At 39.0% G+C, this 288358-nt stretch overlaps 10 protein-coding genes across 19 annotated transcripts; 2 read left to right on the forward strand and 8 right to left on the reverse strand.

Moving 5' to 3' along the window:
• The first annotated feature begins 79582 nt into the window (after positions 1 to 79582).
• Positions 79583 to 127454, forward strand: LOC110165365 (mitochondrial calcium uniporter dominant negative subunit beta). The gene is made up of 8 exons (XM_020930541.2): positions 79583 to 79897; positions 120146 to 120215; positions 121888 to 122055; positions 124638 to 124742; positions 125181 to 125341; positions 126274 to 126477; positions 126951 to 127067; positions 127171 to 127454. Exons 1-8 carry the CDS (start codon positions 79790 to 79792, stop codon positions 127246 to 127248), a joined length of 1011 nt encoding a protein of 336 aa, XP_020786200.1. The 5' UTR covers positions 79583 to 79789; the 3' UTR covers positions 127249 to 127454.
• Positions 127455 to 129382: 1928 nt separating this feature from the next.
• Positions 129383 to 133214, reverse strand: LOC110165342 (caspase-6). The gene is made up of 8 exons (XM_020930514.2): positions 133134 to 133214; positions 132903 to 132944; positions 132130 to 132169; positions 131890 to 132042; positions 131723 to 131799; positions 131463 to 131638; positions 131226 to 131376; positions 129383 to 130553 (listed from the first exon to the last, which is right to left on the reverse strand). Exons 2-8 carry the CDS (start codon positions 132931 to 132933, stop codon positions 130309 to 130311), a joined length of 873 nt encoding a protein of 290 aa, XP_020786173.1. The 5' UTR covers positions 132934 to 132944; positions 133134 to 133214; the 3' UTR covers positions 129383 to 130308.
• Positions 133215 to 133506: 292 nt separating this feature from the next.
• Positions 133507 to 136463, reverse strand: pla2g12a (phospholipase A2, group XIIA). The gene is made up of 4 exons (XM_020930579.2): positions 136029 to 136463; positions 135444 to 135520; positions 134395 to 134560; positions 133507 to 133866 (listed from the first exon to the last, which is right to left on the reverse strand). The coding sequence occupies exons 1-4, from the start codon at positions 136246 to 136248 to the stop codon at positions 133748 to 133750; spliced, it is 582 nt and encodes a 193-aa protein (XP_020786238.2). The 5' UTR covers positions 136249 to 136463; the 3' UTR covers positions 133507 to 133747.
• Positions 136464 to 138323: 1860 nt separating this feature from the next.
• On the reverse strand, positions 138324 to 152218 carry dnajb14 (DnaJ heat shock protein family (Hsp40) member B14). Its single transcript, XM_020930544.2, has 8 exons — positions 152059 to 152218; positions 149681 to 149852; positions 146642 to 146787; positions 145183 to 145371; positions 143177 to 143259; positions 142984 to 143093; positions 141315 to 141487; positions 138324 to 139835 (listed from the first exon to the last, which is right to left on the reverse strand). Exons 1-8 carry the CDS (start codon positions 152189 to 152191, stop codon positions 139711 to 139713), a joined length of 1131 nt encoding a protein of 376 aa, XP_020786203.1. The 5' UTR covers positions 152192 to 152218; the 3' UTR covers positions 138324 to 139710.
• Positions 152219 to 154361: 2143 nt separating this feature from the next.
• LOC110165397 (tetratricopeptide repeat protein 39B-like) lies at positions 154362 to 161314 on the reverse strand. Of its 4 annotated transcripts, none has more exons than XM_055158203.1 (19): positions 161257 to 161314; positions 160800 to 161004; positions 160613 to 160641; positions 160436 to 160540; positions 160236 to 160367; positions 160080 to 160156; positions 159551 to 159680; positions 159365 to 159464; positions 159206 to 159271; positions 158703 to 158811; positions 158562 to 158629; positions 157602 to 157661; positions 156962 to 157123; positions 156254 to 156345; positions 155424 to 155544; positions 155223 to 155334; positions 155012 to 155129; positions 154757 to 154873; positions 154362 to 154666 (listed from the first exon to the last, which is right to left on the reverse strand). In XM_055158203.1, exons 2-19 carry the CDS (start codon positions 160827 to 160829, stop codon positions 154552 to 154554), a joined length of 1743 nt encoding a protein of 580 aa, XP_055014178.1. In that variant the 5' UTR covers positions 160830 to 161004; positions 161257 to 161314; the 3' UTR covers positions 154362 to 154551. The 4 variants fall into 4 exon arrangements, with proteins under 4 accessions (XP_055014178.1, XP_055014177.1, XP_055014176.1 ...); XM_055158202.1 differs by lacking the exon at positions 161257 to 161314 and adding an exon at positions 161085 to 161250; XM_055158201.1 differs by lacking the exon at positions 161257 to 161314 and having other exon boundaries at positions 160800 to 161250.
• Positions 161315 to 162625: 1311 nt separating this feature from the next.
• snapc3 (small nuclear RNA activating complex, polypeptide 3) lies at positions 162626 to 169514 on the forward strand. The gene is given in 10 exon segments (XM_020930611.2): positions 162626 to 162885; positions 164291 to 164374; positions 164467 to 164545; positions 165578 to 165682; positions 165747 to 165844; positions 165846 to 165894; positions 167284 to 167366; positions 167963 to 168121; positions 169044 to 169151; positions 169216 to 169514. Coding segments are annotated over 10 exon segments (1134 nt in total). The 5' UTR covers positions 162626 to 162664; the 3' UTR covers positions 169364 to 169514.
• A 34-nt stretch (positions 169515 to 169548) lies between these two features.
• psip1a (PC4 and SFRS1 interacting protein 1a) lies at positions 169549 to 182370 on the reverse strand. 5 transcript variants are annotated; one of them, XM_055158226.1, is made up of 18 exons: positions 182183 to 182366; positions 181091 to 181186; positions 180570 to 180646; positions 180352 to 180490; positions 179799 to 179885; positions 179022 to 179111; positions 177964 to 177993; positions 177670 to 177717; positions 177541 to 177598; positions 177376 to 177463; positions 175937 to 176111; positions 175111 to 175178; positions 174647 to 174699; positions 173985 to 174055; positions 171145 to 171246; positions 170720 to 170918; positions 170078 to 170168; positions 169549 to 169887 (listed from the first exon to the last, which is right to left on the reverse strand). In XM_055158226.1, exons 2-18 carry the CDS (start codon positions 181160 to 181162, stop codon positions 169857 to 169859), a joined length of 1479 nt encoding a protein of 492 aa, XP_055014201.1. In that variant the 5' UTR covers positions 181163 to 181186; positions 182183 to 182366; the 3' UTR covers positions 169549 to 169856. The 5 variants fall into 5 exon arrangements, with proteins under 5 accessions (XP_055014201.1, XP_055014204.1, XP_055014202.1 ...); XM_055158229.1 differs by lacking the exon at positions 170078 to 170168 and having other exon boundaries at positions 182183 to 182370; XM_055158227.1 differs by lacking the exon at positions 177964 to 177993 and having other exon boundaries at positions 182183 to 182364.
• Positions 182371 to 182701: 331 nt separating this feature from the next.
• On the reverse strand, positions 182702 to 190375 carry LOC110154429 (radial spoke head 3). Of its 3 annotated transcripts, none has more exons than XM_055158773.1 (9): positions 190124 to 190375; positions 189329 to 189482; positions 187967 to 188042; positions 187069 to 187210; positions 186345 to 186490; positions 185303 to 185506; positions 183964 to 184126; positions 183550 to 183636; positions 182702 to 183072 (listed from the first exon to the last, which is right to left on the reverse strand). In XM_055158773.1, the coding sequence occupies exons 2-9, from the start codon at positions 189430 to 189432 to the stop codon at positions 183020 to 183022; spliced, it is 975 nt and encodes a 324-aa protein (XP_055014748.1). In that variant the 5' UTR covers positions 189433 to 189482; positions 190124 to 190375; the 3' UTR covers positions 182702 to 183019. The 3 variants fall into 3 exon arrangements, with proteins under 3 accessions (XP_055014748.1, XP_055014747.1, XP_055014746.1); XM_055158772.1 differs by lacking the exon at positions 190124 to 190375 and adding an exon at positions 189870 to 190043; XM_055158771.1 differs by lacking the exon at positions 190124 to 190375 and having other exon boundaries at positions 182704 to 183072; positions 189329 to 189635.
• An 861-nt stretch (positions 190376 to 191236) lies between these two features.
• On the reverse strand, positions 191237 to 193972 carry LOC129410399 (radial spoke head protein 3 homolog B-like). Its single transcript, XM_055158496.1, has 3 exons — positions 193645 to 193972; positions 192273 to 192348; positions 191237 to 191515 (listed from the first exon to the last, which is right to left on the reverse strand). Exons 1-3 carry the CDS (start codon positions 193746 to 193748, stop codon positions 191237 to 191239), a joined length of 459 nt encoding a protein of 152 aa, XP_055014471.1. The 5' UTR covers positions 193749 to 193972.
• A 3906-nt stretch (positions 193973 to 197878) lies between these two features.
• Positions 197879 to 205974, reverse strand: LOC129410455 (radial spoke head protein 3 homolog). Its single transcript, XM_055158739.1, has 9 exons — positions 205578 to 205974; positions 204467 to 204542; positions 203568 to 203709; positions 202842 to 202987; positions 201798 to 202001; positions 200457 to 200616; positions 200043 to 200129; positions 199399 to 199566; positions 197879 to 198723 (listed from the first exon to the last, which is right to left on the reverse strand). Exons 1-8 carry the CDS (start codon positions 205679 to 205681, stop codon positions 199514 to 199516), a joined length of 972 nt encoding a protein of 323 aa, XP_055014714.1. The 5' UTR covers positions 205682 to 205974; the 3' UTR covers positions 197879 to 198723; positions 199399 to 199513.
• Positions 205975 to 288358: the final 82384 nt, after the last annotated feature.

Genomic DNA, 288358 nt, shown 5'->3' on the forward strand with positions numbered 1-288358 from the left:
GTTGGCCTAGAAAGTCTCAATGTTTGAATGTTTTATTTATACAAAGCTGCTCTGAAGTTACTTGAGACATAAATAACAGCTGCATCACACATTTGAGTCAGTTTTGTCTTACTTTATTTTGGTTTGTTGGTGCATCTCTAGCGTATGAATATCTTTTTCAAAACTTTGCTTTTCTGTAGACAAAAGATTGAGAATTTTGGTTCCTGATGAGTAAATAATGTTTTATTTTGCAGTTTTCTTTGGGACTTGATGTCACAGTCAGTATACCGTCGCGCTGGTTCAATAGTGCGGAGTTGGAGCAGTGGAGTTATGTTTACGGGTTGAGTGTCGGTTGTCTTCTCAGAGATGTGGTTTTCCCCTCTTGTTTCTCCGCGCTCACAGAGGAGACGCTCTATCTAAACTCATATCAGCTGTGGCCACTTCCTGTCAAACTGCATCACACACACACACACGTCTTTACGAGGATCTGCTGAATCAGCTCCGCACGTCACCTCTGAGTCATTTTTAGATGTGATGTGGACAAAACTAAATGAGTCAAATGTTTATGTTACCAATACGTACTGTACTCATCCACATAATAAACACAGACCAGCTACACTGACCATACAGTTAGAATTATGAATGTTTTTTTGTTTTTTTTTAGTAAATAGTCACATTTTTATACACCCATTCATACATACACTCATACACCAGCGTACGCAGACACTAGGGGCAAAGTGGGTTAAGTGTCTTGCTCAAGGACACAACAACAGCACTCATCTGTGGGAGCTGTGGATTTGACAGCTCAACCAATGATGTTGAGCTACCGCCACTTTTTTTTTTTTTTTTTTTTTTTTTACTTCTTCCGATTATATTGTGACCTGTAAGCACAAGAAAGCAATAAGTAAACCATCTTAAATTACCCATATTTAGGGTTGGGCAGTATCCAAATTTTGATACCGTTAAACCTTCTCAGGATTTTCCCGGGGTATATGGTATTACCGTATTACCAAAATGTGTATGACCTGCAGAGTTTCACATGAACTATCTCCAACCCAATACACGCACAGAACAGACTCAGCATCAGCCGCACATCCTGTCGCAGAATGAACACTCATATTCCTCTGAGTCATGTCCTTTAATCCGACAGAAGCTGAACCGCATCAGCGCACAAGGAAAGAGGTGTTTTTATCAGCGCTTTTTGGTTTATGCAAATGAGTCATGTGGTTTTAAGTTTTGTTTCTGTAAAACGTAAACAAATGTGAGCTTGAAGCCAAAATGCTGCCAAATTGTAGAAGTACTAGCATTTTTTTTTTTTTTTTTGGACCAACTCGCTTGCGGCCGGACTTGCCATTTTATCTCGCTCTTCCTTATGAGCGTCACATGACAACGAAACGAAATTGAACGTCATCTCCCCGCACAGTTAAAAGAAACATTACAGTGTGTTAATGTGTGAATGAAACAAAACAAAACTCCAGGTATGTTTTGGATTTGTTAATGGCTTAAAGCTCATAAGAGTAAATTATGCATAATATTGGGCCTTCAGTTACCACGGCAACAGTGCGATATCACATGACCACTGATAACTGCAACTACTTTCTATGAAACACATTATTATTGTTATTGTATCTGTATTAAAGGAGCACTATGTAACTTTTTTGCTGGAGGTCCGTCACATGTTGGTTTCTATGGATACGTCATCGCTCTGCCTGGAATGTTCCACAGTATGCCATTAAACAGATCTACCTTACATTTATTCAATTACAGGTGGTTTTATAGCTTAAAAATACCTCGAAAAGCAGGTGTTGTGACTGTGAGCGGGGTCGCCTCTCCACAGATGTGACCTGTAACTTGATCTGGTTTGGTCTCCATGACGATTAGGGCTGAGTATCATTTAGAAGTTGCCGATACGATACATACCTCTATACAGTGAGCTTTTGATTTGATACGATATATTTCAAATCGATTCGATACAGTTCAGTAAAAATAAAGGCTAAATCGTGGCTGTGATACTAAAAGTCTTGGTCTGGTTTGGTTTCCATGAAGATAGAACAATTTAATACTTCAAGGTTGTATGGAGGATTTGTTTTTAGTTTCAAATTGTCAGTGAAAGTTTAAAATACCATTACAGAGACGCAGCAGCCTTGTAATTATGATGACAAAAAAAAAAAAAAAAGAATGAAAATCCATCAACTGTGGACGTAGTGAGGCCAGATAAACATCAGCCAATAGACAACGAGGCTCCCTCTTTATCTATTGGCTGTTAGGTTGTCAATCAAATTCCCTACATTTCTAGTGTAACTGACTCGCGCGCGTGGAGGAGGAAGGTGGTGTCACGCATGCACAACATTTGAAAAAGGACTGTGGCTGTATTTCTTTTCCCTTAAAAAATCCTCTATACAACCTTTCACTGTTAAAAATTCAATGTGTGGAGAAAAGCATTTCACGGAGCCTCCACCAGAAAAGTTACACAATGCACCTTTAAACGCAATTGGACTGTAGCATGATGTCGTGATGTCATCCGAAACAAAGCCGCCGTAGACAGAGACATGCCCCAGATTCAGTGGCGAGGTGAGCCCACATGCCCACGGTGATATTATGTGCTCTTACTGCAGCCCTTTGATTGGAGTGTGAAAGAGGTCCTCACTTCAGCCTTCAAACGGAACACAAAGTCACCGGGATTTGAGGGCGAGACCGAAAACCATTGATCTCCTGCTTTCTTCTCAAATGATATTTAACTGTTGGCTCTGCACCAACACAGATTCTGTTTACAGACGCCCCAGTATCCATCATTAATTTCTTAGCGCTAAAACCAAACTAAACACCATCGTAAACATTTGTAATTGCACTGAATACTACTGTATACGCAACGGGGTATTTACGAAGACATATTAAGCCCTAGTAGTACAGTGAGTCAAACGAGAAGTTGCTGTACTGTTATTTGGGAGCTAATTGGGAGAAATAATCAGCAAATGGATTGAATCAAATCAGCAGAAATGAGTTCAAGATATTTGCATAATTTGAACATGGTTGGTGTGTTCTGTGGAGGAAATCATGGGATAAATGACCAAGTAAAACATTTCACACATTTAATTAGTCAGAATAAAAACAAGCAAAACATTTAACGTGGGGAACTTTTGATTTCTTGCAGGATCTAAACTGCATCCGACTCACATAGAAAAGCTGTTTTTATGTTGGCCTACATCACTAGCGGTATAATATTCCCTACAACAGAAGGATATAGGCTTAATGCTGTATTCTGTTGAATGTCTGTAGTGGATAAATCCAAGTCAGATGTATGGAGTAAGAAAGCTTTCAGAAATATCCATGTGCATAGGATAGAAATCTGTGCATATTTGTCTGTAGTTGAGCATAAATTAAATATCGGTAAACTCTCGAATGAGTCCAGTCATAAATAAAACGTGTTGTGTGTATTTTATCTATCAGAATACGAAGTGAAAAGTTACAACATCAAGAATTACAATCACAAAATGAAAATTTACCATTACACTTTCTTCATGACAAATACGAATTCACAGACGTGACTTTACTATCAAAAATACAACATATAGATTCACAGGCATTAATTACTGTGCAGAAGAAACATTGGATCGAGATGCCAGACTGAACCAGGACTAAACCAGGACTAAACCAGGACTAAACCAGGCCTGTGAAGTGATGATGTATTTTTGACAGTCGAGTCGCGTCTGTGAATTCATATTCATACTGAAGAAAGTGTACCATATTTTCCGCACTATTTTCGAACTTTTTTCACAAATAAACCGCACCAGACTTTAAACGAAACGCAACAGTTCGATGGGTCAGTGGGACTTTGTTTGGCGCATTCACGGTGACTCTGGGCTTTGTTCAGTTGTGGCGTGTAGGGAGGGTGCTGTCTGGGGCCGCTGGATTGTCGGCGTGTTCGCAGTGACTCAGTTGTTCAGTTTGAGGCTCAGAAAGGCACATTGCACTCATTTTTTCATTCCTCGTTCACGTGGAGTGATGAGTGTGGCTGTGGGTGCGTTTTGTTGCTCCGTGCATGTTTGCGTGCGATGCGGGTGGTGCGGCTTTGTAGTTTACTGAAGTCGTGCTGGGACACCTGAGAGGATTCGTGTATAGGGCGCTCTGGCTTGCAGGGCGCGCGATCATTTTTTGATGGCTTAAGAGCTCGTCTAATAGCCCGGAAAATACTGTAATCATACATTTTCATTTTGTGATTCTAATTCTTGATGTTGAAACTTTTCAATTCGTATTCTGATGGATAAAATACACACAACACATTTTATTTATGACTGGACTCATTCAAGATTTTGTAGTTATTTTATCCTCAACTACAGCCAAATATGCACAGATTTCTATCTCATGCACACGGATATTTCTGAAAGCTTTCTTACTCCATACAAATTTCCCGACATCCTCTGTAAATGTGTTCCATTGCAACAGTCGGGAAAATATGGATGCCCGAGAGAGTTTAATGTTTATTTTGTTAGCTCATGTAGTTAACGTCAGGTATCGTTAGGTGTCGTCGACTCAGTTATATTTAGTTAGTTTAACTATTACATGTTCAGAAATCCATCCGACTCACTCTGCTCCGAACTCGCCCGGGTTTGTGTTTCGGAACCCTGTTTTGATTGGCCGTTCCACTGCACTTTATCGAGATGGATGTCAGTTTTCCCCGAGTCCCGAGCACAACAGAATGCAGCATAAATGGACAATTGATACTTTGCAGTAACATCCCACTGGGGGTGTTCTACATGTATGTGTATGACAGAATGTTCAGTAGTTACCATGCACACATTAGCAAACACTGCCATTTTTTTTTAAGATCATTTGAAAAAGCGAAAATAAAACACAAAATGGCTTCAGCTTCAGTTTCAGGAACCTGTGACCCATACAAGCAGTCATGGTCTTGTTTAAGAGTTTGTTTTTCAACAAAAATCGTGAGAATGACTAACTTAAAAACTGGCTTGTGATTGTAATCTTATTTGAGAATGCCACCCATCCATCCATCCATCCATTTTCTTCCGCTTTATCCAGAGTCAGGTCACGTAGGCATCTTATTTGAGAATGACTTGATAAAAAATAATCTCACCCGTTGGAATTCCAACGAAGTCAGTTCTTTCTGGTTAGATTGTATTAAAATAAAGAACAGATTAAAGTCCAACAAAGCTTCATGGCAGAGTCCAGGTCCAGGGTCCTGTACTGATAAATAAGTAAACTTCTCCTATGTTACACTTCCACTCTCTCTTGTTTTTACTTTTGGGGCACTTCAGTTTATACTATAACAGTGTAAGAAATCAACTACCAGAGACATTTATTCAATCAGACTGATCAATGAAAACTACGTGGAAGAAACAGACAATTGTTTGCAAGCCACAGTTCAACATCGATTATAGAAGTGGACGAACCTTAAAACTTTTCTTGTGGAGCGTCAGTCAATTCTTGGCTCGATGGAGAAGTTATTGCTTTGTCTAGAATATTTCATGATGCAGCATGGCTTTAAACTTTTTATTCTTCGTGGAAACCAAACCAGACCAAGTTACAGGTCACATCTGTTGAGAGGCGACCCCACTCACAGTCAGAACCTTTTTTATAGGTATTTTTGAGCAGTAAACCCACATGCAATTGAGTAAATGGAAAAATCTCCACCATATTGCAAAACGTGAAAAAAAATTGTGTAGTAAAATATGACGCTGATTAATTTAGCTTTCATTTGGCGCTGATCGGATGCGTACAGTATTATTAAGATTAATGTCAGAGCATTTATCATAAACATTAAACTGAATTAGCTGGAACCCATAAACCCTGAACATATACCAAGATAAAAATAAATCATTACTCTTTTCATTGGAAGCTGATCGGGATATAATTTAAGAGACATCTGTGTTAATTGGCCCAGAGAACATTGATATACTGCGGTGTGAACGAAACCAGACAGAGAGAGATCAAGAGATAAGAGCTGAACGGTGATGCTGTGACATGAGTTTGGTCTGCAGCCCGTCTGTGTCTGTTACCTGAAGCACCTGCACTGCTCCAGGTCAAGGAAACTCCCTATTTTACATGACAGGTTTAATGAATGGATGGATGGATGAGTTTAATGAGGCTTACGTAATAGGATAATGGGAAAAGTGAAAATAGGGGGAGAGTGGCGGAGAGGCATTCAGCAAACTGTCAAGAGCAGAGAATGGTGAGACGAATATGTCTTTCGTGAAATACCAAGATTTACTTTTTATTGACAAAGCAGATTGTACCTTGCAATGTGTAAAATGAAATCACACGTTCCTGCTTTTACATTTTTTAAAAACATATACAAACTCAGAACAGGTTGGGGAGCCAGGGAATCCGTGTGTCATTCGTTCATTCGTTTTTCAATATAAAACAAAAAATAAGAAAACAAAAAAACAACAATTTTCTTCATTATTTGTCTCCAAAACCAAAATGAAAAAAGGGCTGAAGATTCGTTTTTTCAGTTTTCAATTTTGTGTTTAAATGAAGAATGGAATAAACGGATAATGGCCATTTACGTGACTTCCTTGACTGCGATGCTGAACTTTTGCGCTGCATACGGACTGAACCAGGACGGATCCAAGACTGATCCAGGTTTGGGACCAGAGCGGGACCAGGCCAGGACCAGAGTGGGACCAGAGCAGAGCAGCTTTCACTCCGAGCTTCCGCGAGGTCTGAGCCTCAGCTTCGAGCTCCAGCCCTGCCATGGGCTCTGAGCCTCCAGTCTGGTCCTAGTCTGGTCCCGGCCTAGTCTCGGTCTCAGTCCCAGTCTGGTCTTGGCCTGGTCTCGGTCTCAGTCCCGGTCTGGTCCCGGTCTGGTCCCGGTCTCAGTTCCGATCTGGTCTCAGTCTCAGTCTAGTCCCGATCTCAGTCCCGCTCTGGTCCCGTTCTGGTCTCGGTCTGGTCCCGGTTTCATTTCTGATCTCAGTCTTCTTGGACTGGTCCCGGTGTGGTCCCGGACCTGGATCAGTCCTGGTTCAGTCCATATGCAGCGCAAACGTTCGGCATCGCAGTCACGGAAGTCACATAAACGGGAAACGGCCGTTATCCATTTTTTACATTTTTCATTTAAATACAAAATCGAAAACTGAAAAAACAAACCATTATTTGTTTTTTCATTTTGGTTTTGGAGATAAATAATGAAGAAAACTGTTGTTTTTTCATTTTCTTATTTTTGGTTTTATACTGAAAAACAAATGAACGAATGATACACGGATTCCAGGGAACCTCTTTCACAAATTAACAGAACATTGTATGAATTAGTTTTATATGAAGTCTGATCTCAGCGGCTTTACATACTCTGTCCATTTAGACCACATCTTGTAAAATAAGTCCAGTTGTGCTTTCAGTAAAAATGAAACCTTTTCCATTGTGTAGATCTCTCGCACAGTGTCAGTCCAGTTCTCAATTGTTGGTCGCTCAGGTTTAAGCCACTTCCTTGTTATTGTCTTTTTACTTGCTGCCAATAGAATACAGAGTAATCTCTTGTTTGTATCGACAGTAAAACCGTCTAATATTAAGTTACTGAGATACAAGGCTTCAAATGACAGGGGGAAAGCAAATGAAAAAACATTTTGCAGATGTTGATGAATCTCTGACCAGTATTCTTGGACGACCCCATATTAAGAAGATTTATTTTTAATATAGACTTTTTTTTTTTCAATGGCTTATCATATCAAATGTACTATGCTAAATGTAAGATGTTATGTTTCCTCAATGAAAACAGTTCCTGGGTTTTTATTATGTTTAAATGTTTTATTATGTTTTTTTGGATTATCACCTAGCCAGGCTGGCGCCACCTAGTGCCTCCGCTCAATTTCATTTCTCTCCAGCGACTAGGTCAGGAATCAAAATACAATAGACGGTTCACAAAAACCCCAGAAGTGCGAGTTGTGAAATGCCATACATTCTGTCTTGGCAACGATTCCCGAGATCGAGGATTTAAAGCTGGAATAAAGAGAATGTTTGGTGAATTGAATCGAGGGTAAAGACGTTATTGTCCGTCTTCCTTCGGGATTTGGGAAAAGCTTAATATACCAGTTAGCCCCATTATTATTACGCATTACATACGTCACAACAAAATAGCAGCGATTGGTTAAATTATTAAAAAGTGCCCGTCTACCGTTGAGCGAACTAATTCTTAGGCTGCGAGGTCAGACGGTTTGTACAAAGTGAAACGAAAGTAAAACCGGCTGATGAATCAATCTAATTATCATCCACTCCAGAGCTGAAAACCACTTTGTGACATCACTAGAAAGCAGTCTGCAAAGTCCATAAGTGGAGGCCAAGGGTTTGCAGAGCTGTGGATTTGAGTTTAAAATATAAAACAAAGATTTAGTTGAGTTTTAATTTCTTTTCTTCGCAACCTAAGTCCATATACAGTATCTTGCTTCATATATTTGATGTCTTCTGTATGTATCTAAAATGTAAAAAGTAGTAAACAAAGAAAAAAAGCAATGAACTAGAGGATGCACTGGATAAAAAAACAACAAAAACAAAACTATATCTATGTAAGTTAAAACGACTTAAATTAAGAACATTTTACTTTATTTGAGTAGATTCAACTTGACAAGTAAAATGATCTACCAATAGAATAAGAGTGTTTTTCTTCGAGCAACATTCAATTTTATTTCTTATTTTAAGTGCAAAGAGTTGTTGTTTTTCTTATCTTAAGTGTATCAAGATGTATTTTCATATCTTAAGTACAAAAGGTCTTGTTCCCTTGGCAGATACTTTTAACTGTCAAGTGAAATTTACTCAAATGATAAAACTTTCTTAATTCAAGTCATCTAAACTTGGCTAGATTTTATTGTTTATGGTGTGATTCTAAACTTTTGACAGCTTTTGTTTACTATTGGTCTGAAACTCATTCAAACTGCTTCACTCTCCAGTGAGACAGCAGTTTTTAATGTTTATTGTAAACCGCAGTGTTGATGTAAAAAGACTTAACAAAAGAAACAGGTCCATTGATTTCCTGTTCAAAACACAAACCGTGTACGACTCACAGGCCCCGACACGCATGAAATAAAACATACTATGAGCAGGCTTATGCAACACTGTTATTACAAAGGTAAAAAATCTCATAAAAGTTAATTGTTGCCTTTTAGAGCTATAGTCTCAAACAAAACATTTCTTAATGCTTCATGTTCCTGTACATGGTCCCTGTAAAATAAACTGAATAAACTACAGTGAAAGTGAAAATATAAGAAAATGAAAAATTGCACCGCTACTATAAAATGATGACTGGACTTTTAACATTTGTGTTTTTGTCTGGGCTGTCTGCTTTGCTGCTGCTGCTGCATAAACTTACCCAAATGTTGATCTATAAAATGATTGATTTTATTGTGATCTCTCTTTCTAGGCTCCCTTGTGTATGGACTGCACTACAAACTCTCAGGGATATTTTGTGTTATTAGGTTCTTTTTCCAGACCAAGTGTTTGTTTTCATACCTGACAGTTTCGATTGCTCCCTGCAGCCTTCCTCAGAGTGGTCATGTGATGTTGTGAAGTGTCAGTTCAGCTGATTTAAACAGGTTTTGGCGCTGTCTTCGTATCGGTGGAGGCAGGATGACAGCGCCATCTGCATTCCAACTTCCTCCGAACAGTATCCCAGGTGTGTGAGAGTGAAAAAGCCCCCTCCTCTCGGTTTATCGTCCACTGGGCATGTTTCCGTATTTCGATTGCCTCTTTATTCCAGCGCCGGTGTTTGTTTTCCTCTGTCTCAATGACGTTTGCTCCTTCCCAGTTCATAATGTGGTTCTCTCTTTTACAGTGGTCAGAAATGGTCAGTTTAAGTTGTTCATGTTCTGCTTTGTGTTTTTGTTGCTCGTGTGCACACCTTCAACGTTTCCTTCTCGCATTCTGTTCTGTTCCTTTTTTCGTGGACTGAACACCCTCCCTGTTTCCACGGTGTATGTTTTATTGCAGGATATGCAGGGTATTTGTAGCCTGATTCATCAGCCGGTTTCACTTTGTAGAAACCGTCTGACCTTGCAGCGTTGAAATTCATTCGCTCAACGGTAGGCGGGTACTTTTTATCATTTAATCAATCTCTGCTATTTGGTCGTCACATATGTAATGCGCCACTAACGGGGCTAACTGGTATATTAAGCTTTTTCCCAAATCCCCGTAGGAAGAAGGGCAATAACATCTTTCCCCTTGATAAAATTCACCAAACATTCTCATATTCTGATCTCAGAAATCGTTGCCAACACAGAATGTATGACTCTTTGCTGATTGGCTGGTGCCCGAACTTGCACTTCTGGGTTTTTTACGAACAGTCTAGTGCATTCTGATTCCTGACCTAGTCGCTGGAGAGAAATGAAATTAAGCGGAGGCACTAGGTGGTGCCAGCCTGGCCAGGGTATTTCGTACATGACATTACATTTATGCTCCATTTCTATTTTGTCTTTTGGGTGGACGAGTAATTGCCTGAGATTTTCTGTACGGTTTCACTGGTGAGTTGATATTGTGTTTTCTCATTGCCCTCTGCACTTTTTCTGTTATTCCATTGATGTATGTTAATGTTACCATGTGCTCTTCTCTGGATATTATGCAGTTGTACCATTGACCAATATGCATTGTCCTTATACATAAATAGCATAAACAAAGAAAGAAAGACTGTTATATTTTGTTCGCCACTTTTTTGCGTTTCAGGAGAGCACAGTATATTTCATGTGCGATTTGATGACGCGCTTAAATCATGGCTACTGTCTGAACCAGGTTGTGCCACGGGCTGCAGACCCCGGTTTTGGAGAGGATTACAAACCAGAGTGGTGCACATAAATCCTCTTGTGTCTAATTGGCATGTCATAATTGCTCGAATCCACAAAGCCCATTGAAGTCCGGACAGTGCATGTCTAAAAGTAGGTGTCTCGCGCTCCTCTCCCTCCGCTCTGCAATTTTGGTGAGGAAATGTGGTGTTTGAGACCCACAATTCCATATACTCAAAACCCAAAATGCTCAGATCAGGGTTACAATCCAACATAATTAATGGCTATCGGGCTTCTGTAAGTCACTTTTCCTTTCCTTGAAGTAGTCAGATTATGTAGTCAACACGGAAAAGGATTAGCAGCAAACATGCACCAAGAACCACGGCACAAAAGGTGGTCTACAAGAATAATCCGCACCAAAATACGCATTCAAACTAACGCATGTCACTAATATAAATGTAAAAATGAATGTTTAAATGTAAAGCTCCACTACCTGTTTTTCTCCACTGAGATGTTACTTGCTTTGCCTGGAATGTTTCACTGTATGGCATTATGTGCTTTTATTGAAAAACCTTGAAGAGGATGTACTCTTACGATCACACCATCTCCACTGATCTGACCAGTAACCTGTTGGTGTCTCTTGCTTTTTTTTTTTTTTTTTTTTGAAATTGGCCCAATTCATGACAGACCTGCTGTTGAAAGACTATTTTCAGCAGGTAATGGAAGGGAGTAGGGGTACGGAATGTTCCGTTCGGTGCAGGGCTGTGCACGAGTGAATTCACAATTTCTGTGTGTTCACATTCCACCACTACATGTGCAGCTACTCTGTAAGGCTCAGCTCTTTAATATTCATTAGGGAACTTGTCTGTGATGGGGTGGCAGTGTTTCCCGCAGCGCTTTATAGTTAGGGCAGCTGCCTTGACAACAGTTGCCCCCCACCTTGACTAAGTCCCTCCAAACCACGTGAATCCTCGCAAACCTAGTCGTCATACCCCAGTCCTCACTTTCACCTTTCGCCGGCACGGTATCTCTGCCCCTCCTGTCCCCTCCCTGTCCCTAGTGAAAGTGTATTTTCAACCTCTGGGGACATTGTAACTGCAGCAGATCTGCACTTACTGCAGACACTGTTGTTTTTTCTGGCCAAAAATATGAAAATTTAGTAAAACTTCATCCTGGAACTATTAGTGCTGCGCTTTACTTTTTGAAAAGTTGTGTTTACAGTTTACAAGGAAACAATTTTTTATAATATTTCATAATATTTTCAGAATATTTTAACTTATTAGTAGTACAAAGCAGCACTTTACATTTATTTTATTTTCCTGTTTGCATAATGTTAAAACAAATTGTTGGTTTAATAAAAACACATAAACAACAAGCAAATGGTTTTGCATTTTGTTCTCATACTTGTACCGAAAATGAACCAAACCGTGACCTCAAAACTGAGATATGTACCAAATTTTTTGTTTCACCCCTAGAAGGGAGGGTATTGTATTGTCCCTTGTAAAACTGGGTCTCCTGATCCTTCCTTCAATTCTACTGGGACCATCTGGCTGAGAGAAACTACCAGAATCATCAACAGAATTTGGGGGACTGGGCAAGAAGTCTCACATATGGCCCATCTTTAACAGAAAAGATCAGAAAACTGGTCCAATTCTGGTCCCATAAGAACCAGGGACTCTATGCACATGGGGAAAATACATAAAAACCCACAGAGAAAAAGCCCAAAAGGTTCAGGAAGCAAACCCAGGACCTCCTCGCTTTGAGACAGTTCTATCCGCCACGTAAAATAAGAAAAGAAAAGAAAAGAAAAAGGCATTGTAGGAAAAAGCTAAATCTCTGAATCTCATTGGAGTAAAAACACTGCAGCAGAAAACTTTCCAAGGAGTTATTGCTAGTTTCTCATAAGTCATACTGAGCGAACATGATGAAATGGCCTTTTAAAGTACCCTCTGAGGAGCCAACTACTTCAAGGGCTCTTCTGAACCCACACCACTGCACCAAGCGTCTCACACTGGGCGAGGGGAGCAAAGAGGCCCGGAGAGGAACTGAAAGCGTACGCAAGAGACAGCAGACTACAAGTGGCTAAGAACATCGTCTCTCAACCCCAATGCAGAAGAGTATACGGGTTTAGAAGAGCAGAGAAAGCTTTACACAGGAAAAAAAAAAAATATGAAAGCCCCCCCCCAAAAAAAACTTTCAGAGCCTCAGATCAGATGAGATAAGAGTGTTAAGTTAACTCCTCTCCTTGCTTCTTTCTTTCTCCAACTTTTTCCAAATGTAGGACTAAAAGGAGGGACTGGAAGAAGACGGAGCAGCATGCGTGCCCACTAGCTTTTAGTCGGCAAGCCTAATGAGTTCCTATGGGATGGGTTGCTGGCTGTCAATCTCCCACAATTCTCCTTCCATGCGCCATGTCATCCGGTGCTCCAACCAAAGGGGCACGAAATAATTAAAGATGGCCGATAGGGGTTGTTTGGCAGTGACAGTTTCTTTTCTCTTTGACATTTTATTGGATTACAAGATGTCGTAACCTGCCTTTCTCAAATGTGACAACAATGAGGTGTTACAGGGAGTTGCGTAACATCGCCGTGATTCCTGACTTATTGTGCGCGCCAACATGAAAGACGGGGAAAAATACTGAGCAATGCATGGGGCCGATGATGAAAGCAAACCCCTGCTGATGGCGTAGAGCTCTTCGCGAGGACAGAGAATGAGACGGGAAAGACAGGCGTATAGTTCGGTGATGTGAACACACTGGGGATGGAGAGCTTAATGTTGTCAATGAGATATTATCAGCGAGAACGTTTGCCACGCAACAGCGCCATCTACGTTGGAGCGAAAGGAAGGTGCGGAAAGGAAAGGGGGGGGGTGATCCAGATGAGATTATTTTTGAGACAAAGCAAGAGAGCTGAATCTGCATGTGAATAGGAGGTATGAGTCCTGTGATACAAATGAGGGTTTGATGCACGGTCGGTGAAAAACAAATTGAAAGGTAAAATGTTATATGATAAATGCAATAATAATAATGAGGAAAAGACTCTTGTGAGCTTTTAGTCATGATGGAATACCTCATCAAAAACATACCTGGAGTTGCGCTTTGTTTCATTCGCAGATGTCCGAGTAACCCTTTTATTAGTCGTCTGTCTGCACCTTCAAAGCTCAAAATGCTCCGTTCCACCTTGTGATGTCAGGAAGCGGCAGTTTTCAAGTTAACAGCTACCTTTAACCCTTTGTTCAGTAGAGATTGGCAATTCCAGAGCTGAAATTATCCAAATTATTTCAGGTTAGGTTCGGTTGCTTTATTCGTACCTGTATGTAAATTTGTTTTGCAGATTTAAGAGGCTGGTTCCACATTTCACATTTCATTCATCCTCATTATGTACAATAAACACACATAAAAACACAATCACAGAATAAAGTGTTACAGTGCTCCAGTGCAGAATGGCTTTGTTCTATAAATAATGAATTCAATTCATCCATCACACTTGGCTAAGATCACAATAAATATTAAATATATATATAAAAAAAACACAATATTTTTCCAAGACAAAGTACTAGAATGGATAGATAAATAATAGGGAAGTAACAATAACTGAAATAATGTGCTGTTTCGTCAAAGTTCTCACAGTAATATCGTGGACCAATAAAATATATAATTTCAGTGCAGACTATATGAAGAAATAACAGCACTTTTAAGTCTTAGTTCTTGGGATTAAGTTTTGTCAAGGCATTTTAAGAGGAAAAAGTAGCATATTAACAGTTTTAGCTGTTTAGCCTCCACAAAATATTGCAATAAATATCGTACCATGAGAATTATATACATCCCTAATCATGAGTCTCCCCACCTTATCGTGAGCTTTCCCATGATATTGCAATAAATATCGTACGGTGAGGTTCGTACCGTGACGATATCGTATCGTGAGAGTTGGATATCATTACACCCCTAATAAACAGATAATAATTTATTCGTGTAGTTTATGAAGTACGATAGCAGCTGGAACAAATGCCCTTTTAAAATGATTTGTTGTACTGGTAGATCTTGGGTCTAATAGCCTCAGACCAGAGGGAAGCAGCTCAAACTCTGAGTTTAGTGGATGCTGCACGTCGTTTAAAATACTCTGGGACATCTGTTGTAACTATTTTGAGTGCGGCTCTGAGGATGGACAATCACCTTACTCGCCCATTTAACCAACTGATTGAGGGAGTTTTTAGCAGAGATGCTCCCAAACCATGAGACCGATGAAAAAGTAAAAACTGATTCCATAAACGTTTTATAGAACAGTGGTTCTGTCGACATGGTAAAAGGACAACTTCCTCAGACAATGAAGGTGCTGGTGCCTCTTTTACAAACAGCAGTAAAATTATTGTCAATTGAATCAATGAGTGTTCCAAGATACTTACAGGAGTCCACACACTCAACTGAGAGCCCCTTTGTATCTGCGACGTCATTCTGAGGCGCACTCTTTCAAAAGTCAGTAATCATAGCCTTCGTTTTGGGTACATTTACGTGTAGATATGACTCTTCACAACATTTTACAGTCATCAAGTCCTCAACAAGTCATCAACAACTGGTCCTTGTTGGTTTTCATTCTTATATCAATATCAAAATGACAGAATCATTTACATACTTTAACATACTTTATTTTGGTTCTTTTGTCATAGGTACTCTGACACTTGAATGAGAGAAGGGTATGAAGGTGTATGGAGTCTCAAAACACAGTGGAGCACTTCCTGTATTATATGCGATTGATGTGTGTTTCCAGTTTGAAAGAAGAACTCCTGAAATATTTTGTGTCAAACGTGTGAATCAAACAAAACACAACTCCTGGTATGTTTGTGATGAAGAAAACAACATTATAACATACAGTAGATCAGAAAATAGTGCAATCTAGGCCCTGTAAAGAGGTGTATATTTAGTTTTGAATGATAAAATGATATTCAAGAGGAGATGCCTTCCTCATTTGAGAGACATGTGCTAGAAACGAGCTGCTGTGATTGGACAGTCCTGAGATTGAACTGTAGTCTGATGCGCTCCAGGCATGTATTCAGAGAGTGGGATTCATCAGACTAATTTCATCTATTTTTACTCACTCTTCGTCCTTTCACTATTTCTACATCGCACATTTCTTTAATTTTTACAAACAAAACATCTGCATTTTCACAGTTAAAACGAAAACTCTACCACAGATGTTAGAATGACCTGCCCTGTCCTCCAGCTCATTGTCAAACTTAAACTGTTTTGAAGTCACGTGAACCCAAACTATCGATTACTTTCCCTGTGTTTAGCCGCTGTTGCGCTCTCCCAGCCTTTCCGAAGTATTTGCAAACCCGTCATCCATCTCGGAGAGTCCAGAAACACCCGTGGTCTTTGGTTAATTACACGTCCATCTGAGAACAAAACCTCTGTAGTGTCTATCCTGCGAGGGAGCTGGCAGGAGGAAGCGGCAGTGGTTGAGCCAGGGGTGAGGAGGAGGAGGAAGAGGAGGAGGACGAAGGGGGGGGGAGGGGGCTCCGGGGACAGGGGAGAGAGAGCAGAAGCAAAGGGTTGACCTCCGAGGCGGGCTGGTGGTAGTGGCAAAGTTGGCGCCTGATCTGAGAGGCTGGTGTGAGGGATGCAGGGAAGCAGCTCCATCTGTGGGCACGGAGCCAGCGGCGAGCTACAGTGGGGTGTAGCGAGCACAAGAGTTCGGCTGTAGAGACATTTGTGAAAGAAAAAGATCGCACTATTTAAAGAGCCCATATTAAACTATTTTCTGATCCATGTTATAATGTTTTCCTCATCAAAAACAAACCTGGAGAGTCGTGTTTTGCTTCATTCACACATGTTTAAGACACAAAAATCTTCTTCTATCAAACACTCTCCATACATCTACACGAGAATCATTTGGATAATTTCAAGACTAGAAATGCGAATCTCTGCTGCACTAATGGTAAAAGGTCACTGTTAATTCAAACATGTGTGAATGAAACAAAACACAACTCCAGGTAAGTTTTAGATGAGGTAATAACATTATAACATTGCTTCGTTTTTCATTTCATTTTTTACTTTTGTTTAAGCAAGGTACAACAAAACAACAACAAGGATATGTACATGTACATATTTGGGACCCGGTGCTCAAAAGGAGTAGCCTGATCCATCAGCCGGTTTTACTTCGTTTCACGTCATACAAACTGTCTGACCTCGCAGCCTTAGATTTTGTTTGCTCGACAGTAGGCGGGTACTTTTTATCATTTAAAAAATTGCTGTTATTTGGTCATGACATATGTAATGCGCCGCCAACGGGGTTAACTGGTATATTAAGCTTTTCCCAAATCCCATAGGAAGAAGGGCAATAATGTATTTCCCCTTGATGAAATTTACCAAACATTCTCTTTGTTCCAGCTTTAAATCCTCGATCTTGGGAATCGTTGCCAACACAGAATATATCACTCTTTGCTGATTGGCTGGTGCCTGAACTTGCACTTCAGGGCTTTTTGTGAACCATCTATTGTATTCTGATTCCTGACCTAGTTGCTGGAGAGAAATGAAATTGAGCGGAGGCACTAGGTGGCACCAGCCTGACTACAAAAGGAGTAGGATGAAGTTTAAAAAACACATAGTGTTCTACCCCAGTAGTTTTACATAATCATGTGGTTGACTTAGTTTATCGTTTATGATCATATATACTTAACAGTGATGAGAATTAAAATGTAAGGATTTTTTGTTTTCGTTTATGGTCGTACAAACTAATAACAGTGATGAAGAAGGCACTTTATTGTTTATGAATGCACAAAGTAAACAGTAATAAGAATGACAAAAGTAAGGAATCTGGGTTTCATTTATGGTCGGACAAACTACTAGTGATAATAAAGAAGGCACAGAGGTTTATCTTTTATGATCTTACAAAATAAATAACATTGAGAATGAAAAATGTAAGAATATTTTTTTCCGTTTATGATCGTACAAACTAATAATAATGATGATAATGAAGGCTAAAGCTCACAAGAGTCAAATTTGTGTAATAAAGGACCTTTTCTGGAGAAACCACCTGCTTTGCTCCATGGAGACGTTCCACGGTGGTCCACAAATGTTTACAAATGTTTTTATTGCTCAAAAATGGAAAAACATGCATTGTTACAGTGAATGGTGTTGCCTTTCTACAGATTTGGGCTGTAACTTGGCCTGGTGGCATGCTTTTTTCCCTAGATTAATGTAATGCCATATTGTGGAACATTCCAGGGAAAGCAATAACATTCATGAAGAGGTTGTTGACAGGCAAAAACCAGGAAAAAATTTGAAAAATATGAACAGTAAAGATGTAAAATAGTGGCCATATCCATGCACATGATGGTATGACAACTGCAGTGTGTGAAACTTCTAATCTTTTCAGTTTTGTAATATTTTGCTGTTTGTTGTTGTTGTTTTTTTTTGTTTTTTTTTTTACTGCCAACGCAATATCCAAGTTTAATTCTTCCAGTGTTAGGTGTTAGCTCCATGCCCGCTCCTTATTTCTATACACTTATCTAATACATGTTGTCTCCTCCAGCCTACGGCACTGCCCCTAAACACTCAAGTGAAAATTGCCTCTCACATTATCTTCCCACTTTATTGCCTTTCTTCATTTCACCCCACTCTTTCCAATTTGCCCTTCTCTGAGCCCTTCTCTACTCCTGTCATTTTCCCCATTTCTGCCTCTTTCTCCTCCGCGGTGCAGTCCCCAGGGGGTCCAGCGGCACTGTCACGGCCCGGGCCCCTCACTGCACAAGCCTTTGATGGTGTTGTGGATTATTCATGGGGTTGGCTGGGCTGTACACCGCTGTCACATACGCAGACAGCCACTAACGGCACCCACATCTGCACTAACTTCTCTCTCTTTTTGGTGCTACAGTTTGATGGAAGTTGCAGCATGACATATACATCAGGAAGCGCTGGTGCAATCTGGAGGAGATACACCGTAATTATTGCAAAGTAGCTGGTCTGTGTTGTTGTGATTGACAATTTGGGGGAAAGCGTTGATATAATATTTGTAAGATATTTTGTTACATTTTTAAGCATATAGTTATTTTAGATGTACAGACAAATGTGCAACAAAAGCTGTACAGTTGCAGAGTCATAAACCCTGCAACCTTAGAGTAAAACGTGTCTGGGTTTAATCACCAGGCCACAGCCTTTAGAGTTTTCAAAGTCACATCTAAAGGATCTTATGGCAAATTCTCATCAAATACTGCCCAAATACGGGTGACTCGAGAATTTGAAATAATGAAACAATTTTTTAGTTCTTTTAATATTATTTAAAGCCCAATTTATGGTCATGTGTCAAATCAACTGCATTACGACGCAGAGAGAGCGTGTCACCGTGAACCCTCTCCGCAGAGCGTCTGTGTTGACCGACGTGCATCTCTGAAATTTTGTAACTACGTGTCAAAACAACGCAGTGACGCAGACAACAAGGGCTGCGATTGGTCCTCTCCACGTCGGCTCTACATACATTTCCAATACTCCGTTTTCCCGCTTCATTTTGTAACACGAATGCTAGTTTCCAATCCAAGCCTCCTAGTGTTGTGACAGTGAATTACTTCGCGGCGCATAGACCTCAGCGCAGATCCACAAATCAAAAATTATGGCGACAAGGCGACAGCGGCAGTGAGAATTGAATGGACGCAGAACTATAATTTGGGCTTTAGACCTGCTACAGGTTTCCCAAGCTTGACAGTTGCTGTTGGCTTCAGTTGTCTACAATTGTTGTGATAATTGCTCGACTTTTGTACAGACTTTTTGTCAATGAAAGCTGGAGCAATATATTTTGTGCTCAATATTTATCATGTTCTTATTGTCTTGCAACAGTGGGGCGCTAGTCACAGTCGTCTAGGCAAGACACTTCACCCACATTGCCTAGTATGAAAGTGGTTTGTGTGAGTGATGGTGGTGGTCGGAGGGACTGATGGCGCCGTTTGGCATGGCGTCCGAGCTTCCGTCAGTCTGTCCCAGGGCAGCTGTGGCTACAATAGTAACTTACCATCACCGGATATGGAGTGAATTTTTTTAAAAAAAAAAAAAGCTAAATAATGCTCTGTGAAGTGTCTTTGTGATATTTGTCTGTGAAAAGTGCTATATAAATAAAGACTTACTTGCAATAATGAAGATATTTTTGTTATTTTTGTTATATTATTTAAGTTATAAGATTTTGTTTTAAGATTTGAGCTCTAAATGGTTGAATGGCTAATTATTTTCATTCTACTATTTATTGGTTACAGCTCAGAACTTTTAATGATGATGTTTATTTTACAAATGGTTTACTGGGATCCTGCTTTGTGTCAGTGACATAAAATAGTTTCAATATTATTGTTTAGTGTACTCTGCAGCAATGTATTGTGGAAACACAGCAAGAAATATTGTGAAAATGTGTTATTGTGACAGGCCTATCCACAACACAGCAGGAAAAGTAAGACCTATATTTGACAAAGAAAACATACTGTATGATCATCTCAAATGTACATGAGTCTTACAGTAAACACTTTGACCCAGAAAGCTGAACATTGTACATGTTTTAGTGGTAAGAAAAAATGGAAAATCTGGAGGAACATTGGGAGAAAAGTAAACTATAGAAGGGTCTACAGCAGTTTCTGGAATTGAATCCAGGACCTAGAGAGAGACAGGGTGGGTTGAGCTCCGCCTTTGTGTTTTTGCGTATTTGTTTTAATCAACTCAAGTTCTTATGGCTGATTTGACACCAGTCTCTTGCTATTTTTGCTACTATACTATTATTACCATTTATACTGTTGCTCTTTGTTATTTCTGATGTATGAGCTACTTTGTCCAAATAATTTCCCTTGTGGATCAGTAAAGTTTGTCTAAGTCTAAGTTCCAGCTTTATATGACATTTCAAGTGGCCTGAACTAAACAAATGATTTCTCTCGTGAGACACTGGGATCGCAGGTTAGTCACACACTGTGGAGTATGTCAACACGCACAAAGCCTTCAGAGGCCGACTTCACCGCGCCGCTATTGGCCACCGTGTTCTACTTCTCACCCAAAACTCCTGAGCGCCAATCTCTGAGCGCGCTGGTTCTTTTGTTCTGCTGTTCTCTTGGTCCCTGGAGGGATCGGGGAGCATCTCCTTAATGATCTTGAATGGGGCGGCCGCATGTGGGTTGGCGATGATGCGTGCTTATCTGTGTGTGTGTGTATGTGTGTGTGTGTGTGTAGGCGATGGGTATGGAGAGGCAGAGCTACAGAGCACCTCATTAGGCTCAGGACTCCCGATGCTGCTGGAGCCACATTAAAGAGCAGCCATGCCTTTCAACATGTGCCGGCTGGTCTCCTTTCCGCTTCCCCCCTAACGCTTCGCCAGTCTCAAACATAATGGAAGGGGAACAAGGAGTGATAGAACGCGGCGAGAGGCTGAGCGAAGTCATAACTTTAACATCGGCTTGAAAAAGTTTTTAATTGCCATGAAGGGAAACAGTGATTTAAGTTAGCACCTCCTGGGTTGGTGTGTGCCAGCCAACCGGGGGTCTCAACACAATAACATCTACATGAAGTTAGATAATATGCATTTAAACCAGACCTGTTACGCAAAATTTACTTTTTAGACCATGTCATAGTTGTTTCTCCCTCACATTTACCCTCTCAGAGTTGTGTGATTCTTGCATGTTTGAGTAATCTACCACCAGTATTATTTTCTTAATCTGTGGTAAACAAAAAAAAAAAAAAAACAAAACAAAACAATAAAATAAAATCTGCTTTTTGTGAGTGTGATTTTAAGCTACAGCAACATCAGCTTCCATTGGGTACAGCAAATTTCTAATGACTATTGATGCATTTATTATGAATTAATAAAAAAAAAAAAAAGTATTGAAAATGCATAAAACAAAAACAAATGATAAACATGCTTCGACCAAAGTGGACAGAGGCCAAAGTAGGGTCCACTTCTAAGATCATGTTGGGCATTTTTGCATTTCGATTGCGTTCTTCCTGACACTCTTGTTTGAAACTCTGTCAGATTTACTGGTTAATTAAAGGTGAAATAAACAAAATAAAACACACTGAACCCAAATGCAAGGTTTGTCTGGTCGAAGATCATTTGACGTGGCCACACCGGAGACACTCAGAGGTGCAGTGGGTCAAACTGAGGCGGTCCACAGAGGAGAGGATCAGTCTTCATACTGCAGAGTACAGAGGGGAGCAGACGTGAGCGATGTTCAGATTGCTGTGGGATTTATGCATGCATGTGTTGTGATGTGTGTTTATGATTTAGATGGGATTTTCGGTGTCAACAAGAAAGCATGGGAGAGCTGTTTGGCTGATATGGTAAAATGTCTTTCATGTGCTGGAATCATCAATATCAGATATAATCACAAACATGAGGGCACTGGGGAGCCTGGGTGGAAGGACATACACTGTGTCCCATTAATGCAGTTTAATTCAATTAGTTCTTTGCAGGGCGTTCCAGAGAAGCCCACTGGGGTATTTTGTTGATGGTATGTTGAAAACAGGGATGGTTAATGTGATGTGAGCATTCGGCACCATAACAAGCATCAAACTGAAAAGTTTTAATTACTCACAGAACAAGCGAGGTTCTTTCACACGCTCGTCTGGCTCCACAGAGCAGAGGCACAGGGTCTGAGATGGAGCGAATAATTGAAGTCAGACTTCCAATCTGGGTTTTTTTGTCTGTCGCATATAATGTCACTCGCATTATTTTAGGAACTCACTGAACAACAGTGTAAAAATAAAACAAGCACAAAGAGGAGCCCGAAGCTCTCTCCTGCGGAGGTGACACATCAGACATTTTTCTCTCTTTTCACTGTATTTCGTTGAAATTTCCTTTGGAAATGAATATTTGATCTTTCCCCCTAACCTGTCACCGCTGGGCCTTTGAAGCTGGAGACAGTGCATTGTGTTTGTGACACTGCAGGATACACAGGAGAAGATCAAACTGCTCCGTTCACATACAACATGAAACGCTCCACACTACGTCCTGGCGCTTTACCTGTTTAGAGCCGCTCTTTGTTTTAAACGCCGAGACCACAAATGTTCAGGGGCCACAGCCTCCGCGCTGTTTGCTTTTCTGGAAATGTGTTTGTGCTTTCATGTACTTTTACTTAGAATAATGCTGCTGTAGCTGCATAAAACTTTTGCACAGATCCTCACTTTCCTCTTGTTTCAGACTCTTAGGTTTGTGCTGGAGCAGCACTGGTGGTCTGCACACAAACTACCTGCGGAATTCCCCTCCCTGACTTCAAATATATCTGCTCTCACTGCTCTGCAATTAATACCTCACCTGTCTGTGATCCCATGAGCGCTGATAACAGCCCATAACAGCCCATAGCCATAGACAAGAAGATTTAACTGTTTGGAAAGTCTTTTCTCCAGCTCTTCTGTGCGAGGAGAGAAATTATTTGTACTAAATGTTGATTCCATGCTCTAGATTGGCTATAAAAATAGGGGAAAACAAGATAACATGGCCCCAAAGTAAGATCTGAACCCCCTGGTTAGTTATAATTGGCTAATTTTGTTAGTAAGGTCATGATAGCACTTAAAGCCACTCTGGATCTCTTCCCGCTGAAATGCAACATGCAACACAGGCAGCCCTTTTGTGTGCCAGCGAGCCCCATGTGCTTTCTGTTTCCATGCCAACTCACTTTCATCTTTCATCTTTCTTACCAGCTCATCCTACGCTTCAGATGAATTAGGTTTGTTACAAATTCTTTTGAAGTGCGCATACAAGCCCCCGTATGCCACCCCACTTCAGTGAAACAAAACAAAAACACTGAGGAGCTACAAATGTAAGCCCGTAATCTCACTCGTTTCGGCTTCTTGGCTAACCAATGGCACCGCGGACAGGATATTTCCACTTCATTTCAATTTGGAAGAAGGCCCTCGCCCTCTCTTCCTCTTGGCTTCCATTTGCCGCTGTTGTGAGCCGTGCTGTGGCGCACAATTCATTTCCATTATGGAGAAGGTCGCTGAGAGGGTTGCATTGTGGGTTGGTAATGATCTTCAATTACTCTGATACCACTGCCTTTGGGGAGGGGGTCTCTTAAGGATCAAAGGTGCAGACCTGAAGAGGTCTTCTGTGTCCTGGCAGATGCATTTTCTCAAGATGGTGAATTCTGCCTGCGGACGCACACAGCCAATTTCCAGGCCCAGGGCTGTGTACATGTGGGTAATAGAGGCGCTGGCTGGAGACCTGGCCTTTCCGATAGCACTGATAAACATAACAACTTCAACTTCCTGTTTTCTAACATTTTACGCAAAACTTTCAGAATGTACTACAAAATATGACACCTATAAAGTCACAGCAGAGCCAAGATTAGTTTTTTTTCCATAGATCTGAAACATTGGGAGAGGTGGAGTTACCCATTTTTATGTTTTGTTTTTTCCCCACAGGTGGCTGGAGGAGATACTGTTTCATATACAGTACTGCACATCTGATATATTCTGTATTCTGTATTGTGAAGTCAAAACTATGCATGTGGTTATTCTATTGACCAAAGGGCTGGAATACAAGGCCTTCAAAGCCATTTGAAGGGAATCAGGGAGCATGCCTCGCGCTGGAAAGCCTTTTGAAGTTCTCTTTCCATAAGAAGATGGGCAAATACATCTGGTGCTACATGAAAACTCACAAGTGCTTGGAAAATACTAACACTTGTGAGTTTTAAAAAGATGTTTTGGGGTTTGCTACACACCATTCTGTAGCATCCCAGTGTCAATGAATGGAGTTTAACTGAATGGATGTAAAGAAATTGACAATCAGGTCTATTAAAAAAGACAAAACAAATGTGATATTACAAAAGTGATAACACGCACTGATGCCCAAAATCATAAGTCAATTTTATCCACCTTTATTGGCTTTTATTTAACATGCAAGCTCTAAACAGAAAGCCACACAGGAGTTAAACCCAGGACCTTCATGCTGTGAATAAAAAGTGCTAACTGCTGTGCTACTGTACCTTTGTTGTGGCCACGTTCTCAGTTCAGGCTTGCTCCTGCTTGAGTCATTCTCACCATAACTATAAAAACATCCCATCCATCCTCTAATTATTTCCTAAACGGTTTGGAACATTGATGGCACATAGACGTAATACGGGAATTAAAAAGAACGTTTAAAATCTCACCACAGGGGCACACACAATACCTATTATCAACCTTACAAATACAATGTAGTAATCTGTGATCCAACATTCAAGTTTTAAAGGGCCCATGTTACGTTATTTTTCTGATCTATGTTATAAAGTTGTTTCCTCGTCACAAACAGACCTGGAGTTATGTTTTGTTTCATTCACACATGTTTAACACAGAAACCCTGAATATTTAGGCTAAGTTCTTCTCTCAAACAGAAAACAACTTGTTAAACCTTGTGATGACACGCACACAATAGTACACATAAACAAGCGCATTTCTCATACGTAATTTACTAAACATCAGCCCAGCAAATAAGCCGAAAATAACTTACAGCATCCAACTATGTACATATAGGCATATTCAAATTTCAAAATCAAAATTCTCAATGCTTAACAGCTTGGGGTGTGCAAAAATATTGAACTATTGATTGTATTGTTTAGTGTGATGATACAGTATTGATATTGTGGGCTGCTGTATCAATATATCACCAAGAGTATCTTTTGGTATATCTTACTAAGTTATTTTGTTACAGTGCTTCAGTTTTGTTGTTTGTTTAGAGGAAGGAAACTCATTTATGTGACACATTTGACATTTTCACTGTTTTAAGGATTAAAATGGGCGTGTTTCTTTGCTCAACTTTGCATAAGTAGTTGAAGAAAGACTTTTAGTATCACAGCCATGTTTATTTTTATTGAACCGTATAGAATTGATCTGAAATATATCATATCAATTCGAAAGTGCACTGTATTGAGATATGTATCGTGGCCTATGTATCAAGGTACGTATCATATCGGCAACTTGATGATATGATACACAGCCTTATTAACAGCATCCAACTATACAGTACATGTAGGCTGTGTATCATATCATCAAGTTGTCGATATGATACGTACCTTGATACACAGGCCACGATACATATCTCAATACATTGCACTTTCGATTTGATGTGATATATTTCAGATCAATTCGATATGGTTCAATAAAAATAAACATGGCTATGATTCTAAAAGTCTGTCTTAAATCTCTTCTTGTGCAAAGTTGTGCAAAGAAACACGCCCATTTTGATCCTCAAAACAGTGAAAATGTCAAATCGACAACTTGATGATATGATACAGCATCCAACTATACAGTACATGTAGGCATATTTAAATGTCAAAATTTAATTTTAAATTATCATCATTATTATTGCTATTATTATGAAATGAGTGTTAATGACGAGTTATGTGTGACCATTTAACATTTTCAAGTGATTGGGTGCCCCCCCCCACTGGGGCAAATGGTGCCACTGGCCAATATGGATAATCCGGGCTTGGTGGAAATACAGGAAGTGCTCCACTGCGTTTTCAAACTCCATGCACCTTCACTAGAATCCTTTGGGAGATTTCAGCCCTGGAATTACTGATCTCTGTTGAACTAAATATAAATGATAGCAGTTAACTTGAAAACTACTACTTCATGACATCACAAGTTGAAACAGCATTTTGAGCTTTGGAGTTGCAGACAGACTAATAATAAAGTGTTACTCAAACAAGTGTGATTGAAACAAAACACAACTCCAGGTCTGTTTTTGCGTAGGTAACATTCTACCATGTCTTAAAGCTCACAAGAGTCAATTTTGCGTAAAATAGGACCTTCAATTTTACTTGATGCTCTGATTCGGAATACATTAGCAGAAGACTGATTTATTCAGGCTAAGCTTGTATAAGGAGGATATAAGTGGGAAAAAGGCGTTAAAAGAGCATGTAAGAAGCCAAGGGTGATACTACAACATTATAACATTTGGTTAATTGGAGATTGGTCATGCGCTGTAATATTTGACTGTAATCTGAAAGCCCTTTAAGTGTCTATGTGCCTATGTGCAAGAGATCAGGACAAGCTGTGATAAGATTAAACCTATTCACATCTTAAAAATGAAAACGGAGGAGCTAGCTTCATATTATCAGCTGGGTTTGGTACATTGACACCGCTCTAGGTTGTTTCTCATGTAAATAGAAAAATATGCAGAAATAAGCACAACAATGGCCTTTACTCTGGCAACATGTTCTAGCATATTTGGCTCGCCGAATAATACCGAGAGGAATCAGGAGGCGGAGAAAGTAGCGCATAAATATATATAAATCTCAACCCTGGCCTTATTTTCTCCAAGCTCCTTCGGCGTAACCAAACTGACTCATTATGGACTTCAAAGACGCAGATAGGAGTTTTAATTAAGAGAAATGCAGTGGAGCAGTGGAGATAAGTAAGACCCCCCCTCTGCCCTCATCTCTACAGTATACCCCCCTCCCAGCCCCTGTCACCCCCCATATCATTAGGACAGCACCATCCCATCTCTGCGCCGACTCTGACAGGCACACAGAGCGGCGCGTGGCTAAGGCTAACGTGCTAATCCCGGCATCGCGCGTCCTTTGTGGAGATGCGGAGTGACGCTGTGGTGTTTTAGCACAAATACAAATGCGGGATTAGCTCACGTTCAGCCCGCAGTCAGTCAGACGCTGTGGGGCAGGAGCAGGGGGGAATCCGGGATATGAAAAACCAAAATACGAGTGAGTTGTAAAGGTAGCAAAGTAGATATGACATTAAAGCAGCCGTCTAACTCATCGTCGTTCAAAAACAAAACAAAACACTTAAGGTGACCAACGTGCTTTCCGTTAAAATCAGCACAATATACAAACATGCAAAATATTAAAGGGACAGTTTGGAATTTTGGACATAGGACCTCATTTCCTAGTGATCCAGAGTGTTGGAGAGGTGTGGAGACACTTTTTTAAATCTTCCAGTCCTTGTATTTGCAGAGGTCACTGGTGCTAGGCTAGTGCATGTCAATGGCCATAGTTAGCCTGCCACTAAAAACAGTCTTACCCACTCCAAAAAGCATCAGAAGCAAATCTATTATTACGTCAGACTGTCGATGTAAATGTCTGTGTCGATAGAATCATTTTATAAGTAAAACCAACCTTGCATTTAAAGGATTTATGTCTGAGCAGCAGCAGCAGTGAGTTGTGCTTCCTGATACAAAGCTTGGCAGAGGCGGACTGATATATGAGAAAATAGTTCCTCAACATGCGACAATCCATGCGATGCAAGGTTAGTTTTATTTCAAACATTATTCTATCAAACCAGACATTTACATCGACATTCTGGAGTAATAACAGATTTGCTTCGGGTGTTTTGTGAAGCGGGTAAGACTGTTTTTAGTGGCAGGATAACTATGGCCATTGACATGCACAATACAAGGACTGGATGGAATATTTTAAAAAGTGTCTCCACACGTCTCCAACACTCTGGTTCACTAGGAAATGAGGTTCTATGTTCAAAATTCCAAACTGTCCCTATAAGCAATGAAATAAAACAAACTATGCAAAGTGTCAGTGCATTACTCAGCGTTGAGTCAGTCTGAATAGATACTGTAAAGTTGAGCCTGGATTTAAACAGAACAAAGTCTGTGATAGTGGCATATCAAGGGGCAGTTTTTTCCAGAGTTTGGGGACAGTGACAGAAAAAACTCATAAGTTGTTTTTCTTAGGCGATGTCTTCACTTTTTTCTGCGTTTAGACAAGTGTTTTTGGGAGGAAATCTGCATGCATATGGTGACTCAAAAGTGTGTGGAATTCGACTGGGTATGCATGCCAGGTTTCTGTGCACTATATGTATGTGACGTAAACATGTGAGCAGATCTGAACAGAATTTTGTGTCTTGGGCAGTGTAGACGGAAGGAATACAGCAAACTTTTTCAACTTTTCTACTCTGGAGGGTGGGTTCAGATTTTTGCATTTTTAAGCCCCAAAAACGCTGTCACCATCTAAACGAAAGGTACTTCCGATAAAATATTTTGTTGTTTTTACCAGCAAGTGTTCTCGTGTAAACAGGCCCTGAATCAAATGTATTCAGGTCAGTTCATTATTCTAAAGGTTTTTGACATATACATTGAATCTGTGCAGAGTTCATAAAGAAGCTCAATAAAACAAGGATCATGTCCAAGGATGAAATGTTTACAGGCCTGACCAAACAAAGGGCTTTAACCAAACAAACCTGTACTCATTAAACTGCCTCGTCTGAACGCAGCAACGTGAACTGCAAATATGTGAATAGTGTATAGACGTGGTGACTGAGATCAAAGGGGAAAAAAGTTTTACTTATTGATTGACTGGATGAATGATTGTATTAATATATATTGTATTTTATTGGCATGTACTCCATTTATAACATCAGCCTGTCAAGGGACTGAAGAGAGGAAACAGCTATCAGGAGAGTACCTATGTTCCTTCATTTACCTCTTTTTTTTTTTTTTTTTTTCTTCCAAAATTAGGCCCTGTGTTCCCACATTTCCTTTATTATCAGTTTACATCAGACTTTATCCCCATTTCTCCCAATCTAGTAATCAATTACACCCAATCTATTATCCAGGAGTAACTACAGATGTAATGTAGAGGTCATGGTGTAAAGGACTCAGGGTTAAATGACTCTGAATCATCCCTTTAAATGCGGTATAAAAAGAGAAAAAAAGAGAAAAAAAAGCTTCAATAAGGGGACCTCCAGCGATCTTAACCTGGCACAAACAGATTACCTCTTTGTGTAGGTCAGTATTTTTATATGCATTGTCCCAGTAAACAAATAAACAAAATTATAATGCATTGTCCTCAAATGTGGACTTAATTTGAACCTGGAGAATTACACGTTTTACATTTGTTTCTGTGATGAAAAAGCTGATAATGTCAGGTTTAAGTGGGAAGTAACGAGGGACACATTGATAGTGAGCAGTCCTTAGTGTTTTCTCCTCTTGATTAGGCTCTGATAGAGCTGATAGAGCTAATCTCACATCAGTGTGTGGTGTGCCAGGTGAGGAACTGGTGGATCTGTGGTGCAGTGGTGAGCACAGGCCCCGCCCCCTCTCCCCTCGCCCCAGGCCCTCCTGCGCCGCTGCTCAGATCACAGCTCACAGATCTGGCCCTGGGGGAGGCCTGATGTCGGAGAGATTAATTGCAGAGAGCGGAGCTGCAGCGTGCTGGGAGCGCTGGGAGGCTCACATATTCTCCTGTGCTCCACAAACAGGCCCCATCCATCAGCATGCGCTCCCCCACAGGTGCTGCTCTTTGTCTCCAGGTAGCAGCGGCTGGCACCCTGCCCAGCGCCTCCTGCTTTCATGTGGCCAACAGAATTACCCTCCTCTAACTGAGAGTGTGTGCGGGTGTGGAGCGCTTCTCAGGTACAGCTTTCATATCTCGTGTGTTTGGCAGCGTTCCAGGAGGACTGGCTCACAGGTGGCTGCCTGCTCTGTTTACCCGGCTCTTAAGCTGGGCAGCTCCGACAGGGCGTCTGCTGCCAGCCGCACATTAGCACACGAGCTGAGGCAGTCTCGTTAGTGGTGAGCGGAGGATGCGGTCTGCTCTGAGTGTGCATGAGAGTACAAGTACAGTAAATCAGTCAGACTTCTCATGTACACTGAGAGAGCTGTGCCCATGCTCCCGTGCATGGCTGCTGTTTGCCTTTGCCCCATGTTTAGTTTTATTTGTACAAGGAGAAAAATTGAAGGTACAAACCCGCATGTGCCTCGCTGCTTATTTTGGGTAAATGCAACAACTGGTATTTCCCACTCTTCAAAGGGAGCAGTATAATACTCGGGTTTGCTGTCTTCTGAGCCTGCTTTGTGGAGATCCCCACTATGAATCCAGCTTAAATACTTTTCCATCCCACAAACTCCTCTCTGAGCGCTGTGGCTCAACCTTCAAGTATCTGCAACTTTTCACAACAATGATCAGCGTGGTCCCTGCGTGTCTGTGTGTCGCTGTGTGTGGGTGTGTGTTTGTGTGCACCATGCTTCTGCTGAATATAATCTCCACTATCAGTTTTGTTTTTTTGTTGTTTTTTTTTCCACATTTGGTGACCCATAAATCAATACACGTAATTCTATCGACTTGTTTGTGTAGATTTTGGACATCACTTGTTTGGTTTACGAAGGCATGAGCAAATAGACAAAAGTGTACTGAAAGAACAAGAAACAACAGAATTGATTTTTGTTTTCATTTCCTACTTTGTAAATAGTTGAAAGTAGTAAAGGCCATGTATTTTTTATGTATTTGCTTGTTTTTTGTTTTATCTTGCTATGTTTAGGCTTTGTGTGTGTGTGGGTAAAAGTGTTGGTGTGTGTTGTTTTCGTGTTTACTTTTTTTTATTGTTTCATGATTAGTTTTTTTGCCCTTAATAAAAAAAAAGTTACGTATTGATCAAGCATTGTACATGTATCGATCACCTTTACGAAGAGTTCTTTAGATCTATCTTTATCCTTGAAGGAGGGCTCAGTCTGTGCATGTGTTGGCAGCGGTGTGTGCGGTGGGGGCGGCCGTCTCGCCACATTTTTTAATGACTCTGTAAACTGGCTCAGGTGAATCACTGCACGTTCAGCCAATACAAAACAGGCTTCCGCTGCAGGGAAAATTGCTGTTTCCAATAAAACCGCTGCACAAATGTTGACAAATAGTTCATAATATACATGTTTAAATATAACACGGGCCCTTAAGTCAAGTGATGGTCATGCATACGTAAATGTGTAAAAGGAGAACACGGGCTGCCACTTAAGTCTTTCCCAGCAGAGTGTGTGACTCACGCTTTAAAAGGCCTTACTGGAATCAGAGGTGATAGAGTAGACAAAAACGTGGAGGTAATAAAAATAAAAATACACATCAGTTATGCAAATGAGGAGTTCATTTGCAAAAACAGAAACATTCCATTTTAAAAAGTCATCTGGGGTGTGCAGTTCACACAGTTCACTTTTCAAATGGCTGTGTAATCCCTCAGTTGTCCAGATAGCATCCATAGCAAAAGAGAAATTAAATATGTGAACTGGATGAAAAAAAAAAAAAAAAAATCTTCTCTTTTGCAATATTTTCAAAAGCCTAATGTATTTTACTGCTATCAAAATATTATTCCATCCCTCCTTGATAAAATCCACTAGACATTAAATGCTTTGATAATAGGCTCTATTCACGCTTACCGAAGAAGTTTGGAAACATGACTTCCGGTGTAATTCCCGACACTCAGCGTGTGATAAAACCCTGGATTCAGCAGCAGCGGTCTTCATAACCTGCCAAAGCTTTCCATGAGGGACGTGACTCTAATCACATCTTCAGTGTCACTTACAGGCAGCTGGTTGTAATTGGTAATCTGCCGAACAGAACGGAAGAATACAATGGCTTGTTTTTTTTTATAATTATTATTAAAGGGACAGTTAGAAAGTTTGGACATAGGACCTCATATCCTAGTTAGAGTATCAGAGATGTGTGGAGACACTTTTTAAAATATTCCATCCAGTCCTTGTATTTGCAGAGGTCACTGGTGCCAAGCTAGTGCATGTCAATGGCCATTGGTGGCCTCCCACTAAAAACAGTCTTACACACTCTACAAAACACCCAAAGGAAAACAATTATAATGCCAGCCTGTCGATGCAAATGTCTGTATCAATAGAATAATTATAGAAGTAAAACCAACATTGCATTTGAAGGATTTATGTTTGAGCAGCAGCAGCGAGTTGTACTTCCTGATAGAAAGTTTGGTGGCGGTGGACTGATATATGAGAAAATAGTCCCTCAACATGCGACGATTCATGTGATGCAAGGTTAGTTTTATTTCAAACATTATTCTATCAACACAGACATTTACATCGACAGTCTGGCATAATAATAGATTTGCTTCGGGTGTTTTGTGGAGTGGACAAGACTGTTTTTAGTGGCAGGATAACTATGACCATTAACATGCACTAGACTAGCACCAGCGACCTCTGCAAACACAAGGACTGGATGGAATATTTTAAAAAGTGTCTCCACACGTCTCCAACACTCTGGCTCACTAAGAAATGAGGCCCTATGTCCAAAATTCCGGACTATCCCTTTAAAATAAATAAATTAATAGCAATTCATAAAAGGAAAAAAAGAAAGAATACAATGACATGTAAATGAAGAAGACTGGGCTAATTTCTCACAGCTTTTGTCAGAGTTACTATCGCCAACAGAGCCCAAAGGAAGTCGTCATCCACATGTTTCCAAACGTCTTCCAGTTTTGTGACGTAAGTGTGAATAGAACCCAGACCTGTAGAAGATTGTCTCAAAAATAAAAAAAGAAAACTTACTGGGAATTTTTCAAAACTGAGATATTTGTTTTGCAATTTTAACCCATAAAATTATTACTTAGTTAGTTAGATAGTTATGTAAAGAATAAACAAAATTATATTGTATTTTTATTTTCAGAGCCATGAAATGTTAAAGCGCACATATATAGTGTAAAAATGGTCATAACATTGTTTCCTCCTCATTATCATCATCGTTATCTTGCTCAACGTTGTGTTTTGTTTGGTTTATGCATGTTTGAATAATGTAGGTCCAGCAGTGAGAATTAAGGGCTCCAAAATTTTCAGTTTTCACCTACCTCCTATCATCACCCACCCCCTGTACTAGCTACAACTTAGAAAAAAGTTCCAACTTCTATTGCGCAAAGTTGACTCCTGTGAACTTTAATCCGTGTTGTAATGGTGTTACCTCATCCAAAACAAAGCTGGAGTTATGTTTGTTTCATTGACAGATGTTAGAATAATCCTGGGCTATTAATCTGTCTACATTTCCAAAGATCAAAATGCTCTGTTCCACCTTGTGATGTCATGAAGCAGTAGTAAAGAGTAAAGTGTCAAGGTAGTTAATAATGGAACGTAATAAGTAATATTTCTCAAGTAGACGCATGCAGAGAAAGTCACAAAAATTTATCTTTGTCTAATACATTTTGTTACAGCCCATCTCAAATATTGTTGTTTGTCCCATATTCCTCAGTACCCGGTTATGTGTGGAGAATATTTATGGTAAAGTAGGCCTGATGTCGGAACCAAAGGAGGCCTCCATCTCTGAACGCCACAGCTGGGTCCAGTTTGACAATCGTCCACTGCAAACAGAGAATATGATTTAATATACTTTCCCAATTCTTCACGTGGATTTGTTTTGTGTCACTGTGTTGCTTAATAGGATTCTCCAGACTCCTTCTTTCCTGCAGGAGGCCGCCTTTGCTTTCTCACTTAAAAATAATTGGCTATCATTGGCGATTATTGACCAGCTAACTCGGCGGGAAGATCTGAAGTAAAATAGTTGACCCAGAAATAGGGCGCTGTCAGAGAAGAAAGATCAATATAAAGTGCATGGGACAGTAATTGGTTTACAGGTGGGATACCATGGAATTTAAATGTGTTTTTTTTTTTTTTTTTTCCTAAGTTGCAATTTGAGGTGCACAGATTATAAAAAAAAATATATAGTATTGCGAATGCTATTAAGAATAATATTGAGAAGATAGTTAAAAAAAAAATAAAATGCTGCAAAAAGAGCTGATAAAACACATGTTGTAAACTTCTTAATGGGTATATACTGATATTACAATACTTTTGTATACTTTTGCAATATCACCTATAAACTGGAATATTACTGAGATTCTCCTTTACGTCAGTGTGTCATTGTCAATAAAGGCATTTGCCAATACAAAAAATAGAACAGTCCTAAATAGAGAGTCCTCTCTCCTTAAGAAAGCCTTAATTGCCGTGTATATTTTTATTTTTCTAAGCCAGGTACCTCAGCCAGGCTGGTGCCATCTAGTGCCTCCGCTCAATTTCATTTCACTCCAGTGATTAGGTCAGGCATCAGAATACACTAGACAATTTGCAAAAAGCCCAGAAGTTGTAGACCACGCACCAGCCAATCAGCGAAGAGCTGTGAAGCCATGATGTCAAACTCAAGCACCTGTCTGTGTCCCTTTTGTGGAACAACACAACAGTAAACAAAGTGGTCGAGATGAATGTAGATGAAGACATACATTCTGTGTTGGCGACAATTCCGGAGATGGAAGATTTAAAGCCAGAACAAAGAGAATGTTTGGTGAATTTTATCAAGGGGAAAAGACATTATTGCCCTTCTTCCTACGGGATTTGGCGCATTACATACGTCACGACCAAATAGCAACAATTGATTAAATAAAAAAGCACCCCCCTACCGTCGAGCGAACAAATCCTAATGCTGCGAGGTCAGACGGTTTCCACAAAGTGAAACCAGCTGATGAATCAGGCTACACGTACCTGCCCAATTTAGAAAATGGGGACAAGTGGGGGCTGTTTTTTTTTTTTTTAAAGACTGCATTTGACATATGATATTTTAGACTATTTAGACTATTGTATTATTATTTGCACTGCTGATGACCTGGACCTGAGTGCACAGTTTCGTTTCTGTGTATTTCTTAAACTGGAATGACAAATAAATTCTGACTCTGCCCAACCGTAAAAACCATAACCATTTTGTAATGTAATGTAAGTGTTGCAGGTGACGTGCCTTGCCCACTGTAATAAAAAACTGAAATAGAGCGGAAATATAACCACCACTGATCTGAAGCCTCCCCGTGTCCCATTTCGTTCAGTTGTCTTATCTACGAGTGCACGTGTAAACCTATATCAAAGTTCAAAAGTCCAAACCAGCCAAACTCTATATTAACACCATATCATTTTTAAATCATCGTGCAATTCCACCCTAACACACAGGATACGTAAAGCTGGACGTCTCCTCACTTGAGTGCCTATAAAGTCAATATTTCTTCCAAAATAGAAATCCATTCTCCCACCCCCCCCGGCCGCCTTTGAAGTGCGTGTGTCTGGGTCTTACATCAGACATCAGGGTCAAAGCTGAAAAGGCAAGTCAATTTACAGGCCCATATGAGACGCGCGCAGGTATAGGGCCCAGTCTGTCCGCCCTGAATGGAAGAGACAGCTCCGGCCTGCCTCCATTGTGCTATAATATTACACACATGGATTTACAAGCGGCAACTCAAACATGGAACGGAGCGGCGAGGTGTGGCGAGGAGCGGTGCGGAGTTGGGGGGTTGTGGGGGCGGACGGCGAGGGGGCGCGGGTTTCGGAGCGGTGTCCGTCTGGCAGCACGTGCACATGTTTGAATGTCGACTTCAAAGGCCAAATTCAGTCTGTAAACATCGGCGTGGGATTATAGAGATTTGAGCTTTTATCGACGCACTACTGCTGCGTATCTGTCTACATATACACTCACACAGTATCAGTCAAAAGTTTCTACACACCTTCTTTTTCAGTGTTTTTTTTTTTACGTTTATTACTTTCACATTTTTTATGTAGACAGAAAACATCAGACGTATGAAGCAAGATGCATGGGATTATGTAGAACAGAAAGAAAAGTTAAATCAACTTCTTTTTAAATGTATTTTTTATTCAAATGCTCAAAGTATCCACCCTTTGGCCTTCCCTCAAGTCTCCTGAAATGGTTTTCAATTCACAGTTGTGTCATGTCAGGGTTAAGAAATGCCAAAAGTGCAAATCAGGGTTCAAAGCAAAGGGCGGCTCTTTTTAAATGTTTTAAATCTTTAACAAGTGTGGAGGTTTTTTGTTTTTGTTGTTGTTTATTTTAGTTCATTTTAGTCTATTTTTTGTTTGCAACATACATTAATATATGTGTCAGAATTGACTCTTGTGAGCTTTAAGCCATGTTATAATGTCATTACCGCCTCCAAAACAGACCTGGAGTTGTGTTTTGTTTCATTCACACGTTTTCAAGGTAGGATATTATCACGATATACATCTCACGGTATGATATTTATTGCGATATTTTGGAGAAGCTATTGTAGATAGAATACTTATTGCTTTTAAAATACCTTAACAAGATTCAATGCAAATCAATACAGTCATAATCCCAGAAAGTAAAGAACATATTTCTTCATGTTGTCTGCACTGAAATGAATCATGGTATATGGATATATATGTTTCTTAGCTGTTACTAATATAAAACAATGCCTTTAAGCAATTTAACTTGTAATTCGATATATTGTGACAGCCCACAATATTATTGAGAGACTTTTTATGACAGAATATCCTTAGTTTTTTGTAATCCTGCATTTTTGAGCTTTCTACATCTCCAAAGCCCAAAATGTTTTGTTCCACTTTATAATGTCATGTAGTGGTAATTTTAAAGTGACAATCTACAATGTAAATAATCATGGAAATAAAGAAAAAAATAATAATAACTGAAAATGTGTATCCAAACTTCTGTGTGGAAACTCCCGTTTCCACCATTACCCCAGAAACAAGCTAGTCAGGCTGGCGCCACCTCGTGCCTCTACTGAATTTCATTTCTCTTCGGCAACTAGGTCAGGAATCGGAATACACTAGACAAGAAGTTGTAGACCGTGCACCGACCAATCAGCGAAGAGCTGTGAAACCATGACGTCAAACTCAAGCGCCTGTCTGGGTCCCTTTTGTGGTACAGCACAACAGTAAACAAAGCGGTGGAGATGGATGTAGACGAAGACATACATTCTGTGTTGGCAACGATTCCCAAGATCGAGGATTTAAAGCCGAAACAAAGATTTGACGCACTACATGCATGACCAAATAGCAGTGATTGGTTAAATAAAAAGTACCCGCCTACTGTCAAGCGAACGTATCCTAATGCTGCGAGGTCAGACAGTTTCCATGAAGTGAAACCAGCTGATGAATCAGGCTAGAAAACATGCACCAAGGGTAGGTAAAAGTCTTCCAGATAAGGTAGTCCTGTCCAAGCCTATAGCAACAAGATCATGGAGATGGGTCCCCGGGCGCCCCATATGCTGCCCACCACTCCTGAAAGGATGGGTGAAATGCTGAGGAAATTTCCCTATAGGGATAATAAAAATACAAAACAAAACAAAAACAAAACAAACAAACAAAAATGTCAGAAAATGAACAGATCTCATGGCACAGACGCGTATGGGCCAAAAACTAGACCACTTGACAATTGTTCAGAACTGCACAGTGCTTATCTCTGGAAGGTACAATGTCATAGTTGTTTTTATTAAAGGTGAGGGAAGTTGGGGAAGTTGTTTGCCTCCATAGAAATGTTACTGCTTTGCACGAAATGTTCCACAGTACAGTATTAAACATCATTCTATCTAGCATGTATTCCATTATGTGTTTTTATTGCTCAAAAGAACTCATTCTTTTAATTCTAGTAATTTAGACTGACCGTACCTACCATTAGTTTTCATTGAGATTGATTAGTTTAATGCCATGCTGTGGAACATTTATTTTACTTTATTTATTTACCAAAAATGTAAGACCATGCAAAAAGTTAACCATTTTAAACCAGACAACATGCAGAGCTCATATTATTCTTACCTTAAATCAAAAAGAAATATTTCACTAATACAGGGACTAGAAGAGCCTGCGGGTGTATTGAAAGTCTCGGTTAAGATTAAACTAAGCGATTCATACTATAGAAGAAAAATATACTTACTTTGAACTGCATTGAAGTCAGGAGTAATATATATCTTTGTATGAGAAGTTAGACATCAAATATTTTTCTCTGTAGGCTTGAGCAGAATGTTTGAATCTAAGCCCTGCAGATACAGATGCTGCTACTGCTTTGAATTATAAATGTATATTTCATTTGTTAACCAATACTTCGTCAATCACATCAAACCTATATGAGCAAATGATGAAATATGTTTCACTGGAATGCCAAAGGGAAATCAGATATTTTTTTTGGTCTTGAGGTGCATTCACACAAGTAGAATATATTGTTGAAGAAAACAGATGATAAGCAAGAATTTTGAAACGGTTTTAACCCTCTACTGCTCAAATCTTTTTTGTAGTAATAAGAAAAGTAGTACAAAGAAAAAGTACCCATGATAAATACTGAATCTGCACATTTTCTGATTTTATTTATAATTTTACTCTGCAAGGTGAGGGCTGCCATCTGCTTGTCACTACATGAGATACTTCTTTTCTCAAACAGAAAACACTCAGTTCCACCTTGTGATGTCATGTGGTAATACAGAACATGCTCCACTGTGTTTTTAAACTCCATGCACCTTCACTATCTTTTAGTTCAGATGTGTCAAACTCAGGCCCAGGAGCCAAATTTGATCCGCGATATAATTATATTTGGCCCGTGAGATCATATCTTATATGTATTAGAGCTGCCCGCTGGCTACAGATGCAGATATAGAGCAGGGGTCTCCAACCTGGAGCTCGGGAGCTACCAGTAGCTCTCCACCCCCTTCTGAGTAGCTCACCAGTGGATTTCTGAATCATATGTACTGTGCTGAATGACTAAAATTGTATTAATTGCCATTGTAAATGTATAATTTTGATGGCTAACTTTGTACACTAATAAATGGATAATGGTTTATAGTTTATAGGCGTCTAATTATACCCCATCTAAAGCTCGCTGTGGCTCTTTTACGTACTAAATTTCTTGCAAACGCTAAAATGGTTAGCTCTCTGGCATTTTTGTTTAGTAAAAATAGCTCACTGAAGGAAAAAGGTTGGAGACCCCTGCTATAGAGAGATTATTCATGTAAAATTTTGTTATTATTTTATGTTATGCTTGTTCTGGATTCAGTGTTTAAGCAAAACTATTATTAAACATTTATTTTAATAAGAAAATAAGACACATCTTGAAAGAAGAGAAAACATGCAGATGCTGATGAAATTTTTCAATAAATATTTACTTTGGCCCACGACTTAGTCCCAGTTTTAAATTAGAGTTTGACACGCCTAGTTTAGTTCATTCATTTATTCATTCATCAATCATCAATAAATCATTCATTTCAGAATCATTTGGATAATTTCAGCCCTGGAATCTCCAGTCTACTAAACAAAAGGTCAAATGTGGCTGTTAGCTATTACCACTTCATAACATCACAAGGTGGAACAGAACATTTGTTCAGAATGTTGAGCTATTACCACTTCATAACATCACAAGGTGGAACAGAACATTTTGAGATTCGGAAATGTGGACAGACTAATAATAGGGTTAAATATGAGTTACTCAAACATGTATGAATGAAACAAAACACAACTCCAGGTATGTTTTTGAGGAAGTATCATTTAAGTCCTGGTGAGGGCCACACAGTCCAGGCTGGTGGTCAAAGGAGAAAAAAAATCAAAACCACATTTTCAGTTAAACTTCTTTGTTACCAGAGCCAAATAGAAGATTTTACTGACAGTTGCGCTTACTCTATTGTGCCATGTTTCTGTGTCTTTACTTGTTTTGAACATGTGGTTCCAGTAACAGTTTGCAGTTCTTTTCTTTCCATAGCGATCGAAAACAAATAGTATTTGCCTTCAGGTAACTTAACATGTTGTTAATAGTTTTTTTTTTTTTTTCGTCGTTTCCCTTTCATACAAACAACAAGCTGCTATTTTGTGATGCAGATTTGGCTTCATAAAGGAATAAAGGCGCATATGCCGCTTTCAAAAGGAGCGGGCAGCCTCAAAGACATAAACAACTCTCCCTGCGATATAATAATGATCTGGCACTCGCACATCAAATACAGAGGCGGATAAAAAGACAGTGCATACACCTCCACGACGGCTCCTGTATCTGCCGCTACATGCACGAGTTCATTAGGCTAAGCGTGTGTGGAGAGATGAAGACTGCTGGGGGAATTCCCTGGGAGCACACTGTCTCAACACGTGTCTTTGAATACTGTACAAATGCATGGCTAAGGGCGCAATCTCCAGGCCTCGGGTACAGCGGAACTTCCTCGGACTACTTTCTGTTTTTACTATAGTTATCGCAAAATATGCCTTTGATAAGATTGCATTGATTTATGGGGGAGCTTTTACGACGGCTGCCTCGTAACCCACTGTCCCGGAGCGCTGTATCTATCCGACAGAGAGGGTTATTTTTTGTGGATGAAAGAGGAAACCACCTGCTTTGATTTACGGTCGGGGGATTGGAAGGTGCAGTCTGAATTTGGTGCATGAAGTCCTTGACATGTCTCCAGGTTGGGTCGTGCTCAAAAACCTGATGGTCTGAGTCTGGATAAAGAAGAGACAACGGTTAAGAATTAGATGATCAATTTGATACGCACATAGGCACCACATATATGTTGTCAAAACAACTCTTAAGGTCAAAATGAGACCACTGTGAGCTGCCTAGTTTTTATCCTCTGTTAACAGGTAGTGCACAGTTACCATGCTATTTGTTATTAGCATTACTGTGGCAGTGTCTGCTCTGGCCTCTGAAAGCTGTGGAAATTGCTTATAAAGTCATTGTGGTGAATAATTAGGATGCAGCGAGGAATACGTTTGGACTACTGCAAACTATTTAAAATGAACTAATTCTGTTCTTTTAGCACAATAAAAATCAGGTACAATGCCTTACTTTCATCTTAGCTCAATAGTTCTCATTCTGTGATGTATAAATTCATTATTTTGTTAGTTTCCGTGTCCAAATGTTGTTTTGTCATTCTGTGTATTGTCTGAGTTGCTGTTACACACAGGACTTCCTCAGTAGTTAGTCAGGCAGTCAGCACCAGAGCTTCCGATTCTTTATGTGGGTTGGAAATGCAGAGCGTCTCCTATGGCTACAGGGCCTCCTTCATTGTTTCATGGCTATCTCCACACCCCCTCAGCAGAATGGAGCATGGCGCATGAAACCACGATCTGTGATCCTGCCACTGATAGGCACCGCAGTGCCACAGATTCCATTAAGCTCCAAATTAAAGCGGGCACATCAAAGGGCTGAGAAAAGGCTGCATGGAGATGTGACAGGCAGGAAGGAGCCCAAATGAGTGAGGGGAGCAGAAAAGGGAAAAAGAGGCCTCATTTACGCAATCCCCGAACGTGACAGAGCCTAATCCAAATCAATATCTCTGAGTGCTGGAGTGTAGCTACAATGCTAGTGTGGAACATATTAGCTGAAGATGAAAGCATCAAAGTGGTTAGCTAGATGAAATTATGTCTTTTATATCATGAACAATAATTGGAAAAATCTGGGTGCACTGGCATACATTTCTGCAAACATGCAAATGTGCTTTATGAACAACTACAGTTTGAAGTCAACGCAGAAGCTCTGTGGCCCCGGGGAGTTTCTACAGAAGCTTCAGTGACATGTGACTGACAGCTCACAACAGACACTTGTCCTACTACAGGAGCCAAACTAACTGCACACCCAGACACCAACGGAAGTTCCCCCTCAATGTCAATCTGTCAGTCAAACTTGGGAGAGGTTACCTGACCAGCCAGAACCACACACTTTGACAAAACTTTACATTGACAAGTGAATCTGGTGGTGTATCCTGTCTCCATGATTTCAGAGGGTGTGATTGACAGGTGGATTAACCAATCAGAGAGAAGCATGCTCTGTTCGGCTGCTTACATATAAAAAAGGAGAAAAAAAGTACAAGATAAAGGACTTAGAAACAGCATGGATTTTTTCAGAATCAACAATCAAAGCACCAAACTACTATTACTTATCTCAGGTAAAAGAAGTGATATATTTTGTCATGAATGTTAAAAGAATTTAAGAGGAGATGTCTTCCGCATTTGAGAGACGTGCTACAAATGATCAGCTGTGGTTGGGCCGTCTCAAGTTTAGACGGAGGTTTTTCACACTCTATTCCAGACTCTTCTGGATTCTGACAGAATGGAGAAGGGCCTGGCTGGTCAGGCACTGGTATAGGTGCATCTGAATATCTGTGTATCTAACCCCAGACTCTGAATCGGTCTATCTATGAGTTTAATCTGTGCCCTTCGCGTTAAGTTCATGGGAACCTCTGGGATTTCACTCTCTTTGGAGATAATCTCTATTTATTTTTCTGTCCAGACTGGAAAATTTGCAATCAATACTCCTGGGTTTTGGGAAGCGTTTTATCTCCGAGATGTTAGAAGAGATTAGGGGAAGAGGACACGATATGGTCCTCTTCACTCCCAAAGCTCACCTCTGTGGTCTCGTAGCGCTGGGAGCATCTCTGTGAGCTGTGAGGGAACAGAAGATGGGTGGGATAGTTGGGTGTGGACTGGCTGTGACCCTCCAGCATTGCCTGATTCCATCGCCGCACAAGCACACGAGCTTCAAAGTCTCCCCCTCCCCGCCGCCCAGTTTGACCAGATAAGGGCCCCCTCGCGCTCTGGTTCAGCTGGGGGACAGGAAGGCACACAGTGGGGTCAACGGTAGTGCCATCTGCTCCCCATGCAAAACAAACACGCTACGTTTATATCAACAAAGCAACGCGCAGTCCAAACACGGCTGCTGTGCGCCCGGACGAGACCCCACTTTTTAGACTTCATATACTGTGAAAAACATACAGGATGTTTACGTGACCGCTCATAAAGGCAACGTTGAGTGAGTCCCCAGTAAGCGATAAGGATTTGTCTTTGGATACTTGAGGTTATTGTCCTTCTAATAGCCTTTGTGGGGGTTTTAAACAGAGAAGGAATTTGCAATTAATTACAGCTTAATCGTGATATCGTATCATCAAAAGTCTCGCAATAATATCATGGGCTGTCACAATATATCGAATTACAAGTTTCTTTGCTTAAATGCATGGTTTTACAGTAACGACGCCTTAGAAACATTGGGAACTACATATCCCATGATTCATTTCACTGCAAACAACATGAAGAAATATGTCTTTTACTTGAATTTTTGGGATTATGACGGAAATAAGTCACACCAAAATCTTGTCAAGGTGTTACTAAAGCCAAAACATGTCTTATCTACAATTATATTTGCCTCAAAAAAATATCGCAATAAATATCGTACCATGAGATGCATATTTTGATAATATTGTACCGAGAGATTTGGATATCGTTACAGCTATATGGATATCGTCATTTATAATCGCCAATGGAGGAAAAAAGCTACAAAACAAAATAGAAAATCATGATTGATCAATATGAGAAGAAAATGACCTCACAACACATCACCCAAAACTATTACAAAGATTCAAATTTTAGTAAACAATGTATTTCCAGTATAAGGTTGCAACTGGTTTACTAATTAACAGCTCTAGATTTTATAGCAAAAACATTCATTCATATCTGATACCATAAATAGTTCCTAGTTCCTAAGCCTTTAAAGTAGGGCTGTGCAAAAATATCGATTTATATATCAAAAAATATCGTTTAATGTGATGATACAGTATCGATATCATGGGCTGCTGTATCGATATATCACCAAGAATATTTTTTTGGTATGTTTTACTTAATTATTTTGTTACAGCGTTACAGTTTTGTTGCTTGTTTAGAGGAAAGAAACTCGTTTATGCGACACATTTGACATTTTCACTGTTTTGATGATTAAAATGTTTGTGTTTTATATTCCCTAAGCACAATTTGCAAGTTTATCATTTCACGTAAGGCTTTATTATATATAGTGCTACCGCTCCAAGAGTCCCGATGCGCCTGATCTGAGTTATGGCTCAGCCCGGCTGCTCGGCATCAAGCCCTGTGGATTGAGTAGCTTGTGTTCTGTGGTACGTTGGCTGGTCACTATTCTAGGTTCATGTAACGGGCTACTAGCGAGTGAAGCATAAAATATAATGTTTGTTTTAGGGTCCAGGGTGGTCTTCGGCACGTCATCTGGTGGAGCAATGGCCCTGTGAACGAGCTGCTGATTTGCTTCTGCTGTTTTATATTTTAAGGACAAAGATATTGTACAGTCGCTTTTGTCAAGCTCTTAATTGACAGTTATGTGAACGTCCTACAGTCTACTCTTAAAGTTAATTCAACAAAAAGAAACAAATTAATAATGATAACAATAAATAATTTTACATTTTGTAAATCACTTGTCTCTGTCTGTCAATTAACAAACCTGCAAATCTTATTTTAGTTCAGTAAATTTAGTTTTAGTTTCTCGGCTATACCGAGTGGCGTTGTTGGGTTCATTTTAATTTGTATTATATACAGTTACCCCTACCTATCCTGTGTGCCACACTAGGATTGATCACAGACTCCTGAAAATACATTGTTTTTTTCTCAAGTTTTCAAGAGCTATCCTAAAAATTTATGATATTAGGTTCTGTTTTCATACCTGACAGTTTCGACTGCTCCCTGCGGTCTTCCTCAGAGTGGTCATGTGATGTTGTTGTGACGTGTCCGGTCAGCTGATTTATACAAGTTTGGCGCTGTCTTTCTAAGGGTAGAGGCAGGATGACAGCGCCATCTGCAGTCCGACTTCCTCAGGACAATATCCCAGGTGTGTGAGAGTAAAAAAGCCCCCTCGTCCCGGTTTATAGTCCCGTGGAAGTTGGACTACAGATGGAGCTGTCATCCTGTCTCCATCAGTAGGAAGACGGCGCCAAAACCTGTATAAATCAGCTGACCAGACACGTCACAGCAACATCGTATGACCACTTTGAGGAAGACCGCTAGTCAAAACTGTCAGGGATGAAAACAAACTCTTGGTCTGAAGAAAGAAGTTCATAACATAAATTATCGAAAGACAAAATAAACCTCACTGGACGATCCTAAAAATGATTTGTCTGCGTTTGCTACTGTGTGCATTGTGTCGCTATGGTAACAATGAACATTCCGCCATACACATTCATTTAGAACACCCCCAGCGGGATTGCGTCACTGCAAAGAATTAATATTGTGCAGCCCAACCCCAGCCCTACAGACAATAAAAGTAGCAGTAAAGGCAACTCTAATACTCTAACCCTTTGATTTGAGGCCAAGAGGGAAGTCTGTTGACGCACTGACAGTGTTAATGTGGATACGGGTCAGCGAACCATGACATCACATTCCTCTGTATGAGTAACTGTGGGTGCCCTCGGTGATTGGCAGCAGCCTCCACTCAGAGAATTCCTTACCCTGGCATTAAGAAGCAACTCTATCTGCTTGAAACTATTCTAAAAATGGAGCGCTTGGGGTGACACTTGGCTTGTGGCATTTATGTGCAAGCGTGCCAACCTTGAGCCCCAAACACAACAATCAAACCAGACGATGTGTACGGCGATGGCTGGAGAATGCCCATGCGTGAACACATTAGCACTATCAGCAGCTGTCAGTCAGGGCAGATCAGGTTGCGTCCGAGGGAGGGAGGTCAGTGCCTCCAGGTTCTTCTCTGTAAGCCAAGTTTTACACACGTCTTTTATCTTTTTATACCTCCTTTGTACATCTGTCTGCTGATCAGGGTTGCCAGATTTGCAGAGAAGAACAAGTGACAGAGCCTTTGAAAAAAAAGCCCCTAACAAGTTACCCCAGCTCGACATAAGTAAGACCTAAAAGAAGCGATAGAACTGACGCCGTGGAATGAGTGACTGATGTATGCATGTTTTTAATCATATAGTCAACATCTCTAAACAGCTTCAAAAACATAGCCTGTGTTTCAGTCATGGCTAGATCTATTAACGGGAAACAGAACTACAAAAAAAAAAAGCTAAAAATTCACTCTATTTTGACATAAAAAAAGTATTAATAAATTAATAATTTAAAAAAATAAAATAATAATAATAATAATAATAATAATAATAAACAGGAACAGAACTATAAAAAAGCTAAAAATTCACTCTATTTTGACATTTAAAAAAAATACTAACAATAAAAACAAAAACAAGAACAGAACTACAAAAAAAGCAAAAATTCACTCTATTTTGACATAAAAAAAAATAAAAAATAAAATAAATAAATAAAAAACATAACCTGCAATCCAAGGCTGTACAATTAATCGAATTTTGATTGCAATTTCAATTTGTGTGTTAAATGATCTCCAAACTCATATAATTGAGTTGAAACGAATTTAAAGCTTAACAAAGTTTATTTTTGGGACATTTTTAATATAAATAAGTATATTTATTTTATGTTTGAAATATAGAGATTGTAGAACAGCTGGATATTTAGTTTATTTTAGATACATTGATGCTTTTCTATAACTTATTTCATGCTCAATGTATATTTTATTCATTTTATGTTTTATATATTGCAAAACTGCTCTGAGGTAGTTTTTGAAGTCTATATTTATTTTAAATTTGGAAGTTTTGGGTAAATTATCAATAACAAAGTGTTTTGTTTAGTTTTTTTTTTTAAGAATGAGAAATGCTGAATAAATGCATTGTGTAACTAAAAAATAATGGACCAAAATAATAATAATAATAATGAACCATAATCGTGATAATGTTTTGTTTTGGGGTTTTTTCCCCATAATCGAGCAGCCAAACTGCAAGCTCCAAAATCTAAAAACTACTTTCCACAAAAAAAGAAGTCTGCATGCTGTCAGCCCCTCCTATGGATAACTTAGATTTTTATTTTTTTGTACCAGTCATTTTGTATGAAACTGACAATGCAACACTGCTGAATCCTACACATATCATTGATTAAGAAAATAAAACTGGAGAAGGAAGGAAGTGAGTACAGAGCAGAGGGCGTATGCCGGTGGCGGTGAATTGATCAGCAGTATGGCGTCTTGAAAATAAGAGTTTAAAGATTACTCCAACATGCATGAATCACGCCAAAAACAACTTCGAGAGGGTAAATGAGAAGGGGAAACAACTATAACATGTTTAAAAGCTCGGAAAAGTCAATTGTGCATAATAGAGCTGCTTTATAGTCTCAGGAGTCTCAGGAGTTCACCTTTTAACACTGTTTAATATGGAAGCAGAGTCTATGTTTTGATAACCAAGACACCCACTTGGCTCCAGACCTGACTCCAACACATTATCAAGCCAATCAGGAGATAATAACAGTCATCTGGATCGGAGTTTAATTAACAGCTCTTCCACTTGTTTCCAAAAGCACTCCCATTTCCCTTATACTTGTCTGCCACCGCCAAACGCTTTTTTATGAGTGTACACGAAAACGGTGCTTTCCAGTGCTCCGTCTCCACGTCCCGAGGGCCTCTGGAACAGCCAAGGCCCCCCATACTCAACCATCAAACTTCAATTACACCTGCGCTTCCAACCATGTGATTAATTGATGGTTTTATGCTTGCCTAGACAACAAAGAAGGACTCTGCATGCAGTCACCACTCGGGGTAATAAACCTGGAGTGTATCAAAGCACAAATAAGTCAGCTTGAAGACAACGTGAAGTGTAGTGGGAGCATGAATCTCCACACAGAGGCAAACTGTCATGTGGGTTCTTGACAAGCAGCCAAAGAAAACAAGAATGGGTCTCGCATAAAGAGGAAAGTTACACAATACGGGCTCTAATACCTGGTCAAACAAACCACTGATGGATGTGCCTCAGACAATGGAGAAGTTCAGGATCAGTGTGGAGCTTTAGATCATCTCATGGGAGAGGCTGAAATCGGAGGCAAGCTTTTCCCAGTTGTAATTATGTTTTACTTGGAATAAATGGTATTGGATGAAATCTAGCAGGGAACAAATTGCCCAAGTATGGAGTCTTCACGAAGGGAATCCCTAACCAAAATCCTAAGAGATAGACAAGCAGCTCTTAACTCCCTGGAATAACAAAAGTTCTTGAAAAGCGGATCCTGGACAAACATGGAAAATCTTAACATAAAGGCCTAGTATAAACTCATCAAGATGTGATGAACGCACAAGAAAACAAAATACCTCAGTAAGACACATTTATGGTTGCACTGATAATTCTATTAGAATATGTCTATCTCCATCTATCCATCCATCATCAGTTTATCTAGCACCAAAAGGTCAAAGTTCAAAAGGTCAGTAGTCTGCACAAGAGCTCCCTCACTTTGACACTTTGTCCAGCTCCTTCAGGGGGACCCCAGGGTGTTCCCAGGCCCAGTACACGAGAGTCACTGGGGCCTCTTTGATGTGAGACATGCCCAAGTATCTCCTCTGGGAGACGACCAGAAACTATCCAGAACAGATATCATGTCTCCATGTGGAGGAGCAGCGACTCTACACCAGGGGTCTCCAACCTGTAGCTCTCCACCTCCTTTTAAATAGCTCACCAAGGGATTTCTGAATTACATGTATTGGGCTGAATAAGTCAAATCTGATTAATTAAATGCCTTTTACCACTGTACATGTATCATTTTTATTCCTAACTTTGTATGCTAATAAATGGATGCGGGTTTATGTTTTATATCCATCTAACTGTACCTCATCTAAGGCTTGCCATGGCTGTTATATATAGGCGAGTTTCAGCTGACGTCATTGTTATTAAAAGCCCGCGTTGCATGCTGGGAAATATTTTGGTCGGAGGCAAGAAACACGATAGCGGTCAAACACAGTGCGTAACCTCGCGTATTTATCCCCGATAATGGTAAATTCCTGCTGCATTATCGGATGCACAAATAGAAGCACGGAAGAAGGAAAATGTCTTTTTCATATTCCGAGTGAAAAGAACCGCTAACGGTGAATTAAACGGCTTTCAAACATCTGCAGAGCAAACGTAGAAGATCCGAGCAAACCGTGGACTCCAACAAGTTCAACAACGCATCGAGACTCTTGGAGGTTTTCATCTTTTCTGCTGTGAATGGCCCAGGAGTTTCCACCAAGTCATTGTGGATATCGCCGAAGTGAATATTTGTCCAGGTAGTTGGCGATTCTGACCAGAAATTTGGTTTGGTCCAGGCTTTGTAGGGGTTGAAAAGGGTGATTTGACGTCCATCGATGCTTATGACCAATTTCTGGTCAAATCGTCTTTGGTCCTCTGCCGTTAGAGTGGATAAATAACCGGGATCAATACCCTTTATGTGCTTTCTCGCTCCGTCCATCATGTTGAATTAGTGTTTCTTGCCGCCGACCAAAATAATTCCAGCATGCAACGCACGCTTTTGTCAACAATGAAACTCGCCTATACTCAGTTTCTTATGACTTGTAGCTCTCTGGTATTTTCATTTTGTGCAGGTAACTCACCGGAGAAAAACGGTTGGAGATCTATGCTCTACACCAAGTTAAGTGTCTTGAAATATGGAAGAAATACCCTTAATTCCAGGGCTAAATCCTGGATATTGTCATATTGGTTATAACCATAGTTAAATCAAGAGCTTTACCTTTTGGCTCAGCTCCTTCTCCAGAACAGACTGATACAGGAACAACATCACTGCACCTCTCTGCTCATATCTGCCTCTCAATCTCACACTCCATACTTCCCTCGCTGTGAACCCTGGATGGCCTACTTTTATTTCTCAACTTCTTCACTAGAAGTTTTAAAGAGCAAACCACACTTTATTGTTCAAAATCAGAGCAGTTTTTTGTTTTTTTCTTTCAGCTGCTTCTTACTTCCATCTGCAAATTGCTCTAATGAACGGAGGTCTTCACCTAATAAAGCCAGCAGGACTAAACCAGACTAAAACCAGGGAAACCAGGACCTAAACCAGGACTAAAACCCAGGTCTAAACCAGGACTAAACCAGGACCTAAAACCAGGTCTAAAACCAGGAAAAGGTAAAACCAGGAAACTAAACCAAGGTCTAAACCAGGTTAAACTAATAACCAGGACTAAATAACCAGGTCTAAACCAGGACTAAACCAGGACTAAAACCAGGTCTAAACCAGGACTAAACCAGGACTAAAACCAGGTCTAAACCAGGACTAAACCAGGACTAAAATCAGGACTAAACCAGGTCTAAACCAGGTCTAAACCAGGACTAAACCAGGACTAAACCAGGTCTAAACCAGGACTAAACCAGGACTAAACCAGGACTAAACCAGGTAAACCAGGACCAGGACTAAACCAGTAAACCAGGACTAAAACCAGGAAACTAAACCAGGACTAAACAGGACTAAAACCAGGTCCTAAACCAGGTCCTAAACCAGGACTAAACCAGGACTAAAACAAGGACTAAACCAGGTAAACCAGGACTAAACCAGGACTAAACCAGGATTAAACCAGGACTATAACCAGGACTAAACCAGGACTAAAACCAGGTCTAAACAGGTCTAAAACAGGATTTAACAGGACTAAATTATCCTGCGCGGACGAGTCTCCTTGTCCTCTATCAATAATATTTTTAGTACGGTTAATTAAAGTCTTATGTTACAATATCCTAGTTTTTGCTTCTCTACAGCAAATCAAGTAATCCAAAGTATTCAGATTACGTTACTCACTTTAAGTAATTTAATGGATTACGTTACAAACTACATTTTGGGGTGTGTAATCTGTAATCTGTAGGGGAATACATTTTAAAAGTAACCTTCCCAACACTGCATATAGACTGGTGCAGCCAATAGAAGCTAAAGCGCTGGCCCCATGTTTCCTTTGTATTGCCATATTTGTTCTTTTGGCATGTGTCTTTGAGCCTATTTATGCCACATAACAATAACCAAAACACATTTACAATTATTTTGACATAATTACGCCAATAAATCATACACGACGCAGACCATAACTCTCTGAATGTTGCCTCTGTGCATCCTAATATAGCTGGTTCTGAAGTCACACACAGCAGGAATGCGTGTGCGTTTACGAGTACGAGTGTTTGTGGTGAATGGGTGGGGCGTTGAACATAAAGGGCCCCTCATGCCCGAACTTGAAGGCATTCTTTCATCATGTCTAATCTCCCAAACATAAACAGTAGTGCATCCTCAGTCACCGTCTCGCAGGGGGGTGCCGATGGGGTCACCCTGTCCCGACTCCAGATGACCCTCCACAACAAAAATGGCCCGGGGGCTGTGCGTGCTTCCAACCCATTTCTGAGTTTATTTTTAACCAAATCTTGATCGATCTTATTATATCAGTTGTTTTTGAACACTTCGTTTCATGGGTGGAGGAGGTTGCGTGAGGATGCGTGTGTGTGTTCCTGTGTTGATGTCTAATTCGGGACATCCACAACAACTCACAATTACATCGTTTATTTTTTCCCAACATGGCAATAAAGCATAATTAAATGTGGTTAAAACAGGAACAATCCAAGTCAAGAGCACTTAGTTCATGGGGGCAGATATGGGGGATGTGTTTGACAATACACAAACAGTTTCCAAGTAGTCTGGCTGACCACAACTGAAGGAGAGGAAGAATTTGTCTTGTTAATTTTTGCAAAGAGGTTTACCAGGCAAACTATGATGTGGGCAAGTGTTCATTTCAAAAGAATCAATTGGTATAATTAGCTTTTAATGAGTCACTATTTTATTTATGTAAAGGTCCCATATTTTACCAAATCGGCTCTTGTGAGCTTTGAGTCATGTTAGAATGTTGTTACCTCCTCATAAACATACCCAGAGATGTGTTTTGATTCATTCACACATGTTTGAGTAATCCTGGTTTATTGGTCTGTCTGCATCTACAAAGCCCAAAATACTGAAGAGAGATTGGCAATTCCAGGGCTGAAATCACCCAAATGAATCTAGTGCAGGTGTATGGTGTTTTCTGTTTGAGAGAACTCAGCCTAAATATGCAGGGTTTGTGTGTGAAACTGTGTAAATGAAACAAAACACAACTCCATAACATCATTAGCCAGACTGGCGCCACCTAGTGTCTCCGCTCAATTTCATTTCTCTCCAGTGATTAGATCAGGAATCAGAACACACTAGATGGTTTGCAAGAACCACAGAAGTTGTAGACCGCACACCGGCCAATCAGTGAAGAGCTGTGAAGCGGGCAATTACTTGGACACCACTGTGTATTTCGGCGCATTATATATGTTACAACCAAATAGCAACGATTGGTTAAATAAAAAAATGACCCGCCTCCTAATGCTGCGAGGTCATGAATCAGGCTACAACATTATAACATAGATCAGCAAATAGCGTAATATCGGCTCTTTAACTACATGTAGTGAAAATTTGTGATCAGAATTCTAGTTTTCAGTCACGGTCTTTCAGTACAATAACTTTTTCATGTGGCAGGATTCAAAATACAGCTACTAAAATCAAAGGTATACATGACAGTACTTCATCATGCAATTTAGGCTTTGAACTCTGCAATGTGTGAGAAAAACAAAAATCACAGTTCTTGTGGTGCATGATTGTGTGAATTTTTTTCTCTAATTTGTGAAAAATAAGTGCATGAAAACAGCGCAACAAATACAAATCCCATTTCCTGTTTTTACACAACATACTGCAACTTGTGACAAAAGTAGTGTAAGTATTCAGAATACAGAATACTCTGATTATTGGTTTCAAAATACCTAGCAGTCAGTATTCCGTAAGTGAAAACACTGTTCCATCTTATGATGTCATGTGGTGATACAGGAAGTGCTCCAGAGTATGTTTAACCTCCATATTTCCTATGGAATAATTTTGATAACTTCCACCCTGGAATTGCCAATCTCTAGACTAACAATAAAGAATTACTCAAATGTGTGTGAATGAAACAAAACACAACTCCAGGGATGTATTATAAAATGATTTAAAGCTCACAAGAGTAAACTTTGTGTAATATAGGACCTTTGAAAATTATGCATTTGAGTATTTGAGTAATAGTATTTGATATTCTGTAAACTTTACTATTGCAATTTTACTGTTTTTTTTTATTTTTATTACCAGATTACATAACAAATCTCAGTAGTTGTTTTGCTTCCTTGTGTCGGCATATTGTTATTTTCCATTTGTGTCCAAATAAAACAGTCTAAGCTCTCACTTAGTCTGAGAACAGCCTCCCGTTCCCTGCCCACACAATCCAGAGCTGTATTTCTAAGTGTTTAAGAGATAAGGGGAGGCCAGTGAGTTAATGCAGACATGTGTTATAATCCATTTGAAGAGTCTGCCTCTCTGTTCGCCTCCTGCTCTTCAGCTGCATATCAGGGACAGATTAGACCAGATCACTGAGGATTACCCCGAGTCCACAGACTACACACTGACCAGAAACACCCCCAGACCCACAGTCGAAATGTGCAGTCTCAAGAAGGGAAGAATGTCTTTGTAAAGTTAGATTTTTAAATGCATTTGTATGTGAATGGTATGTGAACACTCCTTAATAAATATGACTGAAAATAAAAAAGCATACAAGAAAAAAATGCTGATTTCTAGTGTCACTGGTGATAAAAGAAACATTTTTGTAGGAGAACAGAATGTAATTTTCAACAAAAACATGAAGGCTTATCAGCGTTGTGATACCTTATATCATGTGTTACTGAAAGAATTATCTAAATTCAGTCTCTGCAAAAGAGGCTGATATCATGTACCAGCAGGAACTTCAAATCAAAGTATTGCTATCAGAACTGCAAAAGCTGGACCCTGCATTTCCATGAATTCAGACCTTATCATATTCCAAAACTGAAAAAATCCAACATTTTATAATGCATCTGTACTCAAATGTAGATTTTACAGTTACTGATCTGGTAAATGAAGCACAAATCCTTACAATTACCAAAACCTTACTGCTGAACTAACAAATGACTGTAGAGAACAATAAACAAATCGCTTATCTAAAAGTTTTCACCTGCTTCCCCATTGTGTGAGGAGCCTGAACACACAACACAAAGCATATTTACTGAGTTATCACTGATTGGGTAAACAAGGACAGGATCACAAATAAAAACATTTGATGTCAAACAAATGTAAACCCAGAACTTTAATTTCAACGTGGACTTTTGATCTTTACCTATTTAACTAACTGTATCGAGGTTTGCTGTCATCGAATAAAGAGTTTTGGTCGATTAAAAACATGTCGACTAAAAGAGGATGTAGCAAAAGCTCTCAAACAATTAATTATCTATGATCAGACCAAGTGAGTACACTGAAAAAATACTACAACCTCATGTGAGTTCATGCAAAAATAACAATTTAAACAAAATTGTATTAGGAAAAAGTATTTATGTGGAAAAAGGCAGATTACAGAGATTTACACAGAATTCACACCCAAATCTTTAGATAATTCACTCCCTGCCTTTTCTTTTTTGCTGTTGTACAAATAATCCATTATAATAATTTTAAAAAAGGTCAACTAGTACCAATTTCAGACGATTAAGGCATCGCTGACTAAAAGACTAAAGGAGTACAGCTCTACAAGTCTACTATTACTTTCATGGAATTGTGGCATTACATTTCATCATTTATCTTCAGTGTTGGGAAGGTTACTTTTAAAATGTATTCCCCTACAGATTACAGATTACATATTCCAAAATGTAGTTTGTAATGTAATACATTAAATTACTTAAAGTGAGTAATGTAATCTGAATACTTTGGATTACTTGGTTTGCTGTAGAGAAGAAAAGACTAGGAAATCTTCACATAAGAAGTTTTGTCTGCTAAAAGAAAATAAAAAGCCCAGACTTTACATAACCAAATAAAAAATAGTATTCATAAAGGAGGAGGAGACACGGTCCACGCGGCATGGTTTAGTCCTGTTAAATCCTGTTTGAGACATAGTTTAGACCTGGTTTTAGTCCTGGTTTAGTCCTGGTTTAGTCTCGGTTTAGACGCGGTTTAGTCCTGGTTTAGTCTTAGTTTAGTCCTGGTTTTAGTCCTGGTTTAGTCCTGGTTTAGTCCTAGTTTAGACCTAGTTTAGACCTGATTTTAGACCTGGTTTAGACCTGGTTTGGACCTTGGTTTAGACCTGGTTTAGTGTCTGGGAATGAGAGGAATAATACAAAAAAAAAATAAAATTGCCCAAAATGTGAAAACAGGAAAATATCTCTGTGTAATCCATTTATTTCAACCAAGTAACTGTAATCCAATTACCACTCACTTAAACAGTAACTGTAACCGAATACAGTTACTCATAATTTGTACTCTGATTACGTTACTCTGGTACATGTAATCTGTTACTCCCCAACACTGTTTATCTTGCATGGATTTTTACTGCTAAAAAACACAATGAAAAACATGCACTGCCAGCTTGCTCGCCTCTCCACAGAGCTGACCTGTAATTTGGCCTGGATAGATGAGTTTGATGCCATTTCGTGCAGCAGCTTTGGGCTCAGATATATTGAAATAATAAGAAAAATTTGATTGTGGATCGAAGTTGCAAACCCTGTATATGTCTAAAAAAATCTACATTAACCTGTATTATTTTGTGATCAAATGCAATGTGTTACTTTATGTCAAAACCTGGATGTTCTAGGTGAGTATTTCAGGGTTGATGTGGTGCGTAATACCCTGATACTGTACCTGGTGGTCCACTGGGTAATTGTGAATATAGGTCAGCCCCCACCTCGGTTGTTATTTTCATTTCATTAACATGAGGTGACTTACTAATGATCTTTTTTCTACGCAAACAAAAACACAACATTTACCTACTTGTACATACCCGTCTTGTCTTTGTTGAGCGTCTGAATTCGACAGGGGTCCACAGATGAGCCTCATCCAGTGGTGAGCCGGCGGTACTGCAGCCTGGAAGCACAAAGCAAACAGGATTCATGCTGAGGACTTGACATAAAATGAAGCTGATGTCTTGCCACTTTTCGATGCTTTGGGGGTTTAAATATTTGAAATGATGGGAAACTTTCTGTACAACTTTTGAGTGAGTTTTTTTTTTTTTTCCATTGAGAATAGTTTAGCCGTCTCCATTAATGAAGCTTGAATTAATTATCAGTATCCTTTATCTTCCTTCATCGGGCCAGAGTTCATGACAGCAGAGCTCTTGTTGTTTGTTGTTGTGATCAATTATATATAGCTTAAATTTTTATGTATATTTCTGTTGCACATTTTATTTATAATTACATTTTTAACATTCTTAAAGGGCCTTTTTGCATGCTGACAGTAGCTCATGACACAGGACAGAATTTTTATTAATTCCATTATTTCAAACAGAATGACTTTACTTCCAGTAGGGTTAGTATTACGCAGTATTATTAAAGAGCATGTATGCATTATCATTATTATCACGGCTTTAATGCAACCAATCAATTTGATCACAGAACGAGTCAGAATATGGATTATAAATTTAAAAACTGCACAGGAAAAGTTAGGATTTTTACCTGTGATGCAACAATCCAGATACAATGTGGAGGGAGCTTTTTTTATGTCTCAGAGAAGACAACTGTGGATTCATGGATTTATGAAACAAGCCTGAATGAAGCAAGACACTCAAGGTACTGTATGTTTTAATGAAGGGACAACTGTATAAAATGATCCTGTAAAGAAACAGCTACTTTTGTAATAAAAGTTACACCCTATTGCAGGGGTCGCCACACTTGTTTCTCTGAGGGCCACATTATCGCTTCTGACTGTGATGGGGGTCGGGGTCGGGTCAGTTGTATAACTGAATTGTATGACCCTGACGAGGCAGAGAGAATATATTCTTTGAAAACTGCCACACTTTCTTTATATATCAGACAAACTGCACAAACGGTCCTTACACTGAACAAAAAATAATCAGTCGTCCACTGTTCTTTGAAAACTCTGCACTCTCTGTCAACTTTTTGTTCTTTAACACTCGCCATTTAGCTGTCTTTAACTGCACTACTGAACTCTGTGCGTGCTTTGACTGTCACTGTTTGATCTCGAGCTTCTCAGGTGATGAAAACTTGGCGCCAAATGTAAATATGTCATATAATAATTTGAATATAAATATAAATACTTCATATACATATCATTTTTAATTGAAAAAATCTACAAAATACAAGATGTAGATGTGTTATTATTTGCCAAAAAGTCATTTTAAACAATAGGCCATGACAACTTTTGAGGATTGCCTCATAGGGCCAGTTCAAGTGGTGGGGGGACAGAGGGGCTGGGGGGGCGGAGTTGATGACCCATGCTCTATTGTCTAAAAACGTTGGGCATTTAAAACATTTTGAGCTTTGGAAATGTAGACAGACTAATAAAAAAGGGTTACTCAAACATGTGTGAATGAAACCGAACTCCAGCTGCTGTGTTTTTGAGGATTTATAAACATTATAACACGGCTTAAAGCTCACAAGAGTCATTTTTGCATAACATAGGAGCTTTATGTGAAAAGGTTTGTATAGTTATTAGATAATGAAAAAGCATTGGGGGCGTGGGGAGGGTGCATGAAGGGCAGATCAAGGACCCCACCTGTTCTAGTCGCCCTCCCGAACACGCACACTACAAAGAGTCTATACGGGGCGAGGAGCACGGACGCCATAACAGACCCAAACTCCTATTGTTCTAGCAGTGTTTCATCTCTCCTCCTTCTCTCCAAATATTTAAAAGGAACAATCCCCTACTACATAACGCTGCTGAGAATTTTACTGTGTGTATATTGTTGAAAGGAACTCTGTTAGTCTGAGTTTTCGGCTCTTCAAAGGCGGCCTCTTTGTTTTGTTTGGGTTCTGTTTGCTCCTGTGTTTGAATGGTGTGTGCCGTGATTTCGTGGATATTTCATTGTTCTAGGATTTGGGATTGTTGGACGGAGAAGCACCCACTGGCTCATTTATTTTCATTGCATCATGTGACCCATTGTTGGGAGGCGCACACAGGGAGCACACAGACTAAAATGATGCGAAAAAATAATAAGTTGGAGCTCCTGTTTCTTCCCACTCCGCTGCTGGGGAGCTGTTTGCCTGAGAAGCTATTGTATCTGGAATAAGGCCGCTTCTACACAGACTTCCAGGCGCACATTTAAATAGTCAAACCAATGGGAAGCTGGTGATTAAAAATACAAAACAGCAGCTTTACATCAGAGTTCAAAAACGCTGGGCTCAAACTGTGCCATAGTGGTATTAGTCATGTGATCAGTGGGAGACGAGGGAGGCTTCTGACCATAAAGAGCTGACTTAGCAAGAAGAACAACAGATGAGATGATTTGCGCTGTTAAAGGTGCATTGTGTACTTTTTCTGGTGGAGGGTCCATCACCTGCTTGTTTCTATGAAGATATTATTGCTCTGCCTGCAATGTTCCACAGTATGACATTAAACAGGTCTGCCTTAGCTGTATTTATACACAGGGTTCCCACAGACATGAAAATCCTGGAAAAGTCATGGAATTTTAGTATCTCTTTCACGAAACTACAGCGTTCTGTTAAGGTATCATTAGGCTATTATTTCAGAACGTTTGCGCCTTTTGTTTAAAAGAAACGACAATAAATGCACTGACAGTGTTTTTAATGTTAAAAAACTATAATACCAAACCATAAGGAAACATTTCATATTAGACACATTTATAGCCCTAAAAGTGTGCTCAATTCTACGCTTGTAGGGTGCCATAAAATCATGGAAAATTCACTTTAGCTCATGAAAAAGTCATGGAAATCTTTTGAAATATTGTCAGTGAAAAAGAGTGGAAACCCTGTAAACAATTACAGGTTGTTTTATAGCTCAAAAATACCTAGAAAAACATGTATTCTGACTGAGTGGGGGTCGCCTCTCCACAGATCTGACCTGTAACTTGGTCTGGTTTGGTTTCCATGAATATAGAAAGGTTTAATACCATACTTTGAAACATTCTGGACAAAGCAGTAACATCTCCATGAAGAAAAGCATCTGACGGTAACCAGGCTGGCGCCACCTAGTGCCTCCGCTCAATTTCATTTTTCTCTCTCTAGATCAGGAATTGGAATACACTAGAAGGTTTGCAAGAACCCCGGAAGTGCAAGTCCAGGCACCAGCCAATCAGCAAAGAGCCATACATTCTGTGTTGGCAACGATTCCCAAGATCGAGGCTTTAAAGCCGGAACAAAGAGAATGTTTGGTGAATTTCATCAAGGGGAAAGACGTTATGACCGTTCTTCCTACGGGATTTGGGAAAAGATTAATATACCAGTTAGCCCTGTTAGCAGCGCATTACATACGTCATGACTAAATAGCAGTGATTGGTTAAATTAAAAAAGTACCCCCCCTACCATCAAGCGAACGAATCCTAATGCTGCAGTTTCCTGATTCATCATATGGTTTCCACGAAGTGAAACCGGCTGATGAATCACCCTCCACCAGAAAAGTTACACTATGCACCTTTAAAACAAGACTCTCCCACATAAACAATAAATAGAGTTTTTCAGTTTGTCACTCTCAGCTTTGAACACTTTCAGATCATAAAAATGTTTGCTAGTGCATTGTGTCGCCGTAGTAACTCCGTAGACAAACCAATGGGAAGGCGGTGATTAAAAATACAAGACAGCAGCTTTACATCAGAGTTCAAAAACACTGGACTCAAACTGCGGCGTTGTGGTATTAATCATGTGATCAATGGGAGATGAGGGAGGCCCAGCGACGCAGGGTTACAGCATCGTCTTCCAGGGGCTGTTTGATGGCCCTTTCCTGGGGACCGTGGGCACTGATTGGGCCCTGAGGGTGCCCCGCGGCGCTGCCCCGTCACCAAGGCCTGACTGACAGCTCTAATGAACGCTGCCATCACCGCGGCCAGGGAGAGCTCCAGCGCAACCGCCCAACTTCAAGGGGCCTCAGTGACGTCCAGAGAGCTGGTTCCTCAGCAGAGAGAGGGGCAAAGGGAGGGGCCCGCTGGGAGACAGACTGCCTTTGAATGTGCATGCGTTTACCACAGTTCTCGCTGCTCCCGATGCACAAAAAAGGGGTGGCTGTGGTGAATCTTTTATAAGGCAAGAGATAAAGGCAGAGAGAGGCTCCAGTCCCAAGAGATTAGCTTAGATGTGGATGTGAAAAAGATGTGTGCAAAAACATTAAGACATGTCACATTTTTACATTTCCAATTTACAAGTTACATCTTTAAAAGTGTTTTTAGTTTTCTCTTCAAAAATTGCTTTTCATACAAGCATATACTGAGTTAACTGTCTCACATTCATTAGGGGTGTGCAAAAATATTGAAATATGGATATATCGTATCGTTTAATGTGATGAAACAGTATCGATATCGTGGGCTGCTGTATCAATATATCACCAAGAGTATTTTTTGTTGTATTTTGCTTAATTATTTCGTTACAGCGCTACAGTTTTGTTGCTTATTTAGACGAATGAAACTCGTTTATGCAACACATTTGACATTTTCACTGTTTTGATCATTAAAATGGCTGTGTTTCATATTATCTTTGCACAAGATGTGGTTTATCAAAGACTTTTAGTATCACAGCCATGATTTAGCCTTTATCATGCCATTTTTTACTGAACCGTATCGAATTGCTTTAAAATTTATATATAGTATCAAACCGTGCACTGTATAGTATCAAAAAGTGCACCGTATCAAGATATGTATCGTATCGTCAACTTCTTAATGATATTCAGCTCTATCTCACTCTCACATGCTCCAATATTCTCTTCAAACCCCTGTGAAAGTTGTTTGTATTTTGTTTACTATGTTCTCAAGAGGAAAATAATGGATAGATCCAGAAATAGAGCTCATAACATTTTCAACATGCAGGAAAGCTGACAATGGAGGCACAAAGACTATTTCGATCGTTGCTACGAATAAAGTCAGGATTACCACGAACATTCACAGAAAAGTTACATCGTGCACCTTTAACTATGATAGGTTAAATCATTGTTTCCCAAAGACTGGGTCGTGACTCTCAAGTGGGTTGCAAGAGATATTTTGGGGGGTTGCCTTGTCACAATCTGCATGTAGGTCTGCAATATACAGTTCTGACACATGAAAGAGCGAGTGAGTCAGCGAATATATTATCGTCACTTGTCAGATTATCCTGTCCTCAGTGGGGCCAGTATTTCTATGCTTATTCCTTTCACTACTACATATATGTGTGAATTGGGATTTTCTGTGCTCATAAAATGAAGACAAAGCACAAAAATGGACTGATATGTGTTTTGCCTCTCCTCCTGCACCCCGGACTGGAACATGCTACAAAAACACAGACAGGCCCACCTATCTCATTAGAAACATTGAACTGTTAAGACATGTTTTGTATCATTTCTAACCTTTTTGCAATTATTGTATTGACTATTTTGTTTCAGTATTGTTGGTTCAATTGAATGTTGAAAAGAAAAAGAAATGAGCTCCATTTAATGTCCATATAGGCGACTTATGGATCTCTTTTATTGCTGGTTCAATTACTGGTTTTCATTGTTTACAAATTCTGTAATATTAATTGTTCAGTGAGACACGATCACTCAGTCAACAACAAAATATCTTCATTAATGTTCAATAATGGTCAAATCCACCTTTATTTTATGATTTATGAATTTGTCTATTGACTTGGGTCGCAAAAGTTTGTAAAAGGTTTGGAAACATTGGGTTAAATGGTGAATCGTCACGTTTTTATACAGCGCTTTTCCACCTTCAAGGCAGTTAAAGCGCTTTACATCAATGAACCACTCATCCTTTCACACACACATTCACACACCAATGTACACAGACACTTGAGGTGAGTGTCTTGCCCAAGAACACAATAACAGCATTCATCTATGGGAGCTGGAATCGCACCGCCAACCTTTGGGAAAGTGGATCTGACCGCGCAACTCATGACATTTATGTTGAAAGCGGGTGAGGAAAAGTGTTTGCGATCATTACAGAAAAATTACTGAATCATGACTTTACAATTTTATCTTAATCGTATCGCCATAGGAATCAAATCAGATCACAGTTAGATTTTTATCACTGTATCGCCCTGTCCTGTTTCCTGGGTGAGAGAAAATGGATAGAACTTGCACGCAAATGATCATAAAATTTGGCCCATACTGGCGGAACATTTGCATACAGAACTGACCATTAACACAAAAGCAAAACGACAAAAAACACTGGAGCATCTTTTATCGCTCCATCATTATTTCATCAAACATCAACATACCATTAACATTTCATCAAAAAACGATGAGTTAAGTTTAGCGTATATGTTGGTAGATCCTCCTCTGTTGCCGTGGAGAGAAGTTGAAGAGCAGGGGAAGCTCTGAAGACCGGTCCTCACTTTGTTCTATTATTCACATCTCGAGCTTCAGAACTCTGTAGGATCTCCATGGGGCTCAGTCTCCTCTCTCTCTCTCCCTTTTGCACGCGCGATTGGAAAGACTGGTATGTCACTGAGCGCCTCTTGGTCCACTGGAGTATACAAGCCATCATCACAGCCATCAAACATACATCAAAAACACTGTGGTGCGGCCCATTTGTTAATTCCATGTTCGACCCCTAACCACTCGTCGAATCAAAAAGTGACGTTTGGAAGAAGATTGGAAACATACACAAGAACCAACAAACAGAAATGAGTGGCACGCAGTTTTGAGTACTTCAGTGGAATTTGTATTTTTCAGAGTAGTATACTTAAAATGCCTAAATTACTATGTTGTTTCCTCATCACAAACAGACCTGGAGTTGTGTTTTGTTTCATTCACACAAGTTTAACACACAAACCCTGCAGATTTAGGCTGAGTTCTTCTCTTAAACCAAACAAAAACGCTCTGTTCCACCTTGTGATGTCATGTGGTAACACAGAATGTGCCTCCATACACCTTCACTAGAATCATTTGGATAATTTCACTGAACAATCTCTAGCCTGCTTCAGCTGGTTTCACTTTGTGGAAACCGTCTGACCTCGCAGCATTAGGATTCCTTCGCTCGATGGTAGGTGGGTACTTTATTTATTTAACCAATCGCTGCTATTTGGTCGTGACGTATGTAATGTGCCAAATACTGTAGGAAGAAGGGCAATAACGTCTTTCCCTTTGATAAAATTCACCAAACATTCTCTTTGTTCCGGCTTTAAATCCTCCATCTCGGGAATCGTTGTCAACACAGAATATAAGGCTTCGTCTTCATCCATCTTGACGCTTTGTTTACTGTTGTGCTGTTTCACAAAAGGGACCCAGACAGGTGTTTGAGTTTTATGTCATGGCTTCACAACTCTTCTCTGATTGGCTGGTGCGCGGTCTACAACTTCCAGGGTTCTTGCAAACCATGTAGTGTATTCCGATTCCTGACCTAGTCGCTGGAGAGAAATGAAATTGAGCAGAGGCACGAGGCGGCACCAGCCTGGCTAGCCAATCTCTACTGAACTAAAAGGTAAAATGTAGCTGCTAACTTGAAAACTACCACTACATGACATCACAAGGTGGAACAGAGCATTTCCTTCATCTTTGGGGATGCCAACAGCGTAATAATCCTGCACTGCAAAAAGTAATATCTAGGTAAGTTAAAAATTACTTAAATTAAGAACATTTGACTTTATTTGAGTCAAATCAACTTGACAAGTAAATTTCTCTACCAATGGAGTAAGTGTGTTTTTCTTCAAGCAACGTCAGATTTCGTTTCTTATTTTCATTGCAAAGAGTTGTTGTTCTTCTTATTTTAAGTGTAGCAAGTTGTATTTTCATATTTTAAGCGCAAAATGTCTTGATCCACTGGCAGATCATTTTACATGTCAGGTGAAATATACTCAAATCGTGATAAAACTTTCTTAATTCAAGTCATCGTAACTTGGCTAGATTGTATTTTTTGTAGTGTGGATTACTCAAATGTGCGTGAATGAAACAAAACACAACTCCAGGTAAGTTTATTGATGAGGTAAGAACATTATAACAGATCAGAAAATGGCATAGTATGGGCCCTTGTACATCCAGTATTCATTTCTATGTTTTTGTTTTTCTTTTACTTTTGTTTGAGTAATTATTTGGATGATTACTTTGTGCTTCTAGTCGTAGTAATATTTCATTTAAAGTACCGTTGCGTTTGCTTGAGTACACATTTGGACCACTCTACCCACCTCTGCCAACAAACCAACCGACATCGCTTCAGCTTGTCATGCTTTCCTTTGTCATCTCTCCATCTGTAACACAATATCCCTCTTTCTCCAGCGCTCATTTGTACTGGCATAAATAGTTACTTAAAAGATAAAAGCAAACATGTTTATTTTTTGTTTGTGTTTTTTTCTTCTTGTTGTCAACTCCCCGAAGGCGTTTATGAGCACTTTGGTAATAAGGACCAGAGAAGGCTTTAGCTTGCATGGAGAAAGCTTTGATGTGCTCTTAGATTAAGTTGAGTCTTCGGCGATGTCTACAAAAATACATGCAGCTCCAGTCAGAAGGCTCCTCTCTGCTGGTCCTTCCTCTCCGGTCCCACACCACCGCAGCATGAAAGACTACGCGTAATCTCCACGGCAACGGGAGACGTGTATGGGGCTTGTCGACAGCTTCAGATCGACCGTTCCCCGAAGAAATGCAAACTGGGATGAAGTATTTTTCCAGACTTGTTTTTGCCCCCAATCCAATCCTCCACCAAACGGAATCTAAAGTTTTAAAAGTTCAGAGAGGCTTTGATTTTATTTTGTAATTTATTTATATATTTTTGACGTTTTGAGCTTTAAAGCCCCATCATGTAACTTTTTAGCCAGGAAATAGACAAAAAAATAAGCATGTATGTTTTCATTTTGGGTGTTTTTATTGCACTGAAAAACATGTCTCCTTACTGTGAAGGGGCTTGGATCTCCACAAACTCCATGGTACTTCTTTAAATGCTTCATTTATTTATTTATTTTTTTTTTCTGACACTGGAGCGAGTTAAAATAAGTCTTACTTTGTTTCATTTGAGTCAATCTTGTATAGATTGCATTAAAGTTACACTGAGTAACTTTCTGACCCTGTTTGTATCCATGGAGATATTACTTTTTGCCTTGATTACTTCACAATATCGAAGTACTCTCGGTAATCGCAATGGAGACAAGTTAATGGTCAGATCTATGGAGAAGCGAGCCTGCATGTGGTCAGAAGTAATGTTTTTGTAGAGAATTTTGAGCTATAAAAACCTAACTCGAACTTATAATTGAATAAAATGCAAGACAGATATGTTTAAAGCCCTACTGTGGAATATTCCATGCAAGGAAATAACTCCAAATCTCCATGGAGACAAGTAAGTATTGGATCCTACACCTTAGAAGTTATATCTTTAATCTAAACACCTGTTTTTTTTTTTGTTTTTTTTTTCTTTTGATAAAGCTTGACATGTTTTTTGGAACTTTTGAGCTATAAAAACCTAACTCTAACTTGTAATTGAATAAAATGCAAGACAAATATGTTTAAAGCCATACTGTGCAACATTCATGCAAGGAAATAACTCGAAATCTCCATGGAGACAAGCAAATATTGGACCCTCCATCTTAGAAGTTACATCTTTAATCTTCCCCACCTTTTGTTTTGTTTTATTTTGTTTTTGCTATGATAAAGCTTGACATTTTTTGTAGGAAATTTTGAGCTATAAAAACCTAACTCTAACCTATAATTGAATAAAATGCAAGACAGATATGTGTAAAGTCCTACTGTGGAACATTCATGCAAGGAAATAACTCCAAATCTCCATGGAGACAAGTAAGTAGCCGACTTTCCATCTTAGCCGTTACATAGTGCACCTTTAATCTCTTTCTCCTTCTGATTGTTCTGTAATGACACAGCTCAAAATATTCCTTTGGCTATAATGTTCCAAGTTTGGCCGAAAACTCCATCTCCGTGGAGACTGTTCCGAAGTGTGGTTTTAACTTTCTATTTCCAGGTGACGTGCAACTTCCAGAAAGTTACTGTGAAATTACATAAAGCTTTGAAGACAAGAAACACAATCTATCAAAAAGTTCAAGAGTTCATTTTGTTTTGGAAAAGCCGTTATTTTTCTTATTTAAATCCAAATCAGGTCACATTAACGAGTCCGTGGTATCGTGTAGAGTTGCAGTAATTACGTAGCAAAATTTTAAAAGCCAACAGTGGGCAGGTGTGTGTCTGATTCACTCTGAGTCATTTGATTTGTACTTGCTTATGGTTTGGATAAATGGATGCAAGAAACGCAGAGCAACCTGGTTCTATGGAGGATGTGTTAGATGATGTGACGCTGCCCTCTAGTGGACATATCTGGAAGTTATGTCAAATGTGCTGCTTAAACTGTACATTGCCAGTCAAAAGTTTGGACACGCCCTCTCATTCAATTATTATTATTTTTTTACCTGGTTCCCAAAGGGTTGACCAGGTTTTGTATTCACCCTGTGTGGGTATGTGTCTGTCCACCAATTCCGCCATTTATGGACCATTTGTCACCAAATTTGGTACATGGGTCAAGCCCCCATGCCGATGCCGCAAAAAAAAAAAAAAAAAAAAGTTTGGTGGCAATCCGAGGTCATTTGAGGTCACACGGGTCAATTGAAGGGCCACGCCATTATCAAGGTTGGCAGTTTCGGCAATTTCTGAATCATCTGCGGCCTAAAATATTCAGCCAATCATCACACAACTTGGCACACACATAACCGGGTACACTGGATGTTACAGGTTGAAAATGGTCAAGGTCACTTGAAGGTCAAGGTAACCAAGGTCAAATATGTGTTTTTGGTCATAACTCCGCGAAGGATTGGACTAGAGAAACAGGAGTGGTCTCAAAATCTCAAAAAAGTAAACACAGACTTTTCACGTGTGACCAATATCACACAAATGTTCATGGGCCTGTACAGATACACACATTGCATTGTGGATATAGCAATCATGTAATATGGGCTGGGCTCCTCATAAGCTGCTTCTGTGGTGATGAACGGACCCCACCGATGTCTCATGGAGGAGTTGCTATCTTGTTTTTGTTTTTGTTTTGTTTTTTTAAGACTGTTTACATTTTATATACCTACGTAAGACATCAAATGTATGAAGATATGTGCCATCTGCAGAAGTTCTCTGACGACCCTGCAGTGGTTAGGTGTATGAGAGCTGGACAGGAGCTGGAGTACAGGACACTGATTGCAAACTTTGTGGAGTGGCCCCGGGCAAACCTTCTGATCCTGAACGTTAACAAAACCAAAGAACTGGTGATTGACAGTGGAGTCCGTCATCATCCAGGGCCATGAGGTGGAAATAGTGGACTGCTACAAGTACTTTGGTCTGCTGGGGGAGCAACACCAGTAAAAGGGTCACTGGGCAGATTGACAAACTGATCCTTAAAGCTGGTCACGTTGGCTGTGAGCTGGAGATATTTGTCACAGTGAGGTACAGGAGGACACTGGACAAACTGCTCTCCATCATGGACACTCCTGCACACCCCCTGCACCAGACTATAGAGGGACAGATAATACTCCCTACAACTGTACAACAACTCACCCACTGCACCAGACTATAGAGGGACAGATAATACTCCCTACAACTGTACAACAACCCACCCACTGCACCAGACTATAGAGGGACAGATAATACTCCCTACAACTGTACAACAACTCACCCACTGCACCAGACTATAGAGGGACAGATAATACTCCCTACAACTGTACAACAACTCACCCACTGCACCAGACTATAGAGGGACAGATAATACTCCCTACAACTGTACAACAACTCACCCACTGCACCAGACTATAGAGGGACAGATAATACTCCCTACAACTGTACAACAACTCACCCACTGCACCAGACTATAGAGGGACAGATAATACTCCCTACAACTGTACAGCAACTCACCCACTGCACCAGACTATAGACAGATAATACTCCCTACAACTGCAACAACTCACCCACTGCACCAGACTATAGAGGGACAGATAATACTCCCTACAACTGTACAACAACTCACCCACTGCACCAGACTATAGAGGGACAGATAATACTCCCTACAACTGTACAGCAACTCACCCACTGCACCAGACTATAGAGGGACAGATAATACTCCCTACAACTGTACAACAACTCACCCACTGCACCAGACTATAGAGGGACAGATAATACTCCCTACAACTGTACAGCAACTCACCCACTGCACCAGACTATAGAGGACAGATAATACTCCCTACAACTGTACAGCAACTCACCCACTGCACCAGACTATAGAGGGACAGATAATACTCCCTACAACTGTACAACAACTCACCCACTGCACCAGACTATAGAGGGACAGATAATACTCCCTACAACTGTACAGCAACTCACCCACTGCACCAGACTATAGAGGGACAGATAATACTCCCTACAACTGTACAGCAACTCACCCACTGCACCAGACTATAGAGGGACAGATAATACTCCCTACAACTGTACAGCAACTCACCCACTGCACCAGACTATAGAGGGACAGATAATACTCCCTACAACTGTACAACAACTCACCCACTGCACCAGACTATAGAGGGACAGATAATACTCCCTACAACTGTACAGCAACTCACCCTTATGACAGATAATACTCCCTACAAATGTACAGCAACTCACCCTTATGTCACAGATAATACTCCCTACAAATGTACAGCAACTCACCCTTATGTAATACTCCCTACAAATGTACAGCAACTCACCCTTATGTCACAGATAATACTCCCTACAAATGTACAGCAATTCACCCTTATGTCACAGATAATACTCCCTACAAATGTACAGCAACTCACCCTTATGTCACAGATAATACTCCCTACAAATGTACAGCAACTCACCCTTATGTCACAGATAATACTCCCTACAAATGTACAGCAATTCACCCTTATGTCACAGATAATACTCCCTACAACTGTACAACTCACCCTTATGTACAGATAATACTCCCTACAACTGTACAGCAACTCACCCTTATGTAAGATAATACTCCCTACAACTGTACAGCATACCCTTATGTAACGGATAATACTCCCTACAATTACAGTAACAGCAACTCACCCTTATGTAACGGATAATACTCCCTACAACAGTACAACAACTCACCCTTATGTAACGGATAATACTCCCTACAACAGTAAAACAACTCACCCTTATGTAACGGATAATACTCCCTACAACTGTAAAACAACTCACCCTTATGTAACGGATAACCTTGTGTCCTGTCAATCATCATATCATTATATCATCGTGTATAAAGCTGTGATTTTATATTTTATTACTTATCTTTCTATTTTATTTTTACATGTACATTAACATTTATATAATTATGTCTTATTTCACACCTGTCTCTTACCATCTTTTTTGGCTACTTATTTAGATTTTATTTTACCATTTATATTTTTTACTCTTTGTTGTTGTACTATATTGTGATGTGTGAGCTACTGTGTCCAAATAATTTCCCTTGTGGATCAGTAAAGTTTGTCTAAATCTAAGTTTGTCTTTGTTGTGAAAAAAAAAAGTGAAATAAATCAACTTAACTTTTTTTTTTTTTTTTTTACATTTTATACTAAAATCCCCAATGTAGCTACCCTTTGCTTTCTCGACAGTGCTGCATTTAGTCTCCTGAAATGGTTTTCTCTTCACAGCTGTGGTTTATCAGAGTAAAGAAATGCCAAAAGTGCAAAACAGGGTTCAAAGCAAAGGGTAGATATTTAAATAATTTTAAATCTGAAACAAGCTTTGAGAGAACTCAGTGGAAATAAAGAAATGATGAATGAATGGCAAGGGTGTCCAAACCTTTGACTGGTAGTGTGAATGTTTATGTAAAAGATTATAAATTACTCAAAAGACATTGAGTAATTTCTTGGCTAATCTGTAATCTATTACCTTACCTACCTATACACACACACATCTGGATTACTAAACAGTTTGCAAACTCAATATACTCAGAATTCACTCCAAAATACAGAAACAAAAGACATAAATAAATTAAATGATGTGCAGCAAGACAGACTCTATTACCTTTTCATTGTACAGGTGCTCCACAAATCTGCACACCGACCTAAAATAGGCCACCTGACTACAACACCAAGCCTCATTCTCTGCACCTGCAAAATTATAAAATCGATACAGGCCCATGAAAGTTAAATATTCATTGAAAAAGTATGAATAAATAATAACATTAGGGCCAGGGGAGACATGGGTAAGGCGGCTAATGGTGTCGAGAGGTACACTTCCCCTGTAAAAACTGTAATTTCCCCCTCACAGCAATTCAGACTAGTCAGTCAAGCACCGCCTGTATTCTTTGTATTTTATTATTATATTTTATTATTTGTACTGTATTTTTTTCACTATTTTTATGTTTCTAAGGCTGTACTGAGAAGATATTTTCGCAAGATATTGGACTTTTAGTTGCTTAAATGTCCTATATTACACAAAATGGAAAATTGTCAGGTTTAAGCCATGTTATAATGCTTTTACCTCTCAAAAACATATCTGGAATTCTGTTTTGTTTCATTCACACATGTTTGAGTAACACTTTATTATCAGTGTGTCTGTATCCCCAAAGGTTAAAATCCTCTGTTCCACCTTGTGATGTCACGAAGCAGTTGTTTTCACGTCACTTTTTACCTTTAGTTCAATTGAGACTGGTAATTCGAGGGCTGAAATCATCCAAATTAGTGTAATGAAAGTCTATGGAGTTTAAAAACACAGTGGAGCATTTCTGTATTACCATATGATATCACAGAGTCTTTTCCATTTGCGATAAGAACTTAAGCTAAATATGATGAATTTATGTGTGAAACAAGTGTGAATAAAACAAAACACAACTCCAGGTCTTTTTGTGATGAGAAAACAACATTTTAACATAGATCAGAAAACAGTGTAACATGGGCCCTTTAATCAGTCAATGGTGTCTTAGTCGACCAAAATTTTTGTGCCATTTCATTAAGATTATAGAGTTTTATATGGGACATCAGAAGAAAGGGGAAGTTAAAGAGTGAGTTAGCTGAAGATTTGGTATTCATATGTGGAGAGAGGGTGATTAAATTTGTTATTCATGAAGTTTAAGCTCTCTTTTTAGAAATATGTTTTGTTGTTGTTGTTTTTCTGCATAAATTGTTGTTTTTGCAGTTTTGCAGTTTAGTCTCTAGTGCAGTTTGGGTCAGATAAAAAGAGATATGTGATAGTTTTGAGAACATTTGTCAAGCCCCTTTTTGGGAAGTGGTCACATTTTTATATAGCACTGATCCATCTTCAAGGCACTGAAAGTTCTTTACTGGGTCCCCACTCTTTTTCACTGACAAAATTTCAACATTTTTCCATGACTTTTTCGTGACTTTAAGTGAATTTTCCATGACTTTACGGCACCTACATGTGTACAATTGATCAGACTTATCATACTTTTATATCTAAATATGAAATGTTAATCTTTTCCATGCACCTTATGGTTTGATATTATAGTTTTTTAATATTCAAAATACTGTCAGTGCATTTATTTACGTCTCTTTTAAACAAAAGGCGCACACGTTCAGAAATAATCATAATAGCCTAATGATAACTTAACAGAACGCTGTAGTTGCGTGAAAGAGATACTAAAATTCCATGACTTTTCCAAAACTTTCACTGAATTGACAAAATTTCATGGCTTTTCCAGGATTTCCATGACTGTGGGGAAGAAATTTTTACATCAAGAAACCACTCACACATTCACACACATTCAAACACCAGTGTACACAAACACTAGGGACAAGGTGGGCTAAGTCTCTTGCCCAAGGACACATCATTCATCTGTGGGAGCTGGAATTGCACCACCAGCCTGTGGGTCAGTGGATCCTGACCGCTCAACCAACCACTGATGTTTATGTCGATTCAAACTGCCAACCTCCTGATCAGTGGACAAACACTCTAAGCAACTGAGCTCCTGTCGCCCCACTGGAATGTTTTTAGTCGACTAATCAATCAGCAGCACAGGTCTTTAGTGAACTACAGCTTTAATCTACACACAGTCTATGATCCACATAGGCAAAAATATCAAAACAGGTTGAATTTAGTTTAAAGTTTGCAGAATATTTAGCCAAAAATCTGGAAAACGACTGGGAAAGTAAAAGAAGAAGAGGCCAATCAATGAATAAAAGCACAACACATGCATCAAGTTTCTACACATTCAGCACTTACAAACTATTATTTTATGAAGTATAGGATTTTCATTTCACATTATTACATAAAAACATTAACATCCATAGAGTTGGTTCTTTGCTTGTGTGGAAGATTGGTGAAGGTTGTTACCATAAACTCGATGTTGTCTTGCCGGTTCAGAAATTGCACATCAACTTCGAATCAAATTTCAGATCGATCAGCCCTACAAATTATAGGCCTACTGTACATTAATTATAAATGATGACAAATAAATGAAAGCAGCAGCCAGGAAATGATGATACGAATCAAAAAGGAAGTAGTATAAAAAAAAAAAAAGAAAGAAAGAAAATAAATGGATTAGAGCTTTGAGAAAGGACTGTCATGCTCTCAAACAGACACAAGGTGGCAGTATAGTTCCAGATCCAATAACATAAATATTTATACTGTATCATTTTGCTTTGTTTCAGGATAATTTTAAGGTGCACAGTGTCACTTTTCTGGTAATAAATTAATGGGTTTAATGCCATACTGTGGAACATCTCAAGCAGGCGGAAAAGTTTTATAGTTACAGTTTTTTTTACATCCGTGATCTTTTACTGGGTTTCATAAATTCCACAACATTACATACACCTTTAAATTGTACCATAAATCTATAGACCCATGTTCATTCTTAGGTCAGATTATTTCTTACATCAGTTACTTTTTTAATTTTTTTTTTTTATTTTTGCAGTGAGCTTGTGGACAACATTAGACACATTTCCATCAGTTTTCAAGCTGGAAAATACAACTCTTGTTTAAAAACGCACCTTCCTGTTGTCTTCGAGGATGGATTTTTGCTGCTTTTCTCTAATCCCTTTCCTTCTTCTCTTGGGAAGTATTCCTGCCTCTTCTCTCTCATTCTGCAGAAATCAATGACGAAGAGTGCAAAATGAAACACAAATAAAACAAATCAGCACTTTGTATGCAGCAGAGAACACATTGGTCCATTATTGGGCTCCACATGTGCACGTGCAAGAACTAACAATTTAGAGTTATAATTGGACAATTCTGATTTTAACATCTGAATTATTTAGTAGCAGCAGTTAGGGAAAATATTTACAAAAATGTGCAAATCAGCTCAGATAAAAAGGCGCTTTTGGCGGAGGGTCCTTTTGTTGCTCGTCTAATTGAGCTGTTATAGTTTTAGACTTAAACTTACTTAGAGTTAGACAAACTTTGCTGATCCACAAGGGAAATTATTTAGGCACAGCAGCTCACACATCATAATATAATAATAACAAAGAGCAAAAATATAAATGGTTAAAATAAATTCTAAATAAGTAGCAAAAAAGGATAAGACATAATTATAAAAATGTAAACATACAAGTAAAAATAAAATAAAAAGATAAGTAATAAAATCTAAAAATAAAAACAAAATCTTACATTTATTCTGTTACATGTTTTATTGATAAAATGCATTGAAAAAGTTGCATTCTTCCTATTGTGAGTGAGGTTGCTTCTCCACAAATCTGCAGTGTTGGGAATGTGACTTTTAAAATGTATTCCCCTACAGATTACAGATTACATATCCCAAAATGTAGTTTGTAATGTAATCCATTAAATTACTTAAAGTGAGTAACGTAATCTGAATACTTTAGATTACTTGTATTGTCATGCTTTTAAAAACTACATGATTGTAGCGACCACATCCTGCAAATTCTTGTTTGTGTCTTCAAACTGGCTGTTGAGCCCAAGTCTCCATGAATAGGCTTGTGTTTGCTGTAGAGAAGCAAAGAATAGGACTAACATATAATGTTTTGTCTGCTAAAACACAATAAAAGCCCAGTCTTACCTTAAACATATTAAAAATATTATTGAAAGAGAAATGCTTTCTATATGAGATCACTGCTGCCTTAGTATGTCCACCCTACTGTCAGGTGTCATATTGTTTATTAAAAAATAAATAAAAATTACTTTCAGTACAAACACAAAGGCACCAGCCCAGTAAAAATCAGTAATATTGGATGTTTTTACTCAAAATTATGCGGAATCAGATTATTATCAGCACCAATTATTAACGACCTCATCCACTGTGTGACTGACACCACCAACGTTAACAAGATGTTCACGTCGCTCTTATTGCCGCATTCTGTTTAAGTGGAATTACCGAAATAAAAAAATAAAAAAAAGGGATATAACCCAAAATGTTCAAATAGGAAAATACTGCCATGTAATATTTCAACAAAGTAACTGTAATCCAGTCACCACTTACTGAAACAGTAACTGTAACTGAATCCAGTTACTTATAATTTGTACTCTGATTACGTAACGCTGGTACATGTAATCTGTTACTCCCCAACACTACAAATCTGACCCGTAAATGGCCTGGAGGAGTCACAGATTTGTCTCCATGGAGATACATAAATGAATGCCATACTGTGGAACATTCCAGGCAAAGCAATAGCATCTCCACAGAGACTAGCAGGTGACAAATTCTCACCAGATGATTACATAATAGAGCAACTTTAAGCCTTATTAAGTTTTAGTGCCGAGAGCAGCACACGCTTAAATATTAATAAGGGAGAGACGGGTACATTCAGAATGGGCCCAGTGTGGATCATTTTCTGTCTGTTGTATCAGAGCGGATGAAGCCTTTCCTGATAATAAACAAATGTGTGTTTACTGACATCAGAGCTCATGCATCAGTGAAAAAACACAGAGCTGAGTACGAGTTTGCAAAAGCATCAGTCAGTCTGATTAAGTGTGTCTCTGTGGTGATTATTCCTGATAATGAGCACAGCATCTGGCACATGGAGCTAATTGTATTACTTGTAATGTACTTATAATATTATACAATACATTCTTGATAATGGTGGTGTGCTGCTGATAACTTTTAGGGCGCCCAGGATAACTTGCTTGTATCTTTTTTTGCTGTGTGTGTGTGTGTGTGCAGCCTGTGGAGATCTCTGTGATTTACTGTGTTGTTCTGAACCATTTATAAGAAGCCTGAGCTCAGACGCTTTACAAACTGTACAACCACAACTGAACCTGCGCCGCCAGAGCCTAAAGCTGCAGATCAAAGACAAATACAAGTTTTTATTATTCTCAGTGTAAGGATAGGCAGTGCTTCATGTGAAAGCTCAGAACCTCCAGAGTTCACTCACTGAGCTGGAAAGGCTGCTTTTTACAGGGTATCCCCGGGTTTGACTACCCCAAATTTAAGACTTTTTTAAGACCGTTTTAAAACCAACATCACATCCATTATGCAGGTGAAAAACACCAGGTCTAATTCTAATAATGACCAACCAACTACCGGTACTATATCTAAAATCTAAGTCTGCATTTATACAATGACGGTCCAAACAGAAGACACAAAAGTGGCGTCGCGTCTTCACTTATTATTCCGTGTTTAGACGAGCGTTTTCGGGAGGAAGTCTACAGAAGCTGGGAGGGGTCACAACAAACACAAACGCCGCAACAAATGCAAATGCGACAACACAACAAAAAGCCACAACAAAAATGACCACGGGACTCTATTTTAATGCAAACGCCGCAACAAATACAAACGTCACGACACAAACGCAAATGCCACAACACATTAAAAAGCCACAACACATCAAAAAGCCACAATGGAAGTGACCGCGGGACTATATTTTCCGATGGACCGATCAAGTGAAAAAGAAGAACTACAACGTGAAATGAATAATGATAAAACAATACATTACTTTTACTTACGTTTCCAACTTCTCCATTCCTTTACTTTTCACGAGTCCTGCGGTCACTTCCGTTGTGGCTTTTTGATGTGTTAATGTTGTTGCAGCATTTGTGTTTGTATTGTGACGTTTGTATTTGTTGCGGCGTTTGCATTAAAATAGAGTCCTGTGGTCATTTCCGTTGTGGCTTTTTTTGATTTGTTGCGGCGTTTGCATTTGTTGTGAAATCTCTTGGCTTCCGTAGAAATCTGCGTGCATTTGGTGACGCAAAAGTGTGTGGAATCCGATTGGGTATGCATGTCAGGTGGCTCGGTGGTGACGCTAGGTGGTGATGCATGTGACGTAAACGCGTACGTGACGTAAGGGGATCTGACCATAGTTTTGGAACTGTTGGAACAGTTGGAACTGATTGTTTACTCATTTCCACCGGCGCCAAAAAACAAAGTATTGTTGGCGCATGCTCCAAATTAGAAGTTCATTCATGTTCTCACATTGATGTTTTTTTCCTCCTTCCATTTAACATTGCACTGCAGCCCGGTTGAGTAAACAAAAAAAAATAGGCTAATTAAATTTAAGACCTTTGTGAAAAAAATAAGAATTGGACAACATAATTTAAGACCATTTAAGGCCTTAATTTAGGAACATGAAATTTAAGACCTTTTTAGAACTTTTAAGACCTCGCGGCCACCCTGTTTAAACAACTTCACAACTATCATGTCCAATGTTTTTGTAATCAGATCTATTCACGTTACGTCACAAATCCGGAAGATGTTTGGAAAGGTGCGATTACAACTTCCGACGGCTCTGTTCGCAGTAGTAAGTCTGACAAAATCAAGGAAAATTGATAAAATGTCCCAGTTTTCTTCATTTACATGTCATTGTAGCATTCCGTTATGTTCAACTAATCAACAATTATTAGGGGTGTAGCGATACTTAACGATAAATTTAAAAGGCCCAGACAGACCTGGAGTTGTGTTAATGATAGGGATATAACGATATCCAAATCCCTCAATAGGATATTTTCACGACCCGCATGTCATGGTACGATATTTATTGCGATATTTTGTGGAGTCTATGCTATTTTTTTCCTGTAAAAATGCCTTGACAGTAAGGATGTAATGATATCCAAATCTCATGATACGATATTGTAATGGTATGAACCTCACGGCACGATATTTATTGTGATATTTTGTGGAGGCGAACAAAACTGTGAATATGCTACTTTTTCCTTTTAAATTGCCTTGACATGACTAAATCCAAAGAACTAAGACTTAAAAGTGCTTAGAACTGTTATTTCTTCATGTAGTCTACACTGAAATGGAGCAAAGGATCATGGTCTATGTAGTTCTCTCTGTCTTTTTTTTTATTTAAGAAAAGAGACTTGTAATTCGATATATTGTGATGGTCCACGATTTTATTGTGAGAACTTTGACGATACGATATCACGATATTTTGGTTACTGTTAAATCCCTAGTTGACACTCCTTTAGTCTGTCTTTTCTGTCATCATCCAAAGAACAAAAATTTAAAGTGCTTATTCTAACATAATTTCCTCATGCTCTCTGTGCTGAAATTAAGCAAAGGATCATGGTCTATGTAGTTCCCTTGGCTTTTTTAGTTGATGCTATACTATAACAAAGAATTTAATCAAAGAGACTTGTAATTTGTTAATTTATGATGGCTCACGATATTACTATGAGACTTTTGATGATACGATATCACAATATTTCGGTTATTGTTACATCCCTAATGTTTAACACACAAACCCTGCATATTTTCCTCTTAAAATGTCTTAACAAGACTTAATCCCAAGAACTAAGACTTAAAAGTGCTTAGAACTGTTATTTCTTCTTGTAGTCTGCACTGAAATGGAGCAAAGGATCATGGTCTATGTAGTTCCCTCTGTCTTTTTCTTAGCTTTTGCTGCACCATAACTTTTAATTTAAGCAAAGAGACTTGTAATTTGATATATTGTGATGGTCCATGATATTATTGTGAGAACTTTGACGATACGATATCACGATATTTCGGTTATTGTTACATCCCTAATTACAAACATACCTCAGTTGTCGGTGGGGTGCCCAGTGTCGGTAACTACATCTGAAGTTGTAATCACATCTTTCCAGACGTCTTCCTGCATGAATAAAACCTATTAGGAATAAACCACATTACAAATATCATCAACAAAAACAATATTTGAACATGTTTACTTCATATCTGGGAACACAGTTTGCTCAGTTTGTGAAATCTTGTCAATCTTAGTTGCTTTAAAGTTGAGTTCCGTTTCTACAGTAGATGAAAAGCCACATTTTTGGACTGAATTTCCTGCGTATGTGATGTAACAACTGGTTTCCTTATTTTCCCCGGTAGAGCCCGACATCCTGCGGTATCATTGCGGTGATGTTCTATCCATTTTGTCGGAGGGAACAGGTGCAGACTAACCAGGGGTAATTATGCCCCACACTTTCCTCTTTCTCTGAGTGACGCCTGCAGCAGCGAGGCCCCTGTCACACCATTATCCGGGCCTAGAGGACTTTAGACATGTGACGTGATCTGCTCATTACAGCGCAAGTCAAGCAGAGGGCAGACACGTGAAAGAAAAATAGGTTCAACTCTCAAATCAATCAATTAGTTTTTGTTAAAAGGAACTGCAAGTACGATTTAGATTTTAAAATATTCATGAACAAAGGTACAAAGTAGACATGTTCAAATTAAATAGCTCTTGCTGGTAACAATTATAAAGCTGATTTACTCTTCATTAGCACAAACATTGGATACGATGGCAAAGTTGTTTATGTTATAATTTGGTGTTTTGATTCTCAAGACAATTATCCAATCAGAAAGCAGAATGAGCCTCACCTCAGTCTCTCATTTTTCCGGTTATAGTTTCACTGTCTGAATCCAGCTGGTTTAAACCTAAAAGAACTCTCTTTGATCTGAATCCTCACGACATAAACCCAGGCACCTGCATAATTTAACATATACAGATTTAAGACTATATTTAACCGTGTGCTGCTAAAGCAAAACATTAACTCTTGCTGACCATGTTTTAAAGATCTTACATTACATAAAATTAACTCCTGACGTCCTTATTTACCCGGGACAGCCCCAGTTTTGAGTCGTGTGTCCCCTGTCTCACCAGATTTGTCCAAAACCTTGATTTGTCCCTCTTTTATACAAGAAATGTGCCTATTTTTGACCAATTTGATGCCTGCCAACAGTAAAGAGAGGCATAAATTGTCGCTTGATTAGGTAAAATACAGAAAAGCTGCATAAAAATGGCCAAAACACAAAGAAAATGTCTCCTTAATTACGCACTCGATTCACAATTTTATCATTACCAACCAAAACAAACCAGGAGTGTCCCAGTTTTTAAATTTTGAAAATCTGGTCACCTTATTTAAACCATGTTACAATGTTGTTACCTCCTAAAAAACATACCTGGAGTTGTGTTTTGTTTCATTCACAGATGTTTTAGTTGTCCTGGTTTAATTTCCAAAGCTAAAAAAAATGCTTTGTTCCATGTTGTGATGACATGAAGCGGTAGTTTTCAAGTTAACATCTACTTTTTACCTTTTTGTTCAGTAGAAATCGGCAATGAAATCATCCAAATGATTCTAGTGAAGGTGCATGAAGTTACAAACACAGAGGAGCACTTCCTGTTTTACCGTGACGTCACAATTTGGCACAGAACGTTTTTTGGTTTGAGAGAAAAACTCATCTTAAATATGCAAGATTTCGTGTGTTAAACATGTGAGAATGAAACAAAATGCAACTCCAGGTATGTTTTTGATGAGGAAACAATAATAAAATCGCTTAGAAAACAGGATAATTCGTGCCCTTTAACCTTCACCTAATCACTTTGTTTTCTTGAGTGGACAGAGTGATGTTTCTCGTCATTCCGATGGGTCCCTGGTGGCTGATTTGAGTAACACATGAAGCCAGAAAAGAAAAACGAGGCAGCCCAGCCCGTTTAGTCAGTCATGGTCGGGGGGGGAGGGAGGAAATCGTATGCGGATCTGTGCGCCTTCCTCCGCTGCACCGCCCTCTCCGTGCTCTGCCCCGGCGCGCTCTCCTCCCGTCCTCACCGTATTCACAGCGGCATTTTGACCGAAACAGCTCTTTTCGGGGGTGTTTCCCGTGAAGTAATGCCCAGGCTGACGCGGGTGTGAGCCGGAGAAAGAGAGCTGAACATGGCTTCGTTGCGGATGGTCGGTAAAGTTACGCTGGGACTTCTGGGAGCGCTTCATCCTCCTCACGCCGTTCTCAAAAATCCTGCCCCGATTGCACTTTTCCACCAGGCAAGTCTTATTATTGTGTCGAGATATGTTGCTGGCTTGTTTTGGTGACCTTACACTTGCTTTAAACTAAGAATCTTTGACGGGTTTGCCAAGTAGGCTACAGCAGGATCCGTGTCAGTTTGGTAACTTTTTTGGTTGGATGCTGCCCGCCTGTTGTCACGGAAGAAAAACTCCACGGCTGCAGCTGTAGTCACGTTTTTCTCTATTTTTTAGACGTGCATTGTGTCTGTCCGTGGTATGTCGTTTGGCTGCTTTATGAAATTAGATTGAGAAAACATTGCACTAACCACAAACTCCAACTCACCTTTGCACAAAGTCATGCGTCAAATCAAACGCGAACAGATGTCAGTACAGTCCATGCCTCTGTGGACCTGACTCTGCCCGATACAGGTCTGCTTTACCAGCTGTTACGAGAAATTTGTGAAACTGGAATGTGGTTTAAAGCTTCTATATTACACAAAATTGACTCTTTAGGAGCTTTAAGTCGTGTTATAATATGGTTACCTGGTCAAAAAACATACCCAGAGTTGTGTTTTGTTTCATCCTTACACGTTTGAGTAATCCTTTTTTATGAGTCTGTACATTTTCAAAGCTCAAAATGCTCTCTTCCACCTTGTGATGTCATGAAGTGGTAGTTTTCAAGTTAAGCGTCACCTTTTACGCTTTGTTGAGCAGAAATGGGCAATTCCAGGGTTGAAATAATCCAAATTAACTCTAAACTCTAAATATGCAGGGTTTGTGTGTTAAACTTTAGGGATGTAACAATAACCGAAATATCGTGATATCGTATCATCAAAAGATTCACAATAATATCATAAGACATCACAATGTATCAAATTACAAGTCTCTTTGATTAAATTCTTTGTTATAGTATAGTGTCAACAAAAAAAAAGCCAGGGGAACTATAGACCATGATCCTTTGCCTCATATCAGCACAGACAGCGTGAAGAATTTATGTTACTATAAGTACTTGATGACAGAAAAGACAGACTAAAAACTGTCAAGTAGGGATGTAACAATAACCAAAATATCGTGATATCGTATCTTCAATGTTCTCGCAATAATATTGTGGACTATCACAATATATCGAATTACAAGTCTCTTTGCTTAAATTAAGAGTTATGGTGCGGCAATAGGTAAAAAAAGACAAAGGGAACTACATAGACCATGATCCTTTGCTCCATTTCAGTGTAGACTACATGAAGAAATAACAGTTCTAAGCACTTTTAAGTCTTAGTTCTTTGGATTAAGTCTTGTCAAGGCATTTTAAGAGGAAAAAGTAGCATATTCACAGTTTTGTTCGCAGCCTCCATAAAATATTGCGATAAATGTTGTACCGTGAGATGTACATCTTTAAATTATCATATTGAGAGATTTGGATATTGTTACATCCCTAATTGTGAGCCTTCCCACCATAACATGAGCTTTCCCACAATATCGCAATAAATATCGTACCATGAGGTTCACACCATGAGAGTATCGTACTGTGAGACTTGAATATCTTTACACCCCTACTGTCAAGGCATTTTTAAAAGACAAAAAATAGCATAGACTCCACAAAATTTCGCAATAAATATCATACCGTAACATGCATATCGTGAAAATATCATATCGAGAGTTGGATATCGTTAGATCCCTATTTAACATGTGTGAATGAAACAAAACACAACTCCAGGTCTGTTTTTGATGAGGAAACAACATTATCACATAGATCAGAAAATAGAGTAATAATATAGGCCTTTTAAACTTTAAAATTCACAGCATTAGGCTAATTGATACTAATTTAATCTGACCTTTTTAGCCTTGTAAAAACTTGGCTTGAAGAATGCCAACATCACACAATATCGAATTACAAGTCTCTTTGCTTAAATTAAGAGTTATGGTGCAGCAATAGCTTAAAAAAAAGTCAGAGAAAACTACATAGTCCATGATCCTTTGCTCCATTTCAGTGCAGACTACATGAAGAAATAACAGTTCTAATACTTTTATGTCTTAGTTCTTTGGATTAAGTCTTGTCAAGGCATTTTAAGAGGGAAAAAGTAGCATATTAACAGTTTTGTTCACAGCCTCCACAAAATATCGCAAGAACTGAAATATTGTGATATCATATCGCCAAAAGTCTCGCAATAATATCGTGGGCTGCTGAAATGCATAGTTTTACAGTAGCAGCAGCTTATAAATATAGGGAACTCCATATCCCATGATTCATTTCAGAGCAAACAACACAAAGAAATATGTTTTGTACTTGAATTCTTGGGATTATGACAGAAATAATTCACACCAAAGTTAGAAGCATAAACTTGTCTGATCTACAATTACGTTAGCCACTCCAAAATATCGCAGTAGATATCGTACCGTGAGATGCATATCGTGATAATATCGTTACATCCCTTACCTTTAGTCCTGTTTGGGGAAAGATGCGTTGTTTTCTGGACTAGGACTAGAGCGGTCCAAACAGAGCGGGGTCCAGGCTGTGTACAGTTAGTTTAGCCTGTACACAGTCTCTGGGTCCAAGAGGCTTTTTGGTGCTGGAGATAAATCAGAATCTGCTGTCAGAGGATTTACAGTTTCTCTGAGCTGTTCTGACAGTGCTCGAGCTGCAGAAGAGGCTGTCACTGCTTTCTGGAACTTAAGCCTAAACCTAGCCTTAATATGACACACACTATGGCAGTTATTTTATTCTGTTTGTGCTGTAACCTTGAATAATTACACGGTTTAATGCACGAGAAAAAACAAACGACAACGGAAACAATGGCAGGATATGCGAGGGTCACGTGGGGCGTGCCAGCTCTTGTAAGTGCTATAAAGTTGAAGCGGGTGATGACAGCAAGCTCATATTTTATCAGAAAACACAGTGGCATTTTCACTTAAACCCTTATTAAGCAAAGAGACGGTGTAATTCCTCATTCCTGTCATTCCTCCTGGAGTATTTCAGCGTGGAGACGGTCACTGAAACTGTTTCTACACTTTTTAAACCGTGCACTTTCAAAGCCAACGGAGCAGTGAGTTTATTCTGTAATTTATTTCCTTGGTCAGATATTGCATTGGGGTTGTAGTTGCACTAATCACACAGGGTTGGCAATGATTTACTATGAACAAAAAGTTGCTGCATATAAAAACATGTCTTGTTGCCAGACTGGTGGGTGCAGCAGTATTTAGTAGGCCTGTCACGAGATTTACTATAGCGACTTATTGTGCATTATATTGACTATTAACTATGACATGTAGCTTTTCTTTGCACTAACATGGATTTCTTTGTAGTATTAAGCTGGTTACATTGGAGCTGTACTTTGTTAAATAATAAGCATCTGCTATTTTTGTATTCCTGGCGTGCTTTTTACAATATGGGTCACAGTGAAATCCATTTCTGGTTGACCCATATTACTTGGGTATATGGGTTTTACATCAAACCCACAAAATGAAGGAAGAGTAACACAGTCTGTATTAGTGTCTTATGTTGTCTGTCATGACTCATGATGACTGGCTCCGGCGGCAGTGACTAAGACTCTGCATATTACTGTAAAACAGGAACAACATTGGGTAGTTTTGTTGAAAGGATTAACAACAAGATATCATTTTTTGCAATTCTCTGACTTCTCTAACATCTGTTTCATAAAAAAATAAAAATACAGCCTCATAGAAAGCCACATTTCTTTGTCCCAGTGGTAAACAAGTGGGAGAGAAGGAGATAATTCACACTCTGTCACTGCTTGCTGTGCATTTAAAATGACAATGCAGTAACTTTTTACAATTTTTTACAAAATTGTGTAAAAATGTGAGATTTCAGTGTGAGGATAATGGAGCACTGACATTGTTTTTCTTGACTGATGCCAAACTCCATGAGCAGCCATATGGTCTATTTTAAGGCCAATTTGTAGAGCCAATTTAATATGTTTTACCAATTTATGTTGTGTAAATCCACTTCAACTCAGTTACGATGCAATGCTCTACTAGAAAACATCTAAAAAAAATCAATGGTTGCTATTGACATCTACACTACAAACCCAGAGAGCAGAGCCACTTTTTGTGTCATTCCCTGTTTGAACTAAAGTGTTCAAACAAAGATTTGTGTATCTTCTTCAGTCAGGTGATCAAATATCAGTCTGTGCTACTGACCTTATTCCAGAAGCTGCCACAGTGCTACAATTATGAATGCCATTACCACCATTGCTACTGCTATTATTGCATGCTTTTTTTTTTAAAAAAAAGGCTGCCAATCTCTACAGCTAGCCTGATTCATCAGACGGTTTCATTTCGTGAAACTGTCTGACCTCACAGCATTAGGGTTCGTTCACTTGACAGTAGGCAGGTACTTTTTTATTTAACCAGTCGCTGCTGTTTGGTCATGACGTATGTAATGTTCCAAATCTCGTAGGAAGAAGGGGAATAACGTCTTTCCCCTTGATAAAATTCGCCAAACATGCTCTTTGTTCTGGCTTTAAATCCTCGATCTCAGGAATCATTGCCAATCGTCTAGATCCATCTCGACTGCTTTGTTTACTGTTGTGCTGTACCATTAAAAGGGACCCAGACAGGCGCTTGAGTTTGACGTCATTGCTTCACAGCTCTTTGCTGATTGGCTGGTGCGCGGTCTACACCTTCCGGGGTTCTTGCAAACCGTCTAGTGTAATCCGATTCCTGACCTAGTCATTGGAGAGAAATGAAATTGAGTGGAGGCACTAGGTGGCGTCAGCCTGGCTACTCTACAGCAGACATGTCTAAACTTTTCTCATCAATGGCCACATATCTATACACAAGTGAAGCAGAGGGCCAATTGATCGCCATAGAATAGTGATTAATATAGAGAATAATTGAAATATGTGCCTTTTTATAACAGGTTAAAATGTCCCACCAGACCTTCATTGATGTTTAGATCCTAGAAAGGACACTTTAAATATACTACAGCAAATAAGTTATATGGACTACAAAGCTATTTTCAAGCAGAGAAAGTGTGCACTGTGGACTTGTTGGTGGAAATGAATGTTTTGCATTTGACACAAATCCACCAAATTTTTATAATACTTAAGCGGCAAGAGGATAATGGTAGTGATAGTAGCAGTGTGAAGAAAAAGTGGGTGGAGCAGAGGAAGGTGAGCAGTATAGAGCCTTATAGCAGCACTTAATAACTTTAGAGATACAGCTCCCTATGCAGTTTCCTTGGGAGAATACACTGCCATTGAACAGAGCCTGAACCATTTTCAACATAAGTCAGTATAATCCGCCCAGAGACAGCAGGGGGAGAATATGGATGCTTCAAACACCCCCCAAAAAACATATTTAAAGGTACATTGTGTAACATTTTAGAGGGAGGGTCCATCACCTGCTTGTATCCACGGAGAAGTTTTTATTTTGCCAGGAATGCTCCACAGTATTGCATTAAACTTACATTACTTACATTTATTCAGTTACAGAGGATTTTAATGTTTTGGAAAACATGCATACGTACTGAGAGCAGGGCCACTTATCCACAGATCTGACTCGTAACTTGGCCTAGTACCATCACCTGCTTGACTCCATGGAGATACATGTTTAATGCCACACTATGGGACATTTCAGCAATAGTATTTCCATGGAGGCGACCAGAAAAGTTTAACAATATTTAATAAGGTAAACTACATTTAAAGGTGCATTGGGTAAGTTTTCTGATGGAAGGTCCCTCAGATGCTTTTCTTCATGGAGATGTTATTGCTTCGTCTGGAATGTTTCACACTATGGCATTAATTAAACCTTTCTATCTTCATGGAGACCAAACCAGATCAAGTTACAGGTCAGATTTGTGGAGAGGCGGCTCCGCCCGACAGGCTGAATTCCTGTTTTTCTAGGTATTTTTGAGCTATAAAACCACCTGCAATTGAATACCGTATTTTCCGCACTATTAGGCGCTCTGGATTATAAAACGCACTGTCATTAAATGGTCTATTTTCGAACGTTTTTCACAAATAAACCGCACTGGACTTTAAACAAAACACAACAGTTTGGGTCAGTGGGACTTTGTTTGGCACGTTCACGGTGACTCTGGGCTTTGTTCAGTTGTGGCGTGTAGGGAGGGTGCTGTCTGGGGCCGCTGGATTGTCGGTGTGTTCGCAGTGACTCAGTTGTTCAGTCGTGGCTAGAAGTGGCACATTGCACTCGCTTTTTCAGTTCGTTCCTTTGTTCCATTCCTCGTCCGAGTGGTGTGATGAGTGTGGCTGTGGGTGTTTTTCGCTGTGCGGTCACTGTCTGCTCCGTGTGTGTTTGCGTGCGCTGCGGGTGGTCGTGTTGGGACACCCGCTCTGGATTGTCTGGCGCGCATTTGTTTTTTGATGGGGTTGGAGGCTTTTGAGCGTGCCCTATGGTGCGGAAAATATATGTACGGTAAATGTAAGGTAGAGCTGTTTAATGTCATACTGTAAGACATTCCAGGAAGAAAAATGACATATCTACAGAAACAAGCAAGTGACAGACCCCCCCAACCGAAAAGTTACACAGTGCACTTTTAAATCTGATGTGCTAAAACGCCCAATAACACGACCAGCCAATATCTGTCGCTCCCCAATGATTATGTGTCATCTTTTACGCAAGGGTGACTTGTTCTGTTGTATAGTTCTGTATTGTTCACTGTGGGAGCAGAGCTGTTGTACAATAGACCCAGCTGAATCTCTCCAGTAACTCTCTGTCTCAAACTACTGTGACCTGCTGCAAATCTCTCACACATTGGCCTGTCACGATAACAAATGTTGAAGTGCGTACATTGCTGAAGGAAATACAGACGATTAGTGATAATATTGCAACTAGGGATGGGCATGATTAATCGATGAATCGATAATTGATTATTAAGAATTTCATCGATTACGTTAATTTTAATCGACAAACCGAATGTAGGTTGCTGTGTGTAGCGTGACCAAACAGGGGTCTGTACATGTGTCTCTCTGCACTCAGAAGGAGCGAGACACAAACAGTCGGTCAGTCTGCAGTGTACCGAAGCACAAATGCGTATTTAACGATGACTTGTACAAGAAAATCCACGCTTTCCGTTGCGTTCGGGACAAGTGTGAGTCCATGTGCACAGTGCACAAAGCAGGAACATATGTTTCGGTGTCCAGTGGGAAAAAGTTTTGCCAGGTGAGAGTCGCGCAATGTCGATGACGAGTCCCCACCCCCCGTACGGTGTCCTGGTTTTGACAAATGCAAATATGTACACACTAACCTGTATTCCACTGAGTCATGTCTTTTAATCCGACAGAAGTTGAACCACATCAGAGCACAAGAGCTGTAGTTTTATCTTCGCTAAGTTTATGCAAATTAGCGATGCGGTTTTAAGTTTCATTTCTGTGAGAGTTGCACAAAACTGAATTAAACACATTATAATGTCAAACGGGCTTGATGTGGCTCTAGAGTCGTTACGGTTTATATGTCATAAAGTTGAATTTATTTATGCAGATTAGTAGTGCAGATAGTAATAATAATGATGATCATTTTAATATAAAAACGTTAATGATTAATCGATAATCGATCGTTAATTCTTCCGACGATCGATTAAGAAAATTTCATCGAATGCCCATCCCTAGTTGCAACTAATTTATGCCACTGACAGATTTAAACCAGCGCCAAACAGTGTTGCAATAAATAAGCAGCACAAAGAAACACTTAAAGGGACGGTCAGGAATTTTGGACATAGGACCTCGTTTTCTAGTGAGCCAGAGTGTTGGAGACGTGTGGAGACACTTTTTTAAATATTCCATCCAGTCCTTGTATTTGCAGAGGTCACTAGTGCTAGGCTAGTGCATGTCAATGGCCATAGTTATCCTCAGTCTTACCCACTTCACAAAGCACCCAAGGCAAATCTATTATTATGCCAGATTGTCCATATGAATGTCTGTGTTGATAGAATAATGTTTGAAATAAAACTAACCTTGCATCGCATGAATCGTCGCATGTTGAGGGACTATTTTCTCATATATCAGTCCGCTGCTGCCAATCTTTCTGTAAGGACTCTCTTTCTGTACAACTTGCTGCTGCTGCTCAGACATAAATCCTTCAAATGCAAGGTTGAGTTTACTTCTAAAATTATTCTATTGACATAGACATTTACATCGACAGTCTGGCGTGATAATAGATGTTCTTCGGGTGTTTTGTGGAGTGGGTAAGACTGTTTATAGTGGCAGGATAACTATGGCCATTGACATGCACTAGTTTAGCACCAGTGACCTCTGCAAATACAAGGACTGGATGGAATATTTAAAAAACATCTCTGGCTCACTAGGTAATGAGGTCCTATGTCCAAAATTCTGAACTGGCCCTTTAAATGTGCATTGTGTAACCTTTCTGGTGGAGGATCTACAAATACTTGTCTGCATGGAGATGTTATTTCTTCATCTGGAATGATTCACAGTATGATATTAAACCATTCTATCTTCATGGAGACCAAACCAGACCAAGTTACAGGTCAGATCTGTGGAGAGGCAACTCTACTCACTTTCAGAATCCCTGTTTTTCAAAGTATTTTTGAGCTATAAAACAACCTGTAATTGAATAAATGTAAACAAGAGCTCTTTATTGTCACACTGTGGAACATTCCAGGCAGAACAATGACGAATCCATAGAATACTTACTACTACTAATACTAGAACACTTGGTTTGCAAAGCTTTTAATTCAACCTTTTACGACTTAAATCTTACCATATAGCCAAAAAAATAACAAAAAAATCCCAGTTGTGCAAATAAAACACACAAAACAATCAATGCTGACCCTCCCAAAATAGTAGTATAGTAGTAAATATCCGTACTATACAATTGCAAGACAAAAATAAAGCCAGTTACTTTTATATTTTCTTGATGCTGCTGCGGCCTCTCAAAACACCTGAGTGCTTTTCAATAGACTTGTATTGATTTGTTTGTAAGTATATTCATAAAGGTGCGATGGCCACTCTTCTCTCACTGCCTTTCATAACGCTTACTTGGCATGCTGTGTAAGTAATTTTGTGATCACGTTTGTCTGTGTGGTATTTTTAAAGGGTAAAGGGTCACAGCCTCTTTGTTTTAACCTCTGCTGTTGCATGATTTATTATTTAGGTTTGAGCTAAATATTCATAAAAAGGCCCCGTTTTAAAATGTATTCTTGTAAGCTTTAAATCAATGTTACCTCCTCAAAAAACATACCCAGAGTTTTGTTTTGTTTCATTTATTGTTTTGAGCAGACTTGTATTACATTTGTTTTTGTAAATATATTCATAAAGCTGCTGTGGCCACTCATAAAAGTCCTATATTACACAAAATTGGCTCTTGTGAGTTTTAAACTATGTTATAATGTTGTTAGCTCCTCGAAAGCCTATCTGGAGTTTCATTCACACATGTTTATTATTAGTTTGTCAACATCTCCAAAGCTCTGTTCCACCTTATGATGTGATGAAGAGGTAGATTTCAAGTTAACAGCTCCTTTTAGTGTTTAGTTCAATAGAGCTTGGCAATTCCAGGTCTGAAATCATCCAAATGATTCAAGCGAAGGTGTATGGAGTTTAAAAATACAGTGGAGCACTTCATGTATTACCACATGGCATCACAAGGTGGAACCAAGCCCTGGGCCGAGCTCAGTGGCGCATGATTCCAGATTCGCCTTTAGCCCGGATAAGTACTTCCGGTGGCTGTGGACCGACCGAGCGTGCGCAGTAGTGCTCTTTTCTCCCGTGGGCTCGTGTGTCACGTGATCGCTTTGGCCAATTGGAGCAAGAGGAGCTAGAGTGGAGCCGGAGCTAATGATTATAAAGCGTTTTTTTAAGACAACTGAAGGATTTTGAGCTGAGAAAAAGTTTATGATCTAAAAATAAGCAAAAATCGCCAACAAATCTGACATTTTTGAAAGTTTTAGGAGCCCTGTCAGCCGAACACGAGCAGTTTATGATAACATTGCGCTCTATGAGAAAAATCCTCTCTCAGCCCATGGGATTTTTTCCACTGAAATTCCAATGAGTGGCCACTACATCAGCTGGGGGCAGCTACAAGCAGCAATACCCTATCCAGTTATTTTAATAGATCCATGGGTGGAACAGAGTGATTTCTATTTGAGAGAGAAGAACTTTGTTAAACATGTGTGAATGAAACAAAACACAACTCCAGTTATGTTTGTGATGAGGAAACAACATTATAATAGAGATCAGAAAATGGACCCGGCCCCGGATAAATGGAAGAAAATGGATGGATGGATCAGAAAATAGTGTGATATTCGCCCTTCCAAAATGCTTACTCGGCGTGCTGTTTAGGTGTTTGTGTTGTCAGGTTTTTCTAAAGAGCAAACCCTCTGTTGTTGCATGATTCATTATTTCGTTTTGAGCTAAATATTCATAAAGAAAGCTGCTTTAGATGGGCTTAGCATAAACTGTTCTAATGTGTTTGTGATAAGAGAGTGGAACAGTATACTGCAGAAGGCTTCTTGCACAGTCCATGAATGAGAAGACAAAATTAGATTCCTCTCTAAAGCATCTAATTCTCCTGTGGCTCTTTACAATTCGCAGGTCATGTTAACATAGCAGGAAGTTTTACATTTCACACAGAAGAAGATTGAACACACCTTTGTCAGGACCTAATAATTTGAAAGGCTCATTCTACATTTCTTAAGTCTACATTTGTTAAGAGACAGATGGGTCACAGTACAGTTTTTTTTGCAGACTAATAAGCAATATGTAGTGGTTGGATTGTAGTATGTGATTTTTCTGATGTAAAGTCTCCCATCTGCTTCTCTCAAAGTTTTGTTGCCTATAGTTTCCACAGTATGGCAGTGATTTGTGATGCACCAATAGTTTTTTTCTGTTTCGATACCGATACTTTATGTTCAACCAATACTATGGCAGATATATAAATATAATTGATTTCCTTTAAACATGAATTAATTTTGTAACTGTTATTTGGCATTTAAAGTAAAGCTACAGAATAACTTTTAAAATGATAAAAAATACGATATCAATAGAACCAGTATCGCAGGGGGTCTCCAACCTGTAGCTTGGGAGCTACCAGTAGCTCTCCACCCCCTTCCAAGTAACTCACCAGGGGATTTCTAAATTACACCACTGTGCTGAATAACTCAAATTTGACTAATCGTATTTCCATTTTAAATGCATCATTTTGATGCCTAGATTTCTGGATAATGGGTTATGTTTTATTGGCATCCAACTGTACCTCATCTACGACTTGTCATAGTTCTTATATTTACTAAATTTCTAGGGGCTGCTAAAATCTGCTCTCTGGCATTTTTGTTTTGCAAAAAGTAGCTCAAATGAGGCAAAAGACTGGAGACCCCTGCAGTATCGAGTATGGAGTCCATTAAAAATTTCAGTGTATTGTTGTATCCCTACCAGCGATCTTGCATTTATTTAATCATAGGTGTTTTTATTGTTAATTAATACCTTGAGAAATGCATATTATTACTGTGAGAGGGTCTTCGCTTCACAGATCAGTAGGGCTGTAACGGTATCCAAATCTCACAGTACAATATTATCACGATATTCATCTCACGGTACGATATTTATTGCAATATTTTGAAGAGGCTGATATAATTGTAGATGGGAGACTTTTTTGCTTTTAAAATACCTTGACAAGATTTTGGTGTGAATTGTTACTATCATAATCATAAGAATTCAAGTAAAAACACATTTCTTCATGTTGTCCGCCCTGAAATGAGTCATGGGATATGTAGTTCCCTATGTTTATAAGCAGGAAGCTATTATTGTGAGACTTTTGAGGATACGGTATCACAATATTTCAGTTATTGTTACCTCCCTACAGATCAGACTTGTAACTTGACCTGATGGCGCCTCTTGCTTGTCTCTTGAGGACATTCATTCTTATACTGTGAAACATTCTAGTAAAGACAACAACATCTCCATGGAGACAAGCAGGTGGCAGAGACCTCACCAGAAAAGTTACATATTGCATCTTAAACCGTTTCACTTATAAAATCTTATGCCATCTACTTTTGTGCTGAAATGTATTTCTTATTTGTTCGACCCTGAAGTGATGGCGAGCCCAAAACAGCTTTGACACAGATGCCTGACATTTCTGTGTGAAGGGAGAAGAGAAGAGGCTGCTTTTGCTTTCTTCCACGTTTCATCGCCTGCCTGTCTCACAGGAAGATTTACAGCTGTCTTAAAACCTGTTTCTTTTGCATCTGGGAATACCTCATTTATTGCTGCATGTTTAAGCTCAGAAAACTGCTTCTCCCGTGTTCATAATTTGAAAGATTATAGCCCTAACAATTTCACAGTTTTTATACCAACATTATTAGTAATGCAGAGCTGGCATTTTAATCTTATTTTCACAAAAGTGTAAAATGCAACTTATTTAAAAAAGTCTTTTTCCAGACTTGGCTGTACCCTGATTTACTGTTTCAGTGATAGGATTGGTCACTTTTATTGTAAACTAGGATATTGTGCGTAACTGTTTAAATGGCTCAGACAAATGTTTGTTAAAGGTCTTATATTACACAAAATTGTTTCTCATGAGTTTTAAACCATGTTTTGACGCTGTTACCTCCTTAAAAACATACCCGGAGTTATGTTTGTTTAATTCACACATGTTATGAATAATCCTTTATCATAGGCTCTATTCGCGCTTGCGTCACAAACCAGGAAGACGTTTAATAACATGCGATGAAAATTTCCGGTGGGCTTTGTTCACAGTAGCAAGTCTGACCAAATTTAGGACAAAAAGAGAAAATATCCCAGTTTTCTTCATCTACATGTCATTACAGTGTTCCATTATGGTCGACTAATCAACAATTACAACCATACCTCAGTTTTCATCATTTCCCCACTGACACACAACTCCGAGCGCACTGAGTACATGCGATTAGAAGAGATGAGGCGTCAAATTCAAGATGATTCCAAACAGCACATACATATTCAGTCTTCGTTTTACCGCTGATCACATTAACTTCAGTGGGTTTCATCACAGGTACACTGGAACTTGTCATTGCATGTTTCCAAACTTCTTCCTGGTTTGTGAAGTAAGCGTGAATAGAGCCTATTGGTCTGTCGGTTCCACCTTTTGGTCATTTAGTGGTAGTTTTCAAGTTAACAGCTACATTTTACCTTTTTGTTCAGTAGATATCGGCAGTTCTAGAGCTGAAATGATCCAAATGATTCTAGTCAAAGCGTGTGGAGTATAAAAACACTGTGGAGCACTTCCTTATCACATGACATCACAAGGTGGAACGGCGTGTTTTGTGTTTGAGAGAAGAACTCAGCCTAAATATGCAGTGTCTGTCTGTTATACATGTGTAAATGTAAATGAAACACAACTCCAGATATATTTTTAATGAGGAAACAACATTACAACATAGCCCAGAAGATAACACAATATAATCCCTTTAACCATTTGTGTGATGCAGTGGTGCGGACAGCTGTCTCCTTTAGTTTCCAGCACAAGGTAATAAAACATATCTATGTTTCAATTTCAGAGCCTTTGGCCCTGCGCCACGCTCCTGCTTCATACCACTCAGAGGAAATAAAGCCTATTACTGTGATAACTCTGTGTAATGGGGTTAAGTGACATGTGTGGCTTGCAGATGTCCCCTGAGCCGACTGATAACGCCCTCATTCAACATATTGACTCGTACCATTGAAATATAATTACTCCCATGATTCTAAGTGAGGTTTTTACAGTGTGCAGATGGAATTTCTTTGCATGTTCAAGTGCTAACCAGCTATGATCTATCCATTCCTGCCAGGACCAAATTAATGAATCTCACAATAATATCCTTCCTCAATGACTTCTCTGATGGACGCTCTGTCAAATTATTTTCTCCATGGAGATGTTTTTTGGTTTTTTTTGTCAGAAAGTTTTAATACTGTTGAATATTTCAATCTTCATGGAGACCAAACCAGGCCAAGTTACAGGTCAGATCTGTGGGAGGCAACCCTGCGCTCAGTCAGAATGCCTGTTTTTCTTGGTATTTTTGAGCTATAAAACTACCTCTAATTGAATAAATGTAAGGTAGAGCAGTTGAAAGTCATATGGTGAAATATTTCAGGCAGAGCAATGACGTATCCAACGAAAATTGCAGGTGAGGGACCCCTGACAGAAAAGTTAGACAGTGTACCTTTTAATGTGTTCAGAGGAATTGACAAAAAGATTGACTATGTTTACACTGAAACAAATCACTGTATCACTGTTTGTGTCCAGACACATGGTTTCTGTGTCCGCAAGACTTCCCTATCAACACAGCTTTGAGCATATTTGTTTACGTTTTACAGAAACAGAACTTAAAACTGCATGGCTAATTTGTATAAACTGAGCCACAAAAAACAGCTCATTATTGTGCGCTGATGCGGTTCAGCTTCTGTCGGACTAAAGGACATGACTCAGTGGAATATGAGTGTTCTTTCTGTGACACAGCGTGTTCGGGTGTTCTGCTGATGGTGAGTCTGTTCTGTGCTTTTGTCGCGTTGGAGATGATTCATGTTAAACTTTTCAGAGATTATACATCTGCAGGTCGTACGCACAGACCGTATATATGAATGGACATATATTCTAGTCTCTTAGCGTTTTGTCGGTGAATTGCATCACGGTGCACAGACCTACGTCAGAGTATCGGCGTTTTCAGGCGTCCACACAGTACCAGATCAGATCTATACTCAGATGAATTCGTGGGAGCTGGCGACTCCAGACACCAGTTTCTCTGGAGCTTTTTTCCATCAGATTAGTGTGGACGAACACTGCATCCGCAACGAAAAGGACTCAGATACGTACTAGTGTGGATGGGATCTGAGATAGGCCTATGAACCAACTAACGAATACAACAATCACATGTACAGACCTGAAAAGTTTGTATGCAGAAACAGAGAAGGATATTGGTGGTTTTCAGAATCTATAACGTGTTGATGTTGTACTTTCAGCTGGGGGACAAGAGACAAGTTTTCCCTATTGATTGGAGTGTACTTAACCATGAAATATCCCAAAAGTAGATTCACAAATGTTGACGCTGGTCAATTCTATTAGTGATTAGACCCAAGAGCCTGCTTTATTACCACACAAAACTACATTGTGTTAAAATGTTTGGCCTATAGAATATTGGGATGTCATCTGAAACCCAGTAATTGTCTGTGGTGGAAATGATGGTGCTTCAAAAATTGCAGCTTTTGCGATTTTGCTAATAGAGTCCATTCAGACCGGGATTAGTCTTGCAGACCTTTTCTCCGGGGGAGTATCCGCTCTCACATCTGTCAGAATTTGCAGCATGTGTCCTCCATCCTGAGCTAAACTGCATTTTCAAATCCATAACACGTTTTGAAGCACAACATATTGCTACAGAGAAATATGAACGCTACACAATAATACTGAAACTACTTTGTCACTTACACAATAATAATGAACCACTATTTTTAAATATACTTTATAATTAAAAAGCATAAGCGACAACAAATAAATGGAAGAATGAAGCAAGAATAAGTCAAAGAAGTTAGTTATTCTGCCTTCTACAGGCTTAGACAAACTTTATTGATCCACAAGGGAAATTATTATAATATGCTGTGAGCTACTGTGTCCAAATAAAAGAGAAACACATGAATGGTTTAATAAATTCTAAATAAGTAGCAGAAGTAGCAAGAGCAAATAAGGTATAATTATATAAATGTACGCTGATATTACAGTGAAATGTATCATGTAATGAAAAATGTTGTTTTGACATAAACACTAGATTTTTGTTTAAGAACTTAAATTTAAAGAGGGAAAGTGCTTACATGCTTAGGTTTTATCCTGTTTTGAAGTGTTTTACTCTTAATGAAAAAAGAAATTGGTACCAGAGTTTAGAGTTAATGCCGTATTAGGGCAAATTGTGAAAGTCTTCAGAACTTTAAGAAAAAAAAAAACTTTTTCATGGCCTGCTGTTTATTTGTAGATCTCAGTTTGTGTATTTTCAATAATATGTTATTTTAAATTGAATTACACTTTAACAATATGTCCTTTACCAAATTACTTTTTTAAGACATCCCTGGCTTTAAATGCAGAAAAACGTTTTTAATCAAAGTTTCTTATATATGAAATGATAAAATATACACTTAAATATACCAGAAAAATCTACACATTTTGTATGCAATTATATTTTAATTTTTTTAGCATTTGAAAACTGCAAAACATCACTGACCCATATGTACAAGTAAAAATAAAATTTTGAAAAATATATGTCTGCTATAGCCAAGAGGTCATAAGGAAACCAAAAGCAAAGATGATGTGATGTTTGAGAGGACATAGGGTCATCTTTTACATAATGATGAGTTACTGCACAGTTGTAGGGAGTATTATCTGTTACATAAGTGTGAGTTGTATGGCATGAATGTATTCCTGTATCTCTCCCTTTTTGAGCTCCTCTGTCCCTACAGCTCAGATCTTTTAGTATTACAACGAAAATAACAAAAATATCCCCATTATTGCAAAGAAAAAGAACACACAGGCCTGTATTTATCGTGTGTACTTTTTCTTTGCAGTATACTGGAAATATTTGGTTGTTTTTATAAGATTTATGATGTAAAAGGTTTAATTACTAACTTCTATGAATCATTACAGACGCAAACTTAAGCACTAAAGTGATTCATGCTGCTGTTTATTTCTTGCGGCTCATGATTTTTTTTAACAGTATTATAGATTTACATTTTTATGGTTCATTATTACCGTTTATCGTCGATATTTACTTCAGCCATATATCGATCTTCAAAATTTATCATGACAGGCCTAACGATAAATATTGACTATTTTATATACTGAACAGTAAGTCAATATAGTATTTATTGTTACAGGCCTTCTAAACTCCTTCTTGCAGTGTCTTAGGCTACGTTCAAACTGCAGGGCTTAATGCTCAATTCAGATTTTTTTGTGAAATCCGATGTTTTTGCGAGGTCGTTCACATTTCCATTTAAATGCGACTTGTCTGTGACTCCAGTGTGAACGGTAAACGGCCCAAAAGTGTCCCGCATGTGCACTGGAGACACGACGACGTCAACCCCATGCGTCAACAGCAGCGAGCTCTGTGTTTACGGAAGTTGTCCAAACATGGACGCGAGCATTGAGCACCTGGCGATTTTACAGTTCCGGTTTCCACCTGCTTCAGCGCAGAATAGTGACGTTTGTCGCTTGTTGATGACGTGTAGGTCGGATGGATGCGCTTTGGCCATTCACACTGAAGTCACATGTCAAAAGATCAGATATGTATCAGTTTCAGGAGCACATATCCAAGTGGCCTGGGTCGCATTTGAAAAAATCGGATCTGTGCCGTTCAGACTGTCATTAAAAGATCAGATACAGGTCACATAGAAGCCAAAAAATCGGATTTGGGTCACTTCAGGCTGCAGTCTGAACGCAGCCTTAGTAACAGATGAGCTCGTATTATTAATGGATGAGTGTGGCAGCATACCAGGACATTTAGTGATTATATATTGTTTCTCTTGCCACATGGGTAATATCCAAAATGCATGCTTTCCCTACAGCATAGCAACAATCTATAAAGTCATTACTAGTGCTTCTTCTTAGACTGAGAATTGATCACTGGGGAGGGGAATTGAGCTTGAATGGCCTTAGTCAATCACAGGATGAAGAACATTGCATGTGACAAGATGCCCTCTAGATCCACGGTCTGAGGTAGAACGCGAAAGTATCACAGGGCCTTATCTTCGTAAAGCACAGGCACACACACGCAGAGCTCCTCCATTCCCATTTCGCAGTCTGTTTATTTTAATTTAACTTGGACGGCTTCATCAGGCTGAGTTTGTGCAGCGTATTGGGCCAGAGTAGAGGCAAATGTGCTGATAGAAGCTCGGAATGTGATTTGTGAGGAAGTAAAAAATAGGCCAATTAGTTAGAGAGGGTTTCCATCACTCAGCGTGGGTTCAGAAAAGGGGTAGACTGCATTTGAAGTCGGTTCAAACTGTGACTCATATTTTTAATAGTCATGCGCACACATTTAAAAGGCCGTCTCTGATCTGTGTTATAATGTTGTTTCTTCATCAAAAACATGACTGGAGTTGTGTTTCGTTTAATTCACACATGTTTAACACACTGACGCTGTATATTTAGGCTGAGTTCTTCTCTCGCACTGAAAACACTGTCTGTGATGTTAAGTGGTAATGCAGGAGGCGCTCCACTGTGTTTTTAAAGTCTATACACCATCACTAGAATCATTTGGATAATTTCAGCTCTAGAATTGCCCATCTCTACTGAACAAAAGATAAAATGTAGTTGTTAACTTGAAAACTACCACTACATGACATCACAAGGTGGAAAAGAACATTTTGAGCTTTGGAGATGTAGACAGACTAATAATAAAGAAATAGTCAAACATGTGTGAATGAAACAAAACACAACTCCAGATAGGGCTGCTCGATTATCGGAAAAAATCATTATCGCAGTTATTTTTTGGTCAATATTGAAATCACGATTATTCAAACAATTATTTTGTAGTTACATGATGCATTTATTCAGCATTTCTCTCTCAAAAAAAACAAAACACTTTGTTATTGATAATTTATTTTGAATTGAAAATAAATTCAGGCTACAAATACGTACCTTAGAGCAGTTTTGCGATGTATAAAACATAAAATTAATAAAATATACTTTGAACATGAAATAAAGCATAGAAAAACATAAATGTATCCAAAATAAACTAAATACCCAGCTGTTGTACAATCCCTATATTTAAAAAAAAAAATAAATAAATAAATATACTTATTTATATAAAAAATATCCCTGTGGGGAAGCTGGCCAAAGTGGTCCAAGTTGGAGGCAGATGCAAAAAAAAAAAAAAAAAAAGTGGCCTTAACCAGTGGCAACTTTCTTTTAAAACAGACTTCTTTAGTTAACACCAACGAAAGTACAAATCCCTGCACAGAAGTCTCTCCCTAATTGATGACACCTGCTTGCCTTTTATGCTCCGCCCTGCAGGAAGTACCTCCCCCCAGGTGAGTATCCAGGTGACTCCCAAAGCAAAGCAAGTCCACTTTCAAAATCTAAATACTTAACATAAACTAACGTAAATGAGACGAAGGACCCACTTTGTCACAATCCCAAAATAAACCTTAAGCTTTAAATCCTTTCAACTTGATTATATGAGTTTGGAGTTTGGAGATCATTTAACACACAATTGAAATTGATCAAAATTCGATTAACTGCACATCCTTAACTGATTGATAAATATAAGACGCATAAGGCAGCAGTAGCTCAGTTGGTCGAGCGTTTGTCTACTGTTGTCAGTTCGAATCCCGCTCTCGACATAAACATCACTGGTTGAGCGCTCGGATCCACTGACCCACAGGAGGGCAGTGTGATTCCAACTCTCACAGATGAAGGCTGTTGTTGTGTCCCTGGGCAAGACACTTAACTCGCCCCTCGTGTCTGCGTACCCTGGTGTATGTATTTGTGTGTGAATCGGTGACTGGTTCCTTATTGTAAAGCGCTTTGAGTGTCTTAAAGGTGAAAAAGCGCTGTATAAAAGTGTAACAGTTTGCTATCTACTAACAAGGCTTAAAGCTCACAAGAGTCAATTTTGCATAATATAGGCCCTTTAAACATAGTGGTGTGGTTGGTTAGAATATTAAGTAATATATAATCAGTCTCTCCAACAACGAGGAGAACAAAAGTTTTTTTATTGGATTTCCATTCAACCTGGGACGACCACAAACTGAGATAAATGAATGTGGTATACAGAGGGTGACTTTGGGTGGTTCTGGAAGGCACCCCAGTCGTTATTAGGGGTCTGTTATGATATATTTTATAGCTCTCATGTTAACTTTAAAGTTGCATTGCGTAACTTTTCTGGTGGAGGGTCCGTCATATGCTTTTCTCCATGGAGATATTGTTGCTTTGCTTCGAATGTGCACAGTATGCTATTAAATCTTTCTATTTTCATGGAGACCAAACCAGATCACGGGGATTTTCTAGGTATTTTTGAGCTGTAAAACCACCTGTAATTTAATAAATCTAAAGTAGAGCTGTTAAATGTCACACTGCGGGACGTTCTAGGCTGAGCGATGACATATCCATAGGAGCAAACAAGTGACCGACGCTCAATCTAGAAGTTACATAGTGCACCTTTTAAAGTGTCTTGAAAATTGTTGTAAGACTGATGCAGGATGGGTCTTTCGTAATGGATTTCGCCCCCCTTCACTGCACTTCCAACAGATGTGCTGCACAGCAAATATACCCCAGGGCCTTGTGCCAGAGTTGGGACAGAGCCATACCGAACTGGGAGCCATCTTGATGTTGTCATGGGGACTGTAAAGAATTTTTATTGGTTCAGAAAAAAAAAAGTGGAAACTGTTAAAATCCTAAAGGCAAACTTAAAGTGCCACGTGTTTTGTTTTTTGTTTTTTTTCTTGAACCTTTTTTTAAATGCAGCCTACACTCAAAAATACATACGCCACTTATTTTGAATGTTATTAACGGTTCTACATTTGCTCTGTTATCAGTGTTTCCCAGAGACCAAGAGGCACCCCCCCCCATACAGACCAAGCTCAACTAATAATGACTTGTGCTATTTTAACTTTTTTGGTAAAACAACAAAATAAATAGTATAATGTAACAGTTTTATAATAACACAAATCAAATTAATTCAATACTATAATTAGACATAAACTACCATAGCCACAACAACTCAACTAAATGAAATAATGAAACATCATTAGCCTATTTAGTAGGGCTGTGCAAAAATATCAAAAATATCGATATGATGTATCGTTTAATGTGCTGATACAGTATCGATATTGCGGGCTGCTGTATCGATATATCGTCATGAGTATTTTAGGTATATTTTCACTAAATTAATTAGTGTAAGAGCTACAGTTGTGTTGACATTTTCACTGTTTTGAGAAAAATTGATGTTTTTTATGGAGTAAGAAAGCTGTCAAAAATATTTGTGCGCATAAAATAGAAATCCGTGCGTATTTGGTAAAAACTTGCATATTTGGCTGTAGTTGCGCATAAAATAAATATTTGTAAACTCTTAAATGTATACAGACGTATACAAATTCACAGACGGAATTTTATTGTCAAAAATACCTTATCACTTCACAGACATTATCCATCGAGCAGAGGAAACATCGATCAAGATCAAGACTGTGCAGCTCAAGTTTGTAGCAGAGGGTAAAAACAGAGTAATAGCACAAGAAGCTACAACAGCGACCAACAAGTGGGTTAATTAAAATCTATTGTAAAAATGTCTTGTCTTGCCACATTGAATTCGGGAACCGAACGCTGCTGTATAATATTGTGTAGAAATACCTCCTCTGAACGGGAAATTGCACCTAGATGTTAGATAACATAGTGGTAGCCAGTTGGCTAATATCAGACGTAATGTTATAACAGGGCTAATTAGCAAATATCAGGTTCTCTGTATGTTTAGATTAAAACATTCATGGCTACAGCCACAGCGAGCATCAGTCAGTCTTCACTTCAGCTGCATTTCTCGCATGAAATGCAGTTCCTCGGGATGCTGAAATGTCCCAGTTTACACCAAACACCAAACTGTCCTGGTTACGACGTCACAGCCAATGAAATGTTACACATTACAGTTTAATGCAGCTTCCAGCATCAATTAATGTTCGTGTTTACAGGCAACACCTTGGTATGTTTACAGTATTTACCGGTAAGTTTAACGTCACCGTGACGTGGATGGATTTGCTAATTATAACCCATTATAACTTATATATAACCCATTGTCTGAAATGCAGCTGAAGTGAAGACTGACTGATGCTCGCTGTGGCTGGAGCCGTGAATGTTTTAATCTACAGAGAACCTGATATTTGCTAATTAGCCCTGGGATAACGTTACATCGGATGTTAGCCAACTGGCTCCACTATGTTATCTAACATATCGGTGCAATTTCCCGTTCAAAGGAGGTGTTTCTACACAATATTACACAGCAGCTTTTGGTTCCCGAATTCAATGTGGCAAGACAAGACATTTTTACAATAGATTTTAATTAACCCACTTGTTGATCGCTGTTGTAGCTCCTTGTGTTATTACTCTGTTTTTACCCTCTGCTACAAACTTAAGCATGCGCAGTCTTAATCTTGATCGATGTTTCTTCTGCTCGATGGATAATGTCTGTGAAGTGATGAGGTATTTTTGACAGTAAAGTTCCGTCTGTGAATTCGTATTCGTACTGATGAAAGCGTAATCGTAAATTTTCATTTCGTGATTGTAATTCATGACGTCGTAAGTTTTCAATTCGTATTCTGATGGATAAAATACACACAATATATTTTATGTACGACTGGACTCATTTAAGAGTTTACAAATATTTATTTTATGCGCAACTACAGCCAGATATGCACGGATTTACCAAATATGCACGGATTTCTATTCTATGCGCACGAATATTTTTGACAGCTTTCTTACTCCATAGTTTTTCACATTCACTTTTCTCAAACTTAGTGGACTTTTAGTATTAGAGCCATCATTTAGCCTTTTTTACACTGTACCATATCGAATCGATGTGAAATATATTGTATCGAACCATATTGAATTGAAAGCTCACTGTATAGAAAAGCGCATCGTATCGTGGCCTATGTATTGAGATATGTATTGTATCGGTAACTTCTTAACGATACCCAGCCCTACTATTTAGTATCAGAATAGAACCCGACACAAAACAGTGCGGTGCGGGACACATTGTGAAAGCTCATTGGGCGGGAGCAGGACTGCAGTTAATCATCCCGCCTGCCCGCTCCACTTTAGCAAACTAAATATGAGTGCAAAGTAAAATATACAAATGATTAATGTAGACCTATCATGCATAATTTGTGCTGGATATTTTACTTGGCATTAATAAAAACTTTTTAAGCAGCCTAAATTTGCGTATGTTGTCTAATCTCGCCCACATTTTAGACAATTAATTTCCTCTTCTCCGTGTTTGATAGAGCTTAAGAAAGTGAACTTCCCCATCTCGCAGATGTGTGTGGGAGCAGAACAAAATATTGCATTTGCATTTCAGTTCCGTGCAGACCTCTGTACCAGAACAACTCATTTATGTGGCTTTCTGAAAAGTAATTTAAGTGCCAAATCATAAGGGACCTCTGGGTTCTGGTCCATTTATTGTGGAGGTGGGAGGCTGGGCCAGGCTACCCCCGGACCGTGCTGGGCTTCTTTATGGTTTCGAATGTTGAGATGGGCCCGGAGGTGTGCCCTCGTGGACCATCAGGTGACCGCAAGCAAAAGGATGTATGGGAAATTCTGGTTATTATATTGTGATGTGTGAGCTACTGTGTCCAAATAATTTCCCTTATGGATCGATAAAGTTTGTCTAAGTCTAAGGATATGAAGAGTATAGTACATTGTTTCCTCAAGACTGGGTCGCGACCCTCAGGTGGATTGTAAGAAATGTTTTTGGGTCGCCTTGTCACCATCTTCATGTCGGTCTGCAGTATACAGTTCTGCGTATACTCCTGATCTGCTGTTGCGCTATTCTCCTGCATCCCGGACTGGAACGTGGTACAAAAACACACACAGGCCCACCTATCTCATTAGAAATGTTAAGACATGTTTTGTATAATTTTCTAATCTTTTTGTAATTATTTTATTGACTATTTTGTTCCAATATTGCTGATTCAATTCAGTGTTGAAAAGAAAAAGAAATGGGCTACATTTAATGTCCAAATAGTTGACTTGTGGATCCTTTTATTGCTGCTTCAATTACTGTTATTCATTGTTTAAAACTTGAGTAATACTAACACAAACACTCTGTCAACAATAAAACATCCTCATTAATGTTCAATAATGGTCAAATCATCTTTATTTTGGGATTTACAAATAATGTCTATTGACTTGGGTCATGAAAGTTTGTGACTTTTAAATCTAGGACTCCAGAAAAAAAGTTTAGGAAACACTGGTATAGTATGAATACTGTATGTATGAAAAGTATGACTACAGTAGTATACTGTGACCCAAATTTAAAAAGCTTATTTTGCCGATAATTCACTCCAATCAGTCAAAATAAGTTCAAAGTAAACACTGGACATACAAAGACCAAAAATTAGAGTTTGTCTGATGTTTTCCTTTGAATTTGGACATTTTTGTTTAGACTGAATGCAGCATTTTACCTTGATCCCATTGATACGCGATGATGCATTGCAGGCAAATGATGTGAGTGAAAGTTACCAGCATCACCCCATAAATTTTTGTACTTTGCCATTTATTGCTTGCTAACTTATTTACATTTTACAGAGCCAGTGAGCCTCAGCTAGAACCATTTCAGGGGCCATTGAGAACAGAGTAAAAGACGAGCAGTGCTGTGTGTCTGAGCCCTTGTTATAGAAAATAAGTGCAGCGGATCTCAGAGTGGAGCAGTTGGAGTGATGGATGAGGCTTGTTGTGTTGTATGTAGCAGGAAATTGGCTGCTGCAGGTTTAGAAATGTCTGGATAGACTGATTCAGACTCTGTTGTTGTTGTGGGAGAGTCTGTGATGTTTTCCAAATTGTTACACAGGAACAATAATGCGGGCGCAGACTTATTAATAGAAAGGACTAACATAAGGTAAATAAACAAGTACGTAATTTAAAGTTTACATAAAGGTGCACGGCTTGTCTCCAGGGAAATGTTGATGCTTTGATAGTATAGATTAAACCTGTCTATCACAAGAGAGACAAGCAGAGACAAGTTGCAGCACTACGTACATTACAATTCAGATCTGTGGAAAGTCGCCCCTATTCACAGAATGAATGATTGTATTTTTGAGCAATAGAAACACCTATAATGAATGAACTCTCTTTGGATATGTTTAAAAGTGCTGGGCAAGTTATTTCAAAACTGTAATGCATTATTTATTATTTGTTACTTTCATTTCAAACTAATCTGTTACATTACAATATTACTGTATTTAAAATTTAAGACATTACATTACTTTTGCATTACTTTTAAGTTGCTCTCATCAAAATAACTGGAAATATGGATTTTTCAATCTAAATGCAGCTCATGATGCTGAATTAACTCCTCACACATCCAGGGGAAGGTGATGTAGTATCTGACTGAGTTGAAGAGGAAGTAGAGTCACTATCACTAATCTGCAGCTTCATCTCGATCCGTGCCCTGTGTGGCTGTAAACGGACACATGTGAAGAACTACTCTCACCTTTGTACTTTTAAAGAACGACTCAAACTGGACGCTCTGTTTTATTGACTGTTACCGTAGCACTTCTGATGTTTGGTGGTTTCGATCTGACACTGACACCACACATGAAGAGCACAGCAGCTTCACAATCACACACAAAGACTAAAGTTGGGTCATGCCAATCGCAGCCAAAATCAGACAAATTCTGCTGTAGTGTGTGGCAGCCTTTAATAATACATTTGATGTGACTCACAATGATGATATGTATCTGGTTTGATCTTTCACCTCTGCTGAATTCGCATTGATTTTAGTGAATTTGTATGAAGAAAAAAAAAACAAAAAACTACAAAACACTTTAAGCCAGGTTAAAAATGCATTGTAATGCACATTACTGGCATTTGTACGAGTAAAATATTACCTTTTTTTCTGTAATGCCTTACATTACCAGCCTGATTCATCAGCCGGTTTTACTTCGTTTCACTTTGTACAAACCGTCTGACCTCACAGCCTCAGAGTTCGTTTGCTCGACAGTAGGCGAGTACATTTTATCCTTTAACTAATTGCTGGTATTTGGTTGTGACACATGTAATTCACCACTAACAGGGCTAACTGGTATATTAAGCTTTTCCCAAATCCTGTAGGAAGAAGGACAATAACGTCTTTCCCCTTGATGAAATTCACCAAACATTCTCTTTATTCCGGCTTTAAATCCTCTATCTCAAGAATCGTTGACAACACTGAATATATGACTCTTTGCTGATTGGCTGGTGCCCGAACTTGCACTTCCGGGGTTTTTGCAAACCGTCTGTTGTATTTTGATTCCCGACCTAGTTGCTGGAGAGAAATGAATTTGAGCGGAGGCACTAGGTGGCTCCAGCCTGGCTATTCCATTACTGCGTTACATCAAAAAGTAGTAAGCAGGGAAAGCATCTCCATGTAGACAAGCAGGTAGTGGACCCACCAGCAGAAAAGTTGCACAGTGCACCTAAACATCTAAACAAAATTACCTTCCTGTATTGCTTGGCCAATGCACTCAGATACCTGATATTTGCACATTTTAGATTTTGGCGCTTGTCCCTAAACCTCAAAGATGGGCTGAAATCTGAGAACAGGAAACACATGAAGCTTTTTTAGCAGAATTGGCTGCAGTTCATCAGAAGGAGGCACTTCACTGTATATTGCACTCTGCTGTGTTAAGAGAATGGCGCTCTACAGTGACCGCCTAACCCTGGCTCCAGAAGTACAGTAGATTACTCATACATTTTTACCATAGACATTCTGAAAAGTAAGTAATAATAAAAGTTTGAAAGCTCGCTCAAGGCTTGTCAACATGATAATTAATGAGCTAATCAATGTGAAGAACCAGGACGTCTGAACCAGGACGTCTGAACCAGGAGGACTGAACCAGGAGGTCTGAACCAGGACGTCTGAACCAGGACGTCTGAACCAGGACGTCTGAACCAGGACGTCTGAACCAGGACGTCTGAACCAGGACGTCTGAACCAGGACGTCTGAACCAGGACGTCTGAACCAGGACGTCTGAACCAGGACGTCTGAACCAGGACGTCTGAACCAGCACCAAACCAGGACTAATCTTGGACTTGAGAGCGAAAGATCCACAAAGCGCGATCAGGCGATGGCTGCGGATCTGGTTCGGTCCTGGTTCAGTCCTGGTTCAGTCCTGGTTCAGTCCTGGTTCAGTCCTGGTTCAGTCCTGGTTCAGTCCTGGTTCAGTCCTGGTTCAGTCCTGGTCCTTCATGTCTCAGGTCACTATAGGACAGTAGTGCAGATATCATGAGCCTATGCAGTTTGTTTTCACCATTGCCAATAGCTCCAGTTTGACATTTAAGTTGTAGCTATTTTATATTAGTTATTTTTTTTTATATCTCACGTCGGGAGAAGTGGGTGGACAGTGTACCCCTGCGTACCATGCCCACTACATCCCTGGTTATAGCAATCCTCCAAATGTTGCATTTTAAATTAGCCTTTTTCACTTAACCTCTGCAATGATGTTGAACTCTCAGCATGATGAAAATATTTGAAATTTTCTAACTCGTGTGGAAAATGAATGGAAAATTTACTTCCAGAACCAGAGTGGGAAGTCTCTGCTGAGCTGCACTGTAGTGGAGCAGTTGCCATTGATGACGTAATTCCTTATAGATCTTATCAAGAGCAGAGCATTGTGTAAAGGCTAACTTATATACATTTTCTATCACATAACTGGTATAAATCTGTGAATCTCAGCCCCAGCTTTCCACCCTGTCAGAGCTTATCAGCGTTTGGGAGCACCAGATAAAAAAGAATTGTCATTGGCCATAAACTAACCCGTAATGTTTGGCTCGAAGCTCGGAGGTGGAATGTTGTTGCAATATAATATGTTTATGTTTATATCCCCTGTTCATAGTTACAAAAGCCTGTTTGTCTTTATAAGCACCGAATGGTTAAATTGACTGACACTTAGAGGTAGAGTCTGTAATTTTTCTGGTGGGTGGTTGGTCACCTGCTCATCTCAATGGAGATGTTATTCTTTGACTGGCTGTTACATTACATCTCATCAGGCCCCATCCACACTAGTATGTATTCGAGTTGTTTTTGTTGTGGATGCAGTGTTCGTCCACACTAATCCGATTGAAAATGGCTCCAGAGACGGAACGATCTGGTGCCACCAACTCCCACGAATTCATCTGAGTACTGATCTGATCCGGCACTGTGTGGACGCCTGAAAACCCTGATACACTGATGTAGGTCTATGTGCCGCAAAGTAATTCACCTCCAAAATGCTAAAAGGCTAAAATATATGTCCATTCATATATATGGTCTATGTGTATGACATGCAGACGTTTAATCTCTGAAAAGTTTAACATGAACCATCTCCAACGTGATAGAAGCACAGAACAGACTCACCATCAGCAGAACACCCCTCTGTCACAGAATGAACACTCATATTCCACTGAGTCGTGTGCTTTTGTCCAACAGAAGCTGAACCGCATCAGCGCACAAGGAGCGAGATGTTTTTTGAGCGCTTAGTTTATGCAAATTCGCCGTGCAGTTTTAAGTTTCATTTCTGTAAAACGTAAACAAATATTTGCAAAGCCGTGTGGATAGGGAAGACTTGTGGGCACAGAAATGATGTGTGTGGACGCAGATCGTTTCAGATATACTGATACAGTGATACAAGGATTCAATTCAGTGTAAATGTAATCAGAGTGTGGCCTTAAACCAATCTGATCTCAAATGAGTTAGAATTTGTCACCACAAGTTAAAGGTTAGATCTATGGAGAGGCGATGCTGCTTACAGTAAGAATGCATGTTGTTCAAGTTGTTAGAGCAGGGGTCTCCAACCTGGAGCTCGGAATTCACCAGTAGCTCTCCACTCTCTTCCAAGTAGCTCGCCAAGGGATTTCTGAATTATACATATTGCGTTGAACTACTCAAATTTGATTGTTTAAATGCCTATTTCCTTTGTAAATGTATAATTCTGATGCCTAATTTTGTGCACTGATAATTGGATAATGGGTTATGTTTTATGGACATCTAACTGTACCTCTTCTTCAGGCTTACTGTGGCTCTTATATTTAGAAAATTATTGGGGACAGCTAAAATTAGAAGCTCTCTGGCATTTTCGTTTTACAAAGAGTAGCTCACAGGAGGAAAAAGGTTAGAGACCCCTGGAGCCATAAAACACTTTATAAGCACTTGTAATTGAATAAATGCAAGCTGAACTCCTGCTGAATGCCATACAGTGGAATATTCTAGGCAAAGCAATCAACATAGCCATGAAGACTCAGAAAAGTTACATAGTGCACCTTTTAAAAAGCCGATATTATCCTATTTTCTGATCTTTTATGCAGTTTCCTAATCACAAACATACCTGGAGTTGTGGTTTTGTTTCTGAGTTCTTTTTTCAAACAAAAAACACACTGTTCCACCTTCTGACCTATAAAAATTTATTCTGGACATGTTAAAATGTTTCATTCATACATGTTTGCGTAATCATGTATTATTAGTCTGTCTACATCTCCAAAGCTCAAAATGCTCTGTTGCACCTTTCGATGCCATGAAGAAGTATTTAAAACACAACTCCAGGCATCTTTTTGAAGAGGTAACAACATTATAACATTTCATATAGCTCACAAGAGTCAATTTTGTGTAATATAGGACCTTTTAACAGTAGCTCGCGCCATATTCTTCATCTATTCTTATCGTATAGCTTCCAGTGGCAACAATGACTTTCGACCTAATCCTATTTCGCATGTTTCCCCTCCTTCATTTTTCATCATTGCCCTGGGCTATTTATCACATTTCGCTCATTCCCCCTCCGCCTCCACAAGCGCCTGCAAGATAGTGTAACTCATCCTGCCCTAATATCATGTGCATACAGACACAAGTCATTTCTGGTTCATATCAAGACTCTTTTTACAGCAATGAATAAGAAACACTACAAAAAGGCAGATGGGCGGGGAGGCTTGAAAAGAGGTATGGCTCAACTCTGACAGCAGGGGTCTACAATGTGTGACCTGCTGAGGTAGAGAGCATAGACTGTATATATAAATGGACATGGGGGTGCTTCTGGCTCCATCGACTGTGTTTTCATTTGAGTTTACATTGGAATACTGTCTTTCTCTCTCTAAATGTTGCAGTGAGGCTCATTATTTTGGTTATTTTGGTATTAAGGACGTAACAATAACCAAAATATCTTGATATCGTATCATCAAAAGTCTCACAATAATATCGAATTACAAGTTTCTTTGCCTAAATCCCTGGTTTTATAGAAGCAGAGTCTTATAAACATAGGGAACTACATATCCCATGATTCATTTCAGCGCAGACAACATGAAGACATATGTTTTTACTTGAATTCCTGGGATTATGACGGAAATAATTCACACCAAAATCTTGTCAAGGTATTTTAAAAGCAAAAAAAGCATCCCATCTACGATTATATCAGCCTCTCCAAAATATCTCAATAAATATCCTACCGTGAGATGCATATTGTGATAATATCTTACCGAGAGATTTGGATATTGATACATCCCTAGTAGAGAGCATAGACTGTAAATGCATAGGGATGTAACGATATCCAAATCTCACAGTATGATATTTATTGTGATATTTTCAAGAGGTTAATATAATTGTAAATGGGACACTTTTTTGCTTTTAAAATACCTTGACAAGATTTTGGATTATTTCCATCATAATCCCAAGAATTCAAGTAAGAAACATATATCTTCATGTTGAAATTGAAATGAATCATGGGATTATGTAGTTTCCGATGTTCGTAAACTGTTACTAGTATAAAACCATGCATTTAAGCAAAGGAACTTGTAATTCGATATATTGTGATGGTCCAAGATATTATTGTGAGACTTTTGACGATACAATACCACAATATTTTGGTTATTGTTACATCCCTATAAATGGACATTGAGTTTACATTGGAATATTGGAACATTTTGGTCTTAAAATGTTTCTATTAACTCCCTCTGCATGATCCTAGTCTTTTTATTTTGCTATTTTGTACATAAATAAATTCCTATTCATAATATGGACCTGGCTCCAGATTGGCTCCTATAACTGCAAGCCACATGAGCTTCATTTGACTGGAGCTGAACACTATGTTTGACGTCACACTCCCTTAGTCCACTTCTTTGCACAATCTATAATACAGATACAAGTCATTCCTGGTGCATATCATGAGCCTTTTTAGAGCAATGCATATGAAACACTATGAGAAGGCGTATGGGGGAGCAGGGTTGAAGAGGGGCATGGCTCAGCTCTGACAGCAGGGGTCTGTAATGAGTGACCTGCTGGGGGAGAGCGCATAGACTGTATATATAAATATAAACGTTGCAAATAGGAAGTGTTCATGGCGCTTCCTGCTTCATGAGTCTGTTTCTAATTAACTTACATTGGAAAATTGTCACTCCTCTCCCTGTAACTGCTGCAATGAGCCTCGTTATTTTGGTCTTAAAATGTTCCTGTCCACTCTGCATGATCCTGGTGTTTTTATTTTGTTATTTTGTACATAAATTCATTCCTATTCCCCATATGGAACTGGCTCCAGATTCGCTCCTATAACCTCTAACTTCGTGAGCTTCATTTGACTGGAGCTGAATGCCATGGGTGACGTCAAACTCCCTTAGTTCACTTCTTTATACAGTCTATGATACAGACACAAATCATTTCTGGTTCACATCAAGACCCTTTTTAGAGCAATGAATATGAAACACTACAGGAAGACATTCTTAGGCTTGAAGAGAGGTATGGCTCAACTGACAGCAGGGGTCTGTAATGAGTGATCTGCTGAGGTAGAGAGCATAGATGTATATATAAATGGACATGGGGGTGCTTCCGGCTCCATCGACTCGTTGCGTTTACATTGTAATATTGTCGCCCCTCTCTCTGCTCTACATTATCGTGGTGTTTTTATTTTGCTATTTTGTACATAAAGACCTATTCCTAATATGGACATGGCTCCAAATTCGCTCCTATAATCTATAAAATGGTGAGCTTCTTTTGACTGGAGCTTAACACTATGGGTAACATCACACTCCCTTCCATTTCTTTATACAGTCTATAATACAGACACAAGTCATTCCTGGTTCATATCAAGACCCTACAGGAAGGTATATGGGGGAGCAGGCTTGAAGAGAGGCATTGCTCAACTCTGACAGCAAGGATCTGTAATGACTGACCTGCTGAGGTAGAGAGTAGGGATGTAACAATAACTGAAATACCGTGATATCGTATCGTCAAAAGTCTCACAATAATACTGTGGGCTGCCGCAAAATAACGAATTACATGTTATTTTTTGAGAACTATATATGCCATGATTCAATTCAGCACAGACAAGATGACATGTTTTTTACTTTAACTCTTTTTTATTATTATGACAGTGATAATTCACACCAAATTTTTATTAGAGTATTTTAAAAGCAAAAACGCCTCCTATCTACAGTTATATCACCCGCTCCAAAATATCGCAATAAACATCGTGAGATGGAAATTGTGATAATTTTGTACTGAGAGATTTGGATATCGTTACATCCCTAGTAGAGAGCATAGACTGTAAATGGATAGGGATGTAATGATATCCAAATCTCACGGTATAATATTATCACAATATTTTCAAGAGGTTAATATAATTGTAAATGTAATACTTTTTTGCTTTTAAAATACCTTGATAAGATTTTGGTGTGTTATTTCCATCATAATCCCAAGAATTAAAGTCAAAAACATATATCTTCATGTTGTTGCTGTTGCTACTATAAAACCATACATTTAAACAAAATAACTTGTAATTCGATATATTGTGTCAGCCCACGGTATTATTGTGAGACTTTTGACGATACGATATCACAATATTTTGGTTATTGTTACATCCCTATAAATAGACATTGAGTTTACATTGGAATATTGGAATATTTTGGTTTTAAAATGTTCGTATTAACCCGCTCTACATGATCCTGGTGTTTTCATTTTGCTATTTTATACATAAATACATCTCTAATCCAATATGGACCTGGCTCCAGATTCGCTCCTATAACTGCTTCATTTAACTGGAGCTCGACTCTTTGAAATCACACTCCCTTAGTCCATTTCTTCACACAGTCTATGATCCAGACACAAGTCGTTCCCAGTTTATATCAAGGTGCTCTTTACAGCAAACGCTATAGTAAGGCGTTTGGGCGAGCAGGCTTGAAGAGGGGCATAGCTCAACGCTGACAGCAGGGGTCTGTAATGAGTGACCCGCTGGGGGAGAGAACAGAGTAAAAGAGGGGGTGGAGAGCTGTTTGTCACCAGCCTTGACTATCTGTTTTCTGTCCCCATAAATAACTGAAGTACAGCTGAAGAGGGCATACGCTTCCAGACGCTTGTGTTGGCTGGAAGGCAGTGATTGGATGATGTGAAACAGATGGAGTCGAATCATTCCCCGTTGATCTAAATTGTCTCTTGAAGTGTGTGAAGGGCGATGCATAAACAGTGACCAGCATGTACTTAGAATATTGATTAGATGGAAGAATGTAGACGAGAGGAGTTTTAGCTGTTATAAAGAGCAACATATGGCTGTGAAATATTATAACAAACCCAGTGTTGTATCTGGTGTGAAAAGTCTTGTTATTCTAGTCACTCTAAAAGCAGCAAGCACCTAGGCCTGTCAAGATAAACGCAATATATGCATGAAAGATGGAACAGTATATTTTGTAGGTCATTTTTTGTCATGGTGACATTTTCGTTGTACTAGTGGGTCATTTTGGTTATTTTTTTATTCTACAATAAGATTTGAACCATAGAAGATTGAATAAATGATCATTACAGATGCAAACTAACTACAACCGTATTTTCCGGGCTATTAGACCCGCTCTTAAGCCTCCAACCCCATCAAAAAATGACTGCGCACCCCACAATCCAGAGCGCCCCATACACAAATCCACTCGAGTGTCCCAGCACGACTTCAGTGAACTACAGAGCCGCACCGCCCGCAGCACACACAAACACGCACTGAGTAGACAGCGACCGCGTGGCGAAACACACCCGCAGCCACACTCATCAGTCCACGCCGACGAGGAACGAAACGGAGGAACGAACCGAAAAAGCGAGTGCAATGTGCCACTTCTAGACACAACTGAACAACTGAGTCACTGCGAACACGCCGACAATCCAGCGGTCCCAGACAGCACCCTCCCTACACGCCACAACTGAACAAAGCCCAGAGTCACCGTGAACGCGCCAAACAAAGTCTGACTGAGTCACCTAACTGTTGTGTTTCGTTTAAAGTCCGGTGAGAAAATAGACCATTTAATGACAGTGCGCCTTATAATCCAGAGCGCCTAATAGATCGGAAAATACGGTAATTTCATCATTGTGCTGTGTATTGTTTTAAAATAATACTGTACATTTAGAATATTTTTTTAGGGAAATACTTATTGTGTCATAAAGTGGCATAAAGTTGTTTCAGTATTATCGTTTATCATCTATGGGTCATTCCACGCCAAATCTCCGAATGCCCCACCTCGACCATCTCAAGCTGTGTGTCATATATTCAGAGTGTTTTCTTAGCTTCTGAAAGTGCCTTCATATTCCATGATAGTCATGCATGTATGCGGACACCATATTTTCAAACATTCATTTTGCGAAAATAAGGTAGAAACCATCACAAATTTTGCATATGTTTAAAACAGTTTCTAAAACAGTCCATTTTATGTTGGTCGGTGCTGTCATTTTTTGGTATAATGTGGTAAAGACGGCACCAAATTATTATTTTTTTTTCATTTTTAACACTTAATATCTTCTAGACCGTTCATCACAGAGGGTCAGTTTTAAAATACAAAGTACCCAGCATGTGTGGGAAGGTGTATGTTCAATATTAAAACTCTGTCTTTGAAATTGCTCTTCCCACAGTCCTTCAAAGATGCCCTCATGTTTGAAGAGTAGAATTTTCAAGCAAATTCAAGCCCCCAGAAATCTGTGATAAATCAAAAGCACATGTGTAAAAGTCCATATTCTGCAAGTGCATTTGCCAACTTTTAACCTTTAAAAATTTGAAGGACTGACCTTAAATAGTTTTTTAGATACAGCAATCTGAAAGTGGCTCCTCGGAAAACTGCTGAAAACAGGTCAGGGGGGAGTTGACAAAGTATTTTTTTTATGACAAAACTGTATGGAGTTAGGAGCTAATATCTTGGGACTTTTCTTATTGGAAAGTGTGTGTACCTCCTAGAATTTTTTCAGTCAAATCTAAGATGGTCGAGCGGAGGCATTTGGAGATTTGGCGTGGAATGACCCCTGTATTTCCTTCAGTCGTATATCGCACTTCAAAATTTGTTATCATGACCTTCTTACATGCACCTCAATGTTTTCTAATGAGGCTCAGTGGTCTATTGTTTAAGATGGACTATTGAACTACCCACATTTCACTTTACCGCTGTAATAAATAAATGCAAATTGTCATTCTAATAGAAATATTTGCTGTGCCATTCCAGTACCATATTAAAGTTACACTATTTTCTATGATCTATGTCATAATGTTCAAAATACCTGGAGTTGTTTTGTTTTATTCACACATGTTTAACACACAAAGCCTGCATGTTTAGGCTGAGTTCTTCTCTCAAACAGAAAACACTCTGCTCCACCTTTTGATGTCATGTGGTAGTTTTCCACTCCATATTTCACTAGAATCATTTGGATAATTTCAGCCTTGGAATTTCCCAACTCTACTGAACAAAGGGTAATAAAAGGTAGCTGTTCACTTACCACTACATGACAACAGAGCAATTGAGCTTTGGAGATGTAGACAGACTAATAATTGAATATTTCTCAAATGTGTGAATGAAATAAAACACAAGGTAACAATATTTTAACATGGCTTAAAGCTCACAAAAGTCAATTTTACATAATATAGGACGTTTACTGTAATTTTTCTTTTACATAGTGATGCATAGACATTGTTGTGACCTCAAGTCTCATGTTGCACTGCACCATGGGATCTTATGTCACCGCCCCAAACTGTATTAAAGAGATGAGTCTGTACACAGTCCTCCTCAGAGCAGGCAGTGTCATGTATGTCATAACATGTACTGGGTGTGTCATTTCCCCTTTTTGTCCAGACATGTTGTTTCAGCTGCCACCTCTGCATTCTTTTGACATGCAATGTGCCATGCTTTCTGATTTTACTAAAACAAAGTCGGTGAAAAGGATAGGGCTGGTTATGGAGTGTTTTCTTATTAGACGAGTTCACCCCAGAACAGAGAAGGGATCAATTTGCTTTATAGTTCATCTCTGTAGTGAACATTGAGGTTTCTCTTGTCATTTTTAATCAATCAATTAAACCAGACACATGACCTGAGTTTTAAGGTCTTACATTGTGCAAAATTGACTCTTGTCCAGTTATAATGTTGTTACAGTGTCACAAACATGGAATACTTAGAGTTGTTTTGTTTCATTCACACATGTTTGAGTAATCCTTTATTATAAGTCTGTTTATCCAAAGCTCAGAATGCTCTGTTCCACCTTGTGATGTCATGAAGCTGTAGTTTTCAAGTTAACAGCTACCTTTTACATTTTGTTCGGTAGACATGAGTAATTCCAGGATTGAACTCATCCGGATGATTTTACTTAAGGTGTGTGGAGTTTAAAAACACCTTTTCCGTATTACAACATCACAAGTTGAGACGGAGTGTTTTCAGTTTGAGAGAAGAACTCAGCTTAAATATGCAAGGCTTGAGTGTTAAATATGTGTGAATGAAACTAAACTCCAAGTATGTTTTTGATGAGGAAACAACATTGTAACATAGATTAGAAAATACCGTAATATGGACCCAGTACTATATACAGTCCCACACTACAGGGTTGCAAGAATACAGACCTCGATGAATGTGTAACAATATTGATGCAGTTCCAATTACATTTAAACCTCAAAAGAATAAAAAATGTATGCTCATTCTAATCATCTCAACATTTTATTAAATAAGACAACCTCTACCTGTTTGAATCTAGCAGAGTCAGGCCTTTATGGAGCTAATTTTATATGGATATTCTGGAAAAGTATACATTACTAACACGCTGGAAAAGTGACGTGTGCTTTTTGACTCATGTATCACACTGTGAACAATTCAATATTAAGTATTGTTTGCATCCCTACGGCTGCTACTAGCGTTGGGCATGATTAGTCGACTAATCAATAATTGATCGTTAAGAATTTCGTCGATCACGTTCATTTTTAATCGACAAACCGATTGTAGGTTGCTGTGCATAGCGTAAGGAGACGAAGTCTCGTCTGACAGCGTAAACACTGGAGTTGCGGCCTGACAGTCCCACGTTTCAGCTCTGGCACTTCTTTGGCGATCACTGTATCACTCAGTGATAGTTTACAGCACATCAGTGTCCCGGGTATGATCGGTTTTTTTTGAGTGTCCCTGTTTCGTCACGGTGCATGTCTACGCAGTATGCCGGTTACTCCGACATAAAGTTGAGTGTGCATGTGTCCAAAAGAGAAACACTTTTCGGTCTTTTCATCACAGCAGTAGCCAAAATAAATAAAGTGACCAAACAAAGTGAGTGAAATCATGTTAAATAAAGAACTGCACTAAGATCTAAGACCAGCCCTAATCATATATGTAAATGAGCCATGTGGTTTTAAGTTTCGTGTCTTTAATACGTAAACAAATGTGTCAAAGCTGCATTAATCACATTATAATCTCAAACAGGCTGATGTGGCTCTATAGTTTTTATGCTTTATCTGTTTTAAAGTTGAGTTTATTTATGCAGATTAGTAATAATAATATTGATGATGATAATTTTAATACAAAAATGTTAATGATTAATTGAAAATTGATCGTTAATTCTCCCGACAATCAATTATGAAAATTTAATCAAATGCCCATCCCTAGCTGCTACTGTACTGTATTGTTGTCTGTGGTAGAATATTAATACATATTGTTGTGCTGCGGACTAGAGATACTCGGGGTTATGAACATAGCCAAGGAAATGACTACTATTCATCAGAGCTGTTCTCTCCGCCACAGTGGGCACGTCGGGTTGATTTAGAGCCAGGTCCAGTATGGCTGCGCACAGCATATGAAGAGCCTGCAGTCACTCAGCTGTTGGTCACTGACTCACACACACATGTACACACACACAAATACATGCATGCATACATACACATACACACACGTACACACCTCAGCACACAAATAGAAAGCAGTGGTGCATAGCGGCTGTTTTAACATTAACTTGCTCCACTGGACAGAGAATAAAATGAGGTCCAGGTACTGTTAGGATGTAAAGTGTGTGGATAATGGTCTTGTGAAAGGGCAGCCTCGCTATCTATTCTTTTATATGTGTTGCCGTCAGCAGTCACTCCATTTGGATTTAATGAAGAACAAAAGCTCAAGCTATCAACTGTGGTCAGGTCACTGTTTTATGTAGGGAATTGTGCTGTGTGTAGATGCTGCTGTGCCTAGATTAAATCTTTTAGATGTTCAGTACATGTGAAGGCGCCTCATGTGCATGTAACTGGTAAATGGAACATGGAGAATAATTAGATTTCAAACAAAAGCCTCCTTCCATCTCCTTCATCTATGGGTCTCCTCAGGGGTGTGTACTCTGGCCTGTCTTGTTCATACTACACGTGAACAAATGCAACTCCTCAGACAGTAGATTTCTGATCATATTTTCTGATGGTATGTCCTGGTGTCTTCAGTTTTAACATCTAAAACAAACCATAAACCTGCTCTGGTTCAGTCTATTCAGTTGTTTTAATGAGTTGGCATAAATGACTGAATGATTTTTAAATGTGACACAAGAAAATGAGAAACTGTTTGCAAGTTCCACAAAACTGCTGAGCATGACACTTCACATACCACCTATTGAGGTAACGGAGCTGCAAATAGAAAAATAGAAACTTGGCTGGTTACTGGTTCTAAAAAACTGCTGAGCCTTATTAAAGCCTGTGTCAAACAGTGAGAGCTGCACTTCCTGGGAGGAGTAGGTGAAAATGATGTAGGGTAGTCCAAATTTTGTCTTTAATTGATAATTGTCATAATTCAGGTAATGGTGTAATACCAGCTATCATAATCATAATCATTATTTCAATTCAATCATCCTCCAAGCATGTAAAACCTCCAAAGTGACTTTTTATCTGGGAATTTTGTGACACAAACTTCTCATTCACAGTGCTTGGTGCTCTGGTTGCACACCAGGGGAATGGCAAATAGCATATCTGACAATGTGACAAAAATGCAGATGTTTCTTTCATTTCAAGATTTTCTCCACAAAGAAAACTATTAAAAATGTAATTTTCACGTTGAATAAGTGATACACGATTTAATTTCATTGATGTTGACACGGCCCGATAATCTTGTGTTTGGAGAGAGGCGCTTCAGATCTACCGATCATTCAGATGATTTAGAAGCTGGTTTCACTGTTTGGTTTAGAATAAATTACTGATTTTGTGAAAGCAACAGAGATTTTTGTTGGGAGGTACCGCTTCTGTGAGCTGTGGCTGTTATTATGAAATACTTTTTATTATCAAGTGTTGAAGACTATTCTTTGAGTTGTTTACATAATTAAATTGTCAGTATTTGAGGTTTTGTGCAAGAGAACATTACAGTGATGAAGGGAAAGTTTTTTCTTGTTTAGTCAAGCCCTTTAAGTTTCTGTTGATAAAGTAGAAATTTACATATTTTGGCTTGAAAACAGCCGAAAGTGGTGAAGAATAATAATCATTTCATTAAAATGCACTTAAGATGCCTCATTTGCACATATACGTTTGCTTTTTATAGCTTTTTAACTTATGATCTGCATCAGTGGAACACCAGGCGACCAAATTGCCTGTGCTAAAAGGTAAATTTATTCAGTTAAAGTGAAATTAACTGGAAGTTTGTGTGTGAAGTAGAGCTAAGTACCCTCTGACTGCTGTAATTGGATGTGTCTGTGTTTTTGTCTGTTCACAAGGTCTTGAACACTAAAATAGTGCTATATAGAGTCTTTTTAGTACTGTGCTGTTTACACTACACTACATCATTTGTTTTTAGCTCTCGTCATTGCTCATTGACTCAAGTATGATTGATTGAGACCAGCAGTAGAGTAGGATTCATTCATATTCATTAGAGGAAGAGCACTTTGCAGATCCGCAGGCCACACCACACACTGTACTTCACTCCACTCCCTTTATCCTGGAGCCTTTTTAAGTGTTTGCACAAGTGTCTATTCAGTTTACCAAAGGAGGGCATGCCGGTGATGAGACACAGCACTTTTATATTGATACTGGGGGTGTTTTACATGCATATCTATTGGCAAAATGTTCAGCAGGTTCCATGGTGACACAATGCACACATTAACGAACACAACACAAAACTTTTAAGATACAAAATAGATTTAAACAACTCACAACAAAGGTGAGAGTGACTAAAAAGGTAATTCTGTCCAGATTCTGATTGTAATTATATGTGTGAGAGACTTGTAACCGCACAAATCAGCTGCTGTATTTCCAAATAAATCAGCTCTTTCGGGTTAGATTGTGGTAAAACAAAAGTCAGAAGTCTAAGAAAGTCCAACTTGAGTAACCGCTTCAGACAGAGCGGTGCTTTCTGTTAGCATCACACTCCCAGTGAATGTTGATGACATGAGCTGCAGAGTATCAGGTGAACTATTTGTTGTGTTTCTTCTTCTCATATATCTTTTCTTTACAGGTTCACCACAGAGGGATCCTCCGGGGACAGCACCAGGCTTTCTTCTGCAGTGCAGCCTCGCCCTCCAGTGGTAAGATGCTGTTACTACATCCAATCTCTGCATTATTTTAACAAAGATTTGGAGATCACACATTTTAACTTGTAAATCTGTTTGGCTCCATGGAGATGTTATTGCTTTATGAGAAATGTTTCACAATATGGTGTTAAATCTCCTCTATCATGCCTGTTATGGTTTTGTAAAAAGAAAAGCCTTGAAAAACATACATTCTTACTTTGAGCGGGGTTGCCTCTTCACAAATCAGATCAAATCAAATTTATTTGTACAGCACGTTTAAAACAACCAAAGCTTATTAAAGTGCTGAACAATATTTACAGTGAATAAAAACATACAATAAGCAAATCAAGCAGAATAATAATGCTAAAAATAATAATAAAAACGAAGTGCCAAGGTGTCTCTTCCTAACAAAATGGTAAATGGTCACGTTTTTCTATAGCGCTTTTCCACCTTCAAGGCACTCAAAGCGCTTTACAACAAGGAACCACTCACTCATTCACACATCAGTGCACTCAGACACTGTGGGCAAGGTGGGTTAAGTGTCTTGCCCAAGGACACAACGACAGCATTCATCTGTGGGAGCTGGAATCACACCAGCCAACCTGTGGGTCAGCGGATCTGACCGCTCAACCAGTGATGGTTGGTGTCAAGAGTGGAATTTGAACCGCCAACCTTCAGATCAGCGGACAAACGCTCTACCAACCGAGCTACTGCCGCCCAACAAAATGCAAAGTACAAAAGTTCCTTTTTGAGCAGATCGGATATATAACTTGGGAGCTGTCACCTGCTCAAGTTTATACATTTAATTCCATATTGTGGAAAAATAAGTACCAAAGTTTCCTTTTTGTAGCTGTCAGACTGTACAAGGAGCTACTTGAGCCACTCTCCTGTAGTAATTGATCCTGTTCATATGACAGTTGCAACACTGAAATTTCCTCATTCTGGGACAAATAAAGGTTTTCTTATCTTATCTCTTATCTTTTAACATGTCGTATTCATTCAGACAAGAAGGCGACAGAACCTCCTACTGAAAAGTTACGCAATACACCTTTTAACCTGTTAAGTTACTATCATATTTATTTATAAACTTCAGAGGTAATTATACGATCAGCTTGAGTAAATTTAATTTTGTTTTGTTAAGATTTAATTGACATTTCTCAGGCGTTGTAGCTGTTGCATAACATTGACTTACTGTGACACACTGGCCGAGAATGCAGCAAACTTTGAGCAGGTTTTGCAAAAAAAATAGTTGACACATTCTCAAGTGTTACTGAAGAAAGCAGATTTGACCCAGCAAATGGCACTCCCATGTTTTGTACCTTTTTGGTTTTGCTTTTGATTCATAGTCTTGTGAATCAAACTAGACAGACATCAGCAAAACAAATTAAAAGAATGAACATTAATATAAACAAAAATAATGTTAAAATAAAAAGTAAAACCAGTAATTTTTTAAACTGGTATTTTAATACTTTTACTTACGTAGATTGTTTATGGGATCTGTACTTTTACTTAAACAACAAAATTGAGTAGTACTTCCACCATTAGTTATTTGTATATCTCTTTTTTATTTATTTTTGGTCAGCTGATGTTGTTTTAACAGTGCTAAATAAATAAACTTGAATCGGAAAAACATGATTGGTTATGAATTAATCCGATTGTACCTCACGGTGCTGTTCCTCTGCTGCAGATGTCTCTCTGAAATATAAACATGACCGTCTGGTGCTGGAGGTGCCGCTGCCGTCCAGGAATGAGAAGTGTGTGTTCTACTTGAGGCCCATGTTGATGAATGCGGGCGACCTGATCAATGATCTGCAGAAGGAGGACCCTGGAGTCACCGCCTCTGTGCTGTCCAAGGGTATAAGTCTACGACACACACACACACACACCGCCTCTGTGCTGTCCAAGGGTATAAGTCTACGACACACACACACACACACACACACCGCCTCTGTCACACACACACACACACACACACCGCCTCTGTGCTGTCCAAGGGTATAAGTCTACGACACACACACACACACACACACACACGCCTCTGTGCTGTCCAAGGGTATAAGTCTACACACACACACACACACCGCCTCTGTGCTGTCCAAGGGTATAAGTCTACGACACACACACACACACACACACACACACACACCACCTCTGTGCTGTCCAAGGGTATAAGTCTTCTATACATTTCACTTACCTATACACAGACACACACATAAACACACTCAGCCACACAGAAATAGGGTTTCCATGCTTTGAGGACATTGCATTGACCTAATCTTAAAGGTTCTTTATTACACAAAATTGACTCTTGTGAGCTTTAAGTTGTTATAATTGTAGTTACCTCCTCAAAAACAGACCTGGAGTTGTGTTTTGTTTCATTCACACATGTTTGAGTAACTCTGCATTATTAGCTTGTCTACACAAGGTGAAACAGGCATCCTCTGTTCCACCTTGTGATGACTCTAATTTAAGGTGTACGGAGTTTAAAAACACAGTGGAGTTTTCTGTTAAAGAAAATAACACAGCCTAAATATGCAGGGTTTGTGTTTTAAACATGTGAATGAAACAAAACACAACTCTAGGTCTGTTTTTAGTAAGGTACACAACACAAAACCTTTAACTCTTGATTTTGAGTTACAAATGAACTGTTTGAAATGAAGTGTATGTATAGTGAGTGTGCTGGTTTTAAGTACTTTCATGTGATTGTTCTTTTCCCTGTACTATAGATGATTTCGCATCAACCTGATGTGAAATCATCTACTGCCTAATCATCAACCTGCTGAGGGGCTGAAGATGGAAATTAGCCACATTGGTTATAATCTTTATACATTTACATTTTAAATGTTCATTAATATGTGCTGTCCCTTTAAATAAATAATAATAAGATACAAAATAGATTTAAACAACACATTTTCAGGAGCCTGTGACCAATAGTTGGTTCATGTTCCTGTTTAGATGCTGGCCAGATTCTGACTGTAATTATACCAGTCAAAAGTTTTAGAATGCCACACTTTTTTCCAGGTTTTTACCGTTGACCAAAACATATTCTAAACTTTTTTATTGAGGAAAGTGTCCACCTTTGGCAGATATAACTGCTGAATCCACTCGTGGCTCGTTTTTTCTACAGTGGAAATCAAATATTCTTCAGAAAGTTCTTCCCAAGTCTGTTGCAGAAGTTCTCATAAATATGTGGCACTTGAAGGTTTCTTTTCTTTCACTCTTCTGTCCAGTTCATCCCAAACCAGCTCCATGGGGTTTAAGTCTGGACACTGTGCTGGACACTCCATGTTTTCAAATTTACCATCTTGTTCTTTTTTCCTGAGGTAGTTTTGGCAGAGCTTGGACCTGTGTTTTGTTATGGTTTATCTTTTGTTTTAACCTCTGACTGTTTAAGATTTACCTTTGTAGCATTTGAAGCTTTTTATTGGACTTGCACGACTTGAATTGCAACAAATAATTGGAAAAGTTAGGATGTTCTAAAACTTTTGACCGTTCGTGTATATGTGAGAGACTTGTAACTGCACAAATCAGCTGTTGTAGTTTGAACTAAATCAGCTCTTTCGGGTCAGACTGTGTTAAAACAAAGTCTGAAGTCTAAGCATAATATAATATGGGCCCTTTAATAGGCTGAAGAGAAATAAAATAATATTAGCTGCAGATGGTTAATTTTCCTTTAAGAAAGACAAATCCCCATGAATCGTGTTAAAAGATTTCAATCTCCAGGACATGATAAAGACCTACCCACACACATTACTTAAATTTTTACGCTTTACAGTCCTTCACCTGACTTCTGGTTTTTCAAGTTTTGCATTGTTGTAAATTGGGAACAGCAGCATTTGGTAACTGGTTCTTTGCCCGTAGAATATAATTTCACAAACCATTAACCCATAATTCCCCTTGTTATCAGACTTTCTAAAATCCGCTTGAGTTTTATGTATCAAAACACAGTGTATAAAGGACACATGCTTGATTTATTCCTGATTAACATTTAGATGAAAAAGGTGTACGATGCATAGAGGACCTGGAAATGACTACAGATAAGATTCAAGTAGGTCTGTCACGATAATTACTCTATCAACTTTAATATATGAAAGCTGGATTTATAATTTTTGGGGTCCAATATTTATCGTGTATACAATTTCTTTGGAAAAATTGGGTATTTTTTGTTGTAATACAATAAGATTTGAGCTGTAGAGGGTTGAATATTTAACTTCTGTGGCTAATTATTGCTCTATTCTGTCATGTATTTGTTGCAGTTCAGACCTTTTTTAATGATACTGTTTATTTGAAAAGGTTTACTGGGGTTATTCTGTTTTATTGGTATTGTGCCAGTTGTCAGAATTATCGTTTATTGCAGTTTATCTCTGTAGCAGTATCACCGCTTATTGCTGCTTCTATCTCTAATTTGCTTTCTGTTCCACTTTTGTTTTTTTGCAGATGGAGAGCGTGTTGCAAACAGTACACCCTTAGAAACTTTACTGGACAAGGACTTCAAGCTGGTCATCAACGACAGTGTGCATGATGTCCATTCTCCTGAGAAAGGTACGCATTCATTTGAATCTATTTGAACATTCTGGTCACAGCCCAAAGAGCAGGCCCCAAGTTACCCGACCTTCTCTAGAGGCATGTGCCAGGTCGTAGTCTCAGGTCTGCTGTTAAATATTCCACAGAATAAGTTTAATTTTGAATTTGATTCAAAATTATTATATTTTATATTATTCATTTGAATATGTTGTACCTAAACTATGGAAATCATGAAACCTCAATCTTAGAAAAACAAAATCCGTTGAGTAAAACTGATTTAAAGACTCCCCTGTATAGACTGTAGACTCATTTGGTATATATTGGTGTTTTATTCTGGCTTTATTGTATTTTATAATGTTTCTGCTATTTCTTTTTTATGAATGTGAATATGTTTGATCTGTACAGAATGACTGATCTCTGTGAAAGGCGCTCTATAAATTCACATTTTTTCTGCAGTGGCCATTTCCAGTGAACATGCTGTACAGATGGAGGACATGAAACACATGGTCCATTTGCTTCACACTGCCCTAAATCTCCCAGACCATCACATGCTGAAAGAACGCGAGCTGCTGGAGAAACTAGATTCACTCAAACAGGAGCTGTCCCCACTGGAGAAGGTAACTTTATTTAAAGCAGACCTGGGCCACAAATTCAGCTTTTAACCATGTTAGAATTGTTTCCCCTTCTCATTTATCCTCTCAAACTTCTGCTCCCATTGGGCACCACAGTTTTGTGGAAGTCAGCGGACTAAATGGTTTTAGATGAATATTGCAATTTAAAATGTGGAAATTATATCGTAATGATCCATGGGTGTCATAGATGATCTCAAGCACAGTATGTCTTCTTTAAAGGTGCAGTATGTAACTTTCTCGATGGAGTTTGCTGCCTCTTTGTCTCCTTGGTTACTGCTTTGCCTGGAATGTCCCATAGTATAGCACCTTGCAATTACAGGTGTTTTGAGGTGTGAGGGGGGGTCACCTTTCCACAGATCTGACCCATAACTTGGCCTATAGTGGCATCATATGCTTGTTGAAATGGAGATAGATAAGTTTAATAATGCCATATTGTGGTGGACCCTCTACCTGAAAAGATACATAGCGCTTTTTAAATACTGTAGTGATACTTCGCAGAGACTTTAAGCCGGGGGTGTTCGTAAATGTGCTTTGTGTCACCATGAACTCACAAACACTGCCCAAAAAGTTTTAAGACAGTCTGAAGTTTTTCAAGAGCCTATGATAAATACAAGCATTTATGGTGTTGTTTAGGAGTATGAGTTTCAACAGAAATGGTAACTAAAAGAACTAGTAACTACCACTAACCAGCTTGTGAGAGAGAGGCTTGTTTAACGGCAAAGTCAGTTCTTTCTGGTCAGATTGCATTAAAATAAAGCTCAGATTAAAGTCCAACATGAGTAAAAGTGGTTGTGACAGAGCAGTGCCTTCAATTTGCTTCACACCGCCAATATCAATATTTCATGTAAACAATCATTTTTGAAAAGAAAATATGGTTCTGAATTTTTCTCTTAATAAAAAACAATTGTTTTGTCCAGATGAAGGCGGATTTGTCACGTAAAGCTGAGTTCCACTCTTCCAAAGCCCTGTGGACGGGGATGGCTCTGCTCTCGGTGCAGGGAGGGGCTCTGGCCTGGCTCACCTGGTGGGTTTACTCCTGGGACGTCATGGAGCCGGTCACGTATTTTATCACTTATGCCACCAGTATGGGGGCGTTCGCATACTACGTCCTCACCAAACAGGCGAGTCTCAGCGCACACCACACATTTAGACCTGTAACTGTATGAAAATGGCACAGTTTAATTTTCCACTTAAAGGAACTGTATGTAAGATTTCGATTTTAAACTTCATTAACTTCTGTGTCACCAGATCAAATAAAATATCACTTTTACTGATGACAATTCAAACTTCATATTGATAACAATTTCTGCAATTCTGGAGGTTCTGAGCTTTAATGTGAGGCATGAACTGTCCATATACTGAGGAAAAACTTGCATGTGTTCATTATCTGCAGGTTAGACACTGGCAGCTCAGGTTCGGCTGTGATTGTAATATCTTTATTAAAGTGTGCAAGCTACATACAGTTTCTTTAAATGTAATTTTTCAATCTATATTTTCTGTGAATGTTTGAGTTTCTTGGAATGCCCACCCTTTCTTAGCTGTGAAATATAATAATGTGTAGTAGTAATAATGTGTGTGTGTCTGTTTTCTTCAGGATTACTTGTATACAGAGGCCAAGGACAGACAGTTTCTGAGATACTTTTACAAAGGAGCTTCCAAGGCTAAATTCAACGTAACAAAATACAACAGTCTAAAAGAAGAACTGGCACAGGTTGGTTAATGTCGCTCAGCAGGTTTTATTGCTTTATCTTCTCACGTTTCAACCCAAACATAATTAAAGGAAGCTTTCTCGAGTAAAGAATCCTTTCTTTTAGGTGGAGGAAGATCTGAGACGCCTGAGATACCCAACTCAACTTCAGCTCCCAGTGGAACAGATCCAAATAAAGCCATGAACATGACACTGAAACAGCCAGCAGAAAGACTTACATGACACATTTTCATCATTTGACATGTTTACAGTTCCTTCTATTTGATAATGCAAAGATCATAACTCTACTTGTATACTTGCCTGTATCATTTGAAAATGTCTTGCATATGTTTGCTGCTACCACTAGGAATAACAAAAGTTATTAAAACTCTTTTTTGCTATTCAAGGAAATGGAATTGTGCTTTTTGTGTGTTGGTCGATGTACATTCTTTTTCACTGCCTTGATGAACATTTGGTTAAACACTCAGTGTAGAAGCTTTTTAAGTAAATGTAAAAAAAAAAAAAAAAAAAAAAAAGAACTAATAAAATACTGCCTTCATAAAAAAGATATGCTTGTGTATCTGTGAGTCACAGACAGAAGCTGTACTTGCCCTCTGTACTTTAAAGTGCACATGACAGGTTATTTTTAATATTTGTTTTGGTGGGGCTGAGCCTGTGGTAAATATTGATAATACTTTACCACACTTACTAATATTTCAGGAAGCTCCATGTTCTGAAAAGGAATCCTGTCCTCACATAACATACACATAACTACATACAAAATGCAGGAGCAATCTACATCATATACATACACGAACACAGTACAAACAATTTATATTAAATCACATATTTTGTGTGTTGATGTGAATTTGTGTTGCAGATATTCACAGGTACTGCTAATGTTTTAATTTGTTTGTTTATTATTGCGTACAGTGTATCCAGACTTCTAAAACGGGCCTTCCTGGGCACTGTAACGACAAAGTGCAACAGAGAAAAGTCCTGGCACACGTTTAACTCCCTTCTAAGTTGCTCAGCAGGTTTTAACAGGAATGCTCCATCTGATGTCTTGTCTCCAGTTCATGTTTGTCTATAGGCTCTTGTTCTGTCATGTGTCTAAGCCTGGTGCATGTGTGATAATGGATGTGCATGTAAATAGCTGTAAATAGTTTTGTAGGCACATTGTTTTAAGTCTTTTTAGGGTGACAATATGGCCTGCTGGTGTATCTGGGGATTACTATTAGCCAAATCTGGTACATTTACAGATATTTTCTTTAAAGTACGCTGTCCCTGTAAAATAAATAATTAATAAAATGATCTGAAGTTTCAGCCCAAACATATTTTGAAACAAGACTTGTGGCCCTATTACACATTTTAATCATTATAGTCATTGTTTAGAGTCCTTATTTGATAATGCACACATATATTAAAATAAGCCTGCATAAGTTGTCTTTGTATATGTGCGTCTAACATTGGGATCGCAAACTTTTAATAAACATTTTTTGCAATAGAAAGAAATGGAATCATCCTTTTTTGATGAATAAAGATCAAGGATTCTTGGTAAAGGGTTCTTCAATATGGAACTTAACACTAAATCAACTTTTTGCTGCTAAATATTGTATATAGTGTTTATTACCATTGTCTAATGCAGTTTTAGTGCAGAACTAGATAAACACTTTGCACTATAATTACTAATTGGTTGGTGTCATAGTCCCAGAGACAGATTCCCCCATAATAGCCTTGTACTTTACCATAAAATATCCAAAAAGTTTAATCACAAATGCTTAACGTAATCTTTTCTAACTGTAACTAGACTAATTAACTTGCTATGTTACAACAAAAACCTATATTCTAATTGTATTTTAGCTGCTCCGCCATCTGTATTAAATATTATTGGCCTATAAAATCTTGTGATGTCACCTGAAACCCAGCAATTTCAAGTACTATGTGACATCAAGCAGGACTGCCTTTATTAAGAAGTTTGAAGTATAGACACCCATTAGGCTAATCAGTGTTCCTCATACCTCCAGACCCAGCCCCTGCTCCCTTTTTCACTTTCACTTTCTCCTTTAGTCGTCCAGGTAGTTCCCGGTTTGGCTGCTCTGTTTGAAATGTAGCTGTGGGCGGAGTTTAGATGTTTAAGCTCACTTCTGTCAAATCTGTACTTCATAATGATAAACACCTTCGTCCGAAGTGAAAGGAAACACCGTATCATGAGATTCTATTTTTCCTTTTTCTGTTTACTCTGTCTGTTCGATATAGTTCCACTCCCATTATTATCAACCGATCTCACATCTCAAATATGCAAAATGCCATTCTTAAATCACCACAATGGAAAAAAGTTAAGTAAAAGATTGTTTATTGTACTGTCAAAATCAAATAAATGTATGCTGCTGGTGTATGTTTTCCTGAGTGATGAGTCCACTTAAGTTTTATATTTGGTCTAAATTCACCTCCAGTAATCCTCTATATTCCCTGAGGTTCTTAATCTAAACAAAGACAATTTTAAACAAACTTGGCACAGTACCGTCACAGGTTACAGCGTTAAAATATACAGTACAGTCATTCCCTTTTTTCAGTGGCATTACACATAAATGCTTTGATGATGAGGGACTTTCACAATCATATCGCTAATAGCCCCTAATAAAACATTAACCAGGACAGACAGGTCTTTTCGCCCCGCTCAAGGTCACTCGCAAAAGTACAAGTTATTAACATTGGTCAGCACTTTTATCACAAAATTACCTAAATGTCAAGTGAAATCGACTCCATAATATGACAGATAAAATGTGTATTCATACCAGGGGCTGCGCCAGGCATTTTTGGTTGGAGGGGATGTGGAAGGGGTTAAATTTTTCAAGCGTCGTTCACACTTTATTGTTAATTTAGAGCTTTTAATGGACATAAGCCCTCACCTCCTACTATGTTTGTTAAAAAAGTCAAAATATACTCAGCCCCCATGGTGATAAATTACTTCTGTATGTGTTATGTTTCATTGTTGCTGCCGAAAAATGAATTTCCTTCGGGATCAGTAAAGTATTTTTCTATCTATTTATCTATGGGATTACAGTTTTATCTCATTTTGAACACTCTGATTATGTTTAGTCGAGACTGGATGTCCTTTGAAAACAGGACAAGCTATGTGGGTGCCTTGGCCATTCTAGGGAAGATTAGTGCCCGCTCAAGCCCCCCCCAGCGCCGCCCCTGATTCACACATGATCTAGATACACTTTAAATCTGAAAATCTGGAATGTGGATCAGCTCAGGTTCACTTATTGGCTGGTTTTGGTCTAAAGTACAGTTTCTTGGTGAGCATCGACGCAAAACAAGGCACCTGCTTCTTCCCAATGGCGCTGCGATCGTTACAGGTGTCCACGCTCCTCATGGACACCTTCCTGTTGACCAGCGTGAGCAGCTCTGTGAACTCCAGAGAGTCTCCGTACTTTTCAAGCAGCTCGCAAAAATCTTGAATATACCAGGAGCCATGGATCGTCTCTCGATGGGAATAGTAACCTTTAGAAATGTGCAAAAGAGCGTTTTAGAAGGTTTTCATGTCTCAGTTGGTAGTTTTCAGAATGTCATGCTCAAAAATGGGGGGCAAGAGCCAGATTTCCCTATTGATTACATTGTACTTTGCCATGAAATATCACAAATGTTGAACCTGGTATTTCCAATTATTGACTAAACCCAAGAACTCACTGTATTACAACATAATTTTGCATTTTAACAATATTAATTGTTAAAAATTGCCCCCCATCTGTATTAATTCATATTTTCCTATAGAACGATGTCCTCTGAAACCCAACAATAGGCTCTGTGCACAATAGCACCCTGGTGACACTACTTCCTGTCCAATTTTATCTCTAAGGTTTTTGCAGAGTCATAAAAACTTAACAATACGCAGTCAACAGGAAGCTGCAGGTGCATGTCACTGAGAACATGTTAAAAAAGTGCACGAATAAAATGAATACTTCAGCAGAATTGTTTAGAATGTACTGAGACACAAACATCCCTCTAACACTAATGCTACTTTTGAGGCATAAGTATTAAAATAATGCCACATATTGAAGTAATAGTCTTCATTTTAATTAATTTGAATTGGAATAGGTTGTTTATTTTGTATATTTTATGCACAGAGAGCTATCATGCTGCTGTACGGTCTATAAAACATAAAATCTGTCTAACCTTCAGCGACTGAGTAACACATGATGAAGTCGGCTCCTGCAGGCAGCGTGTGGACAGCACTGGCATCGACCACCACCTCATTGGTTTTCATCATATTGTCCACATCATCACTCGGTTTCACTGGGTTATCATGTTTATCTCCACGACACGCCTGCACCAACACCAGAATAATGCACGTTGAACAAAATCAAATCAGTAATTTGTGAGTAAATGTTTTTTTTTTTTTTTGTTACCTACCTGTAACATGATGATTTTTGGTTTTCCTGCCAAACTCTGGCACTTGTCGCCTTTGAACATGGCAGTGATGTCCTGAATGCTGATCTTTCCATCATATGCATAAATATGATCTTGTTCACCGTGGCTGAGAAAGACGAGCATAAAGCAGTCTGCATCTGCGTGGTTGGCCTGTGCAGCTGTTGGAATCAGTGTTAAAGAGTTCTTAAAAACGACTCTAAATAAAGTAAAGATTCAGTATTGTTCAGAACAGGTGAGTTTACCTTCACATAGTATATCCAAGATCTCCATTTGTTTGTAATTTTCATAAGTCTTGACTTCAAAATTCAAGGCTGAAAGTCTAATAAGTAACAGAAACATCAGATAAAAATGTACTAGGCCTCCAACCTCAAACATATGCTGTTATAAAAATATGTTTTAAAATAAATACCTTTTTTCTAAATTATAACGGTCAGAATTAGTTCCATATCTTACAGGCATTCCAAGGCGCCAGTAAAAGTGTTCTTGGTTAAAAATAATTGCAAGTCCTCGTCTTTTACGGTTCATTTTATACTCCTCGCCCGGATCCAGAGCTAAAGTCTTGCTGAATACAAGAATTTCACAGTGGTGACACACATAGGACTATTCAAACTCACCTATCACATTTATTATGATGAATTAACAATTTTACCTCCAAGCAGAATCAGTCTCTGTCACATGCTTTGTGCCTGCTTAAAAACACATTAATGTGAATTTAAGTTTTACTTTTAATGATTATTCCTTAAATATTCACAGATTACATTATTGATACAGTTGGTTTAAAACAGAACTATACAGAACACTACAGAATGGGCTATCAGGGCTTTTTGTTGCTCTTGTGCTGCTTCTGCTTTTTGTTAATCAGCAGTACAACTATGGTGGTTTGGGGTCAAGCAGCCTTTGTCTCAACAGCTTAGAGTCCTCATGGCGTTCAATGGGCGGCTGACAGCTGGAGAAAGATGGCAAAAGAAAAGCAATACTAAGAGTTACACCTGCTTGCCCCACCCACCTGAAAATGTGGGTCAGATGGCGTAAAAAGTCCAGAGTCATGCTCTGTCGAAAGATGTGCCAAGAATAGTTTGACCAACAGATTTTAGCAATCAAGAAAGTTGATTTTGAGGTGTATATTGTTTATAACATATATACAGATATTTATAACATGTTTAAACACTCTGTGGTACATTAGCCTTAGTGTAGCAGAGCTGTTGTCTGTGTCTTGTGGTTACCCAGGTGTAAACAATAAACCTTTTGCGTTACAGGAGTCAGACCTGTCCTATCAGGTTTGTCACACAGTAGTAGCCAGAAGCAGAGTACTGAGAAAACTACCAGTTTCTTTTTGTTGTGTTTGGAAACCTCATACCCAGTCTATAAGCCCTTACAAGGATGGATTTTGGGTCATCTATGTGCTGGAGTAAAGACTCTTACCAGCACTGTCCGTAGTAGTCAAACTGTCCATGGCTACACCCCCTGAAAACAAAGAATCACTTTATTACACATTTTTACGCCTTTGTTTACATGAATAGCACGTCGAAGGTGTAAATCGTGGCAGGTTTAGAGTTTAATTGTGCGCTATGGCTACATCCTACAAAAGCATCTTCTCAAAATCTCACAGATGCGCGGGGAATAGACTTTAAAGAGTAAAAAACCTGCACTTACCCGGAATGTCTTCTCCTGTCACTGCGGACACCGCCACAAAAACTTTTACTCCGAGTGACTGAGGCAAAGTGCTGCGTCAAACCACACGCACACGTAAGACCCGCCCCTCAACGCGATTGGCTGCGTGGCTTCGTTGTAACACGTGATTGGATTAGACACACGTCAATCAAGAAAACTGCAATAACACTTCCGTATTCACCTACAATCATTAATCGGCATTTTAACTTTTAAATAATTACTGAAGCGAGATAAGAAAAGTGAAACTAAACTACTGAAGTACAACTCTAACTGTAACCCAACCTATGTTTTATAATGTCTGTGTAAATGTGTTAATAATCCACCTTAAAAATATAGTTTCTTACACATCAGGGGGTATTATATTAGTTTACTTTTTATTAAATCCTTCATATACACAAACAAAAAACAATAATTTACAGTCAAAAGAAATGCTGTGTTTTTTATAGTAAAATAATGTGTCTAAAAATAACATAAGTTTTGGGGAAGTTCACTCAGAGTTTTCCAGTTGTTGCGAAATCCACTGTTATAATAAAACAATAATAGTGGCAACTTTCCAGCAGGTGGCAGTGAAAGCAGCAGCAGCAGCGGTTTATGATTCACAGTTCCTTCTTCACTTCATATTCACAGACGCAGGACTCTCGTTGACTGTCCAGGTACGGTTTACAGCCCAGGTGCATGACGGCATCAAAGAGCAAAGTCACGGTTGACTCACACGCTGCAGAGAAAGAGGGAAGTTAAAACATTTCCAGAGAATAGGAAACTTTACTCTTTACTCCCACAGCACAACAACCTTTGGAATACTGGTTTAAAACAGTCTGAGGACATTTGGGGACATTTTTACTGATAATAAAATTGTGAATATAAAAGATTTTAACAATTAAAATATTTCAATCAACGTTCAACCTGAAGCAGTATTTTATTTTAGATTCATTTTCCTATTTAAGTAATTCAAATCCAAATTTCGGTTTTCTGATTTATTTTCTCTTGTTTTGTTATTTATAAGCATCAAGGCGGTACTAAGGGCAATGTTTTTTAATAGCTCCATGTAGTAGGCTCATGAGTAGGCTATATAGAAGAAATAAATCCATGCTCACTCACTCCCTCTTGTGGAAACAGTATAATATTACAACAACATTGGGGTTCCATACATTGCTATAAATAAATGCTCGTAGAAGACAAACTGTTTAAGTATTTTTTAGAAAACATACCTTGATTGTGCATTATTTTACAGCACAATCCTCACCTTGAACGCTCTGGGTCAGTCCAAAAGTTCTTTGCACATTTTTGCAGATGGTCTCCAGACAGTCCTGGAACTGCTCGTCACAGTCTCTCTTCTCACGTCCACAGGTGTCGTAGCAGCGGTCGTGCTGGTTACAGCATTTAGTCATGGAGGGAATGCCTATGTCAAACTAGAGGGAGACAGTCAGGACAGACGTTAACAGGTGAAACGTCACAGTTTTTTATCAACCATGAAGTGCAACACACTTTTAATATAATAAAACACAACGGACTCCAGGCACAGCCAACATGTTTTGACCAACCTGATCTCAACCAGGCTGGTCGAAACATGTTGGCTTTGGCCATTTAAATAAAGGCCTTTTAACTATAGTTTTTCCTTGTGCGATTTTTACTTGTTTGGAGTGCTTGGAGTCCGTTGTGTTTTAGTTTTGATCCTCTTTCCAAGAGCACCCTCTACCTGCTCCCACTGACTGGAACACTTGCAGCAAACAGCCACATTTTTGTTCTTTCTGTAATTTTAATACAATGTTGTGCAAAACAAACTACACTCTTCAACACTTTTGAATCATGGTAGACTTGTTGAAAAGATGCCGAGATACACAATCCAGTAAAACATGAAAAGACGCCCAGTAGAAAAAAGATACCTGAAGAATGCAGGTGGACATTTCCTTGTATCTGCCTACAGGGAGGAGCTAACTACATTGAAACTACTCTGGAACTAACACCCCACTAGTTTACAGTTTAATTTTGTTAGCTAGGTCTATTCATCTGTACTGAGTATGTGGAAGTGTCCTCCTGCATTCTGACCAGAACTGAAGAAGCAGCTTGGATGAGCTGTGAATCATTTTCAACTTAAATAAACCTTTGTCCAGTTGACAAATTTAATTTCTCCTTTGCCGTGGATTCTACCTGGACGTCTGAGGGATTCTACACATGCCTAGAGTCCTAAAGTGGATTTTACAATAGTGGTTCTTTGAGTGCTTTTTTCTCCAAAATGTAAAATTAGTGCATTACACATTATACCCCCCAGTGCCACTGACAGAGTTCACCTACCTGAAACCCAAACAGTGGAGACCCACATCCATTGGGGGGTGGCTGCTTGTATCCAGGGCGAGGTGCTGGCTTGTACCCTGTGAGAGAGGGGCAAAGGTGGTGAAGTCTTTATTCTCTCAACTTGTCTTGTATCTCTTATCTTGTACTCACAGATAACAGCAGCCAACAGAACACATAATTACACTGAAATCTGTGACTCTTCGGGTTTATTTGAATGGGTTTGTTTTTCACACATTTAAAAAAAGGCCCATATTGTTTCTCATAAAAAAAATACCTGGAGTTGTGTTTTGTTTCATTCACAAATATTTTAACACACAAATCCTGTATAGGCTGAGTTCTTCTCTCAAACAAAAAACACTCAAACCCCGTACACCTTCATTAACCTGATTACCACTTCATGACATCATAATTTGGTACACAGCATTTTGAGCTTTGGGGACGTACTAGAGACTAATAATATCAAAGTATTACTCAGACATGTGTTGAATGAAACAAAACACAACTCCAGGTATGTTTTAGAATTAAAATAAAAGTAAAATAAGAGTAAATAATATTGTATAATTAATCTTGGACCGGTCTCCTCACCATCGCTGCAACTGAAGTGACACAATCCGTCATCGCCCCCAAACAAATCCAGGGCTGCGTTCAGGACAGAGTCAATCTTGTGAATACCATTGCGAATAGTTTTTAGAGTCAATCGCCAGTCCGGAGTCACTGGTTCTTGTTGGAAGGCGGAGACATACCGCTGAAATCCAATGCAATACAAACTCACCACGAAAACACAGATCGAACGTTGATAGCGCATCGTCCAGAAATCGAAATGAAAACTGCGATTCAAAGGGGAAAATAAATAAAAAATCCCCTAAAACGCATCTGAATCCATGTCCACTTTGATTTCATGTATTTCTCACGAGTTGTCTCCGCGGACAGTCATTTAAGAAGTGTTAGGTTGCTCTTCGCGCATGTAGCTGTAATAAGAACACCGTGGAGCTGTCTGTAGTCCACTTCCTGTTTAACTGTGTCACGTGGTCATGAACATCGACCAATCAATTTTCTTAGTTGTCTAACGCAGCTTTGCATCATGTATTTATTATTATACTGTACGTCTAACTGCTATTAACCCTCTCCAGGCAGGCGTTGCAGATTAGCAACATCTAAATGCCAATTACCTACTTACTCCAAATCCATTTTTTATGAGCTTTTTTTTTTTTTTTTAATTCAGGAGCCTTTTTTCCCATCCATGCTGATAAATGTGGATGATGCAGACTGTGTAAGAATGGCTACACACAAACGGCCTGCCAGAAGTGCAAAGTACTTTTGTTGTTTACAAAGGATAAAAATTGTTTCTTGGAGCATCACACGAAAAAGTGATGTTGTTTTGCCACTGTAAAGCTGTTACACTGTGTTTTATGTTTTCATTGTTACGAAAAGTGGTATATAAATAAAGTTTGCGTTCATATAATTTTCAGTCTTCAGTGTTAATTTACCACACCGGACCAATGCTGCAAATCTGCAACATCCCAGAACGCATTGGATGTGAAGGTCCCTCTCAAAAAAAGTCAGGATTGTATATTACTACCCCATATGATCATTTTCCCCAAATATCAGATTTTTTCCTGTTACTAAAATTTTATTTGAGCCTGAGAGGGTTAAACCATTAGAAATACAGTATATGCATTTTGGGCTCATATTAGACTACTTTCTGCTTTATAATGTTCTTTCCTCATCAAAAACATACCTAGAGTTGTGTTTTGTTTCATTATTTGACACACAGACCTGCATATTTAGGCAGTTTTTCTCTCAAAGTGAAAACACTGTTCCACCCTGTGATGTCATGTGGTGATACAGGAAGTGCTCCAATTTGTTTTGTTTAGAAAGTTGCCAGTTAGTGGAATCAGTTTGCTGTTAAACTGTTTATTCTTGTTTCTTTGATTTATAAATCATTTTCATATTTTATATTGTACTTGTATACGTCCTCGTTTATTTTCTTAATTTCAATAATATGGTATGTTTTTGTGTTTCATGTTGCTTGTATGTTTCATGTGAAGTTAACCTTGTGAAAAGTTGGAAATAACCTGATGTTTACGTCAAAGTCGTGTAACCACAAGATGACATACCCTCTTGGTCAACCTGTAGTCCAGACAAACCATGCAATTTGAAAACATACTGAGTACAGAGTCTGCAGACAGTTCTGCATCTAACCACTGTTGAAGGCTGTGGTTTCAGTCGAAAGCTCAGATGTATAATGTCTTAATTAGCATACAGTATGTCTGTCCTATGGAGGAAAGCAGAGAGATCTCCTGATCACCACATCAGAGACGTGAGGAGAGTTGGCTCTCATGTTTCTTTGATGGCCTTAAATATAACTCAGTAGCTTAACTTTCTTAGTGTAGAAATGACAGAAACTCACAATTTTCAAGAGTTTGCTTTCTAACTATAAACTGTAAACCTTTTTCTTTGAACACAATAAATCTAAAACAGGTTTCAGGGTCCTCTGTCCTGCCTCTCATTATTGGGACATTCAATGATCCCAGATTAGGGAGGTGCCTTTAATGTGCTCATCTCACTGGGACTAGTGTCTCTGAACCTGGCGTTGATAAGTCACTGGTAACTCCTGAGGGAAACTTCGTAACTCACCACCATTTCCACTTCACAGAAAGGTGTGATGAGTTAAAAAGTTTTCCTAAAGAGTTACCATGGACTTATCAAGGCCAGAACCTCCTGGAGGAGAGAGACTGGACCATCTGGGTAAATCCTCTGGCATCCACACATCAATCAAACAAAACAAAACTGCATGTTTTGATGAAAAAACAACATTATAACACAGATCAGAAAATAGCCTAAAAAGTGCGCTTTAAACAAATGAGAGACAAAAAAATTTTAATAGTAATCTTCACTTTATTTAAATGATTATTCAAGCATTAAATAAAATGTTTGTCTATAGTTGTTATTTAAATACATTTTCAAAAACATTCAGAAATGTACAATAATTTATCCGATCCAGTTATACACATTTTGGAGGAAATATAAAATGATTTCTATGTAAAATTGTGTCTTCATTGGACTTGAGGAAGCCAAAAAGCATTCAAGTCTTTCCTTGTCCTTCAGTGCAGCTAAACAAAAACATATATAAGCCTATGTACACAGAGGGCAGAGCCTGGAGAACTCATAAAACAATCCACTTTAAGGGATATATCTGTTTTATTTACGGCTTGCTTATGCTTTCTCAAGATGGAGCGGAAAACTGCAAACCTGTCAGTAATTCACAATCTTTTAGTTTCCCGCCATCAGAAAGCACAATCTAAAATTATTCATAAAAACAAAACAAAACAAAAAACAAAAAACAAAAAAAAAGAAACAGTATTGATACTTTGCAGTGACATCATGCTGGGGGTGTTCTACACGCTCCACCATGAGAGATGCATGTAGCAGTTACCATGGTGACACAATGCACACGCACACACGACTGAAAACTCAAGAAAATAAACACAAAATAGATTTAACTAACACATTTTCAGGAGCCGGTGATAAATTCGAGCACTCATGGTCCTGTTTAGGTGTTTGATTTTCAACAAAAAGGTGAAAGTGACAAACTAAACTTGTTTATAGACTTGTTTAAAGATGCACTGTGTAACTTTTATGGTGGTGTGTCTGTCAAATGTGCCTGAAATGTTCCACAGTATGACATTAAACACACATTTATTCAATTACAGGTGGTTTTACAGCTCAAAAATACATAGAAAAACAGTTATTCTTATTGTGAGCGGGGTCACTCTCCACAGATCTGACCTGTAACTTGGTCTAGTTTGGTCTCCATGAAGATAGAACAGTTTAATGCCACACTGTGAAACATTTCAGATACAGCAATAACATCTTGACAGAGAAAAGAAAAGCATCTCACCTGTTGTAGTTCCAACCAAGTCACCTCTTTCTCATCACATTGTCTTAAATTAAAGCTCAGATTAAGTCGAGCAACAGAGTTTCAGACAGAGCAGTGCTTCACGTTAGCATCACACCCCCAGAGAAAGTTAATGACACCAGCTGCAAAGTATCAATAAGACAAATCGACTACAATCCGAAGTGGTTTGAGTGAGCTCTGATTACGCCAGTCTTGATGGAAGTTAATGCTAATAACAGAAAAAAGTATAAAAAATACGCAACCAGAGCTACATAAGTGATTTATGTATTTGCTTCTAGTATTAAGACTTTCTTGAAATAAAAATAAACATCTATTCACATACACTTACATTATTCATTACAGTCCAGCTCATCCGCCCCTAAAAATATTATTTAGTCTCTCCAGCTCCTTACAGTTATCCATGGTCATGAGTTCTGCTTTCTTGCGCATGCGGTCGTCCCTGTAGACCTTAGCAGCGTACAGCAGGTCTGTTTCTGAAAAATAAAGATAATAACAGTTTAGAAATGTTACAGATGCATTTCAAGGTTAAAGTGCATATGACAGGTTTTGTATTTACTATACATTTTATTTTTACTTGTACATATACATTTATAATTATGCCTTATGTGCACTAGTCTCTCGCTATTTTTGCTACTTATTTAGAATTTATTATAACCATTTATATTTTTTTGTACCTTGTTATTATATTATATTGTGATGTATGAGCTACTGCGTCCAAATAATTTCTCTTGTGGATCAATAAAGTCCAAGTCTTTTGATGATTCTCCAATTTTGACTTAATTTAGTGGGGTAATACCTGTTGTCAATATAAGTTATAGTCTTAGATCAAACAAGAAACTGTTTGTCAAGAAAAACTGGAAAATTACAGGAAGTAGAGAGCTCTGATTAAGAGAGCTCTATATTGAAGACATTACACTATAGGGAGACTTCTGTTCAAAATTCCTGCACAATTTACACAGAATAAAATTTCAACAAAATAAAAGGTGTTTTCTTATAAAAGGGAATAACGACTTTTAGCTATTAAGTATATTTTGAGTGCCTCAGCTTTTTCAGCTTTGTGCTTGAGACTGGTCCCTACACTGAAGTAGCCGGATTCATCAGCCGGTTTCACTTCATGGAAACTGTCTAACCACGCAGCATTAGAATTCGTTCACACGACGGTAGGAGGGTACTTTTTTATTAATCCAATCGCTGCTCGTGACGCATGTAATGCGCTGCTAACGGGGCTAACTGGTATATTAAGCTTTTCCCAAATCCGGTAGGAAGAAGAGCAATAACGTCTTTCTTCATGATAAAATTCACCAAACATTCTCTTTGTTCTGGCTTTAAATCCTTGATCTCAGGAATCGTTGCCAACACAGAATGTCTGGCTTTGTCTACATTCATCTAGACTGCTTTGTTTACTGTTGTGCTGTACCACAAAAAGGACCCAGTCATGGCTTCACAGCTCTTCACTGATTGGCCGGTGCGCGGTCTACAGCTTCCAGGGTTCTTGCAAACTGTCTAGTGTATTCTGATTTCTGACCGCTGAGTTGCTGGAGAGAAATGAAATTAAGCGGAGGAACTAGGTGGAGCCAACCTGGCTTACACTGAAGAGCACCAAAAGGACAATTTTGCACAATCTCTACATCCAATCTCTATGTCCAAGTAGCACTCCAGGCTCCTTGCTGTGTTTTCTTATACTTTTATTTGTCAAATAATAATTTCTGCGTACACAAGAGGAGTTTTGGTCTAGTATACCACACGGTTGCTAGGTAACAGTTACCGACTTCCCTAGCGGGATGTGATGATTTACAACCAGAAATTAAAATGTTTAACCTAAAAATTGGCCAAACTGGAAAAAAAAAATTAAAATCTTAAATATTATGAACTTAATTGTGTTGTTGTAAAATGAGTAGCTGAACCGGTCATAGGCACTTTAACTCTGCTGTGAAGTAAAGAAGAAAACATACTCGTTTGGCGCTCCTTCCAGCAGTTATTCCTGACATTAGATACGTAGTCTTCTTCTACACTCTTCTCTATCTGCTGCAGCGCCGAGCCCTTGAACTCAGACTTGAAATCTTTAGTGACGTAATAGTCGACATGTAGGTTTTCTGTTTGGCGTTTTACGGTCTGACCTGTGGACCTGAGAATGAAAAGATGCAAACGTGTGTGGTTAGAAAAATGTACAACGTTTGAAGATAATAACAGCATTTAAAGGTGCCCTATGTAACTTCTCTAGTGGGGCGAACCATCACCTGCTTTTCCTTATGAAGATGTAATTGCTTCTTCTACAGTACGGCATTAAAATTGCTCATCATCCTTTTGTTCAGTCCATAGATTTTATATATAAACAGACATCATTAACCTTCTAGCTGGCACACTTCAAATAAGAAGGCCCATCAACTCTTGTTCCAATTCACTTTTTACTGAAAAAACACATTAACTGCTGCTGTCAAGCGTGTCATTTCGGTCTTAAAATGTTCGTATTAACCTGCTGTAAGTGAACCTCATGATTGATTTTACTTTTTATCTTGTCTCCAACAACATATCGATAGGCTATGTTTTATACAGAGGTAGGACAATAACGCATTAATTACAATTAATTACCAAACAACGCAGAATGTTTGTCCGTGCACCATGTCGTGGTACGCTAATTATACTGATGCACACAGTTCTGAACAATGGAGCATGAAAGCGCTCTGGGTCTGCTGGACGGTAAATTTCTATTCAAAAAAACGACCCGATGGAAGCATTGACAAAGGCGTTAAGTGCAAACTGTGCAGAAAAGAGTTTGCATATCACAAAAGCACCTCAACCCTATGACACCATTTTAAATGCAAAACACATGACAGCGAGCACAGAAACACAACGTTCAGAAGGTAACAATTTAAAGTAAAATGGCATGTTAACTTTAGTCTCTTCAATTTTGAACAGGGACTTTGTTAACTATTTTGAAATGAAATGCAATTTTTTTTACTATATTTTTCGGACTAACAACTGAAATCATCCTGTCGGGATTCAGAAAGGCCAAAATAATTCTAACTGGAATTGAAGCCGAGTCTGACGACAAAGAGGATGAAGAATTCAATGGATTTAGTGATTTGGAGTGAGATGGAGAGTTTGGCAAACTTGTTCTGTTCTGTTGTTTATGCTATATTTATCTGAAGAACTGTTCATATGTGACGTTAACAGTCTGTCGTTCTCTTCTTGTCTTTCAAGATGAAATGTTGGTTCCTGGTCTCTGATTTTATATAATAAATTTCCCCCAAAAAGTGCGACTTATATATGTTTTTTTCTACTTCATTGCACATTTTTTGGCTGGTGTGACTTATACTCAGGAGAGACTTATAGTCCGGAAAATACGGTACATAAAATACATGTTGCTTTTAGGGCAAATAAATATTGTTATGCGATTAACTGAGATTAATTCATGACAAAGCCTGTAATTAATTTGATTTTTTTTTCTTTTTAATCAAGTCCCATCCCCTAGTTTTACACCATACTGTAGTAGAACATTCAAGGTGAAGTAATAAGTACTCCAACTCCATGGAGAGAAGCAGGTAGTGAACTCTCCAAAAAAGTTACACAAAACACCTTTAAGTTGCAGTAGAGGGTTATCAGATATAAATGTGTACTTACGGTCTAGAGTAGAGACTGTACGGTGGAGGAGAAACCATCATCTGACTAAGAACTGACACTAAAATTAAGACTAGGATTGGCATGATCTGAATGAACATCGAGAAACCACCCTAGGCAACAAAAAACAAGGCACAAATGAAGCCTGCACAACAAAAATGTATGTAAATGTGAAATCACGAGTCCAGTTACTTACATCTCCTCTGTCGTTTGTTCTTTCCTGTCCGTCTGTGTGGTGACTGTAACTAGATCTGCCATTGCTGAAAGTGTGTGGACTCGCTGTGGACAGAAAAATCAGTGTTACATTTTACAGCAGTAGTGACAAATGAGAAGGCCTGTCAGGATAACTGCTATATCGACTTATGAAAGCTGCAACATTATATTTTGGGGCTAAATATTTGTTGTGTGCTCAGTTTATTTGCAATAGTGGGGAGATTTTTGCATTTTTTATTTAAGAGGTTACAGCTGGGTATCATTCAGAAGTTGCTGATACAATACATACCTCGATATGTAGGCCGCAATATGAGACATATCTCGATACAGTGAGCTTACGATTTGATACGATACAGTACGATTCAATACGGTTCAATAAAAATCAATGGCTAAATCAAGGCCATGATAGTAAAAGCCTTTGTTAAACCACTTCTTGTGCAAAGTTAATATGAAACGCAAACATTTTAAATCATCAAAACACTAAACAAGTTTCCCTAAAACAAACAACAAAACTGTAGCGCTGTAACAAAATAATTTAGTAAAATTTACCAAAAAATACTCCTCGTGATATATCGATACAGCAGCCCATTATACTGATACTGTATCATCACATTAAACAATATGATATATCGATATTTCAATATTTTTGCACACCCGTATAGGAGATGACAGATTTTAGCTGTAGAGGGTAGAATAGGTAACTTCTATGGCTAATTATTGGTTCAGTCTGCCATTTAATTGTTGCAGCTCTTGCCTTTTAATGATACGGTATATTTAAAAATCTGTTTACTAGGATTATGCCGCTTTGTGTCTGTCATAAACATACAACTGTGTATATATAAATGGACACAGCTAAACCCCAACTCTGACTCCAATAGGCTCTATTCACGCCTACGTCACAAACCAGGACGATGTTTGGAAACACGCAATGACAACTTCCGGTGTAGTTACCGAAACTGGGCTCACCGACCGACTGTGATAAAACCCACTGAAGTAAACATGATCAGCGGTAAATTGAAGACCGCCTCATCTCTTCTAATTGCATGTACCCAGAGAGCTCGGAGTCGTGCGTCAGTGGGAAAATTCTGAAAACTGAGGTATGGTTGTAATTGTTGATTTGCAAACATAATGGAACGCAACAATGACATGTAGATGAATAAAACTGGGCCATTTTCTAATTTTTCCTAGATTTTGTCAGACTTACTACCGCAAACAGAGCCCGCTGGAAGTTGTCGTCGCATGTTTCCAAACATTTTCTTGGTGTGACGCTTCCGTTTCTGTAACTGCTTCAGTGAACCTTGTTATTTTGGTCTTAAAATGTTTGTATTAACCTGCTTTACATGATCCCGGTGTTTTTATTTCTCTATTTTGTCAGTAAATAAATTCTTATTCCTAATATGGGACTCGGCTCCAATTTCGAACTCTATGGGTGACGTCACACTCCCTTAGTCTTCTTCTTTCTCAGACTCGCGGCCCAGGGGCCAACTGCACCCCTCAGAAGGATTTTTTGCGGCCCTCCACTTAATTCCAAAGAATAATGTCAGTGCAGCCCGCGGTAGATGTACGCACAATCCCACCCCCCTACTGCGGGTCGCACTGACAGATGAAGCTGCAATCGGTGCCCACGCAGATTCACAACAACAGATTATTAACGCAGCTTACATCCCAAAACTCAACTTACAGCAGTTGTGAAGCAACGAGTCTAAGTGGATCTGTTAATACAAGTACACGTGCACATACGGCATTTTTTTTTTCGTGCAACCGCTATTTATCAAATACTCAATGCGGCCCAGCCTCACTCAGACTTTATCTAATGTGGCCCCCAGATAATTTGAGTTTGAGACTCCTGGTCTAAGGGCATAAATTAGTTTCAATATTATCGTTTATCGCAATATTTCTCTGTAGCAACACATTGTGCTTCAAAATGTGTTATCATGACAGGCCTACGAGTGAGCATGAATGTTTTTTGTTTAAGACTTGGTTACTAACATGAAGGGAAACCGCCTCCAAAGAACATATTGAAAAGGTCTTCTGGGGTGATATCGGCCTCGAAGCCTCTGTGGAAATCAAACCCTCCTCCGTTTGCGTGACCGGCGCTGCTCGGCTCCTCCCCTCCGAACACGTCGTACTGTCTGCGTTTGTCTGCGTTACTGAGTACTGCATATGCGTTTCCGATCTCTGTAGAAGCAATGTTGAAGGACAATCATGTTTAGGCAAAAGTTATTTAAAAAGTAGCCATGTTATTATGTTGTTATCTCATCAAAAACATATGTGAGGTTCTGTTTTGTTTCATTCATACATGTTTGACACTTTATAACACTTTATTATTAGTCTGTCTACATCTCCAAAGCTCAAAATGCTCTGTTACACCTTGTGATGTCATGAAGCAAAAGTTTTCAAGTTAACAGCTCCTTTTACCTTTTGTTCAGGAGAGTTTGGCAAGTCCAGAACTGAAATTATGCAAATTATTCTAGTGAGGGTGTATGGAGTTTAAGAACAGAAAGGAGCACTTTCTCTTAGGGCTGGGTATCATTAAGAAGTTGCCGATACGATGCATACCTCGATACATAGGCCACGATACGATACATATCTTGATACAGTGCACATTTGATTCGATTCGATATATTTCAAATCGATTCAATACGGTTCAATAAAAAAATAAAGGCTAAATTGTGGCTGTGGTAAGTCTTTGTTAAACCACTTCTTGTGCAAAGTGAATATGAAACGCACTCATTTTAATCATCAAAACAGTGAAAATGTCAAATGGGTCACATAAACGAGTTTCTTTCTTCTAAACAAGCAACAAAACTGTAGCTCTGTAACTAAATAATTTTGTAAAATATACCAAAAAATACTCTTGGTGACATATCAATGCAGCAGCCCATGATATCGATACTGTATCATCACATTAAACAATCTGATACATCAATACATCAATATATCTGCACACCCCTACTTTCTGTATTACCGCATGACATCACAAGGTGGCGCAGAGTGTTTTCAGTCTGAGAGAAAAACTCAGCCTAGTCAGCTCTAGAGTGTGTGTGATTTCTCATTGTGTACACTGTGTAATGGTTGTTAGTGTCTGTTTGTCTTCTCACTGCCTTTTAATTGAACCGTTATGCACAATTGCACTTTCTGTTGTGTTTTTAGGATGACTATGTTTACCATCTGTCCAGGGACTACAGATGGAAAAAAATACCCTCCTTGGCTAATTCTGGTACATTCACAGAATTTTTTATTAATGTACACTGTTCCTGTTAAATAACCCAAATAAATAAATAAATAAAGCCTAAATATGCAGGATTTGTGTGTTAAACATGTGTGGAAAAAAACAAAACACAACTCGAGGAATTTTTGTGAAGAGGAAACAACATTATAACAAATAAAACAGTGCAATATGGGCCCTTTACAATAAAATAATAAATCACATTAAAAGAAACTGTACTTTTAAAGGCGTCAGTGGCTCCTGGGGCGTGATTTTTGTCTGGATGAAACTTCAGAGCGAGTTTTCTGTAAGCTCTCTTTAACTCGTCTTCACTGGCATCTTTGCTGACACCGAGGACGTCATAAAAATCCTTACACCGTTTTATCCTGAAAGAGAAATAAATGTAATTAAATGGTTGTATTGTTTCACTCTTAAAACGATTTGTACCACTGAACGACATTATATCTGCCACCTGCTTGTCTTCATGGAGATGTTATTGCTTTGTCTAGAATGTTCCAGGGTAGAGATTAAACCTGTCTATCTCATCTACATTACAGGTCAGATCTGTGGAGAGGAAACACGAGACGATGTGTTTAGAATATTCCAGGCAAAGCAATGACACATCTCCTGGAGACAAACAGTTGACAGAACTGCCACTAGAAAAATTACACAGTGAGGCTTTAAACACTTGTTATAGACGTTTTACCAAGACTTTTATGATGCAATTTTCTTCTTAAGCAGTGAAAACACCAAGGGGAAAACGTGTTTATGTCTAATTACAACCAGACAATACACCTGACAGTAGAATAATCCCAATGGGAGTTTAAAGCTCTTCTTATATCACGAGTAGCTGCTTTATAGAAAATGCACTGTCAGCGTATGTTTTTAGCACCGAGAAAGAAAATCTAAAATGGCAAACAAAAGGGTACCATGGGTTTTAGATAGATATAGATGCATACTTGATTGATCCTGAAGGAAATTCAATTTTCAGCAGCAGCAACAATGAAACCAATGAATACAGCAACAGTGAATACAGCCGTCCATCCTCTTCCATTAATCATTTATAACACTGTTTTCCTTATGACCTCTTGTATATATAGCTGAGATTTTTTATTATTTTCCCATTTTATTTTGATTTGTACATATAATTATGCCTGATTGACACCAGTCTCTCGCTATCCTTTTTGCTACTGATTAGAATTGATTATTACCATTTATATTTTTACTCTTTATTATACTATATGGTGATGTGTGAGCTACTGTGTCCAAATAATTTCCTTTGTGGATCAATAAAGTTTGTCTGTGTCTAAGTTCCTATTGGCAGAAAACTCTTTATTGTAAAACACAGATGCAAAGAAGTCAGCCAATAGATACTAATTAATTACGTTAAGTGCAATGATGTGAGAATTGATAAACTTCTAAATGTTCCAGTGAGGAGGTGGTTCTCTTATTTCTGACTAGGGATGTCATGATATCAGATTTTGTGTTATGATTATTGTGAGGAAAAACCACCACAATTTAACTATTATTCATGATTATTGACCCCATGAACAAACAGTGAAATCCTTCATTTTCTTTCATTTCCATTATTTAACATGTTCCGGTATGTTACCTGGTTTATGAAATGAAAACTTTCTGAACGATAAAGCAAAGTTGAGGAGACATAAATGAATGGAATTTACTGTTATTTTCCAGGCTATTAGGCGCTCTGGATTAAAAGAGGCACTGTCATTAAATGATCTATTTTCGAACTTTTTTCACAAATAAACCAGTCAGTCGGACTTTGTTTGGCGCGTTCATGGTGTCTCTGGGCTTTGTTCAGTTGTGGCGTGTAGGGAGGGTGCTGTCTGGGACCGCTGGATTGTTGGCGTGTTCGCACTGACTCAGTTGTTCAGTTGTGTCTAGAAGTGGCACATAGGACTCGCTTTTTTGGTTTGTTCCTCCGTTCCGTTCCTCGTCGGCGTGGAGTGATGAGTGTGTCTGTGGGTGTTTTTCGCTGCGCGGTCGCTGTCTGCTCCGTGTGTTTTGCGTGTTCTGTGGGTGGTGCGGCTTTGTAGTTTACTGAAGTCGTGCTGGGACACCCGAGTGGATTCGTGTATAGGGCGCTCTGGATTGCAGGGCGCGCGGTCGTTTTTTGATGAGGATGGAGGCTTAAGAGCGCGCCTAATAGCCCGGAAAATACGGTACTTAACTACTTTAGTTCACTTCTAAAACTGTCACTATTATATTTGTTTTATCTCTTGCGATTAGATTGTGACCTAAATAATCCTGATCATTAATTAACCTAATAATCTGGACAAAAACCATAATGATCAAAGCAGCCACACAGGGGCAAAAGATCAATAGTGGGAAGACCAGGAAACAGCAGATCCAATAAGGAATACAAAGGTAATGTATTCAACCGCCACAGCCTGTAGTCTGGTCAAATAAGATTTAAATTAAACTCTTTATCAGCGGGTCACAGGGCCCTTATCACCAAAAAGCACACCAGAATTTATAAGTGTCTCGCAAGTCAATACGATTACAATTCTGAGTCTCACAAGCTGATGCGGGAATGATAGTTTTTGTGTGACAGGGATTAGTTTAACAAGAGGAAATAACATTGTGGTTATAACAGCACATCTACAACAGAGTTACTGTTAACAGCGCTTCATGCATCTGTTTAGCCTCTCTGCATCTGTCAGTGTGTAACAAAGGAAGAGCTCTGAGGGCAGCAGCAGCAGAGGTCTGAACACTCATTTACAGTCGATGGCGCTGCTGCTGCTCTGAGTGACAGGTGGGAACAGGGAGGACTCAGAGTGAGAGACACTAGGAGAATAAACAGGCAGAGTGGGCGGCTTCAATTCAACTTTAAATTCCGATTATTGCAATTTCTGCATCAATTCAGAATCGTTTTATAAGAACGTATGCATCAACCCAATTATCTTTCTCACTCCTAATGCTTATTGTGAAGTTTGGCCGTGGATATTATGGGTGGGACTGTGCACAAACACACTATCGATTCTGTTGAACTCAGTGAAGGAAAGACGGAAGATCCAGCTGGAATGGCCCAAGCAATCATCAGACCTGAATCCAAGTTTCTCAAGTTTTTATGCAAAGCTTAAATTATTTTCTGCAAATGTGTCCTGTTTTCTTTCTTGCATGTGTGAATTACTAAAGCTGTTACTAATATTTGCAGAAAATGTCATGCCAATTGCACCACTGAAAATAATTTAGGAGAACAATGCTGATGGTTTCAACAGCATTTGAAGCACCTGCAGACGAATTGACGAAGCTCACCTTTGAACACCCTCCACCTGCTCCTGAGTGAAGCCCTTGGTCTCCTGCCCCCCCTGTTCATGGCCCTCTCCCTCTGGCTGAGCCCCAGCGCCGTGTGAATGGTCGGCTGGTCTCCTGCGATAAGCACCATTTCCTGCAGAGCTTCCATTTTTCGTCAATGCATCCAACAAATCTATGAAAGGAAACAATGAGAATGAAAACCCACAACAATAATATAATACTATAATTTCTGACAGACACTGACATTACAAACAACACAATAGAGTAAAGAGTAATGAAGAAAAGCCCAAAAGTGTGATGCAGAGTGGAGAAGGAAGAAATTAACCAGGAGGTAACTGGAAGTTTCAGATTTCCAAAAATGTGGATGTCAATAAATATGAAAATATAATACTAAATGTCAATACACTGCATGACAACAGATGTATTTGCTTTGTGCTTGAGCAAATAGGAGGTACTCAGGGTGAGACAAAGCTTAGTACACAACAAAAAAGCTTGGGATCCACTGGTGTAATGGCCAAATATTGTCTGAGATTGACAGTTTATCAAGTGAACCAACTCCAAATCAGTCAGTTTGTTTACAGTTCTATTAAACAGCTGCTCCCTCATAATCTCATCCCTACGTTTACTTTTAATAATGAGTTTCGTGTTTATCCAACTCACAGTGGACATCTCATTAGAGCTCCTTTTTCTCACACAGCCCAGTCTCAGTTTAAAGGGCCTACATCACACAAAATTGACTCTTGTGAGCTTTAAGCCATGTTACAATGTTGTTATTCATCAAAAACTTCACTGGCATTGTGTTTTGTTTGTTTCATAAGTTTGAATAATCCTTTATTATTAGTCGGTTTCCGCTCTAAAACTCAAAGCTGTCTTTTGTTTGAGAGGAGAACTCAGCCTAAATGTGTGTTAAACATGTCTGAATGAAACAAAACACAACTCCAGGTATGTTTGTGATGAGAAAACAACATTATAACATAGATCAGGCCCTAATGTTCTATACAGAGGATGTAAAATATGAAAAAACCTGCCCTCCTCCTTCATAGAGCTTTAAGTGTCAAGTTTAAAAACACTTTAAAATGCTTGCTTCTCAATAACAGCACTTTTTCATATGGCATTTCCAATTAATCTTGACGTGTATTGTATTTTATCTCTCATAAGCTACAAATATGAATCTCTACCAGGGGTGGGACAAGATCTTCTGAGACAAAAATCGACACAAGATCGTGCACACAAGAGAAAAATTATCTTGTGAGATTTGTTTCCCTTGTGTTTATGTTTAGATGGGACAAAGGGGTTACGTATTGGTGAATTACATCTCATATAATTCCAAAAAGCAGAATGGAATGGCAACAAAACAAACAAAAAATTGTGAGGACAAAATCTGAAACTGCAATTGCAAAACGTACATATTAGGAATTAAGCAAAATCTTGTCTTGTCTCGTTCTTGTAAACCCAGTCTTGAATCTTGTCTCATCTAATAGAAATGTATCCTCTGTGTTTTTTATTTACTGTACTTATTTATTGCAATTTTATGATTTTTATGGTTTTGCGTTTATTTGATTTTACTGCTTTTATTGTTTTAGGACTGGTACGACCAAATTTTAGCAATTTAACTTTTTGTCATCTTCATTTTGTGATGTCTGTGCAGCACTTTGGAAACTGCTTTGTTTGTAAACTGTGCTATGTAAACAAAGTGGATTTGGATTTGGGAATTGTGGATCTGGATTTGGATTTGGGAATTGTGTCTCGTCCCATCCCTAATCTCTACTGTCTGATTAGATCTTTAAGCATTTTATACGAATTTTACCACATTTTAAGCCCGCTGAGTGTTTTTGGCATCCATCCTTCACATTCTAGTGCAGAAAGTATCGTATTCTGTATTTTTTGTACCATGTGAAAATAAATAAAACTAAAACTACACTGCACATGAGCCTGAAATCTGGGAGCCCATTCAATTAAAGGATTAGGATGTGGCCTACATCCTTTAACAAGTTTCACTACTGACCTCACTACAAAGATTTTAGTCGTTAACTTTATTTATTTATTACTTTTAACTGCAAAATGTTTTCTAATAATAGCAAATCATAAAAAAGCACGTGGATATTCAAAGTTATTAGATGCAATTTATAGCTGATTAGATATTAGAGATTAGAGTTACGCAAGGCCCATCGACGTCGCTACGTACACGTTTCATTTTGAGAGATTTACACAATTTCTGGCAACATTTCAATTAATTAAAAGTCTGTAAAAATGTAAAAGCCTTCAGTGTTTAGTTTTAGTTGATATCTGTGGCATAGCAGGGGAAATGCTAAGCTACCTCGATGTCTATTTTGTTACGACCCGGCGAAAACCAAACATCACGAAACAATCCGCGTTACCTTTGGCTCTGTCAGTGGGATACAGCTTCTCGGCTTTGTTCAGAAACTTCAGCGCTTTCTCTTTGTCGCCCGAATCGAGAGCCGTTAACGCGATTTTTATACATTTTTCAGCCTCGTCCCTGTTGCCTTCCATCTTCTCCCCTTCCTCGTTCCTCCCCCGGAAGAGTCAGCTGACCGAGGACGCACCACGTGGTCAGGTCACGTGGGGGTTTTCGGCTCTTTTAGGGGATCGGATTCTTTTGGATAGTTTCATTTATATTTATTTATTTTTTTATTTACTTATTACCTCCGCCAAGGAGGTTATGGCGTTTGTCTGTTTGTTTGTTTGTTTGTTTGTTTGTCTGTTAGCATTTTAAATCTAAATTCTTTCTATTCTGACCAGAATGATTCGCACTAGGATCTAGTCAAAACATATAAAAAGGAAAAATTAACGAAATTCATTCTACATATAAATACTCATATATAAATATTCCATGACTTTTTAAGTACAGTTTAATTTAAAATTAATATAAATGTCATACATCTAAGCTATATTTGATATTTTGGTTCAAAGACTTGATTTGACTTGAAGCTCAAAGCAGACGACTTGGACTTCACTTGGATTTGAAGGTCAGAGACTTGAGACTTGACTCGGACTTGAGACCTGTAGCTTGAGAAGACTTCGGAATCACCTTTAAATCTAAATTCTTTCTATTCTGACTGTAATGATTCACACTAAGATTTTGTCAAGACAAAAATCATTTCTACAACTCTTATATAAACACTCATATATAAATAAATAATGATTTTTTAAGAACAATTTAGTTTAAAATTGATATAAATTGCAAAAATCTAAGCTATATTTTGTATTTTGGTTTAAAGACTTGAAATGATTTGAAGCTCAAAGCAGACGACTTGGACTTGACTTGGACTTATGGGCCAGTGACTCGAGACTCGACTTGGACTTGTCTGTATTTGACTTGGGACTTGACTCGGACTTGAGGGCAAAGACTTGAGACTTACTTGAGACTTGCAAAACAACAACTTGGTCCCACCTTTGATCGGTATAAATAAAATTGTGAAAAGAGCATGTAACATTATTTGTGTTTCAGTTTGTGGATATCCAAAATGGGCTTTCAATAAAACAACGAGAGCTAAAAAACAGGACAACAGAAAATCAGAAGCCAGGAGAAAGGAGAAAGGATGTAACTATTCCTTACATGGCTGGTGTTTCTGAAAAACCTACAGAGGATTTTCAGACAACATGAAATCCCAGTCTATTTCAAACCTACAAACACTTTAAGACAGAAACTGGTCCATTCAAAAGACAAAACACAGAGCCACAAAAACAAAAACAATGTGGTTTACTCCATTCAGTGCAGTGAAGACTGCAGTGAACACTACATTGGAGAAACAAAACAGCCACTTTACAAGAGGATGTACCAACACAGACGAGCCACTCCTTTATAGGATAGCTCCTCCCTTCATGCAGATATAAAGAAGTGTCCACAAGTGTTCTGACCAAAACTGAAGAAGCAGCTTGGATGAGCTATGAAACGTATTCGACTAAATAAACTTTTGTCCAGTTGACAAATTGAATTCTCCTTTTGCCATGGATTCCACCTGGACGACTGAGGGATTTTACACACATTGTCCATTCTTGACTCACTTGTGGGTCAGTCATGATCTGAGGGACTGTTGTTGCATTTTCTGTCTTATGGTCAGTTTCAAGGATGGTTTCTATGTTTTAGCTCAATACAATTACAATTTATTCCTCTTTGGTGTTGGTGGGGATCAAACTGGTCAGAAATGGGGACAGCTGGGACATTTCTTGTATCAAATTGGGACAAATCACTTGTTTTGAATTAATCTGCTGGGACAGGGGACACAGGGCTCAAAACTAGGACTGACCTGGGTAAATAGGGTCATCTGGTCACTCTAGACAAAAGCCAAAGTGTAGAGATGCATTGGTTCAAACTTAAAGTGGCAGTAAATTAAAAAAAATATAAAAATGTTGCACTACAACCATGATGATAAAAAAAAAAAAAGCTCTCACTTGTGTCAGCTGCCCTGCTTCTGTGTTGTCTCTTGTGTTGATTCAGGGAGAGAGAGAGAGTTATGTATGTCAACTATTATTACTATTATTTATTTTTTGCTCAGCAACCTCATGAGTTTTTCTTCTTTATTTCTGTTTTTTCTTGTTATAGGATTAGGCTATACAGCTTGCCAAGAACAAACACATATCAAAATTGAATTTCCAAAGTTCTTTACTAAAAATCACTGTGACAATCACACAATGACACATCAACATTCATCTTTTTCATACAAGTTTTTGATGTTTTCAAACACACACTGTACATATCCATACATTTATAAAGGGCCGTTCTAACTAGTTAAAAATTATGTTTTTTGTACAAAATTCTGTATTTTATTTAACAGTATTATTTAATTGTACACAACACTTAAAGACCCATATATTACATGACAGAGCTGTGTAGTCCTTATTGCACAGGTTCAAGCTGGAGTACGTGAAGGAGGAAGTTTGGCTGTGAATGTTCCCATTGTGTTGAGAGCAGCATGGATACGGAAATGTAACCTTGACTCCATGTTGTAATCTTTGTAGTTTGTCCTGTAAAAACACAGTGGAAAAACAAGAATTTGCATGTAAATGTGAAAGAATTCAAAAGATTGTATATTGAATGGCTCTAAAAGTACAAACTTGATGTTTTCCATTATTTCAATGGCCTTGTCAAAGTCACCCCGCTGCTTGTGTACAAGTCCCAGCTCATACATGGTGTATGGAACGAGATAGTTGTTGAACTTTATTTCTTTTTCACTGAAATATACACACAAATTTGACACATTTAATCCCACTGTTCCAATAAAAAGAAGGACATGCATGCAGTCATATATTTAAGCGGAAATGTGGGTGTGTATAAGTGTGTATAGGTTTATATATTTAGGAACTACTTGCCCTGATATAACATGTTTGAAGCACAGTTCAGCCTGGTCCAGCTGCCCCAGCTCTCTGAGGCACAGGCCTTTGAGCAGCTGCACCACACACTGGTCATCCAAGTGGTACTCTGAAGGAGCTGTACACACCAGACCACACGATTAAGGCCCTCACACACACTACAGAACACAATTAAGCTCTAAAACCATCACATGACTCCTGCAGCACATACTTTTGGAGTCATTGAGTTTCTGTTCGGCTGTTTTCAAGGAGGTCAGGAAACCTTCAGTGAGCTCAGGTCTTTTCCCCACGACTGTGAATCCATTCCATACGTAAATCATTTCCTGTGGGGAAGTTTGAAATGATTGTAATCAATATTTATTATTTATAAAATGTTATCAAAAGTATTATTGGTGCTTTCATCTGTTCTCACCAAAGCAGGGACGACAAGTTCCACAGGGTTCGAGGAATTGTATCGATCTGCTTTCTTTGCTGCAAACTTCTCAGTAGGAATGGACTTTCCAGCGATCCTCATCTTCAGTCCGTCCACCTGCCTACGAACACATCCAAATGAGCTGTGTGTACTCATTTAATTAAAGGACTGCACTGGTGAAGGGTCTGCTACCTACTTGTCTCCACGGAGATGTTATAGCTTTGCCCAGAATATTCCATGGTATGACTTTAAACATATACGTCTAGCACAGGGGTGTCCAAACGTTTTTCATCAAGGGCCACATCTCTAAACACAAACGAAGCAGAGGGTCGATCGAGGGCCGTAGACTGGTGCTGAATATAGTGAATAATTAAAATATGTGCATGTTTAACCCGTTAGAATGACCTTCTATTCATGCTAAGATCCTTAAAACCACCACTAAATATTAAATATAAGCTTAATGAAGGTAGATTTTAAAAAAAAACTTGCAGTAAAAAGTACATTTTTAAATTGATGTAAGGTAATTTGGGCCAATTCACCTGGAAGCCTGAGGGCCAAGAAAAATTTGTCTGAGGGCCGCATTTGGCCCACGAGCCACACTTTGGACATGCCTGGTCTAGCATTTATTCATTATGAGTGTTTCTACTGCTCAGAAATACAATAATTCCTTCAGATGTGAACTGTAATCTAGTGTCCAGCTTGTCTCTTTTGTCATACATAGGCTGTGGAACCTTCCAGACAAAGCAATAACATTTCCATGGAGACAAACGCGTGGCAGACCCTCCACTAGAAATGTTACGCAGTGCACCTTTAACACCCGCATTGTTTACCTGAATAATTCCACCACATTCTCTCCCATTTTCTCCACGTCCTCCTTTGGGAGCATACTCAAGATCGCCGCTTTTAAAAACGTATAAACAGCCTACAAGGAAAAAGGAAAAAAGTTGTGTTACTTGAGGAAAAATACAGATACTGAAAAAAATAAATATTCAAGTAAAAGTAAAAATATCACATGAAATAAACTACTATCCTAAATATAAAGTAAAGTATAAGTATTAAAGTACCCATTTATACAGTAAAAAGTAAAGCAGTGTTTTCGATTTAATAAAGTTTCAAACATAGTGATTTTGATAAAGATTTGTGCTGAATTTTATTAACAAGAAACGACTGAATCAATATTTTGTTCCTAGTTGTTTTTATTGATATATTTTGTTTGCTAAAATTATGAACTGAATCAAAATAAACACCTCGGCCATTTCAGAAGACATCAAATAATAATAAATACTTTCAGATACCTACAGTAAATGCCTCAAATGCAGTGAAGCAAAAGTAAAAAGTATTCATGTTATTAGGTTCTTTTTTCAGACCAAGAGTTTGTTTTCATACCTGTAAAAATAACCTAATAACAAATTATCGGAAGACCAAATGAACCTCGTTGGACTGAAAAGTATTCACTTAAAAATGTACTACAGTTACTTTGTTACGTTCCACCACTGCAACTGCACTTCTGAAATGAACTAAAACAACACTTATTTCACCTGTGACCACTTGCTCTCTTTACACAGTAGATCAGCGTAACGATAGGCCTCTCTCCAGTTCTGTTCAAAGCTGTAGGCCCACATGAGCTCCCAGTAACACAGGTGATGGATCTGACGCCACTCCTCCTGCGCCGCAATGCACGCCAAGAACTTCTCCTGGGCCTGAAAGAAGAAAAACAACAAAGTCACTCCCTTAGTTGATACTTTGAAGTACGCTCTAGTACACTCTGAGCTTTATTTTAACACATTCTGACCAGGACGAGCTGACTTAGTTGGAAGGTGAGATGATTTTGCTGTCAAACAAGTTTCTCACACATAAATGTACCAACAGTTTTTTCAGTAAGTCACGTTGACCCTTTCTGTTGAAACTCAAACACCTAAACTGGACCATGAACACTCGTATTGATCACAGGCTCCTGAAAATGTGTTGTTTAAACCCATTTTGTATTTTTTTTTCTTGAGTTTTCAGACTATACTACATTTTTTGACAGTGTTTGCTATATATATATACGTGTGCACTGCATCACCTTAGTAACTGCTAAACATTCTACCATAGGCATTCATGTAGAACACCCCCATTTGTCTCTGGAAAGTTAAGAGTCGGTAAAAAAAAAAATTATTCAGAGCAAAAACTACTTACAAGAGTGAAATCTCCTTTGAGCAGAGCAATTCTTGCAGTGTAGAAGAGCATGAGTGCCCCCTGGTGGTGAGACGAAGCAGTACATTATCAGACACGAGGAAACTAAACCAAATAACAAAAAGTGGTAGAACTTATGTGGAAAATGCATTTTTACCATTGTGAGAAAGATGATTTGAAGACAGCAATATGTCAAATAAGGTCATAAAATGTGTGATCCCGACTGATTGCAATTTTCACTTCAATGTTATTTTATCTAATTTATTCAAAGATCCAAGGACATTATTGACTACTAAAAGACAGAATCACAATCTTGATTAAAAGTAGTCTACTTCTACAGCGCTACTATTGAATATGATGTGATTTGAATATGATTTTGTGGTCATACAGTGTAGCTTTATAATAATACATCAGACTTATATGGTGCTTTTTTGGACTCTCAAAGATTGAAGTGAGTGAGATTTTAGTTGAGATTTGAAGTGCTGCAGGGAGTTTGAGTTCCTGATGGATTGTGGGAGTGAGTTAGTGAGGCTGGCGCCACCTAGTGCCTCCAAGTGATTTCATTTCTCTCCAGCGACTAGGTCAGGAATCGGAATACACTAAACTGGATGCAAGAATCATGGAAGTGCGAGTTCGGGCACCAGCCAATCAGCGAAGAGCCATACATTTTGTGTTGGCAACGATTCCCGAGATGGTGGATTTAAAGCCCAGAACTTAGAGAATGTTTGGTGAATTTTATCAAGGGGAAAGACGTTATTGCTCTTCTTCGTACGGGATTTGGAGCATTACATACGTCACGACCAAATAGCAGTGATTGGTTAAATAAAGAAAGTACCTGCCTACTGTTGAGCGAGGTCAGACGGAGGTCAGACAGTTTCCACAAAGAGAAACAGGCTGATTGAAGGCTAGGAGTGAGTTCCAGAGAGAGATAGAGAATAGAGATTGTGTAATTTTAATACTCACATTTGGGAACTTCTTGGCATAAGGTTCGAGCAAAGCTTCAGATTCAGTGAGGTTGCCTTCACCAGTCCCTGCACAGGAGACATTATTATTATTATTCTGTATCATTAAGTTTAGGTCAAAACTACCCAGAGAGCCTCATACCTAGAATAACAGTGATGTACAGGTGAAACATCATGAGTGTGAGGGTGCAGAGGATGGAGCGCAGGCTGTTACTGGCCGCGCCCTCCCTCAGCTCTGATAAACCAAGCTCCTGAGAAGAGACAAAAAAGAAATTCCCTGTCCTATATTATGCAAAATTGACTCTAGTGAGCTTTTAGCAATGCTTTAATGTTGTTACGTCATCAAAAACATACTTAAGAGTTGGATTTTGTTTCATTAAGCGGTAGTTTTCATGTTAACACCTTTTATGTTTTGAGGGCTGAAATTATCCAAATGATTCTAGTAAAGGTATATGAAGTTTAGTATGAGTATTTTCTGCCTAAATATACAGGATTTATGTGTTAAACATGTGAATGAAACAAAACACAACTCCAGGTGTTTGTGATGAGGACACATCTTTATAACAGATCTGAAAACTGTGTAATATCAACCCTTAAAAAGTAAAAATTTTCTTATTATGGTTAAAGCAAACAGGAAGCAAATACCCGGTCTCCAGAGAATCCCAGAAACTCCATCAGCCTGAGGACTCGAGATGGGAGCAAAGACAGCATCTGAAGAAGACATGTGGGGAGGAGAGGACTGATAATATGGTCAAACTTCAAAAAGAAATAAAATGAAAGCTTGGTAGCAGCAAATGATCTTACCAGGTTAAAAGAGCCGATGCCCATACTGACACCACTCTTAAAATGGACAAGAGTACCAAGATCTTCCTCTTTTCTGGAGCTTATCATGACCTGACATTCCCTAAAGAGGAGTATAGCACAAATGGTTACTTGTAAGTTCAACTGTGAATTGGAGTTGGCTTTAAAATGACTGAAAGAACCACTCACTTATAAATCTGATAACTGTTGCGTATCCTCATGCCGCCTTTGATGAATCCGATTATACTCTCGTCTAAAAAGGTCAGAGCGGCCTTCTGGAGCAGAACCTCGGCGTAACACAGCTCGGCGTGCATCTCCTCTGAGAATCATGTGCAAACTGTGAAATGACTTTTTTTGTACTTTTAAAAATGTCCATCATGCAATAAAAGCATTCCCTCTCCTTCTTTATTTATACATAGTTATATGTAAACATTAATATATTCATAGCTACAAACTGTCACATAACTTTGAGAACGCTGAGAAGAGCAAAATAGCAAAAGAGAAATTCAATTCTGTCAACTGGACAATAGTTTTTTGATTGAATACATCTCACAGCTTGGATGAGTTGCGAAACATTCAATTAAAAAACGTTTGTTTCGTTGACAGAATTGAATTTCTCCTTTGCTGTGGATCCTTCCGTATGAGGAATTACACAAACAATGCTGAGGATAAAGATTAGAATACTTGATAAACATGCACAGTCATCATTACAAGTTACCTTCTGTAAAGTTGTCAGAAGTTTGTCTGTACAAAAAACTTGTGAGGGTCTCAACTAATCCTGTTTTCCTCCTGAAACTAAATCAGAGAACAATAAAACAATGTAAAACTACGATTGTTTTGGGTGGGGACCCTACAGTCTGTGTGGGAGACTTACCGCTGACATGTCTGCAGAGCGTCTCTCAAAGCTGTCATGGCAGCATCCATGTCTTTGGGGTCAAAGGTCATGCCCGCCTGCATCACCAGGATGCTGCTGTAGCCCATGGCATGATACATGCTCTGGTCTTTCCTAAAAGAAAACATGATTCCAGTCTGTTCCTATTTTAAACATTAAAGCATGATCAAATGTGGACTTGCCATGGTTTTAAAAGAGCCAGAGCATCAGCAAAGCGGTTGTTGAGGAAGTATTCCAAGGCAGTGGAGCATTCCTTCAGTGCAGTCTCCAAGTTCATTTGTGTTATTCTAAAAAATAAGTAAATAAATATATATTTTCTGCAGGCAGACCTTCATGAATGACCTAATGATATGACTTACTTTTCATTTTCAGTATTTGTAAGGTCTACCTGAAAACAAAACAAAACATCAAAAGAGTACATTAACAAAAGTCACATATTTAAAGTGAAAACTGAATAAATTATACTGATACATACAAACATACTACATACTACTACTCCCAGCATAATGGGCTTTCCTGATCTGACACATGCACACACACTCTTACCTGCTCTAATGTCTCCACTTTAGTCTCCATGTGTGACAGACGTCTTCTTCTTTAAAACACTGGGAGAAAAAGTTTGCTGTCCCTTAATATTCTCCAAAGCCTCCGTTTCTTTGAGAAGAAGAGAGACACGAGGGTAGCAGCGACATTTATGAGGTGAAATCTCGGGAGTGGCCTAAAGTTGAGCAGCCAGCCCTCTCGTCTTTGCCTTTCAAAACAGAGATTCTTTGTGAATTATCGGAATAACAGTGTTTCAGTCAAACACCCCTGACACTACGTCTCACAGACCATTCACTGCAATTTGTGATGCAGGTTTGTCATGGTGCAGGCGAGTTAAGCGTAACGCAATAATAATAATCAAGTTTGTCACTGAATTTAAAATACAGGATAAAAAGTTGGATTATGTGAGACGTGCCCCGAGCTAGACGTACATAAAATCCATTATTTGGTAAAACCTGACTTTTAATTTCGTTCAGCTGGTAGTCATAATCCCATTCTTTAGCGACACCTAGTGGCCAATTGACGTATAACAACTCTCAAATGGCATGCAACTGTGTCTACTGCTTGAATAGATGGACAAATTTAATAACATTTGTTATTTCAACAGTGTTGGAAGAATTAAAAAAATTAAAGTCAGTGTTTTCAGCAACTCTTACACTGTGATAAAAAAAAAAAAAAAAAAACTTATACTTTTCAGTCTCATTCAAAAATGTAGTGGAGTAGAATGTAGGCTACAGATACAGAAGTAAAAATAAAAAAAAGTATCCATTATAAAATCTACTTGTAAATGTATATTTAATTTAGAGTAACCAGATTTTCAAAATAAAATAAAATAAACTGGGACATCCTTAGCTTGGAGTGGTCGGTAATAAGAAAACTGTGAAACCAGTGCACAATTAGGGAAAATTGTTCTGCACTCAGCACTAATGTGAGTTAGTATAGTCACATTTTCTTTGTGTTTTGATTATTTTTAAGCAGCTATTTTCTATTTGACCAAAACAAATGACAAGTTATGCCTCTCTTTACTGTTGGCAGGGATCAGTATGGTCAAAAATAGGGACACTTGAGACAATTCTTGTATAAAACTGGGACAAATCACTGGTTTTGGATAAATCTGCTGGAACAGAGGACACAGAGCTCAAAACTGGGACTGTGCTGGGTAAATAGGGACGTCTGGTCACCCTGGGCTAAAAATACATACTCTCAGACATAGATAGTAAAAGTAAAAAGTATCCACTGTAAAATCTACTTGTAAATGTATGTTTGAGTACAGTACTTTATTTATTTTTATTTATTTATTTATTTTATTTCATTCATAAAGTATAAAAAGACATCGAGAGTGTCACAACATCAGACACACAAGAAATTAATGAAAAGGAGCAGAAAGAAGAGAAATCTTATGTTATCTTCCCCCCTCCCTTTCCCTTTCAAGACAAAACATCAACACCGATGGTTACTAAACAGTCCAAATCAGTTCAGGCACAATTACTGATCAATCGCAAACAGAAATCTTCACTTTTATGCACAACAACTTAGTTTTCTTTTTCGTACATACACATTGCATTTGATTTTATGTGTTTCTTAAATGCCATCATTGTACTTAATTCTTTTATTTCTTTGTCAAGACTATTCCATAAGTTAATTCCTTTCACAGCGACTTGACTTTACTACTTTTACTTCATTATGTGCCACCACTGCATTTAAATATTCCGATTATTATTATAGTTGTGAGATTTTCAGAGAGTATTTCATTCAGTTTTTGTTTTTTCACTGTGCCAAATATTCCGCAGTGTTCCCTCCTCCAGACAGGGGGCGGTAGCGCACAAACTCACGTCGCTCGCGGCAAATTTAACACTAGAACTACAACAATGGCGGCGAGTGACTCCAAAACAAACATCCCAGAATACGAATGCGTCGATATTAACACGAAACCTTTTCACATCGACTCTTTCAGAAGCGAGTGGCTCAAGCGACTTCACCCGAGCCAATATTCTTACGAACAGCCAGACGATGACGAGTTTGATGCCCAGTTTGCCAAAGAGATGGGCATAGACGAAGGGACTATGGCTGAGCTCAAGTCCATCTGCAGGTATTCACTTTGGCACAGCTTTTACGCGTGTATTTATCGGTTTGGGTTGGATAATTTGGATCGATACGGCTGATTTTGGGTGATGGAAATGAGTTTCTAGGAGCTCGTGACATGCACCCATCATCATCGTCACCCACCCGTCACGTGCCTGTCTGGGTCTTTTAAGTCCAAAATCTCTCATTTTCCCACCACTGTTCCGGCGAATTACTACATTTTAGTTAAGACATGTGATCCAAAGCTGTTACTTGTTGAAAATTAGTTGAAACAACAATTGAAAGTGTTCAGCTGATGAGGGTGACCGAATTTTCTAAATCAAAATCTGGGACATCCCTGGTTTGTGATGGTTGGTAGTAATAAATTACATTACACAATTTTGATGACTAACAAGTGAGTCAGTGTAGTCACATTGTCTTTAAGTTTTGGTGATTTTTAAGTGGCTTTTTGTTATTTTATCTAGACAAGTGACAATTTGTGCCACTTTTTACTGTTGGTACGGATCAAATTGGTTAAAAATAAGGACACCTTTGATATTTCTTGCATAAAACTGGGACAAATCAGTGGTTTTGGATACATCTGCTGGAACAGGGGACATAGGGCTCAAAACTGGGACTGTGCTGGGTAAATAGGGAAGTCTGGTCACCTTACAGTTGATGTATTTGTAAAAAAAGACATTGCACTATGACTTTTTTGGGCAGGAATCGTCACCTGGTTTTCGTTATGTAGATGTTATTGCTTTGTCTGGTATGTTCTGGTAAGTATCGACCAACCAACTGTCCCTGGAGATGGATGATAATGTTTAATGCCATACTGTGGAACATTCTAGGCCAGGCATGTCTAGGGTGACCAGATGTCACTATTTACCCGGAACATTCCCAGTTTTAAGCACCATATCCTCTTTCCCAGCAGATTTGTCCCAGTTTTATGCAAGAAATGTCCCAGGTGTACAAATTTTTAACCAATTCGATATTTGCCAACAGTACAGAGAGGCATACATTGTCATTTGTTTAGGTAAAATACAGAAAAGCTGCTTAAAAACAACCAAAACACAAAGAAAATGTGACTATACTGACTCACATGTTATGTCATGAATGGTCTCTGCAGGACAATTTTCCTTAATTACGCTCTCATTTCACAATTTTATTATTACCAACCACCAAAAAAACTACATTGACCTCGAGTCCACAGCCTTTGATTGGTCCTTCACTGTGTTTTGATATGTGGCCCTTAGTGAAAAAAAACGTGGACCCCTGTTTTAAGCAAAGCAAAAACATCTCCACTGAAAGAATTACGACCACAAAAGTCCCATAAAGCACCTTAAACTAAAGAGACAGCTGTAACTGTTGTTTTCGTTGTTCAGTGCAAAAGTAAAGTTGACCATAGCTATTTTCCTGCTTCTTCTTTTCAGCACCGACTCTCTTCTTTGCCATCCCAGAGACGAGGAGCCGGACACCACCCTCGTGCCTGAAGGTGCAACTCTCGCCACTTTGATGTGAGTAACTTTTTCCATCAGTGATCTCAAATATGAATCAAGGGCAAATTTAATTGACCAAAATATCCAAATTCTCTTCTTTGTTTCAACAGACATCGGAAAAAGAAACAAGATTACAAACTTTCTCAGAAATGTCCAAAGAACAGACACGAGCGTTATGCAGATGAACTGGTGAGAAGTCTTTCAAAACAACATTTCATACAGACTTCCCCACCTTAGATGTTAGAAAAGGAATAATCTTCACTAGTCTGCAATTAAAATAATCAGTATCTTATTCTGATCTGACTATATAGACTCTAAAACAGGGGTGTCAAACATACGGCCCGGGGGCTGGATCTGGCTCTCGGCTGATTTTCTACTAAAATATTTTAATAATATTTTCTATTAAAATATTTTAATTATATTTTCTATTAAAATATTGGTAATTTTCTGCGCTGTTTAGCATAGCAGCATCTCCAGTGCCTCTGTGCGTGGCCCCTCCCACCAGAGCAGCACAAATGAAGACTTGTCTCTTTTCAAACGCTCTTAAAAGACGATCGTTTTGACTGTTGACCGTGACACCCTCATCAGCAAAATGTCCAAAATGAGAAAAATGGATGCCAAGTGCAGGATTTTCCAAGAAAAATTTAGTTATTCCTATTTGCTTACAAGTTAATGTAAAAAATTTGTGTTGAAATTGCATTTTTCTTAAAGTTTCAGGTTGTTCATAATATTGTAATATTTTGTAAAAGAAAGAGTTCATCAATTTAAAAAAATTCTATTTTCATGATTTGCGTTTCTCTGCACAAATATTTGAACTTATTGCTATTTTTGGGATATATATGCCTTTTTTTTCCCGGCCCCCTTTGGATCAAAGTAGGTTGGATACGGCCCCCGGACCAAAATTAGTTTTACACCCCTGCTCTAAAACATGTGTCAAAATACCTTTTAACAACAACTACACAAATGTCATGAAAGAAATAAACTAAATCTGATAACAGACTTCATAAATATTCTCTAGAAGCCTTCATTCTCTATATTTCAACCTTCATTTGGTATTTAAAAATGATCATAGAAGTAATAACTGAAAAATTATTTAGTTGCATCTCTAGACAGTAATAGTAGTGGTAGTTTTGTTAGTTTTTAATCACATAAAAATTGGCCTCTTGAAAAGTTGGTGAAATATATAATGTCTAACTTTTATCTTGTGTTTCTGAATTTTAGGACCGAGTAACAGTTGAGATGAAACCAGAGAAGACAGAAAATCTGGTCCCAGAAGGAGATGTTCTTCTAACCATAAATGTTTACTACCCTGCTGTGTTTGATAAAGTGAGTCAATGTCAGAAAATTCAGATTTCAATGCTGATGAATTAAATTTGTTATTTCCTCTCAGTTCAACTACTCCAGGCCTCATATGACTCTGCTGATGACCGGCTCGCACACACTGGCAGAGCTCAGAGACGCCATCTGCTGTGTCAGCGATTTGCAAGTGTGGGGAGTTTAGTAACAACCCTGACCTGGTTCCAGAATTTGTTAGTAAAGTGAGTATTTGTACATTGACAGAGATGGGAAGAATACTTTGAAAATGTATTTAGTTCGACTAGTTAGTTTGACTACCGTATTTTCTGGGCTATTAGGCGCTCTGGATTATAAGGCGCACTGTCATTAAATGGTCTATTTTCGAACTTTTTTCACAAATAAACCGCACTGGACTTTAAACAAAACACAACAGTTGGATGGGTCAGTGAGACTTTGTTTGTCGCGTTCACGGTGACTCTGGGCTTTGTTCAGTTGTGGCGTGTAGGGAGGGTGCTGTCTGGGACCGCTGGATTGTCGGCGTGTTCGCAGTGACTCAGTTGTTCAGTTGTGTCTAGAAGTGGCACATTGCACTTGATTTCACTGTGCTGTCGCTGTCTGCTCCGTGTGTGTTTGCGTGCGCTGCGGGTGGTACGGCTTTGTAGTTTACTGAAGTCGTGCTGGGACACCCGAGTGGATTCGTGTATGGGGTGCTCTGGATTGTGGGGCGCGGTCCCTTTTTGATGGGGTTGGAGCCTTAAGAGCGCGTGTAATAGCCTGGAAAATACGGTACTCCAAATTTAAGACTTTTTAAAGACCTTTTTAAGACCACTTAAATGAAAATTAAGACCAACATCACACCCATTATGCAGGCAAAAAAACAACAACATCCAATTCTAATAATGACCAACCAACTATATAGCTAGAATCTAAGAGCCACTGTGGATTAAACCGACACTTCCCCATGATCCATCCAACATCTTCGTCCACTCTACTGATTGTTTACTCATTGCCGCCAGCACCAGAAACCAAAGTATTCTTTGCGCAGACTCCAAATTAGACATTTAACATTGCACTGCAGCCCGGTTGTATATAAAAAAAAATATATGCTAATGAAATTTAAGACCTTTAAGAAAAAAATAAGACTTGGACAACATAATTTAAGACTTTTTAAGGCACATGAAATTTAAGACCTTTTTCAGACTTTTAAGACCCCGCGGCTACCCTGTTAGTTACACAATACTCAGTACATGCATTAAAATATATTTTGTAACACGGTCCAATCAGAGTACTATATTTTGAATACTTACAATACTTTTACATTGAGTTGCATTTAAATTATAACGTAAAAACACAACATAGGATTAAAAACATCTTAATGTTTGTTTCACCGTTTGTTCTGCATTTCCTCTCACTCACTCAAAATCACACATGCTGAATTTTCTGATGAAGTACTGTGAAGTACTACTTCAAGTGTTTCTTTGACTTTAGGAAAGCAACTATATTTTGAATACCATCCAATAAAAGTTTTTAAGTTGGTATTCTGAATAAGTGTTCTCAGTATTCAGTTACTTCAATGCTGTACATTGATATGACTTATATACATTTTTGTTTAAATCTTGTTTCTCTTTTAGGATCAGTACAAGTCGGCTTTCTTCTATTTTGAAGGGGTCTTCTACAACGACATGCGTTTTCCAGAGTGCCGGGATCTCAGCATGTAAGTCGCATTAACCACTGGCCTCTTCAACCATAAGAGGGGTTAGATATTTTGTACTTTTTTTTTTTTTTTTTGCACTTTACCGTACCCTACATTATGTAACTTTAAGTCCATAGCTGTGTGCAAAAATATCAATATATCGTATCGTTTAATGTGATGATACAGTATTGATATCGTGGGCTGCTGTATCGATACATTGCTAAGAGTATTTTTGGTACATTTTACTAAATTATTTTGTTGCAGCGCTACAGTTTTGTTGCTTGTTCAGAGGAAGGAAACTCGTTCATGCAACACATTTGACATTTTCACTGTTTTGATTATTAAAATGACTTTTAGTATCACAGGAAAAAATTTGCCATTATTTTTTATTGAACCATATGAAATATATCGTATCGAATTGAAAGCTCACTGTATCGAGATATGTATCGTATCGTGGTTTATGTATCGAGGTATGTATCGTATTGGCAAATTCTTAATGATACCCAGCCCTAGTCCATCACCTGCTTGTCTCCATGTTGAGAGATTTGTTTGTTTTAAAGTATATAGGAACTATAAATATTAATGTATACCTTGTTTTGATTCTTTCCTGGATTTAGTACAACTATTGAATGGGCAAAGACTCGAAATTTTCCAGCATTCACCCAGGGGAAGATGGAGGACACGCGGTTTGTGGATCTGAAAGTGAAAGTGGGGTTCCCGTACCTGTACTGTCACCAAGGAGACTGTGAGCACCTGGTCATCATCACAGACGTCAGGTCAGTCAGTGCGCTGTGGCTACAGTAGAATAATACAAGGCCAATCTACATGGAAATGAATACACTTACTTGACAGGAAGTTAACAAAAAATATGGTACATTATAGTATAAATGTAATTCTAGTTATTTTATTTTCTATTTCTACCAATTTCCTTGCCTGGGACCCAGAACACACACTTAATTTCTTTACAAAGGTGGGAGTCTGGTCACTGGTGAATCTCCTCATTTTCAAACGGTTTGATTGACAGGTGGATTAGGAAATCAAGGACACATGTGGTCTGTCCGTATAGGAAAAAATAAAATAAAAAATATGACAGGAGACTAAAAAACATCACGAATTTCTGCAGAAAAAACAAGCGGAGCACTAAACTCCGTTTATCTCAGATTCATTTGATTTTATTTGTAAATCATACATGACCAATGAGCAGCTCCTTCATTTCAGTGTCACTGAAAAACCAAATCTGATTTCACAATCACATTTGTCCAGGGTTGAGATGCAGCGGGGAGCATGTGAACCAAACTGACGTCATAAGAGAAATCATTCTGGATTTGCCCGGCAACCAGTTAACACATTAGCTTTAAAACTAAATGCAAAAATGTTTTTTCTTATATAACCAACATAATTAGTGTGTTTGCTACTGCACAGGAAGCTACTGTGCTTATACCTCGTATATGTTCCTCCTGATCTGAAATAATTTAGTTCGTACACTGTGGTTTATCACAAGATGTGACTTTAGCTGCGTTATCATGCACTGACACCAAATACAAAGAAATCCTCGTTTGGTGTCTCACAAGTCTGTGTGAGCGTAACCAGGGCAACCACACATGAAACGAGCATTCACACCGCTAATGTGAGACTAATCTACATCAGCTCAAAGGAGGGTTTAATCTGCTCTTAATTGTGTTGCCTCAAACTCTTCAGGCTGATGCACAAGAACGACTATCTGGACAAAAAGACCTACCCTGTGCTCATCCACAAGGATCGCATTGACACGCACAAGTGCTCAGTCTGTCACGTGTACATCAGCAGGTTTGTCAAACACACAAATGAAAATTATAAAGAAATAAAGCACTAAATGTGTTTTCTTCTTTAGGTGGCATACTTCCAATGACGAGTTTGCTCCTAGTGACCCGTGTCTCTTCTGTGACAAGTGTTTTCGAAAGCTGCACTACGACACACAAGGAAACAAGCTTGGAAACTTCCTGGCCTATCCCTATATAGACAGAGGCGCCTTTAACTAATGTCCCGTTTTACTGCTGTATGTTACAGCGTGTTCCAACTTACAAATGTTATATAGTTAAATTATTTTTTCAGTTTGATAATTTTGTTGAATGTTAAGAATATTAAAGTTTATTTTGAAAATAAAAGCACAAAGGAGTGAACTGAAAAAACAAAAAAAAATGTATCACAATAAGTAGAAGGCAGATATAATAAGACCACTTTATTCATGGAGGTTTAAACAGGTTGGACACAAAAATACTCTTATTTACAGCAAATGGGTAAAAATGATACTTAAAAATCACACATGGTTAAACCTTTGGCAACAAATGTTTTTTACTGGTTTTCAGTTCTGAATGGAATGGACATTTATTAATGGTGGTAACGGTAACCGAAGTCTGAAGTGAGTATTTTTCTCACTTTATAACAAACGTCAGAGTGACGTGGATCTACTGAAGCTTTGAGCCGCACATGGGCAGATGGTTCAAGGAGCCTAGACGTGGGCTGTTGTGGCGCTCAGGAGGATTCCTCTTGTGTCTTTAAGGCACTGCAGATACAAAAGGAAGAGTTAAAATGGGAAATTGGAAAGATAAAAACAATATCCTAGCTAATATTATTTACTTTAATTCTTATTATATAAAGGCTTAAAACAGACAGTCTGTGATCTACTGTACATCTTAAACCTGTGGCTCCACACGAGGTGGTGATAATAACTGTACACATGATGACATGAGTACCTATTGAGCTCTGCTGCTGGGACCTCCTCATTTGTCTCCTTTATGGCTTCCTTCTTCTCTTCCAGGCTCATTTCACTGTTCACAGTCTTGTCTGTGCAAAGACAGAGGCAGCCTCAGTCACACAGAGATACTACCTAAACTAACCGCCCAAAGAGAGTTACTGGACCATGTGATGACACATGCCTAGCTTCAGACCCTTCTGAATCAATTAGGATTTTCCATCCATTTGCCATGGTGTGTCCTAAAAGCAGATCTTTTAGCAGATGGCGGTGAGAGTACAGTACGAGAAACAGGATGTGGTCTCAAGATTAGTATTAGTAGAATATTAGTTCTACTAAAATTAACTAGATCTGGAGTAAGATGTCTGAAAGTACAAAGGACCCTGGTCACTACTTGAGAAAAGATATGCAAGATAAGCAACAGGTGAAAGAGCCTTTACCAGAAAAGTTACACAGAGCACCTTTAAAGATTATGGTAGTGATCACTGATCACACAATTATTTCTGACTAGTAAAATGCTGTAACTACATGCTTTTTTTTAACTAAAATTTTGTCCAAGCAATTACTGTAAATGCTTATTTATGGGGTAGTTGGTAGAAAACTCTTAGATGTTCATATTAATTCTGTCCTGACACATACACACCAGTGTTTTCTTTGCCTTGCTCTGCTTTCTTCAGTGCTCCTTTCTTTGCCTCTTCATGTTGTCTCTGTTCAGCTATAGACTTATTGAGCACTTGGTTCAGAGCACTGTCTCCTTCTCCAACTAGAAACATGCTCTTAAATTTATTATACAACATGGTCGCCTTGTCCATGATGTCTTGGCTGGCTTTGAATCGTCTGATCTGGAAGAAAAGAGACTTCATTACATCACATTACTTCATTTTTCACAGGACAATATAAATTTAAAGGGCCCATATTACACTATTTTCTCCAACTCCAGGTCTGTTTTTGAAGAGGTAACAACATTATAACATCACTCAAAGCTCACAGGGATCCATTTTGTGTAAACTAGGACCTTAAAGTCTGACCCAAGTGAGTGCGATTTGAAGTAAATTAAATAGTTTGTACCTTTTTAAGTGTTGCAATGAGTTCACAGTGTTTCTGGAGGTGCTGGGTGGTCACCTGGAGGGCACTGAGCTCATCCAAAGCATCCATGCACTTTTTCATGTCCTGCAGAATTCACATGGAGACATAATCAGTTGGCAAGTTTAGATTTTTTTTGCTGTGGCATCATGCTGGGGGTGTTCTGCATGTGTGTCTGTGGCGGAATGTTCAGTGACTACTGTGGTGACACAATGCGCACATCAACAAACACCGCCAAAAAAGTTAAACGATACAAAATGGATTTTAACAACACGTTTTCAGGACCCGGATCAATTTAGTTTGATTTTCAACAAAACGAGGAGAGTGATTATCTGAAAAACTGTAATGTGACTTAACTTTATTTGAGACAGCACAAAATCAGCTCACCTGAATCAGTTCCAACTAACTTATTTCTTTTATTACCTCAAAATGTACCACTATCACTCTTGGCTTGACAAAGGAACACTCCAGCTTACATACTAGGGTGGTCCATCAAAGAATTGTAAAAAATAAAGTTTCAGATAACCTCGACTAGAACCCTGCATAAGGTTTTGGCATCCAAAAGATGATTTAAGAAAAAAATTGGAAGAAAAAGGAGATGTTTCAGAGGTTGTTCAAGTTGCATGAAGTTTTGAAGCTCCTAAAAATGATTTGGTTTTCCTTAAGAAGCTGTCACAGTATGAAAATTCAAAATCAAGAAAGCAGCTTTAACAGCTTCCCGCCGACATCTTTGGTACTTGAGTAAAGAAATGATTGGCCAGATATTCTTCACCTCCAGTGTGACAGAAGAACAGAAGAAGCCGATGGTTCACAATATTATGGAAATGAAGGTTCAGAGGTTCCACCAAAGCGACGTGATGACCTTAATCAAGCAGATTATGAAGGGAAGCAGATCAGTGATTTTGTCAACCCCAGCACTTCGAAGCTCTTGATCTGCCAAAAACATTTTAACAATTCCCAAGTTGACTGGACTGATGATGCAGACTTTCAGAAGCTGCTAAAACTGTGCATTTCAGGAAAGTTGTCAATGATGTTGCTGAAAGGGGATGAAGCTTACTTAAAGTTTTAACTGTAGCCAAACAGAGTGAAGATCAGAAACAGGATCTACTGCAGGTGTCAACGAGCACAGGCACATATTTGTGATGACAACAAAGCCCCGGTGGTTCCTGGACTTTCTAAGCAACTTTTATGCAAATTTCAGTTTGTGTTTCCAGAATAAAATGACAAATTCGAATACACTTAATTAATATTTACTATAACAGCAAACCAAATAAATTTGCATAAAATTTGGACCAAATATTTTGGCCAGATATGGAACCAAATGCAAGCTCCTAATCTAAAATTTTTGGACCACCCCAATACATACTAATCACTAAAACCTGCATTTTTTTTCAATTTATGCAGGCATTTTTAGTTAAAGGTGAATAGTGTAACTTTTCCAATGGGGGTCCGTCACCTGCTTATTTATATGGATATGTCATTGCTCTGCCTGGAAAGGTCCACAATATGGCACTAAACATCTCTACTTTTCATTTATTCAATTAAAGGTGGTTTTACAGCGCAAAAATACCTATAAAAAAGGCATTCTGACTGTGAGCGGGGTCGCCTCTCCACAGATCTGACCTGTAACTTGGTCTAGTTTTGTCAGTTACATGCTTTCCGACATGAATAATATTAATGTGATAGTCTATTATACTTTGTGCTCCCATGTATCATTTCAAGTGCTTGATCAGAGAATACTTCGGCCACATCGGATTTCAGACAGTGGGAAAATGTCTTAACTGATCGCCGTGGGAAACAGTCATGCATTTTTAAAAAGAGCATAGGCCAGCCTTTGGAAAAAATATCAAATCTAAAACGGAGGCTGCATGGGCCCTTTGTGGTTCAATCATTTCGTCATGTAGGCGATGTGCTGAGAACCATATATGACGTGTCGGAATAGCGATACTAAAAAAGTGTTGGAAAACCGGCACGTCTAAATAGAGACACGTTGTAATGAAGAATGTCGAAATAGGCGGCAAACCCCTTTTTTGCTTTTGGTTTAGAGCCTGTGTACACGAGAACGCTTGCGAGTAAAAACGACAAAATATTTTACTAGAAGTGCCTTTTGTTTAGACGGTGATGGCGTTTTTGGGGCTTAAAAATGCAAAAATCTGAAACCACCCTCCAGAGTGGAAAAGCTGAACACACTCCGCCGTAGCGTTTCCGTCCACACTGCCCAAGACGCAAAACTCTGGTCAGATCTACTCACGTCGCATATGTGTTTAAGTCACATACATCACCACATAGCGTCACCACCGAGCCGCCTGGCATGCATACCCAATCGAATTCCAAACACTTTTGCGTCACTGTATGCACACAGATTTCCCCCTGAAAACGCTCGTCTAAACGTGGAATAAAAAGTGAAGATGTGACGCCACTTTTGAATCTTCTGTTCAGACAGTCTTCATATAAATGTAGCCTTAGTCTCCATGAAAATAGAAAGGTTTAATGCCACATGGTGAAAAAGTTACATAATGCACCTTTACGTAATCAAACCTTTATTTTGCTTTGTGTTTTTGTTAGTTTTTTCAATAGCTAATGGGCATCTAAATAAAAACTGTCACTTTTCTTCCTGGTGTCTACATCTGTACCAGACTATAAATGCATGAAGCTTTTTTCCAGACAGACTAGAGAAGACAAGACAATAGAACAAAAACAGAACTAAAACAGGTATGAAATAAGTAATAATGTAAGTAAAATGTTAAATGTGCAAATGAACCAAACAACACCCCATTAAAGCGAACGTGAATAAAAAAGTCTCGTTATCTGTGTTGAATACTCACTGGGTTGTCTATTTTCAAGGAAATCTTAATTTCACTGTGCAGTTTGTGGAGTTTTGAGTCAGTGGACAATTCTGTGAAACAGAAAAACAAATATAACACCATGATGTAAACCGCTGATTTGGGATGAGTAAGTAAATTTGAGATCTGAGCAAATGTTCTTAGGAAAAGTGTTTTATAATTCATAGTTATGCACATCACATCTCAACGTTAAGATTTTGCAGAATGAGTATCAACGGCAGTAATGTATGGAGGACCAAAAATTACATAATTGGAAATTAAATAAATACAAGTATGTAGAAAAATGTTGAAAGAAATAATTATACAAAAAAAAAAAACAACGTAAACATAAATTTTAGAATGTATGCGTTAATGTGTAAAAATATAATTTTTATTTACACATTTATATTTAAATTCATAATTTAATTTAATTCCAAAATGTATTTTTGTATTTATTTCTAATTATGTCATTTTCGGTCCTCTATATTAATGATAATTTTCTGTAAAAGCCCCAAACTTTTAATTTAAAATGTAGAAGAGCTGTTAATATAAAAGTCTAAAACTCTGCTAAATATTAAGTTAAGGCATTTTTTAAATAAAATTATGTTTTTAATGATTTCATAAGATGTTAGCAAATATTGTCCATTTCCCTCAAGAACACTCACCCTTCTTCTTTGCTCCAGCCTTTTCTTCTTTCTTGCCATCATCTTTGTTTTTTCTGATAGATTTGAGGACAAAAAATTTATTCTACACAATGTTCCAATATTTTAGTGTAATAGTGGTTCTAGAAGTAAATTTCCCACATTTGTCCCATAGATTTTCCAAAAAAAAAGTAAAGTTTGAAAGCTTCATTATCACTAACTAACGAGAGACATATTTTTTAATTTAAAATCTGTTTCTGAAACTTTATAATCCGGCAAATTATTAAAGCGTTTTAGCTGCCTTTTTGGACTTAAAACAACCGTGTTACAGATATTAGTTAGTCTGATTATTCTCTGTGATGTTTTTGAACTCTTAATATTTGAATTTTTTTTAAAGTCTAAGGGAAAAATAAATGGAAAATTCGCTTGTGAAACCAGAGCAAGTGATCACTGTTGAGCTCCATTATTTACAGCCCAAACACACTTACACTTCCTCCCCTTTCCTTCTTTTCACGTCTTTTTCTATTTCTGCGTTCTTCTTTTTGCCTTGGTTTTTCTGCAAGACAAAAAATATGCCAGAGACCTTGAAAATACCCTCATATTTTTTATTAATTTATTAGTTTGTGTATGTGTCTTTAACGAATAATGGAACTTAAAGAGGGGGGATATTTGCTTCTGTGGGTATTAACTGCAAACACATAACATTTAGATCAACATGTTACAGATTTGCCAAAAAAAAAAACCTACATGTTTTCTAAGTATCGCTTGGTTTTGACGCTCTGAATCTCTCCTCTCTTTGCTTTCTTTAGAGCACTATCTTAACTCAATCAGCGTGAATCCCACTAATGAATCTACTGCACCAGGTTTTTCAAGTTGCTGTGTGCAGATTTGTATCAGGCTTTTGTGTATTTATGGAGAATTGTCGTGTGGGAGCATGATGACGTGGGCTTGTGGCCAGAGGATTACGCAGACTCTTACAGCGAACCATGAGAAGGGTTCTTGAATAAGGCCAGGGAGAGATCACTAAAATACTCAAACATGCATGGATGACATCTAAAACCTCTTCAGGCAAATTTTTATGAGGGAACAATGTCATAACAGAATAGAAAGATAACAGAAAGCTAAATAATTGCGTAATACTCCCTGAGAAAAAGTACATGGGAAAAACATGTCTCTCTCAGAAACAAAACTACACTTCCAACTACAACTACAACTCCCACCTCTCTCTGTACATAATTAATAATGGAAAACACACATTTCCTGTGTGGACTCGTCTATAATCGTGTTAAATGTGATTAAAACATGAGTGAGCACCTCTTCATCTTCAGAGGCAGACGAGAGGCCATCTTTGGACTTCTTCCTCTTCTTGGGGTCGGGCTCCTTGGACTCTGCCTCCGTCTTTTTACCTTCATCCTTCCTCTTCCTCTTCTCGTCCTCTGCACCTTTGGATTCTGTCGTCCTCTTCCTCTTTCGGTCTGAATCTGTCTCCCTAAACACATAATGGAACCTTACTCAATTTACCAAGAATAAGACAAAAAAAACATCTCATGAAATGCAACTGGAGGCAAAGTGAAGTGAAACGTAAAGCAATTTCAATGGAAAAGTTTGGGTTAGCCACAGAACGTCACAAAGTATGAAACTTCAAGGGCGGTTTAGTAAAAGATGATAGATAAACGTGAGTAACATCAGAGCACAGTTGGAAAACATTCACAAATGTATTTGACCTTATTTGTTTATTTAAAAGTACAGTATGTAATCTTATGGAGGTGGAATGTCACCCGCATGATTCCATGGAAATACAAAGTTTAAAAGTTTAATACTTTGGAACATTCTCCTTAGAGACAGATTGACTGTAATCTTCACCTGTATGGCATCAAAGGAAGATATTTCCATTGAAACAAGCAGGAGGAGGTACACCTCATGGCCAAACAAGGTTTGTGGGACTGTACAGTATACAGACAAACGTGTTTCAGCACAATGAACACAACCAAAATGAAAACACGTGCTTTATAGGCTCAATTCACGCTTGCGTCACAAACAAGGAAGATGTTTGGAAAGATGCAATTACAACTTCCCAGGCCCAGTTTTCTTCATCTAAATGTCATTGTAGAGTTCTGTTATGTTCAGCTAATCAACAATTACAACCATACCTCAGTTTTCATCATTTCCCCACTAACACACAACTCCAAGTGCTCTGGGTACATGCGATTAGAAGAGACAAGGGCAACAAATTCAAGATGATTCCAAAGAGCACATACATATGCAGTCTTCATTTTACAGCTGATCACATTTACTTTAGTGGGTTTTATCTCAGTCAGTTTTAATAAATCCATGTTATGTGAGCCCAATGTCGGTAACAACACAGGAAGTTGTAATTGCATGTTTCCAAACATCTTCCTGGTTTGCGATGTAAGCGTGAATAGAGTCTATTTTCATCTGTTAGTCTTAAAAGTTACATAATGTAGCTTTCATGGGCTTGTTTATTATACACAGCTAACGTTTCAGTTGAAGGCAAAAAAATCATATCTAGGGTTTACTGGACCCATATTAATTCTTAATTGCGTATTTTATTACACACTAAACCACAAATACTACTGTTGGCTTTGGTTTTTTGAAGGCTCATAACATTTTTATTTTTCATTACTGGAACTTATTTGACTAAAAATACAAAATATCTCATCGTTGCCATAATAAAATTTAACAGTTTGATGTCATTTTAAGGTGTGAATAAACTGGTTTCTTCCTGTACTTACATTTCATTCCCTGATCCATGACTCTCCTGAAGGGGAAGCTGCTTGTCATTCTTGGGCTTTCTTCCTCTAAGTTTTTGATTATCTCCACCTTCAAATCAGAAAGATAAATGTACAACTGAATGTGACGGACTGTAAAATTCCCCCGATCAAAGTAAAGCCGCTCACCTGCAGAACTAACTGGACTGGCAGGCGCGTCATCCTTTTCATTTTCTATTTCATCATTCTGTGTAAAGTCAGTCAAGTCAAAACACAATCATGTACTTTAAAACAACTTACACCATACGACAATCTTACCTTTTTCTTTCGTCCTCTCTTAGTTTTAGAATCTTTCTGGGAACCACCCTGAAAAGAAAAAAAGTGTTTGGCACCATTAGAAAAACTGTGATTCAGTTCATTATTGAGCAAAACAATGTAGAAATCATTATAAGTGTGAACTAAAAACTACTTTGACCAGAATCTGAATTCTAAGCAACAGCACCATCTAGTGCACCACTGTGGTAATTCTGACACTAATCATTGCAGATCAAATGGGAAAAATATTTATCATAATTCTACAATAAAAGAAAGGAAACTGATGTACTGATTTACCTCAAAGTTCATGTCCACATTTTTGAAGCCCTGTGAGGAGACTGTATTGTGGTACTGGGCAGTACAAAAACCCACTGAATTGATAGTTATTGGAAACATTTCAGTAGCAGCGAGCAAACAAGTGCCACAGAAGCACATCTTACCTTGATCCAGCACAAAGAAAGCCATGCAATTATAAAACAGTGTCAACTAAGTGCAGTTTATATGTTATGTATGAACCCCAAAGACATGCAAAGTCATAGCTAATAGTAAAAACCTTAATAATACCTCGTGTTGTCACAATACCAATATTTAAAACGATCAGTTTTGATACAAAAGAAAAGGCTCAATACTCGATACCACAGTGAAAATAAAAACTTGCTTTTCAGTATTTATATTTTTTCCAATATATTTTCTAGTTCAGTACTAGATTTAGTTTCACTTAGTATCTGAGGATTGTTTTTGAAAACCCTAAATTAGTCAAGAATAAGCGTGTGCAAAAATATTGAAATATCGAATATATTGTACCGAATATATCGTATCATTTAATGTGCTGATACAGTATTGATATTGTGAGCAACTGTATCCAAGAGTATTTTTTGGTACATTCTACTAAATTAGTTTGTTACAGAGCTATAGTTTTGTTGCTTGTTTAGAGGAAGGAAACTCATTTATGTGACATATTTGACATTTTCAGTGTTGATTTTTAAAATGAGCATGTTTTATGAACTTTACACAATAACTTTAACCATTATTTTTAATTGAACCGCATTGAACTGATTTGAAATATATTGCATTGAATCCAAAGCTCTCTGTATCGAGATGCATATCGTATTGAGTTATGTACTGTATCAGCAACTTGATGATATCCAACCCTCCTCAAGAAGGTACTTTCATACATTTTTACATACCACCACCCCTAAAATAAATATAAGTAAGACTTAAAATAAAGCGAGGCTACAAAGTGATGCTCTGCTCAAACCACCAAGAGAAACCCACCAAGAGCCCATGCCTCCCTAAGCAGAGAGCCTAAAAATTGCCATCACCATTAAAGATTTCCCAGCATGCATTGTACGTACATCCTTACTCAGAGGACCCTGCTCTGACACCACAGAACCATCCTCCTCCTCCACTTTCTCACTCTCCTGCTCAGCGTCACTCCCTGGGACCTAAACGCACCCAAGACACAGGACGCAGTGTGGAGGGGGTTAAGTTACAAATGTTAACAGGGAAAGAATCTGCTCTGAATAAAACTTAAAGGATCCATATTACACAATTTACTGATTTGTTATAATCCTTATCAAAAACAGACCTGGAGTTGTGTTTTGTTTCATTTTTAGGCTGAGTTCATCTCTCAAAGAAAAAACACTCCACCTTGTGATGTCATGCGGTAAAAAGGTAATAAAGAAGTGCTCCACTGTGTTTTTAAACTCCATACAACTTCACAAGAATCATCTGGAGTATTTTAGACCTGGAATTGCCCTTCTCTATTGAACATGAGGTAAAAGGTTAGCTGTGGACCTGAAACCTACCACTACATGACATCACAAGGTGGAACAGAGCATTGTGAACTTTGGAGATGTAGACAGACTAATAATAAAGAATTACTCATGTGTGAAACAAAACACAACTGCGGGTATTTTTTGAGGAGGCAACAACATTCTAACATGGCTTAAAGCTCAAAAGAGTCAACTTTGCGTAATATAGGACCTTTAAAAATAATGTATGTGTTAGTTTGAGTTATATGACAAGGACAAACAATGCAGACAAGAGAAGCAAAAGCAGCTTGCATGACCAGTAGCACATTGACGCACGGGAGTTAACTTAGTCAATAGAAAATGGGGAAGAGAACTTACTTTAGATTTGGTCTCTTTGTTCTCATCTTCTTCTGCTTCTGTGCTGCTGCCAGATTCTTTTTCAGTCAAAGTTTTAGGAGGAACCGGCTTTGAAAACAAACAAACAAAAAGTATTAATTATATTATGTAAAGTTAAATTATTAGATATTATAGATAATTGTTTCTCCACCAAAAACATTTAGAGTGTGAACAATTTTTTACTAAGAGGCTTTTTCAAACTAATCTCAATACAGACTTTGATATCCCAATAATGATAAAAACTCAATTTTATAGATTAATATAACTGAAAGTTTAAAGTTTCTGTGTTGCCTTATAATTGATATTTTGCAGTAACATCATGCTGGGGGTGTTCTACGGGTATCTCTATGGTGAAATGTTCAGCAGTTATCTTGGAGACACAATGCACAAATTAGCAAACACTGTCAAAAAAGTTTTAGAAAAAATATAAAATAGTAGTTGGATGCAACACATACACAAAAAAAAATATTTGATTTGATTGATTTGTTGGCTCCAAACTGAAAAAAGTACAGAAACAAAAGGAACAGGACAAAACCTTGGGAGCAGTGAGTTCAGCTTTGGGGTTATTTTCAATCTCCCACAATCCTTCATTGAAGCCTTTTCTCTTGTTGGGTTTGGCATACTTCTCTTTGTTTGGCAGGTATGGAAAAATATCTTTTGGACCAAGGAACGCCCTGTTGAATGAAGAGTGAACCGTACAGATTAACCAAACATGTACCAGTAAATAATGAGTATATATGATGTCTAATTTACGTTTCATGAGTCCCGAAGAAAAATATGGGAAACTTCATGTTGGATGGCTTCACTGCTCCGTCAGGAACTTCATCAATCTGTAAAGAAAAAAAAGAGAATTAAAATGTTACATATACTGTACACACATTTACATTTAGCTTGAATGGTGCTTAAAGGTGCACTGTGTAACTTTTTGGTCAGGGGTCCATCACCTCCTTGTTTCTATGGATAGGTCATTACTCTGTCTGAAATGTTTCACCGCTCTAACTTTCATTTATTCAGTTACAGGTGATTTTATAGCTCAAACATGCCTACAAAAACAAGCATTGAGACTGTGAAAGGGGTCGCCTCTCCACAGATCTGACCTGTAACTTGGTCTGGTTTGGTCTCCATGAAGATAAAAAGGTTTAATACCATATGGTGAAACACTCCAGACAAAACAACAACCAGAAAAGTGACACAATGCACCCTTAAAAATAAAAATACATTTCCTTATTATTGACATGACTCATATTTCTAAAGTGAAAGACAGAAAATCTTACTCTTGCCGGCCAGTGGGGATATCCCTTCATCTTGGCAAAGATAAGGTCACCAGGTTTCCAGTCTCTGGCCATTTTTGCTTAAGATCTGAAGGATAACTGAGCACAGACAACATATTTTAGTAAACTTTGATCAGATCAACACAATATAAAGCAGAGACATCGATTACATAAGTTTAAATCATGCACAATCTAGTGTAGGAACCCTCTAGGCCTATCACGATTCATTTTGAAGCAGGATATATTGCTACAGAGAATATTGCAATAAATAATAGCATTGAACCTACTACTAATGCAGAATGATCTCAGTAAACTGGTTTTAAATATACTGTATCATTAAAAGTCATATGTTTCAACTAGGGTGACCAGATTTACAAAATAAAAAACTGTGACATCCCTGGTTTGTGGTGGTTGGTAATAATAAAATTGTGAAACGAGCACAAAATGAAGGAAAATTGTTATGCACTTGGCCCATGTGTGTCAGCACTCACATTTTCCTTGTGTTTTGATCATTTTTAAGCAGCTTTTCTGTATTTTACCTAAAGAAATGACAATTGATGCCTCTTTACTGTTGACAGGGATCAGACTGATCAAAAATAGGGACACCTGGGACTTTTCTTGTATTAAACTGTGACAAATCACTCGTTTTGGATAAATCTGCTGGGACGGGGGACACAGGGCTCAAAACTGGGACTGTCCCGGGTACATAGGGACGTCTAGTCACCCTGGTTGTAACAAATAAATAGAAAATTGGACCAAAAATTTGCTATAGAAGTTATTTATCCCACCATACACAGCTCAGATCTTTCACATCTTACACTGAAATGGCCCCTCCCCATTGCCAACCACAAGTCTCAAAGCTAAATCCTAAATGCAATCAAAAGTGAGTGAAATAATTGAGAAAAAAACATCAGAGAAGATAAAATGTTTAGATCTATGGCACTGACAAAAAAAACGCCTCCTATATTTTCCAATGACGCATCCAAAACAATAAACAAACAATCTCGCTTGTTAGCTAATGGCCTTAACGCATTACTGACACACACATGCATTCCGTTAAATCATCTTCTTGCTTGACGATGATCATATAATTACCTTTATGTGGAAAAAAGTCTTATTTTTCAGCAAAACCCCCGCTGTCTCTGCTCACTTTGGCGCACGCTTTCCGCTCCCGCGCAGGACGTCGTTGGACTGTACCATCACCCACCAAAAAGGGGTTTGATGAAGGGTAAGTAAGGAAAATACCAACTTATTTATAACCTACTGCTGCTAAAATATGACAAGCGACATTTTTGTTAGATTATCTTTGAATTCTGACGTTAAAGAAGCACACGGAACAATTTTACAAGCTGTTTTTGTTTTGTTTTTTCAAATGGCTTATTCCATAAAAAGTGGGCGTCAACTTCCACGCATGCGCTCCGTTTGTTCTGCCAAAATGGTTTAGGATTTTGATTTTATTTGATCTGATTGTTGCACAGTGGCAAAGTAAAATGGCTTTATGTTGTGTAATGTGGAAAATAGTTAAAATTATAATCTTTAAACAAATGATCTAGTCCCAAATAATCCATACTATCTAAACTTCCATGATACCAGGAAACTGTTTCTCTGGAGGCTCTATAATTAGTGTCCATTTCTGTCATAGTTGAAGACACTTTACCAGAACTATGTATTAAAATAGAGAGTGAAGTATAAAGTTCGTCCAATGCTCCTCCCACAAATTTATGATATCCAAGCTCCCACACAAGACAATTATCCATAAATATAAAAAATGCATGATACAAAACATTCATCACAGCTTCACAAACCTGATGAGATGTGCAGTAGTTTTATTAGTGAAATACAAACAGATTAAATCTCGCCACTTGCAGGTCTTCAGGTCTTGAGTCTTGGCCTGTTACAGCACCTTGATGCATTTTTTCTCCATAGATGTCTCTAAGGTTTTGTCCCTTCAGGAAGCCGCTTCAGTCTCACCTCGTTTATTATATCTGAAAATAGACAGAAACAGATTATCAGATTTTTGTGCTATAGATTGATGTAATGAGTATGTAACGATATCCATATCTCTTGGTACGATATTACCACAATATACATCTCACGGTACGATATTTATTGCAATATTTTGGAGAGGCTGATATAATTGTAGATAGGACATGTTTCTGCTTTTAAAATGCCTTGACAAGATTTTGGGGTGAATTATTTCAATCATAATCCCAAAAATTCAACTAAAAAACATATTTCTTCATGTTGTCTGCGCTGAAATGAAGCATGGGATATGTAGTTCCCTATGTTTGTTGATATATTTTGACAGCCCACGTTATTAATTGTGAGACTTTTGACAATACGGGACTACGGGACATTTTGGCTTTATATAAAGAAAACAAGTTAATTGTCTGCATCTGCAACTGGCAGGAAGTTAATGATTTTACGGAGCCCTGACTCATAATAGTTTTTTGATTTCGTACCGTCCAGCACAGATCTAGCTGCGTACTTCTTGTCCAAAGTGGAGTGAACTTCTTTCATCAGCCAGGGCAAGAAATTAGTTTCAACATCTGTAAAACAAACAAAAACAAAAGCACATACATTATTTTCTTGTTATAAATGGATGCCATTCAAACAATAATTGCTCTAGTAACATTTACTGAAGCCCACATGTGACCTTTTAGATGATCTGAAAAAATGCTAAATTGATCAGATGATTTTCAACAACAACAACGTGACTGAAAAACATTGAAACTGAAAAAACTGAAAATTATTATTGGCCAATTTTTGCTTTCCAATCAATATAAAATGTCATGTATTCTTCATCCTTATATTAACAAGTATCCAGACACTAAAATATGTAGTGTATATCTGTACATGTGCAGTGAGCCACAGACCGGTTTGCACTGTGTCCACGAAGAAGCCGTGACACCGCAGAGACTTGAAGATGGACGGGACGAGGTTGGCGAGGTGCTGCTGCGTGTATGCGCGAGCTGCGATCTTCTGAGCGATTTCCTTTTCTCTCTTCAAGACTTCCTTCTGCTGTGCGATTCTTCTCTCCTAACATCAAAACAAATCATTAAGAGGTAGGACTGTGTAGGACTGAGCTGTCAGATTAGTGCACTGGATGTTGTTTTGATGTCGCACTCTCAGATGGAGGCTTACATTTTATTTTCATACATATGTAAAAGGAAAAGTTGAATTGTTGTGAGGTTTGACTTTTTAAACTCAAGTTTCCCATAACCTCATTGGGGTTCTCCAGAAACATTTTGAAGGAACTAAACAGAACATGTAGCACTATATAATTACTGTTACAGCATTTACTCTACTTCACCTTGATAACCTCAGTAACCAAATGTGATTTTTACAGCGTGCTGCACAGATCTCTCTCGCTTCGTTCTACATGGACATTGGGCACTGTGAGCTGGTATTTATCATACTGTGGGAACTAAAATCTGTATATCTGTATTTTTCAGACTGTAAGTCGCACTTTTTTTCATGGTTTGGGTGGTCCTTCGACTTATACTTCAATGGAATTATATATTAAAATTTTCACACTGACAGCCGCGAGAGGGCGCTCTAGTCTTGTGTGTCAGTATCTGCTGCTCCTGTTCCTCCTGTACCACTGTCACTTGGCTCTAGTGCGCATGTCTCCTGCAGAATGAGCCACTGTCCTCTCTGTCTCATGTCAGTCGGTCGCACCATTACTTCTGTGCTACTGAAAATTTAACTGAGAGGACTGAACACAAATGCCCCCCCCAGCCGAAAACAGTAATCGAGCAGCAGAAAGAAAGTTGGAATGAGCGAGAAACTTGTGATGACCGGAAGGGTGCGCCAGGAAACTTTCCTGGAAGTCATTGGTTGGATCGACAAAGCCTGGACTTCAGTGACAACTGAACCCATCCTGTCGGGATTGCCTTTCAAGATGGTCTCTGATTTTATAAAATACATTTTCCCTTAAAAGTAAGACTTATAGTCCAAAAAATACGGTATTCAGTTCATGGGAAGCTCCTTTTTACAGAAAAAATCAGGTCCTAATGACAAATCTTTTATTATTACACAACAACATAGTAAAGTTCAGATATAGGTTAAAATAGGTTAAAAATAAAGTTTTGGTTAAGGTTAAGCATGTGGTGAGGTTAGGATCAGTCTCCAGAAAACAAATGTAAGTCAATGTAGTGTCCCCAAAAGCATGGAAACCCAACATGCATGTATGTAAAGTATGTGTGGTGAGACCTTCTCCTCCGTGTGCCTCCGCTCTTGCTCCTGCAGTCTCTGAACTTCACACAGATGAGCGTTTCGTTTTTCCTCAAAATCTCTCTGCTGAGCGCGCAGAGAGGCCAGCTCCTCCTCCTCCATCACCTCCAACAGAGACTGCTCCATAACTTTTCCCACCAGCACCTCCAGGAGGCCCTGCACCTCCCGGTCAAAATCAAATAGCTGAGGAGCAACACAAAGAGTTTGATCAGTGAGGTTTGGTTCATATGGATTCATATGTATGTTCATGATGAGATGAGAAGCTGTTACGGCCCCAGGGCTCCAGTTTGTTCACTTGTTTTGTGTGTGTTTTAATTTCTTTTTTGTCCCTGTGGATTCCTGTTGTGAGAGCCCTGGTCCCTGCTGGTGGGGCACTTCTACACCAGGCCAGTCCTGCCTCACCTCTAACCTCCTTCCCCGTTTAAGAAGATTCTCCACACCTGATCGGGGCTGCTGGTCTTGGTAGCCAGTCTGCCATTTTGTGTGTGTCTCTTTCATATCAGTCACTTGTTTTTGGACTAGTATATGTCTAACTTTGTTTGTGTTGAGACACTTGGTTAGTTTAGTTCTGTTTTGTCAATTCTGTTGGTGGGTTTATATGGTTTTGCTTTGGACACTTGTGATTTAGTTTTGTTGTGTGTCCCTTAGTTTAATCACTCGTTTTTATATAGACCTGCGTGACCCGTTTTTTGGCACAAAACTCGTATGTTAATCCTGTTATGTTATTTCTTAATTTAGGTTATTTTCTGTACATATTTTAGCCTGTTTTGTTAAGTTACCCTTTTACACTCCTGTTAATTAAACATTACTTAATTTATTTCATTCTCCACCTTGTTTTTTTGTTACTTCCCTGACCATAGTGAGCTGGGTCGTAACAGATGCACAGACATTTTATTACTGGGGAAATGATGTTCAGTCCCCTGCACAGGGGGCCTTTTATTCTGTCACTGTGGAGTCTTTGTCTGAAAGAGTATCTCCATCAACAAAATCATAATGCTGAATGTTTTGAGTGTGAAATTACCTCTCCTTCCTGGATTTGAGTTTCCGCATCCACCCCAGATTTGGCAGGGACAAATAGAGGAGTGACCGGTCTGTCCAGAAAGGAGTCTGTCTGACACTGGACATCACTCTCCATCACTGTGTTACTCAGCTCCTCCAGGTACAGCTCTGAAGACACAAAGCAAAGCACAAATATACACAGATATCACTTGTCCAGTATTTGCACTTTTCAGCATATCGGCTGTGGGCCTCGAATCTCCAACAGAGGCCACTGTTTTGTTTTGGTTTATGCATAAAGCTTTAAATGAGCACTTTACTACACAGAGACCACTGGACAAAATATAACAAAACTGCTCTCTTATTAAGTTTGTAGTAAAACAAGGGCCTGGATGTCTTTGTATTAAATTCAAATTCAAATGGGATATAACTTATTTTCCATTTTGAAATGTTTTGAAACAGGACTTCAGCACACAAAACAATCACAACTGAATTGATTTCTTTTTTTTCCCATTTGACTGCTGCTCAGTCTGAATGTTAGGAGAATTAGAATTATGACAGTACATTAAGTCGCTAAGATTGCCAACAGAAAAAAATGGTGGGGTAAAAATTAAGTGGTAAGAAAGAATTAAGTTTGCCCTTAGTGTCATAATAAAGTTTTGTGTTAAATTTCAGACTCTGCAAGCACCATGCTGTGTTAAACCGGTCTCCACTTCTTCTCTGGTGTAAGTTGGAGTAGTGCTGCGTACCAGTCTGGACGTCCGTGTGCTGCCGGCCCTGCAGAGGCTCTGGAGTCCTCACTCGGACCTGATCACGAGCTCTTCTCCGGGCCACAGCTTTCCTCCTTTGCTCCTGCAGCCTCTGCATCTCTGCCAACTCCGCTTGTGTGGTCTGAAAACCGCACATAGGTTCAGTTGACTTTTCACATCTTGTACAAGCAGAAGATTTGATACTATTTTAAAGGCCCCATAATACGCTATTTTATGATTTATGTTATAATGTTGTACATGGAGTTGTGTTTTGTTTCATCCTCACATGTTTATCCTGCATATTTAAGCTCAGTTCTTCTCTCAAACAGAAAACACTCTGTTCCACCTTGTGATGTAATGTGGAAATTACAATAAGTGCTCTACTGTATTTCAAAACTCCATATACCTTCACTAAAATCATGTGGATAATTCCAGACCTGGAATTGCCAGTCTCTACTGAACTAAAGGTAAAAGGAGCTGTTAACTTGAAAACAGCTTCACAGCATCACAAGGTGGAACACAGCATTTTGAGCTTTGGAGATGTAGACAGTGTTTATTCATAAAATCCCTCAGTTGTCCAGGTAGGATCCATGGCAAAGGATAAATTAATTTCTGTAAACTGGACATTTATTTTTTTTCTAATACGTTTTCTCATACGTTTCACAGCTCACTAACAAAATGTTTTGAATGAGGCAACAGCATTCTAACATTTCTTGAAACTCAGAGTTAATTTAGCATAATATAAGACCTTTAATATGTAAAATAGAGGTGGTGATATATAAACAAAATGAGTGACAATCATTGTTTTGATGACATCCAAAATTAGAACATCAAGTAGACTATGGCTATGGGCAAAGGCTGTTTTTAAAAGGCAGCATCATGATGTGTGTGCACTCACAGTGGGCAGGATGCGCTGGGCATAGGTGTTCCCTCTGACCACGCGGCGGTCGTACATGATGTTTCCATAGTGAGGCCTGCAGTGAAAAAACTGTTATGCTGGAATGTTAAATGTAATGGCATTAAACCTATGTCTGCCTGTCTTCAAATCACAGCTGTATTTAAAAGCAGAAAAACGCCACAGATCTGACCTGTAACTCCGCTGAGTGACTTGTCTCTATGGAGTTAAAGCTGTACTGAACTAACATTCATAGCAAAGTAATATCTCCATGGAAACAAGCAGGTGGTCAACAATCCATCAGAAAAGTAAGTCTACATCTGATACACAGTGCAGCTTTAAGTACATTGAAGGAAATAGTCTGAAATTTCCTTTTATACCTCTTCTAAAATAGCATTTGAGTTCTGGTAACAGGACACTGCAAATTTCTCTAATCTGGCCAAGATTTGAAAATTTATATCAGCTTATTCATCTCGTTTTCAATCAATAATAAAGTGCTTCACATGCAACAGATAAATTACAATACAATAATTAAAAACAACAGCAACCCCCCACCCATTGTTTCATCCATATATACAACAATTTAAACATAAACATAAAAACAAAAACATAAAGCTCCTAAAGGTTATAATAAAAATCAAAATGGAGAGCTAAAATCAATTGGAGACAAAGTAAAACAGTAATGATAATTTAATTTATAATAATAATAATAATAATAATAATAATAATAATTTAAGTTAAAACAGATAAAAGTTTCAATTAAAAGCTAAATTCAAAAGATACGTTTTGAGTTTACTTTTAAAAATCTGAACACTCGCAGCGGACCTCAGATCCTCAGGTTAACTGTTCCACAAACGGGGCCGTAAAAGCTAAAAGACGCCTCACCGTGAGTTTTAGTTTGGACTCTTGGGACAGTTAAAAGAAGACTACCTGAGGACCTGAGAGTCCGAGAGGGCTCATATGATAAAAGCAGATCAGATAAATAAATAGGACTAAGACCATTAAGAGCTTTATAAACTAATAAAAGAACTTTAAAATCTAAAATTGTCAGTTTTATTATCCACTTACTGGCTCTGAAACGGTTTAATCCTAGTCTTGAGGTAGTTTATTTTATGATAACTTGCATGAACAGATAATTTCACTACTTTTAAGTCATTTTCTGAAAGATTTAAGTGTTTATATCTTAAATTTGGGCCAAGCTTTTTGCAGTGTACCGTGCAAATGATCGTTAAGGCTATAAAAAGTGACAAACAGCTTTTAACGGTTAAGTCCTGATATCCCTAGTGTAGCTTATTTAAATTCTAACATGCAGTGGCAGCGGATCTCCTCTATGATCTCCCCTCTCTCCCCGGGTCCGGTACTTACTGCTCCGGCGGCGCTTCTCGGTATCGGCTCCTGTTCTCCACGACTCTGGGGCGGCTGGAGAAAGTATAAGTGTCGCTCGTCTCTCTCTGGGAAACAAACGCCATGTTTTACTCCTGCAGGTGACTCTTCGTGTTCAGTTGTGTCGCTGTTGTGTCTGTGGTAGGAAATGGGAAGTGACCTGTTGTTATGGCAACTGTAACCAAGCGCCAAAACTTTTATATTTAGGAGGCATGAAGACAGATCCTTTTAACAAAAGCTTTATGTCATACGTCAGGAACAACGACACAACTCCCGCTTACATCACGCACATACGTTGTAAGCGCCATTTCATAAGTAAGGGGCTATGAACAAATCAGTGTTTTCCCTGTTATGACAAATGACCAACCAAGCACTCACATCTTACGTAGACCTCAAATGGTAAAACAGGAGATGCCCACTCCACACATAGAAATGAACAGTACAGTTAACTTGTGTGAAGTAATGCTAAAACAAAATGACATTACTGAAATGTTGGTTAAACAACAAAGACTCACAAACTTACCTCAGAGAGATGTGCCAATTTTCAGTGGTGATCCTTTAGAGTTCAAACCGTTTCTTAGAGCATTTGAGTATACAATCAGCAGCAAAACTGATAATGACAGCGACAGGATTTACTATCTTGAACAGTTCACAAGAGGTGAACCTAGAGACTTAGTCAGAAGTTGCCAGCACATGAGCCCCCAGCTTGGGTACAAAGAGGCAATAAAGCTTTTACACTATCACTATGGCAACGAAATCAAAATAGCGACAGCTTACCTGAATAGAGCTGTAAACTGGTCACAGGTTAAAGCAGACGATGCCAGAGCTCTTCATAGCTACTCTCTCTTTTTGACTGGTTGTAACAATGCAATGCAGGACATTAACCACCTAGAGGAGCTAGACAACCCAACTAACCTTAGAGTCATAGTTTCTAAGTTACCTTATAAAATGAGAGAAATGTGGAGAGTGTCTGCTTTTGACATCCAAGAAACTTCTGGAAGGCGAGCAAAGTTCTCAGATCTGGTTAGATTTGTGAACAGACAAGCTAAAATAGCTTCAGATCCTTTGTTTGGTAACATTAAAGATGATGACAAAATCAAACAAAGCTCAAAACCAAACAAGACATTTAGACCAAGGGGCAGTGCATTTGCTACCAGTGTGACACCTACAATAAGGGAGAAGTTACCAGATAATAACAAAGGCAACTTGCGTCAAGCAGTTGATGCGTTTCAGAAACCATGCCTTTACTGTGAGAAAAACCACACACTCGCAGATTGTCAGAAAATAAGAAAACTGCCTCAAAAGGAAAGAGTAGAGTTTCTTAAGGGAAAGGGACTCTGCTTTTCATGTTTGACACAAGGACATTTGAGTAAAGATTGTAAAAAACGAATCCAATGCGACTACTGCTCCAAGAGACATCCAAGTATGCTTCATTACGATAAAAAAGAGGATGTAGCAGTAGATAACAAACCCACCAATGACTCTGAAAACTCTGACACTGAAGTCACCAGTCCCATCCCAATCACAGGTGGTACATGTGGTGCCACCGGGGCCGGTAATAGCAATAGTGTTTTAGCTATTGTGCCAGTTCTTGTCAAGCTTAAGAAAAACAACAAAACCATAGAGACTTATGCATTCTTGGACAATGGCAGTGAAGCAACATTCTGCTCAGAGAAACTTATGAGACAACTAGGCATAGAAGGAAAGAAAACACGAATCCTTCTTCGCACTATGGGTCAAAAAAGGGTAGAGCCCAGTTACATTGTTGCAGGCTTAGAGGTTTGTGGTGTAAAAGAGAATGTGTACATTGACTTACCTGATACGTACACACACAAGGACATTCCAGTATCAAGAGGGAGCATCCCTGTTCAGTCAGACTTAAAAAGGTGGTCACATTTGCATGGTGTACAACTGCCTGAGATAGATGCAGATGTTGGACTTTTGATTGGAACAAATGCTCACAAGGCAATGGAACCTTGGGAGGTCTCCACTTCTTCTCTGGTGTAAGTTGGAGTAGTGCTGCGTACCAGTCTGGACGTCCGTGTGCTGCCGGCCCTGCAGAGGCTCTGGAGTCCTCACTCGGACCTGATCACGAGCTCTTCTCCGGGCCACAGCTTTCCTCCTTTGCTCCTGCAGCCTCTGCATCTCTGCCAACTCCGCTTGTGTGGTCTGAAAACCGCACATAGGTTCAGTTGACTTTTCACATCTTGTACAAGCAGAAGATTTGATACTATTTTAAAGGCCCCATAATACGCTATTTTATGATTTATGTTATAATGTTGTACATGGAGTTGTGTTTTGTTTCATCCTCACATGTTTATCCTGCATATTTAAGCTCAGTTCTTCTCTCAAACAGAAAACACTCTGTTCCACCTTGTGATGTAATGTGGAAATTACAATAAGTGCTCTACTGTATTTCAAAACTCCATATACCTTCACTAAAATCATGTGGATAATTTCAGACCTGGAATTGCCAGTCTCTACTGAACTAAAGGTAAAAGGAGCTGTTAACTTGAAAACAGCTTCACAGCACCACAAGGTGGAACACAGCATTTTGAGCTTTGGAGATGTAGACAGTGTTTATTCATAAAATCCCTCAGTTGTCCAGGTAGGATCCATGGCAAAGGATAAATTAATTTCTGTAAACTGGATATTTATTTTTTTTTCTAATACGTTTTCTCATACGTTTCACAGCTCACTAACAAAATGTTTTGAATGAGGCAACAGCATTCTAACATTTCTTGAAACTCAGAGTTAATTTAGCATAATATAAGACCTTTAATATGTAAAATAGAGGTGGTGATATATAAACAAAATGAGTGACAATCATTGTTTTGATGACATCCAAAATTAGAACATCAAGTAGACTATGGCTATGGGCAAAGGCTGTTTTTAAAAGGCAGCATCATGATGTGTGTGCACTCACAGTGGGCAGGATGCGCTGGGCATAGGTGTTCCCTCTGACCACGCGGCGGTCGTACATGATGTTTCCATAGTGAGGCCTGCAGTGAAAAAACTGTTATGCTGGAATGTTAAATGTAATGGCATTAAACCTATGTCTGCCTGTCTTCAAATCACAGCTGTATTTAAAAGCAGAAAAACGCCACAGATCTGACCTGTAACTCCGCTGAGTGACTTGTCTCTATGGAGTTAAAGCTGTACTGAACTAACATTCATAGCAAAGTAATATCTCCATGGAAACAAGCAGGTGGTCAACAATCCATCAGAAAAGTAAGTCTACATCTGATACACAGTGCAGCTTTAAGTACATTGAAGGAAATAGTCTGAAATTTCCTTTTATACCTCTTCTAAAATAGCATTTGAGTTCTGGTAACAGGACACTGCAAATTTCTCTAATCTGGCCAAGATTTGAAAATTTATATCAGCTTATTCATCTCGTTTTCAATCAATAATAAAGTGCTTCACATGCAACAGATAAATTACAATACAATAATTAAAAACAACAGCAACTCCACCCCCCATTGTTTCATCCATATATACAACAATTTAAACATAAACATAAAACAAAAAACATAAAGCTCCTAAAGGTTATAATAAAAATCAAAATGGAGAGCTAAAATCAATTGGAGACAAAGTAAAACAGTAATGATAATTGAATTTATAATAATGATAATAATAATAATAATAATAATAATAATAATAATTCAAGTTAAAACAGATAAAAGTTTCAATTAAAAGCTAAATTCAAAAGATACGTTTTGAGTTTACTTTTAAAAATCTGAACACTCGCAGCGGACCTCAGATCCTCATGTTAACTGTTCCACAAACGGGGCCGTAAAAGCTAAAAGACGCCTCACCGTGAGTTTTAGTTTGGACTCTTGGGACAGTTAAAAGAAGACTACCTGAGGACCTGAGAGTCCGAGAGGGCTCATATGATAAAAGCAGATCAGATAAATAAATAGGACTAAGAGCATTAAGAGCTTTATAAACTAATAAAAGAACTTTAAAATCTAAAATTGTCAGTTTTATTATCCACTTACTGGCTCTGAAACGGTTTAATCCTAGTCTTGAGGTAGTTTATTTTATGATAACTTGCATGAACAGATAATTTCACTACTTTTAAGTCATTTTCTGAAAGATTTAAGTGTTTATATCTTAAATTTGGGCCAAGCTTTTTGCAGTGTACCGTGCAAATGATCGTTAAGGCTATAAAAAGTGACAAACAGCTTTTAACGGTTAAGTCCTGATATCCCTAGTGTAGCTTATTTAAATTATAACATGCAGTGGCAGCGGATCTCCTCTATGATCTCCCCTCTCTCCCCGGGTCCGGTACTTACTGCTCCGGCGGCGCTTCTCGGTATCGGCTCCTGTTCTCCACGACTCTGGGGCGGCTGGAGAAAGTATAAGTGTCGCTCGTCTCTCTCTGGGAAACAAACGCCATGTTTTACTCCTGCAGGTGACTCTTCGTGTTCAGTTGTGTCGCTGTTGTGTCTGTGGTAGGAAATGGGAAGTGACCTGTTGTTATTTAGGAGGCATGAAGACAGATCCTTTTAACAAAAGCTTTATGTCATACGTCAGGAACAACGACACAACTCCCGCTCACATCACGCACATACGTTGTAAGCGCCATTTCATAAGATTACATATTTCAATATAATTAACAGTTCATAATGATTCATTTGTATTTTTGTTTAAAAAGCAATTTAATATGTTTAAGTGAATGATTTATGTTTGACTCAAAGGAAAGAAGTGCATATCTGTTTTAGTTTTTATGTAATTGCAAGTGAAGAAATGTTGTTCTTGAACTTGTTAACAATAAAGAAAACAGATGGCTGGAGCAACACGGTCGTTTTACCGTGCTGCAACGACATCAAGTTGTAAACGCGTAAGACAGGCTCATTAGTCATCTTTCTTTATGAAGAGGTTAAATTAGTAACAAGGAGAAAACGAGTCAAAGATTAGCCTCTATATTTAGTAAAACGACCTGGCTCAACGAGGGAACGAGCCTGGGAGGAGCCCACCATCGCGGCAAAAAAAAAAAAAAAAAGGAACTTTACCAAAGAACAGAACAGCTACTGGTAACTTGCAAAATGAGCCAACGAAGAAATATAAGACAACAGGAATGTTGTAGTCTTTGCTAGATGGCACTCCAGAAGAAAGCTAAGTATGCTTTGTGTCATAGACTACTCTATTTGAACTGCTGTTGAATTCTATCGGACATCGCAAGGCAAATTAAACAAAATGGCGGACAACGAGACGCAAGAAACCGGAGAAGAGGAAATTGGGTGCAGTACCGAAGACGTCCAAAAGAGGGCGCCAAAGTACACAGAAAAAGGCCTAGACGACCAATTGCACAGACGAATGAACGCAAGAAGAGCAAAGCTTGCTCAATTGACTGCTAAACTTAAAAAAATAAGTACTATGATGAAAACCAATGAAGATCCTGACACAGTTGAGGAACATTTGAATGAGTTTTCAAAACTCATGAGTGACTTTGACCAGTCAAATGAAAGTGTACTTCAGCTGTTGTGTGAAGAAGAAAAGGATGCTGATCAGACATATTGGTTCCTACCTAAAAGGGAACAGTACAGCAATTTCAGTTTGGAAGCTGAAAAATGGACCTTTTCCATGAGACAGCAGATACAGGACGACGTGGGACCAGATGACAGCGCGTCAATGGCGGGTGGACCAAGGAAGCAGAGACCAGCATCCTGCGCGAACGGGACCAGGGCCAGCCAGTGCAGTTCAACCACATCATCAACATCATCTGCACGTCGCAAGGAACAAGCAGAGCGAGCTGCTCTGATTGCTCAAGCAGAGAAGCTCAAAGAAAAACAAGATTTGGAGTTTGAGGAGCTGAGGTTAAAGGCCAAGAAGGAGCAGCTTGAAATGGAAACTCAGATTGCTGCTTCTACAGCAAAGATAAAGGTATTAGAGGCATATGAGTATGAGGAAAGTGAAAATAAAAGTTTAACTGGCCTGCGTGCTAACTCAGTAAGGGGCTATGAACAAATCAGTGTTTTCCCTGTTATGACAAATGACCAACCAAGCACTCACATCTTACGTAGACCTCAAATGGTAAAACAGGAGATGCCCACTCCACACATAGAAATGAACAGTACAGTTAACTTGTGTGAAGTAATGCTAAAACAAAATGACATTACTGAAATGTTGGTTAAACAACAAAGACTCACAAACTTACCTCAGAGAGATGTGCCAATTTTCAGTGGTGATCCTTTAGAGTTCAAACCGTTTCTTAGAGCATTTGAGTATACAATCAGCAGCAAAACTGATAATGACAGCGACAGGATTTACTATCTTGAACAGTTCACAAGAGGTGAACCTAGAGACTTAGTCAGAAGTTGCCAGCACATGAGCCCCCAGCTTGGGTACAAAGAGGCAATGAAGCTTTTACACTATCACTATGGCAACGAAATCAAAATAGCGACAGCTTACCTGAATAGAGCTGTAAACTGGTCACAGGTTAAAGCAGACGATGCCAGAGCTCTTCATAGCTACTCTCTCTTTTTGACTGGTTGTAACAATGCAATGCAGGACATTAACCACCTAGAGGAGCTAGACAACCCAACTAACCTTAGAGTCATAGTTTCTAAGTTACCTTATAAAATGAGAGAAATGTGGAGAGAGTGTCTGCTTTTGACATCCAAGAAACTTCTGGAAGGCGAGCAAAGTTCTCAGATCTGGTTAGATTTGTGAACAGACAAGCTAAAATAGCTTCAGATCCTTTGTTTGGTAACATTAAAGATGATGACAAAATCAAACAAAGCTCAAAACCAAACAAGACATTTAGACCAAGGGGCAGTGCATTTGCTACCAGTGTGACACCTACAATAAGGGAGAAGTTACCAGATAATAACAAAGGCAACTTGCGTCAAGCAGTTGATGCGTTTCAGAAACCATGCCTTTACTGTGAGAAAAACCACACACTCGCAGATTGTCAGAAAATAAGAAAACTGCCTCAAAAGGAAAGAGTAGAGTTTCTTAAGGGAAAGGGACTCTGCTTTTCATGTTTGACACAAGGACATTTGAGTAAAGATTGTAAAAAACGAATCCAATGCGACTACTGCTCCAAGAGACATCCAAGTATGCTTCATTACGATAAAAAAGAGGATGTAGCAGTAGATAACAAACCCACCAATGACTCTGAAAACTCTGACACTGAAGTCACCAGTCCCATCCCAATCACAGGTGGTACATGTGGTGCCACCGGGGCCGGTAATAGCAATAGTGTTTTAGCTATTGTGCCAGTTCTTGTCAAGCTTAAGAAAAACAACAAAACCATAGAGACTTATGCATTCTTGGACAATGGCAGTGAAGCAACATTCTGCTCAGAGAAACTTATGAGACAACTAGGCATAGAAGGAAAGAAAACACGAATCCTTCTTCGCACTATGGGTCAAAAAAGGGTAGAGCCCAGTTACATTGTTGCAGGCTTAGAGGTTTGTGGTGTAAAAGAGAATGTGTACATTGACTTACCTGATACGTACACACACAAGGACATTCCAGTATCAAGAGGGAGCATCCCTGTTCAGTCAGACTTAAAAAGGTGGTCACATTTGCATGGTGTACAACTGCCTGAGATAGATGCAGATGTTGGACTTTTGATTGGAACAAATGCTCACAAGGCAATGGAACCTTGGGAAATCATCCACAGCATAGATGATGGTCCTTACGCAGTCCGAACAATTCTAGGTTGGGTAATAAATGGCCCATTGAAAAGAAATGACTCTGAAAGTGATCAATGTGCTTCTGTAAATCGCATTTCAATGTCAGAAATAGAAACACTGTGTTTGAAGCAGATCAACAATGACTTCCCAGAAAAGGCCTCTGAGGAGAGAGACGAGATGTCTCGTGAAGATACACAATTCATGAACTTTGTTAAAGACACTGTTAAAAAGGTAGATGGTCATTATTGCATTGGCCTCCCTCTCAAGAACCAATCACTCAAACTGCCAAACAACCGCTCTTTAGTTGTGCAGAGAGCAGAAAGTCTTAAAAGGAAAATGCTAAAGGACAGTAATTTACACAAGGAGTACAAAGCATTCATGTCCGATCTAATAGACAAAAAATATGCTGTACCTGTGCCACAAGAACAACTAAATCGTGATGACGGACGAGTATGGTATATACCTCATCATGGGGTGTACCACCCACAGAAAAGAAAGCTCCGTGTTGTTTTTGACTGTACAGTATCATATCAGGGCAAATCACTGAACCAGGAACTTTTACAGGGTCCTGATTTGACAAACACAGTAGTTGGAGTTTTAACTCGTTTTAGACACAACCACATTGCCTTAATGTCAGACATAGAGGCGATGTATCATCAGGTGAAAGTTCCGCCAGAGGACACTGACATGCTACGCTTTCTCTGGTGGCCAGAAGGAAACATGGATGAACCCTTGCAGGAGTTCAAAATGACTGTGCATTTGTTTGGTGCAACATCCTCACCAAGCTGTGCTAACTTTGCATTAAAGAAAACAGCAGAAGATGCTGCAGAAAATGTAGCACCCATGGCCGTGAGTGCAGTGCAGAACAACTTTTATGTAGACGATTGTCTTCTTTCTGTCTTAAATGAGGACGAGGCTTGCACCATGGTAAATGAACTGACGGGACTTTGTGCAAGTGGAGGTTTTCACCTTACAAAATGGAATAGTAATAGCAGAGTTGTTTTGGCCTCCATTTCTGAAACTGAAAAAGCATCAGAAGTCAAAGCATTAGATCTCTGCCATGACAGTCTACCTGATGAACGAGTCTTAGGAGTAAATTGGTGCATTGAAACTGACGCATTCAAAATCAAGATCACTGCAAAGCCAATGGCAGAAACTAGGCGCGGCATTCTGTCATTTGTGAGTTCAATCTATGATCCCTTAGGGTTTCTGTCCCCAGTGATTCTCCCAGCAAAAATGATCTTGCAAGAACTGTGTGGAAAGAAATTCTCTTGGGATGAGGACATACCTGCAGAACTCGCTAGGAAGTCTCAGGCTTGGATATCGGATCTTACAAAGCTACAAGGATTCACAGTTGACAGGTGTTTCAAACCAGTGGGATTTGGAAATGTTACATCTGCGCAACTGCATCATTTCGCAGATGCAAGTGAACAAGGGTACGGTGTGGTTACATATCTTCGGCTCACAAATGAGAAAGATGAAGCCCACTGTTCATTCGTAATAGGCAAGTCTAGAGTATCACCTTTGAAACAAACAACGATTCCTAGGTTGGAGCTAACAGCGGCAGCTGTAGCTGTGAAAATGGACAAGCTAATGAAAAATGAGCGTTCTCCACGACTCTGGGGCGGCTGGAGAAAGTATAAGTGTCGCTCGTCTCTCTCTGGGAAACAAACGCCATGTTTTACTCCTGCAGGTGACTCTTCGTGTTCAGTTGTGTCGCTGTTGTGTCTGTGGTAGGAAATGGGAAGTGACCTGTTGTTATGGCAACTGTAACCAAGCGCCAAAACTTTTATATTTAGGAGGCATGAAGACAGATCCTTTTAACAAAAGCTTTATGTCATACGTTAGGAACAACGACACAACTCCCGCTCACATCACGCACATACGTAATGACGTAATCCTACGGATGCCGTACTAATAATACATCACATCCTCCTTTTTAACAAGCTTTTTTTGTTTTGTTTTTTCAAATGGCTTATTCCATAAAAAGTGGGCGTCAACTTCCACGCATGCGCTCCGTTTGTTCTGCCAAAATGGTTTAGGATTTTGATTTTATTTGATCTGATTGTTGCACAGTGGCAAAGTAAAATGGCTTTATGTTGTGTAATGTGGAAAATAGTTAAAACTATAATCTTTAAACAAATGATCTAGTCCCAAATAATCCATACTATCTAAACTTCCATGATACCAGGAAACTGTTTCTCTGGAGGCTCTTTAATTAGTGTCCATTTCTGTCATAGTTGAAGACACTTTACCAGAACTATGTATTAAAATATAGAGTGAAGTATAAAGTTCGTCCAATGCTCCTCCCACAAATTTATGATATCCAAGCTCCCACACAAGACAATTATCCATAAATATAAAAAATGCATGATACAAAACATTCATCACAGCTTCACAAACCTTTTTTTTTTATTAGTGAAATACAAACAGATTAAATCTCGCCACTTGCAGGTCTTCAGGTCTTGAGTCTTGGCCTGTTACAGCACCTTGATGCATTTTTTCTCCATAGATGTCTCTAAGGGTTTGTCCCTTCAGGAAGCCGCTTCAGTCTCACCTCGTTTATTATATCTGAAAATAGACAGAAACAGATTATCAGATTTTTGTGCTATAGATTGATGTAATGAGTATGTAACGATATCCATATCTCTTGGTACGATATTACCACAATATACATCTCACGGTACGATATTTATTGCAATATTTTGGAGAGGCTGATATAATTGTAAATAGGACATGTTTCTGCTTTTAAAATGCCTTGACAAGATTTTGGGGTGAATTATTTCAATCATAATCCCAAAAATTCAACTAAAAAACATATTTCTTCATGTTGTCTGCGCTGAAATGAAGCATGGGATATGTAGTTCCCTATGTTTGTTGATATATTTTGACAGCCCACGTTATTATTGTGAGACTTTTGACAATACGGGACTACGAGACTTTTTGGCTTTATATAAAGAAAACAAGTTAATTGTCTGCATCTGCAACTGGCAGGAAGTTAATGATTTTACGGAGCCCTGACTCATAATAGTTTTTTGATTTCGTACCGTCCAGCACAGATCTAGCTGCGTATTTCTTGTCCGAAGTGGAGTGAACTTCTTTCATCAGCCAGGGCAAGAAATTAGTTTCAACATCTGTAAAACAAACAAAAACAAAAGCACATACATTATTTTCTTGTTATAAATGGATGCCATTCAAACAATAATTGCTCTAGTAACATTTACTGAAGCCCACATGTGACCTTTTAGATGATCTGAAAAAATGCTAAATTGATCAGATGATTTTCAACAACAACAACGTGACTGAAAAACATTGAAACTGAAAAAACAGAAAATTATTATTGGCCAATTTTTGCTTTCCAATCAATATAAAATGTCATGTATTCTTCATCCTTATATTAACAAGTATCCAGACACTAAAATATGTAGTGTATATCTGTACATGTGCAGTGAGCCACAGACCGGTTTGCACTGTGTCCACGAAGAAGCCGTGACACCGCAGAGACTTGAAGATGGACGGGACGAGGTTGGCGAGGTGCTGCTGCGTGTATGCGCGAGCTGCGATCTTCTGAGCGATTTCCTTTTCTCTCTTCAAGACTTCCTTCTGCTGTGTGCGATTCTTCTCTCCTAACATCAAAACAAATCATTAAGAGGTAGGACTGTGTAGGACTGAGCTGTCAGATTAGTGCACTGGATGTTGTTTTGATGTCGCACTCTCAGATGGAGGCTTACATTTTATTTTCATACATATGTAAAAGGAAAAGTTGAATTGTTGTGAGGTTTGACTTTTTAAACTCAAGTTTCCCATAACCTCATTGGGGTTCTCCAGAAACATTTTGAAGGAACTAAACAGAACATGTAGCACTATATAATTACTGTTACAGCATTTACTCTACTTCACCTTGATAACCTCAGTAACCAAATGTGATTTTTACAGCGTGCTGCACAGATCTCTCTCGCTTCGTTCTACATGGACATTGGGCACTGTGAGCTGGTATTTATCATACTGTGGGAACTAAAATCTGTATATCTGTATTTTTCAGACTGTAAGTCGCACTTTTTTTCATGGTTTGGGTGGTCCTTCGACTTATACTTCAATGGAATTATATATTAAAATTTTCACACTGACAGCCGCGAGAGGGCGCTCTAGTCTTGTGTGTCAGTATCTGCTGCTCCTGTTCCTCCTGTACCACTGTCACTTGGCTCTAGTGCGCATGTCTCCTGCAGAATGAGCCACTGTCCTCTCTGTCTCATGTCAGTCGGTCGCACCATTACTTCTGTGCTACTGAAAATTTAACTGAGAAGACTGAACACAAATGCCCCCCCCAGCCGAAAACAGTAATCGAGCAGCAGAAAGAAAGTTGGAATGAGCGAGAAACTTGTGATGACCGGAAGGGTGCGCCAGGAAACTTTCCTGGAAGTCATTGGTTGGATCGACAAAGCCTGGACTTCAGTGACAACTGAACCCATCCTGTCGGGATTGCCTTTCAAGATGGTCTCTGATTTTATAAAATACATTTTCCCTTAAAAGTAAGACTTATAGTCCAAAAAATACGGTATTCAGTTCATGGGAAGCTCCTTTTTACAGAAAAAATCAGGTCCTAATGACAAATCTTTTATTATTACACAACAACATAGTAAAGTTCAGATATAGGTTAAAATAGGTTAAAAATAAAGTTTTGGTTAAGGTTAAGCATGTGGTGAGGTTAGGATCAGTCTCCAGAAAACAAATGTAAGTCAATGTAGTGTCCCCAAAAGCATGGAAACCCAACATGCATGTATGTAAAGTATGTGTGGTGAGACCTTCTCCTCCGTGTGCCTCCGCTCTTGCTCCTGCAGTCTCTGAACTTCACACAGATGAGCGTTTCGTTTTTCCTCAAAATCTCTCTGCTGAGCGCGCAGAGAGGCCAGCTCCTCCTCCTCCATCACCTCCAACAGAGACTGCTCCATAACTTTTCCCACCAGCACCTCCAGGAGGCCCTGCACCTCCCGGTCAAAATCAAATAGCTGAGGAGCAACACAAAGAGTTTGATCAGTGAGGTTTGGTTCATATGGATTCATATGTATGTTCATGATGAGATGAGAAGCTGTTACGGCCCCAGGGCTCCAGTTTGTTCACTTGTTTTGTGTGTGTGTTTTAATTTCTTTTTTGTCCCTGTGGATTCCTGTTGTGAGAGCCCTGGTCCCTGCTGGTGGGGCACTTCTACACCAGGCCAGTCCTGCCTCACCTCTAACCTCCTTCCCCGTTTAAGAAGATTCTCCACACCTGATCGGGGCTGCTGGTCTTGGTAGCCAGTCTGCCATTTTGTGTGTGTCTCTTTCATATCAGTCACTTGTTTTTGGACTAGTATATGTCTAACTTTGTTTGTGTTGAGACACTTGGTTAGTTTAGTTCTGTTTTGTCAATTCTGTTGGTGGGTTTATATGGTTTTGCTTTGGACACTTGTGATTTAGTTTTGTTGTGTGTCCCTTAGTTTAATCACTCGTTTTTATATAGACCTGCGTGACCCGTTTTTTGGCACAAAACTCGTATGTTAATCCTGTTATGTTATTTCTTAATTTAGGTTATTTTCTGTACATATTTTAGCCTGTTTTGTTAAGTTACCCTTTTACACTCCTGTTAATTAAACATTACTTAATTTATTTCATTCTCCACCTTGTTTTTTTGTTACTTCCCTGACCATAGTGAGCTGGGTCGTAACAGATGCACAGACATTTTATTACTGGGGAAATGATGTTCAGTCCCCTGCACAGGGGGCCTTTTATTCTGTCACTGTGGAGTCTTTGTCTGAAAGAGTATCTCCATCAACAAAATCATAATGCTGAATGTTTTGAGTGTGAAATTACCTCTCCTTCCTGGATTTGAGTTTCCGCATCCACCCCAGATTTGGCAGGGACAAATAGAGGAGTGACCGGTCTGTCCAGAAAGGAGTCTGTCTGACACTGGACATCACTCTCCATCACTGTGTTACTCAGCTCCTCCAGGTACAGCTCTGAAGACACAAAGCAAAGCACAAATATACACAGATATCACTTGTCCAGTATTTGCACTTTTCAGCATATCGGCTGTGGGCCTCGAATCTCCAACAGAGGCCACTGTTTTGTTTTGGTTTATGCATAAAGCTTTAAATGAGCACTTTACTACACAGAGACCACTGGACAAAATATAACAAAACTGCTCTCTTATTAAGTTTGTAGTAAAACAAGGGCCTGGATGTCTTTGTATTAAATTCAAATTCAAATGGGATATAACTTATTTTCCATTTTGAAATGTTTTGAAACAGGACTTCAGCACACAAAACAATCACAACTGAATTGATTTCTTTTTTTTCCCATTTGACTGCTGCTCAGTCTGAATGTTAGGAGAATTAGAATTATGACAGTACATTAAGTCGCTAAGATTGCCAACAGAAAAAAATGGTGGGGTAAAAAATTAAGTGGTAAGAAAGAATTAAGTTTGCCCTTAGTGTCATAATAAAGTTTTGTGTTTAAATTTCAGACTCTGCAAGCACCATGCTGTGTTAAACCGGTCTCCACTTCTTCTCTGGTGTAAGTTGGAGTAGTGCTGCGTACCAGTCTGGACGTCCGTGTGCTGCCGGCCCTGCAGAGGCTCTGGAGTCCTCACTCGGACCTGATCACGAGCTCTTCTCCGGGCCACAGCTTTCCTCCTTTGCTCCTGCAGCCTCTGCATCTCTGCCAACTCCGCTTGTGTGGTCTGAAAACCGCACATAGGTTCAGTTGACTTTTCACATCTTGTACAAGCAGAAGATTTGATACTATTTTAAAGGCCCCATAATACGCTATTTTATGATTTATGTTATAATGTTGTACATGGAGTTGTGTTTTGTTTCATCCTCACATGTTTATCCTGCATATTTAAGCTCAGTTCTTCTCTCAAACAGAAAACACTCTGTTCCACCTTGTGATGTAATGTGGAAATTACAATAAGTGCTCTACTGTATTTCAAAACTCCATATACCTTCACTAAAATCATGTGGATAATTTCCAGACCTGGAATTGCCAGTCTCTACTGAACTAAAGGTAAAAGGAGCTGTTAACTTGAAAACAGCTTCACAGCATCACAAGGTGGAACACAGCATTTTGAGCTTTGGAGATGTAGACAGTGTTTATTCATAAAATCCCTCAGTTGTCCAGGTAGGATCCATGGCAAAGGATAAATTAATTTCTGTAAACTGGACATTTATTTTTTTTCTAATACGTTTTCTCATACGTTTCACAGCTCACTAACAAAATGTTTTGAATGAGGCAACAGCATTCTAACATTTCTTGAAACTCAGAGTTAATTTAGCATAATATAAGACCTTTAATATGTAAAATAGAGGTGGTGATATATAAACAAAATGAGTGACAATCATTGTTTTGATGACATCCAAAATTAGAACATCAAGTAGACTATGGCTATGGGCAAAGGCTGTTTTTAAAAGGCAGCATCATGATGTGTGTGCACTCACAGTGGGCAGGATGCGCTGGGCATAGGTGTTCCCTCTGACCACGCGGCGGTCGTACATGATGTTTCCATAGTGAGGCCTGCAGTGAAAAAACTGTTATGCTGGAATGTTAAATGTAATGGCATTAAACCTATGTCTGCCTGTCTTCAAATCACAGCTGTATTTAAAAGCAGAAAAACGCCACAGATCTGACCTGTAACTCCGCTGAGTGACTTGTCTCTATGGAGTTAAAGCTGTACTTAACTAACATTCATAGCAAAGTAATATCTCCATGGAAACAAGCAGGTGGTCAACAATCCATCAGAAAAGTAAGTCTACATCTGATACACAGTGCAGCTTTAAGTACATTGAAGGAAATAGTCTGAAATTTCCTTTTATACCTCTTCTAAAATAGCATTTGAGTTCTGGTAACAGGACACTGCAAATTTCTCTAATCTGGCCAAGATTTGAAAATTTATATCAGCTTATTCATCTCATTCAATCAATAAAACTTTATTTGTATAGCACTTTTCATACATTTGAAATGTAGCACAAAGTGAGTTTATTTTTAAAAATCTGAACACTCGCAGCGGACCTCAGATCCTCAGGTTAACTGTTCCACAAACGGGGCCGTAAAAGCTAAAAGACGCCTCACCGTGAGTTTTAGTTTGGACTCTTGGGACAGTTAAAAGAAGACTACCTGAGGACCTGAGAGTCCGAGAGGGCTCATATGATAAAAGCAGATCAGATAAATAAATAGGACTAAGACCATTAAGAGCTTTATAAACTAATAAAAGAACTTTAAAATCTAAAATTGTCAGTTTTATTATCCACTTACTGGCTCTGAAACGGTTTAATCCTAGTCTTGAGGTAGTTTATTTTATGATAACTTGCATGAACAGATAATTTCACTACTTTTAAGTCATTTTCTGAAAGATTTAAGTGTTTATATCTTAAATTTGGGCCAAGCTTTTTGCAGTGTACCGTGCAAATGATCGTTAAGGCTATAAAAAGTGACAAACAGCTTTTAACGGTTAAGTCCTGATATCCCTAGTGTAGCTTATTTAAATTCTAACATGCAGTGGCAGCGGATCTCCTCTATGATCTCCCCTCTCTCCCCGGGTCCGGTACTTACTGCTCCGGCGGCGCTTCTCGGTATCGGCTCCCGTTCTCCACGACTCTGGGGCGGCTGGAGAAAGTATAAGTGTCGCTCGTCTCTCTCTGGGAAACAAACGCCATGTTTTACTCCTGCAGGTGACTCTTCGTGTTCAGTTGTGTCGCTGTTGTGTCTGTGGTAGGAAATGGGAAGTGACCTGTTGTTATGGCAACTGTAACCAAGCGCCAAAACTTTTATATTTAGGAGGCATGAAGACAGATCCTTTTAACAAAAGCTTTATGTCATACGTCAGGAACAACGACACAACTCCCGCTCACATCACGCACATACGTAATGACGTAATCCTACGGATGCCGTACTAATAATACATCACATCCTCCTTTTTAACAAGTTATATGTTCAAAATTAATTATTACGGTATAACTTCTTATAACGGTATAACGGGACAGGTCGCGCGCCCGTGCACACGCCTCCGTGGACCCGCGATATTTGAGTTTTTGCATAATCAGGGTGACCAGACGTGTTCATTTACTCGGGACAGTTCCAGTTTTGAGCCCTGTGTCCCCTGTGCCAGCAGATTTATTCAAAACCAGTGATTTGTCCCAGTTTTATACAAGAAATATCCCAAGTGTTCCTATTTTTGACCAATTTGATCCCTGCCAACATTAAATAAAGGCATAAACTGTCACTTGTTTAGTTAAAATACGGAAAAGCTGCTTAAAACTGACCAAAACACTAAGAAAACGTGACTTTACTGACTCACATTAGTGCCGAGTGCAGAACAATTTTCTTTAATTACGCATTCGTTTCACATTTTTATTATTAGCAACCACCACAAACCACAAACACATTTTTATTATTTTGAAAATCTAAGCATAACCAATACTTACTCTAAAAACTGAGAGGGCAGTATTGTTAAAAATCAAGACAGACTATCAATTGGTTTATTTACACTCTTAGGTTATTATAGTTGGCTCGTCTATCAGCTTGAATATTTATCAAATAGGCCCCAAAATCATTTAAATTAGGGATTATTATGTTGTATTGAGCTCAAACGAAGCCCATTTAAGATACATAACCTTTAAATAAGATTTATGAGTTAAAAAAATAAAAAATAAAGATTACATTGAATTTCACGCTCTGACTGCTCATCCTCATATGTAACAGCTCTATACTGACCTCTGGTGGCGACAAGGTGGATTTACACTGTAAATCAGTGAATGTGCTGTGTTTGTTTTAAGTCAGGGCTCAGGATGAACCTTTAGAGCAGGCCTGGGGGCAGACCAGACTGACTGAAGGTGCATAAGGGTTTCAAAAGGATGGAAAAACAACACTCTTCAATTAAATGTCATTAATTTACCTAATTACCTAAAATAAGGGTGGAAACTATTTTAAATAAGGTTGCAATGCACCCTTTTGCACCCCTGACAGATCAAGGCCTGTTTTAGAGTTTAAGAGAAGTTTAGACCTACCTTAGTAAAATAAAAATAACAAAAATCAAAATGTAGGCTTAGTGGAATATGTGACCTCTCCTACTTTTACTTTTCTAGATCTACTTTGATACTTTCCACCACAGATGCATTATACTGTATTCCTATAGGCCAGGGGTCTCCAACCTTTTTTTTTTTCCTCTGGTAAGCTACATTTACAAAACTAAAATGCCAGAGAGCAACTCATTTTAACAGTCACAAGTAATTTTGTATTTATAAGAGCCACGGCCTTAGACAGGAACAGTTAGATGTCTATAAAACATAAACAATTATTCATTTATTAGTGCAGAAATTAAAGTTAGGCACAAAAATTAACATTTTATAGTCACTCTGTTCATCAAATTTTAGTTAATTATAATTAAGAAATTCTTTGGTGAGCTACTTGGGAGTGGCTCCCGAGCTATATGTTGGAGACCTCTGCTATACGCTTTCTCCTAACAATATAAACTAAAAGTGTGTGTGAGAGTAAACCATTATGAAACATTCATCATGGCATTGTAGCAGGAGTCCTTCTTGAAGCTGTTTAGGCTCATTTACTTGGCAACAATGGCTCAGTGGTTAAAACACTCGTCCACCAACGTGGCAGTCAAAATCAGGATCATTCTAACATGGCATAAAGCTCACGAGAGACAATTTTTTGATATACAGGACCTTTAAAGTAACTCAAAGTACTTACAAAAATGTGATATGATATGAATAGTCCACTGTAACCTTCTCCACACAGTCCCACACACATATATAGTTCTACTATATATGTGTGTTTTAAAGACAGTGGAAGATGCTGATAGTTGAAGGACAGCCTCACCAGCGCAGGGTCCCACACAGGGGCTTCAGGGAGCTCCGCGGGTTCACATCGGAGGAGACAAAAGGAGAGGGGCACATCCAGAAATAACCGCCCCCCTGCCCAGCCTGCCGGGTGAGAGATCTCCGTGTTGGAGTCGTGCCAGCCTGGTGGGGTTCCTGCTCAGGTACAGCTACCGGGGAACCAGGGAGCCAGCTACACAGGGTCGACCCCAGCAGACGAAGAGTTGGCAGAGCTTCCCAACTCACTCTGTCTCCCCGGGCATCCCTTCTCCTCACTCATTTGTTAAGTCTTGTCTTTGTGTCTTGCTCCCATGCTGTGAGAGGCTACTTTATGTATGATCACACGGCTACGTCCTGGCCAACACGACAGGGACGCCAAAGGATACGCAAAGTTTTGGAGTGAAATTAGAAAATGTATTTGTCTTTGTTGGGAGTTTATTCATGGCGTTTAGCATGAAGATGGATTGTTGCCATACAGCGATAAACCATTTAAAACTAACTATTCTATCTTGTGTTCAAAGTGTTCAAAATGGCAACGTTCAGGAAGCAGGAACCCAGAAAAAAAAGTATTATTACTGTTGGTGAAATTGCATTCTGACCAAAAGAAGTGTGATAAAATGCTACACAGTTTAGGGATGTAACAATAACCGAAATATCGTGATCATATTGTCAAAAGCCTCACAATAATATCGTGGGCTGTCACAATATATCGAATTACAAAATCCTTTGCTTAAATGCATTGTTTTATAGTAGCAACAGCTTATAAACAACAGGAACTACATATCCCATGATTAATTTCAGTGCAAACAACATAAAGAATATGTTTTTACTTGAATTCTTGAGATTATGTCAAAAATAAATTCAACCAAAATCTTGTCAGGATATTTTAAAAACAAAAAAGTGTCCTATCTACAATTATATTAGCCTCTCCAAAATATCGCAATAAATATCATACAGTGAGATGCATACCGTGATAATATCGTACTGAAAGATTTGGATATTGCTACATCCCTACTAAGTATTATTATGGTTTTCCAGTATATATAAGACATGTTTGATGGTATTTGGTGTGAAACATTAGCCTAGTTACCTTATTTTATTAATTTATTAACTTATACTTTATGGTTTCATGTTATAGCAGAACATAACAAAACAAAGACAGAAATCTACAGAACAAAATGTAATTTGTGGTTCAGATAAACAGTCCCCTTTTCCCAGCAATCCTCACATTTTGCTTGTAAAATTTGCACCTTATAATAGATGTAAGTTAGCCAGGCTGGTGCCACCTAGTGCCTCCGCTCAATTGAATTTCTCTCCAGCGACTAGGTCAGAAATCAAAATACACTAGAAGGTTCACAAAAACCCTGGAAATGCGAGTTCGGGCACCAGCCAATCAAAGAAGAGCCATATATTCAGTTTTGTCAATGATTCCCGAGATCGAGGATTTAAAGCTGGAATAAAGAGAATGTTTGGTGAAGGGAAAAGACGTTATTGTTTATTATTATGTGTATGTATTATTATCTTCCTATGGGATTTGGGAAAAGCTTAATCTACCAGTTAGCCCCGTTAGCAGCGATTGGTTAAATAAAAAAAGTACCTGTCTACCGTCGAGTGAATGAATCCTAAAGCTGCGAGGTCAGACGGTTTCTACAAAGTGAAACTGGCTGATGAACCTGACTAGAATATAACAAAATGAAATATACAGAACAAATGGTCAGTTGTGGTTCAGATAAGCAGTTGCCTTTTCTCAGCAATCCTCACATTTTACTGGTTGCAACCTCATAATACATGTAAGTCTCTCCAAGATGCACATTTTTTTCAACAATCTTCCTCGAATTGTTAACTGTTGGTGGATCTTCCTTATACTATTTACATGTGATGCCTGCTAAGATTTTTTTTTATAATGAAATGGTGCTTTTTTGGCATGATGTTCCCTGTTACATGAAGTTTATTTTGTTATTAACACCCCAATAACAAGAAAATTAGATCAACCAATTTGCATTTACAAGGCCAATGCCGATTGTTTAGAATCCAAGGAACTGATGGCTGATGACCTCTATCGATATTTGTGGGCTGATATGTAGGTTTTTTTCCCCCCAAATTATCAAATTAAAATTAAGTAGAAAGTCATCCACAACCTTCTTTTACTACAAACTGTGCAGAGAGCAGAGAGCGGTGTAGTCACATTTTTGAAGTACCCTGTGTTTAAATAAAGCTTTGTGAGTATAATTTTCATGCATATTTAGACAGCTGGTTGGGCCAAACAAAATATCCGCCTCTGCTGGAGATTTATGGCCGATAGCCGATATGTTAAAAAGAGCAAATATCAGCCCGATCCTGGTCTATCTCTAATTCTTTTGATTCCAGCACCACTTTTATAAACTTAAAATGACTGCTAAGTTGTGAATGTCTTTGATGGACCTGTGTGGCTCACGTGAAAGGCACCTTCTCTGGCCTGCATGAATGATGGTGTCCTTGAGCCTCCGTGTGTGTGTGTGTGTGCGTGTTCTTACGTGTGTGTGTGTGTGTTCTTATGTGTGTGTGTCATATGGGCACAGGGATTGGCATCTTTCCTCTTACTCCTGGCAGCACTTCAGCAGCCTCAGCGATGGACGGGGCAGCCACTGGAGGATGATAAAGTGCTACCAAGACAGGTCAGTGCATTCATTAACACCAGAGAAATGTCTGTGTAAAATGAGCCTGGTTTTGCCAAGAAATGGGACATGAGAGTTGGTGTCATAAACTGGTCATATTCAAGGACCCACACTGTGCTATTTTCTAATCTACTATGTTTTGTTGTACATAGACTAATAACAAAGGGTTACTCAAATATGTCTGTGTGAATGAAACAAAAGACAATTCCAGGTATGTTTTTGGGGAGGTGACAACATTATAACAGGGCTTAATGCTCACAGCAGTGTTCCTCAGAGTGGTCATGTGATGTTGCTGTGACGTGTCACAACATAAGAACCTGATAACATAAATTATCGAAAGACCAAATTAACCTCATTGGACTATACATGTACTTAGAACTGCATTATTTAGAACTTTTTTTTTTTTTTCAACCCATCATAAAGCTCCAAGTCAAGATAATGATGTTGCTTTCACTTGAACATAGCACTGGAAATACATTTGGTAGCAATGGGCATTTAAAATGACAAATGACAAACCTTTTAACGTATAGTACTGAAATAACCACTCAATCCATTGTTTGCACAAAAATCTTAGAAATGGAAGTAGTTTAAAGATGCTCCTGACCCCCTTTAAGTGTGCTTTTGTACACTGTGTGTCATGTAGGGAGGGTCACAGGTCCGGCCCTGGACAGCAGGTGAGAGTGTGAGGAGGGCCATGACAGATGCTTGTGTCAGTGTTCCAACAGTGGACACCTCCTCCTCCCTGTCAACAGCCTGATGTGGGCTAACAAGACAGGAGCAGTCCTCTCAGCAGCACAGTGACCACACTGGCCGCTCCACACAGGGGGAGGGGCCTGGAGGGGTCTGTATTATAAATGTGCAGGTCAGAGCTGAGGACAGGCGAAGGGCTCTCTCTCTGGGCACGAGGTGCCAGCTGAGGCGTGGGGGCGGTGGCCGTCCTGCCTGGGAGGAAAGCAGATGTTTTCACTCGGGGGCATGCCAAGTTTGTAGAGCAACCTTCAGCTGCTTGGAGGTCAGCTCTTTTATAAGGGGCTGAGTGTGGGACATTTCAGAGGCAAATGCTTCAACTTTGATAAAACAACATATTAATTATGCCGCTAGACCATAGGGCACAGGGTTGTAGCGGTACATCCCACCCCACTGGTTTGGATCCTACATGAGGCTGGCACACGCTTCAGCTGCCTGGCACACTTACTGCTGTCCCAGCACTCGTCTGTAACACTCACCTCAGTAATGCACTGGCAGCACTTTGGAGCAGGGTCAGAGGGGGGCAGTATAGGCCACACAGAACGTACTATACTTGTGCCCACCTTTATAAACACAACATAAGAAGTAAAAAGTGCGATACTGCCAATTTGGACCATCGGTCCATCCAGTAACCACTAACTGGGTGAAGTGTCTTAAGATATAATGATAGTACAGACTAAACTACAGCCATTGCTGCCCCATCACTGCAGCACCAGGTAAGTCCACCCGTTTTCAAACCCAGTACTAACCAGGTCCAACCCAGTTTAGATTGTGAGATCAGGTGAGATCAGGCATCAAAAAGGTGGTATGGCTGAAGGTTTACTATAGATTGCCATCTAATCATGTCCATGGAGGTGTTATAGCTTTGCCTGGAATATTCCACTGTATGGCATTAAAAGTAAATATCTGGCATTTAATTTGGCTGTTTTTACAGCTCAAACATTTAAATCATGCATTCTTACCAAAAGCAGGCTCACCTCTCCATAGACTAGAACATCCTGATGATAATGTCACAACAATAATCCAAGAAAATAGCAGCAGATAAATTGTACTTGTACATCCACCTGGGGTGGCATTAAAACACCCTTCTGTGGCTTTTAAAGTTCTCAGTGGAAAATAGGTCACTGTATATAAAAGGAAACAGCGTTCTTATTTCTTGACCCGGTGCTCCTCCTCTGGCCCCAGCCCCTCAGCACAGTTACATTAGAGCAGCAGGACTGTCCATCATGCACTAAAGCAGGTCTGGCCTCTCCTGTGAGGTGACAGTGAAAGTGGGTGACCAGTGGGTGGCCCCGGTCAGATCTGGTCCAGAGGTCGTGCGGTCACTTGTCCCGACGAGGCTGTCCCGCCGTGGGTCACCTGCTGCCCACCTCACCCCTCGTTATTTATCTCCTCTTGACAGTCCATTCCTCTTCCTGTCAAAGCCCCGCCCCCTCCCGAACCCTTGACTTTGGCACAGTCCTCCCCGTACTCCGGCCAATCGCAGCTGCCCGGGCCAAGGCGTGCTGAGTCGACCCCGGGCTCCAGCTCCTGTCCTGGTCATGTGATGTGCTTCTTGGAGGGGCAGTTATAACCATGCAGGTTTTCAAATACAAACTTTGTGAATACATACACATTGTTTTTAAAAGCAATAACCCTTTAATTAATAACTTTACTTCACTGTCAAACATACTCTCTTATATCACTAATACCCCAGCCAGTTCTTGGCAATCTGTTTTAATTTAATCATAAAGAGCTGTAGTTGCCTCAGCACTCGGCTTGTTTGTAGATGGACACTACGTGAAACTTCTTGGCTCCTGAAACTGTTTTGTTTAAATCCATTTTGTATTTTTTTACTGGGTTTTCAGACAATCTTAAAACTTTTTAACAGTGTTTGCTAAAGTGTGCATTGTGTCACCATGGCAACTCCTAAAAACTCCATCATAGAGATACATGTAGAACATCCCCATTGTGATGCCACTGCAAAGTATCAATGAGTAGTAGCCATTTAACGTAGTACAATCCATATTACAGTAGTTGTCCTTTTTACTCAAGTACTAAGGTGCAAATACTGCACTCCAGATCTCCTTAAGTACACAGGAAAAGTACCTAAAGTAGTACAATATGTAGGTTGATACTTCTTCTATCCTCCTATACTTGTCCCATGTTCATAGCGTGGACCTTACCTACAATATTACACGGTAACGATATTTCACACTGCTCCAAAAAGTTGGTCGACGGGCTTTTTAACGTAGTACAATCTGCATTACAGTAGTTGCCCTAAAACTTAAACTCAAGTACTAAAGTAAAAATACTTTAATCCATAGCCACTCAAGTACTCGAGAGAAGTACCTAAAGTAGTACCATATGTAGGTTGGTACTGCTCCTATCCTCCTACCTCTGACCCTTGTCCCGTGTTCATAGCGTGGACCTCACCTATATGTGCGGCTACAGTATTACACGCTATTCCAAACAGTTGGTCCACCAGAGGGGTAATTAGCTCCCCACGTTGGGCCGGTAGCAGGACTTCTTGGCCCCTGAAGTCTCTCCGGACCAGGCCGGGACAGCAGCTCCTTTCATTAGGGCTGCTGGCTTTTTACAGTGGGTCCGAGTGAAGGCCCTGCTTTGGTGGGTGATAAATTGGCCGTGCTCGTGGACAGGGGGCGGAGAATGACACACAGAGGACGCGGAGGGGATGAGTCACAAATATGCTGGAGAGGTGGGATTTCAGTGGTAAAAATATCTGGAGCTGCGCTGGTTTGCTGTAAAGGAGGGGGCGCTAGAGTTCTTTCTGTGGCATAGAGTTGAGGAGGCACACACTGAAGTTATAATACTAAAATTACATTGGAGTTAAAGAGAATATTACACTATTTTCTGCTCTATACATATCATTTACACAAACCCTGCTTATTTAGGCTTAGTTCTTCTCTCAAACTGAAAACTCCTCCACCTTGTGATGTCATGTGGTAATACAGAAAGAGCTCCAATGTGTTTTTAAACTCCATACACCTTCACAGGAATAATTTGGATGATTTCAAACTTGGAATTGCCCATCTCTGCTGAACTAAAGGTGAAAGATACGTAGCTATTAACATGAAAACTACCACTACATGACATCACAAGTTGGAACAGAGCATTTTGAGCTTTAGGGGTGTAGACAGATTAATAATAAAGGATTAATCAAACATGTGTAACTGAAACAAAACATAATTTCAGATATTTTTAACATTATAACATTGTAATTTTTGGCCATTGTCACAGCTGCTCTGGGGTAAACTGACAGAAGGAAGATTTATAATGGGAGTGAAGTGTTTTGCCAAACGACACAACAATATTATACTATGGTAGACTAAAACCACTTGCCCCACTGCAGTACCTGATTTTCCCAGCAGTCTCTTATCCCATTACTAACCTGGGATCAGAAGAGATTCGTTATTTGATATAATCTTTTTATACTTGTATTTAACTTAATTTTTAAAAAGTTGTAGCCTCAAACAGAACTGCAGAAAATCACATCTTGTTATATAGGTCTGGTGAGATGAGATGTATTGTTGTTAGCTACTTGTCACCAGTGACGAAGTTTGCAATTTGGGAGCCCTAGGTGAAATTGAGTTTGGGGCCCTCACTATAATGCACTGTTTTTGTTTTGTTTTTGTGTTTTGTTTTGTTTAATATATGCACATGCACATCTCTCTTTATTTGAATTATGGTGGATTGGAAACTTGTTTTATTAGTTAGATTGCTTACTAGATAACCAGAGCTGAAAGTAGTTTTATTTTTTTGCAAGTACAATTACATTTTTGTTTACATCTACACATGATTATTATTATTTTCCTTTTGATTATTTTTTAAAGGTAAACTACTCTCATTTAATCTCATATTGAGAGAAAATCTAATTGCTCTGAGGCCTTGTCCATTAATAGCACTGAGGGAAATTTGCTGGGGGCCCCTCCAGGTTTGGGGGCCGTACTTTTGCTCACTTCTGCCTAATGGTGGCACCGCCTCTGCTTGTCACGATACTAAAGTTCCAAAACTCGATTTCGATACTAAGGAATAGACTCGATATTCAATACAGATTTCAACACGGCAATGATAAAAAAACAAAAAACAAACTTTTATTTAGACAATAGAATTATTTTAAATATTAAATACATCCATCTTGGTCCATGGCTGTATACTAGTCTATGTGCTCTTATACTTGTTCTGATACAGCTCAACATCATTCTTCATCTGTGAATGTGACTTTTTTAGTATCGATACTGGTATCTAGTTTCGATACTAGTTTCAATATCAATTATCAGATTTTTGATACTTTTGAACACCCTATTAGCCAGAAAATCTAACAGCACTAATCTAGTGAGCTAATTCAACCCTTTGACAAAGTCTTAACCAAATTTTGATCAATCTGGAGTTTTTAAGCATGTATGTTTTTTGACAATGAGAGAAAATTTTAAACGTACTTATTCTATCATGTACACAATTAAATAAATACAGTATGTCGTATTATCTCAAAGAAGTCTCTGGTACTTTTGTCCCTTAAGGATCTTCCGTCAAGGCCAATCTGTCGAGCAGTGGGTGGGTGTTCACGTGGGTGTTCAATGCACTCGCGCTAATCACAGGAAAATAATTGCTATCATCTTCACTCTGTCATTTAGATATAACCAGACCCAAAGCCAGGTCCGCTGCTACCTTGGTCTGCTTTCAGTGATCAGAGAGCCAATAAAGTGACATGATCCAGAATGAAGAGCAGTGAACATGTAATTAGCCGGCCGTGCTCTTTGATTTATAATTCAGCAACGCGAGAACCCCTGCTATACCCAAGGCTAACGCTCTGAATTATCCGAGCGACTGGGAGAGGCTGCAGAACCGGACTAATGTTAACGCTTTTGAGGTGGATTTAAAGGCGACGGAAGTTTGCGCTGATAAGGCACAAATTATGCGCTGTACTTATATTACAAATGCAAACTTTATGTGTCCGGACACAAGTGGAACATGTGAACAGTGGAGGAATGTGATTTTTCTACACACCAAAGTAAATTTACACTATAATGTTAAACGGAAAATAAAATGACTTAATTCATGAATGCATGTTTTGCTCAAGGATATAGTCATAAATGGAGCTGCATGTATCTTGCACGTCTGTTTTACAAAGGTCCAATCAAAACTGAACCTGTTTTGCTAGTGTCTAAACCTGCAGACAGTCGACACATGTTCTCAGTGTATGAACAGGCCATGGTTTAAGTCAGAACCTCCAGAATTCACTCACTGAACTGCATAGGCTGCACTAGTACTGCACGATTGACTGCAGGTGCTGGGGTTTATGGCCTGTTTACACGAGAACGCTTCCGGGTAAAAACGGCAAAATATTTTGTCAGAAGTGCCTTTTGTTTAGATGGTGACAACGTTTTGGGATTTAAAAACGCACAAATCTGAAACCACCCTCCAGAGTGGAAAAGCTGAACACGCTCCACCATCATGTTTCTGTTTACACTGCCCAAGACGCAAAATTCGGTCAGATCTGCTCATGTTGCGTACGCGTTTATGTCATACACGTACAGTACCCAGAAACCGGGCATGCATACCCAATCAAATCCCACACACTTTTGTGTCACCGTATGCACGCAGATTTCCTCCTGAAAGTGCTCGTCTAAACGTGGAATAAAAAGTGAAGAACCAACGCCACTTTTGCATCTTCTGTTCAGACCATCATCATATAAATGTAGCCTTAAACAGTGAGAATTCAGATATCTTTTAGAATATTTTTTTATGGTTTAAACAATAGGATTTCAGCATTGAAACTGGCAACCCAATGTGAGTTCATGTGAGTGAAATTTTAAATCTTACATAAAGTTCCTCTAACTTTACTTTGGAATAACATTACATTTACCTTAACTTTATATATACAAAGTTTCAAAGTGGTATTTAAAATTCCTTCATTGAGTTAAAACCACATGTTTTAATTTTCCAAAGAAAAAGCAAAGTTGAAGTCTTCAAAGTTTTTTCAGTAAATAAATACAGAAATAAACAGACGTGATAGCCTAAAATATAAGACAGGACTAATACTATGTCAGAGTCAGAGATTTTTCAACTTTTCAACTACTTCTTTACTTATGTAAGTCTAGTTAAATGACTTGAGTATATAAGGATAATGACTTTGCTTCACTGATGATTAATCAGAAAGTTTCAACCAAGTTTTCCCAAAGTTGGCTCAGAAGGCTGTTCATTTGTAAGTACATGGCGACATAAGAGAATTTTACAGTTTCTTATCCAAACTCGTCTATGAAGTGCTTTCTCTGGGAGTTGAGCAACATTATTCCCTCTTTAGCTGCATGTTTGATAAGGGCAGGCTCCTCCGTCAGCAGTGGCCTGGTTTTTCCTCCCATCAGCGTGGTACACACATTCTCAGAGGGTCCCCGCGGGTGCTCTGATCCCCCCTGATCATCCTATATTCTGACGCCCTTATAAAGCTAATGTGCTGATTTTACGTTTTCAACCTGCCGTGATCCCCCACAATCCCCTCTGTTCCCTCCAGTTCCTCTCTGTGCACTCGAGAGGGGATAGGCGGGCGCTTTGATCACAGTCCCCCGTTAAAGGTTTAAAAACGTCTCAATTCCTGACGATTGCCGGGGCCTTCTGCGGTTTACTTTAAGCATTTTCCCCATGCCTTTCCCCCCTGTCCAAAACTCCGCTCCCTAAATGAGGTGCCCTCTCTCCTGGCTTCCCATCACAGCGCCGCTTTCAAGTTACCCCCGATTGGGCGCTGTGGACGTAAGCCCTAGATTTTGTCTCCTCCATCTTTGTCAAGCCCATTTGCCAAATACAAAAAAACTCAATAAGCTGGGTCTTCATTGCTGTTCTCCAAAGTAATCCCCAGATCTCCCACTCTCTCAGAAATCAATGCAGAGGTTGAGACGAGGTGAATTCCCTTCTTAACTCATCGGGCTGGGAAGTGATAAAGTCTTAGGACGACTTTTTGGTAATCGTTGTGGCTTCATGATGAAACTAATTGTCCTATTTCATACAGATGGTTTTCCTTCATCAGCACCCTTAGAAAACCTGTGGCTCTTAAGGAAGTCCTAATCAGGTACTAATTAGAAGTTCAAAGCCGTGCTCGTTGTCCAAAGAAAATAAAATACAACATAAGTCAAAACTATTTCTGAGGAAGATCATTAAGAACAACTGGGCAGACGTTAGAACTAACTAATGTAATGTGTTTAGAAAAGGTTTCATCTAAAGCTGCTTCCAGTCCATTCTTCATCAGTCTAAGCAGGGACTTCCAGACTTCCCTCACCCCAGACACTTCCTCCAGCTCCTCCAGTGGGACCCCAAGACATTCGCAGGCCAGCAGAGAGAGACATCGTCCCTCCAGTGTCCTCGGTCTTTCCCGGGTTCTCTTCTCGGTGGGACGTGCTTACAGTGCCCAGTGTAAATAATGTTCTGCTGTACTTTGACAAAAAAGATTTTACTCACATTTTTACAAATATTTTAACACCTTATGTTTTTGCTTTACTCTTTAAAGGCCTTATATTACGCAGAATTGGCTTATATGAACGTAATCATGTCATAAAGTTGATACCTCCTCAAAAACATACCTGGAGTTTGTTTTGTTTCATTCACATATGGCTGAGTAAAATTTTATTATTAGTCTGTCTAAATCTCCAAACCTCAGAATGCTTTGTTTTACCTTGTGATGTCATGAAGCGGTAGTTTTCAAATTAACACAGAGGTGGAGTTTGTGAGGGTCAGGGGTAGCACAGCTCCCCTTAGTGGTTCAACTACGTCACGTCATTGAGTCCGTAATATGGTCAATACAAATATTTACTTTTTATTTACTACAAATGTATTAATATTTTAAATATGTCAATAAAACAAAAGGATTGTATGAAATAAATATGAATCCTAGTCTGAAACAGGAATAAACCAGGACTGAACCAGGACTGAACCAGGACTAACCCAGGACTAAAAAAGGACTGAACAGTACTAAACAGGACTGAACAGGATTGAAACAGGACTGAACCAGGACTGAACTAGAATTGAACCAGGACTGAACCAAGATTGAACCAGGACTGAACTAGGACTAAACCAGAACTAAACCAGAACTAAACCAGGACTAAAACGGGACTAGACCAGGACTGAACCAGGACTGAACCAGGACTGAACCAGGACTAAAACAGGACTAAAACAGGACTAATCAGGACTTAAACAGGACTAAAACAGGACTGAACCAGGACTGAACCAGGACTGAACTAGGACTAAACCAGGACTAAACCAGAACTAAACCAGGACTGATCCAGGACTAAAACGGGACTAGACCAGGACTGAACCAGGACTGAACCAGGACTAAAACAGGACTAAAACAGGACTAATCAGGACTTAAACAGGACTAAAACAGGACTGAACCAGGACTGAACCAGGACTGAACTAGGACTAAACCAGGACTAAACCAGAACTAAACCAGGACTGATCCAGGACTAAAACGGGACTAGACCAGGACTGAACCAGGACTGAACCAGGACTGAACCAGGACTGAACCAGGACTAAAACAGGACTGAAACAGGACTGAACTAGGACTGACCAGGACTAAACCAGAACTAAACCAGGACTGATCCAGGACTAAAACACTAGGACTGAACAGGACTGAACCAGGACTGAACTAAACAGGACTAACAGACTAAACAGGACTAACAGGACTGAACTAACCAGGACTGAACCAGGACTGAAAGGACTGAGAAAACAGGACTGAATCAGGACTAAAACAGGACTGAAACAGGACTGAACTAGGACTGAACCAGGACTAAACCAGAACTAAACCAGGACTGATCCAGGACTAAAACGGGACTAGACCAGGACTGAACCAGGACTGAACCAGGACTAAACCAGAACTAAAACAGGACTAATCAGGACTTAAACAGGATTAAAACAGGACTGAACCAGAACTGAATCAGGGCTAAAACAGGACTGAAACAGGACTGAACTAGGATTGAACCAGGACTAAACCAGAACTAAACCAGGACTGATCCAGGACTAAAACGGGACTAAACCAGGACTAAAACAGGACGGCGTACCCCAACATACCATGCCGACCACACCTCAGATCATGTGTGATGCGCTGTGTAGTTTGGCTTTATGGGAGGCTCATGAACAGTCGTGTGTGTAATATCATTATAACTATTCTGTGTAATGTCACAGAAGCAGTTATAATGCACAGCGGTGTGGACAGTAAAGCGATAATTTCATTGTACAGGGCAAGGCGCACTTTAAATCTTGAATCTAGCACCCTGACTTTAAAATGTTTGCCCCCCTAACGCAAAAGTCAAACTCTGTCTATGAGCCAACAGCTGCCCTTTACTTTTAGTTCGGTTGAGGTGGGCAACTCTTGAGCTGAGATGATCCAGATGATTCTAGTGAAGTTTCACGGAGCACTTCCTGTAGCGTTTCTGTTTGAGAGAAGAACTCAGTCCATAAATGTGCAGAGTTTGTGTGTTAAACATGTGAGTAAAACAAAACACAGGAAACAACATTATAACATAGATCAGAAAACAACTTATAACAGTGGCCCTTTAAAGTGTTTCGTGCTTTCCTTTCCTACTACTTTTTCACCATGAATCATTGTCAGAGTTTCTAATGTAATTTAGTTCAGAGATGCCCATCATTCTCTCAATTGGTTCCTGGGGCGATCGATCTTTCTCTCTGACCAATTTGAGGCTCTCACTCCAGGAGCTGTTGTATCCATATCTGCACCAGTGGACCAGGCCCTTGTCTCATGCTCCTAAATGAACCACATTTTAAACTACAAAAAGAGCTGAAAATCGCCTTTGTCTAATGGTTAGTCTGTGTGGTTATCGTGTGGAAAAAGAAGTGTGGCTGCTTTATAGTGGCATGTTCAGTAGGTATCCATAAAATAAAATCATATTAGTCCGTTAAGGTTAATTAAACCTTTGAACAGTTTTTCTTTTTTTACTCAGACGGGAGCTTGTTTACTTTCTTCACATGTTCCGGCTGTTTCCTGTTCTCTTTCTCAGAAGTGTAACATGTTTTGCTTCGTTTTGTCGGCTGGTTGACGCTGTTCTTGTTAATAGGTCTTAAAATTTACCAAACTGACTCTTGTGAGCTTTAAGCCATGTTATAATTTTGTTACCTCATCAAATATACCTAGTTTAGTGTTTTGTTTCATTCACACATGTTTGAGAAACTCTTTTTAATTAGTCTGTCTACATCTCCAAAGCTCAAAATGCTCTGTTCCACCTTGTGATGTCTGGTAGTGGTAGTTTTCAAGTGAACAGCTCCTTTTACTTTTCTTTTAGTTCAGTAGAGATTGGCAAATGATTCAAATGATTCTAGTGAAGGTGCATGGAGTTTAAAAACACAGTGAAGCACAATGGGTAAGATAGCAAAAAAAACAAAAAAAAAAAAACAGGATCATGTAGAGAGGGTGAATACGAACATTTTAAGGGCATGTTTACACGAGAACGCTTGCGGGTAAAAACAACAAAATATTTTATCAGAAGTGCCTTTCGTTTAGATCAGGCATGTCCAAACTACAGTCCGTGGGCCAAATGCGGCCCTCAGACAAATTTTTTTAGGCCCTCAGGCTTCCAGGTGAATTGGCCCAAATTACCTTACATCATTTAAAAATTAACTTCTTACTGCAAGTTTTGGGAAAATCTACCTTGATAAAGTGAATATTTAATATTTAGTGTGTGGTTTTAAGGATCTTAGCGTGAACCATCGGTCTTTATTCATGCTATTCGTGTTAAACATGCGCATATTTCAATTATTCACTGTACTGAGCACCAGTCTACGGCCCTCGATCGGCCCTCTGCTTCATGTGTGTTTACATATGTGACCCTTGATGAAAAAAGTTTGGACACCCCTGGTTTAGACGGTGATGGCGTTTTTGGGGCTTAAAAAATCTGAAACCACCCTACAGAGGGGAAAAGTTGAATATGTTCCGCCGTAGCGATTCCATCTACACTGCCCAAGACGCAAAACTCTGGTCAGATCTGCTCACGTCGCGTACATGTTTATGTCACATACATACAGGACACAGACACAAACATGTCGGATCATTTCCATGCGTCTGACCTTCAAGCTGCTCTGGCAACTCAAATAAACTTACAGGAGGCTCCCAACAAATGTACAGAATCTGCAGAGATACTATTAGTGAACAGAGAAGAATCTGCGATCACCTCTGTCAAATTCTGGATCCACCAGTTTGTCGCAGGTGAGTCAGGCAGATATGGACAAGACCTGGGATTCCACACACTATTGAGTCACCGTATGCATGCAAATTTCCTCCTGAAAACGCTGAAACCTCCGTCCAGAGTGGAAAAGTTTAATACTCTCCGCCATTACGTTTAAGTCTACACTGGCCAAGAGGCAAAACTCTGGTCAGATCTGCTCACGTCGCGTCCGTGTTTACGTCACAACAAACATGTCGGATCATTTTCATGTGTCGGACCTTCTAATAAACTTACAGGCGGCATCTCAACAAATGTACAGATTATGCAGAGATACTATTAGTGAACAGAGAAGCATCTGCAATCACCTCTGTCAAATTCTGGATGCACCAGTTTCGTCCAGGCGAGCCAGATGACTATGGACGAAACCTGAGATTCCACACACTTTTGCGTCACCGTATGCACGCAGATTTTCTCCTGAATACGCTCGTCTAAAAGTGGAATAAAAAGTGAAGATACAATGTCACTTTTGCGTCTTCTCTTCAGACCGTCATCGTATTAACATAGCCTTAGACCAAAATGACGAAAAGATTATTTTTGCTCTGAGAGAACAGCCTAAATATGCAGAGTTTGTGCGTTAAACATGTGCGAATGAAACAAAACATTGCTTCAGGTTTGTTTCTGATGAGGAAATATTATAACATAAGCAAAGGAACTCGAGAGCATGTTTAAACTCCAATAACCATAAAGACATTGCGTATATGTGTCCTTGTGGCTCCTGGCTTCACAAAGAAAACACTCTACAGACTCAGAACATTAAGCCTGTCACTGCAGAACATTTAGCTGCAGAAGACAGATTAATTAAACGCAATGGGTCGCAGTGAGCCATCTGATTTCCTCTCCGATCAATGCAACAGGCTCCTGGAGAGTTGTAGCATTAGAGGGACCCGTATATTCACAGCCGGCGCTCGTCTTGATTGGACCGTACTTTGTGGTCTGAGGGGGCCCCTGGGAAACAGTGGCGGAGAATGGCAGCACAATCAGAGCAGGAGTAAACAATCAGATAGAGCTGCGTTGGACTGTGCATTCCTGTAGCCCACGGCAGGCAAGTGAACTCTATGGTAATACCGAGGGGTGACCAAGAAGACCAGGCGATGGCCCAAGTGGAAAGTCAATACGCGGTGAGGAGGGGCGCCGAGGGGAGGGAGCAGCGCAGGGTTGAAGGAAGAGCCGATCAATTTTGCTGTTTGATCTTGCGCGGGCTCTGAATAAATGTATATTTTAAGATGTCGTGTTTTTTTCTCTCCCCAAGCAAAACATTGACATTCTCGGTGTTGATTCTTGACTTTTGTGCACAGAGACTTGGTTTTCTCCGGTGACGGGGGCTGTGGGTTTGCTGGGTTGGTGCTGATCGACAAAGGTGACTGGGTTTGGTTATACAGTGAGTGAACGTTGTGGTAACAGGACAGTTTCGTTTTACTGGCTGGTTCAAAAACACGCCTGATTGTTGCCGTGTTTGGTGGCCACTACATCTAATGTTTTCCCAGAAAGAGCTATTCGCTGTCTCAAGGCCTGCGTGCTCTCTCATTAAAGTTGTTTTCCACCAACCAAAGATGTAGAAAACAATTGATAGCTGTTATGCCTTCCAAATGTGTGCCTCTTTGCTGATTTTTCAAACCACCACCAACCTCTCAGTCTGTACTTTCTTCTCTTCTGTGAAGTGTGTACACTGAATGAAATTGGAAATTGGAGGAATTACTTGTTTTGAAAATGCCACATTCGCCAAAAAACAACATTTAACGTCCCATATTCAGCTTTTTTCTTGTCTGTGTTATGTTGTTTACTTCTAAAAAACATATCTGGAGTTACGCTATTGTTTATTTTACACACATTTAACACACAAACCCTGCATATTTAGGCTAAGCTCTTCTCTCAAACCAAAAACCCTCTGTTCCACCTTGTTATGTGGCTCCGCTGGGTTTTTAAACTCTATATACCTTCACTAGAATCATTTGGATAATTTCGTCTACAGAACAAAAGGTAATGACACTGCTCACTGTAAGGAGGTTATTGATAAGAGGCCTGGGAAAGATCGCTAGAATACTCAAACATGCATGGATGACATCTAAAATCTCTTCAGGCATGTTTTTGGTGAGGGAATAATATTATAACCTGGTAGAAAGCTCCAATAATCGATTTTGTGTAATACCCTTCCTTAAAGGTACCCTGATTCATCAGCCGGTTTCACTTTGTGGAAACCGTCTGACCTCACAGCATTAGGATTTGTTCACTCAGTGGTAGGCAGGTGCTTTTTTAAATTTAACCAGTTACTGCTATTTGGTCGTGACGTATGTAATGCGAGAAAAATCCTGTAGGAAGAAGGGCAATAACGTCTTTCCCCTTGATACATTCACCAAACATTCTCTGTGTTCCAGCTTTAAATCCTCGATCTCGGGAATCGTTGCCAACACAGAATATATGTCTTCGTCTGCATCCATCTCGACCGCTTTGTTTACTGTTGTGCTGTACCACAAAAGAGACCCAGACAGGCACTTGAGTTTGACATCATGGCTTCACAGCTCTTCACTGACTGGCCGGTGCGCGGTCTACAACTTCCAAGGTTCTTGCAAACCTTCTAGTGTATTCTGATTCCTGACCTAGTCACTGGAGAGAAATGAAATTGAGGGGAGGCACTAGGTGGCGCTGGCCTGGCTACTCCAGTGCACCTTTCATTGCAGAACTTTTCTGGTGGACGGTCCATCACCTGCTTCTCTCCAGGGAGATGTTATTGCTTTGTCTAGAATGTTCCAAGGTAGAGATTAAACCCGTCTATCTCAAGTGAGACAACTATACTCTACATTACATGTCAGATCTGTGGAGAATCGCCCCCATTCACAAAGAGAATGATTGTATTTTTGAGCAATAGAAACACCTGTAATGAATGGGGGTGTGCAAAAATATCAAAATGTCAGTATATCGTATCGTTTAATGTGATGATACAGTATCGATACTGGGGACTGCTGTATTGATATATCAACAAGAGTATTTTTTGGTGTATTTTACTAAATTATTTTGTTACAGTTCTACAGTTTTGTTGGTTGAACAGAAGAAGGAAACAAATATATGCAACACATTTGAAATTTTCACTGTTCTGATGATTAAAATGTTTATGTTTCATATTAACTTTGCACAGAAAGTGGTTTAACACAAACTTTTAGTATCACAGTAATAATTTTGCCATTATTATTTATTGAATCGTATTGAATTAATGTGAAATATATCATATCAAATCGAATATCGACGTGCACTGTATCGAGATATGTATCGTATCGACAACTTCTTAATAATACCCAGCCCTAGTAATGAATACATGCTAGATAGATGTGTTTAATGTCATATCATGGAACATTCTAGACAAAGCACTAACATCTCCACGGAGACAAGCAAGTGAAGGGCCCTCCACCAGAAAAGTCACACAATGCACCTTTAACAATATTTGATCCCATGTACAAAAGCCCGCCCCCTCTTCACCTTCATTCACCAGCTAACAATGACACAGCTGCCATTTTGTTTCCACTCCACTTAAACTGACTTACTTACTGTTGGGAGACAAACATGATTTTTCTTATTCAAAGCTCACTGATGCAAGAGTGGCGTAAAAGGCTCCAACGCTCGGACAGTGCCAACGTCACGCACGGATGGTAAACAATGTTGCGTGGGCTTGCACTTGGCTCTAGCCACATCCCATAATCTTCCAAGTCACTTTTAGCTCGTTTGACTTTTCAGAAGATCACATAAACACCAGTATCTCCAGTTCAAGTAGGATTTACCTTGATACTTTGATAGGACGTGTTTTTAAAGGTCCTATATAATACAAAATGGATTCTTGTGAGCTTTCAGCCATGTTATAATGCTGTTACTTCCTCAAAAATAGGGTAACAAACCTCCGTTTTTCCCCAGACATGTCTGTATTTTGCATCCGGGTTTTTTTTTTTAAGTGGTGCAAATGTCCAGGTTTTCATTACTGTTCATTAGGGGCATTAAACTGAGCGTCTCTCGTAGCTCTGTGACTCAGAAGGAGCGAGCAGATACAAACAGTCGGTCAGTCTGCAACATGCCGAAGCACAAATGCACATTTAACAATGACTTGTACAAGAAATTCTCTGTTTTCCATCCCTGTCGGGACAAGTGGGAGGCCATGTGCATAGGTTGCGAAGTGAGAGTACAGTGATCCCTCATTTATTGCGGGGGTTACGTTCTAAAAATAACCCACGATAGGGGAAATCCGCGAAGTAGTCAACTTTATATTTTACAATTATTTATTATATCTGTTTTAAGGCTGTAAAACCCCTCACCACACACTTTATGCACTTTTCTCAGACAGGACAGTTACAACACTTTTTGCATCCTTCTTAAAACGTCTTGCTGCTGTCGTCCTTATGTTATTTCCCTCCTTCTTTATGTAACAAACCCAAGATTCATTTATTCCATCATGGAGCCCTACAGCGCAGAGTCCTGCACGGCTCCATTTTTGGAGACCCCCAGTACAACACCGCACTCCCCGGTTAACCCGTGATTATATTGAGCTTTTGCGCTGCCTACGCCACAGACTGAACCAAGACTAAACCAGGACTAACCCAGGACTAACCTAGGACTGATTCCAGGACTGAAGAGGAGGAATAAACCAGGACTGAACCAGGACTAAACCAGAAGTGAAACAGGACTCACTGTCGGGACGGGCTCGGAGGTGACCGCAGGAGAAAGGACCGGCGGAGAGCTCCGCACCTCACGGAGGTAAACACGGCAATTGCCCGATCGCGCTTTGCAGACAAACTGCTCGGCATTCTCTCTCTTAAGTCCAAGAACCGTGAAACGAATAATGATAAAACAATAAATTACTTTTACTTACGTTTCCAACTTCTCCGTTACTTTACTTTTCATGTTGTAGTTCTTCTTCTTCACTTGCCGCTTGATCGGTCCGTCAGAAAATAGAGTCCCGCGGTCACTTCTGTTGTGGCTTTTTGATGTGTTGTGGCTTTTTAATGTGTTGCGGCGTTTGCGTTTGTGTTGTGGCGTTTGTATTTGTTGCTGTGTTTGCATTACAATAGAGTCCCGCGGTCATTTCCGTTGTGGCTTTTTTTGGTGTGTTGTGACTTTTTGTTGTGTTGTCGCATTTGTATTTGTTGCGGCGTTTGCATTTGTTGTGACCCCTCTCAGCTTCCATATTTTTATGACCCGGTGAAGCGCTGTACCTCTTCTCTTCATCTGACAACTCCAGATATGTTTGTGACGAGGAAACAACATTATTACACAGATCAGAAAATCGCGTAACATGGGCTCTTTAAAGTGCCAGAGGTCTCATACGCTTCTCTCTCTACGCCCCAAAAGTCTTTCTTGTCCTTGATCTGGTTCAGCCACTTCTGCTATAATTACGGTTTTATTTCGTTTTACTGGATTAAAGAGTTCCAAGGTTTGTCAGATCGTCTTTAAAGGGGATTTGAGCCAATGTTAATGAGTTACTCCAAGTGGACATTTGTCTAAATAATTTATTGTCTTTGTGATTATAGAGCTATACTGGTGATTAGCAATTAAAATATCTGGAGGGGAGAAATTATTATATTCCACACTGAAGATGCAAGAAGAGAAAATAAAAACGAGTCTGTGTCAGTACGAGCTTCAGTAATGTGTGTTCAAGAGGCATATTTATCCCCAATTGGCCTCTGTGTATAAATTATACATTGGTTTTGGTGTGAAGTGTTTGACTTTCTGAAATGCTGCAACTCTCAATGAAAGATCAGACAGTGTTACATGAGTTTAATGCACACCACATCCATGCAGGGACTGTGGTTCAAGTATTGTTATGTGTTTTAAAGGTCCTATAGAGGGATTATCGCACTATCAGATCACTTCACGCTCATGTGCAATGTTATAACATAGATCAGCAAAAAGTGTAATATGGGACCTGCGAAGAAATCAATGAGTGAGCCTGTGAACTTATCAGTGCTCTTATGATTCTGTTCTGTCTCTGTGGATCAGAATACACTCTATTGTGCTTAGAAAAATATAAAAATCTGCGAAAACTAAAATCTAGTCAAGTTAAGATGCCACTAATTATGAAAGTTTTATCATGATTTGAGTAAATTTCAATTGACAAGTAAAATTATCTGACTTTTTGTACTTAAAATATGAAAATACATCTTTATACACTTAAAAGTGGATGGTGTAACCTGCTTGTTTCTATGGAAATGTCATTGCTCTCTCTGGAATGTTCCACAGTGTGACATTAAACAGCTCTAATTTGCATTTATTCAATTCCAGGTGGTTTTATAGCTCAAACACCTTGAAAAATGGGCATTCTGACCATGAGCGGGGTCGCCTCTCCACAGATCTGACCTGTAACTTGGTCTGGTTAGTTGAAAATTTTAATGTAATACTGCAAAAAGCAATTGAAAGACCCTCAGCCAGAAAAGTTCCACAATGCACCTTTTAAGATAAGAAAAAATGACTTTTTGCACCTAAAATAAGAAACCAAATGTTGCTTGAATTAAGAAAACCAGACTTATTCCATTGGTATATGTATTTAAACATGTACAACAGAGTCATCATAATGTAATTATGTGTTATTCTGTGTCCACAGGCAGAGACCAGAGCTTCTTCACTGGAATAAATCTTCACACTGTCCAGCTCCAAACTGTGTGTCTCTGTACTTGTGCCTCTCTGTGTGTTTGATTCTGTTTAAGACAAGACAGAACTGTGGAAAACTAAAGACTGTTTTTGTATTATTTTACAGTATTAGATCAATTAAATAAAATGATACATATTTATACATTTCACGATAAGGTAACATAAGATAAATATGCCTATTCAGCATGATTTGATCAAATTTCATCAACATGAAAAAGTGACATTCATGTTCTAAGAAAAATATGTGTAGAGGGGATCGAAATAAATTTCAAAGCCTAAACATAATTTTATTGCATGCAACTGCTTTCCATAACTTTTTTACGCAAATCCAGCGACCTTTTTTTTCCAGTGTAGATCATTTTACTTGTCAAGCTGAGTCTGCTCAAAAAAGTTAAATGTGTTTAATTCAAGTTATTTTAATTTAGTTAGATGTTGTTTTTTGCTGTGCGGTCTTTCTGTGATTCTCTGTTGTCTGTATTTTGCTGTTGGAAGCTCAGAGTCTGTTTTGTGTGCATCTCTCAGGAGCTGCCGTGGACCATAGTGTGCGACCTATGCGGGCCCCTGGCAGTGCATCGTGAGCTAATAACGCAGCTCTGGGGCCCGCTGGAGGGGCAGCGTGCTGGCCCCCGGGTGTTGTGGGGCGGGCGGGCCATAGCTCTGCCTCACATGACCTCTGACCTTGGCTGGAGCTAATGAGCGCAGAGGACGGCTGAACTGGGGCCAACAGCAGCTGAGGTTTACTCCGGTTCCACATGACGACATTGGTCCTAATCACCGCGGCAACGGGATACAGGCAGAGACAGGACATGGACATACGTTAAAAAGTCAAAAGTTTGGACTCACTGTCTCATCTAATATTTTATTTTAACTTTCTTTATATACATACAGACAACATGAAATATATGAAGTAAAATATATGGAATTATGTAGCAAAGAAAAAAGACAAGGAAAAAAAAACCCCAATATCTAGGTAAGTTTAAATGACTTAAATTAAGAACATTTTACTTTATTTGAGTCGATTCAACTTCAAGTTCAGTGATAGGAGTCATATATGTGACCATTTTTAGATAATACAGCCAATTCAGAACTATTAAGTCGATAATAAATCTCAAAACAAGATGAATAATCTGATATAAATTTTAAAATCTTCCAGTTCAGAGAAATTTGCAGTGTTCACGCAATACCACTGCAAAAAATAAAAAGCTAGTCAAGTTAAGATGACTTGAATTAAGAAAATTTTAACATGATTTCAGTAAATTTCACTTGACAAGTAAAATTATTTGCCAGTGGATCAAGTGTGTTTTTCTTAATTCAAGCAACATTCGATTTTGTTTCTTATTTTAAGTGCAAAAGTTGTTGTTCTTCTTATTTTAAGAATATCAAGCTGTATTTTCATATTTTAAGTACAAATCTTCTCAAGTCTCAAGAGAATATCAAGTTTTGTTCCACTGGCAGCTAATTTTACTTGTCAAGTGAAATTTACTCAAATCATGATCAAATTTTCTTAATTCAAGTCATCTTCACTTGGCTAGATTTTGTTTTTTGCAGTGGTATTCTGTACACTGCAAATTTATCTGATATGGCCAAGATTTTAAAACTTATATCAGGTTATTCATCTTGTTTAGTTAGTTAGTTAGTTATTTTATTTCAAACCTGCACCTACAATTCGCAACATAACAATACAAATGCAGATCAACATGCAGGTTTGAAAAGGGGATGGATAAATCAAAGCTTTTACATTTCCAATCCCCTCCCACATTTGACAGAACAACACCTCAATTTAGTATATTAAACATTATTATTAAATTTTATTATTATATTTTGAGATTTATCTACTTTCTAGTTCTGAATTGGTTGTCAAATCTTAAAAAATCGTCACATATATTTCTTCCATGACACAACTAGTCAGAAAATCTTAAATTTTGGCAATAAATGTGTAAAAGAAGTTACAATCCATCTACCATAGTTTACCCCTGCAACATTTAACTCGTTTTTAGATTCAGTGATACAGATTTGCTTTATACTCATGTATGTTTATCTAAAACTCAGCCTCCATAAGCTTATTTCCAGCCCATGAACACTTACCAGAGAAGGTTTAATTCTAGTCTAGAGGTACTTTATGTTAAGATAACTTCTCAAGTAAAATTATTTTGCTGCATGGACAGATAATTTCACTACTTTAAAGTCATTTTAAGTGTTTATATCTTAAATTTTGGCCAAACTTTTCCGCCATTTGCTTAATTCTGTGCAAATGTTATTGTTTTTTTCCTGGAATGTTTTGAGGAATAAAAACACCCCTAATTCAATAAATACAAGATATATTTGTCCAGTGCCATACTGTGGAATATTTTGCTTTGTCAAAAAAGTGTAGTGTGCGTCAAATAAGTCATAATTATATAAATGCATATGTCCAGGTGAAAATACAATAGAAAAATAAGTAATAAAATGTAAAATCTCAGGTCAAATCAAAAGGAGCTGTTCACTTGAAAACTACCACGACATGACATCACAAGTTGGGACAGAGCATTTTGAGCTTTGCAGGGTTACTCAAACATGTCTGCATGAAACAAAACACAGCTCCGAGTATGTTTTTGACAAGATAACAGCATTATAACATGATTTAAAGCTCACAAGAATCAATTTTGCGTAATATAGGACCTTTCCCGTTCATGTAAAAAAGCGTTTTGACCAGTACAAGATCCAGGTTTTCTAATCCTTCCTCCTGCTAATTTAAAACACTGGAGGCCACAGGTAAACATGCAGAGCAGCCTATACCTGGGACAGTGGCATTAATAATTCACCAGGCTTAATTATGACATTGCTGTGTATCAGATTAGTGCCATTGCTGAGGGCATGTTAATGTGACGAGGCCTTCCTGCCACCGCTCCAGCTCCAGCCACAGGGACCTCATTAACACTACATAAATTATGGGATGCTGATGAAGCGGCGGCTGGTGCCATCGCAGGGCAAGTCCACCGCAGTGCCAGTGTTCGGTGTCCACGCAGCCGGCTCTCCCTCCCTCGCTCTGTGTGTGTATGTGTGTGTGTGTGTGTGTGTGTGATCAGTGGCACCTCACACACAGAGAACATGATTAACTGTAGTGTGGCAGCGTTAAGAGAACAGACTAATTACTGCTCCACACGTTCTTATCATATTAGAGCGTCCTCAGGTCCCGGCATGCATTATTTAAAAGTCCGAGGTGCACGCTGGGTTATCGTGTGACGCTCTTGTAAATAAAGTGGAAAACATAAAAGCTCTATATATGCCATCCTTTATATTCCTGTGGATATATGTGATTAGGTTCTTTTTTCAGACCAAGAGTTTGTTTTCATGCCTGACAGTTTCGTCTTCTCACTAGCGTCTTCCTCAGAGTGATCACGTGATGTTGTGAAGTGTCCGTTCAGCTGATTTAAACAAGTTTTGGCGCTGTGGAGGCACAACGACGGCGCCATCTGCAGCTCGACTTCCTCAGGACATTATCACAGGTGTGTGAGAGTGAAAAAGCCCCCTCGTCCTGGTTTATAGTCCCGCAGGCATGTTTCCGTATTTCGATTACCTCTTTAATCTAGTGATAATGTTCTCTAAGACTTAGGCTTAGACAGCAGGGCTTAATGCTCAATTCTAATTTTTTTGTGAAATCTGATGTTTTTGCGAGGTCGTTCACATTTCCAATTAAATGCGACTTGTATATGAACTCCAGTGGGAACAGTAAATAGCCAGAAAGTGTCCCACATGTGCACTGGAGACACGACGACGTCAACCGCAGCGAGCGTGCTCTGTGTTTACAGAAGTTGTCCAAACATGGACGCGAGCATTGAGCACCTGGAGATGTTAAAGTTCCTCTCGTACCAGAGCCAGAACATGAACAACTTACTTGTTTTAAAGAGGAAATTGAAAAGATGAGAGAATGTGGAGACGTAGCCAAGAGTGGTGAGTGGTGATGTGCTTCTCTTCAGTGACACAGAGTTCATTAACAATTTTCGCCTATTTCAGCGCAGAATAGTGACTTTTGTGGCTTGTTGATAATGTGTAGGTCGGATGAATGAGCTTTGGCCGTTCAGACTGAAGTCACATGTCAAAAGATCGGATATGTATCGGTTTCAGGACCACATATCCAAGTGTCCTGAATCGCATTTGAAAAAATCGGATCTGTGTCGTTCAGACTGTCATTAAAAGATCAGATACAGGTCACATAGAGGCCAAAAAAACGGATTTGGGTCACTTCAGGCTGCAGTCTGAACGCAGCCTTAGACTAACATTATTGATCCACAAGGGAAATTATTTGGACACAGTAGTAGCAAAAATAGTAGTAGTAGCAAAAATATAGTAAGAACAGGTGTCAAATAAGGCATAATTATATAAATGTATATGTACAAGTCAAAATAAAATAGAAAAATAAGTAATAAAATATAAAATCTCAGGTCAAATTAAAAGGTAACTACCACATTACATTATGTGTCTGGTCAGATGATTTAAACAGGTTTTGGCACTGTCTTTCTACCGGTGGAGGCAGGACGACAGCGCCATCTGCAGTCCGACTTCCTCAGGACAGTATCCCAGGTGTGTGAGAGTAAAAAATCCCCCTCGTCCCAGTTTATAGTCCCGTGGGCACGTTTCGGTATTTCGATTGCCTCTTTAATCCAGCAACAGTGTTTGTTTTCCTCTGTCCTAATTATGTTTGCTCCGTCTCAGTCCGTAATGTGGTTTTCTCTTTTACAATGCTCAGAAATGGCTGATTTGAGTTGTTCCTCTTCTGCTTTGTGTTTTGTTGCTCGTGTGCACACCTTTGCTGTTTCCTTCTCATGTTCTGTCCTATGTTCCGTTTTTTTGTGGACTGAACGCCCTCCAATCCCAATCCAATCCAGCTTTATTTGTATAGCACATTTTATAAACAAAACAGTTTCCAAAGAGCTTCACATAGCAATGCAAGACATTTTACTTAAAAAAAATAAAAATAAAATCTGCAGAATTAGGTTTCATGCCCTCCCTGTTTCCTCGATGTATGTTTATTGCCGGCACAGCAACATCACGTGACCACTCTGAGGAAGACCACTATAGTGAGCAGCTTGAAACTGTCAGGTATGAAAACAAACTCTTGGTCTGAAAATAGAAGCTAATAACATCAATTATCGGACGACCAAATGAACCTCTTTAGACTATTTCTCTGGATAATTCACATTTACATAATTATGCAACCAAAGCTACAAAACTGACACTTTGGAAATCATTCTACTCACTTACTTAAATGTATAATTCGGAAATGATATCAAATTTTTTTTTACAGCTGTTCAGTCGTAGTTCTGCAGCAGTGTTACCTTCACTTGGAAAACATGGTAAAGAACAAGATCAACTTTTTGTAAACAACAAATCTCACACCTGCAGTTCTCTGATGGAAACAGATGGAAACTGGTTTTGAGCTGTACGTGGTTTTCAAAGTGTGGGCGAGGGTCCAAAAGGAGGTCATAGAGAGTTTGGTGCATTTATGGAACAATAATACTGTAATTTTAGTACATTTTCAGTGCTGTTAAAGTAATATATTTCATATTAAGTTGACATTTCAAAGTGATTTGTGTAGCACGGCTCATGTATTGTGATGATGTAGTCCTTCTTTTAAAGGTACTATATTATGCAAAATTGTCTCTTGTGAACTTTAAGCCATGTTATAAAGTTGTTACCTCCTCAAAAACATCCCCAGAGTTGTGTTTTGTTTAATTCACACATGTTTGAGTAATCCTGGTTCATTAGTTTGTCTATATCACCAAAGCTCAAAATGTTCTGTCGCACCTTGTGATGTGATGTGAGTTCAGTACAGATTGGCGATTCCAAGGCTGAAATTATCCAAATGATTCTAATGGAGGTGGAGGAGTTTGTTGTGTTTTCTGTTTGAGAGAAGAACTCAGCCTAAATTTGCAAGGTTTGTGTGTTACACATGTGTGAATGAAACAAAACACAACTCCAGGTTTGTTTGTGATGAGGAACATCACAAACAAACAAACTCTAACATAGATCAGAAATAGTGTAATATGGGCCCTTATAAAACCTCTGACTTAAATGTGATACTAATTTGTATAGAACTATTTTACTAACACAAATCTCATGTGTATTTGTTACTTGTTCTCATCTAAAAAGTGATGTAATAGCCTCGATAGTAACCTTAGCGGTTTTAGAAGAACAGAGTCAAGTTGAGCCGACTTATAGTGCAGATCCCAGTGCATTTATTCCAGACAAAAATAGAAAAATATTCACAAAAGTTACAAAAGGTTAAAAACAGGAATGGCAGTCACCTGCGCTCACACAGCACCTCTCCCTGAACAAGGTGAGACTAGCTTCTTTTATAGGCCCTGTCCTAATTGGGTGAGCCCACTTTAACGACCAGGTAAGTTCCAAATACTTTTACATTTAATATTTAAAAGTTAGCTATCAAAACAGTGCCAAAAAATATTCAATTATATTAACTGCAATATATATATATATATATATATATATATATATATAATATTAGCAGTGTTTAATAAGCATTTTAAAATACTAAATAGAAAAAGTAAAAAATCTGTGCTCCCTCCTCCAAACAACATGGTTGGCTGGCCCGGAACCTTCTTAAGGTGATCCAGCTCCCCGGGGACTGTTTTGGCCGGAGCACCTGAGGCAGACCACACCAGAGGGTTAGTACAATTAATTTTCCACACAATTACTTACATTTAAATGCACTTATTCCTTTTACAGGTAACTTTACAATCTGCACATAATCAATTTTTCAATGAACATTTTTAAACCTTTATTTCTGTTTCTTATTTCCTCACCTTTTAATTGGCCCTAGGCCCATGGAATGGACTGGCTACATTACAAGTGATCTGATTATTTTCTATTGTGTGACAAACATGTTACAATCAGCTCTGTTTATGAGCTGGTGAAAGTCTACACATGGTACTGTCTAACTTCAATGCATTTAGCTTATATTTACTTTATTATTTATTGTTTTGTTTTGTTTTGGGGTTTTTTTGCACCTCACTGCATAAAGGCAAGTTCCTAGTTTGTTTGAATTCAAAGACAATGAAACTGATATTCTGACTTTTGGTATCCATGAAAGTCCTTTTAGAATTTTATGGAGACTGTTAAAAACCTGCCAAAATCCCAGTCTTTTCACTTATCGAACCATTTCCTCAACAGATCAAGGTGAAAACATAAACACAATGAAGATTCTCATCCTCTCCAAGGTTGCCAGTTAAGAAAAAGTGGACTAATTTCATAATTCTCTACAAAAAAAATCATTACTTTTGAACTGAATGCCACACTGCACTATCGAATCAAAAACGGTGTGTGTGCTCCATAGATATGTGTACGAATACTTGTCTTTTAAATATTCTGCTGTTAAATCCCCTGACAGTTGTATTAATATCCAAACACGTCCATTCAAACTCGGAGCAGGCAGCCGTCCTCTGTGGCCCCATCGATCTATACTTTTCTTAACAATGTTTGTTTTGTGATGCAATGTATTTTTAATGGTGTTTTTACAAATTGATTGTGAATAAAAGTTATTTTGCCAATGGAGCTCAGCAGTCCCACCCACTTCAAAGCCTGCTGCAACTTCCGGAAGTAAATTTACCTTTTTTTTCCTGTAGTCTTTTTGGAAGATTTCAAATATTAACACTTTAAGTTTCCTCATTAAAAACATACCTGGAGTTTTGTTTCATTTGCCCATGTTTAACACACAAATCCTGCAAAATTAGGCTGAGTTATTTTCTCAAACTTTCTATTTCACCTTGTGATGTCATGTGGTAATATAGCAAGTCCTCCAAAGAGTCATTTGGATAAGTTCAGCCCTGGAATTCCCAATCTCTACTGAACTAAAGGTAAAAGGCAGTCTGATTCATCAGCCGGTTTCACTTCATGGAAACTGTCTGACCTCGCAGCATTAGGGTTCGTTCGCTCGGCGGTAGATGAGAATTTCTTTTATTTAACTAATCGTTGCTGTTTGGTCGTGATGTATGTAATTCCGTAGGAAGAAGGGCAATAACATTTTTCCCCATGATAAAATTCACCAAACATTCTCTTTGTTCCACTTTTAAATCCTCGATCTCGGGAATCGTTGCCAACACAGAATGTCTTTGTCTACATCCATCTCAACCGGTTGGTTTACTGTTGTGTTGTTTCACAAAAGGGACCCAGACAGGCGCTTGAGTTTGACGTCATGGCTTCACAGTTCTTCAGTGATTGGCCGGTGCATGGTCTGCAACTTCTGGGGCTCTTGCAAACCGTCTAGTGTATTCCGATTCCTGACCTAGTCGCTGAAGAGAAATGAAATTGAGCGGAGGCACTAGGTGGCACCAGTCTGGCTAGATAAAAGGAGCCATTAACTTGAAAACTACATGACATCATCATCATTTTGAGCTTTGGAAATGTAGACAGACTAATAATAAAGAGTTACTTGTGTGAATGAAACAAAACCCACCATAGGGTATGTTTTTGAGGAGGTAAGAGCATTATTATTTCAATTTTGCGTACTATCTTCTTTAACCAATTTTACTTCATCCATAGTGTGTTTTCTTTCACCACTAGAGGTCGTTCTATTCTATACAACTCTCTAGTTTTGAACCCTGTGCTGTACAAAACTATTTTCGTTGCATGACCAAACTAACCGAGGGGAACTAAAGAGAAACACAGAGTTAAATGGGACTGGCCCCGTGTTATTTCCCCTGATAATACAGCTCACATGATGATGGCCTGTCCAGTGCCACAGGAGCCAGGCTGTATGTCAGATTACTGAATTACAGCAGGTTACATGCAGCAGGAAATAGAAATCACTGACCCTAAATGACTCAGGGAAGGCATTTTCTCAAGCAGCACCACTCCAGGAAAAAAAAAAAAAAAATCACAGTCATTATTAAAGGTGTGGTACTTGATTTCTACTGCCTGAAAAACATGAAAAACATAATAGTCCATTTTAAATTGCTTGTCCAAACTTCCTCACCTTCTCACCAAACACATTCTGAGTGATTTTCACAACTTTCAGGGGCCAGACTGGAGTAATGCGAACAGAACTCATTTTACTTTTTGACATAAAAAAATGGCTACAGCCTCTTTAAAGCCAGTACGTCATATGAATGCATGTGGCAATTATCGGTGTATGGAGTTTAAAAACACAGTGGAGCACATCCTGTATTATCACATGACATCACAAAGTGGAACAGTGTTTTCCTTTTGAAAGAAGAACTCAGCTTAAATATGCAAGACTCTCTGTTAAACACGTGTGAATGAATGAAACAAAACACTCCACGTTTTTGAAGAGTAAACAACATTATAACATAGTTCAGAAATAGTGTAACATAATATTTTTAAGACCTAATAAGTCTCATTAAAAAAGTAATATTGATTGAGTCCGTTTAAAACACCAATTTAAAAACTGTTCAAAAGATTTAACAAAAGAAACAGTGTATTTTGGGTTCAAATTTAGACATCCCTATAGCCTGATTCATCAGCCAATTTCACTTTGTGGAAACCGTCTGACCTCACAGCATTAGAATTTGTTCGCTTGACAGTAAGTGGGTACTTTATTTATTTCACCAATCGCTGCTATTTGGTCTTGATGTATGTGATGCGCTGCTAACGGGACTAACTGGTACATTAAGCTTTTCCCAAATCCCGTAGGAAGAAGGGCAATAACGTCTTTCCCCTTGATGAAATTCACCAAACATTCTCTTTGTTCCAGCTTTAAGTCCTCGATCTTGGGAATCATTGACAACACAGAATATATGGCTCTTTGCTGATTGGCTGGTGCCCGGACTCGCACTTCCAGGGTTCCTGCAAACCATCTAGTGTATTTTGATTCCTGACCTAGTCGCTGGAAAGAAATGAAATTGAACGGAGGCACTAGGTGGTGCCAGCCTGGCTAAGACGTCCCTGGACAAAGCTTTTAACATTGCACACATTCTTTTCCATATAAGTTTATTAGTTAGTTTCCATATACCATATTTTCCGGGCTATTAGGCACTCTGGATTATAAATTGTCATTAAATGGTCTATTTTCGAACTTTTTTCACAAATAAACCGCACCGAACTTTAAACGAAACACAACAGTTGGATGGGTCAGTGGGACTTTGTTTGTCGCGTTCACGGTGACTCTGGGCTTTGTTCAGTTGTGGCGTGTAGGGAGGGTGCTGTCTGGGACCGCTGGATTGTCGCCGTGTTCGCAGTGACTCAGTTGTTCAGTTGTGTTTAGAAGTGGCACATTGCACTCACTTTTTCAGTTCATTCCTTCGTTCCGTTCCTCGTCGGCGTGGAGTGACGAGTGTGGCTGCGGGTGTGTTTCAATGCGCGGTCGCTGTCTGCTCCGTGTGTGTTTGCGTGCGCTGTGGGTGGTGCGGCTTTATAGTTTACAGAAGTCGTACTGGGACACTCGAGTGGATTCGTGTATGGGGCGCTCTGGATTGTGGGGCGCACAGTCGTTTGTTGATGTGGTTAGAGGCTTAAGAGCGCGTCTAATAGCCCAGAAAATACGCTAAGTTTATTTGTTGATATCTTGTAATGGTAGTTGGTTTTGGGCCTTGTATTTTGTAGTTTGTTTAATGCAGAACACACAGGGACAGAGTGGAGAGACTGGCCTCGGCTGCTGCCATGTTGGGGACCTGGAATGAGAAGCAACGGTCCTGCGCAGCTCTGAAGGCATGACCGCTGCTTCGCACAAATAAAGTGAATGAAATGGCGAGCTAATGAGCCATGAAAAGATGGAACCCACTGGCACCAACGTCTGCCCGAGAAGAAGGGAGCAAATAAATTGGTGGAGAAAGCAAACAAACAAAGAGCAGCTCGTGGCACTGGAGGAGAATCAGCCAGTGCTCAGGTAGCCTTGTTCTCTGTTTATCTGAGAACAACAGAGAAATGGGCCGAGGTGTGTTCCTCCAGGTGCATTGTGGGTATTGCCCGCGGATGCGCTGTTTGATTTGAGCGTGGCCTTGCTGTTGTGCTTGTCTGTGAGTTCTTGACATGTGCACTGCCGCATGAATAATTGAGGCCTCGCACGCAGTCAGGGTCCAGTGAGCTCTGCTGGCTCTCTCTCTCTCTCCCGATCACCTCCTCTCAGCGCTGCTCGCTCGCCCCTCGCTCGCCCCTCGCTCCACCATCCCCAGGTCTCTTTGTCTCACTTTCCTTTGGCCGCACTCCACATGCTCTGACAGAGAGGGACGCAAACTTGTGCTACTAACTACTCACTTAAATAAGAATGCTGCTTGAGAATGCACTATTTCTAACAGTTGTCATCTTAGCACGTGACCAAAACATGAATCACAACCATAATTCAGTTCAGGATGTATGTAAAGGTAAATGTTCTTGTATAAAGCAGGTCTTTCTGTGCTGGACTGAAGCGTGTCCTTGGCCCGTTGGTCAGCTGTCTACAGCAGCTTGACTGACACACAATAGGCCAGAGCCCCGCTGAGCCCACTCCAGAGCTGTGAGCTGGAGAGAGAGAGATAAAGAGGGGGCTCTACCTGGGTCAGGCTGGTGATGAAGACATGCTAAATCAATGAGAAAAGACTGGAGGAGAGAATATGTGAGTGCTCTGTCTCCCTGTATGTCTCTCTGTATGTCTCCCCTTCACTTCAGCTTCATACTCGGCCTGTGCACTTATCAGTCCAGCAGATAAACAAGCCAGACTGCCAGATATAAGTCCAATATGTGAAACTCAATCATAACTCCCAAACCAGCTGGGAATACCATCGCAGAAAAGAGGAAAATGAAAGTTGCCATGCCCACAGGGCACAGCCCAAGGTCCCTTTGGCCAAGCTCACTCCCTCTATTCTATCACTTATTTATCTCAGAAGTCAGAAAAGAATCACCATGCTGCTCCTTTTACCCTGCGTGTAAATATTTCCTCCATATTTCCTCCATGTCCGGAGTGTTTTTCGCCCAGGCAAACTAGATGTGCTGGGTGTCTTCATTCTGAGTTGAGGACACTGATCGCTGTAGGGCACACGTTTGTGAAGTCTGTTTCACTCACCATCCTTCACCCTTCGGATCTCTGTGATTTCCACTTGTCAGCGAGGGCCAGTCATGCAGAGGGGATGGGACCAGGGCATCAGAGGCAGAGCACACTTAAAGGCAGGAGAGTGGAAGTGGGACTAGCTTTGACTGGACTCACTCATGCTTTGACATTGACAGCTGGGAGAGGAGAGAAGGACCAGCTCCCCCAGAGGAGCACAGGGTGGAGGGAGAGAGGGGGGCACTGCCAGAGGCTGCCTTCTGCTTTGAAGCAGGCACTAGAAAGGGCTGAGGGCACAGTTAGACCCCCTTGAAGTGGTTTCAGCTCTTGTCACTCTTTGGGGCATGGCCTCGAGCTGTGGACAGCTCCGCTCTCCAGGATCAGGTCCCACAATGCACTGCAGCACTGATGCTTACCTTGATGTGGTGACTTGGATCAATAGTCCGACCAGTGAGCTGCTGGCCCCCGAGTGTGTGATGTTAAAATGGAGCAGAAGTGCCGCTCACTGCCAGCGCCAGGCCAGTGTCAGCAGCATGTCCTCTGTCACAGCAGGCTGCCAACTCTGAACAGACTTTGTGAAAGATAAAAAATGACAGAATGATGTGTCATTCAAATGTTTACTTTAACTATAGTACATGTATTCCTTTGTTCTCTCCTCACAAAGCTCACTTGTCATTGTTTTCCCTGTAAAACTTGCATAAGCCTGAGCAGCCCAGCTCAATAAATAGCCTGAAATACTCCTGCTCCCTAAGTACCCACTAAGTACTATTAGTATTTACTGCCGGTGTTTGGTCCGGCCCCTCGCTCGGCCTCTGAGCTCCCTGAAGATAGATTACATCCAGACAGCCTATGACCGATGGAGAGGGGGCACGACGCAGCAGCCTTTGGAGAAATATGTGCTTATGAAATCATAAATATTATCTCAAACACTAATTAGCATTAAGAGCACTGGTGATTTTATTTATCAACTTTAGCCACAATTAATAACCAGGGCCTTGAGCAGATAGGCAGGACATGTGTGCCGCGTCAAGGCCATAAACCCATTATTCTGGGAGACTGATTGAGGCGGCCCCATCGGGGGAATAAGTAATTGTGCCTGGGAAATTTTAATTGCCCTGAAATGTATTCTAAATTACACAAGCTTGTTTTCCGACATAAGTAACATGGCTGAAGGGCTGAAGGGCTGGGATAATGGGGCGGTGTCGTGGGTCCTGTAATGTGCTGCTAAACACCAGGCTGAACTGTGCAGGCGGCTGCCCTTCTCCTGCTCTCTGCCTCTTCATTTTAGGGGCTGAAGCACAGAGGCCTGTAAATGCAAATGCCCAGTGCACCACCTCTCCCCACCCCCCAAAAGAAAACAATCATTTGTAGATTGTGAGGTTAAAATAACATTTAAGAGTTGATAATTCGATGGAGGAATCACACATTTTTCTCTAGACTGAGTAATTGACTAATTGCAAATGCCATGAGTAACTTGGGGAGTCTCAGAGCGTTGAAAATGAAAGTTATAAAATATGTTAATCTGCTGTTTTGCTCATCTCGCTTTTGTCAACAGTGAAGAATCCTCTGCACCATCTGACATCCTCTACACCATTTGACCCTCTCTTATTTATTTACTCTTTTTTGTCTGAATTTTTCTGAACTTTATTTTATTTACATTTTTTTGAAAACATAAAGAAGTAGTTATTTATTTATTTATTCACACTTTTACTTCTATGTCAGTTGTGTCACGGTGATAAGACATTTTGTGTTAAATAATCCTATTCTTTAAATACTCTTATTTATGAAGAGCTCTAAACATTTTAACAATAACCTTTTTCAACAGTGACTTCACAAAAAATAGGTAATTATTAGGTAAAAACATTTCACACTTTATAACTATACAGTAATTTAAGCAGTTGTAATGCTCAGTTTGACACATACCACACCTCTAAATCTGGTTAAATAGGTGGACGTGGGGGTGGGGGCAGAGCAGAGCGTTCGAGGAGGAGGAGGGGGTGAGATTTTCAGGGGATCCAGAGCCGGTGCTTCGACTGCGGGCAGCTTGTGGTCTCATCACTAATTATCTTTATTGTGCTTCTCTGGCAGTTTTTCCGTGCCGAGCCTGTCACTGGCTCTTGTGTGGGGCGCTCTCGAGGGGCCCCTGGCACCGGCCTCTGGCTAATAACCACTGAAGGATCCGCTCGCAGGTCACAAGGCCTGGCTCTGTCGTCTTTAATCCCCTTTGGGTCCATAAAGTCCCCAGGAAAATGTGAACAAGGACCAAACCTGTGCCCGCAGTCATGTTCAGTGTGTAGGACTGTATCACACAAACAGAACAGGTGCGATTGTAGAACTGAATTACACACACGCATGGGCACACACACATACACACACACGCGCGCACTCTGCAAAAACAAAATCTAGTCAAGTTAAGATGACTTGAATTAAGAAAGTTTTATCATGATTTGAATCAATTTCACTAGACAAGTAAAATGATCTGCAAGTGGAATAAGACTTTTTGTAATTAAAATATGAAAATACATCTTGCTACACTTAAAATAAGAAAAACAGCAACTTTTTGCACTTAAAATAAGAAACAAAATTGAATGTTGCTTGAATTAAGAGAAACACATTTATTCCATTGGTAGATCATTTTACTTGTCAAGTTGAATCTGCTCAAATAAAGTAAAATGTTCTCAATTTAAGTCATTTTAACTTATCTAGATATTGTCTTTTTTTTCAATGCAGAAGAAGTGTTATTTAAAGCTGGACAGCAACGACATGGCAGCCCCAAGCAAACTGCCAGTGGTAAAATCGACTATAATGTGGACCCCTCGCTGACTAGAGGTGCTGAATATCACCGGCCTCAAAGCACGACTGCCCAAGTAATTTTTTAGTCAAACTGAGTTTTCATGTCTTATTATACTCTCTGTGGGTTTTATTATTATTATTATTATTATTATTATTATTTATTATTTATTATTATTATTTTTTTTTATTTAATTTAAATTTTTTTTTAATCGGAGGCATTCTGGGTATACAGGGGACTCTGGCTCCAAAAGTTCTCACTGAAGATTTTGACCTAAAACTGTTTTTGTGATTCAGAAAATGTAGAGGACCTCACTCCAGTCTGTGGCTGTATGTGGCCTACAATGATATTTCCATGTCTGCAGTGCTGATGCAAATATTATTGTCTTCTTTTTTTTTTTTTTTTTTTTTTTTATTTAATGTTTTTGTATATAAATTGTAAATAGTGTAAAAATGTCTAGCTGTGGTAAAATCAATACACCACTTTAAAACAGAGTGAACACCTATTCTGTATTAAAGATTCTATTCAACAATAGTAATCAAAAACTTTTATTGGGTGACATGGTGGATCAGCTGACTGGACCATGGCCTATTTAATGTCTAAAGAATTGTGAATTGTGAAGAACTGACATTGTGGTGTCACTGAAATAAAAATCTTTAAAGAACTGTAGTGCAGATCTCTGTCCTTTTTTGCACTGTTTTGTCTTTGGACCGCAAATTTTGTTGGATGTGCATGTCTCTATCAGTTTTATCAATTTTTTATTTATTAATTTTTTTGCCAGAAAACCTACGCTATAGTAGCCTGATTCACCAGCTGGTTTCACTTCATAGAAACCATCTGACCTCGCAGTGTTAGGATTCGTTCGCTCCATGGTAGACGGGTACTTTTTTTATTTAACCAGTTGCTGCTATTTGGTTGTGACGTATGTAATGCGCCACTAACGAGGTTAAGTGGTATATTCATCTTTTCCCAAATCCTGTAGAAAGAAGGGCAATAACGTCTTTCCCCTTGATAAAATTCACCAAACATTCTCTTTGTTCCGGCTTTAAATCCTCGATCTCGGGAATCTTTGCCAGCACAGAATATATGGCTCTTCGCTGGTGCCCAAACTCGCACTTCCGGGGTTTCTGCGAACTGTCTAGTGTATTCTGATTCCTGACCTAGTCTCTGGAGAGAAATGAAATTGAGCGAAGGTGGCACCAGTCTGGCTAACGCTATAGTATCTGACTGGTACAACAAAATAAATCTGAACTTTTAACCACAGATTTTTAAAAATTATTACTATTAAACTGTGTTTGTTGGGTAAACAATATGTAAATATGTCCATCACAAGTACAAGACAGGGAGAGAAGCATCTCTATTGGATCCTGCAACTTGTGATGATGCAACAACAGCACATTTGTAATACACTGCAACGGACTAAACTGTAGCCTGTTATTGTGGGCGCGGCGGGCCTCACCAGACCCTCCTGCTTTGCTTATGCCAAACCGAGGTGCTGCCCAAAAGCTACGTCTGACGCGAGGGTGGGGGGAACCTGACAGCCCCCCCCAGACCTCAACCTCCACCTCGATCGCGCCTGATGCCCTCCCCCTCTCCCCTCTCCCCTCTCATCCTCGTCTTCTCAATGGGAGGGCCCAGATTTAACATTTGGAGAGTGAAGTGACCAGTGGGCAAGAAACAAAAAGCTTTCGACCGGTTGGCTGTTGGGGGCTATAGTTATGAGATGAGATTTTGTGATTCCTGACAGCCGCGTGTTGATGTACCTTTCATTCAAATGCCCGATACTCGCCGCGCAGCCCTCGTCCATATTTCTGATGATTTCTGTTTTCCGAGATCTCACACCAACCCTGTTCTGACCCCAATCGTTGCCGCAGTTTGCATCACCTCGCCAAATATTTGTGTGAAATTCAAAAGGGGAAACCTATCAGACGGATCGAGATTGGACTGATGTCTTTGCAAAAAAAACAACAAAATAAAATAAAAAATGAGTAAACAACATTAATTTCATACGAACGGATATAAAAGTGGCGATTCTCACATGGGTATTTTCAAGCACCAGTCTCATCAGGCGCGCTATAACTTAAAAACGCAGGATAGCTATCAAAGTTTTGGTTCGCTGTTTTTCAACTCAATCGTACATTCAGTACATTTAAATGAGATGTGCTGAGTAATTTTCTTAAAGGCGCATTGTGTAACTTTTCAAATGCTTTTCCCTGTGGAGATGTTATTACTTCATCTGGAATGTTTCACAGTATGGTATTAACCCTTTCTATCTTCATGGAGACCAAACCAGACCAAGTTACAGGTCAGATCTGTGGAGAGACAACCCTGATCACAGTTAAAATGCCTGTTTTTCAGAGTATTTTTGAGCAATAAAACCACCTGTAACTGAATAAACGTCAAGTAGAGCTGCTTGTCTTACTGGGTTACAACCTTCAGGTGGATCGCAAGAGATTTTTTTGGGTCACATTGTCACGATCTGCACGTATACAGTTCTGACACTGATCTGTGTGTTGTGTTCGCCTCCTGCACCTTGGACTGGAACGTGCTACAAAAACGCAGACAGGCCCACCTAACTCATTAGAAATGTTGAAAGGTTAAGGGAAAGCAAGGCAAGTTTATTTATTTGTATAGCATAATTCGTACACAAAATAATTCAATTTGCTTTACAGAATAAGAAATACATTAAAATCACAATAAAAACTAATCAAAACATAAATAATCATCATAAAATTTTAAAAAGAGAGAGACATTAATTACATAAATTAGAGAGAATGCGGAATGAAAGCTTTTCAGTCCTATGCACAGCTAAACAGAACCGTTTTGAGCCTGGATTTAAGTAGAGTCAAAGTAGAGTCTGTCTCACATGTTCAGGAAGACTGTTCCAGGTTTTAGCAGCATGAATCTGAAACTCTGACTCCCGTGTTTAGTCCTGACTCTGGGCACCAGCAGGAGGCCGGTCCCTGGGCTCCTCTGAGTGTGAGATGGTTAATAGGGCACCAACATATCACAGACGTACTTTGGTGCTCAGTCACGGAGACTTGTACACAAGCAGAGCTGCTATAAAGTCTATTAATACATGTTTAGTTTAATTTATAATCTTTTTGTAATTATTTTATTGACTATTTTGTTCCAATATCGCTGGTTCAATTGAATGTTTAAAAGAAAAAGAAATGTGCAACTTATGGATCCTTTTATTTCTGGTTCAATTTCTGTTTTTCATTGTTTAAAACTTGAGTAATACTAATTGTTCAGAGAGACATGATCACTCAGTCAACAATAAAATATCCTAGTCCAATGAGATTCATTTGGTCTTCCAATATTCTATGTTCTTAGGTTCTTTTTTTCAGACCTAGAGTGTTATTTCATACCTGACAGTTTCGACTGCTCACTAGCGTCTTCCTCAGAGTGGTCACGTGATGTTGCTGTGACGTGTCCAGTCAGCTGATTTAAACAGGTTTTGGCGCTGTCTTCCTACCGGTGGAGGCAGGACGACAGCGCCATCTGCAGTCCGACTTCCTCAGGACAGTATCCCAGGTGTGTGAGAGTAAAAAAGCCCCCTCGTCCCGGTTTACAGTCCTGTGGGCACGTTTCCTTATTTCGATTGCTTCTTTAATCCAGCGGCGATGTTTGTTTTCCTCTGTCCCAATGATGTTTGCTCCATCCCAATCCATAACGTGGTTCTCTCTTTTGCAATGGTCAGAAATGGCCGATTTGAGTTGTTCCTGTTCTGCTTTGTGTTTTGTTGCTCGTGTGCACGCCTTCGCTGTTTCCTTCTCGCATTCTGTTCTATGTTCCTTTTTTCGTGTACTGAACGCCCTCCCTGTTTCCCCGATGTATGTTTTATTGCAGGACATGCGCCAAAACCTGTTTAAATCAGCTGACTGGACACGTCACAGCAACATCACGTGACCACTCTGAGGAAGACGCTAGTGAGCAGTCGAAACTGTCAGGTATGAAATAACACTCTAGGTCTGAAAAAAAGAACCTAAGAACATAGAATAAAATATCCTCATTAATGTTCAATAATGGTCAAATCCACCTTTATTTTGTGATTTATATGATAATAATCTCTATTGACTTGGGTCGCGAAGGTTTGTGACTTTTAAAAATATGGGTCCTCAGAAAAAAAGTTTGGGAAACACTGCTTTAGAACATTCCAGGCAGAGAAAAGCAATATGCTGTAGAAACAAGCAGGTGACGGACCTCCAGCTGAAAAGTTACACAGTGCAGCTTTTACATTTTTGACAGACCTTCTTCGAAATGGATCTCTGACAAGTTGTAGTCGTAGTTGGCCGCTCTCTGGTCTTGGTCCGTTAACACAAAACGTAGTTGATCTCTGTCGCTTTAGGGTGAAGTGAAGTTAAGTGAAGCCAGATACGTTTTGAAAGCATCACGAGATCATACACTGTCTTTAGCATCAAAAGTCCACGCAGATATTCTTAATGGGTTTATCGGGGGTGAATTATTCAAATCTTTCCCCGATGTCTCTTCACGCAGAACTTGTCTCATACACACAGTGGCCATAGCTGTGATTGTCCACCATCGTGCTCTGTTTGGGGTTTTGTCCTGGAAAAATCAAGACTTTAACTGTGGATATAACCTCACACTTTACAATCCACAAGCCGCAATTAAATATGATTCGATTACATTTGTCTTTCTTGTACCCAGTTTTAATTTCATAAACCTAAATATTTTTATTATAATTTTGTATCTATTTTTTTTGTTTGTTAAGGCTAAAAATAAATAAATAAATAAATAAATCATAATCCATGTCACAACCACATTTTTGTCAACTAAAACTGTAACTCAGAGTAGATCATTTGGTAGACTAAAAGTACAGATATTTTTATAAGTACATACATGGTTGAAAGGAAATTTTACTTTTAAATCTAGATCCCCAAAACCAGAAGATAAACAATGTCCAAGGAACACGTCTTTACATGAAACAATACAATTTGTCATAAATATATTTTCTGTTTGACTAAGTCTATTGTGGATTTATTTGACTAAATTAGCATGACATGAGTTAAAATAGACTAATACTGAAGTATTAATTGAATAAATCTTAGTGTAGGTTTAAGTTTTCTTTTATTTCATCTCCACATACGAAAAAATTTGACTTGGAGCAGTGGTCAGCGAGCCTGATTCATCATCCGGTTTCACTTCGTGGAAACTGTCTGACCTCACAGCATTAGGATTTGTTCGCTCGACGGTAGGTGAGTACTTTTTGTATTTAACTAATCGCTTCTATTTGGTCATGAAGTATGTAATACGCCAAATCCCGTAGGAAGAAGGGCAATAACGTCTTTCCCCTTGATAAAATTCACCAAACATTCTCTTTGTTCCGGCTTTAAATCCTCGATCTCGGGAATTGTTGCCAACACAGAATGTCTGTCTTCGTCTACATCCATCTCGAACCGCTTTGTTTACTGTTGTGCTGTACCACAAAAGGGACCCAGACAGGTGCTTGAGTTTGACGTCATGGCTTCACAGCTCTTCTCTGATTGGCCGGTGCCACTATATTCAGATTCCTAGTTGCTGGAGAGAAATAAAACTGAGTGGAGGCACTAGGTGGCGCCAGCCTGACTAGGGGTCACCAGCATTAACATACAGACATGACAAAAGACAAGAGCAAAACATGTATAACTGGACAATAGGCTCTATTCACGCTTATGTCACAAACCAGGAGGACGTTTGGAAACATGCAATAACAACTTCTGACACTGGGCTCGCCGACCGACTGATAAAACCCACTCAAGTAAATGTGATCAGTGGTAAAATGAAGACTGCCTATGTATGTGCTGTTTGGAATCATCTTGAATTGCTACCCTTGACTCTTCTGAACACAGAGTTGTCTGTTAGTGGGGAAATGATGAAAACTGAGGTATGGTTGTACTTGTTGAATGCTACAATCACATGTAGAAGAAGAAAACTGGGCCATTTTCTAATTTTTCCTAGAACAGAGCCCGCCAGAAGTTGTAATCGCATCTTTACATAAGTCTTCCTGGTTTGTGACGTAAGCGTGAATAGATCCTATTTACAATCAGTCCACACATCTACAAAGCCCATGTCATCAATAAATCTTATGGACAAAATAAAAATGTCAAAACGAACACCTTGTAGTTACAGTAGGTCTTGAAGGGTACAAAACAGTTACACGTTTTACTTATTTTCAGGCTTTTACTGAAAATATTACACCGATTAAAACCACTTTAATACCAGAGACACTATGACAGTCGTTTAATTTCACGTTGAAAATATTTGCTATGACTAATTCAGAGGTTTTTCAAATACAAATGTTTAAAAATACATACCATAACACACTTCATTAAGAAATGCCCACACTCCCTATACAAGTATTTTTGACGTAAATTATGAGGCCTACATCATTCATAAATCTGCTTGGCAAATTCACATTGATGCGGAGTGCTTAGCAGAATCGGTGGAATGAGTAAAGAATTGGTCTCTGAAATGAGGAACACAGCCCCGCCTGCTGTGAACTGTCAAATCATCGGGATAGCCTGACTTTTTGAAGAAGCTGCCTCATGCGGTCTTCTTTACGAGTCTAATAAAATCGAGCAGCGCTAAAGCTCGGTGGGGCACCCGCTTTGATACCCACCCCAACATGGCCGACTGTGACACCGCCAGGCAGGGGGTCTCTGTGAAGATAATCTTTAATAAGGGATGAAACTGCAGCCCGACGAGAGGTTGAGCTGAGGAGACGAGCTGCTGATGATGGACGGGAGCGGGGACAGTGGCTTTGTTGTGTTAGTATTAGTATTAAAGGTGCACCACGCAGCTTTTCAGATGGAGATTCCGCTTCAGATTGCCTGAAATGTTCCACAGTGTGACATTAAACAAGTCTACTTTACATGTATTCAATTACAAGTGGTTTTACAGCTCTAAAATACCTAGAAAAACAGGCATTCTGACACACAGATCTGACTTGTGACTTGGTCTGGTGGTCTCCATGAGGATAAAAAGGTTTAATGCTGCACTGTGAAACATTAAAGGCAAAGCAATAATATCTAGTGGAGAAAAACATTTGATGGACTCTCCATCAGAAAAGTTACACAATGCATCTTTAACCCCTTAATGCCTGAATTTAGATAAATGTTTTGTGTGTGTTTTTACCTTTAAGTAGATGATAAATTAAGTTGAGATTATTCATTTGACTATAGCAAAATAAAAAAATAAATAAATACATTGAAATTTGGGTATGATGCAAATTTGCAAGAACTCGAAACAAGTGCTTGCCAAAGTTTCCTAGGAAGGTCCTGCATATGCACTAACCGGCATTGGGGGACTGCAGCCACTATCTCGGCTTTTATCTCGATCCAAACAGTTTTGTTGCGTATTTGTGACAGTCGGCGTTAAGGAGCTAAAGGTCCTATATCACCCGAAATTGACTCTTGTGAGCTTTAAGTCATGTTATTATGTTGTTATGTCTTCAAAAACAAACCCCGAGTTGTGTTTTGTTCGAGTTAACAGCAATCCTTTTACCTTTTGTTCAAAAAAGGTTGGAAATTCCAGAGCTGAAATCATCCAAATTATTCTAGTGAAGGTTTATGAAGTTTAAAAACACAATGGAGCTTTCCCTTCACAAGGTGGAATAGAGTGTTTTCTATTTGAGAGAAGAACTTAGCCTAAATATGCAGGATTTGTGTTAAACATGGTTGAATGAAACAAAACACAACTCCATGTCCGTTTGTGATAAGAAAACATAGATAACAGCAGAAAAAGCCTAATTTGGGCTCTTTAATGTGCTCAGGACAGCTCTGTACATTATGTTCTACTTTCTGTGTAAAATAAAACCATGGGTGTTTGATTATAAGGCCTTTTGTACAATTCAGTGCAACATAGAACATCACTGATAAATAAAATACGATAAGGAATTTTAATCACTGGGGTTAATAATGCATGGAATTGTAAAGAGACTTGGAATATACTGTATGTTTTATATGTTTAACACACAAACGCTGCATATTTAGAGTTCTTTTCTCAAACAGAAAACACTTTGTCGCACCTTGTGATGTCACGTGGTAATACAGGAAGTGCTCCACTGTGTTTTTAAACTCCATACACCTTCACTAGAATCATTTGGATGATTTCAGATCCAGAATTGCCAAACTCTACTGAACGAAAGGTGAAAGGAGCTGGGTCCGGTCAAGTGGTAACGGAGGGAATCAGGGGCAGATTTTTTACATTCAAATGTCTCTTATTCAGAAACTAGAGGGACTATTGAAATAAGTAAAGTATCAGAATGTAGGAAAGAGTTACACTCCAACAGGGTAAAGTTAAACCTGTGATATTCTTTCAAGTTGTTGATAAAAAATGAAAAATCTCATGTCGGTAACGGAGGGAATGAAATATGCAGCACTTTTTGGGCAATAAATCCAAACAGCTATAACTAGTGGTTCTCACTTACATATCCTTAACAAACTGGTTTGAATATTTGCTTCATATAGTTTTCTACCATATGGTACAAGATTAGGTTAAAAAACCTCTTACTTTTTGAGTAATGAGATTTTTTATTAAGAAAGGTCATGGTAACGGAGGGAAAATTGTGCAAACAAGTAGAAGGTGCATGATTTTGCATAATTTGTCAACTTTTTTCTTCTGAATACTTTAATATTACTTCAAAATGAAAGGAAACTATTTCTATAACATATGTCAGTCTTTCCTAGCAATTTTTTATCATTTTAAATAATTATTTTTTTTTTAAAAAATCATGTACCTTCATCAAAAGTTAAAAGATCGAATAACACAGGATATGATGAAATACATCAATTTATTTACATGATTTGGTCTTTGAAATTTGGGAAAAATAATATTTGTTCCATGTTCATACATGGTCTGTTTAAAGCGTATGGAACTTTAGAACCAGAAATGGTACAGAAAAAAGGTCAACAGTTTCATAAACTAGAGTACATATGTATCTGTTGAATACATTTTTATATCAGATGCATTAACTTTAATTTTTGGCCTTGATGTTTACTTCTGTTTGAGCAGAGCATTTTGAGCTTTTAAAATAGACAGGCTAATAATAAAAAATTACTCAAACATGTCTGAATGAAACAAAACACAACTCCAGATATGTTTTTGATGATGCAACAACATTCTAACATGACTTAAACCTCACAAGAGTCAATTTTGCGTGATATAGGACCTTAAAATAATACTCGAACTATAATTTCTAACTCCTAACTAGTATTTTTAATCCTGACTCATTCTGAATATTATAAAGCGGTACCAACAATTCCACATTAAACGCGCTCTGTAAGTCTACCGTTTCACACGTAACAGTGGAAATTATGAGAGACCTTGTGGTTCGGTATGGGGGCTCAGCGGCAGGATTAGGGGCCAGCTATCTCAAGGCTGCGTTTCTCAGATAACCGCACCTAAAGCAACCTTTTCTCCAACACACAATTACGCTGCCTCTCTGTAGTCCCCCCCTCCCCTTTGAATTACATCAGGGGCTTAATTAGTATACAAATAAAACTTCCCTTATCTCCTGCTCGCCCTAATTGGCCTGTCTTTAGCCAGGCCCGGTGAGTGTGTGTGAGAGAGGGAGACGGGGAGAGCTAGGGCCCCTGTAATTAGAGTGACCGGGTTCACCTTTCTCTCACAGACACTGGAGAAACCCACAGGGAAGGTGGGGCTCATTCAGTGTTGTATTGGTAGCACACATAGGTAGGCCTAACGTAATTATTACTGTAGTGATTAAAGGGGCCGTGTTACACTTTTCTGATCTATATTATTTATTTATTTATTTATTTATTTATTTGGTTTATTTAACAGGGACAGTGTACATCAATCAACATTTCTGTAAATATAATGTTGTTTCCTCATCACAAACAAACCTGGAGTTGTGTTTTGTTTAACAGTGTTGGGGAGTAACAGATTACTTGTACCGGAGTTACGTAATCAGAGTACAAATTATGAGTAACTGTATTCAGTTACAGTTACTGTTTCAGTGAGTGGTAATTGGATTACAGTTACTTTGTTGAAATAAATCAATTTCATTTTCCTGTTTTCACATTTTGGGCTAAACCAGGACTAAAACCAGGACTAAACCAGGACTAAAACCAGAACTAAAACAAGGACTAAAACCAGGACTAAAACCAGGACTAAAACCAGGACTAAAACCAGGACTAAACCAGGACTAAAACCAGGACTTAAAACCAGAACTAAAACAGGACTAAAACCAGGACTAAAACCAGAACTAAAACCAGGACTAAACAAGGACTAAACCAGGTCTAAACCAGCACTAAACCAAGACTAAACCCGGAATAAACTAGGACTAAAACCAGAACTAAAACCAGGACTAAAACCAGGACTAAAACCAGGACTACACCAGGACTAAACTAGGACTAAACCAGGTCTAAACCAGCACTAAACCAGGACTAAACCTGGACTAAACCAGGACTAAACCAGGTCTAAACCAACACTAAACCTGGACTAAACCAGGATTTAACCAGGTCTAAACCAGCACTAAACCAGGACTAAACCAACACGAAACCCGGAATAAACTAGGACTAAAACCAGAACTAAAACCAGGACTAAAACCAGGACTAAACTAGGACTAAAACCAGGTCTAAACTAGGACTAAACTAATACAATTTGACTTTAACAACAGGGTGGACATAATTGTGATCTCATATAGAAAGCATTTCTCTATCAATAATATTTATAATATGGTCAAGTAAAGACTGAACAAACAAGAATTTTCAGGATGTGGTTGGTACATTCAGGTAGTTTTAAAAAACACGACAATATCAAGTAATCCAAAGTATTCAGATTACGTTACTCACTTTAAGTAATTTAATGGATTACGTTACAAACTACATTTTGAGGTATGTAATCTGTAATCTGTAATCTGTAGGGGAATACATTTTAAAAGTAACGTCCCAACACTGTTAATTAACACACACCCTGCATATTTAGGTTTAGTTCTTCTCTCAAACAGAAAACACAACAAACTCCATACGCCTCCACTAGACTCATTTGGATAATTTCATCTCTGGAATCACCAGTCTCTTCTGAACTAAAGTTAAAATGTAGCTGTTAACCTGAAAACTACCACTACATGACATCACAAGGTGCAACAGAGCATTTTGAGCTTTGGAGATGTAGACAGACTAATAAACCACCTTGTGATGTCATGTGGTAATACAGGATGTGATCCAATTTTATTAGAATCCAGAGGCGGTGCTACCATTAGGCAAAAGTAGGCGGCTGCTTAGAGCCCCCGAACCTGAAGGGGCCCCCAATCAGTGCCACTAATGTTCGATGCCTCAGAGCAATTTGATTTTCTCTCAATATGACATTAAATAATCATATGTAATGGGTGTAAACAAAAATGTAACTGTACTGGCAAAAAAATAAAACTACTTTTAGTTGTGGTTGTCTAGTATGTGACCTAACTAATAAAACAAGTTTCCAATCCATCATAATTCAAATAAATAGAGATGCGCATGTCTGTCATGAAAAACAGACATTACATGTACAGTATATATATTAAAAACTAATAATAATAATAAGAAGAAATAAATAAGAAGTTCACCAGGAGGCTCTTCTGGCTCTTTCTGACTCTGGCTCCAATTGACTTACATTAGGATCTTGTGGCTCCTCTCTTTGTAACTGCTGCAGTGAGCCTCGTCATTTTGGTCTTTAAATGTTCGTATTAACCCCGCTCTGCATGATCCTCAATTTTTTATTTTTTTTCTTTACTGTTTTGTCCATCCAAAAATCCTATTTATAACATAGAGTACAGCTCCAGATTCGCTCCTGTAATCGTGAGCATCGAGAGCCTCATTTGAGCGGAGCTGAACACTGTGGGTGACATCACACTCACTTAGTCCACTTCTTTTATACAGTCTACATGAAGGCCCCAAACTTAAGTTCGCCTAAATTACTAACTCCGCCACTGTTATAATCATCTGGATAATTTCAGCCCTGTAACTGCAAATCTCTGCTGAATAAAAGGTTAAAAATACTACTACTACTTCACTAAAACGTAGTAACTTGGAAACTACCTCTTCTCTCTAATTTATGTCATTAATGTCTCTCTCTTTTTAATTTTATGATGATTATTTATGTGTTGATTTGTTTTTATTGTCATTTTAGTGTATTTCTTTTTCTGTAAAGCACTTTGAGTTACTTTGTGTACGACTTGTGCTATACAAATAAACTTGCCTTGCCTTGCCTTCATGACATCACAAGGTCAAACTTGTGTGAACGAAACGTATGTTTTTGAGGAGGCAACAGCATTATAACATGACTTAAAGCTCACAAGACTCAATTTCGCGTAATATAGGACCTTTAAATTCACTTTTTCACATTTTAAGACAGTAAATATCAGACACACCAACCTATTATTAGATGTTTGGTCCACAGAAACAAAGGGACAGTGTCAGCTCTCACCTCCAGTCTCTCTCTCTAAAACCTTCAAATCAGGCAAGAAATCTAGGGGTAATAATGGACTCAGACTTGAACTTTAACAGTCACATCAAATCAATAACATCTGCAGCCTTTAACCATCTAAAAAACATTGCAAAATCAAAGGTTTACTGTCTAAAGCAGACTTGGAGAAACTTATCCATGCGTTTGTCTCCAGTAGGTTAGATACTGTAATGGTCTGCTCACTGGTCTCTCAAAACGAGCTGTGAGACGCTGCAGAACATCCAGAACGCTGCAGCTCGGGTCCTTACTCGAACTAGGAAGTACGAGCACATAAGTCCTGTGCTCAGGTCTCTGCACTGGCTTCCTGTGCCTCAGAGAATAGACTTTAAAGCAGCTCTGCTTGTGTACAAGTCTCTCCATGGCCGAGCACCAAAGTCCATCTGTGACATGTTAGTGTCATATGAACCATCTCGCACTCTGAGGACCTCAGGGACCGGCCTCCTGCTGGTGCCCAGAGTCACGACTAAACAAGGGGAGTCAGAGTTTCAGGTTCATGCAGCTAAAACCTGGAACAGTCTGAACATGTGAGACAGACTCTTCTGTGACGCTGTTTAAATCCAGGCTCAAAACATTTCTGTTTAACTGTGCATATAACTGAAAGGTTTTCATTCCGCACTCTTCTCTCCAATTTATGTCTCTCTTTTTTTAATTTTCAATTTTTCATGATTATTTATGTTTTGATTTGTTTTTATAATGATTTTAATGTATTTCTTATTCTGTAAAGCACTTTGAATTACTTTGTGTACGAATTGTGCTGTACAAATAAACTTGCCTTGTCTTGCCTTAATTAAACATCAGGTGCAAAATAATTTTAGTTAAAAGTTCTGTCTTTTACATAATTGCGTCTCCATTATGCATGTTTTTTTGCGTTTTTTTGTTTTGGATCACGTCATTGACCAAGTCTATTTTGACCAAATTACCATGAGGTTACAATATCTATCATAAAGTATTTTTTACAGCACAATACGACATTTCCAAACTTGTTCTGTTGGTGTCTGTGCAGTGGAGTTTTCCAAGTACCATCCTGAAAACGTTTCCTTCCTTGTTCCGACGGAAAGGACCTACTCTTCTTCTTTTTTTTTCTTTTTACTCCTCGCTCTTCCTCTTGATACGACTTAAGTGTTTATCGATTATCTCGGTCGGCGTTGCTACAACTTAATATCGGGTGACAGTGCCGTGCGTTCTCACCGTAATTAGTGTTTAGATCTTTAAGTGCGAAAGGGGGCGGGGGTAGGTGGGGGTTTACTTCTTGGATGGCGGCAATTAGGACCCGGCGTTATTAAACCTGATTCGTCTTCGCCGCTCTTGCCCGCCTCTCCGCCGCTCGCTGGTGCTTACCGGGGGCATCTGGTCGTCCGCGCTGTCGAAATTGTCTAACCCGCAAATGATTATGTGCGCCCCTCCGCCCCTCCACCTTTTCTCCTCCCCCTTTGCCCACCGCTGAACCCGAGAGCCCGTCCTCCCCTCTCCTCTCGATGCCAATAACGCTCGGTAATAATAACAGAAAAGATCCCCAGTCAAAAGCACTCAGAAGGCTGCGCGGACATCCAATAACAACAATCTATGAAACCAGTTGGGAATACGCCCCAAAAGTACACTACCAACTCATTGTACTTTGTTAAATCTGGACTTAATCTTCCAGTCGTGTGGTGTGAGTGATTTGTAGACTGAGGGAAGAAATGACCAAGAAAACGCATTTAAACCTGACTTTTGCGTTTGTTTTTATGCTCCGAAATGTTTTATGTTATACACTATCCTCCGCTAATGGCAGTCCTGATTGGATTTGAGATTTTATAGGTCACTTTTGGAGAGTTTCGGACCAAAGTAGCCTGGCTGGGCATCAGTGGAGGAATTCAGCCTAGTGTGTGGTTGCAATTTCAAGGTGGGATTAACAGGCGGAGTGTAAACCAAAAAGAGAAACGCGATACGGTACGAATTGGCCGATTTCTTTGTGATGAGTGGAAACAGGTCCAAGTCCAGCAGCCGCTATTTAGAATATGTGATTTAAAGGGCCCATATTACACTATTTTATGTTGTTATTATAATGTTTCCTCATCACAAACAGACCTGGAGTTGTGTTTTGTTTCAGTAGTAGTTGTTTAAGTAAGTTTATTATTAGTCTGTCTACATTTCCAAATAACCTTTTACCTTTAGTTCGGTGAAGATCGGTAATTCCAGGACAGGAATGATTCTAGTGAAGGTGTATGGAGTTCAAAAACACAGTGGATCACTTACTGTATTACCACATGACATCACAAGGTGGAACAGAGTGTTTTCTGTCTCAAGGTCCGTCAAAAAAGCGTCAAAAAACATGCCGGACGCTTCTAGTTGGACGCCTTTGTATTTGAGTTTCGACTCCCTCATGTATTTTTCTCCCGTTCATCTGCGGTGCCCAAGATGTGCGTTCAGAGTGTCCGTTGTCTTGGAAACAATTGCCATTTCCCGGTCTTTTCCCAGAACGATGGCAGACCAGGTTGAGAGAGTGGCTTTAATGTATTTATTACATGAAACCCATCAGCGGCGTGTATATATTTACACTCCACTAATGACACACTAATGACACTGGTTTAGTTCAGCTTTAGAGCTGGTTGAAATGTGGTTTAGTCCTGGTCCAGTCCTGGTTTAGACCTGGATTAGTCCTGGTTCAGTCCTAGTCCAGTCGTGGTTCAGTCCTGGTGCAGTCCTGGGTCAGTCCTGTTTTAGACCTGGTCCAGTCATGGTGTAGTCCTGGCGATCATCTTGGCAGCTACGACATGTCTGTATTTATAATCTGCTATGACACAGCACTGAGTTTCTTGTTCTGGTATTTGTAACTCCCTGCCTCGGTTCCTGGGTCTTTCTCTTTCTTCTCCTTAATAATAAACCATAATAACATTTCTACGTCACTGGATAGTCGTCCCTGATTGGTTGACGCGGCACATCCGACACCAAAAGTTCAGCATTTTCAACTTCTGACGCCGACGCCCTGACACACATCCAGACCATTGATTCCTGAACGGTTAACGGTAGATTCGTACCACGCTGAAGTCCGAAGACACGCCGCAAAAATGCAGATCACCCTAGACACGCATCCATGCATGTAAACAGGACATCTTGAAGCTCAGTCTGACTTTCAGAGAAGAAGACGATTTGTGTGTTCAACAAAAATGTGTGAATGAAACAAAACACCACTCCAGGTATGTTTGTGATGCAGAAACATGATATCATAGATCAGGAAATAGCATAACATGGGCTCTTTAAATGTTGAATCTTACTTTGAGGAGACTTATGAGACTTTATATCAACATTTGCACCAAAATAGTTGTGGTAGTAATAGTTATTTTCACCTCTATGTTCAGTATTAACAATAAAATGAACTCCAGCGAGCACAACCGATAACTCCTCAACACACTCCCAGTGTTTCGGCTCCTACCCCACTCCAAACACTGTTAGTTTGAAGATCCAAGTTGAGTTGACAATTCCTTCCCATCCCTCCATCCTCCTCCTCCCCTTAACCCTCCTCTGTCTCCACCAGTCTCCGGGAGCTTGATATGGAGCTTATGGGCAAACGGGGCTGGATCAATGGTGGTGTCAGGAGCTCAGCGCACGTCTCCCCCCGTAACGGCAGGACAAGTGTCAGCTGGAGGAGAGACAGCCGCCATGCACGCAGCGAGGGAGGGAGCCAGCGGAAAGGGAGAGCGGGGAGGTGCGGGTGAGAGGGGGGGGGGGTTACGTGCCAAGCCAGAGCGGAGCGAGCGGCGTGCCCAAGGGAGTGCACCTCCAGTAGACAAAAGATCAATTCTCTCCATTTCACTCTCAGCTCCTGATAACAAGCAAAAGTTGAGCAAGCCCAGAAGCTGTCTCGTCTTTGAAATGCACATTCCGGGGCTGTACACATGCGCTGGTACAGTTACGATGCGATACGAGTGGCACATGTACACGCTAAATCAATCCTGCTTAAAAGTGCACGGTGTAACTTTTCAGGTTGGGGGTCCGTCGCCATGGAGATGATATTGCTTTGCCTGTAATGCTCCACAATATGATATTAAACTTATATCAGATAGATTTATTCAATTATGGGTGTTTTCATTGCTCAAAAATACCTAAAAAGACCCAAGGACATTTTTAGTACATTTGTTTTTTTTTCTTAATTTTGCTGTTAAAACTTTCAATTTTACCCCCTAAAGAAGTGTTATACATCCTTTTTTTTTTCAGTACAACCTGTTATTTCACAATCTGCATGCTGTAGTTGTGTCATATGGCTGTAATAAAAGGTATAGGACCAGAAATATAAAAAAATAAATAAATAAAAATAAAAAATCACACTCTTTCGTATAAAACTAACAGCAAACATGTTTTAAAAAATATGCATTCCGACTGTGAGTGGGTTCGCCTCTTCACAGATTTCTGTAAATTGGCCACCTGCTCCTCATCTCCTCCTTGTCTTTATGAAGATTGGTAAGTTTAATGCCATATTTTGGAACATTGTCACATTTTTCTATAGAGCTTTTCCACCTTCAAGGCACTCAAAACGCTTTACAACAAGGAAATGGTAAAGGAGAAAGTCAATTTGTCAACTGGACAAACGTTTATTTGGGTTGAAAACGTTTCGCAGCTCATCCAAGCTGCTTCTTCAGCTGCTTCTTCAGTTTTTCAACCCAAATAAACATTTGTCCAGTTGACAAATTGAATTCCTCCTTTACCATGGATTCTACCTGGACGACTGAGGGATTCTACACACTATATATTACAACAAGGAGCCACTCACCCATTCACACACATTCACACACCAGTGTACGCAGACACTAGGGGCGAGGTGGGTTAAGTGTCTTGCCCAAGGACACAATAACAGCATTCATCTGTGGGAGCTGGAATCGCCTCAGTCGACCTGTGGTTTAGTGGACAAACGCTCTTACCAACTAAACTACTGTCGCCCCTAAAGCAAAAACATCTCAGTAAAGCAATAACATCTCCATGGAAACAAGCAACCGCTGTGCCCTCTGCCAGAAAAGTTACATAATGCACCTTTAAATAAAATAAAGATAATCTGAACTTTATTGCCAATTCCAACATGTAACAGACATTACACACGAGAACTGAAATTACTTTTCCTCAGAACTCCAATGTGCAGTTAAAAAATGTAAATATAAACATGAAATAAGACACTCCTCAAAATGATTAGCAGCTTTCTTAGTAAGAAACTGGATTTAACACTTCAGCGAGGTCTGGTGGTCACTGTTTTTCTGGATGAAGTAAAGGAGTTCACAAATTTGTCATATTTGCAGATAAAAAAATAAAGATAAAAATAAAGATGTGAACTTTATTGTCAATTCCACCATGTAACAGACATTACACACGGGAACTGAAATTACGTTTCCCCAGAACTCCAATGTGCAGTTAAAAAACGTAAATATAAACATGAAATAAGACACTCCTCAAAATGATTAGCAGCTTTCTTAGTAAGAAACTGGATTTAACACTTCAGCGAGGTCTGATGGTCACAGTTTTTCTGGATGGGGTAAAGATGTTCACAAATTTGTCATATTTGCAGTTCTGTTTGGTTTTATTTTAAAGAACCGATAGTACACAGTTTGTTTCCTCGTCAAAAACATACCTGGAGTCGTGTTTTGTTCTGTTTGTTTTGTTTTGTGTTTAACACAAATCTTCATATTTTGAGTTCTTCTCTCAAGCAGAAAACACTCTTCACTAGATTCATTTGGATAATTTCAGCCCTGGAATATCTAATCTCCACTGAACTAAAGGCAAAAGGAGCTGTTAACTTGAAAACTACCTCTTTTTGAGCTTCATCATAAAGGGATTACTCAAACATGTGAATGAAACAAAACACAACTCCGGGTCTGTTTGTGACGAGGAAACATTTCACATGCCTTAAACCTCACAGGGCTCAATTTTGTGTAATATCTGACCTTTTTAGAGCAGCATCCCCTGGTTTTACTTATAGACTCTGTAAACAAAGTCGGCGAGAGCAAGGCTGCACAGAAAACGCGCAATATGTTTGAATCAAAACATCATTTGCGACAGTGCGTCAGTCCAAGTGTGCGGTTAGACTGTGATTGCGTTGTTGGCCAAAGTGTGTGGCCAGGCAAACAGAGCCGTGCCTCCAGGCGGGTTCCTGCAGACACAAGTGGAATTGATCAGTTTCTCATCCTGGAAAGTTTATGGAATATATTGTTTCCTTCCTGTTTTCGCCGGTGCTTCGATGTCAGCACTTGTTGCCGAAATTTTAAGAGATTTCCTGAAAGCATGTGTTTGAGTGTGCGCCCAGAGCTGCTCATTAAAACCAACAACTTTGAGATTAATTGCTGAAGTAAACACGCATCGGTATGTTTTTATAGACACTATTTAAAGTCAATGTTTCACTATGTGCGATAGATGCCAAGTACAGGCTGGGAATCACAGGGTCCCTCACGATTCGATACGATACACTGATAAAGAACTCACGATACGATACTGGTTTCCAAAGACTGGGTCGTGCCGCTCAGGTGGGTCACGAGAGACTTTTTTGGGTCGCCTTGTCACGATCTGCATGTAGATCTGCAGTATAACAGTTCTGCCTATACTCCTGATAATTGTGTTGCGCTCTCCTTCTACACCCCAAACTGGAACACTCTACGAAAACACAGACAGGCCCGCCTATCTCATTAGAAATGTTGAAATGTTGAGACACGTTTTGTATAATTTCTAAACTTTTTGTAATTATTTTATTGACTATTTTGTTCTAATATTGCTGGTTCAATTGGGAATGTTGAAAAGAAAAAGAAATGGAATGGAAATGATGATGGTGAAATACTGGTTTAAGTATAGGGACTATTTATTTATTTATTTATTTATTGTTCAAATGGGAGATGGAAAAGGGAGAAAAAGACAGGAAAGGAATTTCACTTGTGAATTGGGCACATTATTTTTGTTTAATTTGGTCAGATTTGCGTTAGTGTGTGTGCGGTCGGGGGTAAATGGAGGCTTTTTGTTGTTGTTGTTTTATATTTGTTGTGGGTGTTGCTTTATGTTTTTGTCTTTTGTTTTATGCTGATTATTGTAATTGTTAAATGTTGATCGTTGTATTTTTTTAATGTTATATACTGTTGTCCTTAATTTCAAAAAAAAAAAAAAAAAAAAAAAGAAATGGGCCACATTTAATGTCCAAATAGGTGACTTATGGTTCCTTTTATTGCTGCTTCAATTACTGTTTCATTGTTTAAAACTTGAGTAATACTAATTGTTCAGTGAGACACGATCACTCAGTCAACAATAAAATATCCTCATTAATGTTCAATAATGCTCAAATCCACCTTTATTTTATGATTTACGAATAATATCTATTGACTTGGATCGCAAAGGTTTGTGAATTTTAAAACATGGGTCCCTAGAAAAAAAAGTTTGAACTAGAAATGTTACTCAGTGCATCTTTTAAGCCTCTACTTGTGCAAAGTTAATATGAAGCTCAGTTCAGAGAATCCCATTCTCGATCAGATCCACTGACTCACAGGTTGGTGGTGTGATTCCAGCTCCCACAGATGAATGCTGTCGTTGTGTTCTTGGGCAAGACACTTAACCCACTTCGCCCCCAGTGTCTGCGTGCACTGGTGTGTGAATGTGTGAGTGGTTCCTTCATGTAAAGAGTTTTGAGTGTCTTGTATAAAAATGTGACCATTTAACCGTTTACCAAAAAAGCAACATTTAGTTAAGTTAAAATGACTTAAATTTTGAACATTTTACTTTATTTGAGTAGATTCAACTTGACAAGTAAAATGATCCACCAGTGGAATAGTTCTGTTTTTCTTTACTCAAGCAACATTAGATTCTGGTTCCTATTTTAAAGAGTTGCAAAGAGTTTTTGTTTTTCTTATCATAAGTGAAACAAGCTGTATTTTCATTTCATTTTAATTGCAAAAAGGCTTGTTTCATTGGTAGATAATTTTACATGTCAAGTGAAATTTACTCAAATCCTGACAAAACTTTCTTAATTCAAGTCATCCTAACTTGGCTAGATTTTAGTTTTTTGGCGATCAATGTGGTCATTGATCTATTGTACATTACACTCTGTGATATTTGGCTGTTTATTTAAGAACCAAATACATTTAGCAATAATGTTTCTTGGTTAAAGGTGCACTTTGCAACTTTTCTAGTGGAGGATCTGCTATCGAAATGTCTCCATGGAGATGTTATTGCTTTCTCTGGAATGTTCCATAGTATGGCATTAAACATCCGCTGGAAAAACACAATATCTTGGTAAGTTAAAATGATTTAAATTAAGAACATTTGATTTTATTTGAGCAGATTCAACTTGACAAATAAAATGATCTACTAATGGAATAAGTGTGCTTTTCTTAATTCAAGCAACATTAGATTTTTTTTTTCTTATTTTAAGTGTAACAAGATGTATTTTCATATTTTAATTACAAAAAATGTAATTCCACTCCTGATAATTTTACTTGTCAAGTGAAATTGACTCAAATCATGATAAAACTTTCCTAATTCAAGTCATCTTAACTTGACTAGATTTTGTTTTTTGCAGTGTCCTTCTAGGGTTTATTCTTAATGGGTGTTTCTATTGCTCTAAAATACAATAAATCCTCCTCTCCACAGATCTGAATAGTAATGTAGCATAGTGCTGTTACCTTCTGATACTGTGGAACATTCTAGTCAGAGCAATAACGTTTCCATAGACACAGACCCTCCACTAGAAATGTCACTCAGTGCATCTTTTAACCTCTAACTGTGCAACGTTAATATGAAATACATTTATTTTAAACATCAAAATGTGTCTAGTGTTTTGCATTAACAAGTTTTCTTACTCTTACTCTCTTACTACTCTCATACTCTCATACTAAATAAGCAAAAAAAAAAAAAAAAAAGTAAAAAAGTAAAGTATTGTACTGTATCGATACAGCAGCCGATACTTTACTGCAGGTATCATGTTTGGTGTTACACAAGGAACCTTCAGTCCAGATCTGATTGTGCCTGTCAGTCAAAGCTGAGCGTTTGTGAGAGGAGGATGGGGCGTGACGGTTTTGTGGCTGGTTCTGTTTAAGAAAACCCCAAACACGAGATCCTCTGTGGAGGTTTGAGCCGTGCCAGTTCTCATCAGAGCGCAGGAGGAAGAGAGGGCCACTGTTTTCAGGACAGTCACTGACCCCAGACACCATGATGTGCTCTGCTACTCAGCTCTGTGTGGATGTGAAGTTTCTCCTATTTTCAAAGTCCAAATGTCATAACAGTGTCTGTCTAATGTATCTCATGATTAGGCTCCACTGTGGGACCCCTGTGTGGGCCCCACCAGATGGCCTGCACCTCTTGTATGCAGATTTATTCACGGGGAATGTTTACAGATAGCATCATTACTCCAACATCACATCTAAATAGGCTGTAATTGAGGCAAAGGCTGACATCCAGTCAGTGCTGTTTTTGTCATGTTCCACTCAAAGGAACAACTAGTAGAGAGGGACAGGCAGCATCACACAATTGACCTTTTACATGATTTTCAATTACAGAGAGGAGAGCAGCTCAGGGTCCCTGTAGTGCAGCTGTCTTCTGTGCTGAACATCTGCCCGTCCAACATGGCTGCTGCCCCTCTCTCTCCCCGTGCGGCTCCCGGCCCGTGCTGGGCAGACCCTCTGTCATTACAGGCCCAGCTGTGCTGTCACGTTTGGCAGAGGCGGTGTCATCCATGACCCTGTGCGCTCCCTCAGAGGCGTGCACAGACCTTGACTGAGCCGGAGGATGAAGCCTCGCTCAGAATATCTATGAAGGACGGCTGTTTGGTCCCCTCCTCACACCCTGCTGAGGGCCACCTCTGCATGCTCCTCCAGCCTCCTGCCAAAGAGCAGCCTGGGCCCTCATCAGCCACGTCAGTCAATACGAGCTAGAGGAGCTCCTGGTCTCCTGCTGTGTCCTGTTCAAAACACACTTGGAATGGAGGGCATGCACGCGATATGTCCAACTCAGAGCCTGAAGAATCACCTTGACTTACTGACTGCTTGTTTAACTAATGTTACACTTTACTATTAGTACCGTACACTCAAATGTACTAAAGCTGTACCTGTGTACTAACAGGGGAAACTACAGACTCATCAGGTTTGTGAGGGAAAGTTTGTCAATGAATCAGGATGCGTATGTTTATTCCTCAGACAGTAAGCGAGTGTCCAGTTGTCAGATGTAAGTGTGGGATGTATTGGTTAATCCTGATGATTGGATCAGAGCGTGGAGAGGGAGCTGCCGTCATATCCTTCTGTTTGCGTGTAGATGAGCCCTCACATGTTTTCAGCGCGCTCTGAAGTCTGGTCATCTCACTGTATTGGATCTGTGTGTGTCAGAATGCTCCTCTCCCTCACCTCTGTTCACTCTGTCTGTTGTTATTGGCAGCGCCTTCATCCACTGACACCTCCAGCGTCCCTGGTGGCTTTTGTCACAGAAGAAAGAGAATGATCAATATTCCAGTTAAACCAGATTTTCAAAGCTGATCGCGGGGTCTCGTTCTGGGGCCTTCTCCTTTAATGAATTTTCTTTCATTCCACACAAGTTTTTAAACATCAAACAATAAATGGGCCTGGGCACAGTAAAATATTTAGATCTATTGACCGTGTTTGAAAAATGTAGAGGGCAAAAACTCCAGTGGTTTGATGCTGATACATTCTGAACACTTTAATCCACTCGAGTGTTTCCTTTTATCTGCCTGGGCTGCTCCAAAAGAGAAAAAAGGCCTCAGGAATGTTCTCAAAGATCCAGCTCCTCACGCTTTAAAACTCCTTACCTTTAACTGCACTTTAAAGCACAGGTCTCGCTGTCCTCCTCAGAACCGCGGCACACTTACAGAATTCCACCGAGTAAGAAAGTTTAGAAGAGCCCCACGCAGCCACTTCACTTTTTAATTTATTTCATTTTACTTTATTTAACCAGGAGGTCCCAGGAGATTGAAAGACGAGGCCAATGCTGCGGTAAAATCACAAAACATTTCATTATAAACCAAAAAAAAAGCACAAATGTCAAGTAAAGACAATGAGGATTCAAGGAACAAGTGAAGAGAAAAGTACACTTCAAATAACTTCAGTATAACAGAATGAATATTGATACGCTTTTCATTTTGTAAAGTCAAAGTTCTGCAATAATTATCACATTGGACATTATTTTTATGTGAGACATTTTCTATTAAAATAATCGATACCGGGCTGTTTTTGAAATCTGAATTAACAAAGACCCAGTAGAGTTGATTAAAACCTAGATATGGTGCAAATTCATGACTTTTTTTCTCTCTTTTTGTGTGAATTTTAACATCATCTGTTGTTTATTATTAAATTTGGGTGACTTTTTCTAACACTAATGCTATTGTTTGCATGCCAATACTGATAAAAATGTAAACCTCACTATTTCTTAAGTTAATTGTAGTATATTTGAAAACTTTTTTGTAGCACATTTTATACAAAACAGTTTCCAAAGTGCTGCACAAAGCAATGTAAAACAAACCAAAATGTCATCAGAATAACAATAGAGACAAATGAAATGAATAAAACCAATAAATAAAAATAATAAATCTATACATAAAAGCATCACAAAATATCAAAACAGATAAAACATTACATTAAATTAGATTAAAGACGCCGAGGACAATATAACTAATAACTAAAAGCCAAATAATAAAAATTGTAATAAGACTTTTGCCAAAATGTCTTCATAAATAATGTATATATCGAACCAAATACTTATCAATACTAAAGTAGATACTGGTTTGAGAAGAGTACTTTTCTGAACAGTTTTCACATCTGGTTAGTGACGGCACATCAGAAAAGTTGTTTAAAAAGACTTTGAGGAAATGTTGGATATTTCATGATAATGTTTGATAATCATTCAGTTGTGGATGTTTCATTGTGTTTTAATCCCTGTTTGAATCAAATGAATTTAATCCATGGTGTTTAAAAGTAATTTTGTATTATTATTTTTTTTTAAAGGCACAGCGATAATGTTCCATTTTTAATGTATTCATAAGGTGGAGGCTTTAATATATATAAGCTCTTTTGGGGTTTTTGCCTCTTCCGGCACCTACTGTTTTATATAGTTGTTTTTATTTTATTTTTACTTTTTATGTGTATTTTATTGTGTAATTTATTATTATTTTGATTATGTTATAAGTGCAAAAATAAATAAATAAAGTTTTAGAATAATGTTCACCTTCATCAAAACACATATGCTCAATTATCGTAGTGACATCAAAGTACTTTTTCTGTGGTATTAAAATGGAGTAAGACATTTTTATCACTGTGACTTCAAATGTTTGTTGTTGTTGAAAGGTTGTAAGCAACACAAAAAGTAAAAGAACTGTTATTGTTTGTAAGAATACTCTCCATGTTTCTGTTCTTTTTATAAAATGTTTTCAGCACAAATTCCTCAACAAGCCTGTGTTCATGTTAAAATCTTTTATTACTGAATATGAATTGTGTGCACACTGTTCGACTGTAAGGTGTGCACACTTTGCCCTGCTGTGCGTGTGCGTGTCTGGCTGCGTGACAGGAGCTGTTGAACATCTGCAGGTGATTCATGGAGCCGCAGATGTGCAATGACACAGAGGCACATCTGCCCAGGTCCATCCCCACACCCGGGCCCTCGCTAAGGCCCCGGGACGTCCACCACACCACAGCACAGCACCACCCCAGCACCACCCGACTCCCAACTCCCAGCTCCCCCTCCGCTGCTCGACCCACTGAGTCATTTCCCCTCTTTACGCTTTTCCTGTTTCCCAAACGTGACCTGCTCCTTCCTGCACCTGAAGCGCGGCGCTCTACGTCAGATGCCCCGCCTCAGAGAGAAACGACGAGCAAACACGGAAACTCAAGAGAAAACTGGGAAAACTTACAAGGACGAAATTTGGATTTTCACCGAGACTCAATGCTGAAAATGACTTTATATTTCAAAACAATTCAAACTGTGTGTTATAAAAATGCTGAAATTAAACATGACTATTTACTATTTATTACATTAGCTTCACTAATGAGGCTGAATCTGTCCAAACAAAGCTCATAATGTAGATGGAGTCGTATCACAGGCCACAATATAAAGCACACATACATTTACTGTTCTGTTTGTGGATCTTGAAACAATTCCTGCTTGTTTTCAGTTCACATTTACTTTCTGGAATTTTTATATTTAACTTGTTTTTAATCCTGTGTATTGCCGTGTTTTTCTAATCCATGCTTTTGTTTGGTAGGATAGAAAAATGAACTCCTCTATCTGTTATAATCCAAAATGTAAAAATGTAGGGACTGTTTACGAGCAAATAACACTTTTTTACCACATTTAAAAGTTCAATATTAAGCAAAACTGACTCTAGTGAAATCGAAGCCATGTTATTACCTCATAAAAAACATACCTGGTGTTGTGTTTTGTTTCATTCACACACGTTTTTGCGCTTTATCATTAGTCTATACGTCTCCAAAGCTCAAAATGCTCTGTTCCAGATAGTTTTAAAGTTTTTAATAGCTCCTTTTATGTTTTGTTGTGTAGATATTGTCGACTCCAGGACTGAAATTATCCAAATGATTCTAGTGAAGGTATATGGAGTTTGAAAACACAGAGGAGCGCTTTTTGTATTTACACATGATGTCACAAGGTGGAACAAGAGTGTTTTTAGTTAAAGATAAGAACACTGCGTAAATACTGTGTGCTAAACAAGTGAGAATGGAACAAAACAAAACTCTAGATATGTTTTTGATGTGGAAACAACATCATAACAGATCAGAAAACAGCCTAAAATGTGCTTTTTACAGTAATAATCCAGTCATAAACCACCTAAACCTGCACTAAAAGCATTTGGAGAGGACATACCTGAGCTCATTGTTCATTTTTTTGGCACAGATCTGGTCCAAGGACTTTGATCGTGTCTCTGGAGCTCACAGATGGCACACAGGGCAGTGACTGGTCTGCTCCGTGTGCACAGGTACAGCCCTCCGTACACACACATGTAGGACAGATGGACGCAAAATCTACCAAGGTGCGCTGACATAAAAGATTAAAAGAGACTAAACTAAGACTAAACATGGACTAGACAAGGAACTAGACCAGGACTAAACCAGGAACAGGTCCAAATTAGAGCCAAAGTCCAAATCAGGTCTAATCCAGAGCTAAACCAGAAAACAAAGCGCTTTTAATCACTGGAAACACAATAAAAAACGTTATAAATTGTCTCTTCTTTTGATTAATCGTGACAATTTATGATTCATTATTTACCTGTTCATTAAACTGTAAAATTTGACGTTTCAGATTGTTAAAAGATAAATATATTTTGAGTAAAACAGTGTAAAAGTGATGTGATATTGCTGCAGCGTCCTGACCAGTAGGTGGCAGTATAATACCTGAATGTGCAGCTGTTCACATCGGGATCTGTGCGCCAAGACAGACGCTGATGTTTTAACTGACTGGTTAAGAGCACAATAAAAGGAAATGGGCAGTTGTTTAAAAAAAAAAAAAGCTGTATTTATATATATATTGTAATATCTTCTTAGGAGTTCCTTCAACTGAATAAAAATGTGTTTGAGAGTTGAAAAATTTGCATCCGAACAAGTAAAAGCAATTCATGGATACTTTATCAAATTGCAATTACACATTTTGCACCTCAGAAATGTGTAAAAAATTTCACAGTGTTTTAAATATTATGTTACTCTGAAATTTGTATCGCAAAAAAGTGTTGTTTTGATTCTAAATTGAGTAGAATTGCAAGGAGAAACAAAAACATACACACCTTTTCCTCACATGACTGCTCCTCATTACTGTCCTTGTTTTAGTTTTACTTTATTGTGAAGCGTTTTTGGTTTACCGTGAAAAACGATGAATAAAACTGATGTATTATTGTTTATTATTATTACAGTACAGTTAAAAAGTAATGTACTCCATGTTTTCATTTATTTTTAAGCTCTAAAATATCACAAAATTCAATTAAAAACACATCTTTCAAAATTTTACCACCTGACGATTTCATTTTCAGACACATTTTTGGTCTGAGATTAAACACGTGTTACCTGGTAGACTTTAAATCTTTCTTGTTTTCTTGTTTTGTTGAGTTTTTGGACAACGCGAGCTCCTTGAATACATTTACGGCTCCTCGACGAGCCCATAAAAATGAATTTCCTACACATTTTTAAAACAGGAAGCGACTCCACAATTCCCCACATTTACAACCTCGCCTCGGAATGAGAGATTTATTTTCCGACGAGGAGCAAAAAAAAAAAAAAAAAAAAAAATCAATTAGTGTGCAAAATTTATTCATGGATTTGCGCGATCAATGCCGGTCCATTCAGAGGGGCTTGGGGGACCCTCTTCATCCTGCTTAATGTGTTTGAAGGGGAATTACCACTGATGTTGTTTTCCCTTCCTCTCGGGTCAAAAGAGCATTCTCCGTCCGGCACTGTCACGGCCCGCCACGCTGCATGGTCCTCCCTTCCACCCTTCCACTCTTCCACGCTTCCACCTGAACGTTACTCGGAGGCGGGGGCCCGGGAACGCGCATCTCCACGGCATCTCTTACCGCGGCTAATTGTGAATTCAATCAAGGCTGGGGAAAGTATCGATCGGAGCCCTCTAAACACACAATCGCCTAATATATGCGCTCGCCAATGACGCCTCACCCACGTCCAACTGTATTTTTACATCAGGTGTTCTCGCCCTATAAAACAGCTGTCTCCGCTAATTGGCTCCTAGCACTGTAATTTGAATTCACATGACCTCTGATGACTCCTTGATTGTTTCCATTGTTTTTGCATACTTCATTATACGGCCCGGTCTGATACGCTCAAAGATCCCTTCAAGGATATCACATCGATTTCAAACGCGCAGGTCAATTAGGCATATTTGGGCATTTGCAAATCATTTTTTCCCCTCTCAGATCCTGGGGCTGTAAAAATGCACTTTTGGCCCTAGCAGCACTGCACACAATCTCTGCGGAGCCTGACATTTTGATCCACAACAGAGACTAAATGATAAGCGTTTCCTTGTAAATACACTGGCCTGCGGGGGAGGGTTTTAAATAGACCAACAGAAGGACTTTCACTCACTCACTTGTTTGTATTCACAGCTCATCTCAATACGGACCGTTAAAGATGTATTGTGTGCGTTGCGTTTAGAGTCAACACGGGAAAAAAACTATGTTGGCAAAAGTAGCACAATGTTTAGTCTCGTGTAGCTCTCCGTTTTTTGTCCGTGCTTCTTACTGTACTCGGAAATATTTAGGAAGTAAGTGTGAAAAGTGTAACATCTGCATTATTTGTCCTGTTTTTAAACAACATTATAGGCTTTACATGTTAAAAAACCTAGAAATATAGAAAGCTACAATATAGAAATCTAGAAAATAACGTCACAGTCGTATCAACTATCACAATTGTACTTCTTGATATTGACATTGGCCAAAATATGTATTGTGAGCATTTAGAATCAACTGAATTTTTTCTTGGCAAAAGTAGTACAATGTTTAGTCTCATGTAGCTCTTGGTTTTTTCGTCCGTGCTTCTTACTGTACTCACAAATATTTAGGAAGTAAGTGTGAAAGTGTAACATCTGCACTATTTGTCCATTTTTTAAACAACATTACAGACTTTATATTTGTAGTTACATGTTAAGAACTGCAATTGTACTTTGTTATGAGGAAAAACAACAACTATCTAGAAAATAACATCACAGTCGTATTAACTATCACAATTGTACATCTCGATATTGATAAAAAACGTATTGTGTGCATTTAGAATCAATCATTTTTTGTCTTGGCAAAGGTAACACAATGTTTAGTCTCTTGTACCTCTTGGTTTTTTTGTCCTTCCTTTTTACTGTACTTGCAATTATTTGTGAAGTAAGAGTGAAAGTGTCATATCTGCACTATTTCTCCCCTTTTTTAAATAACATTACAGACTTCATATTTGTAGTTACTTGTTAAAAGAACTGCAATTGTACTTTGTTATGAGTAAAAACAACAACTATCTAGAAAATAACATCATAGTCGTATCAACTATCACAATTGTACATCTTGATATTGACATTGGCCAAAATATGTATTGTGAGCATTTAGAATCAACTGAATTTTTCCTTGGCAAAAGTAGTACAATGTTTAGTCTCGTGTACCTCTTGGTTTTTTGTCTTACTGTACTTGCAAATATTTGTGAAGTAAGTGTGAAACTCTAATATCTGCAATATTTGTCCCCTTTTTAAACAACACTACAGGCTTTATATTTATAGTTACATGGTAAAAGAACTGCTATCAACTATCTAGAAAATAACGTCATAGTGGTATTAACTATCACAACTGTACATCTCGATATTGACAGTGGGCAAAATATGTATTTAGTACATTGCAATTGGAATCAACAGTATTTTTTTTTTCTTGGCAAAAGTAGTACAATGATCAGTCTCTTGTCCATACTTCTTCCTGTACTCACAAATAGAAAGAAGATTAATAAAAATGACTAATACTACCAGTAACATTCTAGTTTTTATCTTTGTAGTTACATGTTAAAACAGCTACTATAGAATTGTAAATCTCTATAATCGTACATCTCAATGTGGATATTTCAAAATGTACTGACTACTGGGTTTAGAATCAGCGTCAAGTAGTACAATGTTTAGTCTCATGTACCTCTTGGTTTTTTGTCCATGCTTCTTACTGTACTCGCAAATATTTATGAAGTGTGAAAATGTAATAGCTGCACTATTTGTCTCCTTTTTTTATTCTGAAACTACTAATATTAATAACATTATAGGCCTTATATTTATAGTTACATGTTAAAAAATCAGATTATGTAGCTGTAGTGGTGTTAACTATCACAATTGTACATCTATTGAGTGCATTGCATTGAGAACCAAACTGTTTTTTTTTTTCTTGGCAAAAGTAGTACAATGTTTACTCTCTTGTCCATACTTTCATTCTTACTGTACTCACAAATATTTAGGTAGTAGAAGTAGGAAGCAGATTAGAAATGACTAATACTACTAATAACATTATGGGCTTTATATTCGTAGTTATATGTTAAAAGAACTGCCATAAAATTGTACTTCACATCCACTGCTTTAGAATTGCACTTTGTTAAAGATAAAGTAAAAATATGAACAACTATCTAGAAAATAACATCATGTCGCTCTATATTACCTATCACAATTGTACATCTCGATATGGACAGTGCGCAAAATATCTATTGTGTACATTGGGTTTAGAATCAACAGTATTTTTTATTGGCAAAAGTAGAATAATGTTTAGTCTCTTGTCCATACTTCTTCCTGTACTCACAAATAGAAAGTAGATTAATAAAAATGACTAATACTACCAGTAACATTCCAGTTTTTATCTTTGTAATTACACGTTAAAACAACTACTATAATCATGCATCTCAGTGTGTAGCTCAAAATGTATTGCGTGCATTTGTTTCAGAATCAAATATTTTTTCTCAGGAAAAGTAGTACAATGTTCAATGTTTAGTCTTGTGTACCTCTTGGATTTTTTTGTCCGTGCTTCTTACTGTACTTACAAATATTTGTGAAGTAAGTGTGAAACTGTAATATCTGCACTATTTGTCTCCTCTTTTTTGAATTTTGAAACTACTAGAGTACTAATACTACTAATAACATTATAGACTTTATATTTATTCTTACATGTTAAAAGAATTGCTATAGAATTGTACTTTGTTATGAGTAAAAACAAAAACTGTCTAGAAAATAACATTATGTAGCTCTATATTATTGATCACAATATGGACATGTTAGCAAAATATGTATTGTGCAGATTTTTCTTGACAAAAGTAGTACAATGTTTAGTTTGTTGTACATAATTCTTACTGTACTCACAAATATTTAGCACATAGAAGAAGGAAGTACATTAAAAATGACTAATAGTACTAGAAACATTCTAGTTTTTATCTTTGTAGTTACATGTTAAAACAGCTACTATAGAATTAAATATCTCTATAATCGTACATCTCAGTGTGGATATTTCAAAATGTATTAACTATTGGGTTTAGAATCAGCAGTATTTTTTCTTGGTAAAAGTAGTACAATGTTTAGTCTCATGTACCTCTTGGTTTTTTGTCCTTGCTTCTCTCAAATATTTAGAAAGTAACAATGGGAGTTTCAGCTCCTTTGTGAGAGAATCGTTTGGATCGGTTCATTTGAAAGAGCTGTTCAAAACACCAGTTCTTTTTATATTTATTTATATGACAGAAGCCAATGTGAGAACTGATTTTATCTACAAACTAATTACAAAGAGAAATGACCAAGACTCAGATTTGTTTAAAATGGCTCAACCTGAGAGTGGGAGTGTGTTTATCCTGTGAAATTGTGAAATTCTAAATAAAATGTTGCACTACAATAACGATAATAATAGTAAAAACCTCTTATTAAGATGCCAAAAAATGTTTTGTTTTTTTGTGCTCAAAGCTCTCACTGGTGTTGCCTGCTCTGCTTCTGTGTGTTGGTTCAGAGTTAATCAATGTAGAAATGCATAAAATATTAGAAAGCAAAAACATTGTTTAAAAAAAGTGAGATCAGTATCGAGCTGTTCATGTTAAGAAACCTTTCAAAAGCGCCGATTCACAAACGTCACATCCCTATAATAATAATAATAATATTAATTATACTACTACTACTACTACTACTACTACTACTAATAATAATAATAATAAATTAGTCTTATATAGTGCTTTTCCAAGTTGCTTTACAATTTGGAGCATTATTCATTTGCTCCAGTCCCGGTGGTGGTAAGCCGCTATTGTAGTCACAGCTGCCCTGGGGCAGACTGACAGAAGCAAGGCTGCAAATCTGTGCCATTGCGCCCTCCAACCACCACCAACACACTCACTCTCACACCGCTTTTATACTAGGCAATGTAGGGGAAGTGTCTTGCCTAAGAACACAACACCTTTTTTTTTTTTCTTTTTTTTTTTTTTCACCTCTGGCGCCCCCCTGTGGCCCCTGATTTTCCCAGTGGTCTCCCATTGAAGTCTTGACCAGGCCCGGTCCAGCTGAGCCTCTGAGATCTGACGAGATCAGGATTTGACAAGGAGGTTTGGCCACTAACCATTATTATAAAGCTGTCAGTTTTGACATCTGCACTATATGTTTCCCCCTTTTTATTTTATTTTATTATATATTTTACTTTGATACGTTTTTTCAGTATCTATATTCAATAGTCTAGAATGATGTTTGTGTCCTCAAGAGTAAACGCACTGCAGCTCTTTTAAGAAATATGAGATATAAATGTATGTTCTGTCTGAAATATTCAGGAAACATGGTGATTTTATTCTTGACAGAGATTGGATCCGGTGCCGTCCGCTGTACTGCTCAGCTGTGGAAACTCCAAACAGGCGAGGGGCCTCTGATTGTTTTGTATGTTATTATTTTATTGTCTGTCTGTTTTTCACTCTGGACCATGAGCCTGTGATAAAGACCTCTGTCTGTCTAATGCTGTGAGACCATGCTGACATTTTGTGTTTCATTAATTATTGGTCAAAGTAATAGCAATTAATGATAATATCATAATAATTATTAAACTGCTTACAATTTATTCATTATAATTTTTATATTTGTAGTTACATGTTTAAACAAGTACTTCAAAAATGTACTTTATTATAAGTAAAAACAACAACTATCTTTAATTTTACAAACCATGAACATTTTATTTGCTTTTTCCATAAACAGTAAGTCAAGGGAAGTTTATTAAACACAATTAGTGCACGAAATAATTCAAAGTAAAGTATTATTATTTATTGTCCCGTCTCTAATTCAAGCACTACTGCACCTCCTTTTGATTAATTCCAAGTTCTCATAACAAGTCCCCGAACCCCTGCTTGGGAAACATTGCCTTAGCACTTATCTCTCATAAAAACACACAGCCTGTAAAAGTATTTGATTGTATTGTTCTAGTCCTCATTAATATTCATTTCTTCGCGTCATTGTTTCGTTTTTGAAAGAGAATTTCTTTAAAGGATTTATGGGTTGCTTTATGACAGAACAAGCAGGCCTTTGTTTTGAAAGTGTTTGGTCTTGGCGTCTCTGATCACTCTCATTAGAACCAGAAAAAATAAAAAATAAAAATCAGATCTACATGCGTTCGAAGATGCACTTTCTTCTTCTAAAGGGCTTATGTTACACAAAATTGACTCTTGTGAGCTTTAAGCCATGTTTTAATGTTGTTACCTCATCAAAAACAGACCTGGATTTGAGTTTTGTTTCATTCACATGTTTGATTAACTCTGTATTATTAGTCTTTCTACATCTCCAAACCTCAAAATGCTCTGTTCCACCTTGTGATGTCATGGTGGCAGTTTTCAAGTGAACATCTACCTTTTAGTTCAGTAGAGATCGGCAGTTCCAGGCTTGAAATCCTCTAAATGAATCTGGTGAAGGTGTACGAAGCTCTCCCTTTTCTGTTTGAGGGAAGAACTCAGCCTAAACATGCGCGATTTGTAAGTTAAACGTGTATAAATAAAACAAAACACAACTCCAGGTATGTTTTTTGAAAAAGAAACAACACTATAACAGATCAGAACATAGAGTAATATACGCCCATTAAGTATAAAAAGTCGTACCAGTGGATCTCACGCATCTCCCCCTCTCTTTCTCCAACATAATATGACTAAATAATTCCTTTTTTTACCAATAAACTCAGCGATATGGCGGAATATTCGTTTTTGCCTGGAGAAAAAGTCAACGCTCAAGTTTGACCCTTGCATATCGTCATGACAACCCACAGGTCTCCGTCTCTTCTTGACAGATGACGGCATCACCCCTCCGTATCGCGCACTCTGATCCGAGCATCACCGCCCACACGCCCAGAGACTGACACAAACAGCTTTTAATTGAGCTGAAAATAAGAGTTGTCATAGAATGAAATCACGGCTCGAACTTCCCTCCGGGCGCAGAAACAACGGTATAATTAACCCAAGCCGTTGCGTTACAGCTCGAATTTGTATTATGTTGTGTTTTTATTATATTCCGCGTTCTCCCGTTGCGATAAGTGCGCCGTGGCTGTCTCTAGGGGGCGCCTTTGTGTGTCGCATCCTTATCAAAAGAGCGTTTTGTTCCTGGTTGTGCGTACAGTTGTGTAAGGAGGCCTGTGATGTGTGACTATCTGGCTTTTTCTCTCTTCTCTCTCTCTCTCTCGCAAGAATCAATTGTGTTTGTACTGTATGCGAATGTGTTATCAAAGAGTCCCCGTAGTCAAAGCGTAGTACTTATAAGGTAACGCGCTGACACGGGAGGATCCACGGGGACCCCCTCAGATGAAGGAGGAGAGAGGAGGGGATAGGAGGGCGGGGGGGGGCATCCAGTGTGGGAGGAAAAAACTGAATACTATAGATGATGCTATGTTAAAGTATAGAGCTGGGTGAGAGGAGAAAATCCAGTGTATTTTTATATATAGCCCCGAAAATCAACAGCAGCGAGACTTAGGCACAGTAAAAGAGGAGGTATTTTACTAGCAGGTTTCACTTTGTGGAAACTGTCTGACCTCGCAGCATTAGGATTCGTTCGCTCGACAGTAGGCGGGTACTTCTTTTAGTTAACCAATCGCTGCTGTTTGGTCGTGATGTATGTAATGCTCCAAATCCTGTAGAAAGAAGCACAATAAAGTCTTTCCCCTTGATAAAATCCACCAAACATTCTCTTTGTTCCGGCTTTAAATCCTCGATCTCGGGAATCGTTGCCAACACAGAACGTCTGTCTTCGTCTACATCCATCTCGACCGCTTTGTTTACTGTTGTGCTGTACCACAAAAGTGACCCAGACAGGCGCTTGAGTTTGACGTCATGGTTCTTGCAAACCGTCTAGTATATTCTGATTCCTGATCTGAGAAATGAAATTGAGCAGAGGCATTAGGTTAGTATTTTAGTTCTTTGGGCTATTAACTGCTAAGACATGACATATTTAGATCACTGTGTTACCGTTTATTGTTTTTAAAGTGCTATATTCGGCTAAAATATACTGGCATGTTTTATAATTATCGCTTTCATTTTTGACACTAAAGGTCACCACACACTACAGAAGAATTTGCCCGATTTTGGTTGCGATTTGCTTCTCCACAAGCTCAGGGAGGTGTGACCCGACTTTGTGTCTTTGTGTGCGATTTTGAAGCCTCTGCTCCTCATGTGTGTGGTGTCAGTGTGACTCTGAGCTGCTCTATCAGATCGTAACCACCAAACATCATCAGCGCTACGGTAAAAGACAATAAAACAGAGCGTCAGGGGCAGAAGGGTGACCGACACAGAGGCGCAAGATACAAACTCAGGAAATAGCGAGAATAATTATTACTTACCTCTCGTAAAGTTGTAAATTTAAAGTTTTAAAGTGCAGCATCTCATCCACTTTATCCATAGAAGTTGTCCTCCTCAAATACTGACATCCAGTCCACAAAACAGCACCATTAATCCATTTTGAAGCATTCTTTAAAAGTAAAAAGGTGAGAGTAGTTCCTCACGTGTGTTTGTTTACGTCTACACAGCGCACGGATCGAGGTGAAGCTGCAGATTAGCGATAGTGACTCTACTTGTGGTGAACTTTATCAACAACCATCTGTGCTTTAAAAATCATGTATCTGAAGTATTGCACCAAATTTCACAAATAATAATAACACTGTTTTGACTCGTATCTAAAGTAGAAGTGCAGTTCTCTGGTCGTTTGAACACTTAAGAGTCTCAAAGCGAGTGGTTTTACTCTAGAAAACAGCTGACGCACTCACAACTTTATATCCTGTGGTCTGCAGACAAATCCCGCTGCATCTTTGCGATCGGAGATTTAAAATTTCGCAAGATTCTCCTCATGTCTGTGATGTGCGCTTTTTGTCGCAGGTTTAAAAATCGTTTAAGACTGAAAAATCCTGTAGTGTGTGGCGGCCTTAACTTTGACACATTTTTGAGTCTCCCCTCACTTTGCTCTCTGCTCTAAATCACTCCACCTTCAGAGCACTATCACAACACAATCAGTGCGCATCTTTAATGAAACTACTGCACATCGCGTCAGGTTCGTCAAGTTCCTTTGCACAGTTTTGTATCATGTTTTTGTATATTCATGTCGTGTGGGAGCGCGGGTGGCGTGGGTTTGTGGGCGGAGCCATGGACAGAATCTTACAGCTAAACTTAAGGGAGTAGGGCCAGGTACAGATCGCTAAATTGCTCAAACATGCATGGATGACGTCTAAAACCTCTTCAGGCATGTTTTTGATGAGGAAGCAACATTATAGCATAGAGAAAAGCTAAAACAAATAATCAAATTTCATAATATTCCTTCTGTAACCATGAAAAAGTCAGAAAACCAAACAATGATTGGTTCAACAAACAGATTCACCAACGTTTACAGGAAACATTCTCAGATTCTCCTTCTCTGTAAAAAAAGAAAAAAGAAAGAAACAGAGAAATCTTGAGAAGCACCATCATGTTGATCGGTCACAATTTTAGATTTGATTTTATTACAAACAAAATTAAACATGAATTGTAGATTGATTAAAATTCTAATAAAGTAACTTCGGTTGGGTCTGTCACCTTCCTGTTTCTATGGATATGTCATGTCATTGCTTCGGAATGTTCCACAGTATGACATTAAACTGATCTACCTTACATTTATCCAATTACAGGTGGTTTTATAGCTCAAAAATACCAAGAAAAAAAGGTATTTCTGAGCAGATCTGACTTCTAACTAACTTCTGAATTGGTCTCGATGCAGATAGAAAGGTTTAATGCCACACTGTGAAACATTCCAGACAAAGCAGTAACATCTCCATGGAGAAAAAGCCAAGCGAAAGTGACAGACCCTGCACCAGAAAAGTTACACAACGCACTTCTGATTTCACAACCAAGGGCAAGACAACGAAACAGAACTATGATTTTGAACGCGAGCCGGCTGCAATGACCTGTGCAGTATCCACTCTGCTAAATCTCCCATTAAGCGCCTATCGTTTGTAACCACAATGTTTTCGTCAATGAGATGTTCCATAGCTGCAGATTCTCTCACTTGCCTCGCTAGTCTGTCTGACTTAGCGGCTACGGCTGGCCATGCAGAAGAGGAGCTGTTCCCGTGCATTTCAATACGATATCCAAAGAATTCCCAAGTCCGTATTTTTGTTGTCAGTGGTCGGCTGCTCCTGCTTTTGTGTTTCTTCCGCGAGTGTGAGGTAAGGGCAGGTCAGACGCGCCGCTGTTTGGGGGGGATTTAGACCAGAGATGCACTGAATACCGATCATAACTGCATTAAGATGTGTTACTTATGGTTTAATAGAGCTTTTAGGAGTTTCTAAGCGTTAAGGCGGCGAGAAAAAGTATGCACAGAATTAAATGTGTCTCCCTGTCTACGATTAGTGACAAAAAAAGATGAGATGTCAAGAAAAAGGTAACGCTGACAGGTAAATTCCTCAGTTATATCAGAAGACCAGATCTGGCAACAATATCACGGAGATGGGTTACAGCAGCATTAAAGGATGGGTCAAATGCAGAGGACAAATTTCCCAGTGAAGTGACAATAACGTGCACCTTAACCTCTTTCATCTGGAAATGTTTATATATAGAAAATGAATTCTAGATTGAAGATTTTAAACCGGTGTCCAGATGTCTACTTGTGAAACCTTTTAAACATTTATCCGAGCAAAACTGAAACTGAAATTGAAAATATAACACCACCATTTTTTTGAAGAATCATAATCATCTCATAGATCGTACCTGTGAATGTCTTGGTTCAAGTTTAAGTCTGGCAGAAAATGAGTGTGGAGAGTAAAAGTGCAGAAATAGCAATAGTCTTTACTTTAAGTGCTTTTTTACCCCTTACATACTGTTCATTTCTTAAGCTTAAACAGTATGGTTCAGGTCAAATTTGGCCCGGACCAAGAATTCCCTTACAGTAAGTGTCTATACCAAATAAATAGACTGTCCCACATGAATAAATATATGTAATATATAAATACAATGTTTCTGAGGGCAGGAAGAGCATATGTTTTTTGTGAAAAACATCCGCTATCACACAGTATCATGTCCTGTTTTACAAAACAAATAAAAACACAAAAGCCAATATGATGATGATATTTCTTGCATTTGAAACTGACATGAATATTCTGGAACTGTTTATAATATAACCATTTTTATCCACTGCAGCCATTGTGTTTATTTCAAACTAGTCAATGCATTCAAAGCAGTGGTATATAAAAGAATAACATTTTAAAATATTTAAATTTTTGTGTATTTTGGCAAAATTTAGGAAAAGTCGTCAAATTTCAGGATCAAAGAATGATGTTTAGTGTATTTTTACTACTGTTGAATGTCAAAACAGGTCAAAATGAACCCGAATAGTATGTAAGGGTTAAATGAAGTATATGCAATTTATTCTTAAAACTGATGATATACTTATTATTCTACTTTTCAATAATACTATAATATTGTATAGTACAGGTTGCCTGGCAAAACCGGCTTGTTATCTCTCTGTAATTTTACACAAAACATGATCGTGAAATCTAATTTTTTCGGTGACGCCTGTGAAACGAAGAACCTCATTCGTCACGTATCATTTAATAATAACATTAAATTTATCTCACCTCAGTAAGTAATCCGCCTTTTTTTTAATCCTCTGTGATTACATTCTTTCATTCTCATTGTGGTTTATTTCGCATGGTCACAAACGATAAACTTTTGTGCCTTCGTTAACATCATTATTAGTTGGTACGACCATAAACAAACAAACAAACAAACAAAAAAAAAAAGAAGATAAGAACTGGGAAGAAAAAAATTGTGTTTCTGGTAGAGGTTTTGGTTTGTGGAACAATCGGAGTGATGATTTTTAACAGTCCAACACTGTAGAAACCTTTTAAAAAGAGTATAAGGTGTTGTGTTTTGGAAAATACGGAGCTCTGGAGTTGATGAATTGTGCATTGAGTTTTGTTTGTTTTAATTTATATTTTGTCTCTTATACGTACAGTGAGTGGAGCTTGGTACCTTTGTTTCAGCCGTTGTTTTATGTTTTGTTTTTGTTTTGTAACGCTGCAAATAAAATAAAATAAAATAAATAATAATAATAATCCTCTGTGATATTTTTTTCCTTTATGTTTTCCACGGACGGGCCATGCGTGTCCCTGATTGGTTAATCCACCTGTCAATCACGCCCATCTAAAAACAGGGACATTCATCGATGACCAGACTCACATCTTGTTAAAATATTGAGGAAGTGTGTATTCTGGATCGCAGGCAGTTGTATAGACATTATATCGTGTCTCTCTCGAGTAACTAATTCAGTTCCCTGGTCACAGCTCTGAAAATCAATAACAGCAAGGAAGCATAACCAACATTTTCAATAACTATTATCAAAAAAACATACTTAAAACTATAATTATAAAGGTAATTTCATTGTCTAGAGTATTAGTTACTGTTTTGACTTTCCTCTATACGGTTTCCTTAGAGCCCAGTGACATAAGATGACCTGATGTCTGTAGTCCATTACCCCCGGTTCATTTGCGAGCCCTGACTCTTTTGGCTGTCAGCGATCTCCCCGTGTGAGCCGGACAGTGCTCCGCCTGATGGACTGTTTTTGCCTCTGACGCCATCCCCGGCTCGGAGGAGGAGAGGCGCTTATAACCACCGCAGTGACAGCTCCTCAAAACACGGCCGCCATGAATATGCAAACCCCCTCGCAAACAGCCAGCAAGAAAAAAAACACGCTTGATGTGGCTGAATTTGAAAATAAGCAATTTTGCTATATTCAGGCAACAACATTGACACTTTCAGCACATTTCTCTGTGAGTCTCTGTCTTTGCAATTTGATTAGAGCTCTGTGAGGAGGAAGACGAGTGGGTTACGCGCCGGTTTCATCACTAAACATTAAATAATGTTTCAGTTTACTGTCACAACATAATGAAAATGGGGAGGCAGGCTAAGGGATAAAAAGAAATCATAATTTAATGTATGAGATCAGATTCATGAGTTTTAGTTGTAGGATTTTTGTACTTGTAACTTGTCCTGATTGATTGGGATAAGGACCTCCTCTCGGTGTCAAAAGTGCTTCTCCGCACACACCCAGTTTAATGTAAATGAAGCAAATGTGATCCTTTGATATTGAAATCATCTGGCTGCTTTCACTTCAACATTTGAGCTGATTATTTGCACTTTTCTAAACGGAAATTAGCTTAAAGGTCCTATATTAAACAAAACTGTGAGCTTTAAGACATGTTATAATATTGATATCTCATCTAAAAAATACCTAGAGTTGTAGTTTGTTTGTTTGAATAATCCTTTTATTAGTCTGTCTACATCTCCTAAGATCAAAATACTCTGTTCTGTATGCACATTTAGCTGTAGTTTTCAAGTTAACATCTACTTTTAAGCTTTAGTTCAGTAGAAAGTGGCAATTCCAGGGCTGAAATCGTCCAAATGATTCTAGTGAAGGTGTATGGAGTTTAAAAACACAGTGGAGCACTTCCTGTGTTCCTGTATGTCCTGTTAATCATGTGTGAATGAAACAAAACACAGGGTATGTTTGTGATGAGGAAACAACATCAAAACATTGGTCAGAAAACAGCGTAATACACACCCTTTAAAGCTCAAAGGATATGATAACATGTTGTTTGTTTCTTCAGAGGTTTGCACTTTTAACTTTGCCGGTCCACTCCTGCTCTCAACACTCACATGAGGTCCACCTAAACAAACTTTACACTTAGTATGCACAGGCCTGCACACACACACACTCACACACATACACACACACTCACACTTGTAAATGCACGCTCCCTCCCTTTACTGGAAGGACACTCTGCTAGGCCCCTCATCAGGAGAGACACACCAGCCCGGCCGATTCCAGAGGGAGTCCTCCGGAGGCAGCACTTCCAGTGGCTTCAGTGCATTAAAGCTTTTACCTTTTGCTTCTAAAGGCATTGGGACAAAAACAGGCCCGGCTCTTTCTCTCCACCAGGGAGCGGGAGGATGCATTGTCTTGTGAGGACACTGATTACTTAGGAATCGCTCATCAATTATTCAAACAATGGCATACAGTATTGCCTCCACCTTTAGTGACAAGACGGCCTTTCAAGGCTGGGAAGTGCACAGACACACCCTGTGCGGTCCATAAGAATCAATACAGGTCTGGGTAGTGCGCTCGTTTCCTTTTGCTCGGGTTTGTTCATACAAGTGAGACTTTGGCCCTTTGCTTGGCTATGTTCATACCGGTGAGACTTTGGCCTTTTACACCGTATTGGGCAGCAAATTTCAGAGGAAATACTTTGAGGGAATAAACACAAGGGACTGTTGGATTAACCTTTTGTTCTTTCCGTATCTTCTGTATGGAGACTGCAAGAGGCATTTTTACACAATATATGGCAGCAAAGGTGACAGAAGACCTTCCAGAAGAAATACTTTGATTGAACCTTTTCATCACCAAGCGGAACACCACAGCAGTGCAAGAATGAGGCCTTTCCTGTTGCTTTTCCTCTTCTCAAACTGCCCTGACGTTGAATCTGCAAACCTTATCTGACCAGTCCTCCTGTTGAACTACACTGAGACACAAAGGAGACTGACAAGCACAGTGTAAACGTTTCTGGAGCAAAACTTGAATATGACTCAGGATCTCTCTCGCTTTCACTCGGGTTTGTTCATACCAACGAGACTTTGGCATTTCGCTTGGGTTTGCTCATACCAGTGAGACTTTGGCCCCTGGCATTGCACTGTAAGCTTTTGGGAAACCTTGGACTGCCAGCTGCAGAGGAGGCCACACGGCGAAGGCAGGCCACCGTGGAGGCTTGTGGGGTTTGGAGAGACGCCCTTGGCTTGTCCCGAGACTCTCCCCACTTAGGTTTTGTTAGATCTAACCCACTGTAGACTGGCTCTGGTCGTAACTCAGCTGATTAGCCTTCCGTGAGTCTGATGAATGGCCACTGTACATCCACAACACCTGGTTCTCCTGAGAGCGAGGATGAAGCTTGAGACATTTCTTAAGCCGACGCGACGGCAGGACCACCCAGAGTTAGCATATTTGAGGTTTCGACTTTGCTTTTCTTTATAGCCTGCATTTGACAGTGTTCCCAAGTTTTCGCGGGGCCAGACTTTTGGCACGCCCTGCTCTCCCGCTCCTTAGTCACTGTCACAGGAACACAAAGGGCCAAACACACAGAGCTCGGTCCTGTCCAGACGGTCTGACCTGCCCTCACTGTTTGCTATTAGAATATCTCATTACTCTGCCTCTAAACCAGAGACTTATTTTGAACAACCACACAGAACTAAAAAAAAGTCAAGTACCCAACGCCAAAAAGCAAGTTAAACAAACGCAGTGGTCAGTATTATTGTTTCAGTGGTCATAATTTAAAGATGTACTATGTGACTTTTCTGGTGAGGGGTCTGTCATCTGCTTGTCTCAGTGGATATGATATTGCTTTGCTTGAAATGTTTTATATATGATACTGAACTTATCTGTTTCCATACATCGAGACAGGTGACAATTGACACTTTGCAGCTGTTGTCATTAACATTCCGGAGTGTGATGTTAACTTAATACACTGGTTTGTCTGAAGCTCTACCACTTAAGTTAGACTTTAACCTGAGCTTTGTTTTTGAAAATCAAACATGTACTGTAAAGAGGACCATGAATGCTTGTATTGATCACAAGCTCCTGAAAATGTGTTGTTGTTGTTTAAATTTTTTTAGTAGGCTCTATTCACAATTACGTTCAACCAGGAAGACGTTTGGAAAGATGCGATTACAGCTTCAGGTGGGCACTGTTTGCGGTAGTAGGTAGGGGTGTGCAAAAATAGCAAAATATCGATATATCGTATCGTTTAATGTGATGATACAGTATCAATATCATGGACTGCTGTATCGATATATCACCAAGAGTATTTTTTGGTATATTTTACTCAATTATTTTGTTACAGTGCTACAGTTTTGTTGCTTGTTCAGAGGAAGAGAACTCGTTTATGCTTCACATTTTCACTAATTTGATCATTAAATGTTTGTGTTTCATATAAACTTTGTACAAGAAGTGGTTTAACAAAGACTTTTAGTATCACAGCCATGATTTAGCCTTTATTTTTTATTGAAGCCCATCAAATCGATTTGAAATATATTGTACCGAATCAAAAGTGCACTGTATTGAGATATGTATCATATCAGTGGCCTGTGTATCGATGTATGTATGCAACTTCTTAATGATACCCAGCCCTAGTAGTAAGTCTGACAAAATCTATGAAAAATTTAAAAATGGTAAATTTTTCTTCATCTTCATGTCATTGTAGTGTTCCGTTATGTTCGGCTAAACAACAATTACAACCATACCTCAGTTTTTATCATTTCCCCACTGACACTCAACTCCGAGCGCACTGGGTACCTGCGATTAGAAGAGATAAGGCGCCAAATTCAAGATGATTCCAAACAGTATGCAGTCTTCATTTTACCGCTGATCACATTTACTTCAGTGGGTTTTATCACAGTCGATCGGCGAGCCCAGTGTCGGGAACTCCACCGGAAGTTGTCATCGCATCTTTACAAACGTCTTCCTGGTTTGTGACGTAACGCGAATAGAGCCTATAGAGTTGTCTTAAAACTAGGGGTGTAACGATATCCAAGTCTCACGATACGATATCATCATAGTATGAACCTCACGGTACGATATTTATTATGATATTTTGTGGAAGCTTACGAAACTGTGAATATGCTATGTTTTCCTCTTAAAATGCCTTGACAAAACTTAATCCAAAGAACTAAAACTCAAAAGTGCTTAGAACTGTTATTTCTTCTTGTAGTCTACACTGAAATGGAGCAAAGGATCATGGTCTTTGTAGTTCCCTCTGTCTGTTTTTTTGTAGCTACTGCTGCACCATAACTCTTAATTTAAGCAAAGAGACTTGTAATTCGATATATTGTGATGGTCCACGATATTATTGTGAGAACTTTACGATATGATATCACGGTATTTCTATTATTGTTACATCCCTACTTAAAACGTTTTTGTCAGTGTTTGCAAATGTGTGCCTTGAGTCACCAGGGAACTACTGAACATTCTGACATAGAGATGCATGTAGAACCCCCCAGCGTGATGCCACTGCAAAGTATCAATACCGGGGGACAT

Source organism: Boleophthalmus pectinirostris, unplaced genomic scaffold, assembly GCF_026225935.1.
Source record: "Boleophthalmus pectinirostris isolate CB_2022bp ecotype Guang Dong unplaced genomic scaffold, ASM2622593v1 HiC_scaffold_22, whole genome shotgun sequence".
Lineage (NCBI taxonomy): Eukaryota > Metazoa > Chordata > Actinopteri > Gobiiformes > Gobiidae > Boleophthalmus > Boleophthalmus pectinirostris.

Coding starts and splice junctions, on each gene's coding strand:
- LOC129410399 (XM_055158496.1), bottom strand. CDS start 193,748: ATGGCGTTTGTTTCCCAGAGAGAGACGAGCGACACTTATACTTTCTCC. Junction 192,349..193,644: donor CGAGAAGCGCCGCCGGAGCA/GTAAGTACCGGA, acceptor TTTTCACTGCAG/GCCTCACTATGGAAACATCA. Junction 191,516..192,272: donor CCCAGCGCATCCTGCCCACT/GTGAGTGCACAC, acceptor TGCGGTTTTCAG/ACCACACAAGCGGAGTTGGC.
- LOC110165342 (XM_020930514.2), bottom strand. CDS start 132,933: ATGGACAGTTTGACTACTACGGACAGTGCTG. Junction 132,043..132,129: donor GAGACTGATTCTGCTTGGAG/GTAAAATTGTTA, acceptor TCTTGTATTCAG/CAAGACTTTAGCTCTGGATC. Junction 131,377..131,462: donor CAAAAATCATCATGTTACAG/GTAGGTAACAAA, acceptor GTGTTGGTGCAG/GCGTGTCGTGGAGATAAACA.
- psip1a (XM_055158226.1), bottom strand. CDS start 181,162: ATGGCCAGAGACTGGAAACCTGGTGACCTTATCTTTGCCAAGATGAAG. Junction 180,491..180,569: donor TTCTTCGGGACTCATGAAAC/GTAAATTAGACA, acceptor TTCATTCAACAG/GGCGTTCCTTGGTCCAAAAG. Junction 174,700..175,110: donor AGAAGGAAAGGGGAGGAAGT/GTAAGTGTGTTT, acceptor CAAATCTATCAG/AAAAAACAAAGATGATGGCA.
- LOC129410455 (XM_055158739.1), bottom strand. CDS start 205,681: ATGGCGTTTGTTTCCCAGAGAGAGACGAGCGACACTTATACTTTCTCC. Junction 202,988..203,567: donor GCACACGGACGTCCAGACTG/GTACGCAGCACT, acceptor TTGTGTCTTCAG/AGCTGTACCTGGAGGAGCTG. Junction 199,567..200,042: donor AGCTAGATCTGTGCTGGACG/GTACGAAATCAA, acceptor GTCTATTTTCAG/ATATAATAAACGAGGTGAGA.
- dnajb14 (XM_020930544.2), bottom strand. CDS start 152,191: ATGGAAGGCAACAGGGACGAGGCTGAAAAATGTATAAAAATCGCGTTA. Junction 143,094..143,176: donor GAACAAACGACAGAGGAGAT/GTAAGTAACTGG, acceptor TTTGTTGCCTAG/GGTGGTTTCTCGATGTTCAT. Junction 141,488..142,983: donor TACAGTCTCTACTCTAGACC/GTAAGTACACAT, acceptor TTTCATTCTCAG/GTCCACAGGTCAGACCGTAA.
- LOC110154429 (XM_055158773.1), bottom strand. CDS start 189,432: ATGGCGTTTGTTTCCCAGAGAGAGACGAGCGACACTTATACTTTCTCC. Junction 188,043..189,328: donor CGAGAAGCGCCGCCGGAGCA/GTAAGTACCGGA, acceptor TTTTCACTGCAG/GCCTCACTATGGAAACATCA. Junction 184,127..185,302: donor GGAGGCACACGGAGGAGAAG/GTCTCACCACAC, acceptor TTTTGATGTTAG/GAGAGAAGAATCGCACAGCA.
- LOC110165397 (XM_055158203.1), bottom strand. CDS start 160,829: ATGGAGACTAAAGTGGAGACATTAGAGCAG. Junction 157,662..158,561: donor ATGCCAAGAAGTTCCCAAAT/GTGAGTATTAAA, acceptor TCTCACCACCAG/GGGGCACTCATGCTCTTCTA. Junction 155,545..156,253: donor AATGTGGTGGAATTATTCAG/GTAAACAATGCG, acceptor ATGTGTTCGTAG/GCAGGTGGACGGACTGAAGA.
- pla2g12a (XM_020930579.2), bottom strand. CDS start 136,248: ATGCGCTATCAACGTTCGATCTGTGTTTTCGTGGTGAGTTTGTATTGC. Junction 135,521..136,028: donor TCACTTCAGTTGCAGCGATG/GTGAGGAGACCG, acceptor CCTCTCTCACAG/GGTACAAGCCAGCACCTCGC. Junction 134,561..135,443: donor CTCCACTGTTTGGGTTTCAG/GTAGGTGAACTC, acceptor GTCTCCCTCTAG/TTTGACATAGGCATTCCCTC.
- LOC110165365 (XM_020930541.2), top strand. CDS start 79,790: ATGGCTTCGTTGCGGATGGTCGGTAAAGTTACGCTGGGACTTCTGGGA. Junction 120,216..121,887: donor TGCAGCCTCGCCCTCCAGTG/GTAAGATGCTGT, acceptor CCTCTGCTGCAG/ATGTCTCTCTGAAATATAAA. Junction 124,743..125,180: donor TGTCCATTCTCCTGAGAAAG/GTACGCATTCAT, acceptor TTTTTTCTGCAG/TGGCCATTTCCAGTGAACAT.